We start from the raw sequence: 288,358 nt of genomic DNA, 5'->3' as shown, positions 1-288,358 counted from the left end.
ATAAGGCCATATTCATTTAACTACACTATATTGGCCAAACTTACAAAATAATATTATGTAACAATAACCACTTCCTCAACCTGCACCACTAGAGGTTTCTGTTTTAGAAATAAATACTATTTTTTCATGTTAATATTGAACTTCTGTAATATTCTATGATCATTATTTATTATATAAAACTTTTACTTTTACTACATATTTAATTGATGTTCACTGTTTATTTATTTATATATATTTTCATCATGTATTTTTCCCAAAATAAATACCAAAATAAATCAAGGGTAGACAACTACCTTATGCCGTACAACCAATAAATCAAGCATTTTATGAGTTTATTTATTGCAAATGTATTTATTTATCTATTATATTCTATTTTTCTTTCAGTAACTATTTTGATTGGGTACTTGTTTTATTAAAAAAACTAAAATAAATGGTCAAATACAGAGATACAGTATTTAGGCTTCATTGTTCGTGGAATTTACCTTGACGCTAAGCAACATAGCCTACAATCTTGCTTTGGACGGGGTATTGCTTAGGACCAGCACTGACGACGTGTATAGACGTTATGTATCATTAAACATATGATTATCTTCACTTAATTTAAGTCTGTCCTATCTTAGTCCAGCATTTTACAACCTTTTTGGTCCAAACCGTCCCATCAGCTTGTACACACACGCATGCACGCACGCACACACACACACGCATGCACGCACGCACACACGCACGCACGCACGCACGCACACACACACACACACACCTTCCATCACTAGTGTCTGGGATTCCAGCAATTAATGGGGCAGCAAATGAGATTGTTACTGATGTGTGTTAGCGAGTTGAAAGGTGTGGAGGTGATGGAGGGAGACAGAACAGAGGTGTGGGGGTTGAGGTTAGGGGTGCACAACGTGAACATGTTACCATGCAAATTACACACTTTTACTGGCACAGAATGTGGGTTAAGGTCCTGGATGTGGACTTTGGGACTGTTTCTCTTTCTGCAAAACAGGTGTGAAAACACCCTCTCCGCACAATGCACTGTAACCTGTTTTCATTTTCTAATTCATGATCAAAATGGCAATTTCACGAGTAGAAGTAAACATTCAGATGCTGAAATATGTAAATGGCACTGCTGAATAATGCATGTTAAAGTCAAATCATAAATTATTTGGAGGTGATGTGCTGAAGTCGGGTAGTTTTTGCTATCATGTTTCCCCAATCTGCTCCAATTTCCCTCACTTAGTGAGCACTCGTATTCTGTAAAATGTCTTTGAAAGCAACAGCAGACAAAACAGTCACACGGGATTAGAACGAAATACAGTAACTAAACCCCAAAACCACCCTTTTTCTGCTGAAAACAACCATATTTGGTTGATTCTGGTCCAACTTGTAACATTTTAGTCAAAGTATTTCCATTTGGCATATTTTGCTGGACTGACTGTCTTCTGTGTCAGTGGTTCTCAAACTTTTTTGGCTTTCTCTTTTTTCTGAATCCAAGACCCCCCTTTTGTCCGACTGCAAAATTCTGCTTTGAAAACAATTTTAGAACAATTATAGATCATAGTGATGGAATGAACGAGTGATAACTCACATTTTAAATAAGTGGAATGAAGCAGTATTTAGTGCAGTGGTGCCAAACCTTTTTTGGGTCGTGACCTCATTTTGATATGAAAGTGTCTGTTTGTACTGTTGCCGTACGGACAACCCCCGGTGCTATTGGTACGTTTACCAAAGTACACATACGAAGCGTCTTAGGGTTAGGTTATAACCCTATATTGCAACAATTTTTTAGGTTAGGGTTATGTTTACGGTTAGGTTTGTTCTTAGTCACGTGACCTAAACTGGCCAATGAGGGGAGCTGCGTATGGATAGAATATTTGTATATTGATACAGCAACTGTACGGATAGTCACTGCCTTTTGATATCAAGAATTTCTGGTGACCATTTTGATTTTTTCTTTGTAGAATTAGTTTTTGATCATGTTTGAGCTCATATACTGTATTTACGGTTTAACTTTATTAGAGGGTAAGACAATAATAAAGACTAGCAGTAACATACAATGATTGCTTCTCCTAATTTATGCATTTGTTTTATTTTCATCTTCCTATTTTACTAGCTACTAACAAAACATTTTAACTTATCATATAACGTGTCAAATTTAACACTTTTTTTAACAGCATTTTTAATAAAATATCTTATTTATAGTATATTATATGGAAGAAGATAACTCTTTATTGTCATTGCATAACATACATTGGTCCACTGTCTCCCTCCCCATCACATTTCATTCACACACAAGATATAAATAAATAAATAGGATAAAAAAGTGCAAAGATGGAATTATAAGGCAAATATATGACATCACAACCCATACACCAAATCTGCAACATTTGTCACAATGTTTCAGTGAAAATAAACATTTAACTCATTGGCTGCCAGCCGTTTTCAGAACAGCTACCCCCTCACTGCCAGCCATTTTACTATGATAATCTAAAATCTGAATTCTGAAAGATTAGAGGTAAGTTTCACACAAAACGCCAGTTTCTGACAAAAAGCTGAGAAAAAAGATTTTTTCTGAAAAAAACCTGTCAGTGACTTTGAATCAATGTTTTTTTGTAGCTTTAGTGACACCTCAACATTGGTTTCCTTCTATAAAACAACAAAAACAACACTAAGACCAGGCTTTTGATGGCAACATTTATATTATTACTATCTGGGTCAGAGTTGTATAGTTCCCTTACCATGTTTTGGCCTTTCTCAAAGTCCACCCCCTTCAGTTCCCACACAGGCCACTTCCTCCTCCTCCCGACATGCTAAGTGTTACCATTTGGCCCGCGTTGATCGTCTTCTCTCACAATAGCGACACTCTTAGGTTTCTTGTTGCATCATTTTCTCCCTGATCAACTCTTTTCCTTTCCCTCTGACCTCTGCTCATCGTGGCTAATCTCTCATCCAAAGGTCCACTGCTGCCACCTACATGGCACCAGTTAGTCACTACATCATAGTACAAGGCTGATATTTATGGCAGAACTCCGCCACAGTGTCTCCTAGCAACCCCGTATATATACGTCATTGGCAGCGAGCGTTTGGTTTTGAAATGACGTTTATTTACGTCAATGGCAGTGAGTGAGTTTTAAAGATGGTTAGTTTAATATGAAAATTTTATGACGTGCAGCAGTATTTCACTTTAATGACTTCTAGCTACATCTTTCATATTATGTATTTATCTTTGTGAGTTTGAATCCTGTAAAGTAAATCAGATTTTAGATGGAGGTCATTGGTGACGATTAGAGCTCCTGAGGGCCCCTCACATGGTCAATGTGGCCCCGTGTTGGTGACCGTTGATCTTGATTCCTTTTGTGGTTTTTCATTTTTTGAATGTTGCTGAAAGTTCAGAGCATTTCCTGTTGTTTTTTTTTTTGCTCCTTCTGTATGATCCAGATACGAGAGAATCCCTAGTGATGTCGACGTGCTTTCTTCTGCTTTTCCAATCGTCTCCTCTTTTCCTTTACAACAGCTTGGATGTCCCTTTGAAAAAAAATCCTTCATAATAACAAGTAGGGAGGAATAAAAAGGATGAGGAGGTGTGAGGGTGTGGATGAATAAAGCTCGGTACTCTGCAACGTCTCCCTTGGGGAAGTTTATTTCCTTTCTGTTTATTTATATCACTTAATCAAGCAGATACAGCATTAAAACAGACAGGAGCTAGACACATGTGTGCCTAGTTAACCACACACACACACACACACACACACACTGGCATGCATACAGTTACAGGCATTAGCTCCATATGATGAACGTGTTGCGTGAATACATCTGTGTTATTTCATCTGTATGATAATGCAGTTTCAGCATGTAATTTTGCTGTCATTAGTTAAGGTACACATTTGCATAATCTGTCAGCTATGAAACCCTCACACACTGATTTTAATATGACGCCTGCTTCGACACGTTTACTTCCTGTAATTCTAATAAGACATCACAGTTGTCAAATGATATTAATCACTCCTTGTGCATGTTACAGTTTAAAAAAATATCACTTGCTTTTCAGTCCGCGACCCTCCAAAATAAAGGTTCCAGAGTCAGCAACATGTGAATCTGTGATAACCACATTTATTTATTTATCAGAATAATATTCACTGTTATCCAGAAACTTTATTATTATTTGCACCATAGAATAAAGTCATCTTAAAGATGTAAATCCCTGTTTTAATCAGAAATAAAAGGGGTTAAAAGTGACCAAAAAACACAGAAATTGGTTAAAAGTAGCAAATTATGGGTAATGGAATTTAAAAATGTTGGGAAGTTTCTTTAAACTGGCAAGTAATACGCATAACAAATTGTGAATGTGGGTAAATTGGCAAAATAATCATGAAATATGGTGAAAAGAGGTAAAAGTAACAATAATGGGTCAACATATGTGACATTATGTGGGAAAAGTGGTGGAAATGGTTTATAAGTGTTGAAAATGGAAAAAATGCGTAGAAAATGCATTTAAATTTAATGGAAAAGAGGCAGGAAGTTTATTATTATTTGCACTATAGTATATAGTCATCTTAAAGATGTATTTCCTTGTTTTAATCAGAAATAAAATGGATTAAAAGTGACCAAAAACTGAAATTGGTTAAAAGTTGCAAATTGTGGGTAATGGAATTTAAAAAATGTGGAAAATTAGGTTAAACTGGCAAATAACGATCATTACAAATTGTGAATGTTGTTAAATTGGAAAAAATAAACATAACATATGATGAAAACAGGTTAAAAGTGACAATAATTGGTCAACATATGCAATACTAGGTAGGAAAAGTGGTGGAAAGGGTTTATAAGTGCTGGAAATGTCCTGGAAATGGAAAAAATGTACAGCAGAGACATTGACATTTGCAGAAATGTAGCAAAAATACATCGTTAGGATAAATATGGCAAGAAAAAGGGATAAAAATAGGTTCAAATATGAGCAAAAATGGGCTCAAATTGTTAAAAACAAATTCTGTTTATTAAAGGTTTCTGGCAACGCCCTCGCAAAGTCTTGCAACCCAAAGGTTGAGAACCCCTGTATTAATGCACAGTTTTTGACTGACAGTATGGATAGTATTTGTGGTAAAATGTCTTGTCAGTTGTGTATTTTCTTTGTGTTACTTTTGCAGAACAAACATCTTCAATCTGTTGTTTTAATCTTAGTTTAAACCAAAAGAACAATCATATGCTGCAGCAGATTATGAGTAATCTGCTCCGATCTGTTCCTCTAGTGCAGAGAAAACACAGTCAAGGTCTGAAAAGCTCCCACGTGTTGATTCTGCAGCAAATCTGCCAAAAAAAAAAAAAAAGAGACTCGGTTGTATTTGAAAATGAGCCACAACAAATTCAGGAAACTAATGCTTGACATTTTTTCTTTTTTTTTTTTTAACTTCAAGCAATCGAATAAACTGAAACTGAAGTTCAGCAATTTATATTGAAAAAGCCATTAAACTGTGCCTCACAGCGAGTTCTTCCATTGCTTTTGTCATTATTCCCTGAAATACAGCAGGGAGGGTTCGCTCAGCTTTGCATTTACAACGGGCACCTGCTGGGCCTAAAAATACTCCTCATTTACATGGACCTCTAATACGGTAGCACTCACAAAATGAAGGCCATCCGTCCATGCATAATACATTTCATAACTACAAACGATCCAAACCGTATTCCATCCATGTGGCCACGCCCTCAGCCCATCACAACCATCATCCAGCTGTCACTTTAAGACGAAAACATCCCACAGAATCAGTGGGATGTGATGTAACGATCGTCTCCTTATGTGTTTACATGTGCGGCTTAATCATACTAATGATTGTTCCCAGAAGTGGTGAGTGAATGCAGCACTTGTCCTCATCCTGGTTTATCAACAAATCAACTGGATGTAGTGAGTGATGCTATAGAATGACGTTATAACATGTATGTGATATTAATGACAGCAGTAATAGTTGCAGTAAGCTCTACTAGTACATTTGGTTTACTGTACGTGAATGTATCTGTACTTTACTAGTGAAGCAGAAAGCGTCACTAGTACTACTATATAATGAGCCCTAGTTAAAGCACATTCAGGCTTTCCAGAGCCTGTTACGAGTAAAAACTGAAAGTTCCTTAATCTACTAGTAGCTAAAAACTTGTAAAATAACGTAAGTAAACTCAAAATCTCACTAGTATTTTGGTGTAAATATGTAAGTGACTGCCCTCTATGGGTTGAAACCAGGCTATTACAATAGAATTTTGCTATTGGCTGAAAATGGTGGTTTGGGACGGCTCGTTACATTACGATTGGCTCCGCCCCTACTATAAAAACTAGCACCTGTGGACTCTGCAATCTGTGGTGAATAGGTTTGATTGAGAGAAGAGTGAATAGAGAGCTATGAGTATTGAGTAGTAAGTTAGCATAGCATAGATTGTTCTTTAGAGATTTTATAGAATAAACTGGGCGTGTCTTAACTGCTCCATTAGCCCCGCCCATAATCAAGGCTTTTCTTTTTACATTTGGGCCGAGACGTAAGTCAGCTAAAACCAGGGGTTGAGTTACTTTTTACCTGTGGTTGATATCACATTTATGCTCAAATGGTTTTTTCCATACGAGGCAGCTGGTAAACTTTTCCTCAACACTTTCACAGAAAAGCCTGTTCGGTATCAACGAGAAAAAAGAAGAAACTGTGCCTCACATCTGAATGTTTTCCTTCCTTCCTCTCTCACAATCCACTCATAGGAAACCCTGACCAATAAAACCGGATCTTTATATGTGTTATAGGGGAGAGCTAGGCTAAGTTTGAGGAAATAGCTGCATGAATAATGCAATATATGGCTTAAAGATAAGAGGGAGCAGAGGGACTGCTGAGGATATTGCGTGCTTTAGGCTCTGATTTACTCTGGGGATACAAAGAGCAGAGAGGCCTATGCTAACGCTCATCTTTTATTATTCATCACCTTCTTCTTCTTCTTCTTCTTCTTCACCCTCCTGTTGGTTGTGGGTGTGGTCAAGACAGTATATTTACCTACAATTAACACATCCATGGCTTATTCTACGAGATTTTATTCTTAATTTATATGGAAAACGCTGTAAATCATTCCTGTAAAAGAGACTTTTTTCTCTCCATCATTTCCAAAGATTGCTCATGTTTTCAATTTTCAATAAAAATGTTTATTTAAATTAGTTGTGATTAGATTATATGATATGAAAATTGACCATGTACTTAATCAATGTAGGGACTTTTAGATTTGACAAAAATCAAGTCACTTCAGTCCTTATTTCAAGCTAAAAATATCGTTCTTAGACACATTTTTTTTCGAGACATCTTAGAAAAGAATTCTGGTGTTGATATTTCAGCGGTCATTGTTTGGGGCGTCTGAAGGGCGTTTCAGTAGAGCTCTTGATATGAAAATCTTAGAAATGTTTGCTTCCAATATTTATCTCTGTCACCCTTGTATCACACACTCACTCCTCTTGTTCACTCTTATCTTTATAGTGTCTGAGTAGTGGGATGTTTCCCATAATTATGCAGATACGTATTTATATATACACATATATTAAAGGTGGGATGATATATTGTATGTGTATTGTAACCCATGTGAACTAGAAGCCCACTTCCTGTTATAGTTTTATTGTGATGGGCCCACTCTGCTCCTTTGCCCCTCTCCCTCACTCTTGATTGCTCAGCTGCTGCTGCTGCTATGGCTGCTCTCACTGTGGTGTTGACCTGGTTGACTTTTTGATTAAAAATAATCGTTTAAACAAACCGTTCATCAAAAATAACCAGACAAATATCTTCTTCTAAAACCCCACCATCTCCCCACTCATCGGTGAGTCGATCCACATTGTATTTTTTTGTGCATTTTGTGTATTTGTGTCGTGCCAGACTCCATTGAAATTCCTGCTAAAATAAGCTAGCATTAGCTCTGGAACACACATGGTCAGTCTGATCATTTGAACTTTTAATTTAAAAAGTCCTTTTATGTTCTAATTTAGGCCTTTTGAATGAATTAGATATCTGTTGTCCAACAACAATGAATTATTTAAAGAATATGTTGAAAACATGTATGTTTATTATATGGCTTAGCTTTACAGCTAATGATTTTGATTTAAAAGTGTACTTTATTTTTTTTTTAACTGTGAATGTATATAATGAAGCTTCAAATTGATTACAATTGATATAGATTTTTCTGCTGCGCCCCCCTTTGAAGGATGAAAACCCCATTGTAACAATTTATATATTTATTATTTTAAAATAGGTAAAAAACTGACCTTTTTTTAAAAAAAAACAAAAACAATTTGGACTATTCTTCTTTAAATCTCATTATGACAAATTCAATATTCAATTTTTTTTGCAAGCGAAAACGTGCAAAACAATGTACGACCACATGTGGTGTTAAACAAACACAGACCAACAGTATGTTTACGCTCCATGTGCTATAATTAAAGGAGGCTGTAATCACTTATAGGCTGTCACTCACTTCGATCAAACAATCTGCTCTTCACAAACCAACACAGCAGCCTTATCTGATAGACGCTGCCTTCGCCTTCACTCCATAAACACAGAGCAGACTTTGACATGACACCCTACAAACATTCAATAGTGACCAAATGAAGAGAAGTAAATGGTTTTGAGCCGGAGACGAGCCTCCATCTCCTCCTGAATCCACTACGGGGACATTGAAGTGTCATGTTCAGTCTCTCAGCCGTCAACCTGATATTTACTATTTCTCCTCCTGAGATTGGGCCAATAAATGGCACCACATTCAATCAGCACATTCCTGCATTTAGCTGTGCATGCACGCCACTTGTATGTTGGAGATTTGATTGATAGATGGATAGTGTCAGGGCTGTCACGCACGGGTTGCCATGCATTCCCTTTATTTATTTATTTATTTATTTATTTATTTATTTATCTTCCTGGAAAATGACGCATGCTTCAAAGTCGTCACCACTCAAACACAGCCTTGAAGGCACACGGATCTAAAAGTGGATGTGAAGGATAGACGGATGCAGGCGTTTCCTGGTGTTTGTATGTTCTCCTGTTCACCACATGGACTTCATCATAACGTCTGAAATACTGAGAACAACAGTTTCTTTAGCTTAAAATGCACATCATTGAAATGTGTGCGTGTTGTTTGCTCTTTTATGAGGGATGATGACGCTTCGCCTCAACCAATGAGGATGTGACGTCATGGATCTTGATTGGCACTGATTAAACGTCTCGCATCCAGATGTGGGAAATAAGCGGCCCAGGGGCCATATGCGGCCCTCGGTTTGATTTTGTGTGGCCCCGAATATAAATGCACAAAAAAACACACTTAATAACTAAAAAAACAAACAAATATACAATATGACAGAAAAATACACAAAACAACAGCAAAAATACACAAAACAGCAAAAATACACAAAACCATGTGTGACTACACCAAAAACTTAGTCACTCAACAAATAAAGAAAACAAGCACAAATTAAGAGACAACAACAATCAAACGCACAAAATGACAGAAAATACACAAAACCACAGCAGAAACACACAAAATAACAAAAATGCAAATAATGACTCCAAAAAAACAGTGAGAAAAAACGGAGTGGCAAAAATACATAACATGGCAACAAAAATACAACATGTTACTCCAAAAACACACAAAACGACAGCGTAAACACACTTATTGACTCCAAAAAAAATGAAACAACAATTATCACAAAATGACAGCTCTCGTGTTCACCACATTATTATTGTTTGTCATAATGTTTGAAATATTGACATCGCTCAATAACAATACAGTTTCTTTAGCTTAAAATTGTGTGTGTGCGTGTGTGTGTGTGTGTGTAATTTGGTGAACGTGTCTGTAACTTTAACTGTAATGAAGTTAAATGACATTACCACCTTAAATCCAGGCTACAAAGACCAACTCCTATTAATTTACATTGAGTTAGATTTCAATTATTCCTTTCAATGTAAATGAGATTGTCTAGTTCAAACACGCAACAAAACTTGCCTAATGAAGTAACAATGACAAAATAAACTAAACGAACAGTTTAATTACAATAAAATAGATTTTCAATGTAATTTCAGCTGCATTGAGAAGTTGACAACCAACATATTTCGATGAACAGAACTAAGATGGACATTAATGTGAAAATATGTTTTTAATTCATGTTATGTCAACAGAACAAGTTGGTTTTTTCACTTAATGCAGTGTTTTTCAACCCCGTTTGGGGTCACCTGGAATGTCTAGTAATTGATAAAAAATTACTGATTACAATTATATTTCCTTTTTAAAAATATATCATTATCATTTCATTGTTATTCTATACTACACACAAAAATATTCTATACATTTCACTTTTTCTCACTTTTCCCTTTAGTGTAAATAAAATGGTGAGATTAAGATTGTTAACATTCTTTCACTCTTGTCACATGTTTTTCTACATTTTAGCCAAATATTCAATTTCTGTTAGCATGTTATGATTATAGCTCTGAAGGCTAAGTACCAAAAACATACTCTTTTAAAAGATTTCATTCTAACTCTGTCACACAATGGTGTGAGTAAAAAGTGAACTTCCATTTACCGGTTGTTTGCAATAAATGTAGCTTTTTTTCCTCCAACGTAAGATAAGAATTTTGTTGTTTTGAGTTTGAGTGCTAACAATCAGGTAAACCAATCCCATCCCTGAGAATAATCTGGATCAACTCCATGAGTCGATGTTGTGCGTGTTAAAGCCTCCCACTCAGACGACTTAGCTTTATTCTGCGTATCTGGGAAAACACATCTGCATCCTCGACAGCTCATTTCAGCCGAATCAGCCACCCTCCTTTCTTTTTCGCTTTCTTTACCCATCACTGCCGCTCTATCGCCTGCACACATGCAGATACTCATTACAGCCGCCCTCATCGGGGCGGGAAGTTGAAGCGATGACTTTCTCTTACTTATTCCCATCACCCCACTGCTTTGCCAGTTCTCGCCCTGCTCCCAGATAATCCCCCATTTATCCCACAGAGTGTTTACACAAGCGGTTTGGGTTAAGTGAAGTGCTGAGAAGAATGACAGACAGTGGCTTCCCTTTATTCAAGGGAAATTGGATTCATCAACAACTTCCTAATGGTTGCATTCAAGCCTCCCACTGCACTCCATCGGACACATTAGTAGGTGTCTGAGGTCTAGCTATCTGCCAGTTTGCTCACATGTATGTCAGAATAATTGCTGGGGCTCCACAATCCCAATAAAGCACAGAGCGAGACACTGTTGGTTTGTGCTATTACTGTGCAACCACCATCAAGAATAAAGCACTCTTTACTTTCCCCTTCATAAACCACAGGTATTTATTTTTATATCAATTGTACTGGTATACAATCTTTGGTTGCTTTAAAGGGATCCTTCACTGTTATTACAAATGTGACCTAAAATCTTTGAAATGTGGACTAGTTTACAGTTTTAGAGTCTGTGTTTCTTCATCTTGAAATCACTTGATTGATGATGTCACACGGCCCAATGCCTGTTTTTATTGGAGTGAAACATTCAGCCTGATTTTTAGATCATTTAGTAGCTTTTTCACTCAAAATGACAACTTGTGCTGCTTTAGGCTGCTCTAAATAACCAAGAAAAGTTAAATATGCCAATGTGACCTGCTTTTTCTTTACCAAAAGAGAATAAAATCAGTTGGACAGAGAGGGTAACAGTTCCAACTCTGCGGTTTGGTAGTAGACAGTGAATCAGAGAAGAAGAGCTCTCCTAAGGGGCCTTTACTCTCTCTTAAACAGTGCGCTGACACACTCTGGTAGCTGAAGTTAGCGAGTAATCACAGACTGCTGAAGATGCACAAACCCCGATGATAGAAGTCCTTCAACAGTCCGTGATTTGCTTGCTAACTTTAGCCACCAGAGCGAGTCAGCGCATTGTTATGGTCATGGATAATTTTTAGGGTCCACAGCTGTTTTTATCCTCTTTCTGCAAATAAAAGAGATTTACATCAACATCTTTAACTTTTCCTGGTTGTTGAGAGTTGAGATGTCACACGGCAGTGGGGCCGTGTGACATCATCAATCACGTGATTTAAAGATGGAGGAACACAGGTTTAAAAGTGTAAACTAGTCCCATTTTTAAAAGTTAATAAAACTAATATGGTACAAAATAATGCGTTTCGCCAGCCATAGATCTTCTAATAAGTATATTTCAATTGGTATTTTATTTCTCCCTTCAGTTTAATAATAAACTATCTTTTCATATATAAATTCTACTTTCCGTCGCTGCACATTCCTTTTTCACAATTGAAAGAAATCCATTATTCAAGTCCTGGCACCTGCACAATTACCCATAAAACGCAGCAGCACTAATCAAAACAAAAGGCTGTTGCCAAATGCACTCCAACACAGACCGATATCAGCTTATTAAACGTGTCATTAGATCTGACAAGAAAATAGGTCAACGGGTGAGTATAAAAGCAACACCCACTGCCTTTTGTTGGCCCTTTAAATGCAGTTTGTATGGTGGTGTCTTGTTTTCTCTGCCTCAGTCCTCTATTAGTGCTGCTCCCTCGTGCTTTCCTGCTAGTTTGTCTTTGTTTTATTTGTAGTGTGCTCGCTCAGCGATCTGACCGCGCTACCTCGCTTGTTTCTTCTTTGTTTTCTACAGATTTTAAACAAGTTATCTTCACTGTTCCACTTCTTTGAATTAGCCTCATTTTTAAAACTTGCTTTGATTCCTTGTGTTAGTTTGCTCCTGGTTAGAAAACTGGAGAAAGTTTAAAGTGATACCTGTTTGCTGTTGTGACGGTGCACATGTTTTCACTTTGATTGACAGTGGTTCGCTCCAGGAAGTCGAAGCCTATTGGCTGGGCGAAGGCGGCACTTTCTTGTATTTGTATAGGGGTCTATGGATGAAGGCGGGACTTATATACAGTACATGAATGTATATGAATGACCACCAGCAGTAGACCATAGAATGATATATAAACATAGATTTCTCAGAAACTCCAGATATCAGATGTAAGAAAGTCTCCTAAGTACAAACATGTAGAGCTTCAAAAGGAGGAGCCTATAATGACATCACTGAAGGTTCTTAAATTAATTTTATTCATTATTACAATGACATTAGAATAATTTCCTGTACTTAACTTTCACTATTACTATTAGTGAGATTATGAGTTTAACTGTAGTGGAGAAAAAATGTTGTTTTAAACTTAAAGTTTGACGGTAAATAAAGGTTTTTGGTGCACTAGTGCACAAGTAGATATTATTACTAGTAAAGCAAACATAATCTACTAGTAGATCATTTTGTGTTAAAAGTATTAGTTATTTAGACTTAAAATATGTTAGTAGTAAAAACGCATAGCTTTATGGAAAGCTGTTTTGGCATAAATGTGATATGAGTGATAATCATAGTTCATGTACTCATTTTAGGTTTAATAGTGTGCAAGTAGACTTTACTAGTGACGTGAAAACTGTCACTAGTCGCATTAGCGTAGACTTTACTAGTAAAGCAAAATCATCTACTAACAAACAACCCTAACCCGAGTGTTACTTGTAACACTAGTTTACTAAAAATACATTACTAGTAAAAATAAAAATGTAAGCCTTACGAGTAAAGTGTACTAAAAACTTTTATTATTATTATTTTTTGGTCTACTAGGACTACTAGTACACTCAAAATATTTCACTAGTAGTACTAGTAGATCTAATGCAAATAAAGTAAGAGGGATTATAGATAAATTATACAAATCGAGCTGATTGGTTGTAATACTTTTGAAAGCCAATGGCGAGCCTTAATTTCCTTCTCCACCCCTTTTTTTTAGCATATAATGTGTTCTAGTGACACCTTTGCTTTACTAGTGCTACTAGTAACACTTTTTACTACTCGAACATTTTACTACTTTACTACTAGAACACTAAAACTCGAACTAGTAGTCTTACTAGACTGTTTTTAGTGTACTACTAGTAAAGCTAAAAGATTCACTATTAGATTCACCAAATCCAGCTCCCTGATTGGTTGTATTTTGGAAAGACAATAACAAGCCTGAATTTGCTTTCCCGCCCCCATTAGTAGTACTAGTCACACTTTTTGCTTCACTTGTAAAGTGTAGTGTATAGGGATGTAACGATTATAAGGCAGTTAAAAATTGATTCATAGGTATGATTTATAGATTTTTAAACAGCAGATGGCACTATCCAGAAGTGTTGGCAGCTGGGGGGGAATCTGCTACTACTTTCTTTCTGGCCGCCTTCTACTCTTAAACATATTCATAAATGATTCTTTACCCCTTTAGCACTGAAAGAATATCTGTAATATTACGTGAATATCTGTAAAAGCTCTGTCTGCTAGCATAGCTTCTCTTCTTCACTGCAAGAATATCTGCATGCCAACCGACCACTGGGTTACCAGCGCCCTCTGCTGGTCCAAACCAATATCTGACGTAAATACAGTGAAATGCAGTGAAACTTTTTTTTTTTAAAAATCCAATTGTTAAGGCACAAAATACATTTTCAGTTGCACTTTTAAAAAGAGAACTATTATGTAGTTTTGCATTGTTTACTATAGAACCAGAATTTAAATTAACAGGCTTCTTCTTCATTTGTACTATTCCTTTATTTATTTCATTCAAGATTTATTTTTAGTTAAATTGCATTGTTTTGAGTAGTTTATCAAGAGATTATTTTGACAATTAAATATAAAAGGAAAATAGTACAGTATTTTCTAAGGAATATTTGTCTACAGTCCCATTTTGTAAAATAAATCGTGAGAGATTCGTATCGTGAACCCAGTATCGTGAATCGAATAGTATCAGGAGTTGAGTGAATTGTTACATCCCTACTCGTGAACCATAATAGAATACTTCAAATAGAGCTTTACTCTAATTAATATAGACACTAATCAAAACTTTGATTTCACATTTATGCATTCTCAAAAATGTTCCGTTTTGTACTTGAATAACTCTTTGTAATTTAAGACACGTGTCTTGTATAAACATGCTAAATTTGTTTGATTGGACAGTTTTTTTTTATTTGCAAAACGAAAGGCATGAGTTTGTGAATGTTTTTATTTACAAACCACACTGAGGTTGTTTGTGAATCATTTGGCGTGTGTAAAACACATGTGGTCACGTGATTGTAACTGCATAACCTTACACTGCCAAACTATTCCCGACACAATCTTCATTGCTCCTTCTTGACTTGTTTTTTTCCTTCTTATTGTCGCTAACTTGGCTACATTTCTTAAGGATTATGAACAGTTTCATTGTAGTGGGTCACACTTGTGTTGTCAGGGTAATGAATTTCTGTGAAACGACAAAACCGTCAGAAGTGTTCGTTATGAGGCGTTTAAAAAGGTTCCAAGGAGGGACAAAAAGACTAAATAAAGCCGACCACGGCGATGCTCAAACAGGGAGGAGAGAAATCATGAGGAACTTTTATTTTCTGTGCTTAATATTCACTCCTTAAATGAAAATTTCAGAGGAGGAAATAAATCTTGTGCCATTGCCTGATTCTGCTCACCTTCTGCTCGGCTTCTGGCTTTAAATTCACACAAAACACCACCACCACCTCTCTCTCTCTCTCTGTGTGTGTGTGGGAGAAAAGCTCATTAGTCCGTCCTGTCTGTTATTTATAGATATTAATATTTTATGTCCATCTTCATGTTTCTGTGTCCGCTGAGTCGTGCATTTAAAAACATGAGATATATCTGTGACCGTGTGCTGTCGAGGTTCCAATAATAGCTTATGTTCACAGATCAATAGAATTGAAACCTTCTAATCAGAATCCTGTCACATGGATAAGTAGATATCGATGAGTCAGGCTACATATTTGTAGCTCAGCTCATCCACAGGTGAAAACCACTCTCCTGTTTTCTTTTCTTTTCAACTAAAAACAATCCTGTAAATCGTGGACTTTTCCTTTACCTCGTCTATTCTAAGGCCAGTGTGCAGGTCATGCTCACAAATCCTTCCTCTCTGCCTGTTGTCTGATCCCTGCCTTTATAGATGCTCATTATTTTTCTTTTACTTTTCCTTTCTCAGACATCACCAACAGATCCACAAACTTTTAGTTTTTCTGTCCCTTTATATTTAAAAAAATAAAGAAGCAATGTTTTTATTTACAGACTTTCCAAAAATGCACAGTTTGCAATTAAAAAAGATAGCATCAGAACTGTTTCAGTTATAGTAGACTATTTTGTGTTACTAGTATTACCAGGAAACCTTTGCATTATTACTAGTAACATATTTTATGTCAAGTGGTACTGCTAGTAGGGGTTCAGCCGACTCGTCGACTTTAGTGTTGTCTCGCGACTCGTCACAGTACCTGACTTTTGCCCAAGATGGCAGCGCAACACAGCAAACGAGGGTCCTCGTACCCCTTCATGGCCAGGCAGCACAACATCAAGTGTTTATCGCCCCTTCCTGGTTTGTGCTCAAACTGCAGCTGGTAGGCACATACTACGGCTAATATACTAACGTTACCGGCTTCGGTGAAGGAAGACGAATCTACCGTAAAAAACAGCCCAAACAAAGTCTAAATGCCAAAGCAGCAGTGTTCCTGGGTTTACTTAGCTTCAATAGCATGTCCCGTGTGCTAAACCCCTTCACAGCTATTCAGAAGCTATTTACTCCCCCTTAAACATGACACTATGGTGGGTGAAGTAAATGCAAACTGGAGAAGAATTACAAACGTGTTTAAGGGGGGGTAAATGTCCGCCCAGAAGCCGCAGGGGTTGGAGCTGTCGCCACCTGCGGTCACAGATTTTTTTGGGTCACAAATTTTGGCACAACACCGGCACTCGGCTCGGCTTCGGCTCTTGGTGACGTCATCGACTAGTCGACGTCGACTCGACTAGTATGCACAAGTCGACCTTTAAAATTATGAAGTTGATCATTCCCTAATTGCTAGTAAAACAAAATTGTCTACAAGAAGGTGATTTTGCGAGTAAGGCGTACACTAGATATCTCACTAATGGTACTAGTGACACTTTTTGCTTTACTAGTAAAGTGTACTCGTGCACTCGTAAAACTAGTAAAAATGTAGTTCATGTAGTCCTAATGTGATACTAGTCGAGCTTAACTATGGTTTTATCACTGATATCAAAATAATGCCACAACTGATCTAATCATGCATATTAGGAATAATTACTAATTTATTAATTTTTATTATTTTTTGAGTAAAAACACATCTTAATGTTGTAAACATGTTGTCAAGCTTTTCAGTGGCTGTTTTGCGTCTGCGTTCTTAGTAATCGTTGTGTTTGTAAAAATGATTCCAATTATTATTGTAATGATTTGTTTATCTTCAAAGTGCAATAGACCACAATGAGGCTGCAATCAAATGATTTTGCCGTCTCACCATGTGCCGCTCTGCAAAATGGCTTATCTGTAAATAAATTAAAAAAAATTTACACAGCAAATAATTAATACAGAAAGTGTTAGTAGGGTGTTGATTGCATCTCACAATCAAAAATCTGTTTTGTAAATGCATTTAATACATCAGCAGTCCTTAAAGGCGGACAGTCGTTATGAACCCTGGGAAGTGCTGAGGTCCACTTTTACGACCTGGAAGTGTTGGATGACTCGCCCAGCGCCTGCTTCATCAGGACACTCATAATCCCTCTCGTTCATTGATATTCATGATGCCCGAGCCACAGCCATTTGTTCACTTTCCATGCCAACTGTGGTCCACCCACCCGTTATGAAAATTTATAGGCATATTTGGTGACCATGGAGACTCATTACATCATCAAGTAGAAACTGAGGAGCGAGGATCCATCTTTTCTGAGTGCCAATAAATTATCCTTCAGCCTAACCTGCAGTTTATGCACCTCCAGGTACAGGTACTTGAACATGTGATAGTACTGTACATCCCGGCACCCGTGGGAGAAGCGGGGGCTGCGACACCCGCACTTTCATTAAAAAAACAAAAATGAATCCCCCTCACTTTATACAGAGGGATTCATTGTTGAATTCATATTGGTTCTGTTAGATTGATTGAATGGTGATCAAGCCAATCACAGCCAGCCATTTCACGAAGCTGCTATTCCAAGAAGGTAAACAAAGAGTTCACAGCAACGAGTAAAGAGTAGCAGGTGACAAAAAATGGTCCAAAACGTGGTAAGAAATGAGTGAAAAGTGACTAAATGGCCAAAGCAGTCGACTGGCAAAAAAAAATTTGACAAAAAAAGAGGAACCAGGTGGTTTATTATAAGTGTAGCAAGAATGAGCAAAATGTGGCAAACAATAGTGACACAAATGTGGACGAAAAAGAGGCAAAATGTTGGGGAAAAAGGAAACAAGTGGCATTTATTGGGCAAAAGGTAGATTATTTTGATAAAGTGTCAAAAAAATGGTTCAAGAATTGTCCAAAATTGGATGTGTCAAAAAGAATTTACAAAAATTACAAATTTATTATTGGCAAAGGAAGCTAAAATCTGAAGAAAAAAAGGAAAAGGGGGTAAAATGGGACAAATGAAGTTGCAAAATGGCCAAAAGAAAATTGTAAAAAGGTTTGAGCATTAATAATATACATCTGTACACATCTATTAATACTAACCATGTGCAATAGGTCTATGTGTAATAACATTAGCACTTTAACTATAAATACATCTATTAATACTAACCATGTGAAATAGGTCTATGTGTAATAACATTAGCACTTTAACTATAAATACATCTATTAATACTAACCATGTGCAATAGGTCTATGTGTAATAACATTAGCACTTTAACTATAAATACATCTATTCATGCTAACCATGTGCAATAGGTCTATGTGTAATAACATTAGCACTTTAACTATAAATACATCTATTCATGCTAACCATGTGCAATAGGTCTATGTGTAATAACATTAGCACTTTAACTATAAATACATCTATTCATGCTAACCATGTGCAATAGGTCTATGTGTAATAACATTAGCACTTTAACTATAAATACATCTATTCATGCTAATCATGTGCAATAGGTCTATGTGTAATAACATTAGCACTTTAACTATAAATACATCTATTCATGCTAATCATGTGCAATAGGTCTATGTGTAATAACATTAGCACTTTAACTATAAATACATCTATTCATGCTAACCATGTGCAATAGGTCTATGTGTAATAACATTAGCACTTTAACTATAAATACATCTATTCATGCTAACCATGTGCAATAGGTCTATGTGTAATAACATTAGCACTTTAACTATAAACTGGCACATTTAAATGTTCATGTCCATTAATGTGCATTGTCCCTCGTCACAAATTAATAAATAAATAAAATAAAGTATTTGTAAATGCATACATGCAGGTGATCAGTGCACATGCAACAACTGAGCACACGTTAAATTGTGAAAATGATGGACAGGCGTGATGGACGTGTAAAATAATACAGGAGCTTCCCTTTAATTATAGATAATTTGAATCAGGTGGCTACATCTAATGAGGGAGCGCGACCCACTCGTAATCCCACATGTTGTCTGTTTGCGTCCCTCTTCTTTTAAATAGAATTGATTACAGAAAGGGAAAATATTGAAATGAAAACATTATGGTGAAAATAATTCAGCGCCCATGTAGCAGTAATGATTTATTCGTAAAGGAACCATGTGCAAGTTTAAATAGAAATGTTGCTTTTCGATGCATCGTATGAGAATTATCTTAAAACTGATGTATATCTGCAGTCGTTTGTTGTGTTTAAAACTCTATAAAGTCCATTTACTGCTACACACCCTTTATTAGAAAAGCAGTGAACAATAAAGGAAATTAGGAAAATCAGTTTTTTAAGCAAATCTGTGACACAATCCAAGTCAAAAAAAGTTAGCAAAGTTACAGTCAGTGTCTAAGGCACAATAGTTTTAAGTAATAATATAATCTGTTTTGCTGGAAATACTGATCCGCCAAAATATAATCTCTTTGTTTTCGTAATTATAACAAATAAGAAATGGTTCTTTTCTGCATAAATTTAGTGTTAAACCAACAGCTGTTAGTTTAAGATAACCCCTTAAGTTACATGGGCACAAGTCATCTGAAATAATAATACATTTTACATTGAAAAAATAAAACAATAAATAAATTATGAATGAATACAATAAAAACATGCATGGCAATAAATTTCTAGTTCTAATTTTAGAGATCACTGACCATATTTTGGTGACCTTGGTCTTGTCTCTGGCCAGACACAACTGATTTCTATTCTTCAACTTTATTCATTTGATTATAAGGAGAAGCACTGAACTATTCCTGATTATTTATTTTTTTAATTTGATTAAAAACATTTAACGTTGGCTGATTCTTCTGCCTCGTTGGAAATCTGTTGTCAGAAACCTTTAAAAACGTCTTATTTCTAGTCATAAAATCTGTACAATTACTTTAGGCCTTATTTACCTGATAAATAAACATCATATTTTCAGATTTATCAGTAACCTTTGAATACATACAAGAACTTAGATTTTTTTTTGTAAGAATTTAGTTAAAAAAAATGTCATGGTTTGAGTTTTTGTCTGTATTCAAAAAGTCTCTAACAGTTCAACCTTGTCATTGTTTTTTATTGTCTTGCATTCTGGTCTTGAGCAAGTCTTGGTCTGGGATGCTGTTGTCTTGAGTACAACACTAGACGCTACATTTGGTATGTAGTTTATGCTACTCGTGCAGTATTTAAAACCCTTTTAACTGACAAACTGAGCAGTAAATAAACTATTTAATAAGCAGCTTCTGTCTCTTTTTCTTCTCAGTAATGTATCTCCACTGTGTTGCCAGATAAAGCTATTAATTTCACTCATAAACCGTCAAAACTCCACTAAAATGTAGCTTAAATAGCCTTTTTTTAGACACTCGAATCCCAGCTCTACGACAAAGCTTCTGTTGACTTTCTTCATTTCTCTTTTCTCACTTATATTCACATCTTTTTTCTTCCGTAAAGGTAAATTAGACATGTTTATTTATAGTTCACTGATTTATTTTTATTCAGATTTTTTCATTAGATGAAATAGAAAATAAAAATATTGATTGTCTGGTTTAAGGTTGCATGGAAAAGTGGACAGACCTTGAACTCAATTATTTTCCAGACAGGCATCTGGTACAGGACGTACTTGCTTCAGCCCCTATTGATCTGATATATGTTGGATATTTGTTGCTAACAACAGTTTACAGTGAGATAAGGATGTTTGTTCCTGTTTTTGTGCTCTGTGAGTGGGTGTATGCTTCATTGTGTGTGTGCGTGTCTAGGTCTTGCTTGCATTTCTTCATCGTGTATGAGAATCCTTCTTTTCCCCACGTTTCCTTTAAATATTTTCGATGATTCCAATCACACAGATATGGACTGAGTGATCTGAATTCTCGTAGTATTTTATCAGATTCCCAATGGACAACATCTGAAGACATTTTCATAGATGAAGTGCAGCAGATGCTGAACTAACGCTGCCACTGTGCGGGTTTGTAGTTGTGGACGGGACTGCACTAGTTGGTGGTTTCTGCTAGCTACAGCAGGTTCATCTAAGCATGGATTTGAAAAGCTGCCTAAACTGGGAAAAATTGATGAGCAGAGTGAGAAAAAAAAAAAGACCTTCAAGGGATGTATTGCATTCTCAGGCCACTGGGTTTTCTGTCTGTCGCTTCTTGGTTTCTTTTGGTGGCACAGTCAATAGTTAATTAAAGGCTGACACTGGAAAGGAGCCTTCATACTCCTAGAGAGTGGAACGGATCTTTTTTCTGAGTTAGTTCACTGAACAAAACCCATCTTTTCTTTTTCCTCTTCTCCCTCTGTGCTGCTAAGGTTATGTCAGGTTTTCTGCTGTATATGAATTGTTTCTGCCTTATTTAACTTAGCACATACTGTACATAAAGCTGTCAATTAAAACTTGGATTGAAAAATTTTAGCTATACATGTTCGCCATCAGAGCTCAAAGGTTGGCTTTAATTAAGTGAAGCATGCAGTATGGGTGGACGGAGCTGGTAATAAGGACATGTACCTCTAAAAACGCTCACCTTTCAAGAACCTCTGGGGTCCTAGGGATATTTACTACACCCTCCTAGGAATAAAACTCCTAGAGCATCAGGTTCTTTGTGGAACTCAACCCAGAGCTTATTTGTCCAGCTCTGCTGCTTAATGGAATCTTAATCAAGACAACACAAGGCAAGACACGTCCTCTGAAACACACCAAGCAGGGACCAAGGCCGGGTAAGAACGGGATCGTGACCCAGAATGTGTCCAAATGAAGAGTTGTGGTGGGTTAGTCGGGGACATGACTGCTGATAAAGGTATCTTTGTCTGTGACCCTTTGACAATTAGGTTTGGCTTTTCATCCTGTAATACAAGGGTGTCAAACTCATTTAGTTCTGGGGCCAAATATGGACCAGTTTGAGCTTAAGTGGGACGCAGATTTTAGGTTGGAAAAATAGAAAATTCAACATTAATGTTCCCTGGTTTGCACTTCCACGTACAAATGATATATACATGTTGAAGTATATCAGTCCCTGCAGGATCACTTCATTTTATGGAATGATATTTTGGAAAAATTTAGAGTTCTTTTAACAATTTGAGATTGAAAATGGGTGCCGTCATGTGATATAAGAATTGGAAAACTGAGCTCTGCAGATATTGTGGATGTTAATGTAATTTTTGTATTTAGAGGGGCTGAGAGATCTACAACTGAATTAGTTACACATCTGATCCACACAAGCACTTGGACAGCAACCTCTGTTGGCATAGTTCATGGATCTTTACCAAGCTAGCCAGACCGCAATAACTACTCATGACACTCATGATGGGCAACTCTCTGGAGCTCCTGTTCAGGCAAACACTGGTACGTGGGATTCTGGAATAAAACCTTCTCATGTGTGCAAGGCCACATACATTTTTCAGAAGATTTTATCCTGTGTGAACTTAGACCATCTTGTTGTGTGAATGTGGAGGATGAAGGTATGACTCGTCAACCATGGAAAGATCCACTACATCATCAGATCCAGAGGAAGCTCAATGATTCCAGCCAGTGATAACACCTTTTATTGGTGAGATGATCCCATCTTTACACACCCATGTCCAGGCTGAAGAGTGGCCCTTGCCAACCTTGGTTCCGGCCAGCAATCAAGGTTGAAGTTTCTGGTGAAGATCCAGTGGTAGCATTTGGCCAGAAGCCAGTAGGACCTTTGTTTTTTGATGCTGAAGCATTTGGTTTACCTGCTACTTAAATGCGGTAGAGCTTCTACCCAAAAGAGACCCTGGGACGTACCTGATGCACTTCATCACCTTATTTAGGTGCCTTTATCTTTTCAACCTAAGATCTTGCTAAATATCTATTAGTTATCTAGCTAATATCTGTATTACTTGCTGCCATGTATTTTTCAAAGATCTATTTTACATTTTATTTTAATATATCTTTTTTATTTTATTTGTATTACAAACACAAATTATTCTGTTGAACTAAAGATGTGGCTGTAGACCTGCTGTGACTAAAATCAAATGTTCCATCTAGCAGAAAGTGTCACTTTACATGTTGTACTTATGTAACTAATGACGATAACAATGGTCCTGTTCCACTCAAGAGTCCCGGCAAACCATAGCAACCAGCCAGCAGGCTTTACAAGATGAAAAGCCAAAGTGAAAGGGAAACGGAATAAAAATCAAGCGCATTGTTGATAATTATACCCTTGCCTTCCGTTCCATTAACTACCAAGATGTTTGACTGGAGAGTAGCGTCTAAAACCTTCTTTATTCGTCCTTCTAAGTGCCTGCTGGATTTCTCTATGCCACTTTATTTTTTCCTGACTGTGCTGGAGTTTACTGTAGAAATCTATGGAGCAGCAGAAGTTCTCAGGGGAAATAACAGCAATTAGACCTCTGGCAGTCAGAGCCTTTGATATTTACTTTTGATGATCTGTCGTCATGTACTTTATTTGATCAGCACACAATCCGCTGGCTCCTGTGGTTTGCTGGAAATCAACGATTGTTTGGCTTTTCTAAACCAACAGGACAATATTAATGGCATTTTGTTTTATCCCTCATCCTAATGAATATCTCAGCAGCCCGTGACAATCGGGTAATTCTGGTCGTCCTTCAGGTTTGTGCCCACACAGCTTCCAACTGTCTTTCAAGTAATGATCTACTTTACATTTGCTTTGATTAGGTGTATGTAAATAGCTGTGAGCAATAATTAACAAGCTCCAGCATCAAAGTGAGCATAAGTGAGGCTTTTCTGTCGAGGTGTGTTGTTGTTTTCCTTTAGCAGGTAGTTTCATGAGCCAGGGCTTGGTGCCAAAGCTGCAGAGCTTGTTCTAGCGTCCGCTCTTCTTTTCCCCCCCAAACATCTCTGGAGAGATGCGGGGCCGCCTGTGCCTGTGCTAGACACACATTGCCCCGTGTGAGAACAAATAGCCCTTCCCAGAGCAGACACTGAGTGAAAAACAGGATCTGAAAAGGAAAAGTGGAGAGAAAGTGACACAGAATGGGATGATGAGGACAATGAGGAGGTGGGCAGATGTTTCCAAGTGCACAACTCTGAAACAAGAAGGTGTTTGAAGAGCTTTCGGGGTCTTTTCTCTTTATTAAATCACCTAATGAGCTTTTTATGTTCCTTTGTACTTTATACTTCATATGATGGGCGCTCAACCCCTTCGTCTTGGTCTCCTGATGGATCTTTACTTTCCTATCTGGCTATTCACTGCTGCATGTAAATTTAATTATAAACATCTGGTTTGAAAATAGGCCTAATTGGCTTTTATTTGTTGGAACATAAGGTCGTCGAGTGTCCTCACCTTCTGCTCTTTAACCCTGAAGCAGACGTTAGACTACTTTTCTCTTTTTTTAGTTCAATCTTCATAATGAACAGTTTCAAAGAATCTGACTTTCTTCAATAACTGACCCTACATTAAAGGAATGTTGATGATTTTAAGTGCTGGAAAATTCAGTTGATGAAAGAATATTGCAAAGAACGAGGGTTGGCGATTACTAGAAGTAAGAGCAGATATCTGCTGGTAAAAATGAACATAACCACCTACTGGTTTTAGACAACCTTCTCAATCCTCTTTGGGATCTTCTGATGGATGGTGATCCATGGCATCTGTACATTACGTACATCAAGGAATACTTCACTAAAAGTACAGACTCTTCTCGCACAAATACTAAAGGTAAAAATGGACATTTGACTTACTGACAGTTAATAAATCACAGCTAGATAAGCGCTTGCTAATACTCAAAACAAGACCTACGAGGTGTAGTGTACAACATGTTTACCTATGGATTATGATAGATCTCGCATATACATCATCAGAAACTACTATATTAACAGTTCACAAGTTGGAATTATCTGTAGCTGTGTTGACATTGCAGATTTTTGCAAAATAAGTGATATTTCTAAAGTTTCAACAAAGTAGAATTGTCCTTTGAACGCGTTTCCGTTGAAGATTGTTTCAGAGCTTCATAACTACCCTGAAATCTCATCCCGTTAGACTTTGCTGCAGGAAGATGAACGCTCCAAACCTCCTTATAACACTCTGCATTCCTTTATAGTTTGCTGTCTAATGTGTAAAACTTGAGTCTTTTCAAGTATAACACTAAGAAATGTCTTGGTCTCTTCTTCTGTCCACGAATTACGTCCTGTGACCAGGTACGTAACGTAAAAATTGTTTCCATTGAGCTTTTACGTTACATTTCAATATCAAAACGTCTGCAAAACCTCTTCATGAAAGCGTAAAAACCATTTACTGATATTTTGTTTGTGTTTTTTAAAATTCAGTCGTTTCCATGACCAGTTTTAGTAACAACTTAACTTGAAGTTTTATACATAAAGGCTGACATTACGCTGTCATTCTTTACGCTAACCCCTAACCTTAACCCTAACTACCTAAACTCCCTTAGGTCCCTCCACGAGGGACCTAAGGGAGCGAACAACACTTCATGACACCGTATTACTGCTGATGACAGCCTTATGTATAAAACTTCAAGTAAAGTTTTACCTCAGTTTTTTTGCGCTATTTAGATTTTGCGCTTTTCCGAGGTTAATGGAAACACAGCTACCGATTGCACGTCATCATACGTTTACTTTGCATTTTTGTCCACATTTTGCATTTCTCATGGTCTTGCCTTTCAGTCAGGAACAGATGCAATGTAAACAGAGGATTACAAATACATATTGAAGTAACATAATTACAGCCGTCAACTTCGCATTTCTCCCGCGTCCACTCCTCGAGTGCTGAAATACCGTTAGTGCTGTTCTTAATGGTACAACGTTCACGGGGCATGATGGATTACCATGTTTTAAGGACTAGAATAAGCTTTATGCACAATGTAAATCATCAGGCCGTGTGTGGTTGTGACCTTCGACCGACTAAATGTCACACACGTGAAGTTGAAATGTATGGTCTACTGTGCTTTCTGAAAGATGAGATAATGAGATAAATCAAAAAGAATTCAAAGGAACAGTAGGGCTGAGAGAAAAACAGGCATCCTTCAGTTAGAGGAAGGTTAATGGGGATTGTGGCAGTAGCATAACCTGTTAAACCATGTAAAGGAGGAGGGCTTTAAGGCCTCCAGAGAAAAACAAAAGTTTGCTTTCAAAGAATATGTGTGTGGTAACGTCAGAGCCAGGAGCTGCTCTCTGGGCTTGTTTTCCACCAAAATATCCCCTGTAATGATGCAGCCTGCGGGCGGTGGAGGCATTCTGACACACTTTGAAATACGGGCCTTTATTCCTTCACTTTCAATGCTGCAGAACTAAACACATACACCGCCCCCCTTCAACAAGACACTTCTGTTAATTTTGCCTGTGGATAGTTGGCCTGGAATATGCTCCTCTTTTTAAAAGGTTGTAGAATTTTCTTTCTTTTCTTGTGTTTGGGTGCAGGAGTGTTTGTTGTGCAGAGTCAAGAAGCTCAAAGAACAAAAAACACACATTTATTTTGCTTAAAAATGCTCTTTGCATTGGTATTTTTGCATATGACTGGATATTTAGACAAAATGACCAAACATAGCAGGTTTTATCTTTAATTACCTGATTCTTTATTAGTTATTCTCAAGGACCTTGTATTTTTTGCTGCCGAATGTTTTGAGGTAAAAAGAAAAAAAACTGTAGACAGAAAAGTGTTACAAAACTGACATTTTTCCACTGAAAAAATAGTTAGCATCAAATTCCAAAAGCGTATTTCCGGCTGTCATTAGGTGTTAAAAGGATAATTTTTCATGTATTGCATAACCAACACACACTTAGAATGGCTGTGTATTCACTCTGTTCTTTCTGTAACTGAGGAGGGCGGAGCTTGTCACCTTTATCTTTGACAAGGTGCAAAAGAAAGAATTGTCTCCTCTTTTACTGATGACATTTTGCTGTAAATGTGCAGCACTAGTGTTGAATGACAATGTCTGAGCCTGATGATGTGCTCAGTGGTCAGAAAAGGCTGCATGTGGCGTCCGACTCCTGTTCTGCACCATTATGTAGCTTAGTTGTTACGTTAAAGCCAACTTAAAGGGCTAGTGATATAGCCAGCATAATAATTCCTCATGTTAACTGTTTACTCTAACTTTATCTTCCTTAAATTTTACAGCATGAAATGTTTTTATTTCTATTGATAATGCTGATGGTATGCTGATTTTGGGAAAAAAGACGCCATAAATAAGACAAAATGTGGTCCGAATGCATAGATGCGTCTGAATAATCCCTCCTATCTCCTTTCCTATCCACTTTTCCTTCACCCCTGGATGTGTTTAAGTGGCGGCCATGATAAGGACTGTTCCAATTCTCTAAAAGCTAAGGAAATGAGACTCGAGGCTTCCTTTTTGACCTCCTTTAGGAAACACTGATGCATCCTTTACCAAAGGAGACCACATAATGCTGACCCGTAACATTTAAAGGGACACGCTCGTCCGAACGTTCACTGAAACTCACAAAGACTGAAAAGGGACGCAGATCATATAGGGTACCAATGCAGTAATATGCCTTGAACAACTTTAAATAATCTAATACCCACATATCTGATGTGGATGTTGTAAAACAAACACAGTAAACTAAACATTTTTTGAGTGGAAGGTGAGTGTCAGCAACCATACTCAATGGGACGTTAGTTTTACTTTTGTTCCTCGTAGACTGGTAGCCTCTTTTCCTTTGATTTACATTCAAACCTTGTGAAATTTGAGATTATATCAGTGGTTATATCAGTGGTTACCTGCCAGCCCCTGTAAAAAAACACAAACATTAATTACTGGGAACACACCATCATGCTCACCCTCCAGGACCACTACACCGTGGCCATAGAGCATGAGTTTGAAGCCCTCCTGGGCATGTCATGGCCACAGCAGACTGGCGAGACCCCTTCCACACAGCCTCATCCTGGGCTAGACGCAACCTGGGGATGTGTTTACAGGATGAGGCTCTGGAGCAGGTGGAAGCTCTCATCATATGTTGTGTAGAAGATGTGAATGAGGAGGGGGAGGAGATGAGAAAGGGGGAGACCAGGTCTAATCATCACCCCACAGCCCAACCATGTCCCACCATCACGCTGACTATAGGGTCGTAGCAAAGGTGGCCAGGGCTCACCTCCAAGCCAAAAGCCCCCCTTCCTCCATTTCACTCCCTGTTGTCACCAGACCATACTCAAGGGTTACCACGGCTACCATGGTGACCATGACAGAGCCAACAGGGGATCGGTCACCATTTAGGGACACTGAAGCAGCTACTACTGTTAATGTTTCATAGAATGAAACCAGGGAAATCACACACGCTATTTTATTTTGCACCCACAAATAAACCCCTTAATAACACTAACAGAGTACAGAGTATGTACACCTATTTCTACATCCAACCTTCAAACACATACTCATTTGGTCATAATTGACAACTCTACTTAAGCTCCTCCCACTATATAAATACATACTTCTGACAGGCACTATACTAGTGGAAAGGAAATGAAGGAGATTCTCAAGGACTGTGGTTTGTGCTGCCATAACAGAGGTCAGAGCTTCCTTGTTCTCCTGGTCACCAGCACACACACACACACACACACACACCCCTCACCCTTCAATCCCAGTGTCTCCAGGGCGACGGGGATGACGGGTGCTGGTCAGAGCAAATGAAACAGGACACAGCATGGAGCCTCTGAGGCCGTGTTTCATTTAGTTCACTGATCACCAGAGGAAGTGGTGAGTGACAGTGAAGGTGACTGAACTGTCTGCTCGGTTCACCACCACCACACGCTCTGACTCAATGTCTCACTGTGTGCTTGCAGTGTCGCTCCCTCATTGGGTTCTGGTCTGTTTGGGATGTTGTACTGGGATACGGTCCCTTGGTTTGTCATTGATGATAGCAGTAGACAAGGCAGTGAGTCGTTGGTTGGAAGGTCAAGGTTTGATCGCTGCTGCTCAGAAACGTCTATGACACACAAGTGTGTGTGTGTGTGTGTGTGTGTGCATATTATAGTTCATTATGACATTTAATGCTGCTGTACATCAGTGTTTCCCAACCTCTGTTGTCTCATGGACCCCCGAGGTCTCTATTCTGATTAGGAGAACCCCTTCGTCACTCCAATTTATGAACCTTTCTTGTTTTATTTACATGTCGTTAATAGCTTGAAAATGTCAACTTGTACATTTAACGCACACTAAATATCAAATTTGTGCATTACAATTATTGCATAGCAGAGAATATATTTACCTTAATTTTTAGTAATGTACATAACATGTTAGTAACAATTTAGTAGGATATTAAGGTCACAATATTGTTTGTCATTAATGCAGTTTATTGTCAACGGGTGGAAAAGCTGTTGGATCAGCATGTACAGTGTCTGAAATAGGCTTAAAAATGACTCAGCATGTTGGAAATACATTCATCAATGTTTTCAAGTACATCATACAATGTGTTAAAGTACCCCTAGGGGTACACGTACCCCTGGTTGGGAACCACTGCTGTAGACAATATTTGATCAGATTGTGTTGTAGGCATACGCAGAGTTTGCATGGGGCAGGAGGAGCATTGCAGCAGTCTTCCCTAATTCATTTGAAAAAATAAAATTTTTAATATAATGCATAATATACAAATTTTTTAAGTGCCATAAAACACAGCGACTATACAAAATGTTTTCAGTGAAATGGTTCCAAACTTATGAGACTTTAGGTTGGTTCTTCTTCTGATGGCAAATTATTTTGTGGTCAACATTATCAATGATGTTACTAATCATTTTTGCATTATTTAATATGTTACACATTGTGGTTGGCATGAATCTCGAGGCGTCTATATATTTAATTCAGTTTTTTATTCTTTTATTTTGATCTGCTGAATTGAATTCTCAACGGGGTCGCCATATTGGACAGTTCAGAATGGCGGCCAACCAAAAGCCACACAATTAAATTAAGAATGAATTCTTAAGGTTTTGGACCTCAGGGATTCTAATTATGATGCTTATTTGACAGTGACCTTGACTGTGAATATTAAACATTGAACATTTACGACCAAAACTGTCTTTATTTTACAACACAGAAGCCCAACAATTCTTCCCCTAACAGATCAGACTACGTCATAGTTTTAAAGAATTATTCTTCAATTGTGACGTAAGTTTCTCTATGCAGTTTTTCCATGATTGTGATTGGTCTGATGCTGCATTCTCCACCTCTGTCACGTAGCCAGGCTGAAATACCCTCAATTAACGTATTTATATCCTGCTTTGTAGTACAGCTACTCTCTGACCGAGAACATTTGGCTAGGTGAAGCCCAATAAGTAAGATAAATCTAGCATATACCAATCCAGCTTTGTGGTACAGGCCCAATAAGATTAACTTCATAGATAGAGTTGATCCAAATGTTGTTGTCAATATACAATAACAATTGCATTCTACTAAAAGAAAAAGAAACTTACTTGTTTGCTAGTTGCTTGTTATTTTATTCACAATAATCAGCCTCTTGGACACTGGGAACCTGTAAATGTGTGCATATGAATTTTAAAATACCCAACAATTAAATCAGGGTTTTTTTTTATTCTTCCACGTGCTGTAGAATTCATCTCCCTGCTTCCTCCAACACACCTGATTGTAAAAAGACTCATTAGAAGAGCATGGCTGTTACTTCTTTATTAGATCAGAACACATATTAGAGCACATTGTGGACCTCCAGAATTCAGTTTGGACTCCTCTGAGATACAACATTGCAATCTTTCCCCTTTTTTTTAATCACAGAAACACACAAAAACAAGAACCTTCATTCATTTCTATCTGCAAGTTGTAATTTACATCAATTTGTGATAAAGTACAAATAAAGGCCCAATCTATGGTTAAAAATCACTTATTTGTTTAAAATAAGTGGCTTTTCTTTATCTTCACCTGTGAAATGAACAACCTGGCCCTTTGGAAGAGCAGAAGCTCCAGAATTGAACAGCATTAGAATGAATAATGCTTTTGTGCAATGACGCGTAGTATTAATTTGTCTCAAAAAGCTTTCTGACGTAGTAAAAAAAACACACACACACACTGGGGCTGGCATTCCTATCTTCTAAATGGCTAATAAAAGCAGCGCTCGTCGACTTAATGTTTGATTTAATTTATTGAGTGGTAAATCTGTGACATTAGGAGTTTTCTTACTTGTAAACACAACATAAGCAGAGGCCTGAAACAGTTGGGAGAGAGAGAGAGAGAGAGAATAAAGTGGGAAAAGCATAAACAAGTCCGGTGTGGCTGAGTGAGCAAGCTAATTAACTCGAAAAACTATAAAAATGTAAATCGCAATTTGCAACCATGGGCATCTAATTAAAGCCAGTGGAATGTTAAGGACCAAATTTAATCTGCTAATCTTTTGAATTTCAGAAGCTTTAAAAAAATCAGAATTAACGAATATACCACATTAAATGTAGAGATCTTCACATAAAATGTAGATTTTACAATAAGATTGGAACCTGGAATGACATAAATGAGATGAATGTGTTTAAACAATAGTGTGTTTTTCAGCTCTTTTTGCTGTTTCATGTGTTTCGTATTTTGTGTTTTTTTTTTTTTTTTTTTATTTACTCGTGTGTTTCCTCTCTCTCACCCGCTGTGTGCTGCTATTTCTGTTTTAGAATTTATTTACACAGTTGACAGAAGCTTAGTACAGTCATAGATCAGGAGAGTTAGAGAATAATCATCATTTCTGTTTTACATGTGAATACGGATGCATTTGAAGCAGTTTTCAGCATTTCTTTTTTTAAATTTTGGCTCAAATAAAATAAAAAATTAAGAAAGATACTGAAAAAATACATTGTATCACATTAATGAACTCATTTTTAAAAAAAATGTTCTTTAAATAAGTAAAAAAGGTGTGGGATCCCTTTAGTGTATTTATATCAACTGGGAGAATTTTATGCAGCTCCAAAAGTAAACACACAAAATGACTCAAACTGTGCACAAAATGAAAACAAAATCTACAAATTGCAATAAAATATACAAAAAAAAAACAGCAAAAATGATAACAAAAATACAAAGAACAATTTCAAAATCACACAAAATGACATTAAAACCATAAAACAACAGAAAAATGTACAAAAACACCCAAAATGGCTCCAAAACACACAAAAAGACAACCTTCCTCTGGGACAAATAAAGTTTTCTGAATCAAAATGAAGACAGCAATATACAATTTGCAATAAAATCTATAAAAGAGCAACAAAAGTAACACACAAATAACAGAAAATATACATAATGACAACAAAAATACACAATAGGACTCATAGCACACACACAAAAATGGCAAAAAAAAACCCCACAAAAAATGACTCCAAAACACAACAAAAGTACAAAAAAAAACCAACATACAAAATAACAGAAAAATGTGACACAAGAATACACACAAACTCTGTCCTGTTTTATTTTCCTGCGTTAATGCTCAGTTTGGTTGTTATTCTAAAGGCTGCTATGCTAATATTGATCATGTGACCTCAGAAAGGTGTATTTATGAACAGTGGAAAGGCAAATAAAGCTTTATTTTTTTATTGAGCTTCAGCAGGTGGATGAAGACATACTGTATCTTGGTCTTCATTACTCTGCTGGTTGAGCTTTCTGGAATATTTATTTCTATAACTTTACATATTCTTTGCCTGGAGAACTTAAACACTAATTACAACAAACAAGCTATTAATAAGAAATCAATAAGAGACTCCCAGATGTGCTCAGATATTAGTGAAACTTTGAGAATCTCTTTGGTAGCACAAATAATAAAAATAAAAACAATAATAACTAGAACTACAAGCAGTTATGAACGGGGGCCAAGCCTTCCCGCCCCCAGGTTTCACAGAGCCCATGGAAGTACGTCACAAAGGGTGACGGGTTTGAGGCGAGCGTTAGGACACAGGCCAACGTGTCATTTGCTGTGAACAGGTGGATATGAAGTGTTGGAATATGACCCCATATGGCCTGTTAGATATTGGAGGGTAGTTTACTTTACAGCAGGGTTTCTCAAATGGGGGTATGTGTACCCTTAGGGTTACACAATGGCACTACAAGGGGGACTTGAGGGAGAGAGTAGAAAAATAACAAATAAAGTGTCAGTCTTTGTCCCCCCAGGCATGAGATGACTGGAAATAATGAAAACTATAGAAATAAATATATTCAGGAGCCACTAAATCTATTTTTCAACCTATGTGGGGTCGCCTGAAATTTCTGAAAAATATAATTACTTTTTTGTAATTATTATTATTATTATTTATTATTATTAAAACAACAAAATCTTAAACAATTGTATTTCAATGCTTTCACTTTGTGAATATAATTAAACTAAAGTGCAGTAAAAATAAATACATATCTGAACTCAAACATGATTGAAAACTATCAAAATAGGGTCACGATCCAAAAAAGGTTGTTAACCACTGCATTAAATACTGTTTCTTTCCACTTATTTACTAAGTTAGATTCTTTAAAATGTGTGTTATCACTTGTTCATTTCATCATTATGTTATATTGTTGTTTTTTAATAGTTTCCTATGCAAAATGTTGTAGTTGAACAAAGGGGGTACTAGGATTCAGAAATAAGAGAAAGGGGGTACATGAGCCAAAAAAGTGTGAGAACCACTGCTCTACAGCATTGGAATTGAAAAATAATGTCAAAACTGTTTATTTGAATTGGGGGGTATAATATTTCAATTGCTAAAATCGTCAATGTGTTTTTAAGCAGCATGACTTGTATTTTAAAGTAAAATAAGGTTACTATACTGTAATATTTATTTAATTTGTGTTTACAATGGGATTTTTTTGGGGGACACACAACCCCTGCATCCCCCACCATGATTTGCGCCCCTGCCCCCTTTGTCCAACTACAACAATTTTCTCAGAATACTGTGAAAAAACAACATTAGAACATAATTATGGAATAAAAGCGGAATTAAAATTCATGGAACTAACAGAATTTAAACTTAATAACTCAGTTCAACACAACAATTATTTTTATAAACATTTTGTTTATTAATTTGTTCTTTCATCTTTTTTTAATAACAGTTTCTTCCTGCATTCAAAGGAGAAAAGAATAAAATGAGAGGAGAGAGGAACGTTTTAAATCATCATGGGGGGGATAGAGATTAAAGTCAAACTTAAGGTTTATATTGTTCTAATGTTTGGTTTTCCTGGTAAACCACTGGCGGATTCTTTTCCATAGAGGTTTCTTCTTAGCGTGGCTGGACCGCTCTTCTTCTAATTCCACATCTTTGGCTTTCAGTTGGTTCAGTGCTTCTTCCAGGGCGTTCTCCAGCAGGGTCACCTTTTCTTTCACCTGCTCCTCCAGACTGCAGTAGGCCTGCTCCTTTGACTTCACCACTTCTAACATGTTGGCGTTCACCTCCAACAGTTGGTCGTGTTGATCACTTTGACTTTTGAATTTCTCCTGCGTCTGGCTGAGATCAGCCCTCAGAATGTCGTTTTCAATGTTCTGCTCATGGAACTCATTTCTGGAAACATCTAGAGCCAGTATGAGGTGGGCCAGGTCCTTCTCTAGTAATTCCATCTGGTACGTTCTAAAGGATGCCTTGTATCTCATGTCTTCACATGTGATACACCCAGGTGATGCTTGGTCAGGTACCAGTGTGCAGCCTGGTTCACAGGGACTCACTGGTACGTTGGCCGGTGGATGGTTCACCTGTTCATCATCACCCTTGTCTCCAGGAGATGATGGTTGGTCTCCCTTCATCTTCTGCATCTGAACCTTCTTCCTACGAGGTGGCTTTGGCGGGTGGAATGACGCCCCTCTGAATTTGTTAAATAAGGGCTCAGAACCCCCAATGTCACCAAAAGTAACGTCCATCGCTGGTTTTTGATCCATCGTCAACGTTTCAAGAAACAAAAGCAAGAGAATCTTCAACAAAAAGTGTAGTTTTTAGAGCTGTGAGCTGTGTGTGCTACTGTAGAAGAATCCAGGTACTTTCAAGTGGTTTTGCTTTCATCTCCTGTGTTTGTTTACTTTCCTGTTGCCATGGTTACAATCAACACAACATTCTAAATGATGATTTGCTGCTGCTTTGTAAACAAACAATAAAATAATGTAATTAAAGAAATCCAAACAGGGTTAAGAACCCCCCCCCCCCCCCCCCCCCACACACACACCAATAAATAAATAAATAAATAAAAACTCAGGTGAATTAAAAGCCAAGGATTAAAAGTGTATTTAAAGCAGGATTTGAAAGTCTTCAGTGGGGGGGCTGTTAGATGTTGGAGGGTAGTTTACTTTACAGCAGGGTTTCTCAAATGGGGGTACGTGTACCCTTAGGGTTACACAATGGCACTACAAGGGGGACTTGAGGGAGAGAGTGGAAAAATAACAAATAAAGTGTCAGTCTTTGTCCCCCCCAGGCATGAGATGACTGGAAATAATAAAAACTATAGAAATAAATCTATTTTTCAACCTATGTGGGGTCACCTGAAATTTCTGAAAAATATAATTACTTTTTTGTAATTATTATTATTATTATTATTATTAAAACAACACAATCTTAAACAATTGTATTTCAATGCTTTCACTTTGTGAATATAATTAAACTAAAGTGCAGTAAAAATAAATACATATCTGAACTCAAACATGATTGAAAACTATCAAAATAGGGTCACGATCCAAAAAAGGTTGTTAACCACTGCATTAAATACTGTTTCTTTCCACTTATTTACTAAGTTAGATTCTTTAAAATGTGTGTTATCACTTGTTCATTTCATCATTATGTTATATTGTTGTTTTTTAATAGTTTCCTATGCAAAATGTTGTAGTTGAACAAAGGGGGGTACTAGGATTCAGAAATAAGAGAAAGGGGGTACATGAGCCAAAAAAGTGTGAGAACCACTGCTCTACAGCATTGGAATTGAAAAATAATGTCAAAACTGTTTATTTGAATTGGGGGGTATAATATTTCAATTGCTAAAATCGTCAATGTGTTTTTAAGCAGCATGACTTGTATTTTAAAGTAAAATAAGGTTACTATACTGTAATATTTATTTAATTTGTGTTTACAATGGGATTTTTTTGGGGGACACACAACCCCTGCATCCCCCACCATGATTTGCGCCCCTGCCCCCTTTGTCCAACTACAACAATTTTCTCAGAATACTGTGAAAAAACAACAATAGAACATAATTATGGAATAAAAGCGGAATTAAAATTCATTGAACTAACAGAATTTAAACTTAATAACTCAGTTCAACACAACAATTATTTTTATAAACATTTTGTTTATTAATTTGTTCTTTCATCTTTTTTTAATAACAGTTTCTTCCTGCATTCAAAAGAGAAAAGAATAAAATGAGAGGAGAGAGGAACGTTTTAAATCATCATGGGGGGGATAGAGATTAAAGTCAAACTTAAGGTTCATATTGTTCTAATGTTTGGTTTTCCTGGTAAACCACTGGCGGATTCTTTTCCATAGAGGTTTCTTCTTAGCGTGGCTGGACCGCTCTTCTTCTAATTCCACATCTTTGGCTTTCAGTTGGTTCAGTGCTTCTTCCAGGGCGTTCTCCAGCAGGGTCACCTTTTCTTTCACCTGCTCCTCCAGACTGCAGTAGGCCTGCTCCTTTGACTTCACCACTTCTAACATGTTGGCGTTCACCTCCAACAGTTGGTCGTGTTGATCACTTTGACTTTTGAATTTCTCCTGCGTCTGGCTGAGATCAGCCCTCAGAACGTCGTTTTCAATGTTCTGCTCATGGAACTCATTTCTGGAAACATCTAGAGCCAGTATGTGGTGGGCCAGGTCCTTCTCTAGTAATTCCATCTGGTACGTTCTAAAGGATGCCTTGTATCTCATGTCTTCACATGTGATACACCCTGGTGGTGCTTGGTCAGGTACCAGTGTGCAGCCTGGTTCACAGGGACTCACTGGTACGTTGGCCGGTGGATGGTTCACCTGTTCATCATCACCCTTGTCTCCAGGAGATGATGGTTGGTCTCCCTTCATCTTCTGCGTCTGAACCTTCTTCCTACGAGGTGGCTTTGGCGGGTGGAATGACGCCCCTCTGAATTTGTTAAATAAGGGCTCAGAACCCCCAATGTCACCAAAAGTAACGTCCATCGCTGGTTTTTGATCCATCGTCAATGTTTCAAGAAACAAAAGCAAGAGAATCTTCAACAAAAAGTGTAGTTTTTAGAGCTGTGAGCTGTGTGTGCTACTGTAGAAGAATCCAGGTACTTTCAAGTGGTTTTGCTTTCATCTCCTGTGTTTGTTTACTTTCCTGTTGCCATGGTTACAATCAACACAACATTCTAAATGATGATTTGCTGCTGCTTTGTAAACAAACAATAAAATAATGAAATTAAAGAAATCCAAACAGGGCTAAGAACCTCCCCCCCCCCCTCCACACACACACCAATAAATAAATAAATAAATAAAAACTCAGGTGAATTAAAAGCCAAGGATTAAAAGTGTATTTAAAGCAGGATTTGAAAGTCTTCAGTGGGGGGGCTGTTAGATGTTGGAGGGTAGTTTACTTTACAGCAGGGTTTCTCAAATGGGGGTACGTGTACCCTTAGGCTTACACAATGGCACTACAAGGGGGACTTGAGGGAGAGAGTGGAAAAATAACATATAAAGTGTCAGTCTTTGTCCCCCCCCAGGCATGAGATGACTGGAAATAATAAAAACTATAGAAATAAATCTATTTTTCAACCTATGTGGGGTCGCCTGAAATTTCTGAAAAATATAATTACTTTTTTGTAATTATTATTATTATTATTATTATTATTATTATTATTATTATTAAAACAACACAATCTTAAACAATTGTATTTCAATGCTTTCACTTTGTGAATATAATTAAACTAAAGTGCAGTAAAAATAAATACATATCTGAACTCAAACATGATTGAAAACTATCAAAATAGGGTCACGATCCAAAAAAGGTTGTTAACCACTGCATTAAATACTGTTTCTTTCCACTTATTTACTAAGTTAGATTCTTTAAAATGTGTGTTATCACTTGTTCATTTCATCATTATGTTATATTGTTGTTTTTTAATAGTTTCCTATGCAAAATGTTGTAGTTGAACAAAGGGGGTACTAGGATTCAGAAATAAGAGAAAGGGGGTACATGAGCCAAAAAAGTGTGAGAACCACTGCTCTACAGCATTGGAATTGAAAAATAATGTCAAAACTGTTTATTTGAATTGGGGGGTATAATATTTCAATTGCTAAAATCGTCAATGTGTTTTTAAGCAGCATGACTTGTATTTTAAAGTAAAATAAGGTTACTATACTGTAATATTTATTTAATTTGTGTTTACAATGGGATTTTTTTGGGGGACACACAACCCCTGCATCCCCCACCATGATTTGCGCCCCTGCCCCCTTTGTCCAACTACAACAATTTTCTCAGAATACTGTGAAAAAACAACAATAGAACATAATTATGGAATAAAAGCGGAATTAAAATTCATGGAACTAACAGAATTTAAACTTAATAACTCAGTTCAACACAACAATTATTTTTATAAACATTTTGTTTATTAATTTGTTCTTTCATCTTTTTTTAATAACAGTTTCTTCCTGCATTCAAAGGAGAAAAGAATAAAATGAGAGGAGAGAGGAACGTTTTAAATCATCATGGGGGGGATAGAGATTAAAGTCAAACTTAAGGTTTATATTGTTCTAATGTTTGGTTTTCCTGGTAAACCACTGGCGGATTCTTTTCCATAGAGGTTTCTTCTTAGCGTGGCTGGACCGCTCTTCTTCTAATTCCACATCTTTGGCTTTCAGTTGGTTCAGTGCTTCTTCCAGGGCGTTCTCCAGCAGGGTCACCTTTTCTTTCACCTGCTCCTCCAGACTGCAGTAGGCCTGCTCCTTTGACTTCACCACTTCTAACATGTTGGCGTTCACCTCCAACAGTTGGTCGTGTTGATCACTTTGACTTTTGAATTTCTCCTGCGTCTGGCTGAGATCAGCCCTCAGAACGTCGTTTTCAATGTTCTGCTCATGGAACTCATTTCTGGAAACATCTAGAGCCAGTATGAGGTGGGCCAGGTCCTTCTCTAGTAATTCCATCTGGTACGTTCTAAAGGATGCCTTGTATCTCATGTCTTCACATGTGATACACCCTGGTGGTGCTTGGTCAGGTACCAGTGTGCAGCCTGGTTCACAGGGACTCACTGGTACGTTGGCCGGTGGATGGTTCACCTGTTCATCATCACCCTTGTCTCCAGGAGATGATGGTTGGTCTCCCTTCATCTTCTGCGTCTGAACCTTCTTCCTACGAGGTGGCTTTGGCGGGTGGAATGACGCCCCTCTGAATTTGTTAAATAAGGGCTCAGAACCCCCAATGTCACCAAAAGTAACGTCCATCGCTGGTTTTTGATCCATCGTCAACGTTTCAAGAAACAAAAGCAAGAGAATCTTCAACAAAAAGTGTAGTTTTTAGAGCTGTGAGCTGTGTGTGCTACTGTAGAAGAATCCAGGTACTTTCAAGTGGTTTTGCTTTCATCTCCTGTGTTTGTTTACTTTCCTGTTGCCATGGTTACAATCAACACAACATTCTAAATGATGATTTGCTGCTGCTTTGTAAACAAACAATAAAATAATGAAATTAAAGAAATCCAAACAGGGTTAAGAACCCCCCCCCCCCTCCACACACACACCAATAAATAAATAAATAAAAAAAAACTCAGGTGAATTAAAAGCCAAGGATTAAAAGTGTATTTAAAGCAGGATTTGAAAGTCTTCAGTGGGGGGGCTGTTAGATGTTGGAGGGTAGTTTACTTTACAGCAGGGTTTCTCAAATGGGGGTACGTGTACCCTTAGGGTTACACAATGGCACTACAAGGGGGACTTGTGGGAGAGAGTGGAAAAATAACAAATAGTGTCAGTCTTTGTCCCCCCCAGGCATGAGATGACTGGAAATAATAAAAACTATAGAAATAAATCTATTTTTCAACCTATGTGGGGTCGCCTGAAATTTCTGAAAAATATAATTACTTTTTTGTAATTATTATTATTGTTATTATTAATATTATTATTATTATTATTATTATTATTATTAAAACAACACAATCTTAAACAATTGTATTTCAATGCTTTCACTTTGTGAATATAATTAAACTAAAGTGCAGTAAAAATAAATACATATCTGAACTCAAACATGATTGAAAACTATCAAAATTGGGTCACGATCCAAAAAAGGTTGTTAACCACTGCATTAAATACTGTTTCTTTCCACTTATTTACTAAGTTAGATTCTTTAAAATGTGTGTTATCACTTGTTCATTTCATCATTATGTTATATTGTTGTTTTTTAATAGTTTCCTATGCAAAATGTTGTAGTTGAACAAAGGGGGTACTAGGATTCAGAAATAAGAGAAAGGGGGTACATGAGCCAAAAAAGTGTGAGAACCACTGCTCTACAGCATTGGAATTGAAAAATAATGTCAAAACTGTTTATTTGAATTGGGGGGTATAATATTTCAATTGCTAAAATCGTCAATGTGTTTTTAAGCAGCATGACTTGTATTTTAAAGTAAAATAAGGTTACTATACTGTAATATTTATTTAATTTGTGTTTACAATGGGATTTTTTTGGGGGACACACAACCCCTGCATCCCCCACCATGATTTGCGCCCCTGCCCCCTTTGTCCAACTACAACAATTTTCTCAGAATACTGTGAAAAAAACAACAATAGAACATAATTATGGAATAAAAGTGGAATTAAAAATCATGGAACTAACAGAATTTAAACTTAATAACTCAGTTCAACACAACAATTATTTTTATGAACATTTTGTTTATTAATTTGTTCTTTCATCTTTTTTTAATAACAGTTTCTTCCTGCATTCAAAGGAGAAAAGAATAAAATGAGAGGAGAGAGGAACGTTTTAAATCATCATGGGGGGGATAGAGATTAAAGTCAAACTTAAGGTTCATATTGTTCTAATGTTTGGTTTTCCTGGTAAACCACTGGCGGATTCTTTTCCATAGAGGTTTCTTCTTAGCGTGGCTGGACCGCTCTTCTTCTAATTCCACATCTTTGGCTTTCAGTTGGTTCAGTGCTTCTTCCAGGGCGTTCTCCAGCAGGGTCACTTTTTCTTTCACCTGCTCCTCCAGACTGCAGTAGGCCTGCTCCTTTGACTTCACCACTTCTAACATGTTGGCATTCACCTCCAACAGTTGGTCGTGTTGATCACTTTGACTTTTGAATTTCTCCTGCGTCTGGCTGAGATCAGCCCTCAGAACGTCATTTTCAATGTTCTGCTCATGGAACTCATTTCTGGAAACATCTAGAGCCAGTATGAGGTGGGCCAGGTCCTTCTCTAGTAATTCCATCTGGTACGTTCTAAAGGATGTCTTGTATCTCATGTCTTCACATGTGATACACCCTGGTGGTGCTTGGTCAGGTACCAGTGTGCAGCCTGGTTCACAGGGACTCACTGGTACGTTGGCCGGTGGATGGTTCACCTGTTCATCATCACCCTTGTCTCCAGGAGATGATGGTTGGTCTCCCTTCATCTTCTGCGTCTGAACCTTCTTCCTACGAGGTGGCTTTGGCAGGTGGAATGACGCCCCTCTGAATTTGTTAAATAAGGGCTCAGAACCCCCAATGTCACCAAAAGTAACGTCCATCGCTGGTTTTTGATCCATCGTCAACGTTTCAAGAAACAAAAGCAAGAGAATCTTCAACAAAAAGTGTAGTTTTTAGAGCTGTGAGCTGTGTGTGCTACTGTAGAAGAATCCAGGTACTTTCAAGTGGTTTTGCTTTCATCTCCTGTGTTTGTTTACTTTCCTGTTGCCATGGTTACAATCAACACAACATTCTAAATGATGATTTGCTGCTGCTTTGTAAACAAACAATAAAATAATGAAATTAAAGAAATCTAAACAGGGCTAAGAACCCCCCCCCACACACACACACACCAATAAATAAATAAATAAAACCTCAGGTAAATTAAAAGCCAAGGATTAAAAGTGGATTTAAAGCAGGATTTGAAAGTCTTCAGTGGGGGGGCTGTTAGATGTTGGAGGGTAGTTTACTTTACAGCAGGGTTTCTCAAATGGGGGTACGTGTACCCTTAGGGTTACACAATGGCACTACAAGGGGGACTTGTGGGAGAGAGTGGAAAAATAACAAATAAAGTGTCAGTCTTTGTCCCCCCCAGGCATGAGATGACTGGAAATAATAAAAACTATAGAAATAAATCTATTTTTCAACCTATGTGGGGTCGCCTGAAATTTCTGAAAAATATAATTACTTTTTTGTAATTATTATTATTATTAAAACAACACAATCTTAAACAATTGTATTTCAATGCTTTCACTTTGTGAATATAATTAAACTAAAGTGCAGTAAAAATAAATACATATCTGAACTCAAACATGATTGAAAACTATCAAAATAGGGTCACGATCCAAAAAAGGTTGTTAACCACTGCATTAAATACTGTTTCTTTCCACTTATTTACTAAGTTAGATTCTTTAAAATGTGTGTTATCACTTGTTCATTTCATCATTATGTTATATTGTTGTTTTTTAATAGTTTCCAATGCAAAATGTTGTAGTTGAACAAAGGGGGTACTAGGATTCAGAAATAAGAGAAAGGGGGTACATGAGCCAAAAAAGTGTGAGAACCACTGCTCTACAGCATTGGAATTGAAAAATAATGTCAAAACTGTTTATTTGAATTGGGGGGTATAATATTTCAATTGCTAAAATCGTCAATGTGTTTTTAAGCAGCATGACTTGTATTTTAAAGTAAAATAAGGTTACTATACTGTAATATTTATTTAATTTGTGTTTACAATGGGATTTTTTTGGGGGACACACAACCCCTGCATCCCCCACCATGATTTGCGCCCCTGCCCCCTTTGTCCAACTACAATAATTTTCTCAGAATACTGTGAAAAAACAACAATAGAACATAATTATGGAATAAAAGCGGAATTAAAATTCATTGAACTAACAGAATTTAAACTTAATAACTCAGTTCAACACAACAATTATTTTTATAAACATTTTGTTTATTAATTTGTTCTTTCATCTTTTTTTAATAGCAGTTTCTTCCTGCATTCAAAGGAGAAAAGAATAAAATGAGAGGAGAGAGGAACGTTTTAAATCATCATGGGGGGGATAGAGATTAAAGTCAAACTTAAGGTTTATATTGTTCTAATGTTTGGTTTTCCTGGTAAACCACTGGCGGATTCTTTTCCATAGAGGTTTCTTCTTAGCGTGGCTGGACCGCTCTTCTTCTAATTCCACATCTTTGGCTTTCAGTTGGTTCAGTGCTTCTTCCAGGGCGTTCTCCAGCAGGGTCACCTTTTCTTTCACCTGCTCCTCCAGACTGCAGTAGGCCTGCTCCTTTGACTTCACCACTTCTAACATGTTGGCGTTCACCTCCAACAGTTGGTCGTGTTGATCACTTTGACTTTTGAATTTCTCCTGCGTCTGGCTGAGATCAGCCCTCAGAACGTCGTTTTCAATGTTCTGCTCATGGAACTCATTTCTGGAAACATCTAGAGCCAGTATGAGGTGGGCCAGGTCCTTCTCTAGTAATTCCATCTGGTACGTTCTAAAGGATGCCTTGTATCTCATGTCTTCACATGTGATACACCCTGGTGGTGCTTGGTCAGGTACCAGTGTGCAGCCTGGTTCACAGGGACTCACTGGTACGTTGGCCGGTGGATGGTTCACCTGTTCATCATCACCCTTGTCTCCAGGAGATGATGGTTGGTCTCCCTTCATCTTCTGCGTCTGAACCTTCTTCCTACGAGGTGGCTTTGGCGGGTGGAATGACGCCCCTCTGAATTTGTTAAATAAGGGCTCAGAACCCCCAATGTCACCAAAAGTAACGTCCATCGCTGGTTTTTGATCCATCGTCAACGTTTCAAGAAACAAAAGCAAGAGAATCTTCAACAAAAAGTGTAGTTTTTAGAGCTGTGAGCTGTGTGTGCTACTGTAGAAGAATCCAGGTACTTTCAAGTGGTTTTGCTTTCATCTCCTGTGTTTGTTTACTTTCCTGTTGCCATGGTTACAATCAACACAACATTCTAAATGATGATTTGCTGCTGCTTTGTAAACAAACAATAAAATAATGAAATTAAAGAAATCCAAACAGGGCTAAGAACCCCCCCCCCTCCACACACACACCAATAAATAAATAAATAAAAACTCAGGTGAATTAAAAGCCAAGGATTAAAAGTGTATTTAAAGCAGGATTTGAAAGTCTTTAGTGGGGGGGCTGTTAGATGTTGGAGGGTAGTTTACTTTACAGCAGGGTTTCTCAAATGGGGGTACGTGTACCGTTAGGCTTACACAATGGCACTACAAGGGGGACTTGAGGGAGAGAGTGGAAAAATAACATATAAAGTGTCAGTCTTTGCCCCCCCCAGGCATGAGATGACTGGAAATAATAAAAACTATAGAAATAAATCTATTTTTCAACCTATGTGGGGTCGCCTGAAATTTCTGAAAAATATAATTACTTTTTTGTAATTATTATTATTATTATTATTATTATTATTATTATTATTATTATTATTATAATTAATAAAACAACACAATCTTAAACAATTGTATTTCAATGCTTTCACTTTGTGAATATAATTAAACTAAAGTGCAGTAAAAATAAATACATATCTGAACTCAAACATGATTGAAAACTATCAAAATAGGGTCACGATCCAAAAAAGTTTGTTAACCACTGCATTAAATACTGTTTCTTTCCACTTATTTACTAAGTTAGATTCTTTAAAATGTGTGTTATCACTTGTTCATTTCATCATTATGTTATATTGTTGTTTTTTAATAGTTTCCTATGCAAAATGTTGTAGTTGAACAAAGGGGGTACTAGGATTCAGAAATAAGAGAAAGGGGGTACATGAGCCAAAAAAGTGTGAGAACCACTGCTCTACAGCATTGGAATTGAAAAATAATGTCAAAACTGTTTATCTGAATTGGGGGGTATAATATTTCAATTGCTAAAATCGTCAATGTGTTTTTAAGCAGCATGACTTGTATTTTAAAGTAAAATAAGGTTACTATACTGTAATATTTATTTAATTTGTGTTTACAATGGGATTTTTTTGGGGGACACACAACCCCTGCATCCCCCACCATGATTTGCGCCCCTGCCCCCTTTGTCCAACTACAACAATTTTCTCAGAATACTGTGAAAAAACAACAATAGAACATAATTATGGAATAAAAGCGGAATTAAAATTCATGGAACTAACAGAATTTAAACTTAATAACTCAGTTCAACACAACAATTATTTTTATAAACATTTTGTTTATTAATTTGTTCTTTCATCTTTTTTTAATAACAGTTTCTTCCTGCATTCAAAGGAGAAAAGAATAAAATGAGAGGAGAGAGGAACGTTTTAAATCATCATGGGGGGGATAGAGATTAAAGTCAAACTTAAGGTTTATATTGTTCTAATGTTTGGTTTTCCTGGTAAACCACTGGCGGATTCTTTTCCATAGAGGTTTCTTCTTAGCGTGGCTGGACCGCTCTTCTTCTAATTCCACATCTTTGGCTTTCAGTTGGTTCAGTGCTTCTTCCAGGGCGTTCTCCAGCAGGGTCACCTTTTCTTTCACCTGCTCCTCCAGACTGCAGTAGGCCTGCTCCTTTGACTTCACCACTACTAACATGTTGGCGTTCACCTCCAACAGTTGGTCGTGTTGATCACTTTGACTTTTGAATTTCTCCTGCGTCTGGCTGAGATCAGCCCTCAGAACGTCGTTTTCAATGTTCTGCTCATGGAACTCATTTCTGGAAACATCTAGAGCCAGTATGAGGTGGGCCAGGTCCTTCTCTAGTAATTCCATCTGGTACGTTCTAAAGGATGCCTTGTATCTCATGTCTTCACATGTGATACACCCTGGTGGTGCTTGCTCAGGTACCAGTGTGCAGCCTGGTTCACAGGGACTCACTGGTACGTTGGCCGGTGGATGGTTCACCTGTTCATCATCACCCTTGTCTCCAGGAGATGATGGTTGGTCTCCCTTCATCTTCTGCGTCTGAACCTTCTTCCTACGAGGTGGCTTTGGCGGGTGGAATGACGCCCCTCTGAATTTGTTAAATAAGGGCTCAGAACCCCCAATGTCACCAAAAGTAACGTCCATCGCTGGTTTTTGATCCATCGTCAACGTTTCAAGAAACAAAAGCAAGAGAATCTTCAACAAAAAGTGTAGTTTTTAGAGCTGTGAGCTGTGTGTGCTACTGTAGAAGAATCCAGGTACTTTCAAGTGGTTTTGCTTTCATCTCCTGTGTTTGTTTACTTTCCTGTTGCCATGGTTACAATCAACACAACATTCTAAATGATGATTTGCTGCTGCTTTGTAAACAAACAATAAAATAATGAAATTAAAGAAATCCAAACAGGGCTAAGAACCCCCCCCCCCTCCACACACACACCAATAAATAAATAAATAAAAACTCAGGTGAATTAAAAGCCAAGGATTAAAAGTGTATTTAAAGCAGGATTTGAAAGTCTTTAGTGGGGGGGCTGTTAGATGTTGGAGGGTAGTTTACTTTACAGCAGGGTTTCTCAAATGGGGGTACGTGTACCGTTAGGCTCACACAATGGCACTACAAGGGGGACTTGAGGGAGAGAGTGGAAAAATAACATATAAAGTGTCAGTCTTTGCCCCCCCCAGGCATGAGATGACTGGAAATAATAAAAACTATAGAAATAAATCTATTTTTCAACCTATGTGGGGTCGCCTGAAATTTCTGAAAAATATAATTACTTTTTTGTAATTATTATTATTATTATTTATTATTATTAAAACAACACAATCTTAAACAATTGTATTTCAATGCTTTCACTTTGTGAATATAATTAAACTAAAGTGCAGTAAAAATAAATACATATCTGAACTCAAACATGATTGAAAACTATCAAAATAGGGTCACGATCCAAAAAAGTTTGTTAACCACTGCATTAAATACTGTTTCTTTCCACTTATTTACTAAGTTAGATTCTTTAAAATGTGTGTTATCACTTGTTCATTTCATCATTATGTTATATTGTTGTTTTTTAATAGTTTCCTATGCAAAATGTTGTAGTTGAACAAAGGGGGTACTAGGATTCAGAAATAAGAGAAAGGGGGTACATGAGCCAAAAAAGTGTGAGAACCACTGCTCTACAGCATTGGAATTGAAAAATAATGTCAAAACTGTTTATCTGAATTGGGGGGTATAATATTTCAATTGCTAAAATCGTCAATGTGTTTTTAAGCAGCATGACTTGTATTTTAAAGTAAAATAAGGTTACTATACTGTAATATTTATTTAATTTGTGTTTACAATGGGATTTTTTTGGGGGACACACAACCCCTGCATCCCCCACCATGATTTGCGCCCCTGCCCCCTTTGTCCAACTACAACAATTTTCTCAGAATACTGTGAAAAAACAACAATAGAACATAATTATGGAATAAAAGCGGAATTAAAATTCATTGAACTAACAGAATTTAAACTTAATAACTCAGTTCAACACAACAATTATTTTTATAAACATTTTGTTTATTAATTTGTTCTTTCATCTTTTTTTAATAACAGTTTCTTCCTGCATTCAAAGGAGAAAATAATAAAATGAGAGGAGAGAGGAACGTTTTAAATCATCATGGGGGGGATAGAGATTAAAGTCAAACTTAAGGTTTGTATTGTTCTAATGTTTGGTTTTCCTGGTAAACCACTGGCGGATTCTTTTCCATAGAGGTTTCTTCTTAGCGTGGCTGGACCGCTCTTCTTCTAATTCTACATCTTTGGCTTTCAGTTGGTTCAGTGCTTCTTCCAGGGCGTTCTCCAGCAGGGTCACCTTTTCTTTCACCTGCTCCTCCAGACTGCAGTAGGCCTGCTCCTTTGACTTCACCACTTCTAACATGTTGGCGTTCACCTCCAACAGTTGGTCGTGTTGATCACTTTGACTTTTGAATTTCTCCTGCGTCTGGCTGAGATCAGCCCTCAGAACGTCGTTTTCAATGTTCTGCTCATGGAACTCATTTCTGGAAACATCTAGAGCCAGTATGAGGTGGGCCAGGTCCTTCTCTAGTAATTCCATCTGGTACGTTCTAAAGGATGTCTTGTATCTCATGTCTTCACATGTGATACACCCTGGTGGTGCTTGGTCAGGTACCAGTGTGCAGCCTGGTTCACAGGGACTCACTGGTACGTTGGCTGGTGGATGGTTCACCTGTTCATCATCACCCTTGTCTCCAGGAGATGATGGTTGGTCTCCCTTCATCTTCTGCGTCTGAACCTTCTTCCTACGAGGTGGCTTTGGCGGGTGGAATGACGCCCCTCTGAATTTGTTAAATAAGGGCTCAGAACCCCCAATGTCACCAAAAGTAACGTCCATCGCTGGTTTTTGATCCATCGTCAACGTTTCAAGAAACAAAAGCAAGAGAATCTTCAACAAAAAGTGTAGTTTTTAGAGCTGTGAGCTGTGTGTGCTACTGTAGAAGAATCCAGGTACTTTCAAGTGGTTTTGCTTTCATCTCCTGTGTTTGTTTACTTTCCTGTTGCCATGGTTACAATCAACACAACATTCTAAATGATGATTTGCTGCTGCTTTGTAAACAAACAATAAAATAATGAAATTAAAGAAATCCAAACAGGGCAAAGAACCCCCCCCCCCCCCCCTCCACACACACACACCAATAAATAAATAAATAAAAACTCATGTGAAATAAAAGCCAAGGATTAAAAGTGGATTTAAAGCAGGATTTGAAAGTCTTCAGTGGGGGGGCTGTTAGATGTTGGAGGGTAGTTTACTTTACAGCAGTAGGCCTGCTCCTTTGACTTCACCACTTCTAACATGTTGGCGTTCACCTCCAGTTATTAAATTGGGTCAGACCATGAAAATCATAGTATAATCACTTTTTTACTCAAGAATTCTGACTTTAAATCAGAAATCTGACATTTTTCTCAGAATTCCAACTTTAAAATGAGAAGTCTGACTTTAACGTAAAAAATCTGACATTTTTCTGACTTTAAATTAAAAATTCAGAATTTTTTTCCACAGAATTCCAACATAAGGGAATTTGTATTGCGCTGCACACTTTTTTAATAATCTCTCAATGAACAATTTATGTCAAATTTGTGATTAAATTCTGTTAGTTCCATGAATTTTAATTCCGCTTTTATTCCATAATTATGTTGTTGTTTTTTCACAGTATTCTGAGCAAATTGTTGTAGTTGGACAAAGGGGGCAGGGGTGCAAATCATGGTGGGGGATGCAGGGGTCGTGTTCCCCCCCACACAAAAAAAATCCCATTGTAAACACAAAATAGGAACCGCGTATGTGTACACACATGGTTCCCTGGCCCCGCAGGCTTGGCCCCCTAAAAACTGGATGCCTGAGTGTGATTGAAATAAATGGTATGGAAAAATGGATACAATTAGCTTGTGTTTGCAGCCAATGCTAATGATGACAATGTTGTATTTGTATGGAAATGTGTTAAATTATAATCACCCTGAGGAGAGGAGCAAATAGCGTCCATTACACGTCGTTTCTCACACTTCATTTAGATTTATGTTGATGGCGTCTATCATACTGTATCTGTTCAGTGTTTATTGATGTATTTTCACATCTTCAGCCTCATTTACTTTTATTTGACCTCCACGTGCCTTTTTTACCGTGACACACGTTCACCTTTTATGGCATTTGCCCTTAAAATCAGCCTTTGCTAGTCATGTTAACGACATCCATTATGTTTTATGTATTTATTATAAACAAAACCAACACTATAGAAAGATTATTTGATTCTGTGACAGTGATTTTCACGAGTTTTCACCATTTTCCTCAGATTTCTTTCTTTATTTAGGATTCTGTAGTACTTTTCTACCTTTTAAATGCAAAACTTAATATCTTTGTATGTTACAGCAATAAGCTTAGCAATTGTAATTATATAATATTCACTCGACCTCTAAAATAGACGCGACAAACTGGCCTCCCGGGGTCCACATGCTATCCTTATACCTCAGACATAATGCACAAAATGACAACAAAAACACACAAAACGACACCAAAATTAGACAAAATAACTTGAAAAAACATATTTTGTATAAAAAGGCAACAACAATACACAAAATGAGAATAAAAAAACACACATAATGACTCACAACAACAGAAATACTCACAATTACAAAGAATTGAAAAGGCAGTAAAATTAGACACAAAAAATAATATATATTTTTTCAAAAGTACAAAAAATAACTTTTTTTAAACAATCATATAAAAAAACCCACAAAAAAAAGGACAAAATAACAACAGAAAACCTCATTAAAATACAACAAAAAGTGCCCAGCATGACTCCAAAAATATACAAAACAAACACAAAAATGGACAAAAACCATTTGTGTTTTTTCCTGTATTACAGTAAGTAGTGCTGTGGATATTATGGCCCGTGTGTGTGTGTGTGTGTGATACTATAATCCAATAACAATATAAATACATTGGCACATTCGTAACAAGGGTCATTGACAGGTCGTGTTGGAACAGTAATGCTAATATATTAAATATTATGTGCATTATGAAAGAAGTGCTTCTCAACTTATACATTTCTATTAGTGATGGCTGATATGATCAGAGATATTATTGATTAAAAATAGTTTTTTCCACCATTATTAGAAAACTGAAATGTGCTGTTGCTGCTGCTGATGATAGCAAACATTCTTTATAGATAACTAACATCACAGATAAAGACATAGTGTAGATCAATAAGTTCAAGCTATTTCTCCTGAAAAACAGGAGGATTTACACAAAAATACTGTAAATGTTGAAGGCTGAAATTGATGCTCGCAAGATTTGTTTGTTGAGAAAACCAAACCCCCCAGTAGAAATTACAGAATAGAACAACAAAATGACACAATAAAACTTAAAAAAAATACACAATAGAATCACAAAATACACATTATGTTAACAAAAACCAATAAAAATTACCCCAAAACGACGACAAAATACGCAAAATGACAAAATGACTCCAAAAACAGACAAAATGAAATATACACAAGAGAACAATACAAATACACAAAAACACACATGATACAAACTAATGAGTAAAATGACAAAATACACAACATATCAACAAAAAACAGATAAAATTACAACACAAATACGTAAAGGACAACAAATATATGCAAACATTACATTACTCAAAATACACAAAATGACAAAAATACACAAACGGAAAAAAAAAACAAATACACAAGAAACTCCCAAAACACACAAAATGATATAAATGAACCATTAGGATGACAACATACACAAAATGTTAACAAAAACAGATTAAAATGACTCCAAAACCCCTGAATTACAACAGAAATACATAAAGGACAACAAAAATATGCATAAATTACATTACTGGAAAATACCCAAAATGACAAACAACAACAAAAAAAACATCAATTGAGTGAAAAATACACAATTGGAAAACAAAAATACACAAAAAACCCCTCGAAAAATGTGTAAAATTACCAAAATTACACAATAAAATGACAAAATACACAAAATGACTTCAAAAACATAAAAATAACACAAAAAAAACCACACACAATTACAACAGAAATACACAAATGGCAACATAAATATGCTTAAATGAAATCACTCAAAATACCTGAAATGACAAAAAACTAAAACATAAAATAAGAGAAACATATGTACAAAATGACATGTAAAACAGTAAATGACAACATAAAACCATAAAATGAGGCCAAAAACACAGAAACCTTTTGTTGTTTCCTGTGTTAATGCTGTGATTGGTCATTATTCTAAACTTTATCACGTGTGTGAATCCCTGCTGTGATAGACGTAGATGTCTATGTTATAGATCACACTTTGTACGTTTCCTTTGATTTTATGTTTTCTACAGGTTAGTCTGATTAGTGTGAAATACACGCCTCAGGCTGTGTGTGTGTGTGTGTGTGTGTGTGTGTGTGTGTGTGTGTGTGTGTGTGTGTGTGCGTGTGTGCGTGTGTGCGTGTGTGCGTGTGTGTGTGTGGTATTCAGTGACGATTGATAGACTCCATATTGTGAGCTAATGACGTCTCTGGGGCTCAGGGAGAAAGAAACCATGAAACCAGTCTGTGACACTGTGTCATGTCGCCGCCTTTTCTTCTTTTTGTCTCTCGCTCAACTTCTCCTTTTCTCCTCCTGCGGGAAACGCATGGATTCACCTTTGTTTGTTCTGTCACCCACACATATTCCACTGTCAAAGGAGGAAATGGAGTTCGCTGAAGTGATGGAGCTGATTTAGATTAAGAAGCATTCGCTGTCTGTCCTACTTTCCCCCAAAATTAAACTGCCTGACATTTATTCTCGTTCACTTCAGTACGGACAAAAAAAGTGTGTGTGCTGCGTTTGATGAATGGAGGAGGATCGTGATAGCAGAACACTCCAGGATTTATACACGTAAGAGGAAAGAAATCTGTTAAAAGAAGTCGTCATCGCACGCAGGTCGGATTCTGAGGCCCCGTTTACGTAAGAACGTTTTCCAGTGAAAATGTTTAAAGGTTTGTTTAAGGTTCTCACACGTTTTTAGCTCAAGAACCACAAAATGACAGAAAAATATACAATTAGACAACAAACAACATTCCAATCACACACAAAATCACTGAAATGTCAACAAAAACACACAACGGCAGAAATACGTTAGAGCTGTTTGTACTACTGGTGTTGTTGGTGCTGCTGGTGCTGCTGCTGGTGCTGTTGGTGTTGTTGGTGTTGTTGGTGCTGCTGGTGTTGTTGGTGCTACTGGTGCACCTGCATGTGTAGATGAGTTTTCCTCAGTAAGTGATTCACGCTCCCTAAGGCCTTCACTCACAGATATTTTATCCTCCGCCGTGTTTGACTTGCTGCTCTTTGGGGATCTGAGCATGAAAATGACTCGAGGAATAAAATCAAAGTAGAGGAAACGTAATAAAAAGCCAGGACTGAGTTTATGGACATCAGAAGGTAGCGTACTCAAGGGATGAAATCAGGGGAATTTGAGGTTTTTATCTTCATGCTTCACTATAAAGAGTTAAATCAAGTTGGATCTCATTCCTTCAGTGTTTTTAACATTACTGCATATGTTTATTCCATTATGCACTGTTGTGTATAACTAACTATTTTAACGTGTAGAGTGCACTCCAGGCCTGAAGGAGCAGGTGGAACTTTAAAAACCTCCACCAAAGTTTCCTTCAGGGACCGTATTGGAGGAGCACCTTCCTCCAAAGCATCATTGGGCTTTTGGACAAACTCAAAAGTCACAAACACACAGATCGGGCTCGACATGAAGACACGACTGGTAGGACTCGATTGTAAATAATGTAAATGAATCTAAATGCTTTGGTTAATGCATTTTATTTAAAAAAATGAAAAACCCCAACAACTTAGAAAGTGTATATTTAATTAAATGTCTCCTAGTACATAATACGTATCTATATACCGGCACTCTAACCTTTTCTACATAAGCATAATGTGTCTGTGTTTTCACCGTTGTTTTGTATATTTTTCTGTCATTATGTGAATTTATGCAGTCCTGTTGTTTGTTTCTAAAAGTCATTGTACATTTTCTTGCCTTTTTGTATGTTTTTGATGTCATTTTGTGTATTTTTTTGTCATTTTGTATATTTTGTTGACATTTTTGTGTATTTTTGCAGTTGTCTTGTGCGTTTTTTGGACTAATGTGTATTTTTGTCACCTTTTTGCATATCTTTTGTAGTTTTGCATGTTTTTTTTTTGCAGAAATGTGTTTTTTGTGTGCATTTAGCTATTTTGTGTGTTAACTTTGGGGGCCACACAACATTACACCATGTGGTGCTGTAAAGCAGATGTTTGTAAACCACCTTCTGTGTAACCTGGTAGTTTTCTATGAAAAACAACCTATGATGTATTATTGTGTGATAACTAACTTCTAACTAAAGTTTCCCAGTGTTCAACATATAAATGTAGGTTTTTAAAGCAAGTAATTCTTAGTTTGAATATACAACTTTTAATCCACGCCCTGATTACATCGAAGGACTTTAAAACTTTAATTTAACGGTCCTGGCGAGACTGTACGTGAGACTTTCATTAAAGCAGTTTTAATGAGATCTTTGATCTCAAAGGGAGTTTCTGAAAAAGAACAATTTGTATCCTTAAAACTGCAGGTTTTTAATTTTGGAGAAATCTGCACAAGTCCAATAAATAAATGAATAAATGTTAAAGTCTGTGGCCATGTTTCTCCATCTCTTTTCTCCAGCTTCATTTAAAATTCATGACGATAGATTTTATACACAAGGTCAAAGAAGGGAAACTTATCACCACAAGGGCCACAAAAATGTGATTGTTTTTTATCCGAGGGTCACATGATCATCATTCATGTCAGCATTTAGAATAATAACCAATCACAGCATTAACACAGGAAACAACAAAGGGGTTGATGTGTTTTTGTTGTCATTTGTATATTTTTCTCTAATTTTCTGTTTGTGTTTTGTGAGTTACTTCTCTTGTTGTAATGTGTGTTTTTGTTCTAATTTTGTGTATTTTTTATTCTCAATTTGTGCATTTCTGCTGTTTTGTATGTTTTTCTGCCATTTTGTGTATTTTTGTTGTTTTATTGTGTTTGGAGTAATTTTGTGTATTTTTGCTGTTGTTTTGTCGATTATTTTTTTTTGCCATATTTGATATTTTTCCATCTTTTTGTGTGATTTTGTAGTAGTAACACAGGAAACAACACAGAGGTTGTGTGTGTTTGTGTTGACAGTTTGCTGTTTTTGTTCTCATTTTGTGGATATTTTCTCTCAATTTGTTTATTTCTGCTGTTGTTTTGTGTTTGTTTCTGTCATTTTATGTGTTTTGTTGTCGTCTTGTTTGTTTTGTGAACCATTTTGTGTTTTTGTTGTCTTATTGTGTGTTTGGAGTTACTTTCTGGTAATGTGTGTGTTTTTCTTTTTTTTTTTTTTTTACTTATTCTGCTTATTTTTTTTTGTCATTTTGTGTGTTTTTGGAGTCTTTGCATCTACTTTGGGGCCCTGTTGTAGAATAAAAACGTTTGTGTTCAAAGACAAGACTTTATTGTGGCACAATTTATCACTTATTGTGACATTTTCTTAATTAATGTGAGTTATACTTGATTTGTATGATATTCTACACTTTAAAAACTCACATTATTCTCACTCGTTGCAACATTTCTTGTGCTATTATGTTTATTTTGTATTGAAAACCTAAAAAAACTATTTCAATGTGAGCTATGTCATGAACACAAATACCAGACAAGAAAAGCCATTTTATTCTCTTTCAGGGAAATAACAGCTATAAATTCTTCACCTCGCATATTCTACTAGTGGAAGTGATCAATACACAGGATGAAGTCTAATTTAAATCTAATTTGCAACTGTTGTCACTGCTACACACTATTAGACAAACTGCAGCTTCCTGTAATGATGGATCGCCCAGATTTCCCTCATTTGCTGAACAGCAGCAGGAAAACTGCTCCTGAAACGCTGTCTGAGCTTCTGCTTTATTATCCACTTAATAATACTACAGTTATTTTTATTTCTGCATTATTATCCACTTAATAATACTACAGTTATTTTTATTTCTGCTTTATTATCCACTTAATAATACTACAGTTATTTTTATTTCTGCATTATTATCCACTTAATAATACTACAGTTATTTTTATTTCTGCTTTATTATCCACTTAATAATACTACAGTTATTTTTATTTCTGCTTTATTATCCACTTAATAATACTACAGTTATTTTTATTTCTGCATTATTATCCACTTAATAATACTACAGTTATTTTTATTTCTGCATTATTATCCACTTAATAATACTACAGTAACAGGGATTCTATGTGTATTTTTGTTTGCATTGAACTTGTGCAATGAAAAGTTATGCATTCATTTGGATTCACACATTTAAATTGATGATCACACGTGTCAAACTCAAGGCTCGTGGACCAAAATCGGCCTGCCAGAGCCTCTAGTCGGACCCGCAGTAAGATTTTGTCCCAAAATAAAAAATTACAACAACTACATGACTATTTATAAATCACACTATCAGTTGTTGATATCTCACTCCACCTAAATTCTGAAATCCAATAAAACTTAACCAAAGCATGACCAGGTTGCAGTACTACATTATTGGGTTGTCTGTTAGCAGGATTACATCAAAAATAATAAATGGATTTAAAAAATTATACATGAATAGTTCTTACACCATAGAACATTCCATTAAATTCTGGAGAGGATCTCGATCAATATGATCTCTCATCATTGGTGATATTTTAAAAAAGAATTTAGCAATCTTTATGAAATTTGACTCAATTCTTCAGTCACTTCACCGAGTTTCATTCATATCGGTTCTGAATTGGGTTTTTCATTGTTATTCTTCTAAAAAAATAAAATGGTGATACATTGTGACCTACTGTATGGTTATTATTATTCAGGATATTCATTTCTTCTAAGCCTTTAAAGGGATCCTCCACAAAATCTTTGGAATGTACTTATTAAAAGATACCTAACAAAATCTCTAGGTTTTTGTGTGTCTTTAACAGTCGATGATTTAATCTCTAGCTTCAGCCACCGGAGCGCGTCAGCGCACTGTTTAAGGGAGAGTTAAGGTTGCTTAGGAGAGCTCTTCTTCTCTGCTTCATTGTCAACTATCAAACCACAGAGTTGGGACGGTCGCCCCCTGTGGTCACAGATTTTTTTTTGTTTTTATTCTTTTTTGGTAAACAAAAGAGGGTTAAATTGACATCTTTAACTTTTCCTGTTTTTTTTTAGAGCAACCAAAAGCAACGCAAGTTGCCATTTTGACCGAAAAAGCTGCTAAATGATCTAAAAATCAGGCTGAATGTTTAATTCCAAAAGAAAACAATGGGATGTTTACAGGCAGTGGGGCCGTGTGACATCATCAATCACGTGATTTCAAGATGGTGGAACGCAGGCTAAAAAACTGTTAAGTTGTTTAAAAGTTAATAAAAACCAATAAGGTGCAAAATAATGTGTTTCGTTAAGCATAGATCTTATAATAAGAACATTTTAAAGGTTTTAGGTCAAACTTGTTAAAACAGTGGAGGATCCCTTTAAAGTGTGAGTGATCAATGGTCATGGTACCATTACATTTGAAATTTTCAGAAAATGAGTTTCAAATTCAAGGATTTTTGACCAGTTGCTTCACATTCATCAGATTGTCCGTAACTTACATGAGAAAGTAGAAAATAATTCACCTCTAGTTAGAATGAGTTTTTTTCCTTTAGAAAAAACATAGATTTTTTGTTCCGACCTCATTAAAATCAAACCAGGTCTAAAGCAAAGCATCTTTCACTCACCATAAATACTGTATTTCCATTTATTCCCTTTACATTTATCCTTTATACAAAGAATGACTCTCTTTGTTTAGTTTCTTTCATTTCTCCCGCGCTATTTTGATGTTCTCACTCCATTCTCCACGCTGTCTCTGGGTTTTTCCCCTGCTGTGCCGAACGCTGCCAGTTTCATTTGGGCGTCGAGACGCGGCGCTAATATTGTCTGCTTAGAGCCGTTGGGTGGGATAATGACAGCCATCACTCACTGAGCTGCACAAAACGTGACATTTCCTCTTCCTAGCGCTGACAAACATCATACACCTCCTACTGCTCGGCCTTCCTTCCTTTTGTCGGAAACATTCTCTAAAGTTCTTCATCTTTTTTTCTTCTTTTGTGTCATTTTTAAAATCTACGACTCTGCATCCAAAGCCCGTATCGACGAAGTGGAACTGTTGGTTTTAAAAGCCAAGCCGATTGTTTTACTCCTGCATAAATTATTCAGTGGAGGCTTGAATTAAGGGACACATTAGGAGTTGGGGCTACGATTACAGGTCAATCATCCAATGGGGAATTCTCCTTTGAGAGAAGCTTTAATTATGGAGGCGACTGCAGCTAAAACACCTGCCTTCATGTCTTTATATCCAGCAGAACCAGCAAAATTCATCTTATTAAAGTTCAAACCAAATCATTTTAATATTAGCGTTTCAATCAGTGATCATTGTGTTGTGATTTTCAACAGCGTTAATTTTGTCGACTAAAATTTTTTATCACAGTTTTTTAGGTGAAAATAACCAGACGATGACTAACTTATACTAGTGGTGGTACTCAATAAAAAATAAAAAATAAAATTTCTAATTAATTTAAGACTTTGTAATTTATTAATCTCAATGAATTGCCTAAAAATATTTGACACGAGAAGTAAAGTGTTTCCAGTTTAAATGGATTTTGGTTTATGACTGATCTAATGACAACAAAATAGTGTTTAATATTTCCATCACTGAGTGCTAACATTATGTGAAAAGCACAAAGTTAAGCTATATTCATGCTTTTCTGGATTTTTGTAAACTTTCTCTCGTCCAATACAATCCAACTTTATTTATAAAGCACTCAGGAAGAAACCCAGGAAGAGTGGAACAAAGTGCTGTACAAAGTGACTAAAGTTTATACACTATAAGACAAACAATAAAAAAATAAATAATATAAAATAACAGTGTACATAAAATCAATGCAATTTAAAAACCATACGCCAAAGTAAAAAGATAAAATAGATTTAAAAACAGACAGAGATGTAGTCTCTCTGATATGTAGTGGAACATTCTACGGCTTCGGACTCGCAACTGCAAAAACTTGGTCGCCTCTGAGCGTTTCTAAAGTTTAAAGAACTTTTTTTTGTATTACTTTTAAAAAACATCACTTATTCCAGAACATTCCAGAGAAATGTAAAATATTTATAATATCTGTGGATATCATGAAAAAAACAGAGCAACTGATGAAGATGATGAATTTAGTTTGAAATAGTTTTTCTACAAAGCAGTTGATAAGTTGGGTCAGACGATGCTATCTATAGCAGCGCTTTAGCCCCGCCCACATCCTCTACCACAGAGTGGTCGACTGTCACTACAATCATTTATCACTGACTTTGTTCATTTGTCACTCATGGATTTATTCATTTTGGTTCTGAAGCCTGTCTGAGTATCCCTGCTAGCTGTTACATGTTAGCATTGAGGTACTAGCTGCTACATGTTTAGCTTTGAGGTGCTAGCTGCTACATATTTAGCATTGAGGTGCTAGCTGCTACACATTTAGCATTGAGGTGCAAGCTGCTACGTGTTAGCATTGAGGTGCTAGCTGTTACATGTTAGTATTGTGATGCCAGCTGCTACATGTTTAACCTTGTGGGGCTAGCTGATGCATGTTTAGCATTGAGGTGCTAGCTGCTACATGGTTAGCCTTGAGGTGTAGCTGCTACATGTTTAGCATTGTGGTGCTAGCTGCTACATGTTAGCATTAAGGTGCTAGCTGCTACATGTTTAGCATTAAAGCTAGGGTAGGCGATTTTCTCCAGATACACTTTTTAAGTTTTTGGTTGAAATTGTCTTTATGTCCTGACAGAAATTAAGATCTTATTTTCTCTGAAAAAGGAACAAAGAAAATCCATCATCTGTAGCAGCTGTAAACCTGCAATAACTTTAACCAATCACGTCTCTCTGTCTCCCTGCTCGTTCTCCATCCCTCGCATGCACGAGTTCACACTGAAAGTACGTCAGCGCTGACAGAGTTAAAACAGAGTTTTTGGTCACGTTTTTTAACATATATAATGTTAACGTTTATTGTTTACTTACTGCTGAATGAGAAATGAGACAACGTAGTTTCTACACAATACAAACGATGATCTAAGGTCTGCTTCTGCAGCAGCTGTACGCATGCATGTGAGTGAGACGGAGCACAGAGGGGAGGGGTATGAAGGCGGAGCCATCAGGGAGGCTACATTCAAAATCATGCTAGCTTTTGAAAATCGCCTACCCTACCTTTAAGGTGCTAGCTGCTACATGTTTAGCATTAAAGTGCTAGCTGCCACATGTTTAGCATTGAGGTGCTAGCTGTTACATATTTAGTTAGCATTGATGCTAACTGGGCTTTTGCGCAGCTTTCCATCTGGTGTTTTAAAAAACCAACATAGACTAAAATGAATGTCAACGACTTCTCAGGTTCTCCTGTTTCTGGTGTTGTGGTCTGTGCATCACTATTATGAGTATATGTTCTGTAATGAATTAATCACAATTAACGGGATGAAGTCCCAGCACTAATTTATTATATACTGTACATACCATCCCATATCAGGTTGATTAATGGTAATTGAAATTTTAAAAACTGCATCAATTTTTAGGTTTTATATTTTATTACACTGTTTCTGTAACAGATTTAGTTGACTAAAATTAAATGATAACTCAGATAGTGCTGATGAAAACTAAGTTGTATTTTAGTCCAAAGACTAAAACTAAATGTGCTGTCATAATTACCACTGCTTTGAATAAGCCGTGTATTTGTTTCTATTACATATTTATTAATGATGAAAACGGTGAGTGAACCATATGTGAGGATTGAGAATCTAAGCATCCTTTGCTTATGATTGTCTTTCACATAAAGCATAATTAAAGACTTGAAGGAAAAGCTTGACATGAAGGACCAAACAAACTAACAGCAGCCTCTTTGTGCCTGGGGGGTTTGGGGGGGGGGCTTCAATATGTTTCTGCCTATCAATTAGAAATACAGTATCTGTTCATCACACACTAGAATAAACTGAAAAGGCTGATCGCTGTAATGACTGAGAGCTCGTAGGTCACCCTCAAACCAAACCACCCTCACCCACAACTATTTAACACAGCTAAACATTTTTATTCTCTTTTATTTTATATATTTATTTGTCTTGTCTTTATCTTTATTATTATTATAGTTATTAATGTTAGTATTTATACTTTCATTCTGTCTTCATTTATTTATTTATTTATTTATTATGTTATTATAATAGTTTTATAAACACAATTAAATTAAAGCAAAATTACTTTTAAATTTAATATAAATTTAAAATAATTTATTTCATCAAAACTAGAAATGGGAGTGGTCTAAAACGGACAGAAAAAGTGGTAAAAATCATTTAAAATGTCAATATTTGAACGATTAGTAGGAACAATTGGTTTGAACTGGCAAATAATCCCCATCGTGACAAAAAAAAAAAGTGTTAAAGTTCACCAAATTTAAATTTGGACTATTTTATTTTGTTTCTCATAAATATAACAATATTTGCACTCATATTTACAGTAATAAAGCGCTTTATTAATGAAGTAATTTTTCATGCTCAAAGTTAAAGCTGATATATGGAGTTTCTGAGAAATCTGTTGATGTATGTTTCTTTTGAAATCTGAAAAAATACCTCTTTTACTATGATCTACTGCTGGTGGTCATTCATACACATTAATGTATATAAGTCCCGCCTTCGTCCTATAGACCCCCATACAAATGGAAACGAGCGCCAACTGCGCCCAGCCAATAGGCTTCTACTTCCTGTTTTTGAGACTGTCAATCAAAGTGAATGAGGAACTGTGCACGGAAACAAGGCCGCGTGTCACAACAGCAAACAGGTAAATATGTCTATGCTCTTACCTGACCCATAGACATATATCAATGTGACCTTGTTATGTTCCACGATGCGTGTGCAGAAAAGTAGAGGCGTGGCTTCTGATAGATTGCAGAGGAAGTGAAGCTATTGAGGGCGGGACATCGAGACGTCCACTCAGAAACTCCCCATTGCAGCTTTAAGCAAAACCATTCTAGCGCACCCCCATCTTCCCCTCGCGCCCCCTCTGTCATGACATCTAGAAACATGCGGCAGCAGAAAGTTGTTTAGGGTCACCATACGTCTGGATTTACCCCAACACGTCCTCTTTTTACGTCTTGTCTGTTCAGTCCAGTCGGATTTTATAAATAGATGAAAATGTCTGGGTTCTCCAGGGACCTTGAACGCATCTTGTGGAACACATTAATTAAAAAAAACGTAACTCTGCTAATATTTGCTTTATTGGAGAAATTCCAGCAGTTTCTGAAAGCTAAGGAGTTGCTTTATACATGTAATGATGGTAACTTTACTCACACATGATTTGTTTTGATGAAATGGTCAGACATGCGGCAGACAGAAGAGAAATGCTGAAAGGATTTAATTTAAGTGTCAGCAGAAAAATTCCTCCTGGATGATAAAACCTTTTATGGAGGCTCAGAGAAACTTCAGTCATTTATTCAAGTCTATATTATATTATTATAATGATTATTTAATGTTCTGTTAGCCTTGAGTCAGTTTTTTTTCTTATGCTTCTTATTGTTTTGAATAATGAGAGATTTTAAGAAGGTTTATATGAGATTTTTCAAGTACATACTGTTCTAATGCCTAATAAATGTGATTGACCACTGATTTCAGATTGATTTAAAGTCTTTGTTATTAAGAGAGAAATTCATTTCTAAACCTTATGGACAATAGCAACTTATTTATCTACTATATTGTGTTTTGCCTTAACGATGTAGATTCAAGAAAACCTCGAGTACTTTTTGAGTATGCCGATGTCGACCCAAGTGTCCAAAATATGTTCAACCTAGAGTTGGTTCACTTCTAAAAAAGTACAGAAAGGACTAAAAATGTGTCCCAAGAGGCTTTTGTGTTGTGTCCACTGTGAAGCAATAAGAACTTTCACATGAACCTGCAGCTGATTCCTCTGCCCTTTCCCATCACCGTCGCCACGGTAACTGTGCTATAGTTACCCTCGTACCTTTTAAGAGCTGTAAAAGAAAAAGCAGATGATTCACCTGAAACAGCTCTGCAATCACCTCTATTCATGGACTAATAACCTGCTTTGGGTTGGAGACCTTTTGCTTATGTGTGGGTGGCCGCTGTGCACAGCTGAAGTGGAAAGTCGCAACATCGCAATCAGCTGGAAATTACTGTGCGTTTTGATGAAAGCTGGGTTTATTTTTTCCTTGTGGCCCTCTTGAACATCTGTACTTGTTTCAACCTCATATTGGCTATTTTCCTTAAAGCTGCTGGAGACGATACGTTTTTAGGCCGAGCTACCGGACTTCTTGTTGTGTGCACTAGTTAAAATCACTACTCCACTGTTATACGAGAACGGATTGGTAGCTATAATCTACGGATGTGTACGCATTGACGCTCAGAGCCGGATTTTTGATTTGGGCGCCCGAAAAGAAAAAAACGACAAAAGTCGTTTTCTCATTTATTTACGAGTCAAATATTACGATGGTTGGTGATACCTTTTATGGTAATTTATAAATTTATCGGAACATAGTTGTGATATATCGTTTCAAAGGCAATTCAACGTAGATTACGAATTTACGTCACACAATTTTATTTGTTTTACTCTGAATTCTCGAGAAAGGGGAACGTGCTATTCAGCGCCGAGACGTTCATCAGAACTTGTTTATCAGCTAAAGATGTAGTGTAGGCCTCATAGGTCAATGAATCAAAGGTCATTCGCTTTGTTTTGATCTCCACTGTAAACACTGATATTCCCTCCCACTGATATATCACCTCACTCCACCAGAGATTTGATTTTGGTCACATTCTGATCTTTTCGTGTAAACCCAAAATAAACATCCACCATTATTTTAACGTGATTTTGAGTGAAAACAACGAAAATGTGTTGGGAAGTCACTTTGGCTCTTTGTGGGCAAATACAAAAAAAACACAAGAGTTGGGGAATAATATTGTTTCTTCGATAACCAAATAACATCTTTTCACAGATATTATGGGCTGATTTTGATCATAAAATGTGATATTGATTGGCATCGGTAACGATATGTGATAGATATATCATATATTGCTGGCAATTTCAACTTTTTACATCTTTTTTGAGTTATTTATCTGTGAGGCCTTTACTGTCCTAATCTAATAATAAAAAAAAAAATGAGTCCTCTCCAGTAGCTTTAGGTTGTGACACTTTTTTGTGATGTGACATGTTGGAACATGCTTCACTTTCCTCAGCACATTGTGGATTTTTATTCTCACTTTGTTTTGGCACCAAAACACCTTCACAAGTGCGAGAAGAGAAACAAACAGACATGAGCCCCCCTCACATCAAACTTCCTTTCACTCGCTCTGTGGCTGTCGTCAGAAGCAGTCCTTTTATCACGGTGGTCTCTTCCTGTCCTTTTCAGTCGCTCCGTGGCCCACGTGGCCAGGAATGACTCCAATAACACAAAATGACACAATACTACAAAAATGACTCTAGAAACAGACAGAATGACACAATAATGACTCTAAAAACACACAAAATAACATAAAAATATTAAAGATAACAAAAACACACAAAATGACTCCATTAACACTACAAAATGGCACAAAAATTAAAGAAATTTGCTTTAAACACACACAAAATGAAAAATAAAATAAAAATAAAAAATGACCCCAGAAACAGACAAAATGACACAGAATGACAAAAATATGACTCCAAAAATCAAACAAAATAACATAAAAATATTAAAGATGATAACAAAAATAATAGAAATGACTCCAAACACACAGAAATGATTACAAAATCCACACATTTACTCTAAAACACACAAAATGACAAAAATTACGACACGAACCAACAAAAATGACCCCAAAACACACAATAAACAGAAACAAACTCTCCCTGTACTTTTATCATTCTTCTCCTTCCCACGGTGGCACCGTCCCTTCCCTTCACCTCACCTCCAGTGGCTCCTTGTCATCCCACCTCTCCGACACCTCTCCCATCACACACAGCAGTTAAGTGCATCTGCACAGCCTTTCACATATGCTGTCATTTATTTTTCAAAAGCGTTTTTAAAGCAGGTCTGAAAAGAACATTCACTGAGAGGCCACACACGTCATTTCATTACACACACACACAAAAACACACACACACGCTTTTGGTGTCAGTTTCTTTTCATAAATTAGACATTTTTTCAGTCTCTACTCAGAATGTCATTTTAAGCTTTTAGGTTGACTTCCCCTGTATGTGTTTGTTTTATTCATTTATTTCTTTATTTTAAAAAAGGCTGAAGAGCTTTTTCTAATAACATGGTTTTAAATGATTAGAAAAAAGAAAACTTGAGAAAGTCATGTATGAGTGTAAGCTTAAAAAAGTAACAAACTTAAACCTCAAAGCAGATATGCACAACATGCAGTTGAATTTTGCATGAAAAATGAATGAAATTACCCCAAAAAGACACACAAAAAAATGCACAAAAGAACAACAAAAATACACACATGATGACAAAAAACACATATGATTACTACAAATACACACAAAAATAACAGAAAAATAAACAAAACCAGAACAAAATTACTTTAATACACAAAACTACAAACCTTTTTTAACGGACCAAAAAAAGTACTCAAAACAAACCCCAAAATGACTCATTACATACAAAACAACACCAAAAATACACAAAATAACTCCAAAAACACACAAAACAAACCCAGAATACACTAAATCACTCGCAACATATACAAAGTGACAACAAAAATTCACAAAATGACGTCAAAAAAGTACACAAAAGGAGATAAAAGTATACAAAATTACACAAAACAACACTAAAAACAAACTTTTTCTGATATTATGTCTCTTAAATTAGATAATGACCTTTTTTGTTGTCCGTCCCTGCCTTAAAGTTTTTTATATAAATATGAATCAGTGTTCAGTGACGGATCATTAGGTTTGTGAAATAAAGCTGTTTGACTTTAGTACAGTAGATCAAAGATGTGCTACAGCAAATATTACAGCAGTTATTCTTCTATAGAATAATGTTAATGGCTGAAAGATCCATTTCCAGTGAGTAAAGTACACATTTTAGCCTCTGACCCTTTTATAGAAATATTAATAATCTGAACTGGTCCTGGTAACCCTCAGTCACTTTAATACTCAAATAATATTTAAAGTTAAATTCCATCTGTTTCCAAGGCCTAATCTGAATACAAAGTGTGGAAGGTACAACAGAGAAATGTGACTTTTCTATTCACGAGGAGAAAATAAGAAAAGCTCTTTCACAGCTGCCATCTGCCTGTTTGATGGCGTTCCTGAGATCTTCTTCACGTTAGAGAATCTAAAGTGAAATATGGGGGCATTGTGAATGCTTGTCTTTCTCTGTTTGGATTTTTCATCTACATGAGCCGCGTGAATGAGAGAAAGACTGTTTATTTAGTTTCTTCTCCTGAAATCTAAGTAAATAGCATTGGTTGTGCATTCCACAGTCTGTCGCTGCAGGGCTGTTCTGTTTGTGTCCTTGATGAAAACACATCTTAATTGTTTTGAATAAAAATGTGTAAACAGATGCTGACAATAATCCTATGCACGGTACACTTTGACTAACAGTGAGTGTGGATGAGTCAGGGGGAAAAAAATGTAATTTACTCATCAACAGTTTTAGTTTCACACGTCACACATACACCAGTAAGAATAGCTTCTGACGACAGACCAGACATGAACAACTGGCAGCCCCCAGGGGCCACATGTGGCCAAGAATCACTCCAATAACAGAAAGTGACACAAAAATGACTCCAAACACACACAAAATGATAGAAAAATACAAAAAATGTCTCTGAAAAGACACAAAATAACGTATAAATCCAAAAAAATAACAAAAACGAACAAAACTGATGCAAAACACACACAAATAACTAAAACTGACAAAAATGACTCCAAATACACAAAACGGCACAAAATAATTACAAATTATGCAAATGTGCTCATAAAAACTAACAAAATGACACAAAAATACTAAACATGATCACAATAATGTCTCCAAAATAAAGAGATTTATCACAAAAACGCACAAACATGACTTTATAAACCCAAAACAATGACAAAATGCTCTTCAAAAACACAAAAAAACTACACAGAACATTTTTTTTTACTCCAAACACACACAAAATAATACAAAAATACAAAAGATAATACCGAATAAAAATGACTCCAAAACCTTCCAAAGTTTCACAAAAATATGAAAAAAATTCAGCAAAAACAAACAAAAATTACTCCAAACACACACAAAACGACACAAATTTACCCAAAAAACAAACAAAATAACACACAAAAAAGTACACAAAATACAAAGTATGATAGCAAAAACTCACAATGACTACAAAACGCACAAAATATAAAGAATTATCACAAAAACACACAAAAATGAATTCATAAACCCAAAACAAAAACAAATGGATTTTTTTTTTTCATTCATTCATTTTCAGACCCACTAATTCCTGTTCAGGGTCGCGGGGGTCTGCCAGTGCCAATCTCAGGCGCTCATTGGGCGCTGGGCGGGTACACCCTGGACCGGGCGCCAGTCCATCTCAGAAAAACAAATGGACTTGAAAAACACAAAAAAACTACACATAAATACAAAAAATACTCCAAAATATTACAAAAAGGACTCAGAAAAGACACAAAATAATATAAAAATACAAAATTTGACCAAAATAGACAAAAATGACTCCAAAACCATACAAAGTTTCACAAAAATACAAAAAATGATAAAAGAAAAAAAAAAAAAAATCGGACAAAAACAACTTCAAACACACACAAAACGACACAAAATGATTACAAAATATGGAAATTTACTCAAAAAACGACAAATGACAAAAAAAAAATACAAAATATGATAGCAAAAACACACAATATTCACTACAAAATACACAAAATATAAAGAATTATCACAGATTGCTGACAAAAATATACAAAAATGACTCCAGAAATACACAAAATGACAACAAAACCCTTGTTGTTTCCTGTATTAATGCTCAGATTGGTCATTTTTCAAAATGCTGACATCAATATTGTTCCCCTCAGATCAAACAATCACATGTTCCTGGCCTCGCTGTGATAAAAGTTGATCAATCTGGTGTTGACCAACACGTTGTGGATCAATTCAACCTGTTTAATTGTCATTCTTTTCATTTTCTTTTAATAATCTCCTTCTGAAACCTTTGAAAATGATATTTCTACCATGTCTCTATGAATTCTGATGGCAGTTTAATATGATCCAAGACATTTAGGGTAAAATAGTGGTGTCATTCCATTTTTGTCTTCTATAGTCAGCATAATTCAAGGTGAATGCTTTGAAGATGGCCACAGAGAGCGAGAGAGAGAGCAGGTATTAACTCAGCTTCTTCTTTCTATCTTCACCAGTTTCACCTGAACAAACGCTGAAATATCACAGAAACAGGACAGTGGTGTGTTTTTACACTCTTGTTTGGTGTATTTGTTTGGCATTTTGTCCTATTTTGTTGGCATTATGAAGTCATTCTGTATATTTGTTATTATTGGGGTATTATTAAGGGCTGCTGTGACAAAATATCAATGCCTACTAATCTTGAACATAATATATTACTGTAAAATATGGAGTTTGGAGGGAATCCATTGAACGTTATCTGACTCACAGTCACAGAATAACCCCCCCCCCCGCCAACACGGGGGCTTTCAGCAGCCTTTGAAACACCTTCTCTCCTGAGAATGGAGCTTTACTGTCACCCACAGGTCAATGTCACATGAACTTGAATGTGTGAACTGTGACACCAGTAATCCCACAGCACCTCCAGTAAGCTGGGCTCCTCCTCCTCATCCGCTCCATGTGAACATAAAGGGGGGGGGGGGGGGGACCTGAGCATGAGAGGATTATGCTTTGCCATAACTTGGGCTTTTCTTGTTTTATATATAAAAGCACATTTTCCCCACATTTTTAGAGGGTTAATCTATGAGAACAATGTGATGTTTTTAAGACCCTAATGACAGGGTGACAACTTTTGATGGAACAATTATAAATTGAATTATGCACAAAATGCACAAAATGTCAACAGAAGTACTCAAAATAAGAACAGAAACACAAAAAATATGACAAAAATGCACAAAATGACAAAAAAGGCACACTAACCAATCTATTAAACACACAAAATGACTATAGAAACACATAAAACAATAATGACATATGACTCCAAACACACACAGAATTTCCAATAAAATTGGACAAAATGCCCAAAGAAATACAGCTACAACAATGTAAAAAAGGACCACAAAAACACACAAATCTCATGTTTCTATGATATGATAATTCAACATTTGGTCAAATTTTTAATGAAATCAGTGAAAATTACTTGTAAAACACAAAAAAAGCCAGACAAGACAACCTATTAGAGAGAGATAGTACCTACTTCTTGTCAAACTTTTGACAGGTGTGATGTCACACCCTTTGTCCCGCCCCTAACCGGAAGTCCCGCTTCCCTAAACAGAAGTCCCGCCTTATAGCACCCGCCCATTTAGTTTGAAAGGTTTAACAAAAAAAAACTAAAACCAGTTATTCACATCGAATTAAATTCAATAGGATGATTCTACAAAGGATTGCACACATACACACACCTACACTCACAGCCTTCACAACCATAAAATGCTTACGTTAATGTGCAGCTAGTGTGTGTGTGTGTGTGTGTGTGTGTGTGACGAGTTTAAAGTTCATTTTTGAGGCCAGACAAGGTCACAATACCATGACAGCTGCTGCAAGCTTATAGGTGCGTTCAGACATCGTATGTTTAAAACACTCTTCTCTGCATTTTTTTTAGGCCAGACACGGTCATATTACTAATAAATAATCAGTCAGGACGTGATCTCGTTTCCAGACATGCCAATCATATCTTCAGACCCATCAGGGTTTAGTTGTAGTCGGATCATCGTAAAGCCAAAGACTCGGACCTGACCATCTATACCTTCTTTTTCTTCATCTTCCACCGGTTCACACTCAAATGTATCTTTAACACACTCAAATGACTCTTTCCTTGGGAGTGCAGGAATATTCTTGTCATCACCCTGATGCCATAAAAACAACATTCTACCGCAATTCAACTGTTCTGAGCAGCAGGAAGGAGTTTACAAGCAAGTACCATGAAGAGGAAATGCTCGGTAAAGGTGGATTTTCACAGGTTTATGCTGGAGATTGTTGGTCCAATTTTACACCTGTGACCATAAAACACATCCCCAAGAAGGAAGGGCAGTTTGTGCGAGTGAACTGTCATGGTAATGTTTACAATGAGATCTTGGAGGTGGTCCTCATGGAGCAGGCGGCCGGTCATCTCTGCGACGGCAGCTTTGAAAACCCTGCCGTGATTGGCCTCATGGACATCTTTGACCTGGAGTCTGAGGTGATAATCGTCATGGAACGACTGACGGACACAGTGGATGGGTACGATTACTATACTAAAGTAAAACGTATACCAGAGGGCCTGGCCAAGGTCATCTTCAAACAGATAGTCAATATCACATTGCGAATGCGCAAAAATGGCGTCTTCCACCGGGACTTGAAGTTGAATAACATCCTGGTAAAAAGCAGCAAAGGAACTCCTGAGATCAGAGTCATCGATTTTGGTTGTGGGGATTTCGTACAACACGAGCCCTTCAAGAAGTTCTATGGAACTCCAGCATATGCACCACCAGAATTTTTTCATGGGGAAACTTACAAGGCCGAGCCTACGACGGTATGGCAAATTGGAGCCATGATGTATATTATCTGTGCCAGGGCCAGTTTCGATACATTGGCGTACGTGAAAAAAGGCAAAAAAGTGCTGAAAAATGTATCAAAGGAATGCAATGACTTCTTGAGCAAGTGTCTGGCCTTGGACCCAAAGCACCGTGCAACCTTAGAGGATCTACTTCTACATCCCTGGCTGAAGTGAACCGGCCCCCACGAACCCCAAAGTTGTTTACAACATGGCGGACACCGCGGGTGCTTTGTAGACTCATCAGTCTGTTGTTTGTAGTGATGCACCGAGAAAACAAGCCGACTGGAACAGTGAACAAGCAAACACTGCACTCTGGATATAAAGCAGTGGATTGAGCAGTTGTTGTTCCAATCTGCTCCCCCCTCCCCGACAAAACCAGCATCCAGCGGCAGCCGGGAGTGTGCATGCATTCAGCTTTCAATGAAGGTGGGTTAAAGTTGTTAGAGACTTCTAATGCCATAATCAATGTTATTAAACTTTTAAATGCTTTTCATCCTTATGTATCATTTTAAACTTGTTGGAAATAACAAGATCCCACCCCGCTCCAGTACTTTAGAGGGCGATGATCCGCGACACAGTATTTTTGTGCCAATCTGGTTTGTCTGAATGCTTTAAAGAAATTTTAAAAGACCTGGCTAATCATGTAGTGAGACCATCTCACTACATGATTAGCCAGGTCTTTTAAAGTCATGTAGTGGCTAATCATGTAGTGAGACCATCTGATATTTTTGTCAACCAAATACTCACAAGTGGTTCTTTTAGCTCACATAAATTGGTGGTTGTGGGAAAAGGACTCAGCTTTTGCTTTTTTGCAGTATCAGTCGCATCTTCTTCTTCTTCTTCTTCGTTATTTTTGATGTTTCTAGGGTTAGCTAGTTTTAATACACCCCAGTCATTTGACTGGGGTGTATTAATACAGACATTAAAGCAGACATTTGCGGGGTTTCACAAACATTCTTCTGATAAAGACAGAGTTCACCCGTCTCATAATTGAAAAAATACCCCCAGCTCCCACGTCCACCATAACTTTCAAGAGACCACTCTTGGTGCAAAGGAAATGGAGGAGATGTCTGAATTCTTTTCAAAAACACCAAAGACTTTTCATGGTGACCGGCAATACGTTTTGATTCTTGTAGAATTGTAACAACAGTTTCACTAATGATACCTGTAGACATGGTGAAGCCTGTGTGTGTGTGCGTGTGTGTGTGTGACGAGCCTAAAGTTCAGAGTCCGTATGTTGAAAGCACTCTTCTCTGCATTTTTTGAGGTCAGACAAGGTCATATTACTATTGAGCAGCTGTCTCATAGTAATATCACACACACACCAACACGTGTAATTTGGCGGGATGGATGAAATCTTTTTTTTTTTTTCATTATGGGCGGGTGCTATAAGGCGGGACTTCCGGTTAGGGGCGGGACAAAGGGTGTGATGTCACACCTGTCAAAAGTTTGAGGAGAAGTAGGTACTATCTCTCTCTCCTATTAAACTCACAAAATTATTAATTAAAAACACACAAAACACAAACATGCACACAAGGCCAACACAATTGGATGAAATGTCAAACAAAATACTCCAAACATCTACAAAAACACACAAAACACCAACAAAAATACAAAAAATTACAAAAAATGCACAAATCTCATGTTTCTATATAGTTCAGCATTTGGTCAAGTGAAAATGAAAACACAAAAAAGACAAATGAAACAATCCATTAAGCACACAAAATAACTATAAACACACACACAAACACACACGCACGCACGCACAAATCTTTGTTCTTTCCTGTATGAATTCTAAATATTGGGGAAAAAAAGAAGAACGAAGAAAGAAATACATTTGGTTTTATTAAGTGAGCTGGGTATTTTATTTTGAAAAACTGCCACTCACTCCTGTACTTGACCTATGCTGAGAACACAGTCAGTGCAGCAACATGTGACAAACAACTATGAGAATAACACACTGTGGAAAACAACACGTTTTAACATTAAAATGAATGAGAATAAACTCTTTTATTTTCTACCATTTATTACAGACCTTTGTTACTTTATTCTCATTTCCCCTGGCCAGGAAGTTTAGCTGTAACATAACTTTGTGTTACAACATAACTTTATTAAACTTTGTGGCTGTAATGTTTAATAACAGACAGTGATACATCTCATGCTGCAGCTTTCTGTCTAATTTAATGATCATGAAACATTTATAACAGTAGAAAAATAACACTGGCTTTAATCCTGGTTGGGTTTCTGCACAGCAGCATTTATCGCTGTCATATACATTCTAGTGTGTGTGTGTGTGTGTGTGTGTGTGTGTGTGTCAACTAAATGAACTGTGCAGAGCATAATATTTAGCACTGTAATATAGGCTACATACATATAGTGAAAGCCTATTTGTATTTTATTATTTATTATTATTATTACTCTCCTTAGTTACAAACGTTGCTCACTGAGGACACCTGCTGGTCAATTTTTACAGGGTGTGTGTTTTTTTTTATTAAAGATAGTCATTTTTAAAAGCCGTTTGTGCTGTCACTCCTGTAGATTCTATGCAGTTACCATGACTACCTGTCAACATTGAGCTGTTCTGCAAAGTTGCATGTATGTGTTACTTGTATCTGTGTGTAACGTGTGTGTGCGTAACTTGCGTGTGTGTAACTTGTACCTGTGTGTAACGTGTGTGTGTGCGTGACGTGTGTAACTTGTGTGTAACCTGTGTGTATGTGCAACTTGTACCTGTGTGTAACATGTGTGCTTGTGTGTGTAACGTGTGTGTAACTTGTGTGTAGCTTGTGTGTAACTTGTGTGTGTGTGTAATTTGTGTGTGAAGTGTGTAACGTGTGTGTGTGTGTGTAATTTGTGAGTATGTGTAACTTGTAGCTGTGAGTAACGTGTGCTTGTGTGTGTAATTTGTGTGTATGTGTAACTTGTGTGTGTGTATGGCCCCTATAATGAATGTCTTTAGTGGTGTCTGTGTAACGTGTGCATGTGTGTGTGCGTGTGTGTCTATGTCTGTGTTACGTGTGTGTGTGTGTGTCTGTCTGTGTAACGTGTGTGTGTGTGTCTCTATGTCTGTGTAACGTGTGTGTGTGTGTCTCTATGTCTGTGTAATGTGTGTGTGTGTGTGTCTATGTCTGTGTTACGTGTGTGTGTGTTTGTCTATGTCTGTGTAACGCGTGTGTGTGTGTGTCTCTATGTCTGTGTAACGTGTGTGTGTGTGTCTCTATGTCTGTGTAATGTGTGTGTGTGTGTGTCTATGTCTGTGTTACGTGTGTGTGTGTGTGTGTCTATGTCTGTGTAACACGTGTGTGTGTGTGTGCGTGTGGTCCCTATAATGATTGTCTTTAGTGGGCCTGTGTGTGTGTGTTTTCATAGTAATTGGTTCATAGCAGCTAACTGTGCTAAAGTCTGTGTCTCTACCTTTTTTTTCTTTCTTCTCCCCAACATCAAGCAACACATGATGACAATGAAAATCACACAAAGTCACATAAAGCAGTGAAAAATGAGATTCTCTGTAAATCTTGTCACTGTTAAGCCTTTGAAATACTTAGAGGGATTTAATGGGCGGAAAAACGCTGCGAGAACTATTATATATGATGATTGATGGAACCAGAGCAAATCAATACAAACACAACAAACAACAATAAAAGAAAAAGACATTTGTTGCATTAGGACACACGTGTCAAACTCATGGCCCGGGGACCAAATCTGGCCCTTTGAGTTTAAGAGACAGAAAATGACGCTACAGAGTTGATGCTGAAGTTCTCACCAGTTCACACTCAACCAGAGCATGTGTGGAATTTTAAGTGAACTATTGAGAGTGTTGAGATGTAGAGAGAAAACGATCAAAAAAACTTGGCGAGCGGTGAGACTCGGCATGTCCATAATGAGGAGGAAGTTGCGTGTGTGGAGAATGACGGGGGGAGAGACTTGGAGGAACACAAAAATACAGTAAGAAATCCATTCAACTATGACATGGATAGTAAAATAATAATAATGTTTCCATCAAAAGTCTGGTCTCAGTGTTATTTTTGTAGTTTTATAGAAGGAAACTAATGTTGAGGTGTCACTATAGCAAAAAATAAATAAATTGCTTCAAAGTCACTTTTTTCAGAAAAGAAAAATGTTTTTCTCAGCTTTTTGTCACAAACTGGTGATTTGTGTGAAATTGGCCTCTATTCAACTGCTGATTACAGTAGAACGAAACAAGCTAGAAACAAAATTATTTTTGCTGATGAAAGTAGAGTCTATAATCTTAGTACAAAATATTCTGTGGGTCTTTAAAAATCAGTCAAAATGCTCTAAAAGGGCTAGCACTGAATGAGTTAAAGTCTAGGCCTATATATGAAACACATAGAGCTAGAAACAACTAGAATGTAACCTATAGCTTTATGACATGACAGGATGCACAATTTCTTATTGTTTTATCTCTTTTTTTAGTGCGTTGTTTTTTTTTAAACTACTGCTAACATGGTGACCAACAAAAGTGTAACACTATTTTATATGAGCAAACCAGTCACGAGATAACATGACCACCAGTCAAATTCTTGACAGCGGCGCTCCGGTTAGCTCTGCTATTATTTTTAGCTGCTAGCTAGCAGCATTTCTACATACACACAAGTTACACACGTTACACACAGGTACAAGTTACACATACACACAAGTTACACACACACACACACACACACACACACACACAGGTACACGTTACAAATACACACACACACACACACACACACACACACACACACACACACACACACACACACACACACACACACACACACACACACACACACACACGTTACACACGTAACACGTCACACACCATTCTCCTTTTGTTCTATACAGTATATATAGTATATATACTGTATTATATAGACTGTATACTGTATAACTGCGTTCATCCTATACTTTGTTTTTTGTTGTTTTGTGTTTTTACTTGTATTGTTTGACTTGCAATAAAAAAAAAAAATGTAAAAAAGGAGAAGACTACTTCATTCTTTTGTTATGATCTACTCGGGTAAAAAAAACCCAACATTTCTGCAAATCCCAATCCAAGCAGCGGATGGAGTGAGTTCCAGAGGTGAGTTAGTGCTGCCCTGGTTCTGGTTCAACCATCATTTCTCAGTCTGACTGTATTCATGCTGACGCTCCACTTTGCTCACTTTGCTTCCAGAGAACTCTCCTCTTCCTCTTTTTAATCCTCCGAAGGCTTCCAGAGAGAAGGAGCGTCCAGCGTTGAATGCTGACAGGGACATAACTCGCCTTCCCTGCATAGCCTGTTTACAGTCTGCCACAAACCCCCCCTTTCTCAATGGAGCCATAAAAAACAAATGGGGGCTTTTAAAGATATTGCCTGTGCACTGAAGATTAATAACAGTTGCACAAGTTCACCTTAGAAAGTCTCCAGAGGGAAGAAGGATACAGGAAGATTAAAAGTCCCAGATCCCTAAATTGGAATGATTCAGTAGCTGGAACTCTAATAGTGGGCGGATTAGAGAACAATTGTGCAAATTGTGATACAAGCACCAAATTTGCCATGGTGATGTATACTAAACAAATTTGCTCGATTGGCCACTTGAAAATCCAATGGGGCGGCCATTTTTCAAGATGGCCGCCCCAATGGCCAGCAAAAACAGTTTTTCTCTTAGAATCAACAAGAGCTGCAACTAAACTATCCATTATTTTGTCCCTTAGGTAACTTGTCGTGATTATTTTTCTGTTTTGAAGCACATATTTTGAACTGCTTTTGTGTGTATTACAGAGGAATTCAAACAATGACATAAAACATGTATATGTAGTGGAGTTGTTATATTTTTTAACACATAAAATATCATTGAAATCACAATGAAATCATGAAAAAAATTAGATATCACAAATGTAAAGTGTAAGTTGTCTTGAACAAAGTAGTAAACAAAGGTTCAGGAAGAACATTGCCTACAGCTGGAGGAGCTTCTGCAGGTGGAGCACATGGAGCACATGGAGCACATGGAGCACATGGAGCAGGTGGAGCACATGGAGCAGGTGGAGCACATGGAGCAGGTGGAGCACATGGAGCAGATGGAGCACATGGAGCAGGTGGAGCACATGGAGCAGATGGAGCACATGGAGCAGGTGCTGCAACGGGCGCTCGAGCTTCAGCAGGAGAAAAACGAGCAACCGAATGTGTTGGAGGAGAACGTCTGCCTCCTAACAGGGAGGAGCATCTTCTCCAGGTATTCTGTGAGAACCTGAAACATTCCCAGGAGGAGCTCTGCCTCTCCCTGGAGGAGAGTTGGCAGTGTCTGGACAAGCAATTTTTGTAAAAGTTACATTTCTTCATATTGTTAAAAGTTGCTACAAGAATAACGCGCATCACTGTTTTGTAGTTGGTTCCGCTGTCGTGATTGCGCGATGTTACAGTATTTTATAAATACCTTAACAGCAATAACTATAAATATTTCAGGACCTTAATGTCCAATTATAGGAGATTACAGTGGATGGATGGATGGATGGATGGATGGATGATGGATGGACACTGATTCAATTTCTTTTAAATACATTTAGTCATTTATTTTATTTTATTTTATTTTTTAAATAAAAAATATTCAAACCTTTTTGTGAAACAATTGCAATGAGGTTATAATACATGTTGTATGATATATAACTTTTCAGACTGAAACTTCTTCTGCTATAATTATACTTAAAAATAAAACTAAAAGTTGACACTTTTTATGACTTTTATATTAATTAACCTTTTGCCTGTGAATTATAAGAATAACACTGACACATATTAAAATTCACTAAAATAACAAAACACATAAATAACTTGTGCAAACACTCTTTGGTTGAGAATTTATGATTATTTTTCCTTCGCGCGCTGACTGGGGGTTTCCATGGTAACGACGCCGATGCGTCTCCGTGGCAACCAGAGCACAGCTGCGCTAACAAACCGGAAGAAAGGAAGGAAGACAACCAGCGCGACGAGCTCATTTAAAGTCTAAAAAAAACAAGTTTTCTGCTCTTTTTAAAGCGTAAAGTCTCGGTTCTTATGGAAAACCCAAAGAAGACAAAGAACTGTGAGCGTAAAGCGGAAGGATTCACAGTGAAAGCTAATATGAGCAAAAGTGTGGTGAGTTCATCCGTGTCGGTAACGTGAGGATGATTGAATAATTAGGCTTTTCATGGCCTGGGTTTAAGAAAAAACACACCGTGATATTTACATTTAGAGGATAACAAACATGTTTCTCTGTCATTTAGACGTCTTTTGGAGACATTTGGTGTGTGTTTTTGCGGTTGTTTAGTGTGTTTTTCTGGTTACTTCTGTATGTTTGGAGCACGTGTGTCAAACTCAAGGCCCGGGGGCCACTTCCGGTCCTTTAGGACAGTGTTTCTCTAACTTTTATGGGACCCACTTTCTTTTATTTCTGAATCCCCCCCATTTGTCCAACTATAACATTTTGCCTAGAATTCTGTGAAAAAAACAACTATAGATCATAATTGTAGAATGAATGAGTGATAATACATATGAAATAATCTCATCTTGTAAATAAATGGAATGAAAACATTATTTATAGATTTATTTCTATAGTTTTTATTTTTAGTCTTTTTTTATTTCCCAAAAACAAGTAATAAATTGTAGGTAAAGAAAATGAGCCTTAGTCTTGGTTGTTATTGTGGAAAAGCCTTAAAGTTAGATTAAATGTTCTTTGATCTTTATTGGCTTTATCGGTTGGTCAGTTAAAGCACGGGTTTTCAACCTTTGGTTCAAGACCCCCTTTGGGGTCGTGAGACATGGTGAGGGCGTTGCCAGATGCTTTCAAGACACTAAGAATATTTTTTGAACAAGTTGAGGCCATTTTTGTGTATTTTTACCCTTTTTCTACAACTACACTAAACTTGCCATATTTTAACCTATATTTTTAAACATTACTCCCATTTCTGCCACATTTTCATCACATTTCAATGCCTTTTCTGCACATTTTTCAACTTTCAAGGCATTTTCAGCACTTATTATAAAACCTCTTCACCACCTTTTCCGCCTAATGTCATGTATGTTGACCTAATATTGTCACTTTTAACCTCTTCACCATATTTCATGCTTATTTTTGCAAATGTTACCACATTCACAATTTGCCATGCCCATTATTTGCCAGTTTAAAGTGATTGTTTCTTTTTTTTTTTTAATTACATTTCTGCCAATATTTACACTTTGAACCTTTTTTTAAAAAAAATATTATATCACTTTTTTTTTTCTACTTCTTTTTTGGCCTCCCTTTTATCCAATTTTTGTGTTCTTTTAAATCCCATTTCATCACCTTTTCTACCATTTTTGGTAAATTTGAACCCATTTTATTTCTGATTAAAACAAGAATTTACATATTTCTTTTATTTTGCATGTTTTTGTTGTTTGGTGTTTTTTTTTAGTTGTACTTTAGGATTAATTTTTTAATAATGATCGTAGTATTTCTGTCTATTTTTTCTCATTTTGTTTGTTGTTATCAGTATGTTTTTTGAGTTATTTTGCATGTTTTTGTCGTTGCTTAATGTGTTTTTGGAGTTTCCACCATTTTCGGTCACTTTAACCCATTTTATTTCTGATTAAAACAAGGATATACAACTTTAGGATGACTATACACTATGGTGCAAATATTATTAAACTTCCTGGATAACAGTGGACATTATTCAGATTTTGAACTATTTTTCTATTATCCTGAATTTTCTTCTTTATCTGAATCAAAACCTGTTTTATATTCATGAGCATAAGTTAGTTTGCGGTGCAACATCAAATAGTCACAGTCGACAACGAATGAATGAATTTGCGTTTCCATTTTCTCATCATTAGAATAAACTGTGATGTTTCTGTCTTGTTACAGACGCTGCACTTCCTAAAATTTGTGCTCGATGATATGTAGACAATGAAATATCTTCCCGTTCTGATGACATCATGAAAGAATGCGTGAGTTTGCCTTGAAATGCAAAACGAGGAAGTCGCAGCAATCATCGGCTTCCTCTAGCTTTTTCTGAAGGTCATAAATAAAAATGTGCCGTCACTATTTCTTTCACGAGGCGCGCTCCAGCAAAACCCTTTAATATTCACCGTCTCCTCCAAGGATCTGCTGTGTCTGGAGTGTGAATGATACGTTCACACACACACACACACACACACACACACACACACACACAGCGGCAGCGACTAAATCCCGAACAGAAACCCACTACATTTATTATTATTTTTTTAATGCGCTCACTCGTGTCTTACGCCATCTGTTTTCTTTGCTTCCCTTGTGGTCATCTACAGATCACTCCACAGAGACGAGCTTTGCTGCGAGCTGTGATTTGTTGTTAACGACAAGGCCATTTTAAGCTCTGAAAAGATGTTTGGACCTGAAGCATTGGCTTATTATACTTTAAAGTATTAGTGGACAAAGAAATGGAATCAATAGCTCTGACCTTAGCACAATTCCCCTTCCTTACATCCTCACTGCTTCCTCACTGTTTTCATACACTTGACTTTACATTTGTCACCAAAAAGCTGGTATTTTATAAAAGGTCTGCTTCAGTCTCTCAATATTAAAAATTCACTATTGTTGTTGACTATGAGATGGATAGTTATACATTTCTGATTTTAAAACGTAAAACAATACACAGACGGACAACTTTTATCACAGCAGGGCCACAAAAATGTGATTGTATGTGATCCAAGGGTCATAATATCAACTTTGATGTCAGCATTAGAATAATGACCAATCTGAGCATTAATACAGGAAACATCAAAGGGTTTTGTATTAAGTTTTTGGATGTTTTTTTTGTAGTATTGTAGTATTTTTGTAAATTTCCTCATTTTGTGTGTTTTTTGTCATTTTTTTGTGTGGTTTTTGTAATTGTTTAATGCATTTTTGGATTCATTTTGTGTTTTTTGTCATTGTTTAGTGTGTTTTTTGAGTCATTGTGTGTGTTTTTGTCATTGTTTAGTGTGTTTTTGGCGTCATTTTTTGTATTATTCTAGTATTTCTGTATATTTTTCCTCATTTTGTGTGTTTTTGTTGTTGTTTTTGGGGTCATTTTGCTTACTTTTGTAGTTGTTTTGTGTGTTTTGGATGCATTTTGCATGTTTTTGTCGTTTATTGTGTTTTTGGATTCACTTTTTGTGTGTTTTTTTTTTTTTTTTACTTTTTTTGTCAGTTTTGTTGCCTTTTTGTATTGTTTCCATTTGTTGATTTTTTTTTTTTGTTGTCTTGTGTGTTTATGGGGTTATTTTGTGTATTTTTATTTATCATTATTGTCCTTTTGTGTTTTGACTTTTTCTGTAATTTTGCATGATTCTTCAAGTCAAGTTGTGTATTTTTGAAGTCAGTTAGCGCGTTTACTTTGGGGGACGCACAAATATTAACTCAGGCCCACATGTGGCCCCCGGGCCACCAGTTTCCTTTGTCTGGTTTACACTATTTCGGGAACTAAATTCCTTTTCTACCAATTGCAGCTCATCAGGGATGAAAATAGCACTTTGCGAGCAACCCAAACATAGTGGATCAAGCATCCACGCGATGTTGAAGCTCCTCCCCCAACCCGGGCATCATCCCTGGCTCCCCACTGTAACCTCAGGGGACAGATGGAGACGATGTGCAAGTGAACGTGACTTCCATACTTTATTCCCTTTCCTCCCCTGCAGCATCATCATTATATACGTGAGCAGATGTCTCAGCTCCTTCTACTTTCTCTGTCTCTGCAGAGATTTCATTCAGCACCAACTCCTGCGTGAAGATGAAAACCTTCACAAACACAATCAATAGGCTATTAGACAACTAGACTATATACAGGATAAATCTCACACCTATTCAATGGGAGAACACAGGAAACGCACTGAGGTAAAACAGACAATACACTGTGGACGTGATCAGGTGATGTTATTTAGTGATTAATGCAGATTAATGTCTTAGCAGGAGTTCAGAGATGCTTTAACTCTTAAAAGTCTGTTCTATTATAAATAATAATCATACATCCAACAGTTTCAACTCCTCAAATAATCAACAGTAGAAAGATTATTTTAATAAATATTCTGTCCATTATTGGAGAGATTCCATCATGAGTTCATTTGGCTGTGATTTATCTCCTGCTACACATCGTTTCTGTCTATAGTCCCCGTGAGCCACTAGGGGGACCCCAAATCTGAGTCCTCATCAGATGAGAATGAATGTAGAAAATATTAATTAAATAAAGCAACAGGAAGTATGGAAATGATGTCATTCAGCAGTTGGTGGATTTTCCCATATCACAGTCGCTTTTAAAGGTGCAGTCGGCAACTCTCAGATCCCTCTCTCCCCCTCCCTTCCCGCTGCCCTCTTGTCCTGCCTCCAAACTTTCCAAAGTCCCTCCCTCAGAGGAGCTAACAAGGTAACGTTAGTCCGACAGCAACATCACAGAAATATAACATGCTCTGTTAAAAGCATGTTACTGCAGCGCTTCTCCCTCTCAATGTGCACACACCTCAGCAGCAGCAGCAACAACTCAGTGTCACTTACAGCAGCCCACACGGAGGCTGCTGCGCGCACATGAACAACACATGCACCACAGAGTTCTAGTGTAACAATTACAAATCAAACATAATGTAAATCAAGCAGCAGTAATTATCTTTCAAGCAGAAAAGTCACTAATTCCACCATCTACTCCTCCAGACCATACACTGTAAAAAAGATGGCGCTACATCTCCGGGAAAAGAGCGGGGACTGTGAGCAACAGCTGTCAGACAGCCCATCAAACACAATCCTGGCTCTGAGTGGTTCTTTTTGCTCGGTCGCGCTACATTCTGGCAATCTGCCAAAGGCTGCAGGAGCAGCAGGGGGCGGGGCTCAATGAGTCTGTTTTTTTCACACAAACTACTCGTTTCATGTAAATCTGTCCTTACATAGTGACAGGTTTAGCTAATATGACAAAAAGTCACTTTTATAAGAGTTGCAGTTTCTTTATAGCCCTCTGACATCATAGTACACACACTGAGTCACACCAAAATACATCCGACTATAAACACAGCCTTCTCAACACAATAATGTTCCACCACTTCACAGTCACTGGGTGAAATATGAACGTAACTGATCGCCACAATATCATCCATTGTATGAACACCACCGGCAACAGAGAAGCCCCTCCCCTAAACGTGTCTAGAGCTTCTTAGATGCTGGTGACAAGCGTCCAACTAGAGGCGTGAGGCACGATTTTGACGCCCGAACATAGCATTAGGCTTCTTAAAAGTCCTCCTCACTACTACCAACAGTTTTTCACCTTAGGGCCTAAGATACTTTGTGAATTACTTTTATCCTAACAATGAAAATACTTAAAATTCAAGATTTTTTTCTAAGAGTGACATCACTAAGAGCTACTTTTAGCCCTCCGATGCTTTGTGAATACGGGCACAGGTTCAGTCTGAGAAATAACAAGTGTCTTTTGTATTGAAAACATTTATGGCAATAATAGTTTCTCTATTTTCACTGGTAAATAAAGTGATTCGGCTCACCTGATGCCATGTTGTTGTTTTCACCACATATCTGCTTACCTGCTCGTCTTGAGGTGCAGCATCCAATATTTTTTCTCTTATCAGCTGTTCATGCCTTCAGCCCATCCTGGGAAAACGTGGATATTTGAGAAAGAATTAAGTCACGGTGAAGCAGGTTAGACTGGAGATGGACTCTAAGGTCTGATGGTATTTCATCGATCTACTACGGTACCTAAAGGTGTTGAAAGGACAGAAAAGTGTCACTATATCGTAGTATTGTAGTATTTTTTTTTTTCTTTGTTTACTTTAGCTTTAGATCCTGAAGTGAAGTTTATTTATTTGTTACGATGATGTATTAGGGCCACATTAAAATAAAAAATAAAAATCTAGGTACTACGAGATTTAGGTTATATTTCAAGAACAAATTTGTAATTTTATAAAAATACTCATATCTTAATCAAATCGTAGTTTATGAAATTAAAGTTGTATTATTTCAACAATAGTCGTAATATTTTCAGAATCTATTTGTAATTTCATGACATTAAAATATCTCGAAATATTGCGAGTTCAATCTAATAAAATTAAGACTTAATTCTCATGAAATTATTACTTAGTCTCAAAATATTATGACTATATTCTTGTTGAGCTCAGATTTCTTTTCATTTTAATTTGGCCCTAATACGTCGTCATTTTTTATTCTGTTCGTGGGATTTATTCTTTACTAAGTAAAGTCATAGTTTTCCCATTTGTTAAGGCAGAAACAGTTTGATCATTATATTATTATGTATTTCTTCCTGTGTTACATCCTGTTAAAGTTAACAAAATATAGCAAATTCAACATTTGATCTTTTACAAACCAAATCCCGGCTTAATGTTGCGTCAGACTGTGCATTTCAAAGCACGGGCAGCGTCCACACTAATGTACACTTTGCTTTATGTCTCTCTTTTACTTGGCATCATCATATAGATTAGGATATAATTGATGACGTGCCATCTAAAGGGCATGGCTGCTGAAATGTGGATGACCTTCTCTGCGCTTGAGGAAAACACCATCTGGAAACTTCCGTCAGACGTGGAGAAGTATTTCCTGCAACATTTTACCGTGACCTTATGTGAAGTGCTAGCAGCTAGACTGATTGTGGCTGTTTGCTGTTGTCGGAGCGGAGTGGACAATTACTGTGGCCTTTGCGTTGTTTGCTATGGTAGCGCTGCATTCTAATTCAATGGCTTTTAATAGCAAGCGTTTATTGCTCCTTTCAAGGCCTGCTTTCTGCTCCAGAGCTAATTAGCCTCATGTCATATGACACACAGGACATCAAGACCTTTGTCTTTCCACTCAACGCTGTCCTTCCATTAATAGCAGAAATACTGGGCATTGACTGAGTGACCAAAGCTGGAAATCAAATATTTATCACTATATTACTGAGATGGGTGGCTTTTATCACAGCAAAGCCACAAAAATATGCTTAGTCTGAAGGCCACTTTATCAACAGTCATGTTAGCATTTAGAATAATGACCAATCTGAGCATTTAATACAAGAAGAACAAAGAGTTTTTAGTAACTTATGTTTTTTTTCTGTCATTCTGTTTATATTTGTTGTTGTTTTGCTTGCTATAAGTCATTTTGTGCATTTCTATTGTCTTTGTGTATTTTCCTGTTAAATGTATGTCTTTTGGAGTCATATTGTGTATATGTGTTGTCATTTAGTTTTTGTGTGCTTTTGTTGCAATTTTGTATGTTTTTTTTTTTTTAAGTCCTTTTGTGTATTTAGTATCAGCAGATCAGATGCGTGATTTAAGCATGATCACTGATGGCGCAGTGGTGACATATGAGGCTGATTGAGAGACTGTGTTGCTGTATTAACTTAGATCAATAGTAGATCAAAAGGATGGTTTTGTCCAAATTTGCCTATTTTTCATGCACTGATCAGAGCAAAGTTACAGGACCTGATGGAGCAGCCGCAATAAATGAGGGTAAAAAATATCACTGGGTTTATTTAGTTTTTTTTACATTATTTACTGTTTGTGCAGCAGACGGAGAAGTCCATCTGCCTCCAATTTAACTTCCTCAAATGTCATTGTGTGTTTCTGTGCACTCACGTCTCCTCTCCACATTAAACGAGCAAAACGCTCATTTGAATAGAGCGGACTGCACCACTTCTGCACGTGCACTAATCATTGCTGCAATCTTAGTGAATTTCGCGTAGCTGGTGAAGAAACTGCGTCACTAAAGGATTTAGGGACACAACTGGTTTAAAACCCTTTATTTCAGATGTTAGTGAATCCACCCTGTGTGTTTTTGTTGTTTTGTGTTATTTACAGTGTTTTGTGTGCGATTTAAGTGCTCCAATCAGATAGTGTTGATTATGGCTCATGTCTGGCAGCTAATTTAATGCATACAGAAACTTCACAGTAACAATGCAGCCAAAATGTTTTTTATTTAAAATAATATATAATTGTATAATTTATGCAGATAAATAAACGTTTCAAAGCCATCAATGCAGCATAGAGCTGCTTGCTTCATGCATTGTGCTTCAAGGCTTTGTTTTTCCTCACCTGGTGCCAACTATGTTAACTCATAAACCCTTTGAAATCAGAAGTGGTGTGTTTGCTACATGTATATTCCTTCCAAAGATTGCCCTGCTCTCTCGCTAATGTCTATAACTAGCTGTATCAAAGCGTTCTCCACTGAAAGCAGGTTTGAGGTGAAAGCGCTGCTGCAGGCGGCTGGAGAAGGACTGGAAGGCAAACGCACTCTAAAACGGTCAGAAACAATCCACATCACAGCCGGCCCTGCTCGTTTCTTCATAGTCGTTCGGAAACGCTAAGCTAACGCTGCTAACGAGTGTTTGATCAACAGTGCGCGTTGTAACTGAAAAAGACGGAGAACCTGTTCACGATTCATTTTCTCTCACTTGTTTTGCTTTTGTATCTTCTTTCTAGTCCCTTTAAGCCAGTGGTTCTCAACCTTTTCAGCCTGTGACCCCCCAAAAAAGGTTCCAGAGACTGGGGACCCCCACTGTAGCTGAAGGTGGTTGAACATTGAAGAACAGTCATGTGGAAACAGGGACATCTATAAGGGGGAATAAAGGGGAGAGATTTTTGGGGTCCATCCATAAAGTCAGCGAAATTATGGTCCATTGTTCTATGAATCTGTGATACCACATTTATTTATTCATCTAAATAATATCGACTATTATCCAGGAAGCTTATTATTATTTGTACCGTATTATACAGTCATCTTAAAGTTATAAATCCTTGTTTTAATCAGAAATTAAATGGATTAAAAGTGACCAAAAATGGTTAAAAGTTGCACATTAGAGTGGCCAAAAACCAAAAGAAAAAGTGGTAAAAAGAGGTTTCAAGTGGCTTAAAAGTGGAAAAAATAAGGGGAGTGGTGATGTAATTTAAAAAATAGAAACAGTTAATTGAAACTGGCACATAATAGGCATTAGAAAATTGTGAATGTGGTTAAATTGGTAAAAAATAAGCATGAAATATGGTGATGAAAGATGTTAAAAGTGACAATAATAGGTCAACATATGCAACACTATGTAGGAAAAGTGGTGGAAATAGTTTATAGGTGCTGAAAATGTCTTGAAAGTGGAAAAAATGTGCATTGAAATTTAATGAAGTGGCAGAAATGGGAGTAATGTAGTAAAAATTAATTAAAAGGAGCAAAAATATGGCAAGAAAAAGTGATAAAAATAGGTTAAAATATGGCAAATTTGGTGTAGCTGCAGAAAGAGTAAAAATAAGCAAAAATTTATTGAATTTGTTCAAAAAATAGTTGAGTTTCTTAAAGGCATCTGGAGACCCCAAAAGGGATCTTTAACCCAAGGTTGAGAACCCCTCCTTTAAGGACATGGCAGTAAAAAGACAGTGACAGAGGAAATCAAATGTAACCTTCTGGCCGTTATCTGCAGGAAACACCAGAGCATGGTTTGCTCTCAGAAACAGGGCTTTTTTTTTTGCGTGTCCTTTGAAAATATTAATCTGCCTTTGATTCCAGACAAACACTTCAGTTCGGTGACAGATGCTCCACTTTCTATCTCCCACTCTGACACCCATCTTTTTAATGCTGCTGAATCTAATTGGCTTTGTTTGTAGTGTCCGTCTGGCTGTCTAATGAGGGCGCTCACATGGACACTGATAGGAGATGAGACCATCAGACAATTTACTGCCACAGATCAAATAAAATCCCAACCACTTTCCTCAACTCATCTCTACCATCTTGCCTGTATTTCATAGCTCCAGTTGATGTTCAGATACTGGCTGGTTTAATGAGGAGTCTTTAAGGGTCATCATCATCATTACCTTGACGATATTCCTCTGAGATGGGCCGCAGTAAGACTTAAAAACTTAAGCGAGGAGAGTAATGGAAGGCAGCCTTTTATGAGAGGAAATTAGAGCGAGTGGAGGAGAAAGATTAGAGATTGATTATGATTGAAGAGGAAACGCATGACGTACGTCGCACACCTTTCAGTGAAAAGTTTTAATGCTATGATAAAGGAGGAAAGAGGTTTCATTGCCATGATGGAGTTTACGTGGTCACAATGAGTTTGTTTGATAAATGGATATTCAATATATTTCAATTTTCCTGGACTGGGATATTTACAGAGTTTTGGGGATTTTTTTACTCTAGGTTTTAAAAATGTGGAATTGACCAGATTTTTAAAACTCAAAACTGAGAGAAATTTAATCAAATAAGATGATTTTCAAAATAAACTATTTAAATGTACTTTTATTTGTAATGAATAAAGGTCACATAAATTACATTTCTTGTTTCTTCCTCATGGATAAAATGTATTATTGCAACAGCTGAACCAAATTTAAAGTGACTATATCAGTAAGTTAATATAAAATTATTTTGAATACTAAAAAAAGCATGTTTTGGCATATTGTAGGAGAAATGCATGAGGAAGTGAACGAGTAATATTGTCAATGTTACCCACAATCAGCGTCGAGTTGCAAACGCGTGGAAGACTTTTGAGCTTTTTAATTGGTTTATATTGTAAGCGTTACTATGGCAACTGTTGTGATTGACATCTCAGTCGAGACGAAATGCGCTGCTGCTTTCAGGGTCTTTTGTGTCAGAGGCATCAGATGTTCATTTCTTGATAAATGGGATCCCCCAAAGCCCCCATGCCCCACCAGGGGGTCACGCGACCCAGCATCAGTCCCCAGCATGGACACCAATGCTGGGCCGCGGATGGGCCGCCCCCAAGACCACCAAGACACGAGCCAAGCAACCAGCCACACAGGAAAATGAAAGGAACCCCCCCCATACACAGCAGGACCCATACAGCACGGAAATGTATCAGGATCATTGATTAATTATACCAAAATATTCATTAGAAATATTTACATATTAGAAAAAAACTAAATACTGTCAATAAATGGCTGTTCTTAGCGACCAATAAACACATTCTGAAACCCAAGATCATTGACATTGAAAGACCTGGACCTTCATCCAACAAAGAGAAGAGGGCTTCATTCCATCTGAAGAGTGATCCACTCCCAGCTCAGAGGAACATGTTTGATGAACAGATGAACAACCTGCTTGAGCAGCAGGAGTGTTTTTTTCTTCATCAGCAAGATGAGACTGTAAAGATCCTCAATTACAAAGAATTTGATTTGCAAAGGAAGGAAAGTCTCGTGGATGAACGTCTGAAGATCACAGAAATGGAAAACGATCTCAAGAAGGCTGAGAATGACTCAACAATCCAGAGAGACCAGTACAACCAACTGGTGGAGGAGAAGGCCGAAGCTTTGAAGATAATCGAGGCATTAAAGGAAGCAATACTAACAACAACTGACCCAGTTACAGACTGCCCTGGATGAAGCACAGACACAACTTCATGCCCAAATCTAGAAGAGGAAGAGGAGCGGCCTGAGCACGCCAGGACCATTTCTACCCCGATGGTTGTCCTTCATACACAGAAAGCCTTAGAGAATGCACCAGCCAATGGCAGCAAGCAGGACACAGACACCCCAGGAGGAGGACGCTCCAAAGAGAAGCTCCAAAGATTGAATCACGATGGAAACACTTCAAGTGCTGATTTAAAGGCTTAAGAAGCCCAAGAACAAATGAAATAATCCACCACAGAACAACATCACAGTGGAGACCATGAGATGTTGGGATTTTTCAATCTAAGGAAGGAGTGACAAGAAAGAAAGGAAAAAGAAAAAAGGGCCCAGTGTGAACCGGAGATGGGCACAGGCAGACCCCCACGGCCTTGAAAAATAGGAACAAGTGGGTCTGAAAATGGATAAATGGATGGAAAAAAAGATTTATAAATGTGAGAATTTAACAGTGATCAATGTGCTGTGAGTGTTAGAGATAGTTGATATGAGTCATATAAAAAACAAAGAAAAAGAACAGCACAAGCAGCTCCTCGTGCTTGATTTTGGATTTTCACCAGGATCTCCAGTTTCTCGCTGGTCAGCGTGCGTACTTGTCTAGAAATGTGGACTCTGGAGAAGAGAATCTCAGGTGTGGGAGAGTAAAAATGTTCTCTCATCCCTGTTGATGTTAAAGCATCAGGACATCAAAGTACATTATCTAAAAAAACAAAACAAACCAAAGTGAGTTCTTTTTGTCTTATTTTTTAAATTTTTTTTTATTTAACCTTTATTTAACCAGGAATAAAAATCCCGTTGAGATTAAAAACCTCTTTTTCAAGGGAGTCCTTATTTGAAATGTACTTTTTGGCCACGGCCCAGAAAGAACTCATAAGGACACATCAAAGCGATCAGCAGACGCCTCTGAGGAAAACTGGCAATTGGCTGACGAATGTGTCAGGTGATCAAAGTAAATTTCCTAAGAAAACTTTATCTGAATAACTTAAACTCTAACATATTATGGCTTGGATTTAATAGCGGAATCGTGCCTCTTCTTGTATTGAAGGTTCATTTTCAGGAACCGAAAATGAAAATCCACTGTTTTTAAAAATGTTTTGTTTATCCTGATGAATAAAAATACCTTAAATTTGAATCTTAATTTTTTTAGATTTTAAAATGAAAATCAAATAACCGCTTTTTTTTTTTTTTCATTTTAATATTCTTTTTTGAAGTGAAAATCCAACACACTACCGTCTCTGCTCAGGTTTGATGAAATCAATGGCCAACGGGGCTCAGTGAGCACTGGCTGCTCCATGTCTGTCTGATAAGTGGGACACAAAAAGACCCGAGGTGTTCTCATTCCTCTTTCGTTACACTCCCACCTCACACACTCCCCTTCACATCCTGTTAATATCTCTGTGCACCTATAGCTGTTTTAGAAGGGCTGAGGTTAAACTGGAGGAAACCAAAAACACAGGTGCTCCTCAGAGCTTGAAGCTGCTGTTTGAAGTTCTCCTTTAAAGCGAACCCTCTTGTGTATCGGTTTAGCTGTAGGTGGCTGTCGCTCGTTTGATCCCAGTGTCTTTGTAGTGACTCAAAGTGTGTAGCAGCGACTTCACCCAACATCCCTGTGTGTGCGTGTGCGTGTTTGTGTGATACAGTTGATGTTTGAGCCTGTGACACAGTGACGATTAGAACATGGTCTGTTCTAAACGTCTGAGAAAAGAATGGAGTGCTGGAACGTTGTAGATTCATTCTTAAAAAATGGGTTGATCAGCGTTTTGTGTTTTAGTTATTGTGCAGAGGAGAGAATAAAAGCAGATTTGGAAATAAGATGTTAACCGATTGCATTAGGGTAGATGTTGGGTAGCAAATGTGCGGCCAACAAAGTAAACGCTAAATTAGAGAGCAAAGTGCACAAAAAGACAAGAAATACACACAAAACAATAACAAATATGCACAATTATCTGCAAAATCACAAAAAAATACACAATAGGACAGAACACAGGGTCAACTGGTGACTAGCTCAGCTGTCATCAGGCACTAGGTGGGGCTACACCCTGGACAGTGTGCCAATTCAGTGCAGACACACAAAACGACAATAAGAAACTGAAATGATTGGAAAATACACAAAATGAACACAAAAAAACACAAATGGGGCAACAATAATACCAAAAAAAGACACAAAATGACCACAAAATGAAATAAAATGGCAACAATAAAACTGAAAAAGACACAAAATGATCAGATCGATCAGCATGAATGATTGTTGATCACGAGACTCCGTCATAACGGTTGTACCACCTCTGGTTTAGGGCATGAATATCTTGCATTTTCCACTTGACTTGTTGGTTTAATGTTATTTCAGAGCAGTGAGTCTATCTCTGTTTCCCGTCCGACTGGTTGTGCTGTGGGAGCTGAAATGCCCTGTAAATAAAAGCTAATTTAGTTGCCTGTGGCGGAGATGTGGAGACTGACCTTATCAGGGAGCAGCACGGGCCTTTTCTCTTCACTCCTCTGTGATTCACCTCCACCCCTGAGGAAAGACGGCGCTCTGTATGTAGCTGGATTTCAATAACTTTTTTATTTTTTTTACAAGGAACCACCCTTGAAACACACAAGATGCACTCAATCGGCTTTCTTGGCAACAATAATACAGAAAAAACACAAAGAGAGGAAAATACACAAAAATTTACCACAAAATATCGGAACAATATTATGTAAAAGACACAAACTGATGCACAAATTGACCGAAAAGGAAAATGACCACAAAATGACAGCAATGATACTGAAAGACACAAAAACAGAGGAAAATGTACCACAAATGAGAACAATAAAACAAAAAAGAAACAAAATGACTACAAAAACACACAAAAAGAGAGGAAATTACACAAAATGACCACAAAATAATACAGAATGACAACAATAATACTGAAGAAGACACAAAAAGTGAAGAAAATACACATATTGACCACAAAATGGCAGCAATAATACAGAAAATGACCACAAATTACTACAAAATAACAATAATACCAAAAAAAACACAATCACCATGAAATAACACAAAATGACAACTAATATCAAAAAGACGCTCACTCAGGCTTGCTTTGGCATCTTAGTGACTGGGAGACGTACAGAGACCCCTCCACATAAAATACAAAGCAATAAAATACATTTTGTCCCAAAAGACAGAATTTTTGTGATGGATTGAAATGAGGCGGGAGGATGAACGCGTGCAGCGTGAATCTGTCAGAGCTATAGTCAAAGGTATGTTCAGGTGCTGCTGCTGAGAAAGCAAAGTGATGAAGAGATGAGAGGGAAGGAGCTGGTGCTCAGTGATGGATACCCTCCACCATCACTGCTGCTCAACTCACCCTAGAATTGATGAGCCACGCCCTGCACCGTTCCTCCACCTCCTACCAGCCCCACGTTTCCATCTGTTCACATCGCTCTCTGTCTCTTCTTCTCTCCTATCCTAATTCTCTCCGGCCTGTCTCTTCCTCAGCCGTGGTCCTATTTCTCTTCCCCCCCCCCCCCCCCCCCCCGTCTCTTGACTGGCCCACACACCCCAGTGTGTCAGCAGCAGGCAGCAGAGCCATGAAAGTGCAATACTAATAAGGTTAGAGGAAGCATCTCTGTTTCTTATTGTGACACATTATAAATGACAGGAGCACAAGGCCCTGCTGGTGTTCATCACCTCTGCAGGGGTTTGCAACGTCGGAGACTCTGTGTGTGTGTGTATCACAGGGCCTCAGTGTCCCGGTTTATGGTGGTCTAGTTGCAGCAGACAACATGATAGAGAAGAAACAGATTCAGAGGAAAAGTGAAGATGAAGGAGAGAAATGAGCTCCTCTGACCAGCTCTGCCTTGTTATGACACCGAATACGGACACATATCGACACACAACTCCAGACTTTCTCTTCTGTAGTTTAATGCACGACCACGCTTCTTTTTGTGGCTTTTACTTGCCGTCAAAGTTTCATAGTTTTGTACTGTAAAGTGTCCAATTTGATGGAGCTTTACTTGGATTAATCAGAATCAGGAAATACTTTTTAAACTTTATAACGAGGTGAACTTTCAAGCCACACCTGTACCCCCCCCACCCCCCTCAAATAATCCTGACAATTTCACATTTTCAACACATTTTAAAATTTATTGAACTAACCGAATGACTTACATCATGTTTCATAATAAATAAAAAATAATATTATGACTAATAACCTGCATAAAAACAAATGTTAAAATGCAGCAGTCAAAATACAGAAAATAACAAAACATTATTTTGCAAAAAAACTTAAGAAACAAATAAGAAAAATAATTAAAGTCAGCGATAGTTTTTTAAAGTTCCGTTTCATGTGAAGTACACGTAAATCATTATTTTTCATTCCCTGTCGCATATCTAATGCAGTAATTTAATACTATTTTAGTTTCTGCTACATTTTTAGGCTTCTCATTATTACTTTCTTTGTGTGTAGGAGTTTTATTTAGGGTTATTGATCTTTTTGGCAATTCTCTTGTTCCCCCACCTGGGGGCCACGCCACACACTTTGAGAACCAATGGCTTAAAGCTGATGTCTGTAGTTTCTGAGAAATCTATGTTTATGTATCATTCTTTTGAAATGTGAAAACAAATGCCTAAAACTCACTGTAGCTCTCTCATCTCAATTATCTCAATCCAACCTATACTCACCACAGATTTTTATTAAGGGGCGGGCCAACAGTGCTTGGTTGTGACGCAAGATGGTCCAATGACGTCACATGATCTTGTTCTCAGCCAATAGCAAAATTCAATTGTAAAGATGCGTACGCGACGTCAGTTGCTTGAATCGGCCGTGATGAGTCACTTCAACGTTGTCGCGCTTTTTTCCCGCTTCATCAGTGACATGTGGAGAAACTCTTCACTGATTGGATGTCGTGACGCATTGTCACTTGAAAAGTTTAAAATTTTCGACTGTTAGCGACTTTTAGTCACCCAGATCGCACGATTGAGTCGCGAAATTACTTGAATCGCGTCGCTTGACGTTGCGTCATTTACATTGATTTTGAATTTGTTTTAGTCACTAAAGTCGCTTTACATGTGAACGCACTTTAATAGCTGGGTTCCAACCCATAGAGGGCAGTCACTCATATTTTACATCAAAATATGCAAAATTTAAATACTTTGACTAAAATCTTGAAACCAGGATCAATGAACAGCGCTACTTCATACCCAAATACATTTGTTTTCATCAGGAGAAAGTGGTTTAAGGGTTTAGTTACTCTAAGGTTTTTTTCTACCTTCATAATGGATCTTTAATTGAACAGTTCTGAGAAAAGATGACACAAGTGACACTATTTCAGTGTAGTTTATTCTAAGTGACTCACAAGTGATTTTTAATTTGAATAATTTTCAGAATATTACATATGCACATTTCATAACTGTATTTGTTGCCGTAGATCTTGGTCGTAAAATAGTCATAAACAAGATCATCTTGTGTTGGGTGTACCCAATGCAATAGTTTGTTTGGTCCATGACGTTTGGGTCACTTCAGTCACACCACAGGCCAAACCCCGTAACTTGACTTCTGAGCTTCATGTGGTAACAACAAACTGTGGGTGTTGAGTAGGGCTGGGCGATATGGACCAAAACTCATATCTCAATATCTTTTGTAAAATGGCGATATACAATATTAATCTTACCAGAAAGACAATTCTGGATTAAATTTGCTGATGAAAAATGCGACACAGGAACATTTATTAATTGTCCTCAGGGACAGCACGTGTGAGTGAGTTCTGTAGTGTTGCTTTTTAAGGGGAAGGTCTGGGTTAGGACGCACTCAGTAATCCATCTAACTGGGCTTTTCATACTGTTCTAAGAAGTAGTGAAAGCAGCGACTCCTAAAACAAGTATTTTAATACTACTGTATATATCTATATATATATATATATATATATATATATCTCAGAAATATGGAAAAGTTGTAAAGGACACTGTTTGACTGTACTCTATGAATAATATGAAATGCTTGTATGTAGGGATGTAATGATTCACTCAACTCCCGATACGATTCGATTCACGATACTGGGTTCACGATACGATTCCTCACGATTTATTTTACAAAATGGGACTATAGACAAATGATGACTGGAAATATTCCTTTATTTTTTTTGGGAAAAAAATAGAAAAATTACTGTTTTCCTTTTTTTATTGTCCAAAAGAATCCCTTGATAAACTATTCAAAACAATGCAATTTAACTAAAAATAATCTTGAATGAAATAAATAAAGGGAAAAATACAAATGAAGAAATTCTGGTTCTATAGTAAACAATGCAAAACTGCATAATTGTTCTTTTCTTTTTAAAAGTGCAACTAAAAATTTTGTGCCTTAATAATTGGACTTAAAAAAAAAAAAACACTAATTTTACTGAATTAGGTCAGATATTTGTTTGGACCAGCAGAGAACGCTGGTAACCCAGTGGTCGGTTGGGATGCAGATATTCTTGCAGTGAAGAAGAGATGCTGTGCGCTAGCAGACAGAGCTAATAGAAAAATGTGACTTTTACAGATATTCACGTAATATTACAGATATTCTTTCAGTGCTAAAGGGGTTAGGAATCATTTATGAACATGTTTAAGAGTAGAAGGCGGCCAGAAAAAAAGTAAATAGCAGATTCCTCACAGTTCACAGTATCGATGTGAACCGTGATACCTGTGAATTGATTTTTAACTGCCTTACGATTAATCGTTACATCCCTACTTGTATGATGTGATTCGTTCTGTGATTTTATAGATAAAAACATGTTTAAAAAAAAATGAAGATATATCTCTACAGTATATAGGCGATATTTCAATATATTGCCCAGCTCTAGTTTTGAGTCATAGTGACATGCGACTGGTCTTCAGAGATAACAACTGGCAGTATAGTAGAGAAGAAACCTAAATAGAATATTTCATTACTCTTTAAATGCATTATGAAGTAGCTAAGGGCTACATGCTATGGCTCTTAGAACACCTAATGCACTGATATAATCTGTGCTTTATAAACCTCTCACTTATTTTATTGTTTAATCAATTTTTTTTTTTCTCACTTGTGTTGAAATGTGGCGATACACATGCCCTGACCACCACATTTTTAGCTCATTAGTTGGTTTAATGACGTGTGTACACGGCTGACGTTAGAACTGCCTCCACTGGGCTTGTGTTTCCCTATGCAAATGCAAACAGATTCCACCATGAGTGTAGCTATTATCGCACTTCAAGATTTAAAAGGTTTCAAAGAACCTTAGACTCAAATGTCACGAGTAACCGTCGCAGGCAGAACCTTCCACACAGTTTCTATTACAGTTCTCTTAAAGCAGTGAGGAATGTGGGGACTATTCCTGTAACACGGAGGAGGAAAAAAGGCTTCACTCTTGGGCTTTTTGCAGCGTTTTCTCCCCATGCACACTTAAGTGAATGTGCTTTTGTGCAGCGTGAACGTTGGCGGTTACCAGTAGGAGACAGGTGTGTAGAATTAATACGCCACTGACTGCAGTGTGATCATTCCTGACCATAAAAGCTGCTCAACCAGTCAATGCAGTCTGCGCTCATTCTCCGTCTGATGCCCAGTCCAAGCTATTTTTAGCCTCTCTCTACGATATTGCTCAAAAGCAGTCGTATCCGCCATGTGATTTCCGCACCCTTTGACCATTTTAACAGAAAAGGCTCTTAGTTAATCAACTTCTGCAATAAATAAATTAAAAGCAAAGGAAATAGATTTTAAATACTATTAAAGACTCTGAGTAGCCTGTGTTTTCTTCAGACTTCAGATGTAATCCAGACATGGGCAACTGGCAGCCTGGGGGTCACGTGGCACTAGAAAACTACACAAAATGGCTTTAAAAACACACACAACAACTACAAATATAGAAAAATAACATAAGAATATACAAAATGACATAAAAATACACAAAAATGACGCATAAAACACAAAATCAACCAAAAAAACACACAAAATGAGACAAAAATATAATATACAAAAATACACAAATTGACTTCAGAAACACCCACAAATAACAAAACAATAAAACAATAAAAATACACAAAATGAGAACAAAAATACACTCAATGATAAAAACATACAAAATTACAGAAAACACAAAAAATTACAACTACCAGTAATTATTTTTAATTTTTTAAAACACTCCAAAAACACAAAATAAACTAAATCTACAAAATTTACAAAAACATTTGTTCTTTTTTGTTAACGCTTGCATTGGTCACAATTCTAAATGCTGACATAAAAATGACAAAATGAATGCCGACCTGTCAACATTGAGCTGTTGACTCTGAGAGAACCTATGAATCAACAGCAGAAGTTCCACAGTGTGGATGGGAAAATGAATGGGATTTATATACATATATATATATATATATATACATATATATATTATTTTGGTTGCAGAACATCAACAAAGATTAATCACCTGTTCGTTGGTCCAATTCATCAATTTTCCTGAAAATTTAATCCAAATCCATTTATAACTTTTCAAGTTTTATCTTGCTAACAGACAGACAGACAGACAGACAGAGGGGAAAACATAACCTTTAGACCGCCGTCAGTCTTGTGGTGTGTGCTTGACAGAGTAATAAAACCATAACAAAGATACACAAAATGATTCTATAAAACCACACAAAATTACAGAAAAAAAAATACAAAAAATGACAACTATATATATATATATGTTTTTAAATACTCCAAAAACTAAATAAAATATACAAATATAAACAAACCGTTTGTTCTTCCCGCGTTAGCGCTCAGATGGTCATTCTTCTAAATGCTGACATGATAAAAGTTGCTATGTAATCTGCTCTACGTGTTACTTATATTCATCCACGTGGCATCAAATCTATTTAATCTGAATTAATTTAGTGGCAGCTAATAGAGCGATTGGAGGTAAATGAACTTCTTTTAAAGCACTGATCTGAAGAGATTTTTGGAAAGTGTGGTACAAAGCAGTTCTGCCGTGTTTTGGCAAAACGAGCCCTCAGTGGGAGGTAATGTGAAGATTAATGACAAGCAACACATCTGCAGTCATGTGGCAGCGTGACACAGATGGCAGGGAAAACCCTGACTCCATCAATTTGTCATGTGACCACTATGACATGCTGTTGGAAACCTCCAGATCAACATTGCTGGATCTCATTGCAAAGCAACTTTGTCTGCAACGTGGATCTCTGCTTGACTTGAGTTGGAAAATGTGGAATTCAAGTTCTGAAATGGAAAAAAATAATCAAAGTTGATTTTATTACGGAAATAACTCACGTTCATATTTTAGGACAATATTTCACATTTACATGCTACGATGTCCAGCAAGAGTAGCTTTTTTAATAGATTTTATGTGTATCTTTGTTGTTGTTTGTTTTTTGCGTTTGTTTTGTGTGCTTTTGGAGTAATGTTCTATATTATTATTGTAGTGTTCTATATTTATCTCTAATTTTGTATGTTTATGGAGTCATTTGTCATTTTCATTATAATACAGGAAAAGAACAAAGGGTTTGTATATTTTTTTGTTTTATTTTTGTAGTCATATTGTGTATTTTTGGTGCATTTCAAAAAGTTATTGCAGTTGTAATTTTTTTTTTTTTTTCCTGTAATTTTGTATATTGTTTTGTTTATATTTATTTCATTTGGTGTATCTTTTTTGTGTTTTTATTTTTTATTTGTGTGTTTTTGGAGTCAATTTGTGTATTTTTGTTGTGGTTTTGTATATTTTTTTTTTTCCTCGATTTCTATGTTTATGGAGTCATTTTATGTATTTTTAATGTAGTTGTAACTGTATGTATTTTCTTTGTAATTTTGTATGCTTTTATAAAGAAATTGTGTTTTTTGTTCTCATTTTGGTGTATCTGTGTTGTTTATTTACTTACTTTAGAAAATGAAAACTTTTTCGGAAGTATGTTTGTTTGTGTGTATGTGTGTGTGTTGTTTATGTACACGATAACTTAAAGTTATGAACAGATTTTTAGGAAATTTTTAGGAAATGTTAATTTTGGTGATGTTCTGGCTTCTAAAATAAATATATAGATATATCCCATTTAATTTCCCATCCACACTGTGGAACTCCTGTTAAACATTGTTTTAGAACACTGATGATTCCATCAACAGTGATGTCAACAGTGTTTCGATGGTGTGCACACACACACACACACACACACACACACAGACTGGACCAACATACCTCTGAAAACCCTTTTTGTTGGAACAGTGTCTCCGGGGAGACGTACGGAGCCGATCGGAGTTCGTTTTCAAAGTCTGCGCTATACGAGCGAGGGGTTCATTTTTATGTTATTTGTGTTTTTTGAGTTAATTTATTTATTTTTATTGTAGTTTGCATAACACTCTCTCATTTTATGTCTTGGAGTCATTTGTGTCATTTTCATGTCAGCATTTAGAATAATGACCATTCTGAGCGTTAACACGGAAATAACTAATTACTTCTTTTAAAACATACTTGAGAACAAGTAAAATGACTGATTTATAAATGTACTGAAAAAAGTAAAATACCCATTAAAGCAACTCAATTACAGTAACGTCACCTCTGCTATTTAATATGACGTAAGTCATAAGTAGGGCTGAGCGATATCAACCAAAACTCATATCTTGATATTTTTTCTCAAAATGGTGATATACGATATAAATCCTAATATTTTTAATTCAATAAAGTATTTCGGGAATTCTGTGTTAAATATGCTGATGAAAAATGCCACACAGGTACATTTATTAACAAAACAGCTGCATGATATGTTCTATTTTTTCTCCTAAAGGACAGCACGTGTGAGTGAGTTCTGCCGTGTGGCTTGTTTAGATGAATGTCTGGTTTAAGTTGCACTCAGTGATCATTTAACTGTGATTTTCATGTTGTTCTGAGAAGTAACGAAAGCAGCGACTTCTAAAACAAGTATTTTAATACAAATTAAGATGTAAAATATATACCTAAAGAAGGACGCTGTTTGACTGTACTCTATGAATAATATTAAATACTTGTATGTAGGGATGTCCTGATACAACTTTTTTCACTTCAATACGCTACCGATATGCAAGCCGATACGATATCAGCACGAATCATACATACTTTTAGTACTTATTAGTGTGGAATGTTAGAAAAGGCTTGATTATTAAAAAAAAACAAAAAATAAAACAGACCCATTTATTATAAATCAATGGTTTACATATAATTAAGCTTTTAAAATAAGAAATTATATGATTGAATAAAAGAAATTAAAAAATAAAAAAGAAGATATTGAAAAAATTATTTTAAAAAACAATTATATATATTATATCAGAGATTTTAGATTCAGTCCAATAAAATCTGATATTTGTTTTCCTGGCTGATATCAGACTGATATCACTATGGAATCAGGACACACCCCTACTTGTATGATGTGATTGTATAAATAAAGTCAAAAAATATATAGATATATCTCGATATAGGTGATATTGTCCTTTTCTATATCGCCAACATAGAAAACTCCATATATCTTGAATGACGATATGTTGCCCAGGCGTAAATGACAAGTTAAAATCTTTAAAAACCTGATATTCTTCCAGGTATTTTGCTGTATGGTGCCTGATACGAGTATAACTGGTGAGGCACCGTCATGGCTGATGTGATCTGAGTCCTGTTGGCCTGCAGTGGCCCAGTCGTAGTGGTGCGATATAGAGGCAAAGAAAAGATGACGCTAACATGCCTCTGGCAGTGCCTGGGGCTACAAGGCCGACACACAACACACAGCTGCACTCTGTGTTGGGTCTCTCTCTGAAGGAGTAGAAAAGCGGGGCACATGTCGCCCTGAATTACCGTAGAATAGCGGCAGCAGCAGGGACTTTCTCTCCACGGAGGAGGAAATATGGTCTATTCAGATTTAATAAAACAACACGTAGTGACTCTGTGTGGTCTCGTTCTGTATGTTTGAACTTCACTAAGTTACTCTGACTTCTGTGCTGTGTGACCAGGTATCTGGACCTCCAGCGTCAGGGATTTTTCAAGAGCGTCCGACGATATCGACCAACTTCAAAAGGTGCTACGAGCGTGGCGACCTACCCGTTTCTCTGGATCATTGTACTCGAGGACGCAAGATTTCCTGGAAGGTAAGGGCGTTGATTGTCATTTAGGGCAGTGCTCTCAAAGTGTGCACCCCCCCCCCCCACACACCATTTCATAGAGGTATGAAATGGTGGAGCGTGACAAACATTTCAATTTGGTAAGTTTAATTCACGTTTTAATTTACGAATATGACATTAGCGGTAGTAATTATATGGGCATCATCTTGAAACGGGAGAAACGTGACCTGTGTCCGATGACAAAACCGGGTTTTATTTAAATACTGGAGTGATTTATATCTCTGTATTCTCGGATGATATCGAGATTTAAGATATATGGAGTTTTGTATTTTGGTGATATAGAAAATTACAAAACGGCCTATATCTGAAATGATCTTGTATCATGTTGTCCACCTCACACACCGATGGTAAAGAAGCATAGTTTGTGTGTCAATGACGTTCGTTAAATAGTTATTGATGCTGTAAGTCTGAATTTGTGAATATCTCCCAACTTTACCTAACAGTGTAAAAATGGATGTTACGTAAAACATGCACATGATATGTGGACCCAGAGGTGGTGTAATGAATCTGCTGGTGCTTCTTGTTTCTTGTGATCAACTTCCATGTGTGTTTACGGTTGCCGTTAGCGGCATTTATAACGTGCAAAATATTTTTTTTACTACCCTCAAAAAAGCTGTAATTGTTTTTGCAAAAGTGTCAAATGGTAGAAGTTCTAACATCCTATTGTTCCTCACAGTAGATAGTCAGTCACCAGGTTATTTGGATACTATTTGGACTGTAACACCGCAAAACTAAACATTACCATGAGCAGCTTTTTACGAGCTAAAACATCCACAGACTGAATGAAAACATGAGCAGGACCAGAAAACTGCTGCAATAAATCAGTCCTATTGTGTGAGGAGACCTGGTCCAGGACCTGGGGAGGGAAACAAAACAAGGTGCAGTGGACTTCATTCCTCGCTCTAATTTCACCGTAAATATCCAAATATCTCACAAACAGTTTAAAATGTGTGTTTTTTATAAATAAACTGAAAAACGCTGCTTATCTGGTTTTTGGTTTTTCTGTTTTGGTTTTAAATCAGTAAAACAAAATAAACACACTGTTTGTTATTTTGATTTGATTTTAAAATGGAATTACCAAAGAACGACGGTTACACGGATTCTGTCCAAATTTAATACTTCAAAATTTAATTAAACACCTAAAAGTGAAAAAGGGGCGAGAATTTTTACATTTTTTTAATGAGGTGCTGGATCCGATCAAATAAGTGCCGGTCAAAATCTGGGAGGTTCCGGATCCTGCTTCGGTAAGATCTGACTCAAATGAAGCTCTGGGTGAGGGAAAAAAGAAGGACTAACAAGTGGGGCCATGAGAATATAACGCCATTGAACATCGACTTCTTGAGGCTAATGTTGCATCGCTTATGTTAGCAATGTGTTTATTGTGCCCACATACCTCAAAGCAATCTATGTGCACTTCCTGTTTGAATGGTCTCCGTCACATAGATGTAGCAGTTACAGCTGATGACTTGGACAAGTGCTGCACTAACTACCAACACCTTTGATGGGAACCATTAGCGTCTCAGCTAAAGTGACAATGACAGTTTCTCACATACTACATGGACCAGTATGAGCTGCTATCCTGCAGGAGAAGGTGTAGCTTAGCTGAGATCACTCAAACCTATCAATCACTACATGATACACACTGTAATTGTACGTGTGAGTGTGTGTAGTACTTGTGTGTGCGTCTGTACCCCACAGAAACAAAGTTTCCCACATCTTTTACATAACTTTCCAACCACCAAGCAGGAGGTAATTTAATCATTGTAAGCAATAATGAATTAATGTAGCATTTAGCACTGACTCACAAATGAAGAAGAATAAGTGATATGAGTTTCAGCTAGTTAGTTATACTTTTAGTTAACTTTTAAAGGGATCCTCCACTGTTTTCACAAGTTGGGGCCTAAAAATCTTTGAATGTTATTAGAAGATTATACCGAACAAAACACATTATTTTTGCACATATTAGTTGTATTAAACTTTTAAAAAATGGGACTACTTTACAGTTTTAGAGCCTGTGTTCCTCCATCTTGAAATCACGTGATTGATGATGTCACACGGCCCCTGTAAACATCCCATTGTTTTCTATTGGAGTGAAACATTCAGCCTGATTTTTTGATCATTTAGTAGCTTTTTAGATCATTTAGCAAAATTGGTGGAACTTTTTTGGGGGATTCCTTCTATCCTCAGGGTTTGTGTCTTCAACCGTCCGTGATAACTCACAAACTTCAGCCTCTAGAACGTGAGCCGAGGTCACTTAGAACAGGGTTTCCCAACATTGTGGTCAGGACCCAATTTGGGGTCGCGAGACACTGAGAGGGGGGTCACCAGATGCCTTCAAGAAACTAGGAAAAACATTTTTTTAACAATTTTGAGCCCATTTTTGCAAATTTTTCTGCAACTAGACCAAACTTGCCATATTTTATCCTATTTTCATTCATCTTTTTTTGCATCACTGTTTTTGCCATGTTTTCTACATTTCTCCATTTCTGCCCACGTCTCCATCACATTTCAATGTCTTCTCTGCACATTTTTTCCAACTTTCAATACATGTTCAGCACATATAAACCATTTCCATCACTTTTCCCACCTAACGTCACATGTTGACCCATTATTGTCACTTTTAAACCATTTCATGCTTATTTTTCTTTTTACCAATTTAACCACATTCATGATTTGTCATGCCCATTATTTACAGATTTAAACCAATTGCTCCTAATTGTTAAATTGCATTACACCCTGCCCATTTTCAGCTAATTTTAAGACAATATTGACACTTTGAACCCTTCCCTCTAGCAATAGACGGATATTAGATGTCTAGTTAATTTTTTAGACCTAATTTCAACGATCTATTTTTAGTTCTAATTTAGACATTGTACTTTAATCTATTATTTGATAACTATTTATTAAAGAAACAACTGCAAGGTGCATAATTGATGTCCAAATACTGAACTAAATCAATTATAATAGCAGTTGAGCGATATACAGTATAGTGTGTGTATATATATATATATATACCCCTGGTAGACCAACTTTAAACTAGACGTCTAAGGAACATTTAGATGTATAATAGACCTAAAAATGCTCGGTGGGTTATTATTACTTTTTATGTCCAATAGAAGTTTACAAACTAATTTTCTTTACTGTTTGCCTATGATTTTTTTTTCCTGTAAGTTGCTCAATGTCTGTGTTTGTTCAAAGCTTGTGGCAGAAGTGGTGGGCGGCCATTGTGTGCACGCATTAAAGTGCACCAGAAAGTGCTGCTGTGATTGGAGTAAGTGGGGGAGGGGGAGGGGCTGCTGCGTGTTTGCGTTGAGCTGCCCCGAGGCCACAAGTTGAAGACGGCAGCTCAGAATCAATCCTGGTGTGAGAGCTCAGCCCCATGGCAAATAAAACGGGCTGGAGTGTAAAGTATGAAGCAGTGGGAAAGGAATAAAAAGCGATGGGTTGATTTAATCTCTGGGTTGTGTACGATGTATTTGTGTATCCAGTTTTAAAACAATCAATAGGGGGACAGGAGGTTATGACTTTTTTTGTTTCAAGAAAATAACCAAGAATTAGCGTTAGTTTTGCTTTAAACCTGTCCTCCTGGTACCGTATGTAGAATATTTTAAACAATATTATATCATAACTATAACATAAATACTATTAATAAATGAATAAATTCAAAATACTTAGAGCAATAATACAATATACATTAAATAATGCGTAACATTTTTTCTTAAATAAACTGTTAATGAAATTGAAGTAGATGCTAATGGAAATACAGCCAAATAAAATTAAAATGATTTTAAAACTTTCTTCAGCAGTTTTTATTTTTGTTTGTTGGAGCCAGAAATTGCTTCATATATGTGAAAAATGAACAACAACAGCAACAAACTAGAGACAGACTTTCTTCTTCTGCTTGTTTGAGCTTGTGTTGCGTCACTGGCTTGCGCAATTCTGCCACAAGTGGCGGAAAGGTATATTACAATCAGGGTTGTAGTTATGTGTAGTTAACAAATATTAACATACGTTTCATATCAAGCCTTGACACATTTTACCATAAAAAAAAAAAAAACACATCAAAAACTAATTGGAATTGACTTTCTGAGAATACAAAAATAATTGTAATTTAATTAAAATTGGAAAAAATGCTGGTCACTGCAATCATAATTGAGTTGTAATTGAACATAGTTAATTGAAACTGTAATTGTAACTGAAAAATGTAATTAGCTCCAACCCTGATTGCAACTGAGCATCTATTATTTTGGCGCCCCTCTAGGGGGCGCTCAGGACCCAACCATGGTTAAGAATCACAACGATCCACCAGGATGAAATGCTTGATCTTTAGGCTTTGATAACATACTTCTATAATGGATGATTATTTTTATTCTGTTATGTAAATATTTAAAGTAGTTAATAATAAAGTGTAATGGTTGTGTCCCACCTGTGTCTGTGTACGTGCTGGTGTACGTGTGTTAGCCTATACATACTGTGGAAAAGCAAACTAAATGTCAAGGGCAGGTTGAATGAGGGGGGGGTTAAATCTGAAAGGTAATTTGGCTCTGCAGAGGTAAGAGCCTCAGCTGTAATGGGGCGTCAGGTAAAAGCTTTACACGTATGGGGAACATCTGTGTCAGATAGATAAGAGGGAGAGAGCTAGTTTCCTATCCTACCCTGTCTGTTTGTGCCTTTTGTGCACGTGTGCCTAAATGTTTGCGCAGGAGGGTTTGTGCGTGCAGTTTTGGAAGCCAAAGGGCCTGAAACGGCGCGGTAATCTACTGCGACCCTCGGTGCCAGAATGGAAAGATAGAGGGGAGGAAGGAGAGCGAGCGAGCGCTCCATGGGGACTTAGCAATCAGGAGACATGGCAGCCGCTTGGCGCTCACTCATAGAAGAAGAGTTAAGGCCTCTTTGCTTCTCCTCTGGGCTTTATTCTGACTCCTTCAAACCTCTGCTGTGGCTTTTAGCCAAGCATCATTGTACACAAAGCATCCCAACACATTTCTCCCGCCTCTCCTCTACTATTTACTTGTTTTTTTTGCCCCATTTTCATCGATCGACTATCAGCTTCATCTTGTTCAGCTCCGTGTCTGCTGTACGCTCCAGGTTATTGTGTTGTCCCCTTTATAATCCTGTCCATCTGTATCCACAGGCTTCCAACCGTTTCATGTCGCCAGTCGGCCTCCTGTCCTTTATTTATTCCCCTTTGTCCTTTTGCATGGTCCGTCTCAGGGCCAAAGGAAAGCCATTTTGATCAAAATATCAATGGAAATCTGATTTCTGCTCACCGGCCACCGCCACGCCAGCTTCTGTAGGCAGAAGGGCCGCAGAAAGAGGGGTGGGGGGTGGGGGGCAGCAATCAATTAATCTGATCAAGCGCTTTAGGAAATGGAGAGCGTAAGCGTTCCCAGGGACGTATATCCATCTCCTTGGGATGATTGAATTACGCACAGAGTGAGCGTTAGAGAGGAGGGAGACTGGAGAAATGAGGTGGTTAGCGTGGCCCAAGATGCTCGTGCTCATGCAGTGTGTGTGCGCTCGGGCGTAGTACGAGTGACAAACTGAGAGGCAGAGATGGAAACAACAGTAGGCGGAGTAAGAAGGGACAACATCAATGCAGGATTTAGAAATCTCCTGTTTTATGGTATTTACCGCTTTGATTTGGAGTCACCAGTATCAGACGTGTATTTATCCAACTTAAAACTTTCCTACCTCATGCAAAAATAAGCTCTCATTAAAAAACCGTTCATTGAGCATGAACCCTATGGTTTACATGGACCTAGGGACTTATGTTTTGTGCAGAATGAGCATGTCCGCCTTTTACTTTCATGGTTCTCGTCAAGGTCCTATTTATAATAAATTACATAGGATTGGAGAAGCATATTTTTTATCTAGAGTTATGATATCAATTAAAAAACTCAACTAATTTGAACTGTTAAAAACACCAGCTGTCAATCACAAGCTGTTTCTAAAATAAAAGCGATATTTCTAAAGTTTCGACAAGTATAATTGCGCTTTGACTATTCCGTTTCCATTCTGTTGAAGATTGTTTGGAGCCTCATAATTCTTGTGAAATACGTTCTGTTAATAGTGTATGCTCGAAGATTTTCAAAACACGATGTATCTACATTTCGACAAAGTATAATTGCGCTTTGCACGTGTTTCCATTTAACGTTTTTTTGGAAACTCTTGTGAAATCTCATCCTGTGAGACGTCTCTGCAGGAAGACGGAAGCTCCAAACCTCCTCATAACACTCTGCATTTCTTTGTTGTTTCACGTCTAATTTGGCAGTAATAATTTCTTAGTTTAATGCTCAGAAATCTCTTGGTTCGCACTATGTTTTCTAGGAGAAAAGTGAGTCACGTGACCAGGTACGTCTCGTCACTGAAAAAGTGTTTCCATTGAGCTTTTACGATACATTTCAATATGGAATCGTCTGAAAAACCTCCTCATAAAAGCGTGAAAAACTTTTCGCATCATTTCAGTGTTTTTCATGAAAATTCATGCTTTTACGATGACCAGTTTTTATTGCGCTATTTAGAATTTGCGCATTTCCAATAGACGTTGAAATGTGGCCGCCCTCTTCGACCCACCGCCACCACGTTGTGGGTCTGAGCTTTAACCTCATACATGTGACCTATGAGTAACAGGTGGGACGATATATTTTGTGACAAAATATAATTTTTTTCTTTCTTATTGTGTAAATATCGCGAACCCATTAACGTCTATCGCAGTGTTTCTCAAATGGGGGTACGCAATGGGACTTTAAGGGGGACTTGAGAGTGAGAGAGAGTGGAAAATTAAGAAATGAAAGCATTAAAAATTTAGTTTAAAATTTGTAACCATAATAATGATGGACATTTTCTTGATTAGAACTTGAACTGAAAATACAAGGGAGATGACTGGAAATAAATCTATTCAGGAAACTCTAAATACTGTTTCATTCCCCTAAAAAATGAGATTCTTTAAAATATGTGTTATCACATAGTATTCCGAGTAAAATGTTGTATTTGGATAAAGGGGGTACTTGGATTCCGAAATAAGGGAAAAGGGGTTCTTGAGCCAAAAAAGTTTGAAAACAACTGGTCTATCGTATCGTATCGTGAACGCAGTGTATTGTCCCACTCGTAACTGTATAAACTTTTTTCTTCTTATCTGAGAAAAACACTCATCACATCATACCTGAATAAAAGAGAACACAGTATGTACATTCATAACCAATGGAACACTTTTTTATTTTACATTTGGAACAACATTTTCGTCACGTAAAAACAGGCTAAATTGCTGTGACTTCCAGCAGGTGTTTCACATTCTTTGATTGTTTTGTAAAACATGCAATATGTTGCAACATCTTGCTTACTTTTTCACGTCTCCATTGTGCCGATAATAGCTTCTTTAATTCTGTTAAAGCCCTGTGATACGTTCTCCTTTGCTGTGTGACAGTGATTATTATTTTTTTTATCACTGTCTGTAAGCACCAGAGCTTTGTTGGGGAACCTTTGAATAGGCTAAATAAAATGGGGTTAACCATGCATTTGCTTGCGCTCCCCGTCTGAAAGCTGGATACTCTGGGGGGATAGTTCTGTGTCATAAGGGAAGAGATGAAACACAATGAGAGGAGAGAATATGAACAAGCCCCCCCTGGGCTTTCTCTGAGAGGAGAGAGACGAGAGAAAGAGGGAGTTTAGATTAGAGAAGTGGAAAAGCACCAGGCGTTCTCAGTGAAAAATGAGAGCTGAGATGAGAAAAGAGGAGTAGATGAAGGTGGAGAGAAAATGTTTCTAACAAACAACACTGGCTAAGCATCAGGACGTGTATGGGCTGCCGCCTGAAGGGAAGAAGAAGCACGATGAGCTGCACCACTTCCACTCCTCTGGTGCGTCTGCAGGAATGGGGAGACTGTTGGGGGAGAGGCGTCCAGTGGAGAGAGCTTGTCTCCGGATTGTGGAGCGCTACACACCACCTGCCGCCCCGAGCCATTATTCATGGCAGACGAACGCCGCGTGAAGCTGATGATAGTTGTTTAGCCCGTGGGCTTTGCACACTTGCTGCTTGCTCTTGTTGCTTTGAGAGAGAAAAAGCAAAATGAGACCTTTTGGAGTATCACCAGGCAACATGACTCATAACGTGTTTGCTTCTTAAGCCTTACCCTTAAAAACTTTTCCCAGTTCTGGCCTAGAGGTCACAATACAGTTCTGATTTTTATTGTGAATAATTTTTTTGACAACTCCACATCTCCTGATATGGGTCTCGTGTTTGGAGAATAGCTGTTTCATTACAGTTTTTCACAAAAAAAAGCGACATTTCTAAATGTCTACAAAGTATAATTACCCTTTAAACGTGTTTCCATTGAAGGTTGTTTTGCCTCGTAATCATAGCCAGAGTTTGAGATTGTTGCCGGGGGGGAGGGGGCAAAAGAAAAAATAGATTGAAATATATTGACCGTCCAGAGATTTGCGCCATATATGATAATGCAAACATGATTAGTAACATAATTGACAATGTTGACTACAATAATTTGCATCGACGCATGGTTTAATATCGTCCACTGTACGGGTCAAAATGCACGTTCTCACTCATTCACGCTTTTGTGGAATTAAATGCTTCTCAAATACTGTTACAGCCGTTCACGCTGTGACACAAAAGTGTACAAAGCAATATTTAATGCCAACAAAACCAGGCTTGAACACAAAGAACCAGAACCAAGGCTAACAAATGATCAAAATATACTAAAAGGTGCATAATGAATGAGGAGAGAGCCAGCAGCCACACCGATGGATGGAATCCTTCAATCAGCCGGTGGCTTGGACAGAAATAGTGAAGACCAGCAGGCGAGGCCAAAACACAGCCAATCAGCACCGCCAGGACAAGCAGACCCCCCACAGTACAGACCAGGGCCGTAACAAATGCATATACTGATTGAAAGCTTAGAATCTTCCGTTTTTAACAATATTAACCATTGTAAGACACAACCATCACAGCAAACAGCACTCATCACCTTTTTAACATCTTACTGAATCCATATATTCTGTCTAAAGTGGTCTCATATTCAAAAATCCAATGAATCCCAGCATTTAGTCCAAAACACAGTAAAACTGCTGTAACGTCCTGTTTAAAAGAAGAAAGCAGCTCCGCCCTGATTTCTTTCTCTGTGGCTGAACGTGTCAATAAAAATCACCATTTTTAGATTAATGTTGTAAATTCATGATAAAACCTTTCTGCTTCCTTTTTGCTGCAGTACCATAACATGACCTGCTGGGTGCAGTGTCGCTTCACCATTTACCAATTAAGAACCGAGTCACATGACTTGAGGGACCAATAAATAACTTTTAAAAGAACAACAAATGAATTAATATATATTTTGTACAGTCACTGTGTTTTATGGCACTTAAAATATTTGTATTAAATGTACATTATATTAAAAATTGAATTTTTTCAAATGAATTTGGGAAAACTCTACTGAAAACTTTTGACCCCCGCAAAGTTCGTTTATGCTTTAGAGCAAAATTAAAACTCCTAAAAGTAAGAGTTTGCACAATAGCTAACGCAGCTAATTACCTTATCTTGGGATTATTGTATTCCTATTTTTTTCCCAAGTACTCAACACATGATTCCCAGTGGACACAAATACCGACACATTCACGTATGGAAACACAGGTTTTTGACTTGTTATGGACAGATGGGAGCCGCCATAGGTAGCCACGGGTAAGGAGGAGACAGCTGAGTGATAGATGACATTACGGTGACGAGAAGGCGATAGAAGGCTACCAAATTAGACAGAGACAGAGGACAAGACGGAGGAGAGAGACACGGCGTGTCTGCCAAGGCAACAAATCATGTCCTCTGAATGCAACAGTAGCACCGCCTCCCCGCCCTCACACAAAAATAAGCCAGAGATCTATTGATTGGTGCTCGTATTTACTAGTGGGCTCCAGCTCAAAACGGAGCCTTTAATTAACTTAATGGAGCGGCCACAGCTGAACGTGAGCCAGTAACGGGAAGGAATGGAGGCAGATAGATGGAACTGAGAGCCAGCATTAAGAATAAGTGGGGTTAACTTCAGATCCTTTCTACCATCAGTCAGACTGGACAAGACAGGCACCACGTTTCTAGAAGAAGAAGAAGAAGAAGGAGGCGTGTCCTCACTGCTCCTCCATGTCTTCTGTGTCCTCTACGCCAGTGGTTCTCAAACCTTTTTTGCTTGAGTACCCCCTTTCTCTTATTTCTGAATCCACGTACCCCCTTTGTCCGGCTACATTTTTCTCAGAATTCTGTGAAAAACACATTATCTACAGGGTCCCACGGTCATAAAATTCCTGGAAATGTGAAAAAAAACATTTTTCAGTCTTGAAAAGTCATGGAATATTTTTACTGTTTTGGAAAAGTTTTGGAAATATTTAATTTAATACTTAAATTCATTTAATTACCGCCTGTAGTGCCATCATGTACCCCTAGGGCACATATGTCAAACTCAAGGCACGCGGGCCAAGTTCGGCCCACGTGGTTCAAGGTAAAAATTACAGCGAAAACCATATTTTTTATAAATTAACATATAAATTGGAGATAAAATATGACAGACAGACAGAGATATCTTGCTTTATAGATAGATAGATGACGAGCAGCTTCATGTGACGCTACATGCTACGTCTGGTTGAAGCTACACTGTTTATATTGGATTGTAATTAAATATATGGAGGAAGCATACAGGCAGCATCGGGGCCAGCTAAGTGGTGGCAGGGGTCCTCAGGTGAAGACGGGAGCATCAGAGCAGATTGCCTGTATCAAATAGACGGTGATGAATGTGTTTCTGGGTTAAAACAACCTGTGCACACCTGGAAGTCCCTTTCGTGTCCAAGTGTGCAACAATTATTACTGATTTACTGATTAAAAAAGGAAAAAACTACAGAGGATCCCCCTACGTTGTTGAAAACTCAGCGTTGGTGGTGCCATCGCTTCGTAGGGGAGCAAAACTACAACATTGGGGGGCCCCTACCCTCAACAGCAGTGGCGAGAACCCTGCATGGCGTAGGGGTACACGTGCCCCCATTTGAGAAGCACTGCTCTACGCACTGTCCAAATTCATTATTTGAGTTCCGTCTTCAGTGCGAAACACGTCAGCCAACGATTTGGACTAAACTAAAACAGTTAGTGTCATTGCGCGACTTCTCTCACCCACCTCTGTCCGTCGCCCCATTCTCATTCCTGACCACTTCTCTTCTCTGTCAAAGGTTAATTGGTTTGGAAATGATTTGATTCATTCTCAACCGTAATGCTGTTATCATGCTTTTGTTGGAAAAAGGGAGGAAGAAAAAACGACGCCCCCCCACATGCACTTAAGCCTAATTTAAAAGAAAAGGAGAAAAAAGAAAAAAAATCCAATCCAATTTATTTTTCTTACTCTGGCTCAGGCTTGTCCCCACAAGTCTTTTCCTTTAAATTATGGCAGAATTTCATTACCTTGAAAGCTTTTCGGCCTCCTCCCTCAGCTCCGCTCCCTGTTTCCAATACTCGGAATGGATCACGACTAATGTCTTTCTTGTAACCTCAAGGTCATAATATCTGGATCCGTGGAGGCGCTCAAGGGTCCCTGTGATTAATGCACTGTACAAAGCACCTTGGAATAATGTGGTGGCTGATGAGTGCTCTGTGAGATCAGCTGTGCACATATTCACACTAATACATTCAACCATCAGCTTTGGGATGGTTGGAGCTGGAGGTGCCCGTCTGTGCCCTTGATGTGGATCATGGGAGACATTCCTATTCAAATACGGTTACCATGGCTCCCCTAAGCACTTTGATGTATCTTCCCTTACGGCATGTCACATCTTTACTTAAATATATTAGTATTAGTTGGACGTAGACATGTTCAGCATCCCAAAGGAACACAAATATACATCAGAGTTGCAAGAAAACATTTTTTTTTGTCCCATATGTAACCCTATATTCAATCTGTTAAAGACAAATCTGACCCAGGCCATTTACATATGTGCTCCTAAATCAGATACGTATCTGATATTTTGCAAAGTGACGTCTCCCTGAAGGGCCAGGTAGATTTATCTGACTTTTACATCATTGAAATGTGATAAACGTCACAATTCTGTGTCCAATGGAGCAGTGGAGAAGAAAGAGAGCCATGGCAGAGGACGTGTAGTGGGAAGTGAAGCCTTAGAATGAATACATATTTACAGAGACGAGACACCTCCATATTTACTACTTCCGTGCTCACGTATTACCTCTGGACCACTTTAGCAAACGCGGGTCACTTCAGGTTCGCGTTCAGTTCATCCTCTAAACTGATAGAAGTCACATTTAATGTGTACATTGCAGAGGTTGGACTGTCTGTGACATCCACACAGTATTTATCAGATAAACAGAGGTCTGATATGTTGGTATAAAAAAAGTATTCCAAATTTTGACAGATCAGATGTTGCTTTGTTCCTATTGAATCCGTGTCCCCTTCGTTCTTTTGTTATTTAGTTTCAAAACCAAATTAGAAAATAGAAAAAACATATGTATTTTTTTGTTTTGTTAATTTAAAACCAGAAACAGGAAAATGGAAAAACCAAATTCTAAAAAAACTGTGTATTTCTGATTGGTTTTATAATCAAAATAACAATGTTTGTTTGTCTTTTTAATTAACATTTGGCTAAACATGTTTATGGGGTGTATTATACACTTCTGTATTATATTATTTTCAACTTGAATGTAAAGTTACGTTGGAAGTCGGCCGCCAGTTAAACTGTAACACATGTATAGATATAGAATCAATTGTGCTTTTTTAAAAAGACAAACAAAACAAAATATAATATGTTGCCATTGTTATTTTGATGATTTTATGGCCACAGACTATAGGCAGAGAAAACAAGTCATTTCAAATATTGTGCTCTAGTTTGCACCTCCACATATGAATAATATGTAAAATACGTATGTAAGGTACAGACAATATCAAAGCAATAAGTGACGGTCCCTGCGGGATCTTTACTTAAATTTCCTTGACTTTGTGACCAATGTTTTATTTCATTTGATGAAATTTTGTGGAATAATTTTAGGAAAATTGCAGGATTACGGAGGAAATTGAGTGTTTGTTGATCAATTTCTGTTTTAGAATGCCTCTAATCATGTGATATAAGCATAGAAAAACTGTGATTCCTGCAAATATTACTCTATATTACATCGTCCGACCAAGGGCATCATGTCGTGTCAGGTACCTATCATTTAGGTTGATCAGCCCTCATTCTATTGGGTTTTTGCACGTGTCGATCTCATCAGTTAATCATGTTTATCTAAATGTTTATCTCTCTCTTTTCCAGAAGGCTTTACTGGTCTTTGTACGGACTGGTTATTATTCTACAGCACTGTGTGTTTTTATCAGTAAACGGTGATGTATAATATACATTACTTACTTGTAATGGCTTTATCTAACATGCTGTAGTGTAGTCTTCACCCTTTTACAGCAGAAATAATTCTAAACGGCAACAATTTAGGCTGAGGAGAGGAGCCGCGGTCATTCCCGTGATTTAGGTGCCATTGAACGTGGCAGAAGGGTGACTGGAATCCACTGCTACTGTGATTGGCTTTAGAAAACAGAGAGGTCTCTGAACTTAGAGCACTGCATTTATCTAAGTGTGCATTTATCTGAATCGAGTTTCTAGAGCCGCCCGTATACACAAGCACGCCCATGCAAATGGAATAATCTATACAGAAAGTGGCGCAAGAAAAAATATCTAAGATGAAAAACACATTTTTATATATTTTATACGTATTTTTATGAGTGGGGGGGGGGGGTTTGCAAAGCTCATTGTATCTGAAATTGACTTCTGCTCCCCGAGGGGCGAGATGGCAATGAACTCAGTAAATACTGCGCGACGACAGTTATTCCGCCTGCCAGAACGAGCTTGTCAGCAATCAATCTGTTCTCTGCACATTTCCTGAATTTGAAGTCTGAACCAACACAACACCTGCATATTGATTCATCACAGTTTGATTTAAAAAGCTCACAAGCAAAGCTACTGGATTGGATTTACATATCTGTGATTCGTGAAAGAAATGCTTGAAATTATTTCAACATTGACGACAATAAAAGCGATTATTAAGAGAAAAAAACCATTACCTAACTGGGTGTATTACACTCCTGTTTCATCCTATTGTTTTTCCTTTTCTTATCAGAATAAATGTTAGAATTAAATGACTTGTAATTTATAATTTTTATACATTATACAGAGGTTGATAAAAAGATTTTTAATCAATAATGGATACTATGAAGTATTAAATGGATAAATGTAAAATATATTTGATTAATTATTACAAATCCCTGCATTTTTTTTGTATTAAATTGTCTGATTAATGTGTAGGTTTGCTTCACCTAAACCTGAGAGCCTTACAGGAAACACGTGACCAGCACTTGTATTTAAAACAGCTGAAATAACAACAAAGTAACAAGCTACAGCAAAGGTTTACAACTTTAATCAAATGTTATTCTCTTATCTGAGGGTCAAGTATTCAACATTTACATAAGCATTGAGAATAATAATGATCTATCAAATGATTCATTTAAGAAAGAACAATTTTTTTGTGCATTTTTGTTGTCATTTACAGGTATTACAGTCATTTACAGTTATTTATGTGTATTTATGGCATATTTTTGTACGTTTGTTGGTTTAATTTTGTGTAAGTTTGATTATATTTTTATGTTGTGATTGTATTGAGCTTATTATTTTTAGTTATGTTGTAGTCATATGTGTACTGTAGTGTATTTTTGTTGCCTTTTAGACATTTAGTGCTTTTACTTTGAAGGCCGCACAATACTAGACTGAGGGCCACCTGTGGGCTACTACGGAGTGGTGGGTTGTTATGGTATGGCTTAATGTCATTGAAAAGCACTGTAATGAAAATGAACAATCAAAACAAAACACAAATATATGAAATACTGTACATGCTGTAAAGTACTGTGTATATATATATATATATATATATATATATATATATATATATATATATATATATATATAAACTACAGTAATGTATTTTGTTGTATTGAGCAGAAGACAAAGACAAACAAATATTTCTAGTTTAGTCTTAATTTCAAGTCTATGAGGGCAGAAATGTCTAAAACAAACCAAGTTTGTATTGAACAATATTTTCAATCACATTAACTGATCGAACACGTGTCCTGCTCCTGCCACGCGTCAGGTGACCAGCAGCACGAGTGTACAGCCAGCCAATGATCCCACAGAGACGGTAACCCATTATGAGGAGAAAGTCATCTCATTGTTGGAGATCTCATCTTTCCGGTTGGAGCTCCGTGTCCACCATTGTTGACTGAGAAACATGTCAATGACTCATTTGCTGGGGCGTCAGTGCCCCCGCACCTTGTATTGGCATCTCCTTATCGTGCTTCTGCTTCCAGCGTGTCACTGATAAGGGGAAAAGGAAGGAGGGGGAAAGTGTGTAAGGACGGCTAGATAAGTCGCGTTTAAGAAGATAGCATGCAAAATAAACAATAGATGGTTTTTAAGTTAATATTAGTTTACATATTTTTTCCAGACTTTTCCTTATAGTATATACAGCAGTGGTTCCCAACCTTTTTCTTTTTTTTCGTGACCGTTTTTTAATTCTGCAAAATGGATAAATTAAGATTTTGATTTGTAGCTTGAAGCCAATCCCAGGACAATTTTACATTCCGATCGCAATGCATCATGGGGCGTTTGAGTATGACTAGTGTGCCCACTGTGCACACTTACAAAATGTCCCCACATAGCAGGGGTGTCAAACGAATTTGGCCCCCAGGCCTTGAGTTTAACACATGTGCCTGGCATTTATAAGTATACATCAGGATATTTCTCACATACTCAATTTTTTCATACTATCTGATGTGAACGCACTGCATACTACAGTAATTTTGATGTCAAACTTAGTGTGAGTAGTACGTTAGTGTGACATAAGCAACACGACCTTAGTTTGTTGAAATGTTCCCGCATTGCATTGTGGGATGTGACTGGGAATACTGGGAACAAACAAACACACACAAAGGTTTATATGTTTAAGTGTAAGGTCCACGTTGTGATGAGTAATAGAAGAGCTGAGTCGCGGTGTTAGCACTTGACTCTGACTTCAGTCTGAAGCTAACCTGACCCAGCACTATTGCCAAACCTGACTGGCTACATGACGGGTGCCCTGGCACACCTCGCCTGGCCTCGCTCAGACGAGCCCTGGCCGCAAAATAAGTGACTTTGTCAGCTCGGAGCAGCGCACGGAAACGCTGAGGTGGTGGATTTTTTTTTTTACTCTGTTACAACAACTGAAGATCAGCACTTTCTCTCCTTTCTTGTCGTCCATTCACACTTCCATCCACCAGAGGAGTTTACCAACGTCTGGGGATTGTGGTCTGTAGATGGAAACTTTCATTCTCCTGCTGATAATTAGTGGTGCAGAAATGTCCCACAGTTGCTCACCTCGTGGTCTGCCACAGACCAAAGACGCAAGAATAAATAATATTTTAAAAAGGCAGGGAAAGGAAGTGAAATGAAATAACTGTGTGGGTGTGGAGAATAAAGAGAATAAAACATATACACAAAGGCTTGATTGAGTGGTCTTTTAAACGTGTGAGTGGGTCCCAATTCAGCAGCTCTTTAGTCTCAGGGGGACTCGTCCCATTAACCCTAATGAGGCAGAGGAACTGTGGCTTCCCAGGAAGGCTCACAAGGTACAACCGGAGAAGCAGGAGCGTCAACGTGTGAGGGGAACATGGAGGAGGTTGTCGTGAAGTTAAACAGAGGTCATCTTTTCTCATTGCTACTCTCATGGGAATCGTGAAACTTTCACAAAAATGACTTTTTTTTTCTGCTACAAGGAGCTATTTTTTGTGGTGCGTGACGCAATTTATTTTCGTGCTTGTAACAAATTGCTGACATTTAAATAATTCATCACCTGAACCGTAACCCCTCTTACCCCAGTGGTTCTCAGACATCCACCTTGATCCCAACATTATATCAACAACACTATTTAACCTATTGGTATAAACAAAGCTACCTAAACAAAAATATAAAGCTATATAATAAAATAAGTAACGTAACTTCCAATCAGAAAGTCGTGTCCAGTAGCACGAAAAATATGCGGAAATTGTGTTGGTAGCGAGAAACGTTCACAGTGGCCACGGTTACATGATGTTTTTTTAATTCAGAATTAGTTATTCTGAATGAAATCATTCGGAATTAAAGTGTTCTGCTTCGTTTTTACATTGTAATAGTAATTCCTGAATTGAGGTTTAAATGGTAAACGGGTTTATTTGCCTTTATTCAAATCCGTTTCAGGTCTGGGGGTTGGGAAGGCTCTGATTGGACACGGGGTGAACGTGACGTATCATGTCTATCAGGAAAAACACACAACAAACCTTTTATTGTCGGTTGTAACACAGAAGATCATACATAATAACTGGATTCACCTTTATTTTGATTGTAGTTTTGAAGCAGGAACTAATTACCAGTAAATAAATTCCAGTAAAACTCCAGAAAACAATAACCAGGAGTAAATAGTTGCTTCCTGATAAATGTAGTAGCTCTAACACAACCGTTACGATGATAAACTTGGTGATATTACAGCCTGTGCAGCAGTATGGGGACGTATTTACTCCGTCTCTTAGTATCACCCGTCTGATGAAGCCTGTTCCGTGTGTGTAATAAGTCTGTGTGAATGTTTATGCCTTCGTCCATCCACTGTCTTTTAAGGGTCTTATTAAATAGTGTCGGCTCTAGTCCGGGCTGCCATCTTTAATTATGTCATCACCAGCACGTCGTCCCGCAAGTTGCGCAAGTGCAGAATGACCAGAATTAACTTAAAGCGGAATTTAGCAAGTTGTGTGTTTACAAGAAAGAGGAATTATTTCATTTGAAATTAAAATCGGAATAAAGCAGCCACTTAATTCGGATTTTGGTTTAATTCAGAATTAAATTAGCATTAGGAATGAAGTGTTTACAATCTCAGGTTAAAGAGGATTTAACTTTTATTTTGCTTTAAAGAGGAATTAAAGCTCCCATGTAAACGTTCACAGTGCCGCGTCTCCCTGTGAGATTGTGTTCCTAGACGTTTAGTCCTGGACTCGGTCATCTTGATTTGGCTCGGTTTGCGTGCAGAACGCAACTTCTGATCCATTCCAAACGACCTCTGGTGCAGTTCCATGAGCTAACCAGTTGAGAGGCTGTTACTGGAGTAGAGACTTTTCTAGGTAGAGAAACAGAAACCTGAAGAAGAATCTCTCATCTATGGGTCAAAGCTAGCGCTGTAGAGTGCTCAGAAACATCTACCTTCTCCGTTTGTTCTTTCACAACATTCAACAATGGAGCAGCAACAAGGTCTTGTGCTTTTGGTGTTTTTTGAAGCCATGTTTTGTGCCATCACTCTAAACTTTGATTGGAAACGCTCTGAGACCAGCAGAAAAAATCGTTTGAGAATTTGCCTGTTTGATCCGCTCTAGACTATGTTTGCGTGTTCACACCAACCAAACGAGGCGGATTATCAGAGCAAACAAATCCTAGAGCGTTTTAACCACTCTAGTTGGTGTGAATATATCCTAAGATACAACTTAGTTTTAGTCAAAATCTAGTCACTTATAGTCTAGTCGACTAAATGACAAAGATTTCAGTGGACTAAATCATACCAATACTCACCAAGGGTCAGCTTCTACCTTTTCATGACATACAACTCAACCTTTGACTCTATACCTCCATTCTGAATTGTACAAGAGCTTTATTATTTATTATTTATTAAGCTTTTCTTTACATTTAATATATTACATGACAGTGTTACATCATTTCAAGTTGTTTCCTAAGTGGTAAAAGTGTCCTTATGTAATCTCTATCGAAGCCTGTTAATCATGCCCTGACTTTGAAAACATACAAAACAGATAAAAGACCAAAATTAAAAATCAATCAATCAAAATCAGGTTTAATATTGTGTTGCTTTGCCTTTCCTTCCAGTCGTACTTTTTCCTCCTTCGTTCTGTAGAGTAGAAACAAATCTGTGTGTATAGACAAATGTTCAAACACATCTGTACTTTATTCTGTTGAAACTTTAGATTGTTTTATTTTCTATTTGTTGTTGTTTTCAAGCCGTTGCTTTGTCTTGCTGAACAAGATGTTGTTTTGGGGCCGTAGCTCTGGCTGATAGCCACCTCACCTTTCACATTCAATCGCTGCTGAAAAACTTTGAATCATTCATCATTTTTTTTTCTCTGGGTCACCGAATGAAATATCAGTCACAGACGTTTGAATGTGTTGGTATTAGATGAAAGCACAGCGGCGTTCTTTGCTCCTTCCTTTTCCCTTCATACTCGCATTCATAGAAAAGAAATTGCTTCACTTTAGACACTCCTAACGGCCTTTCCTAATGGCTTTTTGTAATAGAAGTTATTTATTACGAGAATCATTTTTGATCCGTCTTTCATGGGAGGAAAGGGAAAAACATCATAAATGGCTTCACCCTGTGTCTGATATAACTTACCTACTTTATAAGAGGAATACAGGCAAAGCAGCATGTTAGCATCATGGATGATTTAGCTTATTAATTTGGGGGGTTTCTATTGCGATATCTCTGGCAGAGCTTTGGCTTTAGGTGCAGAAATGTCAGCAGTGAAAAGTGCCACGTCTTAGTTGTCAGCGCTGACGGGAGACCAATGACCAGCCATGCTGCCATTCGTCATCCTGAGTGAGTTTTCTAATAATCGTAATGGCTGTGGCAATAAATTACCAATGGCCTGTCAGAGAGAACATAGTGCGGCATTCAAATTCAACAAAGAACCCACACCCTTAATCCCTGCTTTTCCCCTTATTTTATCCTCAGACGTATTGACTCGTTTCTTCTTCCATAGGGTTGGGTACCTTTCTCATCTGAACCGATACTCTGTGCCTGGTAATCGGTATCGGTACTCAACTGTACTCATTTTCGGTACTTTTGTGTGGTAATAAATTAAAGTAGAAGGACTGTTACTTGATTGAAATTGTACTCAAGTAAAAGAAGTAAGTCATAACTAAAATACTCAAGTACAAGTAAAAAGTAGATTAATTAAATAGTACTCAAAGTAAAAGTTACTAGTTACTTTCACCCCCCTATGTTTATTTTTATTTATGAATGTCGTTGCCATGGTTTCCTTGCATACAGTAAACATCTCATGTATAAACTTAAAAAGGAAGAGACCAAATCTTCCACAATTGGAACTTAATTTGTTTAGTTGTTATTTAATCTAATTTGTTTAGTTGTCATTTAATGTATTTATTTATCTGTTTACAGTAACTTGAGTACTTGTAATCCGCTACTTTCACCTCTGTAAATAATAACATCTTAAAATTTTCATATTTACCATATTTATTTATCATAATAACAATCATAATAATGAAAACATATTTTAACAAATATATTAAACCAACTTTCAACTGTTTGTAGTGTAGCAACATTTTTTTTTCACAAATGTCTTCATTAAAATCTTAAACTATTATATATATATACTATATATTAAATAATGCACAAATTAAAATGCAGCTCTATGTGATAGGACTCTATATTAAGAGTATTTCTTGTGTTTGCATTCCTGACTGTACCGGCTCTGAGAACCTGAAACTGTTGCTGTACCTGAGCTTAGTTGGTTCTAATTGTGTTTATCCTAAGAACCGTATGCGCTGATGATGTGGAGCGGCTGGTGCTTGGTCTGCAGCACATTTTAAAAAGCATAGCCAGACTTTCGACTTCTTTCTATCATCTATTGCTGAATATGCAGCTACTGCCGTCTTTACGCTCTTGTGCGTGCAATGTTGTGTTCATGTACCGCACAGGAAATGACCTACTTTTCCAGTCCCTCACAGTCACAAGAATGTGTTAAGGTACCGTTTGATTTCATGTGAATCAGTACCCGGTTGTACCGAATAAGGGTGTATGAACATATCGATTCAACGAAATATGGCAATATTCCACCGCGCAATTATCATATCGATCCAACAATTTTTTTTTGTTTTTAAATCAAAATCATGTTTTTTAACAACTTTAAAATATTGAATTGTGCTAACATGCATAGCACGTAATCGCACAGTCACTAGCAGTCAGTGAATGCATCATCAGACCTTGTTAAACTACTCAATGACTTTTAGCTGGAAGGTGATTGCACTTCATTTTTATAAAACATACTGGACACTTGTATAGATATATGTGGTTTTCTTTTTAAATAAAATACAATAAAACAGAATCAGAATCTGTTGTAGAAGCAAAAGTTAAATTTTTTTGAAAAATGTAATTTGACAGTTTGATAGCGCTTCTTTTTTACATTGGGACTTGAATTACAGTTAGTTACCATTTACATTGTTCTCACAAGTTTAAAATAAATTAAATAAATTGTATTTCATACCATTTTGTACTTGTAAAGGTGGAATTTAAGAATATATATCAGGATATATTGTATCGAAAGAATTCAGTTGGTATCTAAAAGAGTAACAAATGCGGTACCGATTCTTAGTGTCACATCTGTCTGAAGAACATCCTTGACTTCCTTTATTGAAACACATTTCAATAGAATATTAAGGTGTTCATTGCTAACAGTGATTTTATGTGAAGTGGATCCTTAAGTGTCTGAATTATGCAGTATCGTCCTAACTGCATTGGTCACTCCTCTGATGAACTCACAGGTCAGTGAAATTACAAATTAAGGCTGACAGATTATTAGAATGAGATGTCGCCTTACCCTTGACCCCATCATCTCTCTCACACACACACACACACACACACACACACACACACACACACACACACACACACACACACACACACACACACACACACACAGAGGATAGTGTTTTTCCACTCCCCTCCCTCAGAAGAGACTGCAGCCCCTCTGTGAGATGAGCGCGCTCAGTAATTGGAGCAGCGGGACGCCACTTTTTTTCACGTCCTTTCCTTCAGCAGCAGCAGTTTGCCGATGGGCAGCTCACGGAGTGACGCCATCCTGCCATTTGTCAGATAGGCTGCAATTTCCCAGTCATCTGTTTCTATCCTTAACTGAAGGTGAGGAAGAGAACAAATGTTGATGGATGGTAACTTCACTATGGCTCCATACGCAGTAGGAGCTCCCTCCTCCTCCTTCTCTTGCTGCAACTAAAAATCACACACTTTCACCTGGGTGAAGAATTCCTCAGCGTAGTGCTCCATTCCTCAAACGCTCACGATTTACCAACCAGGCATTTGTCAGTCATGTAACCCTGGCTGGGTTTTGGTCGTGCACCAAGAGACAGATATTATAGTGCTTCATGTTAAAAACAGGGACTGGTTTACATACACATTATGTTGTTTAGGTAAAAATGGGTAAAAATATGTCCGGGCCCAAAACTTCCTAACGTATTGTTTTCAGGAAAAATATATCAAGTGTGTATTGTTTAATAAAATCATAGTTTTCCTTTAGTCTTTTTGTAACGCTGGTTCGATTGACGATTTTCAGCACTTTTCCTTTTTCTTTCCACTTTGTTATCATCAACCGTATCCATGGAAACCCCAGAACAACCTTTTGATGTATATTTTTTTTAAAAGGCAATGAAAGGCATTAGGTATTACAACAGAAACCATTGAGTTATACCTCAGGGTGTATATATATATATATAATTCCCCCGGAAGCAAAATCAGAATCAGAATCAGAAATGTTTTATTTGCCATGTACAGTTTTGAGGATAGTTGCCATGTACAGTTTTGAGGACAGTACTGAGTTAAGGCTGTGCAATTAATCAAAACTTGATTACGATTTTGATTATTACACTCAATGATTAAAAAATAATCGGTAAAAAACTTCATTGATTTAGGATATCTACAAAGAATAAAGCTTGGCACACACAAGAAAAAACGATTATTAATACTATCTTTGAGTTGTTTAATGCACACGCATGCAAGCTCCTAAGCTCCGCCCCTCTCAAAGCTAAAGCTAAAGCTAGCTTGCAGGCTATTAGCGAGGTTCACGGGCCATTTATCCTTCAATTTAGCAAAGAATGGCCTCAGAAACCTGATTCCAATATATTTTACATTGTTTTGTACAAAAACTAAACAACTTTTTGCTTGACAAATATTCGTGATTTCAATTATGACTTAAAAAATCGAGATTATTATTTGTTCTATAATCGAGCAGCCCTACACTGAGTTTTTAAACAGAAAGATCAAACTCAACAATGTTGTTTGACGAATGTGCACGCAGGAGAAGTTATGCATGGGTGAGACATGAAGGCATCTGATTGGTTCTTTCTTTACGGTCCGCATGGCAGGGATTGGTCAGAGATTTTAATGGATTCCAGCTGCTACAGAAGTTTTGTCAACACATAAAGTATCGACTACTCTCAGGATGGAAAGACCATTTCTCCCAGAATAACAAAGTCTTTCTCACCAGGATTGTTGATTATACCTTCACATAGTTTTATTGTGATATCTGGGAGCTCCACCCTCACCTCAGACCAACATCCAAATTCTAATTACTTTATTATTCATGTTCCATCTTAATCTTTCCCTGTTTCCTGTTACAAACTTTATATCTAGGCCTCATATCTTCCTACTTTTGAGTTTTTGTATTAAATACAAGATAGTTTTCTGGAGAAGTTTTTAGTTATTTTTGTCTCATGCTTTCAACCTTTGCTCTTTTTCCTGACAAATATTGCAGTTTCGATATGGTTTGGTTCCATTTACTATTTCAGTTCTTTACCACCGTCACTTTAAAATAAATCATCTGTTTCACCAGCAATCAAGGCTTTTTATAGCCGGAACATGCAACAAAGAAAGCCTCCAATGTGCAGCTGTGCAGCGTGATAAGCATGAACATGCCGGATCAAACACTTACATCAAACCGCTATTTCCCAAAACCAATTATTTTTTCAATCCAAAGGTGCCCCTTGTTACACCCCCAACGCTAATGTAGCAGGAGAGGAGCAATGGGTGGTATGGGCGGTTCTTCTCTGAATGAGGAGGCAGGACAAGTTGTGTTATTAGTAATCACAAATTGATGTCCTTTGTAGCCATGACTGGGTTTGATCCGTGGGTTGAGAGAGGCGGGCGTCATGTGACGCGAGCCAGCTGCTCCCGGCGTTCTTAGTTGCACTAAAGAGGTTTTTCTTTTCAAAGGAACCCAAAGTATCTCGTTTCCGTAACGTAAAACCAACTCAGTGCGGTGCGTTTGATCCTCTGATGAGATTTAACAGGTGTGAAGATGACAATCGTCATGTTGTGAGTTGTTCCCTCCAAAATAAAAGATGTTTAGATGTTTGGTTATGCACACACGGCCATAGAATACAATGTACGATAATAACGTGGGCGTCTTTCACTGATATTTAAAGTTGTAACTCAGCTGAAGAAAATCACTGCAGATAAACAAAACATTGGTTTTAGATTTTAATTGCCGTAATCATAAGAGGAATTTGCACTAAGGGTGGTCTTTTAAAGAATACTACAGTAAGTTTTACTGAAGTTACTTAGGAATAGTAATTAATTAGTGATTACTCCATCAAGGATATAATCCAGTCACTAGGGACTTTAATTACTTTACTTTATATGATTAAGTTACTTTTCAAAAATGTGATGCACAAAATATTAAACAGTCTCTTTTTAAATTGTGTTTTATTTAAAACTATGCACATTGCAGCAAGCAAATATTAAATGAAATGCAACGGTTTTTGAAGAAAATTGTCAAACATTTAAACTTATTTACTGCACATTTCACCAAATTTTAATAAAATAAAACGACTCAACTATTATTTATAAAATGTGTCGGAATGATGCGGAGTCTATGGTGTCTCTCTCGCGCTCCATTTTGTGTGTGTTGTTTACCAATGACGTTGCTCCGCTTACCTCATTGGCTTTAGACGACTGTGGCCGACTGAGTTATAACACGCTTTCAAACGTGAGACGCCAAACAAATGGTAGCGAGACGGTTTCATTCAGTAACGCAAAAACGCTGCCTGTTTGTGAGAAAATCAACTGTCGTCTAATTGTTGTTCAATTGTAATCCCTTACTTTACTCGTTAATTAGGAAACATGATCAGATTATCGGCCATAAGCACATGGATGACGACAGAAGGAATCAAACTATTCTTGCCTTTCTTTCCTTCGAACAACGTGGGAAATCACAGCTAAATAAAATGAGAACGCACATTTACTTTATTTACTTTCTAATGGTTAAAGTCTTGTATGAAAATGAATGCGACTGACTCCAGTGGAGCGCACACACGTATCCTCTTCTCCTGCTACTACCAAAGATATACCGATGCACTGTGTACGACCCCCAGAGCAAATTGATCAATAAGTCACTGCAATGAAGTGGAAAATTGATTAGACCAATGACAGGGCATTCACAGGTTTAATCTGTATAATGAGTGTAACCTTTTTCTTTAACCCATCTGCTTTTCGGCCTGTTATGGAGCCATTCCAAGTCAGTAGAAACAGGTGAAAGAGGAGAACAGATGAGAGTTCTGTAGACCAGGTTGGTTAAAGGTGGTCGAACATGATGTGAATCACAACACACAGGGAGAAGGTAAAAACGGACGATAGGAGCAGGGGGAGGAGCTTGTTTCATAGTCTGTGTTGTTGAGTGTGTGACAATATGTGGTCTCTTTAGCATCTACAGCAGACATAGGCAACTTGTGGTCCAGGGGCCACATGTGGCCCTCGCTCTAATTTTGTGCGGCCCCCAAAATAAATCCTCCAAAAATTCTATTTCAAGAAAATAGAAAAAAATAATACACAAAACAGCTACCAAAACACAGAAATCAACAGCAAAATGCACAAAGTACACACATTTTTTTTTTCTCCCAAAGTACATAAAATGACAACAAAGACAGACACAACAACCACTTAAACAAACAAAATGACTACAGAACACATTACAGAATATAACAAAAAAATGACTTAAAACTGACAAAACAACGAAACCACAAAGACGTAAAGAAAAAGACAAAACCCTTTCCCCCCTAGTATTATTGCTCAGATTGTTCATTATTCGAAATGCTGACATAAATGTTGATAATTTGTCCCTCGGATCAGATACAGTCACATTCTTGTTGCTGTGATAGAGTTGCGATAGAGTTGCCCATCCCTGATCTACAGTGTGTCATTCAACGCTTAATGTCACAATAATGGCTTTTACTGCGTCCGTCTATGTTTTTGAACAGTGTCCAACTTTAGAAATACTGTAGAAGAAATGACAGGAGGGTTGTCCATTACAGTCTAGAGCTCACAGGGAACAGTTGGATTATTGCTTGATGTGCAGATACGCCTCAGGGCGCAATTACCTGTGTGATATGAATGGCAGCAATCAATTAGCGTTTCCACGTCAACTTAAGCTCAGGATTTTTGTGAATATTCAAAAATATAAACTTTTCATGACAATTTATGCAAATTAACCAGAAATTTCAAGTAATTTAAAAAATAAAAAATAAAAACTGTATCAGATCCAAACACAAATATTAGCATCCATTCAAAATAATGTCATTTTAAAAAAATAGGGTTGCATACTTTCCATAAAAAAGGAAATATATTGTTGCATCATCTAAAATATCAGCCTTAATTATTTAAAATTACTCGCAACTTCTGGTTCATTCGAATAAATAATTTTAATTCTCTGGGAAATTTACCACTCCAGAACTTTTCCCCTTCTGACACAATAACGATTCTGCATCCTTGTGAATTAGCCAATACCAATATTGATCCGATATTGGCATAAATCATCATCATACATACTGTACTTTTATGACTTATTTTGTATTGTGAAATGTTATAACTTACTCACAATAATCTTCCTTAAAAATTAGAATATTCTACAAATGAATCAAATAGGAAAATGAAAAAAAAAATGAAAAACCTGAATAATAAAAAATAACTTCAAAAAATGCAATAAAAACATGCTTGATTTAAAAGATAAATGGAACAAACACAGGTACACAGGTAGTTGCACCAATAACCAAGAGGTCATGGCCTCAGTTAAGGTCAATATGAAAATATTGATTTCCTCGTCATTACTTGGTAGAATGGGGTCAAAGTCCCTATTGACACTAAAATAAATAACCAAAAAAAAGAGAAGTTTAAGTGTTAGTGAGGGGAAAAACATGCATGAATTGTCCTTAAAGTGTTTAAATGTTGTTTGCTGAAGAAGCGTTGGTAAATGTTATTTCCTGTGGATGAAGTCTCTGGGGCTCAGAGCGCTCAGAGCGCAGTGTCAGGGGAATGTTACGGCAGCGCTATGATGTGTTTTTATTCTGTCGCTCTCTTCCCTGAGGGCAGGAACCCCGCTCACAACTGTTACCACTGCCTGCTGGCTCCCTTCGACAAATATGAGGTGCACACATGCAGATGCAAACAAGCACTTGCAGTCACACACACACACACACATATACGCACACACACACATGCATCGTCACCTTCTGAAAGTTGACTGCTTGCAACTTAAATGCTGCTCTGCCACCTCTTTCCTCCTCCATTCCCCCCCCCCCCTCCCTCGTCATCTCTTTGACTCCCAAGGACAAGGAGGCCCCGTCGTACAATGGGACACCATTTATCACCGCAGGAACAATTACCAGGGACATTTCATTGTCAGAAAATTTCAAGACCATTCTTCTCCCATCTCTCGCTCTCTTTATCTTCCCCATCCGGTATTCTCCTTCCGTCTTTTCTGCTTCCCTCCTGCCAACATGTCTCTTCCTCCCTTTTTTTTTTTGTTCGCTGCCTTTTTTTTTTGCATGGTTCTCAATGAGCTCTATTGCAGGTCGCAGTCTCATTAGTCCTTGCACATTATCGTAGATTACAGCACAGAAGCAGTGGAGTACTGTATAATATCTCATCGTAAGGCCTCAACAGTCTTTTCTCCTTCTGTTTCCAACAATAGAGATCCTTTTTTTTGCCTTCCAAGGCATGGAAAATTGCTTCTAATGCTTTATCTCCAAACCTTCCATTAATGAAGCCTTTCAGCATTGTGTGCTATGAGGAAGGGAAAGAGTTCGTTGTCCAATCTCTGTTTGATCTCCCATGCAGGCATAGTCTCAGTAAAACCCAGTGGAACAGAGAAAGAAGGGATTTAAATGCCAGATAAAAACCCAATAATCTGCATGTTTGGTCTCTTATACCCAAAGATAAGGTTTGCCTGTTGGGGCGTGTGTCCTTCAAGCTATATTTTAACAGTAGTAAAGGACATGATGTATTTCTAATGTTTTAGTCACATATTAAAAAAAAGTTGTATTTATTTTACATTCATGGATGTGTGAATTAGTTTTGTACTCAAGACCACTGCATCCATATCCAAGACTTTCCCGAGACAAGAACTCACCAAGACCAACACCAGACCAAGACCAAAAAGTCAACACCTAGACAAAACCAAGACGTTTTGGAGTCAAGACCAAGACCAGACCAAGACTTTTGAGAGTCAAGACCAAGACCGAATCAAGATTAAGAGCAAGACCAAGACGAGACCAAGACAAGACCGAATCAAGAGCAAGATCGAGACAACACCAAGACTTTTGAGAGTCAAGACAAATACAAGACCAAGATCAAATCAAGACCGAATCAAGACCGAGACAAGACCGAGACAAGACCGAGACAAGACCGAGACAAGACCGAGACAAGACCGAGACAAGACCGAGACAAGACCGAGACAAGACCGAATCAAGACCGAATCAAGACCGAATCAAGACCGAATCAAGACCGAATCAAGACCGAATCAAGACCGAATCAAGACCGAATCAAGACCGAATCAAGACCGAATCAAGACCGAATCAAGACCGAGACAAGACCGAATCAAGACCGAATCAAGACCGAGACAAGACCAACACTTTTTGAGTCAAGACAAATCCAAGACCAAGACCAAATCAAGAGCAAGTGCAAGACAAGACCAAATCAAGAGCAAGAGCAAGACCAAGAGAAGACTAAGACTTTTGGGAGTCAAGACAAATACAAGACCAAGATCAAATCAAGACCGGGACAAGACCTAGATGTTTGGACGTTTGTCAAGAACAACACTGAATCAAAACCAAGGCTTTTGTGAGTCAAGACTGAGTCGACCAAGACTGAGACAAGACCAGCAATGATCTGTTTTTCTGCAACTTCATTACTGTGGTGATAAGGAGAAGTACCTTGTCATGATTTTTAAAATACATTTTTATAGTCTTGGTTTTGACTCTGTTTTGACTCCCACGAGTCTTGGCCTTGTCTTGGTCTTGGTGCATCCTGATCTCCAACACGGATGAGTATTGGTTCTGATTGTGTGGTCTTAACTAGAACCTTCGACACGAGTGAAAAAAGTGCAATATTTATCTTGCATACTAAACTAAGGACTTATCAATTTCACGTTTGATTTTAGGTGATTTAAGAGCTGTTTAGATGGCTCAACGTCTGACTCTAATACTAACATAAGCTCCCTCCACAAACAAAGAAATATTAGTTCTTGTTGGCAATTACGTACATTAATTCAGAAAGTTATGGGTCCGAGTTTTTCACTGTATTTGTGGGTACAGAGCACAACTTTCACTGCGACTGGTCAACCCAATATCTTAAACCATCACCAGTCTCACAGTTTCTGCCACATATTAGCAGCTTTAAATGAAGGAGAAAAACATGCTGTCAACAACATGTTCTGTACGAATAAACAAGTGTAGAACCCCTGCTAAGTATCTTCAATATTCATTAGTCCTGAACAGAAACAGACCCCAGGAGTAGCATGTGCTGTGATAAATCAGAAAGAGCTGAAATGATCACTGTTGGATCATTGCTAATGAAGACTGACATGTCTGTGCTATAGAATGGAGGGCCAATCACGTCTCTGCAGCTTAGCGTTGTTAGCGTGAGCCCCCAGCACTAATGGCAGCAGGTCTGAGTCAATCTGGGGTCGTGTTCAGTCTGTTGGTGTCACTGATTCTCTTTGCACAGAGACCCCCAAGGCTTAGCCTGAGGCTACTAACATGTCTCTGACACAGTCTGAGTGTGTCTTTATCTACAGTTCATCTGGATTCAAGCACATATGTGGATTCTTAGGGCCTCTGATTTATCGTGATGGCGAAAAACTGACGGAAATTAAAGAATTTACTTCCTGAAACAGAAATGCCAATATTATCATAGATTTTTTTTATTGTTAAACTTTTTTTTAATTTAATAACAAAAATCAAGTTTTGGGTGGATAATGTCCAGCAAGTGTAGCAAAAACGGAAGGACGTGATCTTTCACAATTTTCATGCATGCATTGAAATATGAAATATAATAATTAACTCAATTAAACTTACTGAACATGTTTGACGTGATTTCAGGAAGTTAAATAGCCAATAATGCTAATAATAATTAAGTAAAGCCGATAAAAAGAATACAGGCAAACTGATGTGGAAACGACATGGAAATGAGTAATGGTTACTCAAACTACTACTACTTTTTCACTACTTCCTTAATTTATTACATTGAATGTTTTGGTTGATAAAATAACAGATCATAGCAATCTACTTTTAATTTGTGTTTCTTCTATACCTTCTAACTTCTTTGATTTTTTTTGTTTCAAAGAGGCTTTTATTCTGAAAACAAATGTGCCACGAGAAGAGAGAAACCAAGAGGAACCCGGTACTAAAAACTCCCTGAAGAGTCACAAAGTGTGTTTATGCTCCTAATGCTTTGTTTGGATGGTTTATTCTGTTTATTTGTTGTATTTTGTTAGCATAAGCTAACATTAGGCCCTGTAGTGTGTATGTGATACTTGTGCAGCGTTTTTCATTGTTTTTAGATCACAGCTTTTTCTAAAAACAGGAAGCAAGTCTGCGACCATCTTTCAGAGAGATCTGTGCACAAAACTTCAAACAGAACTAGGGTCTTGTATCATTTTTATCTTGTAACTCATTTGAAGGAGGAAAATGTCTGGAAAAGATATTGAAAACATGCAGAATGATGGAAAAGTGAGGTCATTGATGGACAATCACAGCTACAATTTTCGTATTCCCCCATGAGGCGTCATTTGGTTTTTTATCTGCAGTCGCCTTGCTTTGAGAGCCACAGTTTGTCCGTGCACTATCTAACAAGTACCCTGGGAAGTCTCAGACATTCCTCAGCTCTATGCCGACAAAGGTTCCAAAGGGTCAGATAGATAGCGAGCTACAGAACTAGCATGTCTTTCTACGTGGAGACACACACAAGTGGCCATCTGTCTGCTGTCTGTAGCAAATGATGAAAAGAAGAAGAAGAAAAAGATAAAAGCACAGGCCGATCCTTGTCCTACTTTTAGCATGCAGCCCTTCGTTTTATACCGTAAGTGGAAAAGTTCAGCAGAACTCTGAGAAAATGATTTAACCTTTGGGTGCTGCAAAGTGGCGACAACGTCTTTTCTTTAGCTTATAACTCTGAGCCTTCCCTTAGGCCAGTCAATCTTGATGCAGACGCAAACCTCAGACAACCCATACTGAGTTTAATATCACTAAGAGGGTCCAAACAATGATTTAGCAATACTAAATAGATTCTCCATATAATCAACTTTGCATATCCCAAGCTTACCGCAGGCTGGGCTGGCTTTCAAATGTAAATGTTGCATCGTAACTTAAATCATTTAGTGCATTTTCCTTGACAACGATAAATCAGAAAGTTGCTGCATCCATTAGCAAATTGCCTCTGCGGTAGAAGGAAGAATAAAAGGAATGGGAGGAAGGGCAAGAGTTTGCAGCAGCAGTTCTTTGTGATTTTAAAGTGTTTGTAGCCAGACGTTCATAAACCTCTGGATAGTTAGAAAACAACAGTTCACCCATTGATAGCTGACTAAGGAGATTAAGGAGACACACGGGTCACACCAGTACCAAGAACCACATGACACAGTCAACTTGTGTTCTTTCTCTGGCTCCAATTGTCTTTGAATGAGCATCATTCTCCTTTACAAGACTCATCATTCAATCTTCATTTGTCTTTGCATGTGGAGTATTGTTTTTGGTTTAGAGTGGACATTCTTTTTCATGAAGACCATAAGAAAAATATATGATGTTGATTAAACCAGTGGTTCTCAACCTTTTCAGTACGCGGCCCTGCCAAAAAAGGTACTAGAGACCAGGGACCCCCACTGTAGCTGAAGGTGGTTGAACACAGACATGAACATTGAAGAACAGTCATGTGGATACAGGGCCATCTATAAGGGGGAATAAAGGGGAGAGATTTTTGGGGTCCATCCATAAAGTCAGTAAAATTATGGTCCATTGTTCTATGAATCTGTGATAACCACATTTATTTATTCATCTGAATAATATCCACTGTTGGGGGTTGGGGTAATGCAATTTATATACAATTAATGGGCATGACAAATTGGGAATGTGGTTTATAAGCATGAATTATTGTTATAATAGGTTAAGAGACAATAATGCCTCAACATATGCAACATTAGGTAAGAAAAGTGGTAGAGAGGGTTTTTAAGTGCTGAAAATGTCTTGAAAGTGGAAAAAATGTGCAGAAAAGGCATTGAAATTTGATGGAGAAGAGACAGAAATGGGAGTGATGTAGCAAAAATACATTAAAAGAAGCAAAATATGGCAAGAAAAGGTGATTGAAATAGGTTAAAATATTTCAAGTTTGGTGTAATTGCAGAAAAATTAGTAAAAATGGGCTCAAATTATTCAGAAAATGTTCTTAATTTCTTGAAGGCATCTGGCGACCCCCCCTCCAAGTGACCATAAATGGGATCATAAACCCAAAGGTTGAGAACCCCTGCATTAAGCAATAGAGAAATATATTGTTGGTGCTCTTGTTATCTGGTACAGTAGGTTTGAGAGAGAAGAACTAAGTTTGCTTCTGTTTTACAGTCTGAAATTTGCCAAAAATGGTAGAAGATGATAACCTAATACACATGTGTCCAACTCAAGTCCCGGGGCCCAAATCTGGCTGTTAGCATATTCATTTCGGCCCGCAGGAGAAAGTTAGAATGACAGAGAAAACATGAATCATCGTGTAAGTTAGTTGTACAGTGCATGTCTCACTCCTTCCAAATACATGCATTCAATGAAACTCCACAATATTTGCAGGTATCACAGTTTTCTCATGCTTTTATCACATTATTGCAGTCATTTTAAAACAGAAATTGGTCAGAGAACTCTCAAATTTCTCAAAATCCTGCAATTTTTAAAAAATTATTCCACAAAATGTTATCGAATTAAATATAAAATTGGTCACAAAATCAAGGAAATTTAAGTAAAGTTTCTGCAGAGACTTAAATCTGTCACTCATTGCTTGGATATTGTCAATGCCTTATATACTTTATGTATTATTTATACTGTATGTTGGGTGCAAACTAAGCACAATAATGTTGAAATTACTTTTTTTTTTTTTCACCTATAGTTAAAGTGCTCCATATTTGGCCCCTGAACTAAGACGTTGATCATTTGCTCGGAAAAAAAGATTTAAAACAATGATAATGACGCTCATAAGTTTTTTTTCATCTCCACTGCAAACACACTCGATTGACATTGTCGGAAAAGTTACATGCAAAGCATTGTGGGATGTGAAGTCCTGTAGACCACTGGCTCCCAAACTTCAGACCTTTAACCTGAAGCGATGTACCCCCTACTCCTGCACACTCAAAAAAACATGATAATGTAATGTCATATACAGTGTAGCCGGCCCTACAGTGAAATGTGTTCCTGAATTTTACCTTTCCTGTTGAGAAATAATATATAATAAAAAAACATTAATAATCTGGGAATACACAAGAAAACAACTTAATTTTTTATCCAGCTGGCATTAAAACAATTCTCTCTTTTTAGAAAAAAAATCTCCAGAATTTGTAATGCAAAATATTCATCTTCATGAAACTGTAAAATGTCACTTTAATGGGAAGGATGAGGTTGAGGAGATGCAAACAACATAGTTCCTACTGCTAGGGAACCCCTGTAAACTAGTTGTATTTTTTATTATTTATTTATGTTTTAATTATTACTATTTAAAAGGTTACCTCATGCAGATGTAGCTTACATACTGTATACAGTATGTTCATAACAGGAACTTTGCACAATAATAAAATCATATTTATAAACTTGTAAATATGCAGTAGGAACTACTCACCGTTAAATAGAGTCCAGTGAAACTGTAAAACAATAACCAGGAATAAATATGTTCTTCCTATTAAAGATATTAGCCTTATTAACCGATACTTGGTGATATTACAGCCTGTGCAGCAGTGTGGGGCAGAATTTACTCTTTAGCAATGTAGCTCTCATCATATTTGTCTTTTTTTTGCTGTGAAAGGGGCGGGGCTCTGCCTCCGACTCCTCGCCGCTCTCCATGGCCATGCTAGCTGCTAGCTGGGCTATCCACAGACCACAGGTGTACCGCTGCTAGCATCTCAGTCCGCTGCACACTGTGAATATTTGGTCTTGCTATCGCTGTCAGGTGACGCTTAACTGTCTCGGTCGACAACAGTGACAGTCGACATGGAAGGATAATTGATGTCTTTTAACCACTTATTCATTTTCATCGGTTATAAATCAATTATTTAGATTTACATAAGTCTGTGAGAGCAGGGTGTCTGGCCATGTAATACAAAGACATGGAGGCTCTGAACTTCTGATTTATTTATATTCTAGTTTACAATGTTGTGACGCTGTTTTTAATTTTTTCATCCACGTACCCCCTGTGACATTTTGCGTACCCTGGGGGTACGTGTACCCCACTTTGGGAACCTAGGCTGTAGACGGATGCATAAAAGTATGTTTTTACTTGTTTAATCACCAGAAATGGAGGACTGTGATTGGCTTGATGCCATTCAATTTTGGATGGATTTGGATCTTTACGTGTAAACCCCAAAATAAACATCCACCATGTTTTGCTGCAACTTTCAGTCTGTGATAACACCAGAGATGTGTTGGGAAGTCACTTTGGCAGAGTTGTCGATTGCAAACACAGGAAATCACAGTCAAACCAAACTCGGTGTTTCTAAAGTGGAAGCAAACACAACAGCAGCAGCAAAAAGCCTCCAAGCTTTGGCTTTTCTACAAACAAACTCAGAGCTGACACAGTGAAGTGCTGCTCGTGTCAAACATATTTAATCTACCTTGAATACAGTCTTTGATAGGTCGTGTGTGACAGTAAATGAGAGAGCTGAACTACTTCCATTAAGACAAGTTGTTAAAAGTTGTTCATAAAGCAACACTCGACTCATTCTGAGACTAAGGCTGAGTTATAAATGTCACTCAATGAGTATATACTGTCTACTATATACTACAGTATGATTAGGATGACGAGCGTTCCCACTGAAGTATACTTCCAAGTTTCCCACAATGCATTTGGAACTTATGACGACAAAAACCTGAATCACACTGAGGTTAAATATCAATGATGATTGAAAGCATTTTAAGAAAAGAAAAAATTACCAAGTGCAATATCAACATGTGCTCATTCAATCCATAAAACTCACGAAAAACACATTCCCAAATTTCTGAGATTTTCAGAAACCTGCCATTGTGCTACTGACCACACTTCTGGTTAACTTCAAAACAAGAGCCCTATTTACAAAAGTGTAAAAAAAACTAATGGAAGACAAGAAGAGATAATTTTATTTTGAAAAGGGGATGTTTAGCATGAGCTCAGTCCCAGCACGACTTTACATTACGCTCGCAATGCGTCACGAGGTGGTTGAATAACACTAGTAAGGGTGTAAGAAAAATCGATTTGGCGATATTTCGTGATATTTAACCCCGCGATTATTGTATCCAAAAAATGTTCAAATCAATTTTTTAAATCATATTTTTTTAACAAAAAAAAGAACAAAAAAAACTTTTATTGCATTAACATAATAGCACGTAAATGCCCTGTCACTAGGTGTCAGTGAACGCACCATCAGACCTTGTTAAACTACCTCACTCATCAATGCATTTTAGCTGGAAGTTGATTATATTTTATTTTAATAAAAGATGTTGGGCACTTTTATAGATGTATGTGGTTAAGTTTTTGTGAATAATTTAACAGAATCAGAATCTGTTGTAGAAGCAAAAACCACTTGTTTTTGATATTAGTACTAATTACAGTTAATTACCATTTACTTGTTTTTGCAAGTTAAAAAAAATGTATATTTCATACCATTTTGTACTTATTCATTGAAATTGCGATGTATATCGTATTGTATATTGTAGTTTAGATGTATATCGTATTGTGACATGTAAATCGTTCATTGCATCGACAGATTTAAGGCGATACACATCCTTAATAACTAGTGTGTCCACCGTGCATTCTTAAACATTTGCCCCATATAGTTAGCACATCTGTGTATTTCTTCATCAAACTTAGTATGAGTAGTATGTTAGCATTAGGAGTGTGACAATATTTTGATACTGCGATATATTGCAATATTTTTCCGCACGATCAATTATCAAGTATCGATTTTTTTTTTTTTGATTTTTTTTTCAAAACCTTTTCTGCTTTTTCACTAAAATGTGCAGGTACGTCTTCACAGAAATTTTGTCACTGTTTGTTGAAGGAACCAATATATTGTTTACTGTAATATTACACTATAATGGTGTCACTGGTAAGAAAGACCGTATTTGTTGTTTACAGAAAGCACTATTACAGATATTTATTCATTTACATTGGTATGTTGACACTTATTTACAGAAATGTTGCACTAAAATAGTGTTACTGTTCATAGGACACTTTTTATATTTATTGTCTTTCAGAGATATGAAATATAAATTGTATTTTTTCACTTAATCTTTTTTTTCTGGTTATGTCATACATTATCGTAGTTTGATTTCTGACCAATATATCGATAATCGCAGTATCGTCATATCGTGAGATAATCGTTATCGTGAGCTTTGTATCGCATATCGTATCGTGAGGTACCCTGAGGTTCCCACCCCTAGTTAGGATGTCAATTTAAACACGGCTCCAGTCTTTATAATATTAGAGTTAAACTTGTGACGGGTGCCTCCAGTGTTGTTTACATTTATTTGGTGTGTGACTTTAACCAGTGACTCTGTTTCAAAGTTTAACTGGTTGTGATTAAAAAGGACACCAGTTTCACCAGAACACCAGTGAATTTGTTCTTCATTTTTGAGCTTTTTCCACCAACAGGAAAGTAAACAGTTTATTAAGTATATCATTAATGCAATGTGATGTATATGATATACTGCACTGCTGGTCTGTCTGAGCTATTTATTATTAATATCATGTATTCATTAAAGGGATTGATTTGCGACTCGTGGTCTCCTGATGGTTGGTATGGTTTTGAAAGATGTCAATATGGGTTTAGGCTCATAAAAATGATAAAAACACTTTAGTTTCCTATGCAACCAAAGCCCACACATCGAACAACTAATGTGACAGACGCTTCAGCTGAAAGAAAGGCAGTGATGCATGAAACAAACCAAGCATTCATCATGAACCGGTAAAAGGAAAGACGAGCGTTACTTATCACATTTTGCATGAGGACACTGAGCTTGTGTGTTGTGAAAGCTCTTTGTTTTGATTGAGGATGTATCTAAAGCTCGTCCTTGTTAATTAACAGGGCAATAAACATGCAGGCAACCATTAGCCATTAGCTCGAGCGACCACTCGCACATTTTCCCCAGACGGCGTCTGCAGAGGAGAGAACGCTGGTGTCTACCGCTAATCAGCCTCCTTCATCTCCTTGTTCTGCCTTCAAAGTCAAACCGGAGACCCTCTCTCTCCTCTCCTCGCCCTATCTTAACTCACAGGTACCCTAATCTGTCTCACTGGGGAGCGCTGCCACATTACTCGGGATCTCACCATCCAATTACCAGCCGTTTTAAGTGGACTGATGTCAGGGGCGGTGTCACTTAGAGAGAAACGCCCGCGTCCTCCTGACCTTTCCATTATCACGACACATTTAATGCTTAAGCAGACAAAGAAGCACAAAAGTTGAACAGTATGCAAACATGTTGCTGTTAGTCTTTAAATCAAACTCAAAACTCTTTAAAAGGATCCTCCACTATTTTTTTTTTTTACAAATGTGGCCTAAAACCTTTTAAATGTACTTATTAGAAGATCTATGTCTAAAAAAACACATTATTTTGCACCATATTCATTTAATTGCCTTTTAAAAATAGGACTACTTTACAGTTTTAGAGCCTGTGATCTTCCATCTTGAAATCATGTGATTGATGATGTCACTGCCTGTAAACATCCCATTGTTTTCTATTAGAGTGAAACATTCAGCCTAATATCACTTGATTAAGCATTTTTTTACATTCCACAAAAAAATCAAGCAATGAAAGTACGTGTTATTTGTTCCAATATTGCATCTGATCGATTGGTTAATACTGATTGATCAGTATTGGCTGATACTAGCGCTGGGCAATATATTGTGACTCAAGATATATCGAGTTTTCTATTTTGGCGATATATCTCGATATAAACAATACTGTCTTTATATATCTATATATTTTTAACTTGTTTTATATTTATACATTCACACAGTACAAATCACATTGCACAAGTATTCATAGAGTACAGTCAAACAGTTTCCTTATATGTTTTTATAGCTTCATTTGTATTAAAATACTTGTTGCTGCTTTCATTATGAAAAGCTCAGTTTCTGAGTGCGTTCTAACCCAGACCTTCATCTAAACAATCCACACTACAGAACTCACTCACACGTGCTGTCCCTTAGAGGAGAAAACACCAAAAATAAAACATATTATGCAGCTGCCTTTTTTTACCAGCAAATATAACTTAAGAATTGTCTTTCTTGGAACACTTTGAGTTCAATATTGAGATTTATATCGTATATTGCCATTTTGAGAAAAAACATTGCGATATAAGTTTTGCTCCATATCGCTCAGCCCTAGCCAATACTAAAGACTGTAATATCGGGATTAAATTGTAAGGGAAAAAGTCATATTTTGACACTCCTACAAACCAGTGCAGTGGTTCAAAGTGATGTTTGCCAATTGGATTAAATCAGAGATGTTATGGTCCAACTTAACAACCCTAACAAGAGACTCACTGTTGATTGATTAGCCTCATTCCAATGGCTACCTCTGTATCCAACAGTTACTTTTACTGTCATGTAATAAAAGTTGGATGTTCATCGCAGTCTGAGAACGTTTGTTTAGTTTTTGGATTGTTTAAAGAAGCCCAGAAATATCTTTAATAAAGCTGGGTGTGGACTCATGAGAAATTAAACTGCTGCTATTATCGTCCGGCTGGTTCTGCACTGTTATTCTCCTTTTTTATTTTTTTATTTTACCTTGAGGCTGTCACAGCATCTGTGTGTGCCCAGCTGTGAGTTGAAGACAGGCAGTAGTTAGTGGTGCCAATCTGCTGGCCCTCCTTCAACCTGCCAGTCCTCCCTGTTCTTTAGGGCTCCCCCCTCCCTCCGTCTCTCTGTGTGTTGCTGCTCTGTGGCATAAGGGATAATTAAAATGTGGCTAAATTAACAACACATTGACGACCTACGCTTCCTTGCTTGTTTGATTGCCTCCCCCGTTTTCTTCTTACCTCCATGCACGCACACACACACTCCCTTACTTTTTCCCACTAGCCTATATCTCACAGAGGCGGCCTACTGCGGGAACATGTGTTTACCTTAAGGGCTTTTATAGCAATTACACTCCTGTGTTCTCTCGGCCTGTTTTCAATTTATGTGTTTATTTAATTAGCATTCAGCGCGCTGTAATTCTATTAGATTCTGAAAGGTCAGGGTCGTACGAGGAACGGCTCCTGGCTGACTTGACAAAGTGCTCCATACATACGTAGGATTGATTAAAAGGTGTTTTGCTTAAAGAAACACTGACCTTTAAACAAAAAAACTAATGAAAAACCAAAAATAAAGGTTAGAAATTCAACTACGAGCCTAAATATGTGATTTGTTTATTAGTTTTTCCCTGTTCTCTTAATATACCTGAAATAACTACCTTAAAATAAATGCTAAAAAAGAGGTCATTAAATTTTCAAAACGCCACGCTGTTGAATAAAGCTGCCGACAGTTGTCACTGCAGCATTAGTCGTAACCACTCGTTAGCTTATGTGTGAAAAAGGTCTCACTAGCTGTCAGGTCATTGTCCAAATTACCCTGGATTTTTGAAGTGTTTAAAATTTAAACTCCCATAAAGTGGCCTACATGGCCCTGTCTGCATTCAGCCATGAATAATGAATAGAGACCCAACACATCAGAATGTGGAATGGAAAAAGTGTGAGAGTGGGAGGGCATCCAAATGCAAAGCAGGAAGCAGTAGTGCTCATATCATACAGTCCTTTTTATTTTAATCACAACTCAAAACAACAAAGTAGAAAAATAAGGATAAATCAAAGACAAAAACATGACGTTGGCAGAAATTATTGCTACTGAGCCGCAATGGTCGAGGCAAGGCACTGTTAGGCAGAACAAGACAGCAGCTATTGGTGTTTAACGACGGATTTCATACAGCTGTTAAAAATTCAGATATTAAGACTAAAACCTGAAAAAACGGACAGATATTGCATATACAGCATGGAAATGTTGGTAATTTGTTCTTAACATTGATTTATTGGCTCCATAAATGAAAAACTAATGTATAAAAATGCTATTTTGCATTAAAACAGCTAAATAACTTGCGCTGAGCGCTCCCCCTAAAGGTCCCTTTTGGTTATGTCACTGTCGTAAACACTCCACACCCCCCACCACCTGCCCCACCCCACAGCTACATGTGCACCTTTGCTCCCCCAAGACGGTAGCAACTGATCACTGAAAACTCCTAATACAACAGTGACACCAAGGATGCTTTCACACCTATAGTCCCATGTGACCATGTGAACAGTATGAGGAAGAGAGACAAGTAAAATAAATGAATGATGTGGGAGTAATACAGAAGGGAGTGTGGAAATGTGTGTGTGTGTGTGTTTGTTTGTGGGCTGACAAAGCAGCTCTGAAAATGGATGGATAGATGGATATTTGTGTGTGTGCTGCCTGATGGAGTGCTGGGTTGCGAGTGTGTGTGGTTGCTGCTGCTGAGCTGTCACTGCATGTAGTTGCTCCGTTCCTCGGACAAACGTCTTCTCTGCCATTTTTTTGCTCCATGATATAAGTTTCGTGTGCAGCCACGGGGCTGGTCATAATTTAGCATTAGTTTGTATTGGGCTGACGTAAAGCAGTACGTCTTGCCACCGGGTCGGAGGCAGGAAAGTTGCAAGTGCTGTTTTCTGGCCAGAGACAATCACCCCATAAACACTTGTATTACCCTCACAGGGACTATGAGAAGGATTTATTAAGGTGCAAAAAGTTAGTTCTGCCATACCACCAAACCAGAAGAAAAATGGCATCAAACAAGTCACTAGGTGTTTCCATTACAGATTTTTGAAAAATAAAAGCGATATTTTTAAATGTCGATAAAGTAAAATTGCGCTTTGAACGTGCTACTGTCTTCCCTTTCTAGAAAAACTCATGGTAAGAATGAAGTTAAAACACTTCACTTCCAACATTGTAGTCTAACCTTGTATCGTAAAAATTAGCGCGATAACGTGAGTAAGTTACGACATAACCACTAATGGTGTGTCAGCACAGATTTAGCCTAATCTTGCTGATATATAAACTTTTTCCATGGCTGTGTTGTTTAATCAGAGTAACAAACCCACAATGCAGTATGCAAAACTTTTGCGGAGCACAAATCACATGACCATTTGTCAACAAAGCCAATGATTGCGATGAAGTCAAAAACAGTCTTTTGAAAGTTCAACCAAGGCAGTTTGTTTGTGAGTAAATTTTCTTGTTTTCCTAAATAAAAAACCTTTGATTTATTGATTTATGAAGCTTACGCCATAAATGACTTTATTGAGTCAAAGTTTAAATGGTGCAGACTTTGAGTCGTAGTGTGACAGAAGTGATTGCAGGTAAATAAGAATAAAATCTGCCATAGAAATATAACTGATATCTACTCTACTCCATCTATCTGAGCCTTTGTATTCCACTGTACATTGTGTAATTATTTTTCCTTGCAGCTCGACTCCTTTGAATACATTTTACTCAGTGTCTTCCCTTCCCTCTATCAGCCCCCCCCCCCCCCCCCCCCCCCCCCCCCCCCCCCCCCCGCTGATTATGGTTAATTATGCTGATAAATGGTTGTGCAGAGAGCACTCCATCATTATTTCATAATCTGTGTGCGAGCTCTCTCCTCTTTATCAAAGCTACTCTGTGCCAGACTGCAGGTGGATGCTAACCCTAATGTTCACTACTACAGCAGCAGCATGTCTCTGTTCATACTCAACTACAGTGGATTCAGATGAAGGTCAGCTGCTCACGCTGTCAGAAATATCTAATAAATGTCTCATACGTCAACACTCAATGACAATGAAGGGCTGTCATAAGCTGTGTTTACATCACAGTTTTTCACAAATTAAAAGCGATATTTCTAAAATTTCGACAAAGTATAATTGCGTTTTGAACGTGTTTCCATTGAAGGTTGTTTTGGAGTGTCGTAACTCTCGTGAAATCTCATCCCGTGAGACTTCTCTGCAGGAAGATTTACGCTCCAAACCTCCTTAGAACCCTCTGCATTCTTTTGTTTTTTCACATCTGACCAGGTACGTCACGCCCTGTAACGTGTATTTACAGAAAAAGTGTTTTCATTGAGCTTTTGCGATACATTTTAATATGGAAATGTCTGAAAAACCTCCTCACGAAAGCGTAAAAACATTTTTGCAATATTTGAGTGTTTTTTCAAAAATCAGGAGTTTCCATTATCAGTTTTTATTGCGTTATTTAAATTTTGCGCATTTCCAAGGGTAATGGAAACTAGGCTAATGTTTTTTCTACATATATATATATATATTTCTATTTAGCTTTTTACTTATTAAATTGAAAGTAATGACTTTAAATATGACCTTGAGCAAAGGTCAAGGTCACACATTGAAGGGAAATGTTGCTCAATGGTCCCAGTCTGAGCACTGCACCTCAATTTGTAGCCAAGTTATAGGGATAAAAGTTTTTTTTTTTTTTTGACGTCATGAACTTTGACCCATCTTTTTACTGGTAGATTGTACAGCTTCAGTCCAATTAAATAAAATACTCCACTTGAGATGAGCCTTTCATAAATGTAAGAATCAAACTTGAAGGTCTATAGCACATCCTTCACATTGTCCCTATGAGATGACATGTGTCATTAGTGCTGCATTAATAGCCTAGGAGGAGTTCTAGGACAAAGGGGTTGTGGAAGAAAAATCTGAAGAACTCCTACGAGAACAATGTATTCGGCAATTGAAAATTGCCAAACACAATAATTTACTCAGTAACGGTTTGGTGTAGAAATGTAACAAATCACTCTACTTTTTTAAAGTACTTAAGTATAGTAACGTGAGTGCAGCCAATTGTATTTTGTTTGTAGCTTTCTTACATTTGAAGCTCATAATCCCATAAAAACAGCCTCAACCATTCCCTAACCTGCCTCTCCCCTGATTGGCTTAGATTAACACCACCAGAGCTCTGGATGGATTTATTCCATGTAATTAGTGAATAGTTGTCATTGACTTTACGGGAACACCATGGACACTAAAACATACTGCATATGATGGTGATGGTTATTTACATACTCTAATATATTTATTTATAAGAAACGAGGGTGAGACCATGTGAGGAAATTGCCTAAGATTCAATATGCTGTGCAATTATCATGTGTAATAGCGTGTAGAATCCTAATGTCTGAGTGTCCAGTCACTTGGAAAAAGCCAGTAGAAATGGCCTGGCCACTTAGCCTAGTTTCTGTGGCCTCTCTCTGGCCATGACAGACGACCCTGTCTGCACAGCACACACACATACAGTAATATAAACCATATTTCATTCAATAGATCCTCATTCTCTCTCTTTAAAGGACTTATGATAATTTTCCTACAATCTCCTGACCCCTATTGGTGATTACCTGCAGCCAATGGGCTGAGCTAAGTCCACAATGTGTCCCGCAAGCAAAACGGACAAAGAAGAAGAGGCTGTTTGGGTTTGTTTGTTTGGATCTGAGTATGTTTTAAAGAACTATCAGCCTAAATTGAATACATATAAGAAATACGGACACAATTTCATTTTAAATGTGTCAAATCTATCATTAAAACTAATTCATCATTTTTTCATCTTCATGGACTTTTCTGTGACCACACATTTGTGGAAAGAAAACAATTTTGAGTGACATCAGTGACCATAGTTAACTCATTCACTGCCAGCCATTTTCAGAACAGCTACCCCTCTCACTGCCAGCCATTTTACAGCATTTTGACAGATTTTTAAAGACCCATAGAATATTTTGTACCATGACAATCTAAAATCTGAAATTCTGAAGATTCTGAAAGAATAGACTCTGTACTTTCACATAAATTTTTTTTTTGTTCCTAGCTTTTTTTGTTTTTCCGTAATCAGCAGTTGAATATACTGTAGGTAGTTTCACACAAAACGCCAGTTTCTGAGCAAAAAGCTGAGAAAAACAGCTTTTTCTGAAAAACCGTCAGTGACTTTGAAACTAATTTTTTTTTTCTTAAATAACACCTCAATATTGGTTTCCTTCTGTAAAACTACAAAAACAACACTGAGACTAGGCTTTTGATGGCAAAATTATTCCTATTTTGCTATCTGGGTCAGAGTTGAATGGTTTTCTTAGTGTATTTTGGTGTTCCTCCAAGTCTCTCCCCCCGTCGGTCTCCACACACGACACTTCCTCCTCCTACCGGACATGCAGATTCTCACCGCTTGCCCCGGTTTGTTGATCGTTTTTTCTCACAATTGCGACTCTCAATAATCCACTTAGGTCCACACATGCTCTGGTTGAGTGTGAGCTGCTTTGAGCTGCTGGGAGCTTCACAATCTTTCCTCGTCCCTGGCTTCTCCCTCCTCAGCGATGGTGATAATCATGGCTAATCTCTCATCCAAAGGTGCACTGCTGCCACCTACATGGCACCAGTTGGTCACTACATCATAGTACAAGGCTGATATTCATGAAGAGCTCTGTCACACTGTCTCCTAGCAACCCCCGTCGAAAAACTTCATTGATGTATATATACGTCACTGGCAACGAGCGTTTGGATTTGAAATGACGTATTTTTACGTCAATGGCAGTGAATGAGTTAAGCTCTCCTCGTGCTAAAATTTGAAGTACATGTACTCAATGTACTCAAAGTTCACAAGTGAACTTTACTAGTGGAGCAAAATGTGTTACTAGTCCTACAAGTAAGCGTTATGCTAATAAGAGGGCAGGGGAAGCTAATTCAGGCTTTCCATTGGCTTTTAGAAACATTACAACCAATCAGGGAGCTGGATTTGTTATAATCCCTCCTACTTAATTATAATAAATGAATGAATGTGCCCGTGTGGCATTTTGCATCAGCAGATACTAGACAATTTTGTTAGTATTAATAGGACAGTTAAAATATGTTACTAGTAAAAACTCAAGGTCTACTCACACACTAGTGAACCAAAAACCTACACTAGTAAAACTAAAGTTTTATTTACTAGTACTACTAGTAAAACATGCATAGTTATTATAGTCATCTTAAAGATGTAAATCATTGTTGTAATAGATAAAAGTGATTAAAATGTTGGAAACGGTGGTGAAATGGGATTTTAAAAACCCAAGTTGCAAATTAGAGTGGGCAAAAACGGACAGATAAGTGGTATAAAGGGTTCAAATGTCAATATTGGCTTAAAAGTGACAGAATCGTGGGGAGGGTTGGGGTCATAGAATCTTAAAAGGAGGAACAGTTAGTTTAACTCAAATAATGGGCATGACAAATGGTGAATGTGGTTAAATTGGCAAAAATAATCATGAAATATTGTGAAAAGATGTTAAAAGTGACAATAATGGGTCAACATATGTGACATTAGGTGGTAAAAGTGGTGGAAAGGGTTTATAAGTGCTGAACATGTCTTTAAAGTGGGGAAAATGTGTAGAAAAGACAGTGAAATTTGTCAGAAATGTAGCAAAAATACATTAAAAGGAACAAAATGTGGCAAGAAAATGTAATGAAAACAGGTTAAAATATGGGAAGTTTGGTGTACAAAGAAAGGGTAAAAAAAAATGTGCAAATGGGGTCCTGAACCAGAGGTTGTCTATAGGAGCGGAAATAGGAAGTGCTGACAACATAATATGTAAACGCTGATTGGCTGAGATCTCCAAAATTATGTGCGTTTGAAGCTAAAAGTTGACGTTTCTGACACATCTAAAGAGTGTTGGTATTGTTTGAAAGAACAGGAAGAACAAAAATACGTTTGTGCATCAGGAGTTGAGAAACCAAGCGACTCAATGACTCCTAAAAGGATGTATTGGAAGCATCGCTACATGTAAAGCTACATACGCTGTGAAGCCTTTTATCTCAGAGGTCAGTAATGGTGTCGAGGCAAAAGCTCTTTGTCACACCATGTGGAAACCAGCTTCAAAGCTGTGAATGGCAGTGGATGATGGTCCACGGTTACTACATGACTTGATGGGAATTTAAAAAACTAAAAGCTGCTGATGGGTGGTCCACGCACACACAGCTCTGACTGTGTAGAACCACCTACACACAGAGAGAGAGGGGACGTCTGTTCAAACAACTAAATGTAAAGATGAGGTGATTGTAGATATGCTGGATTAATGTGTGATAATGATGAGTGGTTCAGCTTTCTGAGCACACACAAAACCACTACTGTTACTGTACAGATTTAATTTCAGGTGCATCCTAAGCATTAGCTTTGGATGAAATGAATAGTTGAAAACAAACTCTGGAGGGAAATTTGTCTTGATTATTAAGTTAAAAAAGTTGCATTAATTCAATAGAAGAAAACATTTTTGAATGCAAACAAATATTTGATACCCAAAAGACTGCATTTGAATGAATTTTAATTGAAAATTAATATTGTTATTTATTTTTATCTATTTTATTTATTTATTTTTATGAATTGAACCTAAGCAATTTTTTTTTAATTTTTTATAATAAAGACATACATTTACCTCCACACTATTACACTATAACACTAAAACTAGCTACCAAAAATTGAACGGAAGCCATTGGACGACAATAATTGACATTAATGGTCAAAAACAAACAGGTCCCGTGTCCATAATTAATATATACAGTATTTAACAACAATACAAAGGTTCATTTTTGTGAGTATTTGTTACAAAAACAAATAAATAATAATAATAATAAAATAAAACATGCAAGAAGGATTTGCTGCTAATAGTGGGAAACTCTATTTTTTTTTTATTTTCCTCTTCAGATTTTAAATTTCTCAGATATTTATGGTTTGTGTTGATAGTCGTTTGTAGGAGCGTGCATAATGGACGATGTGTACGGCGCTGAGAGCATCAGAGGTCAGTGGAACAATGTGCGTTACCGTGTAGTGAACAAACGGCGACGGGCGAACAGGTTTACACAGTAAAGGTATTAGGAAACGTGATTAATGTTGGGAGTGGAGGAAAAACAAGGAGCAGGAGTGCAGCGGCAGAAAAGGATGAAAATCTATTTGTGTGCCATATTAAGATTGCCTCACTGTCCCCAGAGAAATAAATAGCATCCAAATAATGCTTGGCGCAACGGTTTCTCTGCTTTTAGCTGCAGATGGAGCACATGTTGGTAGCAGAGTTTAGCTTTGGGATGTTTGGCAGATTTTACAATATATTTTAACTTTGAATAAAGTAACTCATGATCAAATAAGTAGAAATAAATAAACTCAACCCGTAGTAGCCAAAGTGAGTGTGTGAGTAGTCCTAGACTTTACTAGTGAAGTAAAAAGTGTCACTAGTGCTACTAGTTAGCATTATATGCTAATAAGGGGGGGCGGGAAAAGCTAATTCAGGATCAGACACCGACACCAAGACGATCAATACCAATATTTTCCTTAATATAGGAAGCCTAGCGATGTAACCAAGAGATGAAAAAACAATTAGATGATAGATAATGTTTTTAGCCCGTGGCTATTCATACGTAAACGATTCATACGCAATTCATACGATTCAGTGGCGGCTGCTGGTCTTTCATGCAGGGGAAGCTCATTTTCTGCCTACTTCAGAAAATGTATCTGTTTATTTAAATGTGAATTCTAGTAGAATTCACATTTTGTTGTCAACAACTATTTGTAGATTATCACACACGCGCGCGCACACGCGTAGCTGCTGCGCGCTGGAGTGTGAGTGTTTGGTCAAAAGTCTCACAACACAAGCAGTAACAGTCTCCACAAACACCAAAAACAGACACTAGGTTTGTCAGAAGTTGATTCGCTATGAGAGGATCAGCAAAGTCTCCGTGTCAACACAGAGCAACGGACTGAAATATTTGAAAAACCCGCCTGTGTGTTTACAACGTCATACTCTCTGATTGGCTCATTTCGCTGTCAATCAAAATTGAATTAGCCTGAGACAGATCATCCAATCATCATCCATTATTCCAGCGTCCGGAACAGACAGATCCAGCCCACTGCTCCATAGACCTCCTGTGAAGCCCGGCGTCCGATGGGCGGGACTAAGTGCGTCATAACCGAGCATTTATCCAATGAGCGTCTAGTTTGACTGCAGTGGATCAACCACTAAATCCTGTCCCATTGAAGTCAATTGAAGCTGAACTTCACCACTGTTTATTAACACTGTGACGCTGCGGTAATGAATGAAGAACGTCACGCTGTCACTGTCAGTTTCCTGTTATAAGAAGCTGATTCTGAACTAAACATACATGTGTTCTGTCATATATTTAGTCAATGAAATGTACACACAACACTACATATTTGACCACTGATTTTAGGGGAAGCTGAGGTTCCCTTGTAGTCTTAAAGCATCCGCCACTGATACGATTCCTACGCAATCTATTCATACGTAAACGTATGAATAGATTGAACTTCAGTAATTGAGAACGTATTTGTAATTGACTTTCAGGGGGAAAATAATAATTGTATTTTTGATTGTAAGTGGAGAAAATGCTGGTCATCATAATTGTAATTGAGTTGTAATTTAACATGGATAATTGAAGATGTAATTGTAATTGATCCTAACCCTGCTTTATACTATAATGCAAATAATAGTAAACGTCCTGTATAACAGTGGATAAATAAATGTGGTTATCACAGATTCATAGAACAATGGACCATCATTTGCTGATTTTATGGATGAACCCCAAAAAGCTGAATGAACTTAACATACACAGATTTTATTCAACCGTTGGCTTGATTTGTTTCTCCGTAGTTTGTCCTTCACATCTCCTTCACTCTCTACTGTGTGTTTTTCTGGTCTCCATCGGTGCAGCCCTGGTAGTCCAGGTCCACTTTGATCTGTAGGCCAGAACACAGGATGAGAATGATCTGCTGGCAACGACAAGAACATCCTGTTAGGAGCTGGACGGAGCCCTGACAGAGAAAGCTCACTGTCTACTGACACACGTGTGTGTCTCTGCTCTCAGTAGTTCAGCGTCAGCATTAGTGGTCGATTTAATAAATATGCTCATTTTTAAGGTATTTTTATTACAATAAAAACAAACCTTTAGTAGTCCATGTCTATATAGATGGATAATCTATTAAACATTCTCATTCATGTTATCATTTAAATTCAAAGGACTCATTTTGTATATTTATTTGTTTTTTTTTATGTTTCTGGAGTTAGTTTGTGTAATGTTGTTGTCTTTTTGTAAATTTCTCAGTTCCTTTTGTGTATTTTTAGTCGTCTTGTGCAATATTTGGTTTATTTCTGTAAGTTTGCATGTTTTCTTTGTTATTTTGTATTTTTTTTTTTAATTTGTAAATTCCTCTGTTTGTGAATTTTTAGTTGCCTTTGTGTGTATTTTGGTTAATTTAATCAAGTTGTGTAAATCTGAGTAAGGTTGTAATGTTGCATTTTTAAGGAGTTATTTTGTTGTTTTGTTGTCATTCTGTAAATTTTTCTGTTATTTGTGTATTTTTAGTCGTGTTGTGCAATATTTGGTTTATTTTGTTTATACATTTTTTGGGTTTTTGTGTACATTTGTTGCATGTGTATTTTTGTGTAATTATGTGTTTTGAGTTATTTTGTATAACTTGTCATTTTATAAAATGTTTTGTGTATTTTTCTTGTCTTTGTATGTTTTATTTTGGTAATTTTGCATGTTTTCTGATATTTTGTGTAATTTTTTTGCAGTTTTGTAAATTTCACTGTTTATTTGTGTATTTTCAGTTGTCTGGTTAATTTAGTCTATATAATTTTTGGTTTTTGTGTATTTTTGTTGTCATTTTGTAAATTCCTCTGTTATATTTGTGATTTTACTAAATAGTTGTCTTGTATGTTTTTTGGTTAATTTTATGCATTTATGTGATCCATTTATGTAAATCTCATGAGCTTGTATGTTTTTTAGTCATTTTGTTGTTTTTATAATAAGATACAAAACACTACTGATATAAAAATAAACATGTATTCTTTACATACCGACATATTGTTCTCTCTCTCCTGTACAAAAGAAAAAAAAAGTAGGATTTTGTATAATTTCTCTGTTAAATATTGCTTGATTTGTCTGTTTTGGTAAAGAACGTCACCCGTTGCTGCTGAAGTGTTCTCGTTATCTTGAACGGCGTGCTCATTCGTCTTGGTCTCTATTGTTTTGGCTTAACGCACAAAATCAATAAAGCTCATTTGTCAGCCGCTCATTGGAAATGAGAACATTTGTTTGAACATTTGTGAGGATTTTTCAGTGCAGCACGAGAGGCGACATTTATCACGACTGCAGGCAGTAGTTACTACAGTTACAGTGTTTACCTGCTGTAGTTACTACAGTTACAGTGTTTACCTGCTGTAGTTACTACAGTTACAGTGTTTACCTGCTGTAGTTACTACAGTTACAGTGTTTACCTGCTGTAGTTACTACAGTTACAGTGTTTACCTGCTGTAGTTACTACAGTTACAGTGTTTACCTGCTGTAGTTACTACAGTCACAGTGTTTACGTGCTGTAGTTACTACAGTCACAGTGTTTACCTGCTGTAGTTACTACAGTCACGGTGTTTACCTGCTGTAGTTACTACGGTCACAGTGTTTACCTGCTGTAGTTACTACAGTCACGGTGTTTACCTGCTGTAGTTACTACGGTCACAGTGTTTACCTGCTGTAGTTACTACGGTCACAGTGTTTACCTGCTGTAGTTACTACAGTTACAGTGTTTACCTGCTGTAGTTACTACAGTTACAGTGTTTACCTGCTGTAGTTACTACGGTCACAGTGTTTACCTGCTGTAGTTACTACGGTCACAGTGTTTACCTGCTGTAGTTACTACAGTTACAGTGTTTACCTGCTGTAGTTACTACAGTTACAGTGTTTACCTGCTGTAGTTACTACAGTCACGGTGTTTACCTGCTGTAGTTACTACAGTTACAGTGTTTACCTGCTGTAGGTACTACAGTTACAGTGTTTACCTGCTGTAGTTACTACGGTCACAGTGTTTACCTGCTGTAGTTACTACGGTCACAGTGTTTACCTGCTGTAGTTACTACAGTTACAGTGTTTACCTGCTGTAGTTACTACAGTTACAGTGTTTACCTGCTGTAGTTACTACAGTTACAGTGTTTACCTGCTGTAGTTACTACGGTCACAGTGTTTACGTGCTGTAGTTACTACAGTTAGTGTTTACCTGCTGTAGTTACTACAGTTACAGTGTTTACCTGCTGTAGTTACTACAGTTACGGTGTTTACCTGCTGTAGTTACTACAGTCACGGTGTTTACCTGCTGTAGTTACTACAGTCACGGTGTTTACCTGCTGTAGTTACTACAGTCACAGTGTTTACCTGCTGTAGTTACTACAGTTACGGTGTTTACCTGCTGTAGTTACTACAGTCACGGTGTTTACCTGCTGTAGTTACTACAGTCACGGTGTTTACCTGCTGTAGTTACTACGGTCACAGTGTTTACCTGCTGTAGTTACTACAGTCACAGTGTTTACCTGCTGTAGTTACTACGGTCACAGTGTTTACCTGCTGTAGTTACTACGGTCACAGTGTTTACCTGCTGTAGTTACTACGGTCACAGTGTTTACCTGCTGTAGTTACTACAGTCACAGTGTTTACCTGCTGTAGTTACTACAGTCACAGTGTTTTCCTTAAACCTTAATCTGTGTACCCTTCATTCTTTGGTTATTCCTTTTTAAAACAAAATCAAAATAACAAATAAACGCTGTAGTTATTTTGTTTTGCAGACCTAAAACCAAAACAGAAATACAGAAAAATCAAAAACCAGACAAACAGCATTTTTCTAGATTAAAATTAAATTGTTCTGTGTGTGATATTTGGATATTTAAGAGGAGACTATAATGAGAGCTTTATGTTTTAAGCTCACCACACAGAGGGGACCCACAGACAGGGGCGGACTTTTACTCCTGGACAAAAAAGGAGCAACGAATAAGTCACATGACTGGTGAATTGAACCGTTATTAATACTTCAATAAATTTAAAATAAAAAAAGGATGTTACGTAAAACATGCACATGATGTGTGATTAAAGGAAGCAGAGGTGGTGTAATGAATCTACTGGTGCTCCTCGTTTCTTGTGATCAACTTCCGTATGTGTTGGCTGCTGTTAGTGGCTAGTGGTATTAAAACGTGCAGAAAAGATATGTTTTACTGCCTTCAAAAATTTATTGGTCCTCTAATCAGCCTCACAGTCGATAGTCAGTCACCAGTTTATTTGGATACTATTTGGACTGTAACACTGTTCGGTAAAGTTGGCAGATATTCACAGATTCAGACTTTCAGCATCAGGTACATTAAAAAACGTTTTTAAAAATGATTTAATTTTAAAACAGAAAAATGCTGCTTGTCTGGATTTTATTTTTCTGTATTTCTGTTTTGATTTTAAGCCAGTAAAACAAAATAACTATACCATTTATTTATGTATTTTTTGTTATTTGCTTTTAAAAAGGGTTCACAGATCATTTTTTTGCACATGATTTTCAATTAATTAGACTGTTTGTTTAATGTATACCTAACACTTGTGTTACGAGGGAATCAAACAGAGAAATTTCTCTCCCTCTCTGTGCTTTCTGGTGCCGTCACAAACAGCCAGTGATGGATTAGCCCTTCCCATTTTAAACAGGGAGAAAACACATGCCCCCGGGGGCCCCTCGCATGTGGAAGTACTTTGAAGTGTCCACATTTAATTCTTGTGTATGATAAATGATAGCAGAGCTGCAGTCGTAGCCTGTGAGGAAAAGCTTCCGCCTGCTCGACAAGGGGAGCGCGAACAAATACAGCGATAGCTGATAAGCTGACTGTGTTCTCTTGCTCTGGCTTGTTTCTCTGCTTCCTGCAGAACCCCCACAGCCAGATAACAAATCCATGCTATCAATCAAACCCATCAATGGCTGGCTGCAGATTAAAACAGGGATTTTGAGGCTGATTGGAGGGGAAATGCTGATTACACCTCCCTCTCTCTCTCTGTCACTTGATTACACTCCTGCTCCGTCCATGTGTTGTGAGTTCTAATCCCTGGAAATTCAAAATTCTGTTGAGATGTGACAGAAACAGTCACAGTACAGGACGGAAAACTGTGACTTTAAGGGCAAAATTTTCATCAGGGTCACATTTGGGGAAAAAATATGTCCGTGCTTGATACTTTTTAACATATTGTTTTCAGGAAAAATTAGACCTGCTGAAATATCACGTGTGTATTGCTTAATGCAGGTGTTCTCAACCGTGGGATCAGGGTTGCAAGATACTGGGAGGGGGTCACCGGATACATTCAAGAAGTACATTTTCTGAACAATTTGAGCCCATTTTTGCTTATTTTTACCCTTTTTCTGCAACTACACCACATTTCCATATTTTAACTAACTAGTACAGTGCCCGTCGGAAATATGCATTCATGTGGGAGCATAAGATGTGCAAAATGTGAGTGCAATTTTCCTGGTTTAATGTCATCATATGTGTTTTTTTTATCTTTCAGTTGTCTTTTTGTGCATTTTTCTGTGTAATTATTGTTTTTTATTGCCATTGTAGTGTGATTCTGGAGTCATTTGGTGTATTTTTTGTATAAATATTGTTTATTTTTTGTTTTATTTTACTCATTTAGTATATTTTTATGATAAATACTGTGTGTCTCTCTCCATCCATCTCCTCAGTGCGTTATCTCGCGCGCGTCTTGCACATAATCCGTCGCAGGTTGTTAAGAGAGACACAGAAGTACCACAAAAAATAAATGTTTTGCAACACCAACTCTCTAAACGGCTCTGTGAGAGTTCAGTATTTTCATCCCGGTGTAGTGCACGAACGTGTATCAGCCGTGTCTGTGTGTGTTTACATTGTAGCTGCTAGCATCTTTCTTAGCACACAGAATAATATAAGGAAGACTCACCCTTGTGCAGAACAATCAATCATAGTGGAGCCGTGTTGTGGATCCATTATTATTATTATTATTATTATTATTATTATTATTATTATTATTATTATTATTATAATTACTTCAGCCACTGCTTGTTACAGAAAAACTTAACATTGACGCTAAAACATTTTGCAAATACATCTTGAGTCACTGTCAATCTTTACTTCACACAAAACTGTGGTAGAATCTAGTAACAATAATACGATAAAAAAACAATTAAAAAAGATTAAATAATGATATGGTAATATGATGATAATATAGCTATGCTAATAATACAATGAGAATACCAGTAACTATAATATCAAATATTAATAATTAAAAAGGAGTTTAAAAATATATGGTCATTATAATAAAGCCAATAACATTAATACTGTAGTAGTACAATTATATAATAATAATAATAATAATAAAAAGAATGGCAATAACAAAGAGAATCCAGTAACTGTAATACAATAATAAAAATAAAATAATAAGGTAATAGCAATAATAATAATAATACAATGAGAATACCAGTAACTATACGATAAAATATTAATTAAGAATATAAAAATAGCAATAACAACAATACAGTAGTAGTACAATTAGATAGAGATACAATATTAATAGTGAAAGTAGTAACAGTTTAATAATAGCAATAAAATATGAGAATCCAGTAACTATAATACAATAATAAATATTAAATAAGTTAATAGCAATGATAATATTACATGATAATACCAGTAACTATACGATAAAACATTAATTAAGAATATAAAAATAGCAATAACAATAATACAGTAGTAGTACAATTATAAAATAATAAAAGCAATAACAAAATACTATAATGAGAATCCATTTATCTATAAGATAAAATAATAAGAAAGACTAATATGTAGTCACATCATTCATCTCTCCTTCTTTGGAAGCAGCGTCTAGGTTTATTACCTCGACCACCATGTGATAAGCTTTAGCTTAGCTTAGCTTAGCTTTCTTAACTGCCGACATTAGAACTATGCGCATGTTAACACGGACTTTGCGGGTTTTTCTGCTATAAATGACTTGACTTCTCCAGCGTGTGATGCTCTGCTTCGGAGTAAAAGCGTCACATGCTTTTGTTTTGCTTCTGTGGTGAAAATATGAGCGTTTATAATACTGTGTTCACGGATAAACATGAATGTTTACTTACCAGAATAGTACGTCCACAAACAATAATCATAGTGGAGCCGTGTTGTGGACCCTTCGGCTCACAAAAACGTTACATTCCTCTGAATGTTTGTCTGCACAGCCTCCGTCCACTGTCATGGAGACGAATGAGGAAGTGAGTTTGTGACCCGAGATTTAAAGGAAGTTTGGAATTACGGGAATAATATTAAAAAACCATGGAATATTAACTTAAATGACTTTTAGCGGTACAAAAACGTTTTTAATATTGACCTTAATTTTTTTTTAACCCAACCTGCGACACGGTGACATCATGAACTCGGAACCGGAAGTAGCGCGCTCAACTCTGCGCTCTTACCGAGGGAGCCGTAATTATAAAATTAACGTTAATTTGACCGTTTCGCTACACCAAATTACTCTAAAATAAGATTGATTAACGTGGAGGCCGATAGATTTTTTTTTTTTTTGATGTGTCGCAGTTGATCATGTTCAACTGTGATCAAGATGGATGCCAGAAGTCGTCTCTCAACATATGGTGCGCTAGCGCCCCCTCACACTCTGCGGTCAAAATCTGCCGTCCAGAAGTGAAATAAAATTAAAATAAACATTTTGAAATGACTAAATTACTCCAAAATAACAGATACACACACTCGGGGTATTTGGAACCCGTTGACCGAGTTTCAGGTCGAACTCGCACCGCGTCGGGGAGATATTTGCTCCACACACACGCACGCACGCACACACACAGACCATCCTTGCTTTTATAGGTAGATTTCTGTGGTTTTAAAAAGTTCATTTCACCACCTTTTCCACCATTTTTTTTTTATCACAATCCTTGCTTTCTGCTTCTGCTAGTTTTTTTGTAATGCAGGTTTGTTTGATTTTCAGCACGTTTCCTTTCTGCTCTACTATTATCAACCGTATCCATGGAAACTTTTTGATGTCAATTTTTTAAAAAGGCAAAGGACATTTGTTATTAGAACAGGAACCATTAAGTTGTAGCTCAGTGTGTGATGCATGTGACCAACTTTCATGTTGTCTATTCCACTCCGTTACCTTGAGTGATAAAACAAACATTAGGAAGATATTCAATTCCATGATTTTCAACATCCCAAATGAAAATGTAATTCAATGGTTTTACATGTAATACGATCCCTTACATTTAAAGCACCAATGTGTGTCCTGGGAAGTCAGTGACAATTGTTTTATCTCATGGATACAGCAACAATAATAATAATAAAAATTGGAATTCATAAATTAGAAAATACCCACAAAATTTACTTAATAAATAATTATTGAATCAATTAATTACTATACCTTTTCATGCAGAAATAAAAACATTTATTCCAGGTAATATCTAACAGGTAAAATGTATAAATAATAGTGCACAAATAAATATGTGGTAAGGTTTTGCATGAAATATTAGACAATATTGCACATGCTAATTACTCAAAAAAATAATATATAAACAAGTACGTACTGCCTGAAAAGAATTAACTTTTGATCCCTGAGATGAAAAACAGGAAGAATTAAACACTGCTGCTAATACAGCACAGCTAGCATACTGCAACCTTTAAATTCTGTGATTTTCAACATCTCAAATGTTCCCCTAATGAAAATATCACCCATATGACCATCAATAGACCATATGAAGTTGTTTCTACATGTGCAGACAAAAAAAAGTCGTTTTTCTTTTCCTGCTATTTTTATCACCTTTTTTCTACCTATTCTTGCGTCTTTCCATCACAGTAGCACTGGATGCCAATTTACACTGCCTCACCTTTCCATGGAGTCAGGTTCTTCTGCACCAACTTCCTGTGAGTTCCCACTCCTCCCTCAGCACTCACATTTTATTTTCCTTCCTACTAATCATCTCTTTTGTGTGTGTGTGTGTGCGCACAGAAACGCAAACAAAAGAAACTGGCGTTACGACTGCAGGAAACTTTCATACGCATGTTGCAAACACATTTGTTTAATTTGCTTTCTTGTTTTTTGAGGAGTGATAGTGACGGGAGCTCAGCGGGAGCGACTCAGCAGACTGTCTTTATTCTTTGTTCTTCGTGTAAACAAGGAAGCACACGAGCTTCGTCAGGGTTTCACTGATGACAGACTCTGTAAATATGAAATGGGTCTGCGTGAAAATCCTGCAGTCATCAGTGTGTCTTTTTGTTTTGGTACACTGAGGCATTAAATGAGTGTTTCTCTTTCATGTGGCCTGTTCTTTAGTTGGTGGACTCGTTTTAGTGTGCAGCGCCCAACGATCCCTTTGTTTTCACCTTAAACCAGTGGTTCTCAACATTTTTAAGCACGCAACCCCCAAAATAAAGGTTCCAGAGAGCAGGGACCCCCACTGTAGCTGAAGGTGGTTGAACACAGACATGAACATTGAAGAACAGTCATGTGGAGACAGGACCATCTATAAGGGGGAATAAAGAGGAGAGATTTTTGGGGTCCATCCATAAAGTCAGTAAAATGATGGTCCATTGTTCTATGAATCTGTGATAACCACATTTATTTATTCATTTCAATAATATCCACCGTTATCCAGGAACGTTTATTATTATTATTATAGTCATCTTAATGACGTAAATCCTTGTTTTAATCAGAAATAAAATAGGTTGTTGAATAGAATCAAGGATTGCAATAGTAAATGGGTACCAATTATTTATTATACCTGCAATGAATTAAGTTTCCAGCTTGCACAAGTTTAAATATTTGTGTGGTGTTTACTTGAACATAAAATAAAATAAAATCATTAATATAAATAAAGAGAAATAAAATGGGTTAAAAGTTACTAAAAATGGTGGAAATGGAAGGTGGTGAAATGGGATTTTAAAAACCACAGAAACTGGTTAAATGTTGCAAAACAAACAGAAAAAGTGGTTGAAAGGGTTCAAACTGTCATTGTTGTCTTAAAAGTTGGAACAATTAGTTTAATATTGTGCATGACGAATCGTGAATGTGGATAAATTGGCAAAAATACGCATGAAATGTGGTGAAAAGAGGTTAAAAGTGACAATAATGGGTCAACATATGTGACAATAGGTGGTGGAAAGTGTTTAAAAATGCTGAAATTGTCTTGAAAGTGGAAAAAATGTGCAGAAAAGGCATTGAAATTTGATGGGAAAGTGGCAGAAATTGGAGAAATGTAGCAAAAAAGCATTAAAAGGAGCAAAAATTAGGTAAGAAAAAGTGATGAAAATTGGTTAAAATATGGTGAGTTTTGGTGTAGTTGGAGAAAAATGAGCAAAAATGGGCTTAAATTGTTCAAGAAATCTTCGTTTGTTCAAGGCATTTGGTGACCCCCTCCCAACGACCCCAAGGTTGAGAACCGCTAACAGAGGTATTAAGAAAAGCAGCTAAAACCCTCTACACAGGGTCACTCTTTCCATTATCCTTAGTTAATGTTTATTTCTCTAATAATACCCCACAGCCTTTAATCCTCACCACTGGAGACCATAAATAAAGTCCTTTTTGTGTGTGTGTGTGTGTGTGTGTGTGTGTGTGTCTGAACTATCTTTGAAGCTACAAACTGTCTAATCCAGCGTGTGTTAGGTATCATGTCCACTGACACCAGTACTCTGTTAGATGTTATGATCGATAGCGACAGTGATTCACTCCTCGTTTGCTCACTTCTCATTTTCCTGTTCTAGTCCTGCTACCTCCACGCAGGGCCGGCCCAGCTCATTTGGGGGCCCGAAGCAAAATCACGGTGCGCGTAAAATGGTTTCAAACCTCAGTTTAAACTGGAAAGGCAAATAAATTCTGCAATTCCTGCTTTTATGTTTCATGTAACAATCATTACGTGTCAAAAGTCAAGTAAAACAGTAAAGTGCTTTTAAATTCAAGTAAAGCAAACGGAGAACACAGGTAAACACTCCAAATGTAAATACTGAACTCAACGTGAAAGTTATTAGTTATTTCATAATAGATATTCCATTTTAGTCAGTGTACTGTATTTACATCAGATATTTGTTTAGACCAGCAGAGGGCGCTGATAACCCAGTGGTCAGTTAGCATGCAGCTATTCTAGCTGTGAAGAAGAAACAAACAAAGCTAATAGAAAAACGTGACTTTTACAGATATTCATGTAATATTACATATATTATTTCAGAGCTAAAAGGGTAAGGAATAATTTATGAATATGTTTAAGAATAGTCAGCGATTCCAGTTTTGATGCGTGCAATGCACAGCAGTACCAGTAATGTGCAAGTGGGGTTGCCAGGTTGGGGGCCCTCTAGTGGGCAGGGGGCCTAAACAGCCGTAGGTGTATAGGTATATATATATATATATATATATATATATATATATATATATATATATTCTGGTGGTATTCTTAGCGTGCTCTCGCTGCAGGGTGACCAATTTTTGGAAAATTTCCCGACCGCAGATGTGCTGTGCACCTGCAGCACGGTAGGGAACAAAGTTTAATTATTATGAATAAATTATGAATATGTGCTCGTAACACATTAAGCCATACTGTATTATTCAGTCATTTTGATTTAGACAATGAAACATCCATGTGTGTATTGTTTTATTGTTTTGAAGGTAATTGTTTTTGCAAAAATTGCAATATTTTAAATTACTTACACGTGTTTGGACAAAATGACCTTGTTACAGTAACTACAGTAACTCTAGATGCAAGACTTTTCTATAAACAAAAGTTATTAATAGATCCAATAATGTGGATGAATAGGCTGAGCCGTTTAGAACATTTCTGATTTAAAATTGTTTTTCATATAATAGTCCTGTTGTCGATGCTGGTATCGGTATCGTTTCAAACATATTACTGAGGTGTGTATTGATACTCGTGCTCTAATCAAACAGCGTGATACCACAGACATCATTTTAATTTTAATCTGATATTTAGCAAGTTTGAAGGTGAAAAAGCAACATCAGCTACTTTGTTTTTATTTTGTTTTTGGTTTAATGTAGTGTTGTTTTTATTTTTATATGGATCCCTCTGGGTTTAAAAATAACCCGATAAAAGAACAAAAATATTGTATAATTTAAAAAAAAAAAAGATTAATTTAAATTTTAAAAATAAAATTAAAACATTGAATTTTTTTTTAATTAAATTAAAATCTTAAAAAAACAAAACAAAAAAAAAAAAAAGGAAGTGTAAATGTACTTATATTTGTTCATAATAAATAAAACACCTTTTAAGCAATTTCCCCCTGGGATCAATAAAGGAATTCTGATTCTGATTTTTTTTTAATTTTGCATTTATTGGTACTAATCTGTGTCAGTGAGAACACAAATCTTACTCATTCTGGTAAAAAGTGGTATTAGACGTTCCTAATTTTACAGTTTTAATATCCAAATAATTTAATAAAGAAGGAAAAATCCTTTAAACTAAATGTATCTTTCTCTAATATCACATCTACCCTGTTTATAATGTGTGATTTAATGCATTAGAGTAAATCCAGCACGTATGCAAAGCTCTAAATCTAAACCCAGCTCACTTTAATCATTTATTGTGTCAAAACTTGTTGAATTCTGCTTCTCATTATGATCAAAACAGACGAATCTAAAGATTAAAAGAGCAAAGTCGCAATTAAAACCCTGATATCTTACAGTAAAATGACACAATCCTGCATTAAATGATCAAAACAACTCAACCGAACTACAACCGCTTTTACTACAAATGATATTCCAGCTGTTAAACTGACGATTAAATTATATTTACGTTCATGTGTTTGAATAAATTATCTGCCTGTGGGTATATTTAAAAAATAAAAGATGCATTTACTTTTAATGAGCAGATAGTTGAATACCGTTCCCATGGTAAGAATTAGCAAACTGGAAACTCAGAGATAAATTAACACCGTCAAGTTCTACTCAAATGTTCCAAGGAATTAAAAACCATGAATTACTTATCATATCATTTAACAGTTGGGAGTTCTTTATGCAGTAGAACGTTGCTTATTAAATAGCGTTAGCCGTTATCAAAGACGGACGGTGGAAACAGTGATTTTAACACAATCTATGATGTGACATGAAGAAGTACATTTGATATACTGTACTGTTCTTATCTTTCTGCTCATCTGGTAAACGTAGCTCCTCCTGTGGTTTTCCATCGATTGTGTGTCGTCGTGTCCTGGGACGATCATCATGTGACACCATGCATCAACATGAGATGAAAACGCTGTGAAAGCACGTTCTTGTTTCATAAATGGACTCACGCTGAGAACACTGGAAATGTGCTATTTAGTTATTTTTAGTAATGTAGTCTTGTCTTCTGTTGTCTCATAACCTTACATAATAATAAAAAATAAAAAAATTGATCATTCGATATATGTGACATGCATGTTAAACACAGCAGGTGTTCAGATGTCTGATTATTTATGATCACTGAAAATGAGCAGAAAATGTGGAACTCACTTCCTGTTTATTATTGTATGAATTTAGTTTTATTTTTTTGGAACATATTTACTCAAATACACGCAATTTGTCTTCATAAAGGCTTGGTCAGAGAGACGGAAATGACAAATCTAACATAATAGGATGTAATATCAAGTATTTCACCTTCTGAAATGATAAATATTTATATGAAACAGGAACTATAAACCCTCGTCCACATTTAATCAATATGTTTTTCTGTATAACAGGTGATATAATGTTAGCTTTAGCAAATGTAGCAAACGGCTGTGCTTGTTTCGCCACATTTATCCTGTGTATGAACAAAATGAATGACAATAGTTAACTGTATTAAGCATTTTTGATGTGATTTAAGGAAGTTGAATCGCCTGTATTGGCATCAAATTAGGGAATGACATGGAATGGATAAACTCTGAAATGGAATTGGGAAAATTGTTTAACAAAAATATAATATTGCACAAATTGCAGCATTTTGGGAAAATATCACAACATCTACATGCAATTTATCTTCATAAACGGTTGGTCAGAGAGGAACAATATCTGACATAATAAGACGTAACATCACATATTTCACCTTCTGAAATGGAAATATGTATATAAAACATGAACTATAAACCCTCTTCTACATGTTTTGGGACAATATTTAACATTTACTCAATATTTTTCACTGTAAAACAGGTGGTATAATGTTAACCTTAGCAACTGTACGTCAAATTCTGTGTAATCTCAGCGCAAGCTTGTTTGGGCACATTTATCCTGTGTATAAAGATGAAATTAACATCAATAGTTAATTTCATTAAGTGTATTAAGTATTTCTGACATGATTTCAGGAAGTTTAATAATGGAACGATGATGAAATGAAATAGAAATGTGTAAACTCTGAAATGGAACTGAGGACATTTTTAAATGATTGAAAAAAATGAAAATCAAATTATATATATTTATATATATTTTTTTTTTTCTTCATTTCCTGCAAAAATAATGTTGATAATGATGATTTCCTGTATATAGCGTATCAGTACGATGCTGTATCCACCTGTCAATGTGCAACGTGACATTATTTCTTCTCGACAAGGACTCTTTGTTTCCATTAACATCCTTCAGTCTGAATTTAGCTTTTAGTTGTTATGCTGCAGTGAAGGGCAAAATAAAAAAATAAAAAAACACTTCAATGCATCCAACTACAGGACTCCTCATCCCACAATGCAATGCATGAACTTTTAAACAGTATTTTTTAACCTTTTCCATCTTTTCTGGCAAGATTCTGGCAGTGATTTATTGACACTGTACACTGATTAAAAAAAACAAAACATATTCATCTCCAGCATCTTTAAATTTGAAGAGTTGTTATGTAATAAAATAGTCAAGTGGAATCAATGCTCACCAAAAAAAAGGTCGTATTCTTATCCCGTATGCTTTGGACGCACTTTAGCATCGATTTCAAACCATATAATAATGTGAGAGGAATAATTACTTTGTAAGAGTGACTCTGACACTTACAATCAAAATCACTAAAGTGACAGAGTGAAGGGTCCAGGTTAGCACTGTCAGAGTGAGGACCATCATCATCACCACACACACACACACACACACACACACAATCTTAATCAGCGACTGTGCTGAGCGGCGACTCTTGCATCCATTATTGATCGTCCGCCCAGCTTTGTTTGTGTTCAGGCGCCTGTGGGAGTCCCTCCCGGGTCCTGGGAGTCAATGAGAGTGGAACACTATACTACTATAAGCTCAGTAGCAGCAATTAGCCCACTGATGCAGACCTGTACGCTAAAAAAAGGAAACGGAGGACAGGAAGCTGACTGCGAGCAGAGGGAGGATAGTAAAAAATAACAAAGTCTATTATAGCAGTGTTTCTACGACAGTTTTTTGCGACATTTCTAACGTTTCGACAAAGTATAATTGAAAGTGTTTTCATTGAAGGGTGTTTCAGAGCCTGGTAACTCTGGTGAAATCTCATCCCGTGAGACTTCTCTGCAGGAATACGGACGTATACGAATACCGACTTAGAACCCTCTGCATTCCTTTGTTGTTTCACGGCTAATGTGGCACTAATAATAATTTTTAAGTATAACGCTAAGAAATGTCTCGTCACCTCTTCTGTCCACACGTACGGTGCCATGTTTTCTCAGAGAGGAGTGGTCATGTGACCAAGTACAGTATGTCTGCATTATTGCAGTAAAAGTGTTCCGTCTTCATGAATGCGTAAAAACTTTTTAGCGATATTTGATTTTTTTTATGGTTCTTACCTTATCTTTAACCCTTAGTTTCCATTTTAGTTTTCACAAAATAAGAGATATTTCTAAATTTTGACAAAGTATAATTGCGCTTTGAACGTGTTTCCTTCTTCTGCCCACACGTAAGAGTTTGTGCATTTCCAAAGGTAATGGAATTTTAGATGTTGAAATGTGGCCGCCCTCTACGACCCACCACCAATTTGTGGTTCTTTTTGTTGGCCCTTATCTTTAACCCCAAAGTTTATATTAGCTGTTTCCATTACAGTTTTTCGCAAAAAATAAAGCGATTTATCTAATTGTTGATAAAGTATAATTTCCCTTCGGACGTTTTTCCATTGAAGGTTCTTTAGGGAGCCTCGTAACTCATGAAATCTCATCCCGTGAGACTTCTCTACAGAACTACGCGGCTTTTGTTCATATGTCTACGTCTATTTTAATGCACCTAACGTAAGTGTTTGCACAATGAAGTACTGCCAGTGAGTGGGAGGCGGAGCTATGTACCAATGGGCCATAGTATTATTAGGATGGTGAGCGTTCCCACTGAAGTATACTTCCAAGTTTCCCAAGATGCATTTAGAACGTACGACGACAAAAACCTGAATCACACTGAGGCTAAATATCTCTGTTGATTCTCTACCTTTACTTTGAAAGTTCTGAAAACATTTGAAGTGAGAAAGTGACCAAGTAGAATATCAACATGTGATCATTTGATCCATAAAACTCACGTAGACACATGTTATTCACACATTTTGAAGATTTTTGGAGACCTTCTGTTGTGCTACTGACTAAACTTCTGGTTAACTTCAAAATAAGAGCCCTAATTACAAAAGAGTTAAAAAAAAAAAAAAACTAATTAGACAACAAAAATAGATGCTTTTGTTTTGAAGTTAACATGAAGTTTAGTCAGTAGCACAATAGAGGGTCTTTGAAAATCTCAGAAATGTGTCAAATGAGCACATGTTGATATTCTACTTGGTCATTTTCTCACTTCAAATGTTTTCAGAACTTTCAAAGTAAAGGTAGAGAATCAACAGAGATATTTAGCCTCAGTGTGATTCAGGTTTTTAACGCTGTAGGTTCCAAATGCATCTTGGGAAACTTTGAAGTATACTTCAGTGGGAACGCTCACCATCCTAATCATACTATAGTATACAGTAGACAGTATATACTCATTGAGTTTGTAGTGTACAGTATGTTAGTGTGACATTTCCCACACAGCCTATAGCTTTGATTACATGAAAACACAGTGTCTAAGCTCAGACTCAACAATAGCACCAGTGGGTTTCCACGGCTACAGCTGATCCATTTCCAGTAACTAGATCCACTGCAGGAACCACAGCGTGTCAGAGGCAACATTTCATATCACATTGAAGAGACACATGCACACGTACTCTGTGGTTCAAAGCGAGCCCGTCGGGGTCAGCTGTACATTCCACTTCACCGTGGCTGAGCGGCTTTGGCTCTGATGGAGTCTCACAGATAAAAGGCTTTGCTTTAATGTGTGCTGCAGCACCACACACATCAAAGGCAGCCTCTACGGCCTCTAACTGGACACATGTCTTCATTTCCCGCCGGATTGTGTTGCCGCGTTGCTTTTCCTGTCTTTTCTGTAAACGATGTGAACAGGTGTGAACAGGACAGGCCACAAGATGCAGGTCGCTGTGTTACGACCTGTTCAACAGCTGTTACACCTGTGTGTGTGTGTGTGTGTGTGTGTGTGTGTGTGTGTGTGTGTGTGTGTGTGTGTGTGTGTGTGTGTGTGTGTGTGTGTGTGTGTGTGTGTGTGTGTGTGTGCGTGAAAAATTTTACCCACTGAAATATCAAGTGTCTAATGCTTAATACAGGGATTCTCAACCTTGGGTTCAGGACCCCATTTGGGGTCTCGAGACACTGGGAGAGGGTCGCCAGATGCCTTCAAGAAAGAATATTTTTGGAACAATTTGAGCTAGTGACGTCCCGATACAACTTTTGAGTATTGGGCGATACCGATGTTGATCCGATACGACGTCATTACTCATTTAGTAGTGTGAAATGTCAGAAAAGACTTGATCATGTGATGTTACTCAAACAGAGAACAATAGTCAGCAACAGTAGGGATGAGAAAAACTTACCCATTTATTATTAACCAATTGGTTACATATATTTTAACATTCAACATAATGTCTACAGTATTCTACAGTTGAATAAATAATACATATTGGAGATTTTAGATGCAGTCCGATAAAATCCGATAATTGTTTTCTGGCTGATATAAATATCGGATCGGGACACCCCTAATTTGAGCCCCTTTTTGTTTATTTTTACCTTTTTTCTGCAACTTCACCAAACTCACCATATTTTGACCTATTTTTATCGCTTTTTCTTGTCATATTTTTGCTCCCTTTAATGCATTTATTTCTACATTACTCCCATTTCTGACACTTCATCACATTTCAATGCATTTTCTGCACAATTTTTCCACTTTAAACACATGTTGAGCACTTATAAACCCTTTCTACCACTTTTTCCACCTACTGTCACATATGTCGACCCATTATTGTCACTTTTAACCTCTTTTCACCATATTTCATGCTTATTTTTGCTAATTTAACCACATTCACCCTTCTTCATACTCATTATTTAGTTGAAACTAATTGTTCCGACTGAAACTTTCTTTACCTCAACCCCCCCTTCCCATTTCTGTCACTTTTAAGCCAATATTGAAACTTTGAACCATTTTTACCAGTTTTTCTGTACATTTTTAGACACTCAAATTTGCAAGTTTCAACCAATTTTTGTGATTTTTAAAACAACATTTCACCACCTTTTCCACCATTTTTTGTAACTTTTGACGCATTTTATTTACATCTTTAAAATGACTATATACTGGTACAAATATTAATAAACTTCCTGGATAACAGTGGATTTTATTTAGACCACCACAAGCGGTTGTTTAAAGTTCTTTTTAATGCATCTGCAGCTTTTAAATCACCTCATTCCAACGAGGAAAGTTTATAAAAACTTCCAGCTGAGCTGTTTTTGCATCTTTGCTTTAAATCTTGTGTCAGACGTTTAGTATTGTAACAGGACTGACCCTCTCTGCCCTTTAGGTGGACGACCTCACCGCTCTGGACTATCACCAGTTCCTGCCGCTGTTCTTTGATGGATTGGTTGAAACTGCTCATCCATATGAGACGCTGGCTCGCCAGGGGGTCCACGACCTGCTGGAAGTGGGAGGTTCCAAGATCCTACCAGTTGTTCCTCAGCTCATCATCCCCATTAGAAGTACGTACGTGTGCAATGATTGGCCCACACCATAACAATGCAATATTTAACTTATTATTAATTATTGTTAGATATGCAGCTTTTAGAAATGATTGATATTATAGCATCAAATTATAGAACTATAGAGAAAGGAGAGACAGAATGTGAATTGATTGCTCTGGACCAGTGGTTCTCAACCTTTTCAGCCCACAACCCCCAAAATAAAGCTGCCAGACACCGGGGACCCCCACTATATCTTTGTTTTAATCAGAAATAAAATGGGTTAAAAGTTAAAAATGGTGGAAAAGGTTGTGAAATGGGATTTTAAAAAGCACAGAAATTGGTTAAAAGTTGCAAATTAAAGTGGCTAAAAATGGAAAAAGTGGTAAAAAGGGTTTAAAGTGTCAATGCTGGCTTAAAAGTGGCAGAAAAAAGTCGGAATAATTAGCTTAAACTGGCAAATAATGGAATGTGAATGTGGTTAAATTGGCAAAAATAAGCATGAAATATGGTGGAAAGGGTTTATAAATGCTGAAAATGTCTTGAAATTGAAAAAAATGATAGAGAAGTGACAGAAATGGGAATAATGTAGCAAACATGCATTAAAAGGAGCAAAAATATGGTAAGAAAAAGTGATGAAAATAAGGTAAAATATGGCAAGATTGGTGTAGTTGCAGAAAAATGATAAAAATAAGCAAAAATGGGCTTAAATTGTTCAGAACATATTCTTAGTTTCTTGAAGACATCTGACGACCCCAAGGTTGAGAACCTCATGTGTGAAGTTTATCCAAAGAAATGAGAGATTTAATATTATTTCCATAAATTCTCTCATTTCTATATTAGTGACTGACTACTTAATAATCTTTGCCTTAATACATATTTACCTTTTGTTTTATTATTCACTCTTTATGACTACATCATTTGGCTCTACTTGTTGTATCCAGAGCCTGTTATAGTTTGTATTTTTATTTATTTTAGGAATAAAACTCTTAAATGTGATGCAGATTTTTTCTATAAATAATATTAATAACAGATGTTTGTGTACTTAGGCATAAGTTGTGATACAATCATCATTTCTATTACGTGTTCTGGTTTTTCACTGGAGTCAAAGCTTTCAATGATCAACAGTTTTATTTCCATGAAGGGTTTGGATCACACCTGCTTCTCCACCCTCAGGTCTGAGCTCTGCAGTGTGACCAGTCCTCATGGGTCACCCTGTCACCCTGTTCCTGTTCTTATATTAACCCTCAGTGGTCACCCTGTTCCTATTCTTATATTAACCCTTAGTGGTCACCCTGTTCCTATTCTTATATTAACCCTTAGTGGTCACCCTGTTCCTATTCTTATATTAACCCTTAGTGGTCACCCTGTCACCCTGTTCCTGTTTTTATATTAACCCTTAGTGGTCACCCTGTCACCCTGTTCCTATTCTTATATTAACCCTCAGTGGTCACCCTGCTATTGTTCTTATATTAACCCTCAGTGGTCACCCTGCTATTGTTCTTATATTAACCCTCAGTGGTCACCCTGCTATTGTTCTTATATTAACCCTCAGTGGTCACCCTGCTATTGTTCTTATATTAACCCTCATGGCAGTGTTGGCTCTCAAAGAACACCTGATAATCTGCCACAAACATGGTGACATGGTCCATTTAAACTGTTCCAACCATTCTGAGCCTCCTCACCGTTCACACACCAACACACAGACACAGATGACGGTTGTGGAGCGTGTGAAACAGTAAAAACAGACTTTAGGTCGTACAGTGACGTGAAAAGGAAAAGGTTTCATACGTTGATGAGAAGTTAAAGGAAAAGTCTGCAGCTTTTTGACCTTGTATAAACACACACACACACACACAGAAATACACACCAGCGAGCGCACACAGGCCGTCCTTTGTTTGGCGCCACAGTCGAACACGAGTGTCAGGTGTCGTTTCAAAGTGGGAGCGTTTAAGTGGCGCCCAACGAGCCTCCAGTCGTGCTTCTGTCACGTGTGTGTGTGTGTGTGTGTGTGTGTGTGTGTGTGTGTGTGTGTGTGTGTGTGTGTGTGCGTGTGTGCGTGTGTGCGTGTGTGCGTGTGTGTGTGTGTGTGTGTGTGTGTGTGTGTGCTTTGTGAGGTCCTGAATAATTATACAGGACTGAACAAACATGATGATTGTGACAATATGTAGAGCTTTAATAAGTGATCATGTTTTTATTAATAATAATAATTTAAGGATGTATAAAATATGAATAAATTGTTGTGTGTTTGTCTATTAAAGGCATGAGAAACTTTTATCCCAGTGGGGGCCAAAAAAATGTGATTGTATCTGATCACAAGGCCACATTATCAATATTTATAATATCAGTATTTATGTTAGTATCTAGAATAATGATAAATCAGAGGAAAGATCAAAGGGTTGATGTGTTTTGTTGTATATTTTAGTTTTGTGTGTTTTTGTTGTCAATTTATGTGATTTTGGACTCATTTTTGTGTATTTTCTTCCGTTATGTGTTTTTGTTGGTCATTTTCCATATTTTACTATATTTAGTGTCAGCATTTAGAATAATGACCAATATGAACATTAATACAGGAAAAAACAAAGGGTTTTACTAATTTTTCTGCTAATTTTTTTTTGCAATTTTGTGTCGTCCTTTTCTGATTTCTGAGTGATTTTTGTATTTTTGTAGTCACTTTGTTTGTTTTTGGCATCATTTAGAACATTTTTGTCCCAATTTGTCTGTGTTTTTATGTTGTTTTGTGTTTTTTGGAATCATTTTGTGTGTTTATGTCTTTATTTTGTACATTTCTGTTGATATTTTGTGTTTTTAGATATATTTTGGTGTGTTTTTATTGCCATTTTGTGTGTTTTAGTTTATTTTGTATTTAGGCAGTCATTTTGTCTGTTATATTTATTTTGTGTTTTTTTGACACAGTTGTGTGTTTTTTTATTATGGTTTTGTGTGTTTTTGTCGTCATTTTAAACATTTCTGTTGTCATTTTTGTGTTGTTTTTTATTTATCACTCTGTATATTTGATCATTTTATATGATATGATCTCATTCTATATGTGTTTGTTGTCATTTTGTGTGTTTTTGGATTCAACTCGTGCACAAAAATATGCTGATGTAGACGTTTTCTGGTGTTTGCTCTATTATTCTTATTTCTATGTGTTGTTAACTGCTGTGCCTCTGCTACCCAAACTATATTTTATCAACTAACGGTGACAACTTTCCAATATTTGCACCATCGTGTATTTTCTATGTTCAAACTTCTCAGCAGTTTTGGTTTTTCATCCTCAGGGAATTAAAGTAAAGGTGAATGTTTAAGATTCCAGTGAAATACACATTTTATTTCCGATAATAGAATCTGAAATAGGTTTTTTACCTTATTAACGGCTGGCTTTAATAAAAGTCGTGGCTGTTTTACTATCCACGAGGCAAAGCTGCTACTCTGTGTCTCTGTTGCTCATAATTACTTTTCTAGATAAAAAAATAAAAAACATGAAGGAATGATTGAAAGAGGAGGAAAGCAAAATAATAAAAAAAAAAAGAGTCGTCGGCAGCAGTTTAAAAATGGTGTGATATATATTTTTGTGGTCTGACGTTAATACATCTTCAGTGTGTCTGGAAGGCTCTTATCTGCACAGTGACTGAGCCACGTCAGGCCCTGGTGAATTCTGATGATAACTGCAGGTCATCCAATGAGAATACACAATGAGGTTCTACTGCTGCACAGTCGCTCTCAAGTAGCTCAAAACTTTCACCCTTTAAAACAGCAAAAAAACACATGCATTTAGAGGAAAATGTACTGAATGAAGACAAAAACACACAAAATGGCAATAAAAAAACTAAAATGAGTCTAAAAACACACAAAAAAAACAACAAAAATGTACAAAATGAAGACAAAAACACAAAAGACAACAAAAATACACTAAACAACATGAAAAAAAGACAAAATAAGAGAAGAAAAACACCAAAATGACCGTAAAAGAAACAAAATTACTCCAAAAACGCACAAAATGAGAGAAAATACATATAAAATGACAACAAAACTAAAGAAAACAACAAAAATGTATGACAAAAACCGTTGTTCTTTCCTGTGGAAATGCTTAGATAGGTGTCAACACAAATGAAAACACAAAACAGTGTAAAACGCATACAAATTAAGAAAAAAATGTACAAAATGAAGACAAAAACACACAAAATGGCAATAAAAATACTAAAATGAGTCTAAAAACACACAAAAAAACAACAAAAATGTACAAAATGAAGACAAAAACACAAAAGACAACAAAAATACACTAAACATGAAAAAACAACAAAATAGAAAAAAAGACACCAAAATGACTCTAAAAACACACAAAATGAGAGAAAATATATACAACATGACAACAAAACTAAAGCGAACAAAACATACAACAAAAACACAAAAGTTATTCTTTGTTCTTTCCTGTGTTAATGTTTAGATCAATACAAATGAAAACACAAAACAGCATCAGACACAGAAATTAGGAGAAGAATTTCCTAAACAAAGACAAAAGCACACAGAGGCAATAAAAACACTTCAAATGAATCTAAAAACACAAAAAATACTCTAAAAAACACAAAATGATAACGAAAACACAAAAATGGTTCCAAATAAGATAATAATAATAATAATAATAATAATAATAATAATAATGCATTGGATTTTAAATAGTGCTTTTTCATAGACACTCAAAGCACTTTACATTGATCTGCATTGTTCTTTCACTCTACACACAGTGGTGGTAAGCTACTAGTGTAGCCACAGCTGCTCTGGGGCAGACTGACAGAAGCGAGGCTGCATAGTGAACCGTTGGCCCCTCCCACCAACACCCACTCACACTACATTCATACTAGGCAATGTGGGTGAAGTGTCTTGCCCAAGGACACAACGTCAATGACTTTGCTAGAGCGGGATTCGAACCCCAACCCTTTGGTTAATGGACGACCCACTCTACCACTGAGAAAAAACATAACAAAAAGACACAAAAACTCCTCAAAAAACCCAAAATAACAACATAAAACACAAAAATTACCCCAAAAAACTATGATAAATGACAACAAAAAGACACAGAAATGACTCACAATCAGAAAATGAAAACACAAACAGCGTTCAACACACATGTACTAAATGAAGACACAAAGTCTTTGTTCTTTCCTGTGTTAATGCTCAGATTTGATTGACGTACTATTTGTTCAGCTTTGAGTCAAAATGAGACTTTCACTCAAATCCTAATTTCTGCGTTTTAGCAGAAAAACAGTTTTTACACCATTAGAGAATAATTTATGTCGATGTCGTCATGACATTTCAACACACCATTGTTTTATTTTTATGTTGTAACGAGTCCTCGTATGAATATCTGATGACTTTATTCAGCTTTGCTTCACACAGGTTTGAATTTATCTTCCCTTTGTCGCCTCCTCCTCCTCCTCTTCCTCTTCCTCTTCCTCCTCCTCCTCCTCCTCCTCCTCCTCCTCCCCCTCCTCCTCCACCACTTCTTCCTCTTCCTCTTTCTCTTCATCCTCCTCCTCCTCCTCTTCCTCCTCCTCTCCTCCTCCTCCACTTCCTCCTCCTCCTCCACTTCTTCCTCTTCCTCTTCCTCTTTCTCTTCATCCTCCTCCTCCTCCTCTTCCTCCTCCTTTTCCTCCACTTCCTCCTCCTCCTCTTCCTCCTCCTCCACTTCCTCTTCCTCTTCCTCCTCCTCCGTCATTCTTGCAGAGCCAGAGTGCTGATGAATAATTGAACAGTCCCGTTCACCAAATGTCACAGCGGGGGAAATTGTTTGCGCTGGCTGGTAATTAGAATTTCATTGTTTGTTATGAGGGTTTGAAATTCCTGTCATTCCATATTCCAGCTTTTCCTGATGACGGTAGCTTTACATCCAGAGATGAAGGAGGATGTTTGGGACAATCATTCCACTGTGTAGACTCATACTGTATATACATAAACACACTCCTAAAGCACACGAGAGGAAAACACTGACTAAACAACAGCTTTTTGAAGTGATTAGATTTAAAGTCATAGTAAAACAGGCATGTGATTGGTCAATATCAGAATCAGAATCAGAATCATCTTTATTCGCCAAGTGTATGTTGTACACACGAGGAATTTGACTCGGTCAACTGTGCTCTCTCCAATAGTGAAAACAATTCAATAATAAACAATCAACTAGAAGAGATGATAATAAGTATAAACATAAGTATAAATATAAACAGTAGTTAGACTAGAATGTGCAAATAACAAGATGATAATAATAATAATAATAATAATAATAATAATAATAATAATAATAATAGTATAAAAAAAAATAAATAAATACAAAATAAAAATTAAAAAAAAAATAAGATATATCAGAGGGGAGGGGCAACAAAACTGTGATTAGAGGGCCACATTATCAATATTTATAATAATGACCAATATGTAGCATTAATACAGGAAACAACAAAGGGTTTGTGGGTTTTATTGTTTATGAGTATTTATTATTGTAATTTTGTTTATTTTGTCTCAGTCTGGACTCATTCTTTATTTTATTTTTTCATTTTGAGTGTGTTTTGAGTCATTTTGTGGACTTCTGTTGTCATTTTGTATTTATGTTGTCATTTTGTGTATTTTTATTCCTGTTTACAGTGAGTTTTGAGTCAATTTGTGTGTTTTAATTGTTGTTTTGTAAACTTATGTTGTCATTTTTTTTTAATTGTGTTTGTATTGTTTGTATTTTTGTTGTCCTTTTTGTGTCATTTTGTGTATTTATGTTGTTGATGTGTATTTATATTGTCATTTTGTGTGTTTTTTTGTCATTTGCCTGTTTGTTGTCGTTTTTTCTATTTTTGTTGTTTGTTTTGTTGTTATTTTGTGGATTGTTTTTGCTCTTCTGAATGTGTTTGGAGTCCTTTGGTACATATTATTTTTGTATGCCTACAGGCTTATTGAGTGGACAGTAATACCTACTTATCATATCATATATAGTTATTTTTCTAATAGTGGCACTCTGACTCTGACACACACTTCCTGTTACAGCCTCCCTGTTTCCTGTCTTTAGGACTTGTTCAAGCTCTGAAAAAAACTAATGTTAGAATTAAACTGTGGGAAGTTTATTTGTTATCCAACAGAGAAATATGTTCCAAGATATTTCATTAGTTTTATTAAAACAGACTGTGGTCATCCTTTGTTGCCTTGATGTTACGTGATATTCAAAACGTTCTCTTCTTTGGATGAAAATAAAAGGTCATTAATATGTCTTACTCATTTTCTTACACATTTTATTTTGTTTGTCACTGTTTGAGCTCAGCATCGTGTAGTCGTTTACTTTGTTGAGCCAATCATCCATCGACAGTTGAGGGTTTTCTCCAGAGACGAAGCAGTTTTTAAATCTCACATCTGCTGGTTCTGGGTTCTACGTGGGGAATTACTGAGAGTCTCACATAAAAACATAAAGATCTAGAAGTAGAAGGATTTGTCAGCTGTTGCTAATCTCATCAGCACTGCATGTCAAATCACCTTCTGTTCTTTTCTCTATTATTTGTCTCTGTTGATCTTTCTATTCCTCCGTGTCTTCCTCCATCACCTTCTGTGTTCTTTCCTTCATCAGTTTGTAGAAGTTAAGAGCGTGATGGTCTGAAAGTTAACACATTCTCCCAGCGGCTAACCTCAGCTATTAGTCGACCATTGTGTCCTTGCAGACCTTTTGTACTCATTGAAGATAAAAAAGCACAAGAAAAACACACCAAAACTAATGTAAAAACTCAAAAGTTACTTCCAAAAAACAAAATGATTACAAAAAAATGCAAAAATGACTAAAAAACAAAATGACAACAAAAAGACACAAAAAGGACTAAAAGAAATATTTTAAAAAACATAAAAAGGACTCAAAAAATATCAAAAAGATACAAAAAAAAACAAAGCAAAGCAAAATAACCACAAAAAGAACAAAAAGAATTATTTAAAAAAATGACTCCAAAAAACAAAATGACAAGAAGACACACAAAGGACTCAAAAAACTAATTTACTACAAAAAGACGCAAAAAACACTAAAAAAATATCAAAAAGACTCAAAAACAACTAAAACAAAACCCAAATAACAACTAAAAGACACAAAAATGACTCCAAAAAACAAAATGACAAGAAGACACACAAAGGACTCAAAAAACTAATTTACTACAAAAAGATGCAAAAAACACTAAAAAAATATCAAAAAGACTCAAAAACAACTAAAACAAAACCCAAATAACAACTAAAAGACACAAAAATGACTCCAAAAAAACCAAAACACAATAATTACAAAAAGAAAGAAAACACATTTTCATTGAACCCCTGCTGTTTGATCTGGTCTTACAGATGCTTTGAACACTAAGAACAACCAGGTGATGTGTAACACCATGAAGGTTCTGCAACATCTGGTGATGTCTGGAGAGAACGTAGGAGAAGCTCTGGTTCCGTACTTCAGACAGATCCTGCCGGTTTTCAACCTCTTCAAGAACAAGAAGAGTAAGACCCAACTTAATGTTTCATACCTCAACAGGTTGTGTTTGAATTCTGTTTACAACTTTGAGGTTTTCATTGTCCTGATTCTCGCCTCTCCAAACTCCAGATTATCTTACGTCTTATGATCCTGTGGTTTAAGGTTTGTTAAAAGTTCATTTCTCCTGATAATCAGCTCTGAAACGAGTAAGGGTTGACAATTGTAAATATTAAAGTTGTTCAATATTTACGGCTAAAACTCCTCGCTATGCGCTATAATATTAGATCCAATGTTGATGTCAGATATTGATCCAATATGTTTTTGTTGGATTTATTGAAGTTATTTTTCCGGGTCTTTTATTATGTGAAGGTTTTCCTTTATCAAAACAACTTTTTTCAGCAAATTTAAGTTGATCTCTTGACATGTTTCGACTGCCAACTGCCAGTCTTCCTCAGAGGCGTCTGCTGATCACTTTGATGTGTCCTTCATGTGTCTTTCATAAACAATCAGCAGATTATCACTGTATTTACGTCAGATATTTGTTTGGACCAGCAGAGGGCGCTGGTAACCCAGTGGTCGGTTGATATTCTAGCAGTGAAGAAGAGATGCTATGCTAGCAGACAGAGCTAATAGAAAATCATGACTTTTACAGATATTCACGTAATATTACAGATATTCTTTCGGTGCTAAAGGGGTAAGGAATCATTTATGAACATGTTTAAGAGTAGAAAGTGGCCAGAAAGAAAGTAGTAGCAGATTCCGCCCGCTGCCAAAACTTCTGGACAGCGCCATCTGCTGTTTAAAAAAAGTACTGCAATTCAATTTTCACAGTATCGATGTGAACCGTGATACCTATGAATCGATTTTTAACTGCCTTACGATTAATCGTTCCATCCCTAGTATCGACCAATAACCAAGGTTCCAATATTGGAATTGAATCGTAAGTGAAAAAGTTGTATCAGGACACCCCTAGTTTTTAACTTGACTTTACCGAGTAGAAATTTCGACTTCGGGTGGCGTTCAAAGTCACTTTTTCAAATGAAAAAAATCACAAGTTTCTTTCTTGGAAGGAGGTCTGCGGTCGAACAGAATGGTTCTGCGTTTAGTTCCCAAATGTGTAACAGATAAAACATCTCTACAGATTTAGAAAAGACTAGACAGTAGTCAGTGCTCTTTGTGTGGAAGCGCTTAGCATGCATGGTGTGACAGGTTGAAAGAAACGACCCCAAACGCCACATCGTCAGAAGGAAAAACGACGTTTTGAATCAATCATTTAAACACGTGCTTTAACAGAAAAAAACAACAACCCACCTCGGCTTAGTCTGCTGATCAATAACCAATCTGAGTCTTTTGTGTTTTTGTAATTCACTCTTCACAGAAGTCTAAGAAAATTCAGACAAAACCTTGACGCCATCTTCAAGCATTAGTCACACAACCTGAGCCAGTGTAACAGTGGTTCTCCCTGCCTGGTAGTTACCGTACCAGACTGTCTACAGGTCTGCCCTCTTGTCTCCTCTCATCGATTAAAGCTGAGCAAATCTCTGTGCTAGCAGCCGTCCCTGTTATTGACCTCTCCCACAGACACCGTTCAGGGCTGCAGAGGGAGCGCTGTTTGCTCCGTCCTGTAAAGAATCTCATTAAGGCACTTTGGCTCCAGGAAACGCTGAAAAGTTAAACCTTAGAAAGAAACACAAAAAAAGAAAAGGAGAGAACATCATTAGATACATCCCCCAAAGAAGAAATTCATCTACTATTTAATATTAGTGTTTTTTATTTTATTTTGTCGCTATTTTTATGCATAGAATCCCAGTGGTTTCTGTTAAATACATGTAATATATGGGTATAATTGTCATTAGGGATGTAGAAAATCATGGAATTTAAAGGTTGCAGTAACTCACTTAAAGCTGATATCCAGAGTTTCTGAGAGAACGTCTTGATGTCCCGCCCCCAACAGCTCTACTTCCTCCCCTGCCTCTGCCAATCTACCTGAAGCCACGCCTCTACGTCTGTGCAAAACGTAACAAAGTCGCTTAACTACAAAAACTACACATTTATTGTTAGAGTGCCTTAACTTTTGATTAAAACATGTTTATTACTTGTCCATGAGAAATGTCGCCAAATCCTGGTCCATTCAGAATCCTTTCAGCAAGTCCCTCCCCCTTTGAAAAGCAGCTCTGAGATAAATTCTGTTACGTCACAAAGACGTTTATCTAGAAACTTTATACGTTGGCAATCGTGGAATGAGTAACTGGAGTTTGGGAGCGCTCCTCTATGACGTTATGCTACTCAGTGATACCTGTTTGCTGTTGTGACGGTGCACACGTTTTCACTTTGATTGACAGTGGTTCGCTCCAGGAAGTCGAAGCCTATTGGCTGGGCGAAGGCGGCGCTTTCTTGTATTTGTATAGGGGTCTATGGATGAAGGCGGGACTTATATACAGTACATGAATGTATATGAATGACCACCAGCAGTAGACCATAGAATGATATATAAACATAGATTTCTCAGAAACTCCAGATATCAGATGTAAGAAAGTCTCCTAAGTACAAACATGTAGAGCTTCAAAAGGAGGAGCCTATAATGACATCACTGAAGGTTCTTAAATTAATTTTATTCATTATTACAATGACATTAGAATAATTTCCTGTACTTAACTTTCACTATTATTATTAGTGAGATTATGAGTTTAACTGTAGTGTAGAAAAAATGTTGTTTTAAACCTAAAGTTTTACGGTAAATAAAGGTTTTTGATGCACTAGTGCACAAGTAGATATTATTACTAGTAAAGCAAACATGATCTACTAGTAGATCATTTTGTGTTCCAACATCTACATAAACATAGATTTCTGGATATCAGCTTTAATGTTCCATGTTAGCAGCGCTGAATTATTCCTAATGTTTGTTAAACATGAGGTTTTTTTCACGTTAGCTTGTTTTGTGGTAACGGAGTGGAGTGGTCTTAGTGTCACACACTGAGCTACAACTCAATGGTTCCTAATGTCCTTTATTGTCTTTTTAAAAATTGACATCAAACGGTTGTTCCCTGGTTTCCATGGATACGGTTGATGGGAAAAGTGATGAAAGTTGTCAATCAAACCAAATATTTTAGTGGATAAAATGTTTTTTGTTAAAAAGTATCAGGCCCAAACATATTTCATCAGCATTTGTGTCCCTAATGATAATTTCTGCAAACTGTAAAGTTTTAACTGATACAATATTTATAAATAGTTGAAATTTAAGAAAAAATTTTTTTGCAATTAAATTATAATTTTTTCTTTAATTGTCAAAATTCAGGAATATAACTTTACAAACAATATCACATCATACAAGTATTTAATAGGGGTGGGACGATACACTGGATGATTTTTTTTTTCTTTTTCTAAACACATTAGGAAAATATAATAATAAAAACTAACCATAACCATCTGGTGTGATAGTGAAATGTGTAGATTGGCGATTCTCAACTGGTGGGTCGCGGACAGCTGGTCAAAAATAAATAAATACTTCATGTCTTTCATGTTGGACTTTGTTTTGACAGGCATGCCGTGAAATGCATGGAAAATATATAGATTTGTGTTTTAAAAATAATGATATATGTGTGTTTTATGAAAAAGTTAATTTGGTTGGTTGGAATATTTAAAAAAAGTGGGTTGCGATTTAATGATCGTGGCAAAATGTGGGTCCCAGGGTGAGACCAGGTGTAGATTCTTTATCGTTTTAATAAAGCGATATGTTATCGTTCCAACACTGTGTGTGAGTTGATGGCAGCTCTAAATGTATTTGATACTTTTGGGGTACGTGTACGTGTACCGCTAGGGGTACGGGAGCACATTGCAGGAGAAATGTTCCTTGTTCCTTTTTAGGCTTTTTTGGTTAAATTGCTTAATAAAATACTGTATTTTCTTGTAATTTATTGAAACAGGATAATTTTATGCTGTAGAGGCCATATAACTATATTTATAACACTTCTGTGAATAATAGACCATAATTAGATACATTTTACTACTGCTATTAAAGTAATCACATAAAAGTTGTAGTTTAACTGATTTTCACTTTAAATTCCATTCATTGTTTTGAATTTGAAGATTTAATCCTTAGGGAACCAATGTTTGAGACACATGTAGGGGTTTAGGAGAACCCACTGTTCCACAAATGAAAGAGAATATGAAATTGTGGAGAGGGTCCTTATTACAGTATATGAAGTGCGAAGGGGGTACGCGGGACAAAAAACCTCTGGATTATATGATGATCTATTGTGTTCTATTCTGACATATTCACTGTTTTTATTTTGCTTTGAAATATGAAATATCAAAGCTCTTTGTTACAAACGTGCGTCAAACATTAGAAATCACAAACCTGTGGCTTTTTATTGTGAAAACGATGATGATTTGTGGGTTGTTGTGTTCTCACACTCTATGTGCAATTTGTCTCGTCTGAAACGAGGCCGTCAAAGGCGTGGATTGAAGCGCTCTAAATGCTCTAAATGTCTGCACACCTCCTGCTTTGTCACACACTCACTTGTCTGTCTCAGCAGCGTTTGGAAAAAGCTCCCTGGAGCCGACGAGCACAATCCTTGTGTTTAGCACAGCTGAAAAAACACACAAAGCCAGCGCTAACATCTCCCTTTGGATCTCCCACGCTGCAACTCACTGAGCTTGTAAGGCATCCCTCTGATTCCCTCAGTCACAACAGCACCACTGTCCACGACATGTGTGTGTGTGTGTGTGTGTGTGTGTGTGTGTGTGTGTGTGTGTGTGTGTGTGTGTGTGTGGTGAATAGATACGTTGTGTCCCTCATGCAGCTGTTGGCTTCAGAGCAGATGAAAGGTCCCAGCTTTGTGTCTCCGTCCATTCTCGTTGTAGTGGTGCCAGCCTCAGGCTCACAGAGCCACAGTCATACAGTCATCTACACACACACACACACACACACACACACACACACAGTGAACAACCTCCTGTCTGTGCCTCCAGTTGTCCAGGCTGTGAATCAATAGGCTGACAGGCTTTGCTGGAGGGTCAGGGCGACTGTTGGATATCACCAGGATCTGAACATGGGACACATTCCCCTGGTGCCGTTCACACGCCACGCTCCTGTTGCATCACTGCTGCTCTTCCAAGAGGTCGTGACCTTTTAAATGACTCTGTATCGGCCTCGTACCAACTGTTTATATAAGGTTAACACCTCTTAGGCTAGTGGTTCCCACCCTTTTTTGGATCGTGACCCCGTTTTGATATGAAGAATGTCTGGCCACCCTAAAGAATCATGATTTTTATACTGTATTACACACTGTTTTTTTAGGGAAGGCCAATTCATCTGTAGCACATTTCATACACAATGTTCTTTACATGAACAGCTGAAAAATTAATAAGAAGAATAAAATCAGCAGTAAAACATTAAATCAACAATAATATGATTAAAAATCTCCCTGTCAGCAATAGAGAAAAAGAAAAAGCTTTAACTTGGATTTAAAAACTGCTCTGTTCCACTTCTTTGCAGCATAACAACTAAAAGCAGCATTTTACTGTATTTTAAATACAATTAGAAGAGCTACACTTATATTTGCTAAAATTAAAGTGTAGAATACAGTGTGTTGTTTTCATTTGAAAAAGAATAGTCATTTAAAAATCAGTGATGTTCTTTAGGAGTGTCCCGATCTGATATTGATATCGTATATTGTCCAATATCAGCCAGAAAACCGATATCAGATTTTATCATACTGAGTCTAAAATCTGTGATATATATTTTATTATATTTTTTCTATTGTAAAATACTGTAGATATTATGTTGAAGGGTAAAATGTATGAAACCTATTGGTTAATAATAAATGGGTCAGTTTTTCTCATCCCTACTGTTGTTGATTATTGTTCTCTGTTTAAGTGACATCACATGATCAAGACTTTGATGATGAAGTATGTATGATTCGTGCTGATATCGAATCAGATCAATATTGGTATCGGCCAATATCCAAAGGTTGCAATATTGGTATCGTATCGGGAGTGAAAAGTTGTATCGGGACAATCCCTAATATTTTCTTTTATTTTTAGTAATTACGGTTCTAGACATTTCAGGCGACCCATTTTAAACTCCAGGTGACCCCACTTAGGGTCCTGACTCCAGTGTTGAAAAACGTTGACTTAGGCCTTGTTTACACAACAGCATTTGTTGTCTGTCCGTTTACATGGCAACGGCGTTTAAAATTGGCTCCATCTCAATATTTCTCAATATTTTTCCAAACTTGGTGTTGTTCTGTCACGAGTTCAGCTTCATTTGTGTTCAGGCCGTTTTCTGCCAGACATGAGTCGGGTTTAATTATGGGGAGAGATTTGTCTCCCCATATAAGATATTCACAAATATATCCTTAATTTTCACATGTTTTTTTTAGATTTTTACATGTTTTTTTCAGATCCACAAATGTTTCCACAATGTGTGTTATATATTTTTTAATTGGACTCCAAGGACTACATGATGGAAATTAACTTTTAAGCTAGAGTCTGGTGCAAACATCACAGTTTTTATAATGTAATGTATTTGTATGCTGTCCTGATAAATAAATAAATAAATAAATAAATAAAATTCTGCTTGTTATTTGTGTCAAGTGCGTTTGTGCAGCAGCTGGCTTGTGAATTTATTGGTGGATTTGAAAAACATGTGAAAATCTGAAAAATACATGTGAAAATTGTGGACATATTTGTGAATATTTTTGTGACAAATCTCTGCCCATACTAATTACTGTATAGGAACTACGTGTGTTCTGTGAAAGTTTCATTGCACATTTGTGCTTATTTTGCGTCATTGCGAAACCACAGCGCCAACTATTGGCCTGGCATGTTTACTGCATCGTTTTTGGTGTTTACCGTGGTCTCATGTAAACAGATTGTTTTAAAGATGTAGCTGTGTAAAGAATGCAGAACTGTTAGGAAACACAAATGGAAACGTTGCCGTGTGAACAGGTCCCTAAAGTCCTTCAAAGTGAAACACGGAGCAAAACAACAGCACTTTGACCCACACGTTCAATTAGCGACATCCAACTTCTGAGAATATTCTAGAGTGAAATATGCCGTAGCTGTGTACCATCCTACTGCTGCCACCCTAGCGTGTCACTCTGGAGTGATCACAGAAGAAGATAAAGACATCCTTGATGTGCACCCATTGCTCTCCCAGCCTTTGTTTGCTCATTGTGTGTGTGTGTGCACGCGCACGTGCGTGTGTCGTCTCCGTCTGAGCCGTTTGATGAGTGTCAGAGACAACGTTGAGGACAGTGAAGAAATTCTTCCGATACAATTTGCGCGGCTCTGTTATTTGCCCACCGTGATGAATCTCATCCCTAATGAAATGCAACAATGTTTCTTAAGAAGGAGAGATGTGCTCTGTCATCCAGTAAATTCCTCATCCGAGCTCCAAGGAGGGAACTAATCTACTGTGTGTTGTATCAGAAGGAGGCACGACCAATTTGTAAAGTATCCAAAGGAACAGAGTGGAATAAGTTCTCGGTTTACAATTCTTTCCTGGAATATGTTTTTTTTTTTAATTCAAAATGTACGGGAGAAAAAAAATACTTTTTTACTGTTTAACAACTTCTTACGGTTGAATCTAATTTAAATGATGCATTCCCCTGTGGCTAAAGATGAATTAGCTGCTAGCCTGAAACAGCAGACAGTTAGCTAACACTTTGTGGCTCTAAATAGTACACATTACTTGCATTCTCACTGCATTACAACTTGCAATGCTCATAATAATCATCAGTAATTCCAGACGTCACTCATGCTTACTGACTTCCATCTCCAGGTAGTTTAATTTTAATTTATCACCCCTCGTTTAAAACACGCTAATCCGTCCGAAATGCTTCTTTTACAGGCTTGAGGGCAGATATTAGTTACCTAGCAACAGATAACAGCTAAACCTTGATTAATAATAAATAATAATAATAAATGTACACCACACGAAACAGAATAAGCAAGACAAAGCTATGTTAAAGCTGCAGTATGTAAGCTTCATTTGGTCAAATATCAATTTTAACTATTGATCATATTGTAATTCAACGTGATCTGAGAGGACCTTGGACCTCTGCTTCTTCTCTTTGCTCTGTATTTGAGCTTCAGAAATCCATGACATATTTCTACAAACAGAGTGCTCCATGAGCTTTTTTTGGGCGTTGCTATTGGCTGCTCTATTGAAGTTAAGTGCGTTCATGTACCATCAATAGTTAAAGTGTAATGGCGGACGTTCCAGCAGGAGAAGTCTCCATCATGCCGTTAGGCACAACGGTTACACAAGCGGGAAAGGGAGGACCGACATGGAGAAGCAACAAAATATCATCAGAAAACTCTCCAATAACACAAGTTGCACAGTATTTACTTAAATGTTCTTGATGTTGTGACCAATTTGTAGATAATTTGAAGAACTTTTGTGGAATATTTTGAGGAAAATTGGTTCTTTTCAACAATTTGGGCTTAAATATGACAGCAGTCATGTGATGAAATTATTGAAAAACTGTGAATGCTGCAAATATTGTGGAGTTTTATTGAATGAGTGTATTTGGAGGAACTGATATATCTACAGCTGAACCCTTAATGGTCTGTGCTACACAACAGTCAGTTGTTTTTTCTTGTTTGACTCCTAATGTTAGCCAGGGGTTCTACTTGTTTCTTGGTAAAAAAGGCATTTAAAAAGAAAAAGAGAGACAGTGAAAGCTGTGCTCAATAATTGAAGTGTTTTTTTTTAAGGTGATTTTAAATGTTACACTGGCCGTGGTGTACGCTATGAATAGCTAAGGACTTCTAAAGGGAGCTCTCTTTCTCTGTTTGCCTGCAGGGCTACTGTGGTATTTGTGAGCGTCTACATCCAGTCATTGTTGTTGTCCAGATAGTTTTCCTCGTTTATGGCGAGATATTAGGGCTTTAACTGCTTATTCATCACTGATAAACACGTTTACACGCACATACACATCTTCAGAGGTGAAAGTCACTGATTACAAGTATTCACTTTACTGTAATTGAGTTGCTTTTATGGGTACTTGTACTGTTTTGAGTATATTTTTAAATCAGTAATTTTACTTATGCTTAAAGCTGCAGTATGTAGAATCCTCCCTACGCTCCCCGTTTTGAAACTGAAACTTACCCTCCCGGTGGAGCTCCAGCGACTTTTTTCCCCAATAGAGACTAGTGACAAATGTATGGATTTTATCTTGTGTTATTGGAGAATTTCCTGGTGTTTTAGAGACTCGGACATGAATGCATGTATCACTATGTAGTTACTGCCATGACTTCTGCTCCATCATTACACTTTTACTATGGTACGTGAACGCATTTGACTTCACTCGAGCAGCCAATAGCAACGCCCCAAAACAGCTCATGGCACACACGTGTTTGTAGAAAGATCTCTGATCGGCTGATATCCAGTGTCACACTCCTGGATTTCTCAAGGTCATTTACAGCCAAGAGAAGGAGAACAGATGCACTGTCCACTCAGAACACTTTGGATTATAATATGCTTAAAAATATTATTTTAAATTACACACTGCAGCTTTAAGTACATTTTAAAAGAAGTAAAGTGATTTGTTACATTTCTACACCGAACCGTTACTGAGTAAATTATAATTATTTTGTTTCAAAATGATCAATTATGAATTATTATGAAACTACAAAAAATGACTGACCAATCAGATTAAACATAATGCACTCTATTTAACTAAGCTACTTTATACTTGTACTTGAGTATTTTATGTATAACTTACTCGTACTTGTACCTGAGTACAATTTCAATCAATGTATCAGTACTGTTTATACCTCTGTACGTTTTCATACGTGTGTATTTATACAACATGCGTTTCTCAAACACATATAACGGTGATCTTGTTTGGCCGTTGTTTATCTTTCTGCTCAGAATGTGGCCAGATATGATAAGGTGTCTCTCACATACCACACACACACACACACACACACACACACACACACACACACACACACACACACACACAGCGACTCCACTGTTGGTTTTTGTGTTTGTGACACATTCCACACACTATGGCTGTCTTGGTTGTTTTCCCCAGGACACACATATTTAAGTACTTTATCTGTGCACCATAAGCCCACACACGCACACGCGTACGCGCACACACTCCAGCTATATGACCAGTCGTTTACAGCCCACGCCGGTTGTTAGAAGGAAAAAAAACACAAAACAAAGAGGGCGAGCGAGCCGACCTCGGTGCGTGACAGACCACCACTGCCTCATTATTTGTTGTCGTGGGCAGGTCACGGCGAGGCAGAGAGCAGCACGTGGCTTTGTCACAAACACACAGATGATTAGAAGTGTGTCTGTTGGTTGACTTTTAGCAGACGTAAGACCAGGCAACATAAATCCTGACTATACCACACTGTTGGAAATATTATCCCAGATAATAACCCTTCTCACTAATATTTGCTACATTTAATGACCTTTTCTAGCTGCTGTTGCTGTAGTACACAGGGTGTGTGGAAACATTAATGTACAAATATGAACCTTATGGCCTCCATGATGTGATCATTAATAGTAATTCCCTTTTCCCTGGTAGAACATACTTTATCTTCTTATTACGGAGCCCCAAACGTAACATGGTGAAACATTTTAACTGTGGCCACAAAAAAACTGTGATGTGCACAAAACACAACTTTGTGGCCAAAAAAACTACAATAACCTGCTTAGAAAGTAGTTATTCTAGGCCACGAAAAAGTAATTAATAAAACCCAAATGTAAATATTCTCTATTATTCTCTAAATATACTGACTTCCTGTTTTTAATCCGCACCGAGCGTGCTTGCATTTACAACGCTCCTAATCGCTCTAGACTTTGATTGCGTGTTCACACCGACCAACTGAGGAGGACTATCAGAGCAAACAAACCCTAGAGCGGTTAAAACGCATCACACTGGGCGGGGTCAGGGTTGAGGGTCCATTTGTTGTCACTTTAAAATGATTGTCGTCGACAAAAACTAAGATGAAAATTTGTCGTCAACAAAATGAACACTGCACGTCATGTTTGGTGTTCCGTATCTTGTCCTCTTTTTGATGCTCCCTCTGTCCACCTCTTTACCATGACTCATCTATCCCACCATGACTCATCTATCCCACCATGACTCATCTATCCCACCATGACTCATCTATCCCACCATGACTCATCTATTCCACCATGACTCATCTATTCCACCATGACACGTCCATTCCACCATGACACGTCCATTCCACCATGACACATCCATCCCACCATGACTCATCTATCCCACCATGACTCATCTATCCCACCATGACTCATCTATCCCACCATGACTCATCTATCCCACCATGACTCATCTATCCCACCATGACTCATCTATTCCACCATGACTCATCTATTCCACCATGACACGTCCATTCCACCATGACACGTCCATTCCACCATGACACGTCCATCCCACCATGACACGTCCATCCCACCATTACACGTCCATCCCACCATGACTCGTCCATCCCACCATGACTCGTCCATCCCACCATGACTCGTCCATCCCACCATGACACGTCCATCCCACCATTACACGTCCATCCCACCATGACACGTCCATCCCACCATGACGCGTCCATCCCACCATGACTCGTCCATCCCACCATGATACGTCCATCCCACCATGACACGTCTATCCATCAAACAGGAACAGTTTGGCACTATTAAAATAGAGAAAGGATGATTGAAGCCGAGTGGTGAAAATAGAGATGAAGAAGAGCTGTCAGCAGAGATCCAGAGATCAAATCCAAGCTTGTCTGTTCTTACCTGCTCCAGCGTTAGCATGCATCGTAGCACATAATGACTTTTTCTTCTCTCCTGAAGCTCAGGAAAAGACGTGAAAATAGTGGAAATATATTTTCCTATTAATGCGACCCCCACGCTTTCTATCGCTCCCCACTGAGATACTCTTTCCGCCCGTGGGTATGCCCACCTGGCTCTGTTAATTTCTATTGTCAGCAGGTCTGAGGCTAGAGCAGCCAATCAGGCGCCAGCGTCAGCCTCCGGGCCTGCAGTCGCTCTGCGGCTCCAATTTAAAGGTCAGCTGATAAGCAGCCAGATTCATGCATAATATGGCTGCTCTGCAGTCAGAGAGGCAGAGCACTTGAAAACACACACACACACACACACACACACGACACAAGCTTTGCTATCAAAGCGTTCACTTTGCAAACCAACACTTGGGTTTCAGCTTATTTTTTATTAGAAAATTGTGTTTTAACCAGGATTGGGGTCAATTATAATTGTAATTGGTAATTAATTGGAATTATGACATAATTATAATTGTAAACTTTTGCTGTTGTAATCATAATTGAATTGTAATTGAGTTTAAATAATTGACTCTGTAATTGGCATGGAAATTCTATGAAAAAAAAATGTCAATTACAATTTAATTAAATGCAAAACTATGTTACAGTTCTATGTCTTAGACATTTCTAGTTAGTAATGATCAAAATATGTTTCATACCAAGTTTACCTGTTAGTTCTTTTGAGGATTGTTTTACCATTTTAAAAACACAAAAAACGCCCACATCAGAAATAATAATACTATTATTTTCATGGATAAAGAAATTTACCCTTGGTAAACAAAAGATTTTAAAAAAATTTACAGATGATTTAAGGCGCGTGTCAAACTCAAGGCCCGGGGGGCCAAATCCGGCCCTTCAGAGCATCCGATTCGGTCCTCAGGAGAAAGTGAAAATGAATCACGTGAATCGTTACCAAATAATGCAGTTGTAAATTGTTGTTGAAAGAACTCTAAATTCTTCCAAATTCCAATTTTTCTCAAATTATTCCACAAAATCTCCCCAAATGAGATAAAAATTGGTCAAAAAAATGGATTAATCAAAGGACATTTAAAGCAACATCATGTAACTTTTGGCCACTAGGGGCGCTAACTTTCACTTCAAGCGCCCCTAGTGGCCACACGCGCCGCAACACTGTCGCAAAAATCAACAAACAGTCAGTGAGGCCAGTTTTTGATTGTGTGTGCAGACAGTAGATGACCTGTTGGTTAAAGAGAGATTATTGACTCACTATTAAAGAAAAGTAAAGTTAGTTTTATGGAAGTAGGATTCTGAGATTTACACATTTAGGCTATGGAGTTCTGTTAGCTTTGGTTTGTAGCCTGTTAGCTTCACCTGCTTGTATTTAGCTTCTACTAAACAGTGAAAATAATGTCAGAGACACATAACTATATACTAGGAGCAAAAAGTTAACTTACCAGTCTAATGATAAAGTTGAGAAAAGAGAATCGGTTTTACATCACGCTTCTTCTTTCATACGACGCCAACGAGCGAACTCCTTTCCCAAGGTCGACTCTTGTTTTTCCTCGCGCACAATCCCTTTTACGTTTTCTCTTTTTTAAATGTATGGTGTACAAATTAATGAACAAATCAACAAACGCAAATTCTACATTTGCTGAGACATTTCTCTCTATATTTGCTATTTGTGAAAAGATAGTTTTCTGACCTATAGTGGAAGAATGCAAATGTTAAAACCAAGGTTGGGGTCAATTACAATTACATGTTCAATTACAATTAATCACAATTACTGAGCCTTTAATAAAAAAAAGCTCATAAACATAACCTTCCTCTTGTGTTAGCTTTCTGTTAGCATCTCTTATGATAACGGGTCAGTTTTGACCCATGTCTTAAATCAGGGCCCAAATACGGACCAGTTGGACCATTGGTGGACCATAGGCTTTTTTAATTAAAGGTGTGGTCCGCAACTCTCAGATCACTCTCTCCCCCTCCCTCCCCGCTGCTCTTTTGTCCTGCCTCCAAACTTTCCAAAGTTCCTCCCTCAGAGGAGCTAACAAGCTAACGTTAGTCAGACAGCTACATCACAGTAATATAACATGCTCTGTGAAAAGCATATTACTGCAGTGCTTCTCTCTCTCTATGTGCACACACCACAGCAGCAGCAGCAGCAGCAGCAACACAGTGTCACTTACAGCAGCCCACACGGAGGCTGCTGCGCGCACATGCACCACAGAGTTCTAGTGAAACAATTACAAATCAAACATAATGTAAATCCACCAGCAGTAATTATCTTTCAAGCAGAAAAGTCACTGATTCCATCTTCTACTCCTCCAGACCATACGCTGTAAAAAAAAAGACGGCGCAACAGCTCTGGTAAAGGGGCGGGGACTGTGAGCAACAGCTGTCAGACAGTCCATCAAACACAGACCTGGATCTGATTGGTTCTATTTGCTCGGTCGTGGTGCATTCTGGCAATCTGCCAAAGGCTGCAGGAGCAGCAGGGGGCGGGGCTCAATGAGTGTTTTTTTCACACAAACTACTAGTTTGATGTAAATCTGTCGTTACACAGTCACAGCTTTAGCAAATATGACAAAAAGTCACTTTTATAAGAGTTGCAAACTGCATCTTTAAAGGTTCAGTAATTGTAATGTATTGTAATTGTACATGTAATTGTAATTGACCCCAACCCTGATTTTAACATTTGCATTCTCTTCCACTATAGGTCAGATAAATGTGTTTTCACTAATAGCTAATATAGAGAGGAATGTCTCAGCGTTTGTTGATTTCTTCATTAATTTGTACACCATACATTTTGCTGAGTTGAGCACTAAAGGGAATTATATACAGTAAAGTCGTGATACTGGCAGCGTGCTCTTAATAAAACATAACTTTATTCTCCTTGTTTAGGCCGTGTTCTGATTTAACAAGCAGCAGTTTGATTTCTGCAGCCTCACACGCTGCTTCACCTCGTGGAAGTTATTCATATTAAACCAATCATCCTAATTTAATAAAAGGCTTTTTTTTTACTAATTTATGATACAGAAATGTATTCCTCTTTTCTTTTTTCACCTTTCAAACTAAAGAATGAAAAGTATTTTGGATACAGAGGTAGTAGTAGAAGTACTCACATTACTTTTATAAGTACTTGAGTATATTTTTAAATTAGTAATTTTCCTAGTACATTTTTAAAAAAGGTGAAGTAATGCGTTATATTTCTATAATTATACATTAGCTCCCTTTACATTTAAAGCCACAATATGTATCTTAAGAAGTCACAAAGAACAGTTTTTGTCCCAGAGATGCAACAATAAATAAAACAAAACCTTGAATTCAGAAATTGGAAAATTCCAACAAAAATTGGCTAAATAAATAAATTATAATTTAATCAACAAATGAATATACCTTCTTATGCAGAAATGAAACAAGTTATATTTAATTGAATAAATTAATGAGTAATACTGCACATGATAACAGTAGAAATAAATACGTGGTAAGATTTAGCATGAAATATGAGATAATTACCTAAAAACATTATGCATTTATGGGTACTTGTACTTTTTTTGAGTATTTTTCTAATTCAGTAATTTTACTTGTACTTAAGTACATTTTAAAATAAGTAAAGTCAATCATTACATTTCTACACCTAACTGATACTGATTATATTCTTATTTTTTTGTTTTAAAATGATTAACGGACATTGTGAAACTACATCATAGGCAAGGCGAGGTTAATTTATTTGTATAGAGCATTTCATATTAAATGTGCTGTACATGATTAAAAAGTGTAACAGAAAACATTCACCAGCTTAAAAATCAATAAGAGCATAAAAAAATCAGCAGTAAAAGCATTAAAACAACAATAATATGATTTAAAAATGCAATAGAGACAAAAAATGCCTTTATATCATAGCCGACCAATCAGATTAAATGTAATGCTTGGCACCTAAACAGGATTGAATGCTGGTTATTTTCTCACTTTTAGAGTTAATTAATTTACTGCTGTTATTTTATTTTAAAAAAAAACAATAGTACATTGTGACAAAACTTTTATTTTTATACAGATACTTTTGTGGAAAATAAATGAAGTTCCAATTTTTAAGTTTATACATGAGATGTTTACTGTATGTAAGGGAACCATGGCAACAACGTTTATTACCAAAAATAAACATGGGGGGTGAAAGTAAGTCCTATTTAATGTGTGACTTACTTGTACTTGAGTAGTCGGATACATCAGTACTCTTTACACCTCTACATAGACGTCACACAAGGTTTGATTCTATCGGTGCTTTTTAAAGTCAGTGGCTGTGTGTTCATCCTGTTTGATTCATCTCTCTCTCTGCATAAGAAGCTGCTCTGAACGTCCACCTCATCCATCACCACTGAGCTTATTAAATCCTAAATCAAAAAGTTGGTTGACGACATGAAGAGAAAGGAAGGCTTAAAGCTGCGGGAGACGATCATTTTTTATCAGATAAAGACAGCGTACGCCTCATTGGTCAATAAATAAAAGATTGTTTGCTTGAAAAAGACGGAAAAGGTTGAAATGGTCACTCTGAAGTTTGTTTTGATCTTCACTGGAAACACTCGATTTGTTGGCGTGGTTGGTAAAGTTTTGGTGCATTGCATTGTGGGATGTAGAGTCCCGTAGACCAGTGGTTCTCAATGTTTTCATCCAGTGACCCCCAAAATAAAGGTGCCAGGTAATATATGATAATAATTATATAATTTAATAAGTTGAACATGTAGTTTAAACTGGCTATTAATGGGTGTGACAAATGGTGAATGTGGTTAAATTGGCAAAAATAAAGGTGAAAAGTGACAATAATGGGTCAAGATATGTGACATTAGGTGGAAAAAGTGGTGGAAAGGGTTAAAAGTGATGAAAATGTCTTGAAAGTGGAAAAAATGTGCAGAAAATCCACTAAAATGTGATGGAGAAGTGGCAGAAATGGGAGTAAATGCATTAAAAGGAGCAAAAATATGGCATAAGAAGTGATGAAAAGAGGTTAAAATGTGGTGAGTTTGGTGTAGTTGCTGAAAAAAATAGCCAAAAAGGGCTGAAATTGTTAGGGAAATTTTCTTAATTTGTTGAAGGCATCTGGCGACCTCCCAGGTTGGCCCTGACCCCATGGTTGAGAACCCGTTCTGTGTAGACTGGTGCATAAGTCTTTTTGCTTCAATCTAACACTGATTTCTTGTGACTTCCCAACGCATTTCTGATGTTTTCACTGACAATTGTAGCAAAACGATGACGGATTAATTTGGTGGTTTCCACAGAAAGATCCAAACCCAGATGAAACGTAATGTCTGGTGGAGTGTGGTGATATCACTGGGAATACTGGGAACAAACAGAAATGAAGTCAAGACAATCACTGTTTCATTTGTAAACAAGAAACAAAATACATCACAGTAAGAATGAAATAAAAACACTTTGTGACGCCACATCCCATAATGCACTGGGCGGCATTAATAATGCCAATAAAAGAGTGTTTTCAGTGGAGATCAAAACAAACGTCTTTTTTTTTTTTTTAAAGCAAATGATCTTGTATTTATTGATCGATGATGTCATCACTGTCTTTATCTGATTAAAAATGCTGTGCAGCATTTCCTAATATTCCTCTAATCCTATCAGTGCTTATGAACCTAATTGGATGAGTTCTAAAGGCACCTCCATTCTTTCCCTCAATGAGATTAACTCTGTGTAATTAATGAATTCTCTGACACTGTGAAGTGAATTACAGGATTGTCCTCACTACTAATATTTAGCATGTGTTAACAATTTAGAAAAGAATGCATTTTAATTTCATTCACAAAAAGCATAACTTTTGTAGCTATTTTTCATAGAAATTCATCAGTTTTTCATTGTCACTCCAAGCTGATTAAACCAATAGATTTAAAGATATAGCAACCAATCAGGGAGCTTGATTCAGTTCTAATCCCTTCTACTTTATTTGCATTAGTGCTACTAATTAGTGTTCAAGACCAAGACCAGAATGCATCGAGACTAAAACAAGACCAAGACAAACTGAGACCGAGACCATAAACATTTTTTTTTAATTTAAATAAATATATAAATAAATAAAATTATGACAAAGTTTGACAGTTAAATAACATTCTCTCTTTAGTTTTAGTTTATTTTAAATACATTTGATGGACAAAAAAGGTGCCTGCAAAAAATTAACTAAAATATTTAAACTGATACTGCTACTGATAAATTCACAATTAGAAAAGATTTTTATGTCAGCTGAATGTACAGTAAGTGTATAAAAGTAAATAACATGTCTGGTCACCTACACACCACAGATTGTTTCCTCTTTGTTGTGTTTTTACAAATGTTTTCTTTGTGGTTGTGAAACCAAATTTCACAACCAACAAGTTAGCGGACATGTTTAGCTCCGCCTCTCTCTCCTGCTTGTGTGTGTGTGTGTGTGTGTGTGTGTGTCACACACGTCACTCAGTCACATTAAGGAAGGTTGTGTGTCATTATACGGGTGGATTAAAGAATGAATAAAATATTGTTTTATCTCCTTATTATTATCACATTATAAAAAAGTTTAAAAATAGCAGGAATTAGTGCTGGTCTCCAACCGTGTTGAGGGAAAATCCCGAGTCCGAGACGAGACCGAGACCTTTAAAATGTGGTCTCAAGACTGGTCTCTGATGAGATTATGAGTTCACTATTAGTACTAGTAAACACTAGTGCACGAGGAGACCTCACTGTAAAGGTTTTACGTTACTAATTGTACTAGTAAAGCTTTGAGTTTTTATTTTATGACACATTAATGAGCCCAAAAAAACCTTCAGTAGTAGAAAAACTGTTTAACAGTACGATTAGTAATAGTTGTACTAGTGACACATGATATTTCATCAAATGTCATCAGGAAAGGTTTGCATGAGAATTATGAGAAATATTTTTGAAATCTTTTATACAGGACTTTTATGTATCTTAAATAAGGCAGAAAATAAATTTGAAAATATTTGGAGTAATTTTAAAGATTGTTTCAAGTCAGTTTAGACGGTGTTTTAGTCTGGTTAGATGTTTAAAGCGGCCATGACTGGAGGAGGGGCGCTGTGCACCATAATCAGTGGTCCCTGAAACATTTCCCCATTAAAAAAAGTCCTTTTCCTCACAGTGACGGAATTTCAACTCGATTCTGTCCATTTCTGCCTTCAACGGTTAATTCTGTTTTCATTGGTTCATTCCGTGAATTGTGTAGTTGTTGTTAGCGCACTCATTGAGACTCGCTGCATCACAACTTGTGTCCTGTAACCATCTCTGATTGGCCAGCAACCACCGAAGGTGGTTCTCAGCATTTCTGATTGGTGAACATATATACCACTCAAATGATGGAGACGGAAGAAAAAACGTCAGCGTCTGAGGTTATGTTATGGCAGTAATGTAAACCTTAATATTGATGCGATTAAGGTTTATCGTTCAGCCTTAGTTACTACATATTTGGTATTTTTTTATGCATTTAAACCTGTTTTAATTAAAATAAATGAAGTTGGACACAATACAATATTTAGATGTTACATCATTGACCCTAAAGTGTACTTTTGCACTAGTAAACCTAAATTGAGTACATGTGCTCTAAATGTGAGCACCAGTAGAGCTTTACTGTTATTGATTATTAGTTTTCAATTGGTTTGGTTCCAAATATTATACTGGACTGCGTGCGATTAGAAGCGTGAATGATGACCAGAATGTGTTGGTGTACAACAAGCTGCTTTGGTAAGCTAGTGAATGTGTTGCTAGTCCCAGTATACACCTTTACCTTTGCCTGTGTGATGATTTTGTTGCTTGGAGCTCTCCTGCAGCCGTTACCACATCATTGTGTTTGACATTCCCACGTGTGTGTGTGTGTGTGTGTGTGTGTAGCCGTTTGTCCAGCCAGCTTTCCATCAGCGCTCGCACCAGATTGCTTGTCAGCTTTTATAAGCAGCCTCACCTTCACGAACAGGTTAACCACTCTAGTGTGAAGGAGACGCCACCGTTTCTTTCAATAAACAACAATACCTTTTCGACAGGCTTTCGAGCTTGTTTTTTCAACGAGGACACATGAATAGGAATCGAAATGAAATAGATTTTTCTTCTCATTTGTGCTTGAAAATGATCTTCAAATATGGAGAGTCCTTGGCCGGGGTCTCGTAATGCCTTTTTACCTGTTCTGTCAGAGATAACAGCATATCAAAGGCCCTTTAATCCATATTATGTTGCCTTGTTGGAAACCACAGTGTGTGCTATTGTCTCATAAAAGCATGGCAGTGAAGAGCAGTCACGCTCTCAATGCCTAATGGATGTAATTAAATCCTTCAGCTGTCCATCATACATTGTTCCTCAAGAGACGCCTGTCATTCAAGACAGTGGTTCTCAACCTTTGTAGCCCGTGACCCCCAAAATACAGGGGTCCATCCATAAAGTCAGCAAAATGATGGTCCATTGTTCTATGAATCTGCGATAACAACATTTATTTATTGATCTGAATAATATCCACTCTTATCCAGGAACGTTTAGTAGTATTATTTGCACCCATAGTATATAGTCATCGAAGACGTAAATCCTTGTTTTAATCTGAAATAAAATTGATTAAAAGTGACCAGAAAAGTTGGTGAAATGGGATTTTAAAAACCACAGAAATTGGTTCAAAGTTGCAAATTAGAGTGGCCAAAAACAGACAGAAAAAGTGGTTAAAATGGTTCAAAGTGTCAATATTGGAACAATTAGTTTAAACTGGCAAATAATGGGCATGAAATATGGTGAGAAGAGGTTAAACGTGACAATAATGGGTCAACATATGCGACATGAAGTGGGAAAAGGGGTGAAAAGGGTTTTTAAGTGTCAAAAATGTCTTGATTGTGGAAAAAATGTGCAGAAAAGACATTGAAATTCAATGGAGAAGTGGCAGAAAGTTTGTTATTATTTTGGCCCTAGTATATAATCATCTTAAAGATTTGAATCCTTGTTTTAATCAGAAATAAAATGAGTAAAATGGTGGAAAAGGTGGTGAAATGGAATTTTAGGAACCACAGAAATTGGTTAAAAGTTGCAAATTAGAGTGGGCAAAAACGGAGAGAAAAAGTGATCAAAAGGATTTAAAGTGTCAATATTGGAAGAAAAAAGTAGACAAAATTTGTTTAAACTGGCAAATAATGGACGTGACAAATCGTGAGTGTGGTTAAATTGGCAAAAATAAGCATTAAATATGGTTGAAAGTGACAATAATGGGTCAACATATGAAACATTAAGTGGTAAAAAGTAGTGGAAATGGATTATAAGTGCCGAAAATGTCTTGAAAGTGGAAGAAATGTGCAGAAAAGGCATTGAAATTTGTTAAAGAAGTGTCAGTAATTGGAGTAATGTAGCAAAAATGCATTAAAAGGAGCAAAAATATGACAAGAAAAAGTGATGAAAATAGGTTAAAACATGAAAAGTTTGGTGTAGTTGCAGAAAAAAAAGAGTAAAAATGGCTGAAATTGTTCAGAAAATATTCTTTGTTTCTTGAAAGTGCGACCCCAAGTTTAAGAACCCCTGATTTAAGCCACACCAATGCCCCAGGACTTATTTTCAGCTTTTATTTACACATAAGGAAACAATTAATTGTACAAAACTGTCTTTTATTGTGCTCAACTTTGTTTTTTATTCTTCACAGTGATTTAGATAGAAGTGAGGACACAGTGAGTATTACAGAAACGTTTACGTTTGAACTCTACTAGGGAAATGAACCCCCTCTCACCTGCTTTGTTTTGCTTGTTTCTTATTTGCTGTGTCGGGACGGTACAGCAGTAACACAGTAATCCATAATGCATCTCCTGTCCCAGTAATAGGCTCTGTGTGTGTTTCAGCTCGAGCATAAATGAGTGTTCTTACATTATAATGCTTGACCAGCAGCTAATGGGAGAACACGAGGGGTCATCCACAATCAAAGCAAAAGCTTTTTTACCTCAGCCAATTATCCCAGATGTTCAATGGCTTCAGGAGTGCAGCAAAAAAAAAAACAACTCAAACTATCCCTCGTCTGACCTTTAATACTCACTTTATATTTTAATAGTCAAAAGTTAGCCAAAAGACAAGAAGAAACATAATTGTTACACAAGCATGAGTTTTCTATTATTTGCTTTAAAACCAGAAAAGTACCAAATCAACTACAAATTAAAACCAAGAGGATTAGAGCTCAGATTGTTATAGACATGATGACAAAGCACAAACAACATGGAAAAACTGTCCAATCATTGGTTTAGATTAGTGAGGGAGGACAATCAGGGGAAAAGGCACACCTGAGTGAAAACAGGAGGGAGACTGAACTCTAGCACACACATAAAGATAATCAGGCTTTTTTCTTATGATTTTCCCCTCCTACCGTACAAGGACGGAGACATTTTCATCATAGTTTTTGTCGACTATATTTTTTCAAGTGACAATAACTAGAAAATGTCTGTGTTGTAAATGTCCCACTAACGTACTATAAACTACAAACTCAATGAGTAAATACTGTCTACTATAGTGTTGTAGTAGTCGAGACCAGTCTTGAGACCACATTTTAAAGGTCTCGGTCTCGTCTCGGACTCGGGATTTTCCCTCAACACGGTTGGAGACCAGCACTAATTCCTGCTATTTTTAAACTTTTTTATAATGTGATAATAATAATGAGATAAAACAATATTTTATTCATTCTTTAATAGACCCATATAATGACACACAACCTTCCTTAATGTGACTGAGTGACGTGTGTGACACACACACACACACACACACACACACACACACACACACACACACACACACACAAGCAGGAGAGAGAGGCGGAGCTACATATGTCCGCTAACTTGTTGTGAAACTTGGTTTCACGAACCACAAAGAAAACATTTGTAAAAACACAACAAAGAGGAAACACTCTGTGGTGTGTAGGTGACCAGACATGTTATTTACTTTTATACACTTACTGTACATTCAGCTGACATAAAAATCTTTTCTAATTGTGAATTTATCAGTAGCAGTATCAGTTTTAATATTTTAGTTAATTTTTTGCAGGCACCTTTTTGTCCATCAAATGTATTTAAAATAAACTAAAACTAAAGAGAGAATGTTATTTAACTGTCAAACTTGTCATAATTTTATTTATTTATTTATTTATTTTGGTCTCGGCTCCTGAAAGTCTTGGTCTTGGTCTCGTTGCATTCTGGTCTCGGATAGTGTGGTCTTGAACACAACACTAGTCTACTATATACTATAGTATGATTAGGATGGTGAGCGTTCCCACTGAAGTATACCTCCAAGTTTCGCAAGATGCATTTGGAACCTACAATGACAAAAACCTTGTTCACACTGAGGCTAAATATCTCTGTTGATTCTCTACCTTTACTTTGAAAGTTCTGAAAACATTTGCAGTGAGAAAGTGACCAAGTAGAATATCAACATGTGCTCATTTGATCCATAAAACTCACGTAGACACATGTTATTCACACATTTCAGAGATTTTTGCTGATCCTCCTCCATTGAGTTACTGACAAAACTTCCGCTTAACTTCAAAACAAAAGTCCTATTTACAAAAAACTAATGGAAGAGAAGAATAGATGCCTTTAATTTAGAAAGGTTTGTTTCTTCGTCTTCTTCCTTTCCTTTGTCTGCACATGCTGTCAAAGGTCAACACTGCAAGACGTGCAATCTTTTTAAGACGACAGCGATGCATGTTTTGTTATTGCAGTGAAATAAATGAATTTATTTTATTGCATAATTGTGACCATCACCAGCCCTCCCTAAGGAAGGGTAACAAACACTTTGTTTAATTTTTAGCTTGAAGGCGATCCCAGGACCATTTTACATTCCGCTCGCAATGCATCATGGGACAGCTGAGTATGACTAGTGTGCCCACCGTGCATACTTAAAAAAGGTCCTCATGTCGTATACATGTGGTATTTCTCACGTACTTAATATGTGAGAAATAATGTGTACGCACTACATACTCATTATGATGTCAGACTTAGTATGAATAGTACGTTAGTGTGACATTTACAACACGGCTTATGACTAATTTAAAAACAAAACCAAAACTCAATTAAAATAGTCATAATATTTTTGTCGACTAATAAAAACTAAAACTAAACTTTCATCTAGTTTTTCTTTTTAGAAGTTGTCCAATCAAAACTATCCCATATCATATGGTAAATTAATTAATTATAAACTCTTATACTTAATATTTTAGTCGACTATATCTATAATAGATTTGAGTTGACTAAAACTGTAATGTCATTTAGTCTACTAAAACTAGACACTAACAGAAATGCTCCTGATGACTACAATTTAACTGCAACTAAGTTGCATTTTAGTCAAAAGACTAAAGAAATTAAAAAAAAAAAATAAAAAAAATTGTCAAAATGATCACTGCTACACTTCACTAAAAATGCCTTGTTTTGTTTGTAGATACATAAATATGTTTTTTTCCCCTTTCTTATTTAAATTCTTGCTTTTAAATGAAGTTATGACGGGTTAGCATAAAGCTAACAGCTAAACTGGTGACCAGTGCAGAGAACACATACGCTCTAAGCCGTTAGCCTGTTCAGTGCTGCAGCTTTGCTAATAGCTTCATTTAACCTAATGAATTACATTAATATTAAAATGAGCTTCTGGTGGTGTGCGCTCCTATAATCTAAAACACACATCATGGTGTGTTTGCATAAGCACAGCTTCATCTGTTAATAATATGGTTAAAGCTGCGGTCCGCAGACAGAAGGCCATCGCCTGTATGTGTGTGTGTGTGTGTGTGTGTGTGTGTGTGTGTGTGTGTGTGTGTGTGTGTGTGTATGTGTGTGTGTGTGTACAGCGGTGTGCACACTAACTGTTGTGCAAACAGTGTGAAAATTCCCACAGTATTGCTTTGTTTACTTTCAGTATCTGTTGTGTCACCCAGGCATTTGTGCAGACACACACACACACACACACACACACACACACACACACACACACACACACACACACACACACACATCCTCTGTGCCCTTCAATAGATGGGATGTAAACATCCACGTCCGTTCTGTGGAATGTGGAGCGCTGTGCACCACTGCGGATCGTATTATCTGGGCGTTTGTTTGCCGTCGCTGACAGACACTCATCTTTCACATGACCTCAAAAGTTTGCACTCGCAGGAACAAGTAGAAGAGTCTCAGGAACGCAACCGCGGAGCTCGGAATAGATGCAGTAGTTAGCTAGAGCAAAGGTTAGCAATGCTAGCTAGGTCTGCAATTTATAAATATAAATACTGGAATCTACTTTCCTTGGTTTTGCTTCAGTGTCTTTAATTCTTATCTGTGACCAAGTCCCGGTGGATTGTAACACTCATGGCTCCCTGAAAAAGAAATCTAAAACTAAAAAGAAAAAAAAAACCCACCTAAACCTGCTGCAGAGACTAATATTTTCCATAAAGTCAGCAAAATGATAATTTATTGTGGTATCAATCTGTGATAACCATGTTTATACACTGTTATCCAGGAAGTTTACTATTATTTGCTCCATATGGTCATCTTAAAGATGGAAATCATTGTTTTAGTCAGAAATAAAATGGGTTGAAAGTGACCAAAAATGGTGCAAAAAGTGGTGAAATGGGATTTTAAAAACCACAGAAATTGGTTTAAAAGTTGCAAAATCAGAGGGACCAAAAAACGGACATAAAAAGTGGTAAAAAGGGTTTGAAAGTGTCAAATTAAAAACAAATAGGTAAATAATGGGTATGACAAATCGTGAATGTGGTTAACTTGGCAAAAATATGGTGAAAAGAGGTAAAAAAAAAGTGTCAATAATGGGTCAACATTATGTGGAAAGTGCCAAAAATGTCTTGAAAGTGGAAAAAATGTGCAGAAAAACGCATTGGAATTTGATGAAGAAGTGGCTGAAACGGGAATAATGTAGCAAAAATGCAATAAAAAGAGCAAAAATATGCCAAGAAAAAGTGATTGAAATAGGTTATGATATCTTAAGTTGGATGTACAGTAGTTGCAGAAAAAGGGTAAAAATAAGCAAAAATGGGCTCAAATTGTTCATACAACATTCTGGGAAAAAAGTACATAAAAGGAATTGAAATCTGATGGAGAAGTGTCAGTAATAAAAGTAATGTAACAAAAATGTATTAAAATAAGTTTCTAATAGTTTTTGATTTGCACCCTCATGTAAAAGTCGATGTGGAATCAATGCCAGAAAAGAGGCATTTTTAAACATCAATTTTTTAATTATGGCACCAATAAATTACTGTTAAAAACAACTCTCCAAGCTGTCTAGATGCATTGTTTGTATTTTCAGATTTTTATTGTAATTTATTTAATTATATTTTTATTTAGAAAGGCACATTTCCATCACAAACATTATCCACAGTAATAGTCACTCTAAAACATAGAAAAAGGATGAATATAGTTCAATTCAGGTCATTCTGTGGGTTTTTATTGTATCGTATTGTACAATATTACAGTTGAAAAAGAATGACTCCCATTCATACCAATAAATTCTCACACACAAAAACACGATGGTTTAGCAAAAGCACAAGTTAAATCAAATGAAATGAAATCTGATTGGTTTCACGTGTTCTCGGTCCATTTGCTTCACTTCTGATAAAATTAGTCTTTTTCAACAGTGATTGAAGAGGATATGTTCTTCATCACATACTGTAAATCCCATCAGTAGCAGGATTTTTAACAGGTGTTTGAAATCTGCCTTCAAACGCTTGCCTGGCCCCAACCATTGCTGTGCAGCAGCTATAATCTATACAGTATTTAAGAGTTAACGTAATGGAGGTTAGAACACTAAACTACCAGTTTCACTCACTCACTCCTTTACAAAATCACACCTATGAATAAATACTAGTTACTAATCAGCATGTGTGTAGCCAATGGGAGGAGGACGTTCTCATTCACACTCCACCAGCTTTAATGTGATATTAAACATTAAATTAGTCGTTTTAACCATGTTTACAACAAGCTGATGTGTTTGGACAATTCCATGAGAGGATGCGGTGACATCAATAGGTCTTGTTGTCACCGCCTGGTTGCTAGGCAACAAGCACACAGACTCCACGATGTGAGAGTATTCACAGTCACTTATTTACCTTTTTTTTTTTAAAACAACTACTGAGTCAACAACCTGGAATCAAGCAGTGTGAGACTGTTAGAAACCACAGTCGGCTCCATGAGCGTCGTTTTAGTTTCAGCGTGTTTGACACGGGCGCTCAGTGGGAGCAAATCCAGCATGTTTCAGTCACTCATTGCCTTGTTCCATCTCCCCAATGCCTGAGCGTAAAGACAGGAATGAAGACAGACAGCGAGTGAAAGGAAAGCCAAGAAAAGGATTCATCTCTCCATCCGCTGCGTTTAAATATTTGATGTGAGGTGGTGGTGGAGAAGATTGGTGCTGAAACAGGTGGAGGTGTGTGGGTGGGTGCTTCTCCTCTGGGAGGCTGTTAAGTGTCGCGGGCATGAAGAGAGGTTCAGGGGGTGAGGACGCTACAAGAGTTGGTCAAGGTGAATTATTCATCCAACCAAGGTGAACACGGGAACTGCATTATGGGTGGCCGTCCTGCACGACAAAGAGAACCAGGCTTTTTACAGCACAGGACACACTGTACACAGTGTCAAAGCCTGCACGTCCTCAACCAGGAGGAAAAATACACGATGAAATGGAAAAAATGTCCGACACAAACCATCCGCACAGATTATTGATTTATTGAAAATTGAGCTTAACGCGCCCCTTGTTGCCCCCCCGGCAAGAATCTTAAACTCCGCCTATGCATAAGGCTGATAATACACTGTCATTAGCATGTGCTTTAATATGTGAGATACACTTTAACACAGACTTACTGTCAGTTGTAAATCAGTTAAACAGGTAGGAGAGAATAAAAGGATTAAAAACATTTAAAAGTCCAACAACGTAGATTATGGCATTAAAAGTCTCTAACAATGTAAATCCACTTATTCTGATTGTCTATGTGCTTCTGTGGCTGAGGGCGAGTAAATGATCAAAACCAGTGGTTCTCAACTGGTGGGTCTGGACCCAAAAGTGGGTCACGAATCTGTACTGGGTGGGTCGTGGAAAGCTGGCCAAAAAAATAAAACTTAATGCCTGTCATGTGTGACTTGTCTTTTATTTTGAAAGAAACTTTTCTTTTGACAGGCATGCTGTGAAAAGCATGTTGCATAGCAAAAAATATAGATGTATGTTTCAAAAAAAAAATTATATATGTGTGTTTCAACAGCTATCTTTGAAAAAAACTAAAACTCTTGGTTGAATTTAAAATATTTGTGTTTTGTGTAAGTTATATTAAAAATTGGGAAAACTGTAGTGAAAACTTTTGACCACTAGTGGGGGCAATACCCCCCCTGCCCCTGCAGACTCCGTGTATGGTATGTATAAAACTTCAAGTAAAGTCTTACCATGGTTACCAAACTGTACATTAGTATCATTAGTTAATTTACATCATCTCCAGCAGCTTCAGAAGCTTTTTTTCTGTCAGGGTGGGGTTCTGTGGGTGTTGCTCAGGCCAAACTGAACCTGATGCTGGAGTCAGTGTATGAGTTAAGGCCCAGAAAACGTCCTGACGACTCTCCTAAAGCATGTGAGGTGACGGTTGAACCAAGGTCGCTGGCCCCACTCTCTATTTAAGTCGTACACTTTTCCCCTGACGTGACGGCAAGCTGTTGAGGGGCCTCACGGAAAACTGATCCGTTACATTCCTGATATCACATATGACAAAGTGACATTCCCCGCCCCCCCGCCCCATGTTGTGGTGAGAAACCTCGCCCTTTACTGGGAGGAAATCAGGCTTTCGTCGCTTGAATCCATATGTGCAGAGAGATGGAACAGCTGCTTTAGGTTTGGGAAACTGCTCAGGATTACATAGGAAACCATATGTTACTGAAGGTTATGTGAGACCACACCTTATGGAGTTGTGTGCTAGTTGTAATCAATCCTGTTGGACATTTTAGGGCAGATTAAGTATTCCGATAGGTTATTAAAATGTTAAATCGTCAAAGTCGACCCAAACTGAGGAATAAGAGCCATTTGTCCTGTGTGTAAACAGGGATCTGCTTTCCCGTGTGTGTGTGTGTGTGTGTGTGTGTGTGTGTGTGTGTGTGTGTGTGTTTGCACTCCTGGAGGCGGTGGTCAGTCGCAGGGTGGGCTTTTATTAAAGAGTTGTAATGAGTGAGAGCCATCATAATCCAGGTCGTCTATTGATTACCAATAAAAAGCAGTCAGTGGAGACGTGCTGTGATCCATAGTTAATGCCTGGTGCAGGGAAGCTCAACCTGCCTTGATTTTCCAATCACAGAGTCACTGCCCACATCTGGACTCGGTTTGATATTTAAACATAGCTGTTGTTAGCAAAAATAACCCTGAAATAAGTCATCAGAGGCTGGATTTTGTAATGTTTTAGTTGCGTTACATGTTAATCACGAGTCGTTTTTAAACTGTACCTTTATTTCATCTCATCCATTACTGATGCCAGTGTGCCCCAAAAAACACTGCCAACATGATATTTCTGATGTTTTTATGGATTAATAGTTGTACCAAAACAATAGCTGTGTTTCCATTACAGTTGTTTGCAAAATAAAAGAGATGTTTCTATAGTTTTGACAAAGTTTAATTACGCTGTGAACGTGGTTCCATCAAAGGTTGTATTGGAGCCTCGTGACTCCCGTGAAATCTCATCCTGTGAGACTTCTCTACAGGAAGATAGACGTTCCAAACCTCCTTAGAACTCTGCTTTCCTTTGTTGTCTCACGTCTCATTTTAAGGCTAATGCTAAGGAATGTCTGTGTCTCTGAGAGAAGTGGTCATGTGACCAGGAACGTCTCGTCCTGTCATGTGTAAGTGCATAAAAAGTGTCTCCATTAAGCTTTTGCGATACATTTAAACATGAAAACATCTGAAAAACATCCTCATGAAAGCGTAAAAACGCTTTAGTGATATTTGAGTGTTTTTTCAAAATTGAATTGTTTCCATTACCAGTTGTCATTGCGCTATATTGATTTTGCGCATTTCTAAAGGTAATAAAAACGCAGCTAACGGCCGATGTTTTTTTTTTTTTTGCTGTGCATGAAAACACTCAAATATACCCGATATCGAAGAAACGTCACATCACGGAAAACACGCAAAAGAAAGCAGAAAAAAGTGAATAATTTTCTTATCTGGTAAAGAAACATAAGAAATCACAGTAAGTATGAAGTAAAAACCAAATCCCACAATGCAACACACAAAACGGTTCCTGATTGTATGTGTTCGACGCAAAAAAAACTAACTTTTGAGCGGCAATTTTGACCTTCAACACTTGTTTGTGGGGAAAAGTCTATCAGGGGATGAGGGGTGTGTGTGTGGTGGGGGGGTACAAATAACTTTATTGTTACTGTTCTAAAACGTGATTGAACATTTTAGGTTGTTTTTCTGAATTTTGAAGAAGAATCAGAATTTTGACCTTTTTCAAAAACGGTAAAGGTTTTTTTTTTTTTTTTTTCACCCATTTTAATGAAATTATGTTGCAATAAGAGTCCCTGATTTTTTTTAATTCTCTGTTTTAGGAGAATAATTTTGGTATATTTTTAAAAAAATGTCAATTAAGCAGCTTTAAATCTGTCTAAAAGCTAGCAAACGGGGTTACAAAAGAACTTTATTATTACTGTTTTAAAATATGTGATTAAACATTTTAGGTTATTTTTTTTCAGAGTTTTGAAGAAGAAGAATCACAATTTTGACTTTTGTCAATAAAGGGAACGTTTTTTTTACCCGTTTTGTTAAAAGTTAGTTGTGATGGGGTGAAATGTTTTCATTCTCTGATTTAGGAGAACAATTAAATGTCAAATAAAGCAGCTTTAAATTTGTTTTAAAACTACTAAACATGCATTTTTATAGGTACATTATCACAGGCTAACATTTTCTGTGTGTGTGTGTGTGTGTGTGTGTGTGTGTGTGTTGGTAAAATCAAACCCTCCCACAGAAAGCTGCTAACAAGAAGGCAATCAGACAGAATAATGAAGTGGCAAAACAACACCAGCTCTCAATGTGAACATCAGACTCAGTCACAGAACCAATCACAGCGCAGCATCAAGGTCACGGAAAGGTCAACACAACATGTAGCTTCACACACGTGTCAATAATAAGGTTATTTCCTATTTGATTAGAGCTACTGATGAGCTGTGTGACATTGAGATGTTTGCTTTTTAAAAATGAATAACGTTAGGACGCAGCGACGCCTCTTTGAGTGTGTGAATGCTTGGTGGCAGGAGGTCAACAGACACGTTTATTCCACTCAGAACTCAGCAGAGGCCACGTTTCTTTCATTTACAAAATCCCTGCACACAACTTTAAACGCTCATCTGAAGTGTCTCTGGATTTCCCAGAGGAAGCTTTTTTTTTTTTAGGGTTTACTCTTTAGTAAACAGCACCAAGTGCTTTTAATAGATTCTTGTTGTGCCATAAATATACTGGAGAATTGTTACGAGCATCCCTCAATTTAATGCTTTGAATTTATCGCTCATATTAAAATGAAAATTAATTGTACCCAGTCGTCCAATCGGGGGTCGTTAAACATTTACTTTACTGCTGTGGTCAGCATAACGTCCTGTTATTGTTAGAATAACATTGCTCTGCAATAGAATGTAGAATTATGAGCAGAAACATTCTGAATAGCACATATTTTATTGATTAAAAGGGAATTTATTACCAAAATAAGAGCAATCGGAGCGCAAACTCCCAATCTCCTCTATTCCAGACGTTGTCATTTTTCTGGATCATTGATCCTGATCATGGTACCATAATTGATCATTCACATTTTAAAGGCATGGAAGAATGTTACAGTATATCCCCCTTTATGAACACACTGTTGGTCCAAATGTATGGACTGGACACCCCAATTTTTGGAAAAAGCTCAATAAAATGCACAATCTGAATCTGATCTGGATGAAAGTTGGTGGAGTAAATGAGAAACCAAAACAACATAAGTAAGTCGAATTCCATAAAGATTGGCCAGTTACAAATTTAGATATGATTGTTCAAACTGATTCAGAATCAGTTTATTGATCCGGATCCCGTCCAATATTTTATGGAATCTTTCAATACTTAAGGTCTATCTTTGGTTAAAATTTGGTCATAATCCATGAATCATTTTTGATGTAATTCTGCTGAAACAGAAACAACCACAAACCTGTGTCCACGAAACCTGCAGAATCATCTCCAGAATAGAGCTCGTTCTTCTTCTTGACCATGTCTGTCAGGTATCAGCAACCCAAGCTGCTTCAGGTCCAGTGTGAAATATCCACTCAGTCAGGATTTAAGGTGTAATGTTCTGTTCTGTTCCTCCAAACCCTTGAACCTTGATTCCTGGATGAAAGACACACTTTACTTTCATCACAAAAGAGGACCATGGACCACTGGCCAACAGTCCAGTTCTTCTTCTCTGAAAACTGAAAAATAAATGGTGATTTCTACATAGTATTCAAATTTTTTTAATTCCTGTTTTTGTGGGTTTTATGGTCGTGGGTAGTAGGCAGTGGGTAGTGGGTAGTGGGCTGTGGGTAGTGGGTAGTGGGTTGTGGGTAGTAGGCTGTGGGTAGTGGGGGGTGGGTAGTAGGCTGTGGGTAGTGGGTGGTGGGTAGTAGGCCGTGGGTAGTGGGGGGTGGGTAGTAGGCTGTGGGTAGTGGGTAGTGGGCAGTGGGTAGTGGGCTGTGGGTAGTGGGCCGTGGGTGGTGGGTAGTAGGCTGTGGGTAGTGGGTGGTGGGTAGTGGGTAGAGGGTAGTAGGCCATGGGTAGTGGGTGGTGGGTAGTAGGCCGTGGGTAGTGGGGTGTGGGTAGTGGGGGGGTGGGTAGTAGGCTGTGGGTAGTGGGGGGTGGGTAGTAGGCTGTGGGTAGTGGGTAGTGGGCAGTGGGTGGTGGGCAGTGGGTAGTGGGCTGTGGGTAGTGGGCCGTGGGTGGTGGGTAGTAGGCTGTGGGTAGTGGGCAGTGGGTAGTGGGTAGTGGGTAGTAGGCAGTGGTTAGTGGGTAGTGGGTAGTGGGCCGTGAGTGGTGGGTAGTGGGCAGTGGGTAGTGGGTAGTGGGTGGTGGGTAGTAGGCAGTGGGTAGTGGGTAGTGGGTAGTAGGCAGTGGGTAGTGGGTAGTAGGCAGTGGGTAGTGGGCAGTGGGTAGTGGGTGGTGGGTAGTGGGTAGTGGGTAGTGGGCCGTGGGCGGTGGGTAGTGGGTAGTAGGCGGTGGGTAGTGGGTGGTGGGTAGTGGGTAGTGGGTAGTGGGCGGTGGGTAGTGGGCGGTGGGTAGTGGGTGGTGGGTAGTAGGCAGTGGGTAGTGGGTAGTGGGCAGTGGGTGGTGGGTAGTGGGTAGTAGGCAGTGGGTAGTGGGTAGTGGGCAGTGGGTAGTGGGCCGTGGGTAGTGGGTGGTGGGTGGTGGGTAGTGGGTAGTGGGTGGTGGGTAGTGGGTAGTGAGCAGTGGGTGGTGGGTAGTAGGTGGTGGGTAGTGGGTAGTGGGCAGTGGGTGGTGGGTAGTGGGTGGTGGGTAGTAGGTGGTGGGTAGTGGGTAGTGGGCAGTGGGTAGTGGGTAGTAGGCAGTGGGTAGTGGGCCGTGGGTGGTGGGTGGTGGGTAGTGGGTGGTGGGTAGTGGGTAGTGGGCAGTGGGTAGTGGGTAGTAGGCAGTGGGTAGTGGGCCGTGGGTGGTGGGTGGTGGGTAGTGGGTGGTGGGTAGTGGGTAGTGGGCAGTGGGTAGTGGGCAGTGGGTAGTGGGCAGTGGGTAGTGGGCGGTGGGTAGTGGGTGGTGGGTAGTAGGCAGTGGGTAGTGGGTAGTGGGCCGTGGGTGGTGGGTAGTGGGCAGTGGGTAGTGGGTAGTAGGCAGTGGGTAGTGGGTAGTGGGTGGTGGGTAGTGGGCAGTGGGTAGTAGGCAGTGGGCAGTGGGTAGTGGGTAGTAGGCAGTGGGTAGTGGGCCGTGGGTGGTGGGTAGTGGGCAGTGGGTAGTAGGCAGTGGGTAGTGGGCAGTGGGTAGTGGGTAGTAGGTAGTGGGTAGTAGGTGGTGGGTAGTGGGTGGTGGGTAGTGGGTAGTAGGCTGTGGGTAGTCGAGGGAACTGGAATCACTGCAGCAGTCCTGGATCACACAGGAAATACACAGGGTGTGCAACGTGCACAGCGACGTGCACGCCCATCGCTAGTGATCCATGCAGGTTGACACACAAGCCCAACAACAGCCCCCCCCCTCCCTGACAGAACACAGTGTTTGTAACACACACACACACACACACACATACACGTACACACACACACACACACACACACACACACACACACACACACACACATACACACATACACACACACATACATACACACACACACACACACAGAAATATTCACATGCCACCAACAGTTCATTTCAATGCAAATAAGAGCTCACCTCTCTTCTGGGAGGAGCTCTTGGCAGCCTGCGTTTCCTCTTTTCGATCATATTGAAGATGTGGGTTTTATATTGAGCTCTGAGGCAGAACCAAGAGCTACACACAGATTTATGGAGTTTTATGTTAAGCAGCAGGTGCATTATATTCAGCTGTGTTGCATTGCTGCTCTGCCCTTTAAATAAAACCCTTCAGTCGTACATATATTAAAAGATTAGAAACTATATTGCCTTCAATGTTTGCTTTGACATTCATCTACTCTACGTTTATCAATAAAGAGCAACTGGTAGAAATGTTTTAATAGCTGATGGTTGGGCATTTAAACGGATTACTGTGAAATTGGAAAAAATCCTTTATATTTATAAAAAGGTTGCAGAAGTAAACATTGACTCTGCTTCTGTTTCTATCCACTCTCTAATTATTTATACACACTACAAATCAAATTATACGCGCGTCTGCATGTTTGATAGATTTTCTATCTCTGTCCCAATGTTTATTTAGTTGATTAAATATTGTTTAAACATCAATAACTGCACTATAACTAATTAAAAAAGAATACATGTGAACAAAACGATATCCAAATATATTGATATTTCTATTTCTAAGTAACTTTATTGGAAGGTTTCCACTTAAAAAAACTATCCCAAACTAAACTATACCATAACTAAAATAGTGCTGATTAGGGGTGTAACTCTCAACACGATATGAAATACAATATAGGGCTCACGGAATGAAATGTTCACAATACGATATAAAAAAAAAATATGAAGAGTAACTAATGTTTGATTGGCACAACACCGTTCACTGGACACGGTGACGCGTATCCAGACAAGCGCGTGCTGAACGCAGTGTTTGCTGTTTCAGTTAGTTTATATTTTTTATATGCGCTCCTTTAAAACTTTTTTACTTGTTTTTTTTTTTTGTCAACCTTTTAATTTTGTATTGCTGTTTTTTATTTTGCTAAATTTTGTGCCCCGAAATGCCATTACATACCTAGTCCTGATGACCAAATTTGGACTAAAACTAAGTTGCATTTTAGTCTACACAGGTCTCTCTGGCTCCGCCCTCCAATGGTTTCACTCCTACCTCACTGACAGAGCCGAGTGCGTAGCAATGGGGGATGCAAAATCTAGACACCACACTGTCACCTGTGGGGTCCCCCAGGGCTCCGTACTCGGCCCAACCCTCTTCACCATCTACATGCTCCCCCTGGGTCGTGTCGTCAGCAGGCATGGGATTAATTTCCATTGCTATGCTGACGACACACAACTATATCTTAAAGTCACTCCCCCCTCTCCCCCCTCTCCCCCTCTGCCACAAACCTGAGGGTTCAATTTGACCCCCACCTTTCCTTTGACAATCATGTCACCTCCATTTGCAAAACTTCATTTTTTCACCTCTGTAATATTTCCAAACTGCGCCCCTCCCTCTCCCTTCCTGCTGCAGACGGTGGACATTTTTAAGAAAAAACTTAAATCTCAGCTTTTTACAGAAACTTATTTTAACAGTTAATGCCTCTTTTAGTCCTGTCTTTTAATTTATTTATTTATTTATTTATTTATTTATTTATTTATTTATTTATTTATTTTATCCTGTGTAAAGTGCATTACAAATCAAATGTATTATTATTATTAGTCAAAAGACTTTGTTTGCTGTCAAAATGAACCACACCCACTGAACATGGAAATTATGTAGAGTGGTTTTATTTATGCAATGAAAACATGATCATGATTCAAATATATAAACACAGTTTTTAGCTGTCGTCTTGTTTTAAAACATCTTTTTTTTTTTTTTACATTAGTTTCCTGCATGTAAAGGTTATGAGGTAAAGTTACTGTCAAAAGATCTGGGCGTGCACGTGTGTTATTGTTTTTTCCTGTGGAGACGAAAATAAGATAAATATTCACAATCTGATGTTTATGGGCCCCTCCCCCTGAGGACATGTGACCTTACATACACGTTAGTATTACATGTAAATGTTCTTTTCCTGGTGTGTCCTCCCTCTAGTCCTTTGTTCTCAATAGTCTTCTCGCTACATCAGATAGATTACAGCTAATATGTATGCTATCTCTCATTAGCTCCCGCCGCCACTTCTTCTTCTAGAAGGCGTGACCACGTAACGGCTGTCGAATCAAAATTGACCCAAATACATCAGGATGAGTTTCCTTTTTTAATCTCATCAGCAGAGGCCGATCAATGAACTCGGCTGGAATCCCAGCGCGATGCATATTACTGTTAAATATTGTTGTAGACGTGATGTTTCTTTCTTTAGCTCTGGAGCGTTTGGTTCTGCCTGGTAATGTGAGGTCAGGTTCTTTATGAGCCATGTGCTGAAGGAGTGATACTCAGTGACACCTCACTTAGTCAGTGTGATTAGTGATGAATCAGCATTTACTAGCAGAATGTACGGTAGTTAATTTAGTGCAGTGGTTCTCAAACAGGGGTACAGGAGCACATTGCAGAGGGAGAAATTTAACAATTAATTTGAAAATAATCTGTAAATGTTCATAGTTGCTCAATAAAATACTATATGTTCTTGTAATTTATTGAAACAGGATCATTTTATCCTGTAGAGGCCATTTTACTTATCATTTACTTACTATTGAAGTAATTACATAAAAGTTACATGGTATTAAAAAATGATAATAATCATAATCCACTCATTGTTTTGAATTTGTTGATTAAGCCTTAGGGAACAAATGATCGAGACACAGTTAGGGGTTTAGGAGAACCTGCTGTTCCACAAATGAAAAATCATAAGAAACTAGAATATTTGCATTTCCTGAAGAAAATGCAAGTAAGGATGCAGGTGCTGGCCCATGTCGCACTGCATTAGCTTAGCATTAATAATGATAAATAATAATGGCTTGGATTTATATGGCGCTTTTTTTAAGGAATTAGCTTGCATTAACATTAGCATTAGCTAGCATTATCATTAGCCTAACATTAGCCTAGCATTAATATTAGCCTAGCAATAGCATTAGCTATTAACACTAACCTAGAATTAGCCTATCATTAACCTATAATTAGCATTACCCTAGCATTGGAACCAACCAAGCATTAGCATTAGCCTTACGACAGCAGTGACCTACAATTGGCCTAACATTAGCACAAACCTAACATTAGCATTAAACTAGCATTAGCATTAATCTTGTATTAGAATCAACCTAGCAGTAGCACTAACCTACCATTAGCATTAGCCTAACATTAGCATTTAACTAGCATTAGCATTAAACTAGCATTAGCATTAATCTTGTATTAGAATCAATCTAGCATTAGCACTAACCAAACATTAGCATTCACCTAGCTGTACTATTAGCATAGTATTAGTTAGCTTTAACATTAGCCTAGTGTTAGCATTTGCATAGCATTAGCCTACCTTTAGCATTAACCTACCATTAACATTAGCCTAGCATTAACATCAACCTAGCAATAGCATTAACTATTAACAATAACCTGGAGTCAGCCTAGCATTAAACTAGAATTAGCATGACCTTACCATTGTAACCAACCAAGCATTAGCATTAGCCTAACAATAGCATTAACCTACCATTAGCAATGACCTAACATTAGCATTAGCCTAACTTTAGCATGAACCTAACATTAGCATTAGAAATAGCATTAACATAATATTAGCATGAACCTATCAATAACATAATATTAGCATTAACCTATCATTAACATAGTATTAAACTAGCATTAACACTAGTCTTGCGTTAGAATCGACCTAGCATTAGCACAAACCTAACATTAGCATTCACCTAGCCGTAGTATTAGCATAGCTTAGTTAGCTTTAACATTATCCTGTGTTAGCATTTGCTTAGCATTAGCCTACCATTAGCATTAATCTACCATTAGCGTTAGCCTAGCATTAACATTAGCCTAGTAGCAGCATTAACTATTAACAATAACCTGGAATTAGCCTAGCATTAGCACTAACCTGAACATTAGCAATAAGATTGTAAAATGCTGAAATGGGTTAAAAAATGGGGTCAGAGCTAAAACATGTCAATAAATTTAATAACTCAAAACACATAAATGTGGCTAACTTTCTAAATGTTTTGATAGCTTATTTGTCCAAATCGGTAAAACAGTGTAGAAAGCGTTAACGCAGACGAAGAAAATAACGGTTAACATTAGTGAGGATACTTCCTGCTTCCTCATTATTATGGAGAGGGAACTTATGACATAAAGAGGGGGTACACTACACATGATATGATAAAAATGCAAAGTGGGTTCACGGGACTAAAAAGATTGAGAACCACTGATTTAGTCCATATTTTTATTGTGTTTTATATCATAAATATTCCTGCTCGTCTCATACTTTGCAAAGTTATCTTTTGTTGCTCATTCAATGCTTTAAAATGCTTTTCTCCATCGGCCGTTATTGTTTGTTTCCTGGTGGAAGCTCAGGAGAGTTGAAAGCTGCCCCGTTTACTCAGAGATCAGACATTAGAGGAACAGCCTGACAATTAGTCTGTGTTTTCCTCACTGGGACGGCATCACACGCAGACAAAAGGGGAAAAGAGCAGAAGATAAAAAGGATGGGGAACATATTCCTGCTCTGGGAGCCATTGAATATTCATATGAAGGTTGCTCATTATAAGCAGAGGTGCAAGTGCGTCCGTGGTTAGCATGGCTAGCTTGTAGCATGCGCTTCTGGAGCTGAAACCCTTTGTTTTCCTGGTGTTTTCTCTCCGTTACTGTGAATATAAGGTGTGTATACTATTTATGATGGATTAAACACTGTCTTTATATTTACCTTGGTGAGTATTTGATAGTTGTGTGTGTGTGTGTGTGTGTGCGCGCTTTGTGATGAACTGGTGACCTGTCCTGAAGATAAATGGTCGACTACACAGATTTGGTTTTTGGTAGGTCACAAGCATTTGTCTCGAGCAATAAATGAAATCCTAATCTAAAATACTTTTTCATCTATGATGGAAAAAGAGAATTATTTTCTGACAGTATGTACTTGTTTTTATGTGTAATATTATGTAATATTTCGTGCAAAACCTTCTCAACACATATTCAATTATACTGTATGTATTTGTACTGTTGTAATATTATTAGTTAGTTTTTACCTGGTATAACGTAGTGTCACATATGTTGACCCATTATTTTAACCTCTTTTCACCATATTTCATGCTTATTTTTGCCAATTTAACCACATTCACGATTTGTCATGCCCATTATTCACCAGTTTAAACTAATTGTTCCCCCCCCCCCGCCCAACAACCCTCCCATTTCTGCCAATTTTAAGCCAATATTGACACTTCAAACCCTTTTTACCACTTTTTCTGTCTGTTTTTAGCCATTCTAATTTGCCACTTTTAACCAATTTCTGTGGTTTTTAAAATCCACTTTCACCACCTTTTCCACCATTTTGGTCACTTTTAACCCATTTTATTTCTGATTAAAACAAGGATTTTCATCTTTAATATGACTATATACTATGGTGCAAATAATACTAAACGTTCCTGGATAACAGTGGATATTATTCAGATAAATAAATAAATATGGTTATCACAGATTCATAGAACAATGGACCATTATTTTACTGACTTTATGTATGAACCCCAAAAACATCTCCCCTTTATTCCCCCTTATAGATGGTCCTGTCTCCACATGACTGTGTTCAACCACCTTCAGCTACAGTGGGGGTCCCCACTCTCTTTTAGTTTGGGGGTCGCGGACTAAAAACGACGGAGAATCACTGTCTGAAAGGAATACAAATATTAAAATCCTAACACACGTGTGTCAAACTCGAGGTGAAATCCAACCCTTCAAAGCATCTGATTCTGCCGTCAGGAGAAAGTGAAAATGACAGAGAAAACATGAATCATTGTGTAAATTACCAAATATTTCAGTTGTAAATTGTTGTTGAAAGAACAGTTTATTTTTTACCAAAATCCTGCAATTTTTCCCAAATTATTCCACAAAATCTCCCCAAATTAAATATAAATAAATACATCAAAGGACACTTTGGTTGAACTGGTCTGTATTTGTGTTTCTGTCCTCTAAACTATCTGTTTGATGCTAATGGTCATTTCAAGTACTCACGTTACTGTAATTAAGTTGCTTTTATTTGTACTTGTACTTTTTTGAGTATATTTCTAAATCAGTCATTTGACTTGTACTTAAGTAAGTTTTAAAAGAAGTAAAACCATTTGTTACGTTTCTACACCCAACTGTTACTAAGTAAATTATTTTTTTTTTTTGTTTTAAAATGATTAACGAACTATACAAAAAAATGAAATAACCAAACAACAATCAAATGCACCACATCATAGCCGACCAATCAGATTAAACATAATGCACAGCGCCAAAACAGCATTGAATGAAGGTTATTTTCTCCGTTTTAGTGGTAATAAATGTAGAGAATTTATTTTGAATTGAATTTATTGTTATTTTTATTTAAAAAAAAAAATAGTAACTTTTGTCAAACCTTTTATTTCATACGGAGGCTTTTTATTGAAAATAAATACATTTTTAATTGTGCAAGATTTTTTTTTAATAAATGTATATATGCGATGTTTACTGTATGCAAGGGAACCATGGCAACAACATTTATTACCCAAATGAATGTGAGAGGTGAAAGTAACTTTAACTTTGAGTACTATTTAGCTGAGCTTTGTACTTGAATATTCTATGTACCACTTACTTGTACCTGAGTACTTTTTCAATCAAGTAGCAGTATTTCTACTTGCGTATCGGATATATCAGTTCTCTTTATACCTCGAGTCATTTCTGAGTTAAATATTTTATTCTTATATTTTAAATCAAAAAATGAGAACATCTGGAATTGAAAACGAGAAGAGCAAAAGTTCTAACCATATTGTGCAAGAATAACTTTCTACGAGTGTGTGTGTGTGTGTGTGTGCGTGTGTGCGTGTGTGTGTGTGTGCGTGTGTGTGTGTGTGTGCGTGTGTGTGTGTGTGTGTGTGTGTGTGTGTGTGTGTGTGTTTCAGAGCAATCAAACTTCTACTTGCAGCTCTGTCAGTGCCACGGCTGTAGAAAACATTTTACCAGATCAAAGTGTTTAACACTCCTGAGGCTTTGGGAACCAGCCAGCTTCTTCCTCCCAACCCCATTCTACACACACACACACACACACACACACACACACACACACACACACACACACACACACACACACACACACACACACACACACACACACACACACACACACTCGTTCATCCTGCACGTCTCGGGGGGTTTTTTTTACAACAGTGAAGTCTCCCAAACATTCTGTGGGGAACCGAGCACCACCAGGTTCTGCGATAAGGCCGACGCACTCAGGGCCCGTCAGCTGTTGAGCAGCACACCACTATCAGCCTCACCACACCACACCCTCTTATCTGTGCCCCCCCCCCCCCCAGGTGCTCTTTGACAGTAATAATTAAAGTGGGGAGGTGGTGGGAGGTTAATGAAGCGCTCCCAACACACAGCTGACCTTTTCCCAGCCCCGGCGCAAATCATCCAAGCACTCTTTTTTGGACATTTTTAAATGAAAGTCTTTAAATAATTTATCTAACTATAGTTCCCTTCATTAGAGATTGGCTGTGACATTTTCCCTCCATGCCCCTCCATGTCCCCTCCCCCAGCCTCTCACACTCACATCCCAGCACAAGAATATCTGTCTCCATCCCTCCATCCCTGCGTCTCCGTCTCCTTTTCTGACATTAAGATTAAAATTGTGACGTGTACGTTCAGACCTGAGATGAGATTTCTCCAGTGATCGAATAAACAGAGTCCATTTAAAGGTGCAGTCCGTAACTCTTATAAAAGTGACCTTTTGTCATATTTACTAAAGCTGTCCTTATGTAAGGACAGCTTTACATGAAACTAGTAGTATGTGTGATAAAAAACAAGCTCATTGAGTATCCACCACGACCGAGCAAAAAGAACCAATCAACACAGCAATGCTCATAGCAAGATAGTGCCTGGAGCGTCGTATGGTCTGGAGGAGTAGAAGATTGAGTTGGTGACTTTTCTGCTTGTAAGGTAATTACTGCTGCTTGATTTACATTATGATTGATTTGTAATTGTTACACTAGAACTCTGTGGTGCATGTGTTTGTTCGTGTGCGCGCTGCTCTCACTTTTATCTCCGTGTGGGCTGCTGTGAGTCACACCGTGTTGTTGCTGCTACTGAGGTTTGTGCACATTGAGAGAGAGAAGCGCTGCAGTGATATGCTTTTAACAGAGCATGTTATATTACTGTGATATTGCTGTCGAGCTAACGTTCCTCTGAGGGAGGAACTTTGGAAAGTTTGGAGGCAGGGCAAGAGAGCAGCGGGGTGGGAGAGATGGATCTGAAAGTTGCGTACTGCACCTTTAATGTTTAAACATGTTGCAGGATCAACATTTGACCAGGTTTCTGCACGCACAGAGGATTTCAGCTGGTTTCTGGTAGCGCTCCTGTTTTCATGCAGCCTGTGGTTTGGTTTTTTAGCGGTGTTACGATCCAAGTAGTTACCAAACAAACTGGTGACCGACTATAGACAGTGTTGCTGGTTTAAGGCAAACAATAGATGTACGTAAAATAAATAATAAATGTAAAGTTAAACATTAAGTTTGCAGCTTTCTGGAGGCAGTAAAAACACGATATATAGAAATAAAAAAGCTAAATAAGATTGAATTTCTACTCCAAACAAAAACAGAAAAATACTGGCGAGGAACAGGCTTGCTTTTAAAAGATGCACCCGAAAAAAGTTGAAATCAGTCAATTCTTACTTTTCTCCGCATTTCACCAAAATCACAGACAGTAAAGCAACACAAAGTGAAACTTTTGACACATTTTTCATTACTGGCAGAGCTAAAAACAATGAATCCTTTTCATACAGAATAAATATCACCAGACTGAAGACATCATTTAGGTTGTGACCTTTGTTACATAATTGTTAAGTGATTGGCAAGTTTCTATGATTTATTTATTTATTTAATTATTTAATTTTTTTTATTCTTGTATTTATTTTTTAATTTATTTTTTATCAGCCTTTGGTACAAAGTGTGTGTTTTAAGATTTTGGATTTTGCCTCATGAATCCTGATCTGCAAAATTATCAGACTGGCTCAAATTAAGTATGTTATATTCTAGATTTGTTGAAGTATAATTTTTTTTTTTTTTTTTTAATCAAAGTTAGTAATCAAAGCAAATGAAGAACACATTCTGTTATGAATTTAAGGGTTTAGAATAAGATTTTGGGAGTTGTTTGCGTGATTGGAGACACCCACAGCTGCTGCTGCTGCTGCTGCTGATGATGATGATGATGATGATCCAGAGTTTAGGATGAAGCTTCTATGAGTCAGTTTAAAGTTTGTTTCCAGAATGTTTAACACATCGGTTGGTTGGTTTTCTGTGTTATTGTTGGGTTGTGGGTGGAATTTAATTTAACACACGTCTTTAAACATCTTTTTTCCCCTGTTTCCTTTCATTTTGGGTCACTTGAGTTTGTCTCTTTGATAGTGAGATGATATTAATCTCTGTCTCCTTTAGGTTGGTTTCTCATTTTGTGACTAGCAATATGATTTTTTCTGTTTTTTGTGAAAAGTAACACTCCAATCACTTCTAGGCAGCAGTTGCACAGACATTTAAAACTGATCAAACACATAAAAACAACGTTTGTGCCTATAAGTATGATTAGGATGATGAACGTTCCCACTGAAGTATACCTTCAAGATCCATTTGGAACCTACAACAATAAAAACCTGAATCACACTGAGGCTAAATATCTCTTTTACTTTGAAAGTTCTGAAAACATTTGAAGTGAGAAAGTGACCAATCAGAATATCAACATGTGCTCATTTGATCTATAAAACTCGTGTAGACACACATTATTCACACATTTCAGAGATTTTAGGAGACCCTTCCATGTCCTACTGACTAAACTACCGGTTAACTTCAAAACAAGAGCCCTGTTTACAAGTGTTCTAAAACTAACGGAAGACAAGAAGACATACTTTTATTTTGAAAAGGGAATGTTTGATTTTTAGCTTGAAGCCAGTGTCACGGTCTGAGTTTACCTTGTACTGAGATCGATTATGAGCATATATACCCATGCGCGCTCATGCAACCATAACCCTAACCTTAACCTAATCCGATAAACTAATAAAACACTTTCACTTTGAAAACAAAAAATAAACAAAACTGAATTATTATTTTTTAAGCAAAAATTCATTTTCCGGTAGTCCGCATGCGCATACTGTATATGCTCATTAGACATCTCAATACAAGGTAAACTCAGAATATGACACCAGTCCCAGGACCATTTTACATTCAGCTCGCAATGCATCATGGGATGGTTGAGTATGCGCCCACTGTATACATCCTGGTATTTCTCACGTACTCACTCAGATTCTTTGTATAGTTTAGGCTCAAATCATTTGGAATCATTAGTGAAACATAGATCTAGTTATTTCTATGAAGTATTAAATCTTCCATGTATCCTTGTGAATTGTTTCTACTCCCTTTATTTGAAACAAGGTTTTACTTCCAATTTTTTTTGCAGCTTTTCTGTTTTTTGTGTTTGTAACAAACACCCACCATCGCCTGGACTCCCCACCTATGACGCTTTATCAGAAGTTCTTTATTACTTAGAAACGTATGCTTCAGTCTGAGGTTTACAGTGTGTGTGCAGTGAAGGATGGAGTGTGTGCAGCATTAGTTTTCCTGGGAACAAAGAGGAAAGAACCGGAGGCTTGTTTGTTTGTTACCTTGTATGCTGTGATGCAGGCCTGGATAGTGCTTCATTAACTCTCATGGTTCATGGCCAGGGTCCGTCTGTGATGTTCACCTTGGAAAACTGCTGCATAGCTCTGTTTTTTATTATTATTATTATTATGAATTGTTTCTGGTCTTATCTGCTTTGTTTTTGTTTTTCAGAGCTGGGTTTTCAGGTCAATGTGGGAAATGTTACTTACTTGATTTCCTGTCAATATTTCACCATTTAAAAGTAAACGTTCCAATGACAACTTTATATATATGTCTGTGTAACTATAAAACACAGGGAGTTTAAGAGGCTGAAACTCAACTACCAAGAGGAAAATCTTATATATTGTCGTCTTTAGGTCCATTTCCTGACACTTTGCTCCGTTCAGTAGATGACAGAAAAGCAGCATCTGTCACTGCCCTCGAACGCATCGCTCAGCGCTGTGTTCAGGCTCCACACATTCCCAGCGTAGGAGTTTCTGCATTCCATTTTTCTCCCGGTGGGAAAATGCACAGCCGAGCAAAATGCATTGCTAGATGTATCACAATAACTGATTGGGTGTTAACCAGTGTGGAAAAAACAGATGGAGGCCCGTACGACGGTACTAAACACAGGAAATGGATTTAAAGACGCCAAACCCTAGCCACGCCTTCATTTATCCCATAATTCTTTACTTTACAGTCTTACAGTCAATGATGCATGTGTGCATTCTTAAAAATAGCCTCCAGTGTTTTTACAAATGTGGCCTAAAACCTTTAAAATAAACACATTATTATGCACCATATTAGGTTTATTACCTTTTAATAATGGGACTACTTTACATTTTTAGAGCCTGTGTTCCTCCATCTTGAAATCACGTGATTGATGATGTCACAGGGCCCCACTGCCTGTAAACATTCCATTGTTTTCTATTGGAGTGAAACATTCATCCTGATTTTTAGATCATTTAGCAACTTTTTCAGTCAAAATAACAACTTGTGCTGCTTTTAGTTGATCTAAACAATCAGAAAAAGATGTAACTCTCATTTGTTTACTAAAAGAGGATAAAAACAGTTTTGAACCGAAAATAATCTATGACCGCAGGTTTGGTAGTAGACAATGAAGCAGAGAAGAAGAGCTCTCCTAAGGGACCTTTATGCTCCCTTAGTGCGCTGACACGCTCTGGTGGCTGAAGTTAGTGAGTTGGAGGACTTCCACCAAAAATGACTTCTAGCCTCAGGGTTTGTGTGTCTACCAGATACTATAGTATGATTAGGATGATGAGCGTTCCCACTGAAGTATACTTCCAAGTTTCCCAAGATGCATTTGCAACCTACAACGTTAAAAACCTGAATCACACTGAGGCTAAATATCTCTGTTGATTCTCCACCTTTACTTTGAAAGTTCTGAAAACATTTTAAATGAAAAAGTGACCAAGTAGAATTTCAACATGTGCTCATTTGATCCATAAAACTCACGTATACACATTTAATTTCCAAATTTCAGAGATTTTCAGTGACCCTCCATTGTGCTGCTGACAAAACTTCTGGTTAAGAAGAGATGCTTTTGTTTTGAAAAGGGGAAGTTTGCCTTTTAACTTGAAGCTGCTCCCAGGACAATTTTACATTCCGCTCGCAATACATGATAAGGGCGATAGAGTATGACTAGTGTTTCCACCGTGCATACTTAATAAATGTCCCCATATAGTTGATGACGTTGATGTTAGACTTACTATGAGTACATTAGTACAACATTTAGAACACAACCTAAAGGTCACTTTGAAGAGCTCTTCTTCTCCGCTACATTGTATACTAGGAAACAACCAGTGACGTGCCGTCAGGGTAGGCAAGGTAGGCAGTGCCTACCCAAGGGTGAATTGATATTTTGATTATTTAATTAAAATTTTTTTTTTTTTTTTTTTTAATTATAAATTATTTATTTTTCCATTTCCAATAGCCTACAGTACCTATAAGTTTGAAAGTGTCCGCATTTTGTGTTTCATAGCCCAAATTACTAAACAGCGCTATTTCCTGGAACAGCTGCACAGTCTTTTTTTTCTTTTTTTTTCGCTCCGCTGTAAGGCAGAGGGAGGCCACGCCCCCTCCCAAAGGCACGTCGCTCTTCTGCCTCAGTTCTCATTGCGTGATTTTACGTGTTTGCGCATGCGCAGTCAGGTCCCCAAGATGATATCAATTTACGCGTAAAGGCAGCGTAGAGAGCTGCCTTTGAACGTAACTGCGCTATGCTAAATGCTATACGTAAGTTCACAGTACATTAGTGAATAGATGTCATGTGACTGCTGCTGCTACGTTCTTTAACTAGTGGGCGGGTGACAGCGCTAGAGATGATAGAGAAACTTTGTTTTGGGGAAAAACGACAGCTTTTAAAAGATGGAGACCAACACCTGAGCTACCAGAGCTTCAGCAAAGGTAAGGTCAGAACATGTTTCATACTTTTCACAGTGAATGGAACAAAAGGAAGGATTGACTTTGTGGATGCTCCTCACTGAGGCTGTTCTAAGTTGTCATTTTCTCTGTGTTTCTGTGTTTCCAACACAAACAACAGATGTGCTGTCGTGTCATGAGATATATCTTGTTGGGAGAGTATGGAGGCTATATTAAATCATTGTTTATATTTCTTTGATGGTGTTTATGATGTTGATTTTCTTAGATGGCTAAACACATGTGGCTCTTATTGGGTTTTTTCTTTCTTATTATGAATTTTATGTTTTGAAAAAGGCATTGAGATGATTTTGTTGGAAATTGCTTTATACAAATAAAATTGATTTGAATTGAATTAACACTTGACAGCAGAAACATATGAAATTGTCATTGGTGGTCTCGATTTGCAACGTGCCTACCCAGCCCTAGTGGTCACGGCACGTCACTGGAAACAACAGCAGTGGAACTGTCGCCCCCTGTGGTCACAGATTTTTTTTGGGTCACAACTGTTTTACATCAACATCTTTAACTTCTCTTGGTTTTTGAGAGCAACCAAAAGCAGCTCAAGTTGGCATTTTAACTGATAAAGCTACTAAATGATCTAAAAATGTTTTACTCCAATAGAAAACAATGGGATGTTTACAGGCAGTGGGGCCGTGTGACATCATCAATCACATGATTTCAAGATGGAGGAACACAGACTCTAAAAATGTAAAGTAGTCCTGTTTTTAAAAGGCAATACAACACATATGGTGCAAAATAATGTGTTTTGTTAGGTGTAGATCTTCCAATAAGTACATTTTAAAGATTTTAGGGCAGATTTATAAAAACAGTGGAGCATCCCTTTAACCATTTCACCCAGAGTAGGTTTGTCACGTCTGTGTATCAACAAATTTTAACACAAGGCTTGAGTTTGATTGAAATTCTTGAGTCGATTCCAACTGGTGCAGCTGTACCTCTCCCTTCCTCTTCCTGGATTTTTCCACTACAACATTCCCACAATTAACCACAGTACGTGCCGTCCACGTCGATGTGCTGGCCGTCCCAGTGAGGCCGTGCTAGGAGAATGTCAAGTCTGGCTTCATTTTTACTGGATATGATTTTGATCCCTGTGAGCATCTGCTGAGCCTCTACCATCCTCTCCTCGGTTAACTTATTCACCCTCCAGCAGCTCGTTCATTTACAGTGTCAGTCTTACATCTCGCTGCTGTTGTTGCCACTCACGTTAACAATTAGCTTTTTGTTACCTGACTGATGTAAAGTGGGCTAATCCCTTTGAGGGCGAGGCAGAGGTTGTCAGCTCGCGTTTGTTAGCGGCGAAGCTTTTATCATCAGCATGCACAATGTGCTATTGTGTAACGTTCATGTGTGTTTTGTCATGGAGGGGGCTAATTTTCCTCTCTGTTCGGGGTCCTGGAGGACTAAGCTGCTTTTGACCTGATAAGTTTATGAGAATTCCAACACTAATTATAACGACTGTTGTTGTCGACGGATGAGAACAGCAGGTCCCCAGTACACCAGCCTGCACCGGAACGACAGAGAAACATGTGGAAAGTGTGTGTTTGAATACTTGACCAAACTTTGTTTTTGATTGTTCTTTTGTGTGTGTGTGTCTGTGTGTGTGTGTGTGTGTGTGTATTTTTATATGTGTGTATGTATTTTTATGTGTGTGTGTGTGTGTGTGTGTGTGTGTGTGTGTGTGTGTGTGTGTGTGTGTGTGTGTGTGTGTGTGTGTGTGTGTTTTTGTTGTTAATGTGTTTTTGGAGAAATTACCAGAGGGGAAAGTAACTGATTACATGTACACACGTTACTGTAATTGAGTGGCTTTCATAGTTACTTGTACTTTTTTGAGTACATTTCTAAATCAGTCATTTTGCTTGTGTTTAAGTGATTTGTTTCATTTCTACACCCGACCGTTACAGAGTAAATTATTATTATTATTTTCTATTTCCGTTTCATGGTCTCATTGATCATAATCCATATGTTCTTAGTCGTACCAGTTCTGATCAACGCCACCTTCTTGGGTTCAGGTTAACGTTTCTACCTATTATGTTGTTACCCACAGTTTTAGAGTTCATAAATTGGTGTTATTTTATTTTTAAAAAGAAATATACATTTTGACAAACCTTTTATTCTATACAGATGCCTTTGTGGAAAACAAATTAGGCTCTAATTGTGCAATATTTGGTCTCTTCCTTTTTTTAAGTTTATACATGAGATGTTTACTGTATGCAAGGGAACCATGGCAACAACATTTATTACCAAAAATAAATGTAGGGAGGTGAAAGTAACTCGTAACTTTTACTTTGAGTCCTATTTAATCAAGGTACTTTTTACTAATACTTAAGTATTTTATGTACGACTTACTTGTACTTGAGTACAATGTCAATGAAGTAACAGTACTTCTACTTGATAATAATAATAATAATGCATCAGTTTTATATAGACACTCAAAGTCACTTTACAGAATTAAGGCATTATTCTTTCACTCCACACTTAGTGGTGGTAAACTACTATTGTAGCCACAGCTGCCCTTGGGCAGACTGACGGAAGCGAGGCTGCCATAGTGCGCCATCGGCCCCTCCGACCACCACCAACACTCACTCACACACTACATTCATACTAGGCAATGTAGGTGAAGTGCCTTGCCCAAGGGCACAATGACAGATACCACTGGGTGACTGCCACCCACTGTGGCACCTGGAATTCTCAGTGGTCTCCCATCCAGCTACTAACCAGGCCCAGACCTGCTTAGCTTCCGAGATCTAACGGGATCGGGCAATGACAGGCTGGTATGGTGAGTACTATGATACATCAGTACTCTTTACACCTTTGGTAATTTCCTCCACAAAGGAATTCATATTTTCACTAGAGTTTATTTCTTTGGTTGTTTGTCTGTTAGCAGGTTTATGTCAAAAGTTCTTTACGGATTTTGACAAATTGTAAACCAAATATAGACCTTAGAACATGGAAGCTTCCATTAAAGAGTAACTAAACCCCAAAACAAATCAAATATATTGGGTATTATTAAGTAGTGCTGTTGATCCTGGTCCAACTGAAAGTATTTAAATTTGTTGTAAAGTGTCAGAGTGACTGCCCTCTATGGGTTGAAACCTGGCTATTACGTCAAACTTTGCTATTGGCTGAGAATGAGAGTTTGTAACATTTTTGTGGCTTCTTACGTCACGAACCGCTACTGTTGGCTCCGCCCCCTCTATAATAACTACTACCGGTGGACTCTGTAATCTGTGGTGAGTAGGTTTGACTGAGAGAAGTGTGAATAGAGAGCTACAGTGAGTATTGAGTAGCTAGTTAGCATAGCATCTAGCTAACAGCTGATTTTTTACAAAATGTGGAATAGGAAGGGAAACAAAAGTTTTTTCAACTTTGGTACTCTGAATGAATATAAAGGGATGTATATCACTACAGCAAAACCATTATAAAGGGATTATTTCATAATACTGCCCTTTTAATTCATCGTTTGATAATATTATAATAATTTTTCTGTCAGTGTTTTTGCTGCTGTTGTACGTACTTCCTGTCATATTGTTACATTCATCGTCAGTTGTGACGTAACCTCTTCCCTCGTCTTCATATTTCATCCACCTTCAACCTCCTGCTTGTCCATCTTTATTAAACCTCTCATAATTCACGCTGCAGTGATTGGCAGTCAAAAGGTGTGTGTGTGTGTGTGTGTGTGTGTGTGTGTGTGTGTGCGTGTGTGTGTGTGTGTGTGTGTGTGTGTGTGTGTGTGTGTGTGTGTGTGTGTGTGTGTGTGTGCGTGCGTGCGTGCGTGCGTGCGTGCGTGCGTGCGTGCGTGCGTGCGTGCGTGCGTGCGTGGGATGCAGCATCTGCAGAGTAAAAGCACTCGTGGGGGACGCTCCGTTACGACCTCTATTATTCGTGCCCGTTTTGCTGTTTCCTCTGACACCAGCGCTGCTCGTGAAAGGGAATTATTAGAGGTTGTCGATTTGTTCTGTGTGTCAATATTAAGCATCGTTTTAATCCCAGTGTAGAACTGGAGCCAGTCATTCAGTCACTGTCTGCTGCTGCTCCCATTGAGTCCCCACAAAGCCCATTTCATGTGTGTGTGTGTTGTGTGTTTCTCATTTGCACAAAGTCACATGTTAGCAGGGTTGGGAACAATTATAATTACATAAAATTATGTCATAGTCATAATTGTAATTTGAAAAAGCTGTCGTAATCATATAAATAAAGTGAGAAAATAATACAAAATAACAAAAATACACAAAATGACTCCAAACAAAACTCATTAAATGATTGAAAGTAATACAAAAAGACAAAAATACACAATGACTCAAAAAAAAAAAAAAAAAAAACTCAAATGAGAGAAAAATACAAAATGACAAAAAAACTACGCATCACGACTCCAAAAAGTTTAAATGAGGAAATAATACTAAAGGAAAACAAAAACACATAAAATGACATTTATTTCAGGCTCAGTAATTGTGATTAATTGTAATTGAACTTTAGTTATTGTAATTTGAAAAAAATGCTGATCACTGTAATTGTAATTGAATTGTAATTGGACATGGATAATTGAAGACATAATTATAAGTGAAAATGGTAATTGACCCCAACCCTGCATGTTAGTATGAATTGTAATGTCTGTGCACTAAGTGTTGGTGTGTTCTCAGCAGCAGCAGCTGCTGGTGGTGGTGGTGGTGGTGGTGGGCAGAGCAGAGATGGGGGGGCTCAGCCCCTGGCACGTCTCTGCATGGGGGAGAGGGGAGCTGCAAACGGCGCCAGACATTACTTGGCTCCATCGTGTCCCACAGGTCCTTAAAAGACTGAGTCCCTGAGGTGTGCATCGTTCATACTGAGATGTTAACCAGGAATCACTTGTGTGTGTTTTTTACACTGGTGAAATTAAGCATGTATGTCGTGTGTGTGTGTGTGTGTGTGTGTATGTGTGTGTGTGTGTGTGTGCGCGTGAGCGTGTGTGTGTGTGTGTGTGTGTGTGTGTGTGTGTGTGTGTGTGTGTGTGTGTGTGTGTGTGTGTGTGTGTGTGTGTGTGTGTGTGTGTGCGTGCGTGCGTGCGTGCGTGCGTGCGTGCGTGCGTTTGTGTGTGTGGCGTGCGTGCGTGCGTGTCCTTGGAAGCGGGAACACTTCATTGTCCACGTTGGGTGTTGTTTACTTTCTACCACAGCAGCTCACATCATTAAATGGTTTTAGTAAAGGTGTAAGAAAAAAATCAATTCTGCGATATATCGCGATATTTCACTGCGTGCTTATTGTTTCGATGCTTTAATTACAGTTAGTTACTATTTACTTGTTCCCGCAAGTTTGGAAAAAAATGAAATAAATTGCATTTCACACCATTTTGTACTTATAAAGGTGAAATTTGTAATTAATGATATCGTGATGTATATCGTATTGTTTAGTATCGGGATACATTGGGATATATCGTATCGTGACATGCAAACGTTATACGTATTTTGTCTAGTTTTTAGTTTCTACGTCACACACACTTTTCTTATTTCCATCCTTTTTCTGACCCACTTGCTCTTTTTTAGGGTGGCGGGTAATGGTGTAAGAAAAAATTGATTCAGCAATATATCGCATTATTTCACCGCGCGATTATCGTATTGATCCCAAAAATATCAAAATTGATTTTTTTATCACGTTTTTTGATATCGCAATGTTTTGCGATGTATATCGTATTGTTTAGTATCAGGATATATCGTATCGTGACACGTAAATTGTTAATCGTATCGTATAGTCAGATTCATGGAGGCGCACACCCCTAGTTTTAAGTTTCTACGTCACACACACTTTACACACACACAAAACCTAAAGCCTCAGTCTTCTACTGTCCTCCTCTTCTCCTCCTCTCCCTCCTCTTCCTCCTCCTCCTCTCCTCCTTCTCCTCTTCCTCCTCTCTCTCCTCCTCCTCTCCCTCCTCTTCCTCCTCCTTCTCCTCTTCTCCCGTACATCCCATCGATTGGTGGTTGCAGCTTCTTCTAGAATTTATTATTCTCAAGCATTCCACACTGATGGTCCCCAGGAGGACTGAGCAGCCACTAACACACACACACACACATGACACAGGTTTTGATACATTATCATACCACAGTCCGAGCACACACACGTTGAGCCACACAAACACACACGGTGTCAACCCATGTATCATAGAGGAACAAGACAAACGTACACACAATGATTTCAGCTAACACTGACTCACTGCATGTTTTTGTTGCACATCTGTTGCAGGAAAGAACTGAAATGGAGATGAAGGGAAAACCCCGCCCCTTTATTTTGTGTGTGTGTGTGTGTGCTACTGGTTACTATACATATATAAGAAGGAATAAAGGGGAGGGGCTTTTTGGGGTCTATCTATAAAGTCCATTGTTCTATGACTCTGTGATAACCACATTTATTTATTCATCTGAATAATATCCACTGTTGTGTAATGGAATTTAAAATGTTAGTTTAAACTAGCAAAATATGGGCATTAAAATGATGAATGTGGTTAAATTGACAAAAGTAAACATAAAATATGGTGAAAAAAATGTGCAGAAAAGGCGTTGAAATTTAATGGAAAAGTGACAGGAAGTTTATTATTATTTGTGCCATAATGTATAAAGTCATCTGAAAGATGTAAATTCTTGCTTTAATCAAAAAAAAAAAAAATGGGTTAAAAGTCACCAAAAATGGTGGAAAAGGTGGTGAAATGGAATTTTAAAAACCACAGAAATTGGTTAAAAGTAGGAAATGAAAGTGGCCAAAAACAGACAGAAAAAGTGGTTAGTTTAAACTGGCAAATAATCCAATTCAATTCAACTTTATTTATATCGCACAAATTACAACAAAATTCATCTCGAGGTGCTATCAAAATATAAAATTTGTGAGAAAAAAGGAAATACCCAACAAATCCACATGAACAAGCATGCCAATAATAGGCATGCCAAATCGTAAGAATGAAATATGGTGAAAAGAGGTTAAAAATGACAATAATGGGTCAAAATATGCAACATAAGGCTGAAAAAGTAGTGGAAAGTGTTTATAAATGCTGAAAGTGGAAAAAAAATGTGCAGAAAAAACATTGATATTTGATGGTAGAAGTGACAGAAATGGGATTAATGTATCAAAAATGCATTAAAAGGAGCAAAAATATGGCATGAAAATAGTTTAAAATATGGCAAGTTTGGTGTAGTTGCAGAAAAAGGGTAAAAATTGGTAGTTACTTCGGTAATTTTAATGCAAAATTCTCTCTCTCTTTCGCTCTCTCTCTCTTTCTCTCTCTCTCTCTTTCTCTCTCTCTTTCGCTCTCTCTTTCTCTCTCTCTCTCTCTGTCTCTCTGTCTCTCTCTCTCTCTCTTTCTCTCTCTCTTTTCCGCCTCTCATTTCTCTCTCTCTTCCCTACTCTCTCTATCGGTCTCTCTCTCTCTCTCTCTCTCTCTCTCTCTCTCTCTCTCTCTCTCTGTCGCTCTCTCTCTCTCTTTCTCTCTCTCTTTCGCTCTCTCTTTCTCTCTCTCTCCCTCTCTCTCTCGTTCTCTCTCTCTCTCTCTCTGTCTCTCTCTCTGTTCTCTCTCTCTTTCTCCCTCTCTGTTCCTCTCTCTCTCTCTCTGTTCCTCTCTCTCTCTGTTCCTCTCTCTCTCTGCTCCTCTTTCTCTCTCTCTCTCTCTCTCTCTCTCTCTCTCTCTCTCTCTCTCCCTCTCTCTCCATGCTGAAGCCTTCGTCCTCCTTGTGGATTTTGTGGCGTGACACTCTGGGCTGGGGGAGTGAGGAGAGTGATATGTTTTGACGAGATAGTTATTATAAATGCGTTTCTCATCTAGGGAAAGGCTCGTGGCCTCCATCAATTCCCGGCTGAATCTGGCTGAGTGCTGTCGTCCTCTCCTCCTGCCTATTTATGACTCACACACCGCAGCTTTCAATTTACACACACCCACAAATCACACACACTAACTCTGCACAAGTCGTGTGAGGCTGGGTGGAGACGGACTAATAGGCTGAGAGTAAAGATGGAGGCCATGTTTGATTGGATTCATCCACTAGGCTGGACAACGGGAGGAAAGGTGGACGACATTTTAAATCTTTCATCTTTGTTTGTATTTGTCGTGGAAAATCAAAGCAGTTTAAAGTCAAACTGCTGCTTTATGACTGAATGAAGTCACTGTTTTATTAGCAGGTTCAATTCTGCTAATTAATAATCTGGATTTTTAACGCCGCCTTTTTCATTAAACTTTAAGTGTTGATCCTGAATGCTTGATAACTACATTATGACTGAAACTAAATAAAACATTTCTATCAAAGTTAACACAACACAATACATACTGTGCAATAAAAAAAAAACCTTTACGGTTTTAAGACAATGGGAGGAGTTTGCCATGCCTTCAAAAAACTAAGAATATTTTTTTGAACAATTTAAACCCATTTTTGATTATTTTTACCATTTTTCTGCAACTACACCAAACTTGCCATATTTTAACCTATTTTCATCACTTTTCCTTGACATATTTTTGCTCCTTTTAATGCATTTTTGCTACATTACTCCCATTTCTGACACTTTTTTGCACATTTTTTCCACTTTCAAGACATTTTCAGCTCTTATAAACCTTGCTAATTTAACCACATTCACGATTTGTCATGCCGATAATTTGCTAGTTTAAACTAATTGTTCCAATATTGACACTTTGAACCCTTTTTACCACTTTTTCTCTGCTGTGGACGGTTGCATAGAAGTGTTTTTACTTCATTCTCTTTACTTTTATTCTTTGACAAAGTGACTTCTCAACAAATTTGGTGCCGTTTCTGCCATTTCTCCATCAACTTCAATGCTTTTTCTGCACCTTTTTTTTTTTTCACTTTTTGGCATTTTGGCATTTTTTGGCACGTATAAACCCTTTCCACCACTTTTACCACCTAATGTCTCATATGTTGACCCATTATTGTCACTTTTTACCATATTTCATGCTTATTTTTGCCAAGTTAACCACATTCACGATTTATCATTCCCATTGTTTGCCAGTTTAAATTAATTCTTCCAATATTGACACTATAACGTTTACTGTCTGTTTTTGGTCACTCTAATTTGCATCTTTAACCAATTTCTGTGTTTTAAAAAAAATCCCATTTCACTTTTCCACCATTTTTTGTCACTTTCAACCCATTTTATTTCTGATTAAAACAAGGATTTACATCTTTTAGATGACTATATGCTATGGAGCAAATATTAATAAACTTGACAACAGTGGATATTATTCAGATGATTATATAAATGTGGTTATCACATTGATATCACAGATTCATAGAACAATGGACCATCATTTTACTGACTTTATGAATGGACCCCAACAATCTCTCCTCTTTATTCCCCATTGCAACAAAATTTCCACAAAAATGTTTCAAAAAATGGTGCCTGTATTGAAAAAGGTCCGAATTGTGATAATTTTTCTTCAAAACTCCTAAAAGTGGCATAAAATGTACAATCAACATTTTTAAAACAAGTTCTTTGAGGGCAAAAATGAAAGTAGTGTAAGTGTCTAAAATGTCCATTGTTGAGCGTACAGAACAAAAGGAATGAGTATCACACCAAGCTTTCACAGAAGGTCCCGTTACAGTGCACGAGGTTTCAAACCTCAATTATACGGAGGATATACAGTAGTCAAGCTGCTAATGAAAATGAAGGAGAGTGTGGACTCCAGCAAACAGCTTTCTGTGAAAGATGGGGAGGTAATCTATTCTCTTTACGAGCGGCGCTTCTTTCCTGCACTGTGTTAATGAAGAGCTTACATACCTGAGGGAATGATTGGAGAGAAAAGCATCGGGAACGTCATTGGATGTGTCTCTGAAGGATGAGTCAGAATCTTTAGGTTCGTGTGTGTGTTTAAGGTTTGGTTTAGACAACAGATCATTTCCTTTCAAACTGTTAAAAAAAGCCCAGATTCTTCTGGTTTTAGAAGAAAGTGATTCATTTTCAGTTTATTGGATTCATTTGGGATGAAGCTGTTTTTACTGAACCACCTTTAATACTTTTCTTGTTAGAACATCAAGAGAATTGTGAATAGAGAGGTACTACGTAGCTGGTTAGCATAGCATAGAGATTTTATGGTATACACTGGGCGTGTCCTAACTGCTCAAAGGAGGCATTTCTTAAATATACTTGAAGTAGTAACACATATGACTGCGAATTCTAATATATTTATGGTACTTTTAAAATAAACAGTATGTCATCACTGATTAATATTAGGTTTTAAAGGAATCCTTCACTGTTTTTACCCTCGACTATTGTCACCAGTTTGTCGTCTGTCCGTCCGTCTGTGTGTCTGTAGAGTGGTGTAGGTCAGTGGTTTCCACACTTTTCACAGTCCCGTACCCCTTCAGACATTTAACCTGAACCCATGTTCCCCCTACTCCTGCACACTTAAAAACATATCAATGTAATGTCATATACAACGTAGCCCTACAGCACAAATCTGGACCTTAAACCATCAAGTTCAGCTTGCAGTAGAAAATTAAAACCACAAATTATTGTCCAATTACCAAATAGTTCAGTTGTAGATAAATCAGCTTGGATATCTCAGATATCTAAATACACAAACTCAATGTATATTCCACAATATTTGGAGAATTGTAATTTTCCCATGACTACAGTCATTTTAAATTTTAAATTGTTCAAAAAAGTCAAATTTCCTGCAATTATTTAACACAATTTCCATAAAATTAAATAAAAATTGGTCACAAAATGTATGAAATTTGAAAGAGCAAATGACTGATATGTCACTTATTGCTTAGATATTGTTGGAGCCTTTCATACTTTATGTATGATTTATACATTGTGTAAAGTACAAACTTGGGAACATTAATCAATGTTTTTTTTGCGTACCCCTGGGGGTACCCGTACCCCACTTTGGGAACCTAGGGTGTAGGTCTTTTAATGTAATACCCACTAACCATTCTCACGTCAAAACATTGGTACTAATAAAGGGATTCCAGGTAATGAAAAATTCCCATTTTTGGTGAAAAAACAGCATTTTTGAGGATTCTGAATTCATGGATTGATTTTAAAGAAGGAGGCGGAGCATTGATACCTCGCTGTGAGGTGACATTCACTCAGGGCTCTTGATTAGTGGCACATTTTTTTTATCTTTTTGTTTGTCACAAAGAGAAACTACTACGTAATAAAAATCTATGCATAAACAAGTGAGTAAACATATTTAATAATAATTTATTCCCCTACCTGTATTATAAATGTAATGGATGAACCATTTCCAACTATAAATTCACTGCAGTGCTTAGCTTGGTCACAATAAATCAATGTAAATAATTTTTCATGACGGTTAATATTTTGATATTTTCAAGTGTGTTCAAGGGTTTTCAAGTGTGGGCGCGTCATGTTTACCTTTTAATTGTACTTTTTAAAAGATCTATGCCTAAAAAAACACATTATTTTGCACCATATTAGTTTTATTAACTTGGACTACTTTACAGTTTTAGAGCCTGTGTTCCTCCATCTTGAAATCACGTGATTGATGATGTCACAAGGCCCCACTGCCTGTAAACATCCCATTGTTTTCTATTGGATTGATTTTTAGATCATTTAGCAGATTTTTTGGCACAAGAACTGTCAGAAATGGGAGCAAAAATGCATTAAAAGGAGCAAAAATATGGCAAGAAAAAGTGATGAAAATAGGTTAAAATATGGCAAGTTTGGTGTAGTTGCAAAAAAATGCTAAAAAAATGAAATAAACAAAAAAGGGCTCAAATTGTTAAAAAAAAAATTCTTCGTTTCTTGAAAGCATTTGGTGACCCTGTCCCAGTGTCTCGCGACCCCAAGGTTGAGAACCCCTGCTTTAGAGTAACATCATACAGTTGTTCACATTAACACTCGTACTGTCTTTGAATAGAAGATTTATTAAGAGCACATTTGTTCCATTTATATCTACCAAACAATGAAAATCATGAACTGAAAAACAAGTCGACAGAGGAGAAAATCTTGTCTTTTTGTGTTTGAAGAGCTCTTAAACTCTCTGATATTTGTCAGATGATGACTCTATGTAAGAGTTTCTGTAGACAATATGTAATCTGTGTTATTCAAACAGCAGCCGTCCTGCAATGAAAGCTAATCATTCATCATATAAACATTGTGTGGTAGATATCGACTGGAACGCCAGAAAATCCTGCTGCAATGCAAAACTCTAAGAAAAATAAAAATCTCCAGTGAGTGAGTCGTGTGTGAGCTGTGAGAGATCAGGTCTGGGTTAATACACTCAGTCAGACGGAGATAAAGACAAAAGGCAGGAAGACAAAGAAATGAGATTTCATTTAAGAGAGCGATGTGAGGATGACCTGTGAGAAGAAAGCATGGGCCGGGGTCACACGGGGGGGTTGATCCAATCCTGGAGAACGCTCTGATGAAGAGGCCAGAGCCAGCGTCATCTCCACAGGACACGTTCACTCTGGGGGAGGTGGGGGGCAGTAATTCACCCACTTCTTCAGTCTTTACAACTGTTTTAGCCTGACATCAGCCACGTTTACATGGGAGCTTTAATTCCTCTTTAAAGCAGAATACAAGTTAAATCCTCTTTAAACTGACCTTGTAAACACTTCATTCCTAATGCTAATTTAATTCCAAATTAAGCTTAAATCTGAATTGAGTGGCTGGTTTATTCCGATTTTTATTCCAAATTAAATAATAATAACTCTTTCTTGTAAACACTTAATTTTGCTTTAAGTTCATTGTGGTTGTTCAGCACTTGCACGACTTATTACACAGATTTATTACACACACACACACCGAACCCACTCATTTTTGTCCACATCACAGAGAGGCCTCTTTGTATTGGATTAGTGTTATCACAGGACCTCAGAGTTCAGCAAAATATAGTAGGTCATTTGTGGGGGAATTTTTACTTTACAAATTACTGACATGGCTGATTTGCACGGGATTAATATCACAGACATTGTTTGCAACTATTACAAATCGTATGTGGTCCCTCAGTAAAACTAATCCTGTGCGAATAGGGATTATGTTGTCATTTTATGTGTTTTTTTATGAGCACATGTTGATCCTTAAACACACGTTCCTTCCAACCATTAGATCTCACAAAGTGAGCATGAATAGTTGTGTGTACGTCCTCCTGTAGTGTCAGTTGTCATGTCTGTAGGTCAGTGCATAAAGCCTGCAGTGTAAACACAAAGGTGAAGGTTTAGAGAAGTTAAATTGAACTGGGAACCATTGAGACAGAGAGTGATGGATCTGAAGGACGTTAGTGAGTTAATCCACACCTCGTAGCATTTCCTGTGAATCTGTGATGGTTTGAACTTTCTAAAGCTGAGGATGGACTGCAGCCATCGTCCACTCTGTAAATGTCAGAGCATCCTGTTAGTCACACACTCCTCTATCCTTACTGTCTTTATTTCCTCCACTCCTCTATTCTTACTGTCTTTATTTCCTCCACTCCTCTATCCTTACTGTCTTTATTTCCTCCACTCCTCTATCCTTACTGTCTTTATTTCCTCCACTCCTCTATCCTTACTGTCTTTATTTCCTCCACTCCTCTATCCATACTGTCTTTATTTCCTCCACTCCTCTATCCATACTGTCTTTATTTCCTCCACTCCTCTATTCTTACTGTCTTTATTTCCTCCATTCCTCTATCCATACTGTCTTTATTTCCTCCACTCCTCTATCCTTACTGTCTTTATTTCCTCCACTCCTCTATTCTTACTGTCTTTATTTCCTCCATTCCTCTATCCATACTGTCTTTATTTCCTCCACTCCTCTATCCTTACTGTCTTTATTTCCTCCACTCCTCTATTCTTACTGTCTTTATTTCCTCCACTCCTCTATCCTTACTGTCTTTATTTCCTCCACTCCTCTATCCTTACTGTCTTTATTTCCTCCACTCCTCTTCCCTTACTGTCTTTATTTCCTCCACTCCTCTATCCATACTGTCTTTATTTCCTCCACTCCTCTATCCTTACTGTCTTTATTTCCTCCACTCCTCTATCCTTACTGTCTTTATTTCCTCCACTCCTCTATCCATACTGTCTTTATTTCCTCCACTCCTCTATCCATACTGTCTTTATTTCCTCCACTCCTCTATTCTTACTGTCTTTATTTCCTCCATTCCTCTATCCATACTGTCTTTATTTCCTCCACTCCTCTATCCTTACTGTCTTTATTTCCTCCACTCCTCTATTCTTACTGTCTTTATTTCCTCCATTCCTCTATCCATACTGTCTTTATTTCCTCCACTCCTCTATCCTTACTGTCTTTATTTCCTCCACTCCTCTATCCATACTGTCTTTATTTCCTCCACTCCTCTATCCTTACTGTCTTTATTTCCTCCATTCCTCTATCCTTACTGTCTTTATTTCCTCCACTCCTCTCCCACCGTACTTTGATTATCGTCTCTTTTTTTTGTCGTCTCGTCGCCTGCAGAAAACCTGCCCACCCTATAATCACTGGGACACTTCATTTCACGCTTTGTTCTCTCCTTTTCTTTCCTGTCTTTTACATTTTGGTCAGACTCCGCCCCCTTTCTTCCAACATCTGTGCTCTGTATTATTCAGTTACATGGATCATGTGGGACTTTACTCTTCTTCTAATCTATTAGATTACATTTGTGTCTTTCTGCCGGCAATTAGATTCTTTTAGGTTGTTGTTTGATTTCATTCTTCTAAACCAATTACAATTTTCCAGGGAATTACCAATGGTGGGTCCTTTCATTTAATTTGTATGGAAATTAATTTGTCAGCATAAGAAATGCGATACTGGCTAATCTGGTTAGCGCAGCATTGTCCCTCCTTGTATCCAAGCCTTTAGGAAGAAGAGCAAGAATAAAAGTAAAGTAGACGGTGGGGAGGGTTTTAGAGGAGACACCACCAGTGGCGGTTTTGATATGGGCAACATAAGGATGTCGAGGTAACACACAAACACACCTCGACATTCACCGCCATGTCACCCAAAGGTGTCCAAACATCTGGAACAGTCAGCACGCGCGTACATGCTGGAACATGCTTTGTTTGTATCCTCGAGTGCAGGCAGCCAGAGTTTCTTCAGAAAAGAGCAGATTTAAGGTTATTCGCTGTACGATGTCAGTGATCCTCTGCTTCAATAGTGACTCTTTAAACTCATGCTTTTCTATGTATTCTCTATTTCTTATACATGTTTCACTTTTTTTTTTATTAGACTTGTACAGTATGATTAACACCTGTGAAAGTGTGCTGTGGTATCTGCTGCAGATATTCACTTAAAATCTGCTTTAAATGTTGCTTTAGTGAACAACAATGTGTAAAATGTTGACAGAAAACGATCAGGGAGTATTTCGTGTCAGAATCGCCACTGGACACGACGTACAAATAAAAAAGAGTAAATGGATATTTTAGGGAAGACTTTTGCAGGATGAAAATTAAAAACATGAGGGGGAGGGGTTCCGATGATGGTGATTTCAACATTTGGGAGCGAAATCATGCAGTTTGAAACTTAAAGCTAGGGTAGGCGATTTCCTCCAGATACACTTTTTAAATTTTTGATTGAAATTGTCTTTATGTCCTGCCAGAAATTAAGATGTTATGTTCTCTGAAAAAGGAATGAAGAAAACCCAACATCTGTAGCAGCTGTAAACCTGTAATAACTGCTGAATGAGACATGAGACAAACGACGTTTCTACACAATAGAAGCAATGAGCTGAGCCCCTCTTCTGCAGCAGCTGTACGCATGCATGTGAGTGAGATGGAGCACAAAGGGGAGGGGGGAGGGGGGTGAAGGCGGAGTCGCCAGGGAAGCTACATTCAAAATCATGCTAGCTTTAGAAAATCGCCCACCCTACCTTTAACATCGATGGCCATATAGTCCTAAAAAAGAGATAAACTATAAAAATGCATTAAAAGGAAGAAATTGTATTTTGATGTTGCACCAAATACAACAAAACTGAGTTTATATTTATTTTCTATAACTTTCAAAATATGCGTTTTTTTGTTTTGTCTGGAGGTTTTTGTTTGGTTTCCAAATTTTTAACAGTTATTAAATTGGGGATGTTTTTTCTATACTGTAATTTTGTATTTGTGAACAATTAGAAACTGTAATATTGTAACATTAGATTAGGGTTTTAGGTAACCAACAAAAAAAGAAAAACTAGCCTATCGCTAACAGCTAGCTCTGACAGAACAGATGTGTTCAGTGCTGTTATTTTTGATGTAATATCTACTTGGGGTGTTACGAAATAGTCAACTCACGATAAGATATGAAATACGATATAGGGCTCACAATATGAAATACTCTTGATACAATATAAAAAAGTCAGAGGCATCTGCTGATTACTTTGATGTTTCCTTTGAAGTTCTCTTGACTTCCGCATAGTAATTGAAGCAAAACATTTGGAATAGACAAAAAGAATCTTGCGGGAATTACTACACGGAAGTCAAGGAAACATCAAAGGAAACATCAAAGCCATCAGCAGACGCCTCTGACAAAGAATGGCAGTCATCATTTGAAACATGTTAGGAGATCAAAGTGGATTTCCTGAGCAACAGGTGTCTGAAGAAATGAAACTTAACATATTACTTTTAATTTTATATCATTGTTTTTTATTATTTACTACTCATTTTTGTTTAATACATTCTGAACTTGTCTAGAATACGTCATTGAACTAGTTTATTTATACTTGTAGTTTTTTCCCTACTTGTCCAGAGTGTTAGGCTCAAAACTTTCTGCTTGTTTGTTTGAAAAAGTAACATTTATACTGTATCTGAATAAATGTGAGATATTTACTATTATTTATCAGTTTTTATTCAGCATCCACCAAACAGTCAATCAGGATGTTAAAAAGCTCAGGCCGTCCTCGTTAAACAAACATGCTGCCGTTTGCCAGGACGAGCAGAACACGTTGTTCATGATGTGAATATAATGTAGCACATTTATATATTATTTCAGGGAAGTGGAAAGGATTTAAGAAATGTGGATTTTGTTGTTGCAGCGCAAATCGGAAAAGTGAGAACAAAGAAACGAGAGAGTAGCGGGAACGGAAGGAGCCGAGTGTGGGCGTTTGTCCCCTGCCTCAGTCTCATCCCTCCTGGCCATACCCCCCCCATCCATCCCCCCATACTGTGTGTTTATCTGAGATATGAACTGCCCGCTCCTCACATCCCTCTGTAGTCACTCGCTCTCTGTGCACGGTGAACAAATTGATTTTGGCCGTAGATTATTGAAGAAAAATGTTTCCCAACTTTTGGCTTATATTTTTCTACTCCTTCCTGCTCGTATTCAGCTTCAGCTCTGCAGAAAAATGTAAAAAGCATCAACAAAAGTGCACACAACTCCAAAAACACACAGAAATATACAAAATGACAGAATTATACACAGAATTATAAAACAAAATGACTCATGACACACTAAACAGCAAAAAAACACACAAAATGACTCTAAAAACACACACAAGTCCAAAACGACCAAAATAATAAAAAATACAAGACATTACACACAAATAGAAACCATAAAAATATGAAAAACAACAAAAAGCATTGTCCTTTTCTGTGTTAATGCTCAGATTAACACATTTTGTCTATGTATTCGTCTGCGATTTGGACAAAATTACACAAAAATATACAAAATTATAAAACAAAATGACTCAAGACACACAAAACTGCAAAAATACACATAGAATAACAGAAACATTGATTTAAAGACAATAAAAATACACAAAATGACTCTAAAAACACACAAAATTACAGAAAAAAAATACAAAATGACCAAAAAATACACACAATTATAAAACAAAATAACTCATGATACACAAAACAGTAAAAATACACATAGAATAACAGAAACATTGATTTAACGACGACAAAAACACACAAAATGACTCCAAAAACACAAAATACAACAAAAACACCCAAAATAACAACACAAATTGCAACCACAAAAATATAAAAAACAACAACAAAAACTTCATCTTTTTCTGCATTAATGCTCAGATTGATGTGTTTATCTGCATTATGAACAAAAAAACTCATGACACACAAAACAGCAAAAATACTCATAGAATAACAGAAGCATTGAATTAATGACAACAAAAATACACAAAATGACTCCAAAAACACACATATACAGAAAAAGATAAAAAACGACCAAAATATAACAAGTCACAAGTCACTCAAATAGCAACCACAAAAATATAAAAAAAAACAACAAAAACCTTGTCCAGTTCTGTGTTAATGCTCAGATTGGTGTGTTTATCTGATATAAGGACCGCCCACTCCTCACATCCCTGTAGTCGCTCGCTGTATGTGCACGTGAACTAATTGACTGTTGATTATTGAAGGGAAATGTATTTTTCTATTTGTATTCAGCTTCAGAAAACCGCAGAGAAACGTGTTGTTATTCCTCAACTTTCACTCAAAGGAAGCTAAAGTTTGTGTATCTTTTTTATTTTAATTGAAAATGCTAAAGAACAGTTTTTTTGTGTGTTTGTTTACAGCATTTAATGATTTGCCAACACTCATTTAAAAACTGAAAAGGAATCGCTCCCGGGTACGAAACCCAATGACTGCATGAAATCTATAAATGTATACTAATAATGCATTTTCAATAGAGGTTGGACATCAAGCAATGAAGCATTAATCACAGCGACACAGCTGCACGCTCAGTCCCACCTGTTATTAATATAAATGATTTTCAGCACAAATGACTAATAGACTGTCCTTCATTTCTGTCAAAAAAAAAAAAAATCAAATTATCTTCTCCCCAACGTGTGCTATTGTTTAAGAAATGTGAACATCCATAATTTGAAAACTATTGATTCTCATTGTGCGATGAGTCGGTAAAAAAGTGAGGCTTGTACTTATAGTTTTATAATTTATCAATTAGGAAATTAGCAAGGAAATATTAGCTCCATTTTTCAAACTAAAAGGCGTCGACCTCAAATGACTCAAATAAAACTTCAAACTAAGACTAAACAACAGCATTGACTGCAATCTGCTCTTATCTTGATCATTGATCCTGATCATGGTTCAATAATTGATCATTCACACTAAAAAGGTTTGGATGACATTATTTCTATTTCCATTAATTGTTGTACATTATTTAGAAGATCTGCATGAAACTCTGTGAGGTCATTAAGGAACCAAATTTCATAAATTACAAACTGATTTTTAAATGATGAGAGATAGGGTTTTATTGATTTTGTGCCGTCGTCAAAGTAGTGACTCCAAACACACAAAGTGACACAAAATAGTAGACAAAAATGCACACACAGACTTACAGAAATAGATCCAAAATGACCATAAAATACAAGAAATATGAAAATAAACTGACTCAAGACAAAAATACACAGACTAGCAGAAACATGTATTAAATGACAAAATTACAGAAAAAGATCCAAAAGTACCAAAATAAATACAATAAATGACTCCAAAAACACAAAGTATAAGAAAAAATGCACAAAAAGACTCGACACACAAATTGAAACCACAAAAATAAAAAAAAACAACAAAAAACATTGTTCTTTCCTGCGTTAATGCTTAGATTGGTCATTATTTTAAATGCTGACGTTAATCCTGATCATGTGACCCTCAGATTAGATGATCACAGTTTTGTGCTAGAATTTTTCCTTCTGTGGCGTAAAGTCCATCTTTTGTTAAGATTTTGTCAAAATCCATTATTTTAACGTAATCCCGTTTACGGACAAACATGTTAATAAATAAGTCAATAAATAAATAAATGTTTGGTAAAATTATCCTTTCAAACCCTTTGTTATTTCCTGTATTAGTCTAAAATGATCAGACTCATAAAAGGTAAAAGAGCTGTTTTTTATTTGTGGATAGAAGAGTTTAGTGCTTTATCTGACAAAAAACAGTAAAACAAAGTTTTGAGTAGTGACTCCAAAAACACAAAATACAGAAAAAGATATAAAATGACCAAAAAATACACAAAACTAAATAAGTCATGATACACAAAACAGCAAAAATAATTCCTAGAATAACAGAAACATTAATTTAATGACAACAAAAACACACAAAATTACAGAAAAAGATCCAAAAACGACCAAAAATCTATAAGAAATGACACCAAAATATAACAAAAATACCCCAAAATGACACACACAAAATGCAACAACAAAAAACTTCATCCTTTTCTGTGTCAATGCTCAGATTGATTTGTTTATCTGCAATAATGACTCCAAAAACACAAAAATACAGAAAAAGATATTTTCCCTTCTGTGGCATAAAGTCAATCTTTTGTTGAGATTTTGTGAAAATCTGTACTTTTGACGTAATCCTGCTTTAATAAATCAATCAATAAATAAATAGACATCTGGGAAAATTAACCCTTTGTTGTTTCCTGTATTAGTTATTTTTTTAATGTTTAAATTAAAAGAAGGTGTTAATGGGTACACTGTCAATTTAAGAATATACCAAGACTAAATGTATCCAATTCATAAAAGGTAAAAGAGCTGTTTTTTGTTTATTTGTGAAAGGAATAATTTAGTGCTTTATCTGACAAAAAACAGCAAAACAAAGTTTCCCTCAGTGAAACAAACAAACTGAATGTGTTTGACGCCAAAGCTGTAAATGAAATAAAAACAACAAACTCTAAGTTTAGCTTTTTCCTAGCGGTTACTGTAGCTAAGCACACGTGTACACTCAGTCCCACTGTGTTTGTATTGGAAGTGAAAGCTCCCACTAAGTGTTGGTCCAGGTGTCTGAGGTGGAAGCTTGATTTACTGCATGATTCCTCTGAGCTGGATAGAGAGACGGAGACAGGCCTCGTCGTTTGATGGAGGGCTGAGAAAGTGATACAGGGTGTTTGAGTAATAACATAATACACACACACACACACACACACACAGGACTGCAGATTAAATGTGCTGCAGGCTGTGAGAAACCTGAAAGACTTTCCTGCTTCACCTTTTTCTTCATTTTTGTTTCGAACATAAACACAGCATCAGTGTTTTTACCACAATGAGAAAATAATAATAATAATAATAATTAAACATCAAACAAAGCAATAAAATGGTCCCGAAATCCTGCACGTGAAGCCTGTACATGTTGGAAAAGAAAGTATAAACTGATATGATCATCCTACCATTTGTAAAATCTATATTTTATTTCTTTACATTAATGTTCTTATAATTTAAATCTATTTACAATATGAAAGGAGACATAATTCATTAATATATACAGTGTCTACAGTATATACATTCATCTGTCCATACACATATGTAAGTATATGCACACCAGGGTTGGGGTCAATTACATTTTTCAGTTCCAATTACATTTTCAATTATCCAATTAGAAATCAATTATATTATGATAACTGGCATATTTTCCAATTACAAATAAATGATAATGTTTTTTTTTCCCCCATGAAAGTAAATTACAATTACGTTCTCAATTACCAGTACTAAACTTTAATTACAATTTTACTAACTTTTTTTCACCAAGGCTCTGTTCTCCAAAAAGCTGTTTTTAACTGTGTGCTATTCTCCTCCTGTACTTAAGTCAGGGCACGCCTTCATCCCAGTTACACACTGTGGGTGGAGCGTCCCTGAAATGTGGGCGTTCCCATTCAAATCTGGCTTTACGCGCATTCTCCGGTGTGCGTTAGTCCTTTTCCTCTTACGTTCTTCTAACCCTGGAGTAAGTGCAGCGCCCCCATAAGGTGAAACATTATACTGCACTAGAAATATGGACTTCGTTACATTTGAAGCCACACGGACTCGTGCGTCACACAGCAGCAGCTGTGATCACTCAGCTGCTGCTGACAGACTCTCACAGACTTCTGTCCACGTTGGTCACAGTGATTCAACTATTTTCATACTATGTCCAACGTAAAGTTTGATCCACTACAGAGTGAAACAAGCTGTCATATGCAGACGAGGATGGAACACAAACTATATAATATCCTCACTCTAACCCCTAACTCTCCTAACCTTTACCACCTATGTGAGTGTGAACATTCACTTTATATGAAACATATTTTAATAATAACGTGTAAACCATAGATCTGTAATTGACAGTTTTTGGTCATTTACAAAGTCAATTATCTTAACTCAATTACAATTCAATTACAATAACAACAGCAACAGATTTTTAAAATTACAATTAAGATTTTAATTACGCCATACTTGTAATGAATTATCAATTATGCAATTTCAATTATATAATTGACCCCAACCCTGATACACACCTATTTATTCATATTTTTTGCCCATTAACACTTATGCTTTGAGAAGATATATTTTATGTATTTATGTTTATTTTGCTTTAAATTCAGACATTTTTTAAAATTATTTCCACGCACAAACATTTCTACAACCTGGTAGCGTTTACTGACACACAAAAGCTTTTTTTGTTGTCCGTGCGTGCAGTGACTGAAAGTTCATTTTATTTTTGTAAGTTATAATTTTTAGCCTTTTCAATAAATAGTTTCTGAATATTTGATGGGAGAAGTTTTTTGTTGTTATTGCTATATTGTTATATGCTATTTGACTTGTTTGAAAAGCTACAATTTCTGCTAATGTTAGTAGATTAGATTTATTGAATAGTGGCTCAGTGTTTTTATCGCCCCCTCCCTTCCTGATTTTACTGGGATTGTCTGATTTTTACCCCGACTTCACACACTGTACCACACACCATTACGCTCCCTCCTTCTCTCCTGATCAATCACTGCCAACAGGTGCTGTAAATCGCACCCTCCTCTGCAGCAGTCTGCCCCGTACACGCTCACCCCCCCACCCACCCGTGCTCCTCCTTCGCCTCCTCACGCCCCCCCCCCCCAGCTCCTGCCCCAGTTTGTCAGTGAAGCAAAACCGTCCACGTCTCGGGGCCCATCATTCTTCCACATCGCCCCCGCCCCGTCCTGTCACACCGGCGGCTCGGCCGGGGCTCGGAGAAAAAGCATCACGGTGAGATAATACAGCCACTGCCAGAAAAAGAGGTGAAATAAATGGTCCCATCTCCACTGGGCTAATGGTCCTGCCTTCCACTTGGCCAGAGGACAGCACTCATCCCAACCTGGACAACAACATCAGCTCCTAATGGGAAAAACCTACACGCCATAACCAGCAGCAGAGTTTATGAATAAAACCTGTCCCAGGAATAAGGCACTGTTTAAGATCAAACGTTATGGTGGTGATGTATGAAAGGCAATGAGATGATTCAAATATCAAAGCCCTCGTCAAATATAAACCGTGATTCAGGGAAAGCTTTACTTAGGGTGACCACACGTCCAGTTTTACCAGGAAATGTCCCCTTTTGTCTGACTGTACGGCCATGAAAATGTCTGGGTTTCCTACGGAAGAGGATTAGGGACACTTTTTGGCCAAATCAAGAACAAATGTTGAGATCAAAGTTGAAAATCAAGATTAAAGTAGAAATTTCAAAACATTTACATAAAATACAATGTTGTGATAAAAGTCAAAGGTCTGCAAATGAAGTCAAATCTACGGAAGCTGATGAGGGCATAGATTGTTCTTTGGAGATTTTACAATATAGACTGGGCATGTCCTAACCTAGGCTCTGTCTGTCTGTCTGTGTGTCTGTCTGTCTGTCTGTCTGTCTGTCTGTCTGTCTGTCTGTCTGTCTGTCTGTCTGTCTGTCTGTCTGTCTGTGTGTGTGTGTGTGTGTGTGTGTGTGTGTGTGTGTGTGTGTGTTCCTCAAATATCTCTGCGGATCAGGATCAGACTGACCTGAGAGTTTCAACATGGCTGCTGCTTATTTCAAGGGTGTACAATGTCGGATTTGTTTGGGGCACCTCCTGAGTCGATGGACTCAGTGATGATGTCATCAGTCCTACCTCTACAGTGATGATGTCATCAGTCCTACCTCTACAGTGATGATGTCATCAGTCCTACCTCCACAGTGATGATGTCATCAGTCCTACCTCCACAGTGATGACGTCCCACCTTCAAACACAACCTCATTTAACATCCATGAAAAAGTTACTTATTAGTTACTTACTTAAAGTTTCCTCGTTTCTATAGCAATACTGTACTACCTACGGACACTGCATTAGTATTTAAAATTCTAGAATTCACTCTGCAATGAGGTAATTTTAACATTTTAAGATTTCATTTATTCAGACAACTGTTCTTTAGTCTGAATAAATGAAACCATAACGTAAAAAATAATTAAAAAAAACTCCTTGCTGAAATGATTACTCAGAGGTAAATGTAGCTGTAGATTCTAAACTATTAAATCCCTAAAATTACATGGTTTCCTAACTGTGACACAGTTGTCATGGTTTCTACATCCAATGTGACTCTGTTTGGTTTTTAACACAGTTCTTGTTTTCATTTGAAAGCATTTTGAACTTTACTAACCAAGTTGTATTTATGTTGGGAACACTTTACTTGACGTTTCATATATAAAGCTGACGTTACGCTGTCATTATCAGTCATTAGCGTGAATAAGGCTGTCATTAACTGTTGTTCACTAAATGATGACACCTTTGGAGCTATGTTGGCATTTTTTGGGTTAGGTGGTGGGGTTAGGGTAACAAACGACACTTTATGACAACCTTCATGACACCTTAATTATGCTAACGACAGGTGTCATTTCATAATAATGACAGCGTCATGTCTGCCTTTATGTATGAAACTTCAAGTTAAGTGTTACCGTTATGTTTTACAGTAAAATGATCTTTCCACCATCCCTTCCATAAAGTGGAGACACGTGTGCCACCAACGAAGCGGCTGATGCTAAATGTAGCCTAGCTGGCTTTTTGCCTGTCATGGCCGCTTGTTTGATCGTAGCCACTGTTGTCATCTCCTCTCCTCCAGCGTAATGAGTCAGTGTGTGATGCAGGATAGCTGCTGACAGTGTGCCCTATGACTCACGTTGGGGTGGTGCTGCTGTCCCAGCACATCTCAATACCTCCCTTTGTGTCCCCATGTCCCTCCTCTCTGCTCTGCTTCCTCCCCCCAGTGGGGGGGGGAGTCGTCTAACCATCAACGACTGTACAAATGTGCTGCATTCATTGTGCTTTTATCTGTCACATCAAAGAATGAAAGCTTTGGGGGAAAAAGGGTCAAACGTGTTGGACAAAGTGTTAAATCAGTGGTTGAAGAATCTTATCTTTAGGCTTTGAGTTTAAATATATTTAGGTTCAGGTTCAGGAACAAGGCCACGTTTACATGAGAGCTTTAATTCCCCTTTAATTCAGAACAAAAGTTAAATCCTCTTTAAACTGACCTTGTAAACACTTAATTCCGAATTAAACTTAAATCCAAATTAGGTGGCTGGTTTATTACAATCTTAATTCCAAATTAAATAATTCTGCGATCTTGTAAAAGCTTAATTCTGCGTTAAATTAATTCCGGTCATTCTGAGCATGCTCGACTTGTCACAATGACACGATGGTGACGACATAATCCAAGATGGCCGCCCGGACTCAAGCCGAGACTATTAATTTAATAAGAGCCTTAGAGGATATGGATATAATAAAAAGTGGCTTCATCGGACAGGAGATACTAAAACCCAGAAACATCCGGAAACATTTTGGAGACATTCCAGAGACGGAGTAAATACGTCCCCGTACTGAATGCACACGCTGTAATATAATAAGTTTATAATTGTAGCGGTTGTTAGAGCGACTATCTTTACCAGGGAGCAAATATTTATTCCTGGTTATTGTTTTCCAGAGTTTTACTGAGCTTTATTTACCACATATTAGTTCCTATCTCCTTCTCCTGCTCCGCTGACCAAAGTGAAACAGTGTGTTATTGTCCAGCTGCTGCTTCAACATTACAATGAAAATAAAAGTGAAAACAGTTCTCATGTGGTCTTTTATGTTTTAGCCAAAAAAAAAAGATTTGTTGTGTGTTTTTTGCCGATAGACGTGAATACGTGACGTTCGCCCCCCGTCCAATCAGAACCCTTCCCAACCCCCAGACCTAAAGCGGAATTGAATAAAGGCTAATAAACAATTTGGAATGACTATTTCCATGTAAACACAAAACAGAACACTTTAAATCTGAATAATTTAATTTGGAATATATCATTCCAAATTTTAAAAAAAAGCATTGTATTAATGACGTGTTAGCTTCAGCTATCACTTCTCTGATCACACGTCTCCTTTCTGATGTAGATTTCAGTGACTCATCAGATTATCAGCTTAACCCTTTGACGCAGAGGTTAGACCTTCTGTCTGTTTTATGTAAATGCAACACTTAAGCACTCCTCCTTTAAAAGGCCTGATCTCTTGTAAACCTTGACAGACCTCTGATCTTCTGTCTGCCTATAAAACACAGGCTGTTTACGGACGTCTGTACCTGAGCATCCTCCAACACATAAACACTTTCTTTTGTCCTTCTGTGAGTGAGGACAGTGTCTCCTCTTCTTGATCTGGCAAGATCAGAGAAGGTTGTTGTGTGAGAGCAACAGTAAAGAATGAAAAACCTTTGCAGTGAAAGGACATTTGACTTATGAGCTTGACGGCATTTGTGGGCTTTTTTTGAAAAGTCCTGTTTGTCATGTGGACAAGCGCAAAGACCCGCACACAGCAGCGGGTCAAGGTCCTGAGACGTTTATGGGACGACAGTGAAACGCCTGATAATATCTGACAGATGTCAGTATATCATGTCGTTGAAAGAGCTGAGTTTGACCTCGCATCGTGATCCAGACCTAAACCTAAACGTGAGAACTCAGATTTCCATCTTAATGGTTTTCATGGAGACGATGCCAACAAGTTTGCTGATCTGAATGCAGACGAACCTGACATCGTTGGCTCGGTACCGCATGTCGTTGTTGAGCCAAAGTTGTTTTAATCACGCCTGTCGTGATTTACTCCTCCTCCACATCCATGGGCTTTCACTGCAGCCAATCGCATTAAGGAGATAAATAACAGGACCAATAAAAGTGTTGTGAATGGACCCAATGGAAGGCTCATCATCCATTTGGGAGGGGGGGGGGGGGGGGGGGGGGGGCTTTTAGTGGAAGGTTCTTTAGGGGTTATATTGTGATTGGTAGTGGAGGTGATGTCATGTCATCCATCTTAGAAAACCACTTCATTAGGCTAATGGAAGGGCTGGACCGCTCGCTCTACGTGTGTGTGTGTCCGTGTGTGTGTGTGTGTGTGTCCTTTCTGTGATGGCTAAAGTGGTTATGAAGACTAAAGTGATTTTATTAGCGGGCATGCTCCCAACTACTGTGTGTGTGTGTGTGTGTGTGTGTGTGTGTGTGTGTGTGTGTGTGTGTGTGTGTGTGTGTGTGTGTGTGTGTGTGTGTGTGTGTGTGTGTGTGTGTGTGTGTGTGTGTGTGTGTGTGTGTGTGTTTAACTTCAATGACTTGCAAAAAGAAGAGTCTTTGAAGTTCACACACTGCAGTCAACACACCTGGAACAAAGTGAACAGCTCTGATGAGTCTCTGACTTCAATAATTCCGTCACTTCAGATGCTCCTCATGTGACGATAGAGGAAGACAAACACATTCGTTCTTTGAATTCAACGCCCTCTTCTAGTCCGTCAATTTTCCTTTTCCTATTTGTCTTATTTTCCATTTCTTCTGGGAGTTCTTTGTCAGTTTTTCCACCTCATGGGTTTGTGCATGGACTAGTGGACTCTTTACAAGAATGGTTCGTCCATTTTGTTACATTTCAAGGTAGAAAGTCAGCCCTGCTTTTAAATTGTTTCTTGTGATCTCCTGAACCTATGTCTAACCATTCTGATCCATGCATCTGTACATTTTTCAATAACTTTCACATCAGCAAATCCTGGAACCTTTTAATCACTCTAGGATTTGTTTGACCAAATGATTAACTCACCATCAAGCTCTGCAGAAGCCTGATAATGATCCTGGTCATTTCAATCAGGTGTGTTGGAAGAGGGAAACATCGAAATCATGCTGGATAGTGGCCCTTGAGGACCAGGATTGGCCTCCCCTGTTCGAGAGCAATAGTTTCTGTCGGTTTCGGAGCATTTCTAATCAAATTCTAAAGCGATTAGGTACGCTGTGAACACAACCCCTCTTGAAGCGGATCAAACACAACAAGTATCAGCGGTGACGTATGGTAGTCAGTAGATCCTGTGACAATGCAAACAAGGCTTTAAAACCACCAAAAGTACGGCCACTTGAGGCTGCTCCATTGTTGAATGTTGTGAAAGAACAAACGGAGAAGGAAGAAGTTTCTGAGCAATCTTTAACGCTGGCTTTGACCCATAGATGAGAGCCTCTTCTTCAGGTTTCTGGTTCTAGAGAAGTCTCTACTCCTGTAACGGCATCTTGAAGCGGTCTGAATTGGTGGAGAACAACTGATAATTTTATCACCTTGCCTTGGCTCGTTTTGCGTTCAGAGAACAACTTCTGATCCACTTCAAACAGCCTAGTCACATGAGCTAAGCAGTTACTGGAGTTTCTGTTTCTCTAGGCAGAGAAACAGAAACCTGAAGAAGAGTCTCTCATCTATGGATCAAATCGCTCTAGACTTCCATTGGAAACGTTCCGAGACCGGCAGAAATAATTGCTCTAGAATGATCCTGTTTGATCCACTCTAGACTTTGTTTGCGTGTTCACACCAACCAAACGAGGAGGACTATCAGAGTAAACAAATCTCTTCAAACCCTCTAGGGTCCGTCGGTGTGAACGTACCCTAAAGCGAATCAGGCAAGTGGATTATAGAGTGATCGTTTTTGGCTAAAAGTTAAAAAAAAAAAAAATATTCAGATGGAAAGCAGTAATTAAGGACAGGTGTGTGTGGAATAACTACTTGTCAGCATGTTTTTTACTGCTGAGAATCTTATCCGCACTGTACGATGATCAGAAACAAATATATTCCTGTAAAGATGAAGAGAGAAATAAAGCACAAGTATGATTATTATAACTTATATAAATCTTTAGTATTTGAATTATAATAGAGGAGAGCAGACGCATAAGAAAAATGTGCTCCATTTAAGCAAGTATATGTCTTTAAAATGTAAAGTAAAATAACAACATCACGACATATGCTATTGGTAAGTAAGGAGTTGCATAAATAAGGAGCAGCTACACAGAGATGCCAGTGTTCCTCATGTATGGACACCTGTTCAGAGAGCAAAGGTACACTACCCTGCTGTTTCACATTAATATTCATCCCTTTAGGATGAGTTTATGGTCAACAACTACACTGAACACAAGCTAATGTTTATTTATCAGCCGATAAAGCATTTATTCTGACATCTCTGTTTGTACGACTTAAACACCAGGAAAAAATGGATGTTTGATAGTTTTGAGGATGCAAATACTTTTCAGCGCTTATTGAATTACTGTCTGACACGTTCATCTGACTGCACTTTGATTAATTAGTTGGATTGTTTAAAGCAGATGTGGGCAACTGGCGGCGCGGGGGCCACATGCAACCCTCGGTTTAAGTTTGTGTGGTCACTGGCACAAACAAATGAAAGAAAACACAACGCCAAAAATAGTTTAAATTACATAGAAAATTACAAAAAAAATCCAGAAAAGGCCAAAATGACATTGACTCCAATAATAACACACAAAATGAGAGAACATTTTTCAAAAATACGACAAAAATAAACAAAACGACAACAAAAACAGAGTACACGCTTTATTGTTCCCTGTATTCATCTTACGATTGGTCATTATTCTAAATACTGACATGCTGCTCTATTATTGTGGCTCTTGGATCAGACAATCAACCTTTAGTGGTCTGGGCTGTGATCAAAGTTGTTCTAAAGAGAGACAATAGCATGTGCAGCTGCTGTCTGCGGTAACGCATGTAACGCGTGTCCCTGGTGCAGATCGATTTTGTGCCGAGCCAGCAACTCGTCGCTAACCTTGAGGTAAGCTAACGTAATGAGATGGCATTGACTCACACCTGACAGCACTGCCTGACACCCCCCCTCCCCCCAGCGACCCCCCACGAGCCGCTGTTAGAGGCTTCCATTGGTTTTATTTTTATTACACTTCCCTCTAGCTACACTCCATCTATGTTATATGTCTATAGTGCTGTATTTTTATGGAACAAAATTGTTATTTTTTTAATTGAAAGCTCAAGAATAAAATAATCTGAGGGAATCAGACAATGAACTCTATGGTTAAAGGTGTGCTGAGCATATTTCAACCAATCCAGAGCAGATGTACCTGTAGGAGAGAGATTTTAAATAAATAAACATTTGGAACATCTGATGAGCTGTAATATTTGATCAGTGTGAGGTTGGTTACTGTGTATTTGCTACAAAGGAAAGCCTGGATCTATGACTATTATTGATAATTATTGCATTAGTCCATGTGTATTAATTATTACAAAGCACATTTCGTGCTTAAAGAGATCTGTCGTCTTCATATTGATAGTTCTCTCTCCCCAGATTCTTTTGGCGTACACACACACACACACACACACACACACACACACACACACACACACACAAAAACACTTCAAATTCACACAAAAACACACAATTATTCATATGACAGGAAGAAAAAAAACAAGGCTGTGCAACTGAGACATTTTGTGTGTTTCAGTCTTTTTGTGAGTTTTTTTTAAATTTTTTTTGTTTTTATGGCTCTTTTTGGAATTTTACTCAGCCTTTTTTGTCTTTTAAAATGTTTTGCTTTTTTTTAATATATATATATATATATATATATATATATATATGAATATTTTTAGTTTTTGCTGTTTTTTGAGCCATTTTGATTTTCATACATTTCTTTTAGATCTTTTGTTTTTTTTTATTTTGGAATTTTTATTTATTTTTTTGCCATTTTATTTATTTTTAAATCTCTATATTTTTTTTTATTTATTTGACTCATAATATTGAAATGTTCTGCCTACCAACACAGTAAGGCTGGATCTCACCTCACTGTGTTACCAGTTAATAGTCTATTCCTAAATGTGTGCTTGGAGGAATAATTGGATATTGGATGTGATTCACACTGACACTCATTTCAACCTTTTACTTTGAAAAACCATCCTTTATCCCAGATATTGGAGATGTTTGTTTGTCAGCTTTTGTGTTTCTTACCAAAAAATGAAATGAAACTTTCTGCTTCGCGATGCTGTACGATAATGATCATCACATCTCGTAATTGCACTTTTTTGTCCATGTGGAGTTAATTTAACATTTAACACATTTTGGGACCAACGTTGTCCTCAACAGTGAACGTTCAGTTAGAAACAAAGTGGGGATCAGATCAGATCAGATCAGATCAGACCCATTAGGTGAGTGACAGTAATGGAAACAACCAAAGACATGCTAACGACGTAGCATTGATCCATCATCTTAGCTGAGCCCACAACGTGGATTTAAAGCCTCATATTCTTCTGCATGATAATTAAAAACATATGAACAGTTGTAATGTTTGTGAAAGAGGACCAGTACACACAGATATAGACCAGTACACACAGATATAGACCAGTACACACAGATATAGACCAGTACACACAGATATAGACCAGTACACACAGATATAGACCAGTACACACAGATATAGACCAGTACACACAGATATAGACCAGTACACACAGATATAGACCAGTACACACAGATGTAGACCAGTACACACAGATGTAGACCAGTACACACAGATGTAGACCAGTACACACAGATATAGACCAGTACACACATATATAGACCAGTACACACAGATATAGACCAGTACACACAGATGTAGACCAGTACACACAGATGTAGACCAGTACACACAGATGTAGACCAGTACACACAGATGTAGACCAGTACACACAGATGTAGACCAGTACACACAGATATAGACCAGTACACACAGATATAGACCAGTACACACAGATGTAGACCAGTACACACAGATATAGACCAGTACACACAGATATAGACCAGTACACACAGATATAGACCAGTACACACAGATATAGACCAGTACACACGGATATAGACCAGTACACACAGATATAGACCAGTACACACAGATATAGACCAGTACACACAGATATAGACCAGTACACACAGACCATGACATGTTCTCCTCTACCTGGTACATCCACTGGTTCTTCGTGCTTCGTCCAACATTCAGAGGGTTAAAGCAGAGCTGAGAGCAGCTACTGTACGTACAGTACACCAGGAAAATGAGTTCAGTGACCCACAGCAAAGGTTATTAGAGCTCAGCAGTCACACCATGCTGATGTAGAGACTATTGTTCTACTGTGTGTGTGTGTGTGTGTGTGTGTGTGTGTGTGTGTGTGTGTGTGTCAGAGAGATAGTTTAAACTACAGTTGCTGCAACAGACAAAAAGTCTAGACATTTAAGGAAGTGTTAAAGTTCCAACTTGGTCTCAACAAGTTTGTGACAAATAAACTAAAAAATAATGAAATAGACTTTAATTATTTGTGATGCACATTCTTTGTTTTGTTTATTGACATTTTTTTTTAATGTTTTTTTTATTTGCGTAGTTTTTTGTGGTGAGGAAAGCGACTCATTTTAATCAGAGTTATTAACCTAGCAGTGTTTTTCAACCTTGGGGTCGTCTGAAATGTCTAGTAATTGATAAAAAAAAATATATAATAATTACTGATTAAAATGCCATATATATAAGGTTGAATTGAAATGAATTGTTATTAAATTATTCTTATAATTAAAACACAACTTTCACTTTCTCAAATATAAATGTACTTCAGATAAAGTAAATACAGTATGAAAACATCCGAGCTGGATCAATTCCTCACTATTCTGTATTTGTAACAGAATAAAAAACATGATCAAAAACTAAAGTACTTGGAGTTTCCAGAAATATGTGATATGAAGATGGGGTCACGATCCAAAATAAGTTGGGAACCACTAATAATAACTCAAACCCTGAATAAGATGCAACTGCACAAAATAACTTCTGATCAAAACACATTGAGTTCTAAAGTCGTGTTGCACAGCACAAAAAAATGCAGAAGTCGTGAAGCAAAAAGTGAAGCTAATATTTTCATGTCAGGGATTTTAGAGGTTTAGAATAAAAAATAATCATTATATATATTCATCCTTTTTTATTCTACAGGTACATTCTTAAAAACTCTTTAGGTGTTTGTGTTTGACAACAGACCAAATGTGTGTATCTGGATTACTTACACACACACACACACACACACCTGGCACCCAACTGTGAGTCCCTTTTAATTAGATCCCTGCTGTTAACTACACACACTCACTAGTTTTCCCAATCCACTCTGTCACACACACACACACACACACACACACACACACACACACACACACACACACACACACACACACACTCACTAGTTTTCCCAATCCACACTGTCACACACACACACACACACACACACACACACACACACACACACACACACACACTCACTAGTTTTCCCAATCCACTCTGTCACACACACACACACTCTCTAATCTCTGTGTTTGTGGCTCAAAAGATCAAAAGCAAAAAATGAAAATATGAAAAGTTAAACATACTTCTTAGTGTTCACTATAACAGACGTGGTCAACAGGTGGCCCGGGGGCCACATGTGGCCCTCAGTCAAATTATCTGCATCTCCCAGAGTAAATGCACAGAATGACTCTAAAATAACAGAAAATGACTCCAAAAACACACAGAATGAATAAAACAAAATATATAGAACAAAAAACATCAATGACTCCAGAAACACAAAACGATAATAAAAAAAACTCCATAAACAAATAAAACGACAGAAAATACACAAAAGAACAACAAAGATACACAAAGATGACCCCAAACAACAACAAAAACCACAAAATGACAGAAAAAAAAAAAACGATAGAAAAATAGGATGACAAAAAAAATCACAAAACAACAATAAAAATCATTATAAATAAATTCAAAGACAGGAAAAACACAAATGAAAATAAAAATACACAATCACCCCCAAAACCCCAAAACGACAACAAAAATTTGCAAAACAACTAAAGTAAAACTTGATCTGAGGGTCACACGGTTGTTTTTTAACATTAGTGTAATCTATAATAATTAATGTAAAGCTAAACTCTGGCACAAAGTTAGCTACATGATAAAGAACTTGTGTGTGGATATAGACGAGAGAAAAATTATAAATATTGTTATTGTTATTTTTAATTTATCTAAACCATAGACTATTGGTCTCCCATTGGAAGTTTAAAAATGTTTTTTTTTCTGTCAAACTCATCACGTCGAGCCCAGAAAAGTAAAGAAGCGTGCTGGGGTAATTCCACTCTCAGCTGTCACATATGTGGAGAAACGCCTCCTCCTGTTACACTCCAGCCATGACTCACATTCCTCCTCTTCCCCTTCACAGCGAGGCCAGAAAAACAAACCAGATGAACCATGTCACTGCTTCATTGGTTGTTTTTCTCCTCTACGTTCTAAGTCCTTTGTGTTTGGAGCTGCTCCTCGTTTTTAAGCTGCTTTGCAAAGTCACTTCTTCCACGCTCACAACTACTGTAAGTTGATTAGAAACCAAAGCCAGTTGGGTTGACGTTGTGTTGAATCAGCGCTGGAGTTTCAAGCTAAAAGCGCCCGAAGCCGCTGAGTGTCACCTGGTGCTTAGGAGGAAAGTGATTACAAGCAGAGAACACACACATCATGGTGTGTCTACAGCTTGGTTACAGCTTCACAGGAAGCAGAAGGACGTGTTCCAATCCTCCATTAGACACAGTTAGGCAGTAGTAAGCACCCCCTGAAGTCCAGCGTGTGAACGTTTGGAGAAACACCACCAGGCGCTCACAGGCCTCTGCATCTGTGACGGCTCGTCTCCAGCTTTGATGGAGAAAGACAGGTTGTTTAGGACCGTGGAGAAGGGGCGGAGCTGCAGCTGTTGTTCTGTCCAGACTTTACAGCGACTCACAAAGATCAACAGATAATAATGAGTCTATGATTAGTAGGTCTATGTTAAGGTTTCATTTATTCACACAACTGTTTTTTAGGAAATGTACTTTAATCTCCTTAGAAACAGTTGTCTGAATAAATGAAACCTTAACATATTATTCAAACAGAAGACAAAAATAATTATTCATTAAGGTTAGGATGAGTTTTCACTGGCGCCCTGTCCAGGGTGTACCCCTGCCCAGCGCCCTATGAGAGCCGGAGATTGGCACCGGCAGACCCCCGCGACCCTGTTAAACGGGAATAAGCGGGTATGAAGATGGATGAGTTTTCATATTTGTTCAAAGAACTTTTACTTTCCATTGTTGTTAAAGATACTTTAAAGCTGCAGGAGACGAAAGGTTTTAATCAGATAAAGACAAAGTTTAGGCCTGAAGATCAACAAATCAAAGATTATTTGCTCACAAAAACGGTTGAAACTGCTGCTTTAAAGTTGGTTTTCAGTTTGGTGCAATGCATTGTGGGATGTGGAGTCCTGAGGACGAATGCATAGAAGTGTTTACGCTTCATTCTTACGTTGATTTCTTGTGTTTCTTCTCCTGAAAAGGAGGACAGTGATTGGCTATACTGCAAGTGAGGATGTAAGCGCTGCATTAGCATTAGGTTCGTATTAGCATTAGCATTAACATAGCATTAGCATAACATTAACATTAGCATTAACATTACCCTAGCACCAGCTTAGCAATATCCTAGCATTTGTATAACATTACCATAGCATTAGAATTAGCATTAACTTGCATTAGCATTAGTTTAGCATTAAGCTAGCATTAGCCTAACATTATCATTAGCATTAACCTAGCATTAACTTTGAATTATCCTACCGTTATCATAACATTAATATTAACATTAACGTTAGTATTAGCCTAGCACTAGCTTAGCATTATCCTAGCATTAGCTGCCATTAGTATAGCATTTCCATGGCATTAGAATTAGCATTAGCATTAGCTAACATTAGCATTTGCTGGCATTACCTGCATCCTCACTAATGAAGTATAAACACCTCTATGCATCCGCCTACAGGACTCCACATCCCACAATGCAATGCACCAAACTTTTCCGACAACGTCAATAAACCGAGTGTTTACAGTGGAGATGAAAACAAAGTTTAGAGTGGTGATTTCAAGTGATCTAGTATGTATTGATCTATGAGGTGTTTTTTCTTAGATTGAAAATATTTATTTTTGATTGAAAAATAAAGGCACAAATCTATGTCCATATGTCATTATTTGATACATTAAAAAAGTGCTTCTCCATCAGATTTACTGTAAGTGAAGTTTTCATCTTAGCTCAGCGACCACACGTCGCCCAAACGATGAAACCAAAGCATCTCAGCTTTAATGAATGTCGTCACATAATTAGGTTGAGTTCTAAATGATGGAGGCTAATGTTATTCTTTTACTTCTTAACTCCGCCTTCAGTTTGACACGTGCGTTAAATACAGACAGATGACTCTTTATTTTTCTCCTCCTCCACTTTCTGTGTCATTGGACTGAAAATTGTCTTCCTGTCTGCGTCGTATCGACCATCCTCTTCCTCAGAGGGAAGCGCAGCAGCTCCTGCCAGGGACCTTTCCCCTGTTGGTAGGGCGGGAGTTTTTATTATCATTGTTTTTAAAGATTTTCTCTGCGTGTGTGCGTGTGTGTGTGTGTGTGTGCGTTTGTCTGCTTGGAGGAAAAGACGGGAGGAGAGAGAGAGAGAAGGAGAAAAGCAGCTGGAAAGAGAAGTTATTTGGCTGAAGGACATTTGCGGAAGCTGCTTTTAACACCCTCACCCCCCCCCCCCCCCCCCCCCCCCCCCCCCCCCCCTCCACCCCCCCCTCCCTCAGTGCTTTTTTAAACACACTTCTCTCTCCTTTTCCGACTCTTTAAATATTGAGGATCATTGTGAGTTTCTCAGCCCTCGCCCTCCAACAGCTCGGCAGAAGAAAAGCATTCAGATCGTAGCTGAAGGCTCAGTATAGCACAACCCCCTCCCTGTAGGCCTGAGTAAACAGGTTGGAGCTTTGCTGGTTTTCTAAGCCACGCCCCATTTTCTTTGGCTATTCGCATCTGAAGGCCAGGTTCTCCCTCTGGGCGAGAGTCGGCTGCTCATTTCCACACAAACACGCACAGACTCTCTGTGGGTTTAGCTTTTTATAACACACACACACACACACACACACACACTGTGAGCGTGACCCAGCCGACTTCTGTCACTGTATTCATTACTTTCCCTCACATTATTACGCAGCCTGAACACATCACGCTGCTGCCTGTGATTCCATCGTCTCTTTAATGCTCACATGTTGGTGTTTTAGCTTCTTTTTGACTGAAAGTCACTTAAAACAAAACCATTTTTACATTTCTATGATTCCAGTAAGTTCATTGTATCTTTTTTTTCATTAATATGTTATGGTTTTGATTTATTCTAACAACTTTTTATCAGGAACTTTATTTATTACGTGGAAGTCATGGACAAAACTGTGTCCGTGTATAAGTGTAAAAAGTACTGATGTATCCTAGTACTCAAGTACAAGTACGTTATACATAAAATACTCAAGTACAAGTACGTTATACATAAAATACTCAAGTACAAGTACGTTATACATAAAATACTCAAGTACAAGTACGTTATACATAAAATACTCAAGTACAAGTACGTTATACATAAAATACTCAAGTTCAAATCTTGCACAATTTGAACTTACATTATTTTGCACAAATGCATCTGTATAAAATAAAATGTTTGTCAACATGTATAATTAAAAAAATTAAAATAAATAACACCAATAAATTAAATTCAAAATAAAATAAAATCTCAAGCTCTACGTATAGATACATTTATGAGCTTTAAAACTGAGAAAATAACCTCCATTCAGTGCTGTGCAATAATAGCTTTAATCTGATTGGTCGGCTATGATGTGATGCATGTGATTATTGTCTGGTTATTTCATTTATTTTGTAGTTTCACAATGTTTATCATTTTCAAATGTCACTTTCAACATTTTCGACTCTCCACCACTTTTCCCACTTATTGTTGCATATGTTCACCCATTATTGTCACTTTTAACCTCTTTTCACCACATTTCATTTTTATTTTTGCCAATTTAACCACATTCACCATTTTTGTGTTGCAAGTTTAAACTAATTTTAAAAAAATGCTTTTTAAAATCCCATTTCACCACCTCTTTCATTATTTTTGGTCACTTTTAGCCAGTGTTGGGAACGTTACTTTAAAAAAAGTAATTAGTTATAGTTTCTCGCTATTGATCCAGAAAGTAACTGAGTTAGTAACTGAATTACTCTATAATAAAAGTAACTCATTACCAAGGAAAGTAACTATTTGCGTTACTGTTAAAAAAAAAAAGTTGCTCTATGTCAAATAATGTCGTTGTGAGGTGTTTCATTAAATTTGAGTTGTTTACAACAGATGTGGACAAAGTCTTCAGTATATAATGAACACTTCACATACACGTTCTTGTCTTTGACCACAATTAATATAAAGTAGTGTTTGTATCGTCACCTTAAAAATGACAACGTTTCATCAGACTGCTCCACGCTCACCATCTCTGCTGAGTCATCAAATCTGTAGTGTGTGTGTGTGTGTGTGTGTGTGTGTGCGCGCGCTGGCACATGAGTAAAAACACTGGCTCTGATTGGCTACCATGGAACATGATTAGCCAATCATAATCGCTCACCGTTTTAAACCCACCTCCTCACTACAGCTGAGTCAGAAGCCAGGAGTATTTTAGGATCAATACATGTATTTAACGTTCAGTAACGTTAACGGTGTTGTAACGGCGTAAAAAGTAATTAGTTACATTACCTCGTTACTGAAAAACAAAACGCTGTTATTTTATACGTTGTTATTCAAACTGCTTTTAACACATTTCATTTCTGATTAAAACAAGGATTCACATCTTTGAGATGACTGTTTACTATTAATAATAAATAAATGTAATCATCACAGATTCATAAACAATGGACCATCATTTTACTGACTTTATGGATGGACCCCCTTTATTACCCGTTATAGATGGTCCTGTCTCCACATGTCTGTGTTTAACCACATTCAGGTACAGTGGGGGTCCCCAGGCTCTGGGACCTTTATTTTGGGGGTTGAAAAGGTTGAGAACCACTACATTAAACATCACCTCACACACAGAGACGTACTCATATATGACCTTCATGTTACTTTTCCTGACTTCCTCCATCTTGGTGTCCTTCCTCTCCTTTTCCTCAGAGAACCTTGGCGATGGCGTGGACTACGGTCAGCAGAGGAACGAGAGCATCGGGGACTTGATCGAAGAAACTCTGGAGATCCTGGAGCGCTACGGAGGAGAAAGTGCTTTCATTAATATCAAATACATGATCCCCACCTACCAGTCCTGCATGAAGCTCTGAAGGCTAGCGGTTAGCTTAGCATGTGCTCACCTCTAATCGTTATTGTGCAAATAATCAGCAAATGTAAACAGAAGTGGCCCCTCCTACTGCTGACATTTTAAATAGAGCTTTTTAGCTTTTCAAATAATTAAACTTGCCATTAGAAAGTTGACGTTAGCATTAAGCTAATATAGGCTCACGTGTTTTTAATGTCATGTAAACTCTGCACACAGAACTGTACATTCACACTTTAGTATATTTAACCTCTGGTGCTTTTAGATTAAATGAAGAATGTAGTTTTCCTTCCTTTATTTAAAGAAGTGATTGGAATGCTGCTTTTAAAGTGGGCGGGGCTTAAAGCTGCTTACCTAACATTTGTACAAAGACATAGGCTGTGTTCTATGTGTTCTATGTAGTATGCAAAGGTTGAGTATGTGAGAAATACCAGGATGTATACTATATGGGGACATTTTTCAAGTATGCACGGTTTCAAGTCATGCTCAACCGTCCCATGATGCATTGCAAGCGTTATGTAAAATGGTCCAGGCACCGGTGTCACGTACTGAGTTTACCTCCGTACTGAGATTATAACCCTAACCCTAACATAATTCAATAAACAAATAAAACACGTGTCCGTTCACTTTGAAAACAGTACAGTTCAAACTAAAAATCAAACATCCCCTTTTCAAAATAAAAGCCTCTCTTTTTGTCTTCCATTAGTTTTTTTTGTAAATACATTTTGAAGTTAACCAGATGTTTTGTCTGTAGCACAGTGGAGGGTCTTTGAAAATCACATGATCATCATTTTTAATCACAATTGTTGAAAAGTAAATCTTGATCTTTTCCAAACCCTGCAATTTTATAACAATTATTGAACACATTTTTCTCAAATTTAATGAAGATTGGTCACAAAGTCGAGGAAATTTAAAGACTGGATATTGACTATTACCTTATATATATTTATAGGGCAGAATAATGTTGAAATGGCTCGTTTTCCCACCTAAAAAGTTGAGATCAAACTGGTCTGTATTTGGCCCTTCAACTAATGCAGTTTAATTTAAACAAGAATAATAAGTAAAAATGATTATTTGTTTTATTAAGTACTAGGCATTTCAGGGGGCCCCACATGGGGTCATGACCCCAAGGTTGGAAAACCCTGCAGTCAATACTCGTTGATTTTGCAGTGTATAGTGTGTTAGTGTGACATTTAGAACAAAGCCTTAATCACCAGTTTGTAACTATAATACAGACATTAATGTCACAAAAATAGGATTTTATTTAACTTGATGAAAACTATTGTGCAGCATGTGTAGTGTAGTGTAGTGTAGTGTTGCGTTGCGTTGCGTTGCGTTGCGTTGCGTAGTGTTGTGTTGTGTTGCGTTGCGTTGTGTACCACTAGCTGTTTTCCTTCTTCACACACAGAACGAGATCCTATCAAAATAGAAACTTGTGAAACGTAGGAATGACAGCCGGCAGCATTCCTCAGGCTAACACACCTAAACGTTTGTGTAGCATCCAGTCAGTAACACGGGCTATGTTGGAAATGTCACACTAACGTACTATACACTACAAACTCAATGAGTACTGTATATGCTGTCTACTATATACTAGTAAAATGTGTAATTTCTACATTATTATGCCCTAGTTTACACTTCTACGTGTATATGTAATACAAAATATGTAAGAAACCAACAATATCCAAGCAATTAGTGACAAATATCAGTCCCACTAGGATCTGCACTTTACACTTCCTAGGTTTTGTAACCAATTTGTATTTAATTAAGGGAATTATTTTGTAATAATTTGAGGAAAATTTAAGGATTTTAGAAGAATTTTGAGTTTTTTCAGCTGTTTAACATTAAAAATTACTGCAATCATGCCGTATAAGCACCAGGGAAAACTGTGAGCCCCTGTAAATATTGTTGAGTTTTATTTACACTTTGATTTATGTTTTCTTTGTGATTTTTACTTTCTCCTACGTGCCAAATTGGATGCTCCAAAGGGCCGGATTAGGCCCCCAGGCCGTGAGTTTGACACGTGTTCTATATTGTTTGTCATTGTAATACAGACAAAACTTCTGGTTAACTTCAAGACAAGAGTCCAGTTTACAAAGGCATTAACAAAAATAAATAATAGAAGACACGGAGAGATGCTTTTATTTTGAAAAGGGAATGTTTGAATTTTTTTTATTCAAAAAATAAAAAAATAAATAGACTAAAAATAGAAATAAAAATAAATAAATAATGTTTAAAAAAAAAAAGGATGTGATCATGAAGCATGAGTCGTACGTTAGGATGACATTTCCAACACAGACACACTATGTGTCCTTAACCAACTGCCTTCAGAAAGCTGAGGTAAAACTTCTTCACAGTGTGAGTTTGAGTAGCTGTGTATCACACACACACACACACACACACACACACACACACACACACACACACACACACACACACACACACACACACACAGGCGCACACACAGAGGAAACCTGGTGTAATTGATTTCTGGAACTCACAAGGACGCTTTGCAGCATCCTTATTGTAAGTCATGTCTCCAGCTGAAGTAAGTTTACAGTGCTGCAGAGGAATCTATTCTCCCTCATAGACAGGTTCATAACGCTCATATTTCACCCTCAGCACACGCTGCAAACAAAAGCCACTGGAGCTGTTCCACACTGTGGAGCCCAGAGACGACACGAGGTGCCACATGTCCAAGACAAAACACATATTTCACAATAACAACTGCAGCACTACACACGTGTGGCGTGGACGACGGCCTGTTAGCTGCAGCTGAACACAGCGTTTCTCTGTTAATGACCAGATCAAACTTTGAACGTCCCAGTGTATCAGTGACGTTCTGAATGTCCAGATTCACCTTCACGTTCTACTGAGCCACAGGCACATGGTAGACCAGTGGTTCCTCATTGTTTTTGTCCCGTGTACCCCCTTTGCATTTTCATTAAATCCTGTGTACCCCCTCTTCATATAATAAGTACCCTCTCACAATGTCATATTCTCTTTCATTTGTGGAACAGTGGGTTCTCCTAAACCCCTAAACGTGTCTCAAACATTGGTTCCTTCAGGATTAAATCTTGAAATTCAAAACAATGAATGGAATTTAAAGTAAAATTTAGTTAAACTCCAACTTTTATGTGATTACTTTAATAGTAAGTAAATACAGTCTCATTTGTAAAATGTAGCTAATTATGGTGTATTATGTGATAAAATGGCCTCTACAGCAGAAGATAATTCTGTTTCAATAAATTACAATAAAATATAGTATTTTATTTCATTCATTTCTTTATTCCTTTCATGAAAATGCATTGTTGTACAAGACACATACGGTTCACACTTTATATATATTTAAGATAATATTAGACAGCTTTATCACTGTTCCCTTAACCATCACCTGAACTCCAGCATACTTTATATTTATTTAAGCATTTTTACAATGAACACATCCAATCAAAAATCAATTAGATACGATGCAAGTAGTTTTTTTCCAATTCCAAAATATTTTTGCAACATTTTAAATCTTTCTTTTGAGAATTCCAAGCTTTTACACCAGCAACAGATAAGAACATTTGTTTCAAATTTGTTTGTGCTTTTGGATATTTACGTCAATTCTGTTTTTCAGCTGGGGTTGCTAGGAGACAGTGTGACAAATCCCGCCGGTGAATTTCTAACTTGTATCATGATGTAGTGACCAACTGGTCACATGTAGGTGGCAGCAGAGCACCTTTAGATGAGAGATCACCCGTGATGGGCAGAGCTCAGAGGGAGAGGAAAGGAGTTTACGAGACAGAAAATGACGCGACAGAGTTGATGCTGAAGTTCTCACCAGTTCACACTCAACCAGAGCATGTGTGGAACTAAGTGAACTATTGAGAGTGTTGAGATGTAGAGAGAAAACGATCAAAAAAACAGGGTGAGCGGTGAGACTCGGCATGTCCATAATGAGGAGGAAGTTGCGTGTGTGGAGAATGACGGGGGGAGAGACTTGGAGGAACACAAAAATACAGTAAGAAATCCATTCAACTATGACATGGATAGTAAAATAATAATAATGTTTCCATCAAAAGTCTGGTCTCAGTGTTATTTTTATAGTTTTATAGAAGGAAACTAATGTTGAGGTGTCACTATAGCAAAAAATAAATAAATTTCTTCAAAGTCACTTTTCAGGAAAAAAAAAAAAGATGTTTTTCTCAGCTTTTTGTCACAAACTGGTGATTTGTGTGAAATTTGCCTCTATTCAACTACTGATTACAGTAGAACGAAACAAGCTAGAAACAAAATTATTTTTGCTGATGAAAGTAGAGTCTATAATCTTTCAGATGTCAGATTGTCATAGTACAAAATATTGTGTGGGTCTTGAAAAATCATCTAAAACACCTGGCTATATGAGGTTAGCTGCTCTGAAAAGGGCTGGCAGTGAATGACTTAAAGTCGTACCACATTCTATGATTTTCATCTTCAGAATTAAACAAATAACTTTTGTAAGTCCTGTGGAAAAGCTTTGTTTCTGGCTTTGAACATCTGAAGAGTGGATTTGTGTGATCAATAATATCTGCTTTAAAAATTTTTATATTAAAAAATAATAATAAAGACATTACGTTGCTGTGATTTTATTTAGCAATTTGACCAAAATAATTCCCTAAAAAGGAACGAGGAACATTTCCCCATAATGTTTTTTTAATTAATTGCTAAATCTTTCTGAGTACCCCCTGCAATGTGCTACCGTACCACTAGGGGTACACGTACCCCTGTTTGGGAACCTTTGCGGTAGAGGGAACAGCATAAAGCATCTGCCTGGAATATTCTCTCACAATTTATTTCTGAATATATTGAAACGTGTTTCATTCACGTTTATTTTTCAGCTTTTTGTAATTCTATGGAAATTTACAAAAACTGTTGATTGTTCTATGTTACAGTTCTATGTCTTACACATACTGTATGTAGTTAACAATTATTATTTCTACTTTATCTTTATCCAATATCTTTAGGATCATTTTACCATTAAAACACATTTAAACTAGGGCTGTACATACAGTATACTGACAGAACAAAGGCTCAGACGCCCACACCAAACATATTAATACTAATAATTTCATTGATTAGGGTAAAAAAGTGACTTGTTATCATTAGAGATGCTAACAGGAAGCTAACACAAGAGGAAGGATACGTTCTATGGGGTTATTTATTCTAGACTCTGTAAATGTGATTAATTATTATTGAACTTTAGTAATTGTTATTGACTTTCAGGGGGGAAAATTATAATTGTAATTTTAATTGTAAATGGAACAAATGCTGGTCAATGTAATTGTAATTGAGTTGTAAAATAATAATAATAATAATAATAGGCCATTCACATCTATAGATAGTCTTTATATCTGAATTAAATTGAATTTATTACCATTTTGCATTATATTCTTGTACATTTTAAATGACTGATTATTAGTTAGTTTGTTTAGTTCTTATTGTGTGTTTCTAGAAGTCCAAACACTCAGAAGTAATATGGTTCAAATTGTATAATTAAAAAATCTTGGATAGTTTTCTCTGAGTTGTACACAAACAGGTTTTATGTTTGTTACTTTTTGTTTTTTCTTCTCAAATAAAACAAATTAATGAAATTAAAATGAATAAACATGGATAATTCAAGACGTAATTGAAAAATGTAATTGACCCCACCCAACCCGTACTGTGTTGTTTACAGTGGAACAGTCACGACTCACACACACATATTTACAGGTTCCACCGTGTTGCGTTGTGGGCGTGACTGTTGTGAGATACTTAATGTACAGCGTTCCTCCACACCTGACCTCACCCACACAAAGAACAGAACGGTTGCAACTGGACCCCAGGGTCAAGCGTCCACGCCGTGAGGCCCCACCAGCACTCATTCAGCTCCCAGGCTATTATTAGCCGAGCTAGCCGAGCCGCACGCAACAGCTGCCGCTGCTCCGCAGCAGCTAGCAAGAACTCCTGCTGAGGAACACGTGAAGATGTTTCACTGATGAAAACACAGAATCGCTCTCATTCAGCAGACATAAAAAATAAAAGTTCATTGTTTAGAGTAGGGGTTCTCAACCTTAAGGTCACGAGACGCTGTGGCAGGGGGTTCGCCAGATGCATTCATGAAACTAAGAATATTCTTTTAACAATTTGAGCCCATTTTTGCTTATTTTAACTCTTTTTTTGCAACTACACCAAACTTACCATATTTTAAACCTATTTTAATCACTTTTTCTTGTCATATTTTTGCTTCTTTTAATGCATTTTTGCTACATTACTCCAATTTCTGCCAAAACTGCCAAATAATGGGCACGACAAATGGCGAATGTGGTTAAATAAGCATGAAATATGGTAAAAAGAGGTTAAAAGTGACAATAAAGGGTCAACATATAAAGTGGTGGAAAGGGTTTAGAAGTGTTTAAAAATGTTTTTAACCTTTTTCTCCAACTACACCAAACTTACCATATTTTAAACCTATTTTCATCACTTTTTCTTGTCATATTTTTGCTTCTTTTAATGCATTTTTGCTACATTACTCCCATTTCTGACACTTCTCCATCACGTTTCAATGCCTTTTCTGCACATTTTTCCACTTTCAAGACATTTTCAACACTTATAAACCCTTTCCACCACTTTTCCACATAATGTCACATATGTTGACCCATTATTGTCACTTTTAACCTCTTCTCATCATATTTCATGATTATTTTTTGCCAATTTAACCACATGAATAATTTGTCATGGCCATTATTTGCCAGTTTAAGCTATATTTTCTACTTTTTTCTGCCACCAATTATTAAAAAAATGTTTCATATCAACTTAACTTATGGATCATTTTACTATTTAAAAAAAATATAAATCTAGGGGTGAACTGACTGAAAAAAAAGGCTCAGACACCCACAGCAACATTATTAATACCAATATTTGAATTGATTAGGAAGCCTTACAATTTAACCAAGAGATGAAAAACAAGTTAAATGATAGATAATATGTATTTTACAGTTATTAATCATCATTAATCAAGTTTTTTTCGTGCACTTTCTTGCACTTTTTATTCATGTAAAACACATTGAGTTGCAAGTACAGACAAACAAAAACAAATACAAATACATTTGTTTTATGTGGTTATTTATTTCAGGCTCAAATTCTGATTAATTGTAATTGAACTTCAGTAGTTGAGAACGTAATTGTAATTTTAGTTGTAATTTGAAAAATAAATGTTTCTCACCATAATTGTAATGAAGTTTGAATTGAACATGGATAGTTGAATATGGAATTGGTGGGTGTAAATGGTAAAGTGAGGCTGTGTGGAGATGAATGGATGGAGAAAGATGACGTTGTGTCATCTGAAGAGAGAGAGAAAGCTGAAATGTGTCTGGCTGAGATTTAGGATGAGAATAAGAGACTAAATCACTTTTCTTTTTGTTTTTTTACTTCCCATTACCAGCCAAGAAACAGACGAGAATGGAGACGACAACTGGCACTTAAACATATCACCACACTCCCTTATCTCAGCAAACAAGCTGAGCGTGGACGCCCCACTTTTTGTGTACGACGTCTCCCCGTGTTCTAAACCTAATAACTCATCCACGTGGGTCACACTTAATATGATCAAAGCCCTGTTGCGTTGTCATAACGTAGCCCAGTGTGGGATTTATCAAGCATTCAGAGAAGTCTTCCTCTTCATCGCATCCTTTCTGGATTCCTGTAAAGCTTGTTTCTTTCTACTTGTCCTGTCTCTCTAATTCCAGGCCTATATTCTCAGAAGGCAGGTTGTTAGAGGCAGCAATGAAGGGATTGTGCTGTGCAGCAGAAATAAATGCCCCCCGGGGAATGATTTGTCTTGTTCCTGTCTGCCTGGCAGACTCCATGCTTATCCAGGGGAGCTCCTGAGCATGTGCGAGACAGGACGGCACAATAGAGATTTATCTATCAGCCTCTTCCATATGCCAGGTGTCTAATTCACACAGCTTAAGTCAAGAGTCGCTGCTAATATGTAAACAGTGAAAGAGAAGTGCACGCTCATCTTCTCCCTGTGCAGCGCAACGTTTATAATAACGTCTGCTCAAATATCACATATTTATTTACAGTTTAGCTAATTTAACTAGTACTAGTACAATCAGGGGGAAAAACCAGTACATTTAACATTATTGTGCCCAATGTTTGCATTTCTACTTATACATAAAATACAAAAATATGTAAGATACTGACAATATCCAAGCAATAAGTGACAAATATGTCATATTTTGTCATAATTTGAGGTTTTTGTAAACATTTTCTAACAGTTTATGATTAAAATGACTAATTGTGCAACATAAGCACCAGGAAAACTGTGAGCCCCTGCAAATATTGTTTAATTTTTACTGTCTCCTGTGGGCAGAATGTGATGCTCCAAAGTTATCATTAGAGATGCTAACAGGAAGCTAACACAAGAGGAAGGATACGTTCTATGGGGTTATTTATTCTAGACTCTGTAAATGTGATTAATTAGAATTGAACTTTAGTAATTGTTATTGACTTTCAGGGGGGAAAATTATAATTGTAATTTTAATTGTAAATGGGAAAAATGCTGGTCAATGTAATCGTAATTGAGTTGTAAAATAATAATAATAATAATAATAATAATAATAATAATAATAATAATAATAATAATAATAATAGGCCATTCACATCTATGGCTCGTCTTTATATCTGAATTAAATTTAATTTATTACCATTTTGCATTATATTCTTGTACATTTGAAGTTACTGATTATTAGTTTGTTTGTTTAGTTCTTATTGTGTATTTCTAGAAGTCCAAACACACAGAAGCAATATGGTTCAAATTGTATATTTAAATTTTCTCTGTTGTACACAAACAGGTTTTTTGTTTGTTCCTTTTTGTTTTTTCTTCCTTCTCAAATAAAACCATGAGTTTACCACTAGTGCTTTAAGTTTAGCCAAATGTATGAAAATAATCAACATTCAATGTTGTTTTGGCGCCGTGCATTACGTTTAATCTGATTGGTCGGATATGACGTGATGCATTTGATTTCATTTTTTGTAGTTTCACATTGTCCATTGATCATTTTAATAATAAATAAATAATTTACTCAGTAACAGTTGTGTGTAGAAATGTAATAAATTACTTCTTTTAAAATGTGCTTCACAAGTGAAATGACTGATTTAGAAATCTACTTCAGTACTTATAAAAGCAACTCATCTACAGTAACGTGAATACTTGTAATCCATTACTTTCACCTCTGCTGAAGTGGAGGATCATGGGAAACGTTCACACTGATTGATGACTGGCAGGTTTGAGGAGGTGATGCTTTCCCCATCGGGAGCGATCAAACACACGTTTCTCCAGCTGTCCTTTTCCACTCCCTCTCCTTCTTTCCTTGTGGGTGACAACTGGCTCACCAGCAGTCGTTTCCATGTCCAGATTGCAGAACCAGTGGATGATTTCTGGTCCATCGCCTGGCCAAGGTGACCTTTGCCAAAAATCAGGAAACGAAGGCTTTGCTGTGGAGCGTGAAAGCTCTGAGAAGGAGGAATGTTGCACAGGCGGTTCATGTAGATTCCTTTTCCACCATCTTGGCCCTTGGAACCTGTTACGTTTGTTTAAAGCAGGGCCGTTAAACTGGTTTTAGTTCAGGGGCCAAATATGGAGCGTTTTGATCTCCAGTGAGCTGCAGATTTTAGGTGGAAAAACTAGCAATTTCTACAAAAATGTTCAATTTCATGTATAATTTAAATATATAAAGTGTTTAAGGAGCAGACAATATCCAAGCAATAAGTGACATTTATCAGGATCTTCACTTTCCATGGGTTTTGCAACCAATTTTGATTTAATTTAGGGCACTTTTGTCAAATTCTTAGCAAAAAAATGCAAGATTTTGTAAAAATGTTAGTGTTTTTTCAACAATTTCAGGATAAAAATCCTCCTGCAAAATTGAACCCTGCAAATAATGTGGTGGTTTGGGCCTTGGGTTTGACACAATGTGCAGGCTTAAAGCTTTCAGATGGAGACCCTCATCCACACCATTCTTCAGCTAAACGTGAAATCGTGGTGTTCTCCTTCTCATTTGGCCCTTCCTGACCCTGAGTCAGCACGAGGATGTCAAACATGATGTATAGAGGTGCACAACCCCCCCCCCCACCCCCCCCACCCCTACCCCCACCCAACCACACCACACTCACTGTAATCCTGGGAGTGTTTGGAGCAGGAAAACCAAACTAAATCTCACAATAATGTGAGTCCCCATCATCAAGTTGAATATGAAAAGCTGTGTGAGTGTTGTTGTTGGGATGCCCACATTGTTTTTCTTTTCATTCCTGCAAAATTAATAAGTAGGAAATCCAATTTCTCCATAAATGAAACAGTCAGGAAGAAATAAAAGCTTTAAATGACAACAAAGACACAGAAAACAAACCTCCACCAAGCACCAAATCTTTTTTAGATATTGTCATTTATCTGGATCAATGATACTGATCATGGTACAATTGATTATTCACACTTTAAAGGTTTGGAAGAATGTGTTATGCCTATTAATAAGCGTACTGTAGGTATGTATGGACATGAATGGAATATACAATCTGGATCTGATCTGGATGGTGAAATGACTGGTAAAGTTTTATAAAGATTGATGAATTGCAAACTGAAATATGAACGCTTGAAATGTTGCCGTTGAAGAGAGAGTTATTTTCCAATTATTGAAACTGATCCAGAATCAATATATTGTTCTGGATCCGATCTGGATGAAACTCTGAGATAGTTGAGGAACCAAACCAACAAAATTGTCTTTTATGAACCGCAATATTCCTTTGAAGTTTCCCTGAATAATTATTATCAATTATTTAAAAAGAAAGAATCTTGCTGGAATAAAATAGTCAAGAAAACTTTAAGGAAAACATCAAAGCATTTAGCAGACGCCTTTTGAAGAAGACTGGCAGTTAGCAGTCTAAACATGTCTGGAGATCAAAGTACATTTCCTGATGAACAGCTGTCTGAATAAATTAAACCTTAACACATCGGTCATAATTCGTTGGCACATTTTAAAAACAAACACATAAATTAACGTGAGTGCAAATATTAAAATGACGAAGAAAAAAAAAGTTTTTCTTTGATTTACAAAAGCAATAAAAAAAAATGCAACAATCAACAAACTCAGCAGACGACCACCACAACAATGAATAAATAATATAAATACCAACGACTGGTGCTTCCACCTTGGTTATGGAGGTAGTAATTCATAGCGAGGGCGGCGTTGGCCTCCGTTGCCGTGGATGACATCACATGTTTTATGAATGAAGTGCATCAGTGTGTTTGAATGTCTCTGAGAATAATTCTCCTGAAGAAGAGCAACGAATAAATCCAACGCTCTGAAAACACGTTTCTGTCCACACAAACCTTGCGTTATCAGGTAAATTGAATCCTGAGGCGTTTGGGATGAAATAATGATTCTGACAAATGGCGGAGGAGGTTTGTGCACATCAACACTGTATGTATCCCATTGTGCAGGTTTTCATTCATTTGGGCTGAATGTTGCACTTTTATGATCCAAGTTCTAGAACTTTTTTTTTTCTTTGGCAAAACAAGTCGATTCACTAAAAAACTGAAAAGTGACTTAATGAAAAAAATGAATAATGTTTAAATGTTTTGCACTTTGAGGGACATTTTTAGTTTGTGTTTGTGTTTGTGTTAGTACAAGAATTATGTCGACACATGTTCTGGACTTTATTGTTAACAGTATAGTGCAGTTCAGAATGGTTTTTGTTTTAATTATTCCTCATTTAAAAAGGCCATTGCAGCAGCATGTTTTTGAGAATATACTGTAGGGGGGGAAGCTGCAGCTGGCCACTAGTGTGGACTGAACAACAATGGGGAAATACCAGTGTTCTGAGGGTAATGGCTCGCAGCAACATATTGGGAACAAAAGAACTATGAACTACTTCATTGTGGAACTGTGAGGTTAGTTCAACATTTTGAAATATGAACTTAACTGAAGTAGTTCATTTTAAAAATGTGTGGACTGAACTTCATGTAGAAATTGAACTTTCCCAACACTGACAGGTAGGATGCCTCTTCCAGTCCAAACACATGCAGCTTGAATTGTTCTGCAAAGATGGATGGAAAGACATTTAAACAGTAGCAGCAGCTCCGTGGGAAACTCCACTGACATTTGAAACAACTGCTTACGTAAAGGTCCTCAAACTGTTTCAGTCTGCAGAACTAGTTCATTTTTTACATTTCTGTTACTTAAAGATCTGTTTTTACAAATGTGGTCTAGAACCTTTTACAGTAAATGCACCTATTAGTAGATTATTTTGCACCATATTTGTTTTATTAAGTTATAGCCTGTGTTCCTCCATTTTGAAATCATGTGATTGATGATGTCACAAGGCCCCACTGCCTGTAAACATCCCATTGTTTTCTATTGGAGTGAAACATTCAGCCTGATTTTTAGATCATTTAGCAGCTTTTTAGATTTTTTAGCAGCTTTTTCACTCAAAATGACAGCTTTTGCTGCTTTTGGTTGCTATAAATGGTGGTTCTCAAACATTTTTGTCTCTAGAACCCCCTTTGTCTTACTTTTGAATCCAAGTACCCCCTTTGTGCGACTAAAACATTTTGCTGAAAATTCTGTGAAAAAACAACTATAGAGCATAATAATGGAATGAATGAGTGCTAACGTGCATTGTAAACAAGTGGAACAAAACAGCATTTGATGTCTTCTGGATATATTTATTCCTATAGTTTTTATCATTTACAGTCATCTCCCTTCTGATGGGGGACCAACACTAACCTTTATATTATTAGTTCATGTTCTCATCAAAATCATTGTCATCATTTTGTGTGTTTTTTTTAAATCATTTTGTGTTGTTGTTGGTATTATTTGAATTATTCTCAGTTTTTGGTGTCGTTTGGTTGTTTCCATGTCATTTTGTATCTTTCTAGGTTATTTTTGTGTATAATAATGTAATGATAATAAAACAATAATAATAAATTTTATTTATAAAGCACTTTTCAGACAAAGAAAATGCAGCTCAACACAACACCCACCCTCCAAAAAGACAGTCAAACATACACAAAATGGCAAACAGGATCAAAATAAAGACACAATGATGACAATGGCACGTGCACGGCTACAGAGGCTCCACTGGTCTGGACCAGGAGATCCAGAGGGCTCCATGAGCAAACACTGGATGAGAAAAGAAATAATTCAAAGATAGAACAAATGGTAGTCCCAAAACAACATTAAAAAAAAAGCTAAGAGACGGGACTTGGATAAGCAAACTGCTTCTCTCGTCTCCTTTTCGACATGGACAAAACAAAAAAAAAAAAAAAGGGATAACAAAACTTCTGTGAATGCAATCATGTCGGATATAAACTGAATAAATAAATAAAAAATGAACAAGATATGATACATGATTAAATTAACAAACTAGAATGAAATAGACACAATAAGAAAATAAAATAAAATAGAAGAAATAAAGCTTAAAATGACAACAATAATTAGTTAAAAGCTAAATTAAACGTGTGTCAGGACACGTGCAGCAGAATTCTGTAATAATTATACACCTGAAATAGTCTTTTTAGAAACCAGGGCATTACAGTAATTGATTCGACTGGTGATAAAAGCATGCATTAACATCTCCGTGTTGACCCGAGAGAGAATAGGGCAGACTCTGGTAATATTTTTTAAATGATAAAAACCCAGTTTTGCTACGTTTTTATTATGAGGAATAAAGATCAGCTCAGAGTTCAGAATAACGCCCACGTTTTTAATTTGTGCAGAGGGAGTTAAAGATGTAAGATGGCTTGTAATTTAGGTGAAAGTATCCAGGATTGTGATATCTAAAATACAGTTAAAAATAGCATCCATTGGACTGGTGTCACCAGGAGACACAGAGATATACAGCTGGTTATCGTCAGCATAACTGTGAAAGTTTACTCTGTGTCTCCTGATGACATCACCAAGACGGAGCATATGTAGATTAACTATAACAGGGCCTAAAATTGATCCCTGTGGTATATCACATGTTATTTTACGAACCTTAGAGGAGAACAAATCTAACACTTACCATGAAAGGTCTGTCTGTGAGGTAAGAGAAGAACCAGAGAGGCCCACCAGATGTTTGAGTCTATCTAAAAGAATGGTGTGGTCTACTGTGTTGAAAGCGGCACTAAGATCCAGCAGAACCAACACCGTTTGTTGTTTAAGGTCAAAGTTTACTCTAACATCATTTAAAGTCTTGAGGAGGGCCGTGGTGGATATTTGTTTAAAGCACCATAATGTGTGCAGCCACTTCAGATGTGATGTCGTGATCTTGTGTAAGTTTCTCTCATTTAGTGCGTCTGTGTTGTCCTTTTGTGTGTTGCTGGTAATAGTAAGTATTTTGTTTGATATTAGTGTTTTTGGTGTCATTTTGTGGTTTGTCTGTTATTATTCATTATGTTTTTGTCTTATTTTGTGTGTTTTTGTTGTCGTTTTGTGAGTTACTGGTAATATTTAGTATGATAATCATTTTTAACTAAAAATAAACATCATAAAATCCCATATTTTTAATGCTTTCATTTGTTAATCTCTCTCTCTCGCTCTCTCTCTCTCTCAAGTACGTGGTGTAGTGCCATCACATACCCCTAGGGTTACACATACCACCATTTGAGAAACACTGCTCTAAATAATCAGGAAAAGTTAAAGATGCTGATGTAAACTATAAAAACATTTGTGATTCCAAAAAATTCTGTGAGCTCAGGGGGTGACAGTTGCAACTCTGCGGTTTGGTAGTCGACAATGAAGCAGAGTAGAAGAGCTCTCCACAGTGACCTTTACTTTCCCTTAAACAGTGCACTGACACGCTTTGGTTGCTAAAGTTAGCGAGTAATCACGGACAGTTGAAGACACACAAACCCTGAGAATGGAAGTCCCTTTGGGTGGGGGTCCTTCAACAGTCCGTGATTACAGTGGAGGATCCCTTTAAGTAACAGAAATGTAAAAAATGAACTTGAACATTGTCTAGTTCTGCAGACTGAAACAGTTTGAGGACCTTTACGTAAGCAGTTGTTTTAAATGTCAGTGGACTTTCCCATGGAGCTGCTGCTACTGTTTAAATGTCCTTCCATCCATCTTTGTAAAAGCAGTGGAGAATCCTTTTAAAAGTCTTCTTCACACCTTTAGTCTTTGTCCTGATTTCACAACACTTGAGTAATCTTGCTATGCACTAACTAGGCCAAGCAAATTTTGTGTATTTGTCAAGTCATGCTTAAGACTCGCGTTAGGATGAATAGTAGGTGTATTATGAGTATGTGAAGAAAGGCTGAGGCTGCCTGAGGGACATTTGTTTCTGTTGTGCTGCTGCACTACTCGTACCTTCCCCAAAAAATGTGTAATGACCCAGATTTGTGTCGGCAGTTTTCTTTCTCTGCAGTCACTGAACCAGCAGGGACGTGAAAATCTGCTTTATATTAGTGTGCAGGGCTGGACTGGGCATCTGGCATACACCAAGCATCGTCTCAGTGGACCGTCGACCTGAAGTGGGAGGTCCGCTACAGGTTTTTTTTTTTAATCGAGGCAGACATGGTAACAGGTGGCCGAAAGTGGTCCAAAACGTTGCAAGAAAAGAGTGAAAGTGACTAAAATGGGCCAAAAGCAGTCAAGAGTGGCCAAAAAATAGGGACATAAAGAGGAACCAGCTGATATGTAATGGCAACGGGAAAGTTAAATGGGAAAATGTGGCTAACAATAGTAAAAAAGGGTACAAATATGGAACAAAAAGAGGCAAAATGTAGGAAGAAAGGAAACAAGTGTCATTTATTGGGCAAAAGGAAGCTTATTTGGATGCAAAGTGGCCAAAAATGGTCCAAAAGTGGTAAAAGAATGGCAAGAAAAGAGTGTAAAGTGACTAAAATGGGATAAAAACAGTAAAGAGTGGCCAAAAAATAGGCAAATAAAAGGAACCAGGTAGTATGTAATGACAAAGGGTTGTTTAAATGAGCAAAATGTGGCAAACAATTGTGAAAAAGGACAAAAATGTGCAACAAAAAGAGGCAAAATGTAAGGAAAAAGGAAACAAGTCATATTATTGGGCAAAAGTTAGCTGATTTGGATGAAAAGTGGCCAAAAAAAAATTAATAAAAGGACAAAAATTGGATAAAAGTGTCAAAAAGAACTTGCATAAATGGACAAAAATAGGAAAAAAAGATGCTTAGTAAGAAGCTAAAGTGTGAAAAAAAGTGTCAGAATTTTTAGAAAAGGGGCAAAAATGGGACAAATTAAATAAAAAAGGGGTAAAATATCCCCGTTTTAAGGTTTTCTGGGGGAATAATAATTAATAATAAGACATAAAGAGCCACATGTTGAGCACCACTGACTTCATAACAGATTCTACATGGTGTCTCTGATAATGTAGGGGCTGGTCTGGACTGAAAACGCCACGGCTGAATTTTGGTCACAGTCTACCCGTTAGTGTGATAGTCTTATCAGGCCCAGTGTGTGTGTGTGTGTGTGTGTGTGCTATCTCACACTGCTTTGCCTCAACAGAGACACTGACTTCCTGTGACTCCTGCGGCTCCAGCTCCAGAGGTTGAACAGCAACAAGCTACTGAGGACCTCCATTGTCTGCAGCAGAAAAAAGCCACTGCGCTCCCCCCGGCTCTTTGTCAGAGAATTACCAGCCTCTCTTCAAAAGAGGCTAAGTGCACGTTCATTAATTATCTTCATCCTTGTTAATTGGATTAATTGTTGAATGGAAAGCATGTTATTAAAAATGAGGGAAAACACAAGGGGCAAAAGGCGGATTATTGTCATTTCTTGTTTACTTTCAGGCAGTCAGAGGAGAGGATACACACACACACACACGCACGCACACACACACACACACGCATGCACGTACACACACACACATCACACAGACGAAACCTGGTAATGGTAACAAAAGCACACAAAGATGACAACAAAAATGCACGAAACGACAAAAATGTAGAAAAGCAAAAAACACACAAAAACTTACAAAATAGGAGAAAAATATAAAAATAACAACCAGAACATGAAATATGAGAACAAAAACTCAAAAATGGCATAAAACACACAAAAGACAAATATATAAAATGCCTTTTTTGGTTTCTTCCTTTTCAAGTTTATAAATTAGATGTTTTACTGTATGCAAGGGAACCATGGCAACAACATTTATTACAAAAAAAAAACATGGGGGGGGTGAAAATCATAACAATCATAATAACTTTTACTTTGAGTACTATTTGATTAAGCTACTTTTTATTTGTACGTGAGGATTTTATGCATGACTTAGTTTTAGTCAACAGTACTTCTACTTCATAGATGTATCAGTACCCTTTACATGCACACGTAGAGTGAGCTCTTTGGAAAGTTTAAAAAATGACCAACACACAACATATCTTTGGAGATAAGAACTGAAAACCTTTTCCAGAGTTCAGAACAAATGCCACATCCTTTTTGATGCATAAAGACTGTGACTTTTCAAAGACAGGAAACAATTTCAATATCTCTAAGTCACAGAACAAATGTTTCATCTTCCTTTTGTCACTCAAATGGTTTCTCCGTGTTTGACTTTGACGGATGTTTATTATCATTCAGGCTTAAAGATAACGATACTGTTGGACCGGCCGTTCCTTGCCCTGTGTGTGTGTGTGTGTGTGTGTGTGTGTGTGTGTGTGTGTGTGTGTGCAGACAATGTCACGAAGTCTTTCAATAATTCCCTTTGTTTGAAACAAGGTTAAATAACACGCTGACGTGACTTTATAAATAATGCTGAACAGATAAAATGGCATCTTCACTGATGACACAATAAGAAACCAACTGAGGCCGTGCAGCGTTGCAGATGCCACGGCATTGTTTACGTACTGATCTTGAGCTTCATTCATCTGAAAATACAGCAGAACATTGTTTATAATTATTGTAAACAAAATATGTGCAAAAGTTGTTTTTGTTTTTGAAGATCTGCAAAGAAAACAAAATGGATTCTAAATGTAAAACAACAAAAGAGAAAACGCAAACCTTCACCAAGCTTGGAAATGATCTAGATTATTGATCTTGATCATGGTACCATGCTATCCCCATTAATAACCGTACAGTAGGTCCAAATGGAAACCAACTCAACAAAACAGAGTCAAATTTGATAAAAATCAGTCGATTACAAAGTGAGATGTGAATTTTTGAAATTTCGTCAGATTTTTAGATTGTCTAAATTGATCCCAAAAATTTTGTCAAAACTTTGTCAAGATTTGTTTTGTACTTTTGACAAAATCCTACAAACAAACAAATAAATAAACACTAGTGAAAATATCAGCTCCTTGGTGGAGAAAATGAAGTGTCATTAACGTTCTGTGAACTATTGTAATGTAATATTGTTTCAGTTTTTTTCCTGAGAGGTCTGGGCAAATTATCTTGAAGGGGCGGGGCAAGATTAACAGCCAATCAGAGATGTCGAGGAAACAATGGGAAGGTGTTTGGTGTTGCTGGGGGGAATTGCAGGTATTAAAGTCATGAGAAATATTGATTAAATATTCAGTGAAAAGCTTTCTGTTGTTTTTAACCAGAACATTCCACCATTGTCTTTAAAAACATTTGAAAAAAACTAAAAACTAAATTTCCTCACAATAATAATGTTGAGTTATTTTTAAATAAAAGGATATAATGACAAAAAACGTAATAAAATCATTGAATTAACTCTTCAGCGCCTTGAGATATTGACAGTATCTTAAAACCAGCGTTTGATTTTCAACAGCTCCCACGCAAGAACTTAATTAGCATCTTGTATTGGATACTGGCTAATAAATAGAAGGACTTTATTTAAATAGCATATTCAACATGCTAATAATGTTGTGAATGTACCGAATAAATGAAGTATTAGATTTAAAATACTCACTGTGGACCAAAAATAGAACTAAATACTAAAATTAGCACTAATATGAAGACTTTGGTTCACATCTACAGTATATTTGTGTGGAATCTGTTTTAAGTGAAGGATTCTGGCCAAACGGTGTCTTAATCAAACCCGTCTCCATATGTAGTTGACTTTAATTGAATCACTTGGTTGGACCTGCTGTGGTATTTCTGTAAGCGCTCGCTTACGGAGCACAAAGGCCTGAAACAAAGCCGGCGTGTTGGAGTGCAGCTGTTTAGGCATTCATGCACGCAGCGCGGAGACTACGTTAACAAAGACATGAGTGGGTGAGCATTAGGCGGACAAATTGAATGACGGCCAAGGTCGGGGCTCCGCTCGAGCTCGGTTACCTCCTCGCCGTCGCCAGCAGCTGTTAGAATCTCAGCTTTATTTCTCACATGCGGGATGTGAATGAAGGCCAGTGGCTGGGAGGTGTGCATACATTCCATTGATCAAGGATGTTAATCTTCACAGGATGCGGAGAAAGGTCGTGCCAAGGACGGGACAGTGAAAAGGCTGCATTGATCACTGAGGAATTGATCAATTGGTCTCCAGGGAGATAACACCATGTACAAGTCAGTCCAACAATGGGCCAGTGTCAGATATGGATGATACGGGCTGGGATTTCTTTTATAATTCAGCACCACACAGTGACACCCACCCATTAAACCCACAGCCAGCACATGTAGGACTATTAAAGCAGCAGGTTGCTCCACTTCAGAAAAGGAGAGCGTCACATGATCATCAATGATTGGACGACAGAAAAGACTGCATCGATGTCTTTGTGTAACATAAAGGATTTATTTGTCGATACAGTCATGTAGAACATCATTGGGACTGAGAGGAACTGTGTCCAGGTCTAAACCTCTTCCCTGTGTCCTACCCACCTATGACACAAGATCAAAACCATCAATGGACCAAAAACCACCTGAACACTCAACCCTAGGATCTTATTATATGTCTCCAAACAGTTCTACCTTTTGTCTTAACATCCCTGCTGGCAAGATTTTGTTTGACTCCATTACAAACATTGGGTTTGTTGACACATTTATATCTTTATTAATAACCAGACAGTAGGTCTAAATGTATGAGTACTCCAATTTTTGTTAAAAATAAAAAAATAAATAAAAAATCAAGAAGAAATATGTAATCTGAACCAGATGAAACTTGGTGAAGTAATTGAGAAAACCAACATAATTGAGACCAATTTCTTTAAGTTTGGTCAATTACTATTAGTATTGGTCAATCTTTGGGACTGAGAGGAACTGTGTTCAGGACCAAACCTCCTCCCTGTGTCCAACCCTCCTATGACATCAGATCAAAACCATCACCTTCCTCACAGTAACACTGGAACACTAAACCCTGGGATCTTATTGTTCTATGTCTAGAAATATATTTACCTTTATTTTTTAAATCGCTGCTCGAAAGATTGTTTGACTCCAAAACAAACATTGGGTTTGTTAACAAATGGTCATGTGACTTGAAATATGGAAGAGTTTTTTGCATTGCATTGTGGGATTGGGAATCCCATACAAGAATGCAAAGATGTTTCATGACAGATTCAGCGAGGATAGGTTCAATCTGTGCACACACACAGGAAGTGAAATCTATCCTTCTTCATGGTTTCACCGTCTATGAAACTCATCAGGTTGTCTCACTAACTTTATGAAACAAGATTTAACTGCCACTGGGGGGGAAATTCAAAAAATGCCTTGATTATGGGCGGAACTCCTGGAGCAGTTAAGACACGCCCAGTCTATACTATAAAATTTCCAAAAATCAATCTATGCTATGTTAACTAGCTACATAATACTCACTATAGCGCTCTATTCACAATCCTCTCGGTCCAACCTACTCATAACAAATCGTAGAATCTACAGGTGCTAGTTTTTATGGAAGGGGTGGAGCCAAAAATGATTCACGATGGTCCAATGACATCACAGAATTTTGTTTTAAGTCAATAGTGAAATTCACCAACTGTAATAGCTGGGTTTCAACCCAGAGGGCAGTCACTCTTACATTTTATAACAAAATATGCCAAAATGAAATATTTTGACTAAAATGTTGAGAGTTGGACCAGGATCAATAAACACGACTTTATGTTCAAATGCATTTGTTTTCAGTGGTTTTGAGGTGTTTTAACTTCATTCTTACCATGATTTATAGTGTTTCTTTTCCAGATGATTTGTTTGGTACTATTTTTGTTCGAGTTTGTTCCTGGTGTTCCCGTGATATGATGTCACTCCGTGAGGCTTTAAATTTCAATCGTATTTGGGTGTTTTTTGTCCGCCATCGTTTTGGCACGATTTTTCAATCTGTGAAAACACCAGAAATGTGTTGAGAAGTCACTTTGGCAGTGTGTTCACGGGTACACTGGCATCATTAGTGGATGAGAACACATTTTGGATGAAATACAGGTACAGTTTATGAAATTGTTGAGGATCGTCGCCAGCAGCCGGATAAATCATGGATTATATGGTGACTTTTTGTTTTGGTTGTGATGCTGGTCTTTTGATCTTTGATTGGATTAGAGAAAATAACTGTTTTTATGGTGTCATTAAAACACAAATGTGTCATAATTACAACCTTCTGTTGACTCCAACCTGATAAAGGTTTAATCATTGATGTACTACCACTGAACCATGTGTAGAGGCTTCAGAGGACACCTTGTTGTTCTTGGCCTTCCCGTTATGAACTATGTGAAAACTCTTGAACAAGTTGGACGGACAAGCCATCGTGCAACAGTATCCTGATTTTTATTAGCAGGCTGATGTAAGCCAAGCAGAGGAAGACTTAGATGAAATTCCAGCGCCTTGACCGAAGACGGGATTCACCGATTGAAATCCAAAATAATGTGTTAACCAGACCCTCTAAATTGAAAAGTTATAATGATCTATTTGAAGATGTAATAGAATAGCAACAGCATGTACCGGTAATGTAATTTGGGCTGTGTTGGAAATGTCACACTCTGTACTCTCCACTATAAACTCATTGAGTATATACTGTCTACTGTATACTTCCAAGTTTCCCAAGATGCATTTGGAACCTACAAGGACAAAAACCTGAATCACACTGAGAATAAATATCTCTGTTGATTCTCCACCTTTACTTTGAAAGTTCTGAAAACATTTTAAGAGAGAAAGTGACCAAGTAGAAAATCAACATGTGCTCATTTGATCCACAAAACTCACGGAAACACATTCCATTCCGACATTTTGGAGATTTTCGAAGACCCTCCATTGTGCTACTGAAGAAACATCCGGATAACTTCAAAACAAGAGCCCTATTTACAAAAACCAATGGAAGACAAGAAGAGGTGCTTTTATTTTGAAAAGGGGATGTTTGATCTTTAGTTTGAAACCGGTGTCGTGTACTGAGTTTGCATCGTACTGAGATTTCTATATGCACATATATGCGTATGCGCGCATATACGCAATCTCCGTACTGAGATTGTAAGACTTGTAAGACAATCTCAGTACTGAGTTTACCTCAGTGACTGCTACGTACTGAGATGTACCCGTGCTTGAATTGCCATACAGAGATTGTTGTACTGATTTTTAAAAAACGCTTAAAACATCACATCAGTCGACCATCGATAAAAAATTTACCAATGATAAAAAAAATATGATTGTCATGATCAGATTGCTTATTTATATGATTACAACAGCTTATTATTGTAAAGTTACAATAGGTTAACTGTTGTTTATTGCAATATATATTATAATCATGTTTTTTTGGAAAATAAATGATTCCTTTTTGTATTGAGATTGTCACTCACTCTGCATGACAGAGGAAGCAAAAATCACATTAACAACACAGCCTTGGTTGGTTTAAAACATGTAGGACCTTCATCTTCTGACTAATCAGAAGATAGACTAACGAACAACATCTAAGCCACATGTTTCAAACTCAAGGCCCAGGGTCCAAATTCGGCCCTTCAGAGCATCAGATTGACTTACAGGAGGAAGTGAAAATGACAGAGAAAACATGAATTATTGTGTAAATTACCAACTAATTCAGTTGTACATTTTTGTTGAAAGAACCAAAATTCTTGCAATTTTTCTCAAATTATCCCACAAAATCCCCCCAAAATTAAATACAAATCGGTCAAATATAAATAAATCAAAGGATATTTAAGTATTTAAGTCACTTATTGCTTAGATATTGTTGATGCCTTCCATACTTTATGTCTGATTTATAACTGGAAGTGCCCAGTTGTGATCAAACTGGTCTGTATTTGGTCCTTGAACTAAAATGAGTTTGACACCCCTGCTCTAAGCCTTGTTCTTATTGGAGGATCATACACACACTATTATCATCAGTGCATTCAGGTTGTTGGGTTTAATCTTTGATCATCAGATTGTTGCTCCTTACAGAAGAATCTCAAACCCTCCCTGTTATTTCCTCCACTTTGATTGAGTCTTGTGAAATTTCACTTTAATCCTTACTTGTTAGCGTCTACTTTCCCAGGACTCCCTGAAGTAGAGGTCTTTAATCTCAATCGGAACCCCTCCTGGTTAAGTAAAGGTAGGAAAAAAAGCAAAGATTTGAAAATTGAATTACTGTCAGGCTTGTTTGTGCCTTCTTGATGAGGAGTTATGCTGTTAACCTCATTTTCAAACCCACAGCTCTCGCCTATTGTCCGTCCTCAGGTTGGTTGGCAGCCGCGCTGTTATTGCTTTCAGGCTCTTGACTTTAAAGCCATTTTTAATGTGATTTAATGATTTGTTCTTGTTTTGTGAAATCAGCCTCTCTGCTGCCAGCTGGCCTATTAGTGTTAGATAGATAGATAGATAGATGGATGGATGGATGGATGGATAGATGGATAGATGGATGGATGGATGGATGGATGGATGGATGGATGGATGGATGGATGGATGGATGGATGGATGGATGATAGATAGATAGATAGATAGATAGATAGATAGATAGATAGATAGATAGATAGATAGATGGATAAATGGATAAATGGATAGATAGATGGACGGACTTTTCTCAGATCCTATATCCACTCAAATATACGTTCTACATGATTCGAATCATGTTCCATGTCAAATCAAATTTTCATGTCTCACATTAACACACCTACTCTAGCCCGAGGCTGAACGCCTGTTTGAGGCAGTTGACAAGCAGCTGTGTGATATCGATCGTCTCTGTTTGGGTTTGGAGCGAGGCACCACATCCTTACACATCAGCAGGTGTGAACTTCAATGTGATCTTGTTTGTGTTCAGTATATACTCAGTATTTAAAGGCTGTTGTTGTGTAGTGTCAGTCTAAAGTCGTGGGAGCATTCAGTGGTATACATCTTAATGTATACATATTTTAAGATTAAGATATTTGTTGTTAGTGATGTTCATGATGTGTGTTTGCTTACAGGTACATGCAGTGTGTGTGATCAGGTCGTTTCGGTCTTACGATAACATGTTTTTTTTTTTTTTTACAATATAGTGAATGCCTTTCACTTTTTCACTAAATTTATTTTGAAGATTTTGCACCATTATATATTTCTAATTTTCTCAATTTAACTTGCTTTATTTAATTTTCATTTATTTCTTAAAAATGTTTTAGCTTTGTCATAATTGTTTCATTGCCTTGTTACATTATTTAAAAAATAAAGACATTTGTGTTTGCGTTCAGTTATGAGCAGTGTGTGTGATTAGGTCGTTGCCCTGTGAGTGTTTTGGGATGTTTTTTTCTAATTTTAGTGTTTTTCAAATTTATTTAATTTTCACTTATTTTTGGGGGGTGTTTTTTTCTAATTTTTGGTTGTTTTTCTTTTTTTCAATTTTTTTTCTCCAATTTTTATATTTTTCCATGTTCCAAATTTTATTTGCTCTGATTAATTCTCATTTATTTTTGGCATGTGTTTTTATTTTTATTTTTTTATTTTAGTGTTTTTCCAATCTTTTTTTTTGTTTTATTTGCTAATTCTAATTTTTTAATAATATTTGAGCTTTGTTATTAATTTGTCATTGCCTTTTTAACATGTATATATTGTTCTAAAATTAAAGATATTTGTTGTTAATTCATGTGTGTTTGCATTCAGTTAGGAGGAGTGTGTAATTAGTTATTATTTTTTGGACATTGTCATTAAACATTAACAAGAACAATTTAGGTTAATTAAAGATTACATTACTGCTTAAAGTCACAGATCAAATTTC

General features: G+C 37.3%; 2 protein-coding genes across 3 annotated transcripts; both read left to right on the top strand.

Moving 5' to 3' along the window:
- Window positions 1-70,083: 70,083 nt before the first annotated feature.
- On the top strand, window positions 70,084-70,860 carry LOC114455892 (serine/threonine-protein kinase pim-1-like). The gene has a single exon (XM_028437190.1). It carries the CDS (start codon window positions 70,084-70,086, stop codon window positions 70,858-70,860), a length of 777 nt encoding a protein of 258 aa, XP_028292991.1.
- A 6,745-nt stretch (window positions 70,861-77,605) lies between these two features.
- pacrg (PARK2 co-regulated) lies at window positions 77,606-279,949 on the top strand. 2 transcript variants are annotated; one of them, XM_028437158.1, is made up of 6 exons: window positions 77,606-77,794; window positions 100,972-101,106; window positions 168,222-168,396; window positions 176,716-176,865; window positions 263,140-263,309; window positions 279,817-279,949. In XM_028437158.1, the coding sequence occupies exons 1-5, from the start codon at window positions 77,714-77,716 to the stop codon at window positions 263,298-263,300; spliced, it is 702 nt and encodes a 233-aa protein (XP_028292959.1). In that variant the 5' UTR covers window positions 77,606-77,713; the 3' UTR covers window positions 263,301-263,309; window positions 279,817-279,949. The 2 variants fall into 2 exon arrangements, with proteins under 2 accessions (XP_028292959.1, XP_028292958.1); XM_028437157.1 differs by lacking the exon at window positions 279,817-279,949 and having other exon boundaries at window positions 263,140-263,955.
- The last annotated feature ends 8,409 nt before the right edge of the window (window positions 279,950-288,358 follow it).

The sequence above is a fragment of the Gouania willdenowi genome, chromosome 22, assembly GCF_900634775.1.
Source record: "Gouania willdenowi chromosome 22, fGouWil2.1, whole genome shotgun sequence".
Lineage (NCBI taxonomy): Eukaryota > Metazoa > Chordata > Actinopteri > Blenniiformes > Gobiesocidae > Gouania > Gouania willdenowi.
The sequence above is the reverse complement of the archived record's forward strand: the minus strand, read 5'-3'. Positions and strand labels throughout refer to the sequence as shown.

Coding starts and splice junctions, on each gene's coding strand:
- pacrg (XM_028437158.1), top strand. CDS start 77,714: ATGGAAAACCCAAAGAAGACAAAGAACTGTGAGCGTAAAGCGGAAGGA. Junction 101,107..168,221: donor GACGCAAGATTTCCTGGAAG/GTAAGGGCGTTG, acceptor TCTGCCCTTTAG/GTGGACGACCTCACCGCTCT. Junction 168,397..176,715: donor GCTCATCATCCCCATTAGAA/GTACGTACGTGT, acceptor CTGGTCTTACAG/ATGCTTTGAACACTAAGAAC.
- LOC114455892 (XM_028437190.1), top strand. CDS start 70,084: ATGCTCGGTAAAGGTGGATTTTCACAGGTTTATGCTGGAGATTGTTGG.